Source organism: Catharus ustulatus, chromosome 1 (genome assembly GCF_009819885.2).
Source record: "Catharus ustulatus isolate bCatUst1 chromosome 1, bCatUst1.pri.v2, whole genome shotgun sequence".
Lineage (NCBI taxonomy): Eukaryota > Metazoa > Chordata > Aves > Passeriformes > Turdidae > Catharus > Catharus ustulatus.
This window is the reverse complement of record NC_046221.1, coordinates 128,290,476-128,578,833: the sequence shown is the minus strand read 5'-3', so window position 1 is coordinate 128,578,833 and position 288,358 is coordinate 128,290,476. Positions and strand designations below refer to the sequence as shown.

Genomic DNA, 288,358 nt, shown 5'->3' with positions numbered 1-288,358 from the left:
CTGACTGGAAGAATTCTGGAGAAACCATACTTTAGGAGGCAAAAAGGATGTGTAAAATGAAATTCTTAGCTCTGAGCAGAATGATGGCAATGTTTTATCAGTTTTGATTCGTAGTTAAAACCTTGGACTTGGGCAAAAATATTGTATTGTTAGTTTGTTTCAATCTATTTTGTGGGACTTACTCCTTGAGGTTAAAAGAGTTTAAGAGAAATTAATTTCAATTATTGATATCAATTGGATTAAAATTATTGTTGCTGAAAGGGCTACTCCTGTATGTCTTCATTTTGAGATGATGCCTGTCACCACCAGTTTTCCCCTAAATACATCTGCATTCAATTTGGAATGGACTGGCAAAGACTAAAGGAGACACCTTCGACTTATGTCAATCTTCTATGTCCTGTTAGATTATTTACTCTTTTATGAATACAGGCAATACAATGGCCTCTTTGACCTCAAGCAAAGATCTCTGACAAAGATCTCTGGTAGTACAACTAGACAAAATATTTTAAAAAAGAGGAATGGTGGTGTTGAGTTTGTTTTTACAGCAGGTTTGCCAAGTGATGCAAATGCAAATTGGAATTCCACATTCTGTATTAACAAAACACAGAGCACAATATTATTCTTTGATGCCCTTATGAATGTTTTTTTCCAGCTGTATACAGCAATTCTGATCTTTTGGTAAGAAAACTACATTCCTTTCTTCATCAAAGTCCAAGTTCATAAAATTTATCAATTCTGATGTTGAAATCCTTTTAATTTAGTAAAACAAAGTCATTGTTTTATCAGGCATTTTGATATAGTGCTAATCAGAGTGATTTCACAAAATTATTTTAAGCGCTCACATAAATTATTAAGTGGAGATAGAAACAGCTCATATGAAATCAATTAAGGTCCACTGATTACACTGGGGTTTCATCTGGGCTCTGTGCTTGCATTGTTGCTGTGTGTATTCTTTCCATTAATTTGCTAATAACTATTTTACACTGCATAATGACCCTAAGGAAGATTATCTAGTGTTTTATGAGCCATATACACGAATAGCACCTCTCAGCGTGGAGACCTTGTTCAGTCTTTTAAGAGTCATCTCAAGGGGTGTGTTTCAAATACTTTAACTTAAATTATTTCACCTGCAATTTTGTTTGTAGTTTCACTTAACTAAACACCACGGATGTTCACATCACCTGAGCCACACTGAAAATTAGGAAAACTAAAATTCCTAAATCAGATACAAGGACTAAATGGCAGCAACCAGATCTGCCAGAAAGTCAGCTATTGGCCAACAGTTACTTGCAGGTACAAACTCCAGATACAAATAGGAAGATGAGCATCTATTTTTCACATCTACTAAATTAAAATATAAACCTGACAATCCAACACCTTTATCTTGAACTGATTTTTCATCAATATGGGCCAAATCTGGCTGCACCAGCAGTACAAACTACTTCTATCAGATCACAGTGGGGGAAAATATAAAGCAGCACTACAAAAACCCCTAAACAAAACCGAGCCAAAACAGAAAAACCCTAAACCAATAGATTAAAAACTAGAGCATTTCCTGTCAATTATCAGTGGAAATGTAAGAAGGCTGAATACAGCCATCCAAGCTAGGGTACAGCTAAAAAATTCAGGAAAATAGCTCCACTCCCCTGTAGAGTCCAGTGTGATCTTTACTGACTATTCTTAGTCAAGTACTCAGTTTCAAATTTTATAGGAGATGATATTGGGTCAGTGGTGCTTACTAACTTGCCAGAACAAATGCAACTGATTAAACAACTGTTTCATGTTCCATTTGATCTTACTTTGAACCTTTCTTCTTGCCTGTGCACTTTCTCTAGCAGAGAAAAGCGTTATACTGGGAATTACATGGTGACCATGCAGGTTCTTTTAATTGTTTTAAATTTAAGGTTGCGAGTTGCCGAGCAGCCCAGTTTAGAGTCAAGGGCCTCAGTTCTCAAATAGGCACAGTACTGGTAGATTCTGCTGTGTCAGCTTAAAGATGGTACATTTAAGGACATCTGGGGATGAGTGAAATCACTGCTGATGGGAATGATTAAACTCTGACTGCTGTGTTTATAATCACTGTACTGTGCCATCAGTGAATGGTGGTGTCATAAATATAATGATATACAAAGTGAGATTTTACGAGTAATTTTCTTACAAGCTTTTCCGTTCCAAAACATCGTTTGAAATTATGTACAGATTCAGAAAAGCATTCCTAGATTTTCAGCGTGTTCCTTTAGAGATATAAAATAATAATGGTGCAATACAGGGGCAGAAAAAGGTAGTAAGTTTTTGCATTTTTTTGCTTATATGTTGTTTTACTTTCCAAGATATGAAAAAGGTCAAATTTTCTCAGAATAGTCTTCAATCAACACAAAAATTGAAAAGACAGTTAACCCACAGACAGATAATCTCTTCCCAATATGGGCCTCAGTCTTTGTCAGTCAGGATCTGTTCTTGCATTCACCTCCACTTTGTAGGGCTAATTATCAGTCAGAGTGAATTAGAGATTCTAAAAGATTTTCCATCAAAAAGTACTATTGTTTTCACCACCCATATTCACAAGATATTAACCTGAAAGTCGTTATTAACTGAGCCAGTGAGTTAATAACCAGTGCTAGCAGGATTTTTCCCTACCAACAAAGAAGACCATGTGTTAATGATGCCGTCTGGGATACGCAGAACTCAAACCATGTCTGTTCTTTAAATGTGACCATAATTCCATTCCAGATGATTATGCTAAGTTTACATATGCTACAGGGCAAAGGAGATGGAGGACATCCATTCTTCAGGTTAAATTAGCTGGATTTCTCTTTCTTAGAATTTTTAAAGAAACTTATCAACCCTTACAAAACAGAAGCCCCAGTCACTGTAAGTCCTATAACCTCTCAGCAAAAGATTTGTTAGTTAAAACTCTCAGAATGTCATATTACGTTCACAAGATTGTTTAATGCAATGCAGTGAGTGCTGGTACACAGAACAGTGTACTTGTTCATAAAGTAAATGTACTCAGCTGTCCAGAAATCCTTGCCAGTTTTATATCTTGCCAAGAGAGATCACTTCAACAGATCATCATTTATATTAGTTGGACAAATGAATGCAGTGTGACATATGAATTGTCTTAAGGAGAAACACCAACCTCTTACTAAGACTAACTGGAAATACCCCTGTCATTTCATTCTAAAATGTTTCTACATAGGTAATTTAAAATAATGAAAGGCTATTAGTAAGATGAAAAAATAAATAAATGTAATTTATGTCACACCAAGTTTCACAGTCAAAATTATTTCTTCTATTCTCTCATGTTTTCATCTCTCTTTGAGCTGGAGGAAACCTGAATCTTTCAGTAAACTCATCAGTTTACCATTTTGAAGAACAGTGCTTACTTAGCTACAACTTTGCTGCTTCAAAAGCTGAAAATTACTTGACAAGATAAACACACTCTGTAATGAACTTAGCACATGTGTGTGTTAAAATCTGAAAAAAAAAAAAAATAACCAAAACAATTATCCCAAAGGGATTATACCAAGGGCCATATTCAGGTGTAAACGAAACCGGCATTAAGAGTAAATAATTTGAAAATGACAGTACTACACTAACATTGCCAAGTGAAAACTGGAAGGAGATTTGATATGTTCAAACTCCATCCCCATGGAGAAACTGAGTGGTAAGAGAAGTCTGAAGTTCTTTATTTAAAATTAGCTACTGAACCCTGGGTAATTGTAGTAAACATCTCTTACCCATATCTGAGTGTATTTAACTGGTCCATAACTTTGTTTTTCATTTACTATCATGAATTCATCCCAAAATTTCCACATCCTAACATAATGTTAGTTCCATATGGAAGAAACTACTGGATAACACACTTATTGTTAAAGTCTTCATCGCAGGTAAATTTTGTTGCTATTTTTGGAAAGAATTGGAAAGTCTTATATTTTATTTAAATAATGACAAAACTGCTTCTTACTATAGTGACACAAAATAGGTTCCTACCATCTCAAATTTGGAAAGGAACAGATAGAACTGAATATGCAGTTCTATCTTTCATATTTTTCTGAGAAAATAAAATGTAGCAAAATGTTATTGTTGTCAATAAACCAAGTAGAAATGATTCAGAATGCAAACACAGTAATCAGACCTATGACTAAGGCACCATTTTTAAATTCAAAGAAAGATATTATTACAATTGAAGTTTTTTGCTGTTTTTCATCTTCACCGGATGCAACGTTTTCCTGCAGAATAAAAAAACATGTGAGTGAAACCCCCTGAGAACTAACTAAATAACTAAATAACTACACTTAACATCCCTGCCTTTTAATCACCCCTCTAAATTCTGCCTAGAGAACAAGACATATCTCTTTGACCTTAAAAATATAGAGGCCTAGACATGTTTACCATGAGGGAGGGATGAATGAGAAAGGATATCATGTATCTACGCATCAGTATGTCCACATGGGGTGGTTATATGACCCAATTTCAGTGTTTATTTTATGAAGGAGCTTAGAAGAAGGTTCACATAAGGTACCAATCTGGTGAGGCTCTTTGTCTTCCCTTCCTAGTCAGTGGAGGGACAGTAGCCTTGTAGCCTTGAATTGTGTCCTATACTCACACTCTGTCTGGTCACAGCACCAACTTAAAACAATCACAATATTAGCAGAGATTTCAGCCAAGACCTCTTTCATTGGCACATTTCTTCTACATTTTTTAAAATTATATATTTATCCAAAAGAGGCTTTTTCCAAGAATGGTTCTTACTGCATTCTCACTATTTTAGGCAGCACTAAAATGTGAGGTATTTGCATATGAAAAAATAATGTAGCTTCAAACACTCTTTCTTTTGTATTTCATAACTGTAGCTAAAGGACCTTATAATTTTGTTAGTGAATGTAGGCTTAAGCATTTTCACATTGAAGTATTGCTGCTATTTAATATCTTTTTGGCACCTAACATGTTAAGTAACATAAAATTAATCAATATGAGATGACAATTAATAAAGTTAGGCTAGAGAAAGAATTGTGAACAAGAATTTGGTAGCATTTTTTTGTCCTCTGTATAATGTGGAAAAACTATGTACATATGAAAGACATGCAGTTCTTCATTAGCATTTTTACCCTCACTGCTCATGCAATGAATAATTATTTAAATCCAGAGTTCTAGAAGTATAAAAAACCTCCTGTATTGTACCCTAGGTTATGAGAAAGCCAATGACACAGAGATCAAATGGCAAGTTCTACCTTCCCTTTTTCTTGAGGGGCTTTGGAGAGTGGTGTCTAGAGAGCACTTACATGTGCCATCTGGTGGCAATCTTACAGAATTTTATATTTAGGAGGGAAAAGCAGGAAGCAAAATGGGCTCAAATGTTTTGTCATTTAAATCAGCAATGTTCCTGAAACATCCCTGCTTTAAAAAGAAAAATGAAACAGAAAAGATCAGTTTTGTTGCAGACTTCAGACTAGAACAGACTGGAAAGACAATTTCATCCAGGGTTGTCATCTCTTGCCAAATAAGAAAGGCAACTGAAAGTATTTGGAATATACTTCTGTGTCTTCAAAGGTAGAGTTTGAAATTTGATTTGTAGTTATATGAACTAGACTTGTGGATAAAGAAGATAAAGGAATCAGATCTCTAGTCCAGGATTGTCTCAGGGGCTGACTGAATTCCAGACATCTCGCTAAGGGATCATGCAACATTTTCTCTCCAGTTATAATTTTGTCCTCATTTTTCTAAAAAGTTCTGTTGAGTTTTTTTAAAAAGCAAGTGAAAAGGAAGTTGTTATATTTTGAGTTTTATTTGGAAATTTGGTCATAAAATCAACTCTAGGCTATCCCAGGCTTATGTATGTTTGGTTTGGCTCCATACTGGCACACAGGCATTTTCATCATGCTCTACACTAGCCACTCCAGAGACATTATCAAAAATCTTCATTAAAGTCCAGTGTAGCCATCACTGCACAACATGACCCACTGAGGCATTTGGCAGCAGCTAGAATCTGCCACCAGAGCTGATTTCTAAGTCAACCTCAACAAAAGCTCCTTGCAGAGCTCTAAGAAATGTCTGAGTTCATAAAATAAATCCAAGAAATTATTTTTAATGTAGGTCATTTCTAGATCTTTTTTTCCCTAGGTTCTTATATTACTATCCATGACATCAAACTTTGAGCAGATATATGAACAGAGCATGTATACTACATGGCATGGGATTTTGAAATGAAATAAAAAATTACAGATACTTATATGCTATTAATAGTACTCTAATGATGAACTGTGAGATGGGATCTTATAAATCGCCCCTTACTGAAACACTGAGGGAATTTAGCTCTTCTCTACTACTCTCCTGAACTGTGGACCAATCTAAATAACCTATCCTAAATCTAAGCATCACACTTTCTGCCAGCAATAAGATTTTCTGCATGCTGACTGATAGCCCCACATCCTTCTGAACTGGAGACAGTGGGGAACTGGTGTGTCCCTCCATTTAGGATGACCCCATCACATTTTATTCCTCCAGTTTAGCAGAAGGTCCACAGGAACAGCTATCCTAATTTCCTCTTAAAATTCCATGCACATCCTGCACTCACCTGCACTTCTGTCCTCTGTGAGACAAGCTTTTCTCATGCTCATGGTGTTTCTTGTCAGAGATTCACCACTCTGGGATATCCCCCAAACTGATTTTTCATCTGGAAGATTCTCATTCTCCTCTTTGAGCACTCAAAGAGTGCTTACAATAGATGGGTGATCTCACATTGGAGGGCAGTTTTAGCAGTTAGCATAGTATGGGAGACATTTTGAGGCTGACATAAAAATTGATACAGCAAGGTGCTCTGAGCTCCTGAGGGGCCTATTGGATAAGGTTTTTAGAATGGTAGGTCAAGAGTCAAACTCAAAAAAAATTTAAAATTTAGCTGTCCTAGACACCCATGAAATACCTAGTCTTAAAGCCAAGCTAGTTATTAAAAATATATATTTTTTAAAAGTTTGAGAGTAGATGTAATCAAACCCATTATATATGACTCGTTGAACTGCGTCTTAAAACTAACTCTGGAAGGTTTCATGCATCCTTCATACATTTCTCTCTACATATCTTCTGTGCTGCTTCAAAATGAGAACAGGCATTGGATGTTTTCTCTGTAACATTTGGCTGTCCGTCAGAGTGAGAACAACATTAGGTGTAAATCACAAGAGCGCTTGTTCCAATTTAAATATTATTTTTGTAATGGGTCTTAGACTATTCCCTCATATATCAGCTGTTCCCATGCAGACCAGCACAAGAACATCTGTTTAAAAACAATCTGTTTATTTTATTACATCTCCCAAAGTTTTGCTTGTGAAAGCATACAACAATACTGGGAAAGGGAGAAGCCACCTTCCTTCTTTGAGTTCACATGTATGACTTAGTTTGATGAAACAAAGCCTGGCTGAATCAGCTCACGCTGCCATTTTGTTCATGTGCTTTTTGAAAGCAAAGCAAATGAAAGAGAATTTAATATGCTAGTTCTCAAAATTAAAAAGCCCAGGAGAAGTGTATGGCAAATAAACATTCCAATGAGACTTTTATACTTTGCAACTACTTTTATATGATGACGTAGGTTGGTTGTGTGTGCCAAAATACTACATAGAATATATGCTAACAAACATTGGCTTGCAGTTCTGTTTGTTGCTGATACATCCAGAGATAAAAAAACTGACAAACTGTAGGGATAATCAGTGCTGAAATGTTACTGGTACAATTCTGTAACTAAGTATTGTTGCTTTTTTAAAAAAATTAGTGTATGGATGAATCTTCTTACGTGAAAATTTTGAAATGCTTGCTTTATCAAGCCGTACAGCAGTTCCAAAAATTAATCCAGTAAATCCCCTTTTACCTTGCAGGAAGGGAGACTAAACTATAGGTAAGTTCATACTTACATGCCAAATATGCAATGTCCTCCACATAAGAGTCTATTCAAGTCTCTTTTACAGAGCAAACAACTTGGCCTGTTGCTCAGCAGCAAATATCACCCATTGCACGAGTCTAAAAAGTGATTCCAAAAGGCTCAGGCTAAATCAATAGAGCAGGGAATGTTTTACTGTTTCCCCAGTGTCTACAGCGATAAAAATAGATTATAGAAATATGCTGGTTGCAACAGAACCTAATTTTATTTTCAGGAAATGCTTTGGGACAAAATATATTCCATTACAATACAACATCAAATAAACATGTTTTCTGTATGTATTTACTTGTTATTCCAATCAAATTATCACTTCTTTACAGTGGAGTTGGTATTCCTGTGTCTGGAGCATTTAATGTAGCTGAAGTTCTGGACCAGAAGTTCTCTAGCTATGGTACACTTGCCTCAAAGGGACCACACATCTGCAATCCCTGGGTGTACATTGGAGCAGCAGCAGCAAATGTCGTTCCTGCTGGGTAAGGTCTCAAATGTGCTACATTGCTGATACAGCACAGGAGGGACTTAGATCTGTTCAAGCAGATCCAGAGCAGGTCTACAGAGATCATTAGAGGGATGGAGCACCTTTGTTATGAGGAAAGGCTCAGACAGGTGGGATTATTCAGTCTGGAGACAAGAAGGCTCTGGGATAACTTTACAGTAGCCTTTCAGGTACTTGAAGGAGGCTGTAAGTAAAATACAGACAAACATTTTAGCAGAACCTTTTCCAACAGGACTGGAGGTAATCAAAGGAGGGTTATTATGGATTTGATATAAGAAAGAAGTTTTTTAAATGAGGGTGGTAAACAGATTTCCCAAGGAGATGGTAGATACCCCATCCCTGGAAACTTTCATGGCCAGGATGGACAGGATTCTGAGCAAATTGATCTAACTGAAGACAGCCCTCATCATGCAGGGGGTTTGCACTAGATGATCTTTAAAGGTTCCTCCCAACCCAAAGCATTCTATGAGTCTTTACTTGGTGCAGTATATGGAAGTAACTTTTCTCCAGGTCCTGAAGGAAAATGCCAATGCCAGACTAACTTTTGGCTTAGCACCTGAAGAGGAACATCAGGGTGTAAGGACACAAGACACAGAGGACCATCACATAGAGTCTGAGTCCTGTCTCCTTTGGACTGGAGAAGGAAATAGGAGTTGGGAGTGAAAATTACGGCATGAAGCCAAATTTGTCTCACAATCAGGCCACTTAAATGCCTTTTTTAGTGGTCTTGACTGAGTGTGTTCTCTGCAATGGAAAAAATATAACAACAGATGGATGCTCAAGGACTGAAAAATACTAGATCATTTTGTTAATGCACTAAAAAACATGACTGCTGTATCAGTCCAAAATAAACTATTTTTATTGAAAATGTATTTTCAGAACATATCTTCTGGTTAAAGTTTAGAAAAATACACATTACCCCCCTTTGTGGAAGAAATATTTTTTGAAAAGGAATCCTCCCTAAACAAACAAGGATTATTTGAGACAGTTCCTGCAACTCAGGGCATACTTTACATGCCAATTTTAGTGATGGGGATTTAAATGGGTTCTTTAGAAAAACACCTGGAAAGTCAGGCCAAAGGCACAAAACGTGCCTTGAAAGATTTTACTGGTACTGTACAGACTGCTGGTGCAGCTACTAGGTGCTGTAATTTTTAATCCTTGTTTATCTATAAATACCATAAACGCACACTTCACCTACTTCATCATTTTTGCTTTTATGTTTTGGTAAAACATTGCAGTGAGAGATAGCACAGGGATCCAGTACTTTCTGACTCATCAGCATATGTCTTCTAGTAAATCATGATTGTTCAAGAGGTTTGAACATTTTGACTGGCTCAGAAGTGTCTCATGAGTACTACCTGGAGTACTGCATCCAGCTGTGGGATCCTCAGCAAAAGGAAGACATGGGGCCGTTGGATCTAGTCCAGAGGAGGCCACAAAGATGATCAGACAGCCTGAGCACCTCTCCTAGCTCTCCTCTATTATTCTGTGATTTTTTTCAGTTATTGCCTTGGAAGGAAAAAGTCATTAGGAAAAAACTATTCACCATGTCATTTAGCCCTGGAAAGCCAAATGAGTAGCTAAGTGTACTATATTTGGTCAATTTATTTTACATTACATCTGACTGCTTAAACACCTTGGAGGATGTCCTAAGCCTAGATCTTTGTTACTAATGCCAGGACCTACAACAAGGACATATGAGAAAAGTCAGGGTTTCTGCCAAAAGACATTAGCTACTACACTTGGGCCAAAGAACCAGAGTTTTATTCAGAGAGATGGTAAAGAAAGCTTGGGAGCTTTAGGTGGGTGAACTTGGAATTAGTCTACTGCAAAACATAATCATTTCCATATGTCTGAGAAAGGGAGTGAAGGATTTGCAGGGTAAAAAATATGGGTCAGAAAACCAGCAAGTAGATATATAGTAGGCAGGAAAATTACTTTTCTGAGGTTGGATGGATAGAAATTTTTTCAAAATTAAGTTGATGAAACCAAAAGATCTTTAAGATGAAGAGATATGTATTGAGAAATTTATGAAATGTATATAGAAGTTTCATTAACGAGAGATAATAAAATCATTTTTTAAAAGATATAGCAAAGGAGAAAGGAATTTCACTTGTTCTAAGATAGACAAACAAAAGAAAGAAAATATTAACATTGACAGTAGTTGAAATTGTCTAATTTGTAAAGAAATTACTGTGTGTTGTCTGTGTAAGAAACTTGATTTAGTCAGTGGTATGGAGGAACAAAAAGAAACTAACATTTCACATACACATTCAAACAATTTGGGAAACAAATTGAAGGGAGCAGAGTTATGGAATGGGATTGGAAAGACACTAACAGAAACAGAGTCATACATGGAGTATAGCTAAGTCACCAAGAAAAGATAAGAATACAAACATAAGAGGTGAACCACCACTAAGATTTACTGATTAAGAAGACAAAAAAAGAGAGAGAGAGAGAGAGAAAAAAGAAAGAAAGAAAGAAAGAAAGAAAGAAAGAAAGAAAGAAAGAAAGAAAGAAAGAAAGAAAGAAAGAAAGAAAGAAAGAAAGAAAGAAAGAAAGAAAGAAAGAAAGAAAGAAAGAAAGAAAGAAAGAAAGAAAGAAAGAAAGAAAGAAAGAAAGAAAGAAAAGGAATTTTGCTGTCTCAAGCTCATAGAATTTTAGTAGCCACTGAGAGAGGCTATGAAGAGGAATTATTATAGTATTACTTCAGACCAATGGCTCTATAAACTCTAACAGTGTGGGAGACTTTGCTTTCATAGTTATAGATGGGAAAATAAATGCTATTACTCATAAAGAGGCCTTAAAAATGTGAACGTTTCCACAGAATTACTGAGACAACTGAGAATCAAATTACACAGCTGGCCTGAAGACATTTTAGATAAAGCAGAATGTGAGAACAACCTTACCAAAGAGTGGTCATTGACAGGTTCAGTTTAAAATAGGAAAAAAAAAAAACCACTTCTTCTATTACAAAAAGGGAAATTCTAGTTAATTTAGTCATCTGGCCTAAATGAAATACTTTTATATAGAGGAAAGCCTTAGGCAAAGTTTCATGGACTATCTAGAACATGCTTCCATTTCAAAAGAAAAACGTGCAAGGAAGAGCATCAGACCTAGCTAAATGAATAAACAAAAAGGATATTAGAAGTAAGCAGAGAGCTATAAGGAATGGAAAAAAGGACTGAACAGCCAAGAAATCATCTTTTGAGGTCAAGAAGTGTCGGGATAAAATGAGAATAGTGAAAAGTCAAGCTGAGTTAGACCTTTAAAGGACATCAAAATAAATAGGAAAGAAAGGCACTTTGGGAGTATAAATAAAAACAGAATAAATAAAAAAGAAACAAAAAGGCCGAGTTTAAGATTTAAGATAATCTAGGTATGGCCCCCACACTAAATGAATAGTTTGCCTCAGCTGTCAATAAGACTGATTATTTCGGTATGAAATGGCAGAGGCAAACTGAGTAACAGAAAACAAGATTTTAAAAAATATCAGACTGGAACTTGACTTAGAAATCAAACATCTTAACGTAGTCACAGTTAGATAATTGAGTGATCACCCATTTCAAAATTTTCAGATAGTAGTGTAGGAATTTCTTTGCTGGTGTAAATTGTATTCTTAATGAAACACATACTGAAGTTCATGCATAACTATGCTTGCATAAAGAATATGATGCAGTATCTTATGGGAAATTAGAGTTGAAATGAATTTGCTGAATAACTAGAGAAGGCAAGAATTTTGACTAAAAGGAAGATCAAGCATAGAAAATAAATAATGAAAATATCTAAAAGTACTGAAAATATCTATAATAGACAATTCAGAATGAGTATAGACTTTCCCAAAGTTTGCTGTTGGTACAAAACTGATTCATTTATGCCCCTGACAGGAAAAAAGAAATGTGTGCTAATGCCATGTTGTTGGTGATGAAAAATTGGATGACTTTGAGAATAGGAGAAATTGAAAAGAAAAAAAATTAAATAGGCAAAAGAAAAATGCTGAAAATCCAGTAACAATTACTAAAAACAAAGCCAAGAGACACAGCCATGAAAAAGGTGTAAGAAGGAAAGTGGTCAATAGACAGAGGGGAAATAATGTTACATATCATCCTCTTCTATGCAATGCTGAAAAAGATCTAGTTATATGCATCCACAAAAATTAAAATTGGAAGACATGCAGAAGCTGATGGATGGGAAACCCTATACTGGGCAAAGGTACAGTAATTTCACAACTATAAGGTGCACCAGATTATAAGGCGCACCTCTGGGAGTCGGCAGATTTCGTAACTTTGTACATTATATAAGGCGCACTGGACTATAAGGTGCACTTTTTTTTGCAGCGAGGAGCTGTGCCGTGTGCAATAAAGTAACGAATTAGTAACGGAATTGCTCGATCGCGGGGTTTACTGGCAGGTGCTCAATTTGCAAACATTTTTCACAGATGGCGTAGCCTTTAAACGCAGGCACCCTCCCCGTGCTGCAGCTCTCCTGCCCACCCTGGTGCTGGCTGGCGAGGCGAAGCTCGGGGCGGCTGTGGCTCGCAGTGGTGTGAGGGCAGCTCGGCGCTGCCCATGGTCCGTGGCGGCTCGGAGTTGGTTTTGGGTGGCCGCGGCTCGTGGCTTCTGTGGCCACCCGCTCCCTCTCTCCCCGCGCAGCTCCTGCTGGTGGGGGCCACCAGCTCCCCATCCCCCCCCGCAGCTCCTGCCGGGCCGGGGCCACCGGCTCCCTGCCCCGCCGCGTGGCTCCTGCCAGGCCGGAGCTGCCCACTCCCGCCCCCCCTCACAGCTTGGCATTCCCTCAGTGCTGCCCCGCCTTGCAACTCCCACTTCCGGGTTGGAAAATTCAACAACTTTGTCCATTGCATAAGGCACACCGGACTATAAGGCGCACTTCTGGGTTCAGACCAAAATTTTAGTCAAAAATGTCTGCCTTATAGACATGAAATTACTGTAATAAAATAATTTGACCTCCTTACATTTAGCAAAATGGGTGGCAGAAACTTCATGTAGAGAAGATCAGGGTTATGGAAACATACAATAACATGAACTGTATTTCACACATTCATGTGATTTTCATGCACATTTATCAGTGAACATACATGATCTTTTTTCTTTCACCTCTACCACTTTTGTGTTTGAATACATTGAAAAAGCACTTTTTTTCTAAAGTATCATCACTTTTTCCTTTAGAGTAGGATTTTCTAAACGAGAGTGTAATCAAGCCATCAGACTTAGCTTTTAAATTATGCTTCTGGAAATCTGATCATAATGTCTACTGTCACTATTGTGTTTGAAAGTTTACTCCTGTTGAGGGTGGCCGTTGTCATGGAAAGTCAAAATCTTAGGCAGAAACAGAATTTCCTGCATTGGTTAAGGACTACTCATTTCAGCATCAAGCTTTGCCCTGAGTGGTGTATTTTCTAGCAATAGAAATACAGTATAGAAAAGATTCACTCCTTCCAAAAGTAGATGGGATTAGTATGGATTGCTTGTAAATCATATTGCACAGAGAATTTTTTTAGAAACTGTGGTTTTGTGAGAAATATTTTAACAAAAAAAAAAAGGACAAATAATTATGAAAGAGATTTTTTTTTCTTAATCAATACATTTACATTAACTTTAGATTAAGGCTTTCATTGGTATTTTTTATTTTTGTAGTAATAGACATTCTAACTATTTTCAGAATCTTTATTAGATGCATTCAACATGCAGAATACTTTTGTAACTCTCCCTATTTATTCAGAGAATTTTTTGATAAACCATTTGCTGCAAACACAATTTACAGGTTCCAAAATTCCATAACCTTCTCTGTTTTGTTTTGGGGAGATTTTTATTAGTTTTCTTTTAATAAATAAGCAAGTATTAAAAACAATTTTCAGGGTACCATACACAAAATCTGCAAACTTCTGACCCTGAAGTGTTGAGCTGTTGAGTGAAAATGACTGACGTTAAACTACACATAGCTTCCCTTCTAGCCAAATAAAGCAGGGGGAGGAAAGCTTTTCAGAATAGTCTGTAGCTTTTCTTAAGACTTTTACCAAGAATTTTATAGAAATTTATGCCATGCCTTAGTAATTTTGGCTATGTGTTGAGAGAAGTTTAAAAAAAGTTAAAATGAAGCAATAGGTAGGAAAATTACTGATAATCACCTAGTAGCAAAACAAGCTTTCTATAAATTAGCGTGGTGCTAAAGATGTGCATAACCTGTCCTCTGAGTAGCAAGAAGTACACAAACCATATAACCATAAACCAGAAATAATAAAGAACATGCATATTAGAGGATGACAATTCCCTTCCAATATGTCTTTTCTGACACAAGATATCCAGACTTTTGTTGTTTCTTCTGATAATTATTCCAGTGAGAAGACAGAAAAATTGCGTAAAGGAATCAGGCCAGACCGTGTTACTGTTAAATTCTGTTACTTCTTAATGACTACTTTCTACAAAATTCTGGAAAAGTACAGTGATGCAAGATGAGATTTCTCTTGTGTTATCAAGCTTTAAATTCATGCTAAGGACCAGTAGAATTAAGAGTTTTTCATAGCTAAATAGGTGCTGCTAAGAGAAACTCAATGTAGCTGCAATAGAAACTCTCTGAAGCCTCATCTGCCTTCTCTTTCATCTCCCACTCCTTCATAAGAACAGGGATAAATGCATTTGTGTAAGGATGTTACCAGTAACTACTACAAAGCACTATTATTTATAAATGCTATGCTACTCAAATTACTTGTGACTAGAATTTTAATAATCATGTACGTACTTTACAAATAAAATAGGTGACCTCTTTACACAAGGTTTTCTGCTATTATTCTTTGCATCAAGAACAGCAATACCAAGTTGGGAACCTTCATTTGACTTCAGTTTTTTTCCATTTCCCCATCTTTTCTGGCTGACCTCAAATTAAAAGGTTCCTTATACAGTTTAGCTGGCTATTTTTCTTGGGATTTGTTTTATACCATATATGATACTTGTTCTTCTCAAATTCTTCCACGCTTGTTTTACAGATTTTTTTTTTCTTTCTTGCTTCTTTCCCTATGCAGAATTTGCTGACAGCTTCTGTAGTAGCTAACTAGAAGCAGACAGTCACACTCAGACAAAACAACAAATGACTTGGACTTTCACCCCAAGGCTGTAGTAGCGGGAGTCTGGAGCTGAATCTTTTCCAGGGTAGGAAGAGACAGAACAGTTTTCTGTCTATACTTCTAAAACACCTAGATTGTAGGGAAAAGTACAGTAATTTCACGATTACAAACTGCACCGATTATAAGCCGCACTTTCAGAGTGTCAGCAACGCTTCGTTTTTCCTCCATAAATAAGCCGCACTGGATTGTAAGCCGCACTTTCATTCACAGCGAGGATCCATGTGCAACTTTCACAAAGTTGCCAAATAGTAACAGAATCGTGGGATCATGGGGTTTACTGGCTTGGCCCTGCTTGGGGCGGCCGCCAGGGAGCGGCCCCAGCTCCACTCGCCACTGCCGCCGGGAGGCAGGGGAGCAGCATGCCCGGCCGGTGCCGCTGGGAAGAGGGAAAGGGGCGTGTCCAGCCAGTGCCGCCTGGAGGAGGGAGATGGGCGTCCCTGGCTGCTGCTGCTGGGAAGAGGGAGAGGGGCGTCCCTGGTTGCTGCCGCCAGGAGGAGGGAGAGGGGCATGCCTGGCTGCTGCTGCTGGGAGGAGGGAGAGGGGCATGCCTGACTGCTGCCACCGGGAGGAGGCAGAGGGCCTTGTCCAGCCAGTGCCGCCGCCACACCCCCCGGGGCTGGGCGGGCTCCGCCTTGGCTCGAGGCTGCTGCTGGCTCGGACTTCCTGGTTGGGAAATTTCCAAAATTTCTTCATCTATAAGCCGCTCCTGAATGTAAGCCGTACTTCTGGTTTGGGAGCAAAATTTTAGTCAAAATGGTGTGGCTTATAATCGTGAAATTACTGTAAAATGAGTTGTAATGTTGCAGTAGTTCTTAGCCACCTTTTTCCTGACAATCTTACAAGATAGCTCTGTCAGCATAAGGTAATGAAAGTGCTTCTGTAAGAGATACTCAATCAACAATAAAGCCCTTTCTTATAAACTTACAATGAACAAGCAAAGAAAATGGAGAATTGTGCAGCCTTTGATGTATTAAAATACTGGTTTAAAAGATAAATTTTAGAGAAATGGAGATTACAGGAAAATACAGGATGACTATAGCTGACTGATTTGTAATCTACAGGAGATCACATTATATAATCAAAGTGTCCATTTTGGAGTTACTCTTTATGATTCCACGAAAGAGCAAGGCAAGTTAAAATGCACATTGCTCTTCCATCTTTCTTTTCCATCCTCTTTTTAACTCCTGCCAACATCCACACTTAGAATAATTACCCTCCAGTCTCTCTCGAGGGAGCAAATGAGTTTACGTCCCACAGTTATAAATTTTAAGGTATAAGACTGATAATAACTGCTTCACATTTTTGCTGTGATTCCACTTCCATCCACTGACTGCAGTTAACAAGGTTTTCTACCACACTGTGGTAAATTCTGTGTATTATTGATCATGAACTCTCGATGATCCATCAACAATGAATTTTTAGGAATCAAGCATCCAGCTGTTCTGTGCAGGGAAGTGTTTTCAAAAAGCTGTAACCCATCTCTGAAAATACTTCAGTGGGATCTTTAAATGTCTTACATTTTACTGTTAATATTGCTGGCAATCCCACGTAGAAGTTCAGTAGAACTGGAAACAGAGTGCTGATTATACTGTTTTTAATAAAACACCTTCTAAATATGGGTGTGTTTTCTGTGGGGGGAGAGGGGTTATGTGTGACTGAGTTGATTACATAACATTTGATTTAGGTAAGATAGAAAACACAGTAAACTGACTGGAACAATGCATCGTAAGATATGATGATGTTCAACTTAAATTAATCACAACATGGTTCTGTTCTTGACTGTTTCAGGGAACAGCTACAACCCAAACATTTGCAATTTTCCATCTTTTATCACCAGAAAGCTAAAATCTTGTTTATGTTTAGTTTGAGGTTTTTTTTTGTTAGGTCAGAAAATAGGCCTTAGCTCAATGTGTTGTCCTTTAGAGTGGCCTCTTGAGCACTTACTCCATATGGACTACACACATGGAAAGTCTAAACTATCATTTCCCCAGGTCCTTTTTACTAACTCCAGAAGATTACAGAAATACAGCTTAATGTTACAAAGACATTCTCAGAATGCAAAATAAAAGGACTCAGAGTAACTATGGAGGCAGGATTGTATCCTCTAATTAAATCTGTAGTATTAAAACAACTTCTTTTCAAGACTAGAAGAGAAATTGTAAGATCAGTAATTCATCAAAGGAACTAGGAAACAACAAGGAATTTATAAAAATTGTCACGATGTCTATGTCCACCTATGATCTAAATGGTGGAGCTATTAGTGATAAAAAAAACCCCCAGACTTGTCTAGATAAAAGGATTTGACTGTTATGACACATGAATGACATGAAGGAGTGGTACAGATAACTTTTTTTTTCCCAGCCTAGAAAATTTTGGCAAATAAATGGGCTATGTGCCAATATCATTCTACATAAAGCTGGGCAGTTTGTTATTTTTCAGTTTTCACAGTGTTGAAGTTGCTGTTTGTTTGTCTTTAACTGTAACTGCAACTAATGTGAAAGCTTCTATTCAGCACTGAAAATATAATATTATTTCATTATTATTACCAGATATTGGCATATGGCTTTCTCTGACAAAACATGCATAAAGCTGAAGGAAGTGTCAATGTAAAAGAAACAGACTGGAGGATTTAAAGCCGATAATATAAAGATTTTCAAGATAATCGTCACCGCCACTTTAGAAACAAAATAAAAGAATTTTTTGGTTCCTCAAGTCAATATGTACCTTTGGCTTTTACTTATCCTTCTAATAGGAAAATGAGTAGGTTATTAATCAGCTGGAGGGGTTGGGTAGTAACAAATTTGTCTATAGTAAGGCTTTTAACATTATTTGTCATCATGTCTAGAAGCAAAGGATGTGTGGCCTGAAGGAGCACATTTTTCAGATGGACAGAAAAATTACCAAGTGGATGATCCCTCAACATTCAACTTCCAGCAGGCACAGTACCCCAAGAGTATGGACCCATATCATTGGGGTATTCACTGGCAAAATGGAGCACAGGACACAGGAGGAAAGAGTCAGAGCTGACCTTGTTTGGCTTACTAAAATGGAGACTACAGAGTGATACAACTCTTTACAACTGTGTGGTGTGACAGAGATGAGGAAATAAAACTTCCCTCTAGCTGCAGCCTGAGGTGCTCAGATCAGACATGAAGTGAAAAACATTCACAGGTCCAAATGCAGCACTGGAATACATTGCCCGGGAAGGTTATGGACTCAGAGATCTTCAAAACCAGAATAAATACTCTGGTAGCTGTGATGTTGGTAATAGCACTGTTTCAAGCAGTTTCTGCACTTCTATGCGTCTATAATCTGACTTTTCTCAAGGAAGGCATTTGATGTCAACCAGATTGCCAGCACTATGGTGATTTCAGTCCCTCTTCCAGGCTTAGTCTTGTGTGCCCAGAGTTCATACATATGACAAATTTGCATTGATCAAAAGCAAGACTTTGATCTTGCTCTTAAATTAAATATGAGTTCTTAGAGTGACATTAAACTCACATAATCAATCAACAAAATATGCTTTGATCTGACCAGCCAGAGAACTGGAATCATAGAAAGTTGAAGTAAAATAAAAACAACAAAAAGCCTATGATTTACCTAACATGACTGTTCCCAGATATAAATTGTAAGATCAAGATAGGAGAAAAAAAAAAAGAGCTTAGGGTTTAACATAAGTAACTGAGTGTCTTTTATTTAGAACTACCTGAGACCTGTTACTTTTGAAAAATAAGCATTCCTTTTATGTTTAATTGTTAAAAAACCGACAAAAACAGGCACGTGTAGAGGGGAGTTGTCTCTGAAACAGATTTATTCATAAAATTAACTCAGTGTAGAGGGTTTGGTTTTTTCTTACCCAGAAATTATTATGTTCCTACTGGTAATATTTTTGCATACTCGTATTTCATGGTGATCAGTGAAAGGGTAGAAGTTCCACCATGGATCTCCTATCAGATACTCCATGAGAAACTTAAGAGCACCATAGAAAAACGCAGACAACAAAAGTTCTATTCTGATCTTTAATAGCCATGAATTCTAAATCAGATACAAGGGATTAAGTCAGTATTCTGCTCTCAAGTCCTGGCAGTTGGTCTTGTAATCAGAAAGAGATACACAATCTAAAAATAAAAAAGCTGCTCTTCAAGAATAAGAGTGTTAGGAGCTTTTCAACAGCACATAAAGAGAAAACATTTTCTAATAAAACTCACTAGTAACTTTTGGTTTGGCTACCCTCTGTATGACTTGAAAAGGTACAGGAATGGCTCTGTTAGCAACAAAGAAATGTGCACAATTCACAAATAGTTTTGCCATCTAGATGTAATCTCTTACCTCATGCTCCCTGTCCATTTTCATGGTTGAAAATTACAAAAATTTATGAACTCTCAAACGAAAATAAATTTTATTGATCTCAGTTTTAGCTCCAAAGTTTCTTATTCGGGAAATGTGAAGGATTTGTTAAGTTTTTAATTAACTCAGATACATGCTGATAGTTAATCTCCTACATACTTTGAGTCTTTTTTCCCAAAAAAGCTGGTTGTGTTTTACTTTTGGATAACTTAAATAGAACCAAATTCAGGTAGAATTGGAAGTCAATTCATCAGTCTGGTGGTCAACTACATGTTGCAACAATGGTGAAATACTAGAAGTTTTAAATAATTACTACTGTTTTAGACTAAGCAATTCAAAATTATCAAGCAAAAAATTTAAAGGTTAATACTTCACACTAATATTCTGAGCTATTTGCAATCTGGAATGATCCATATCTCTAGACAGATTTTTAAAAATCCAGTGAATCTACATATAGAAGTGGAAAGAAAAGCATGACTAAAGAAAAGAACAGATGGTTATATACTGGAGTTACCATTTTCAAAGTATTTTTGTGGAAATCCAAAGTATTATAAGGAATAATTTTCAAATTTCTTTTACTTCATAGAGATATGAAAATATAGAACACTAATGCTTCTGAAAGCAATTACAAGATTCTGCTTCTAGCTTTGTTTAACAATTCAGATAAAGTGCAAAAGATAATGGTTTTCGAGCAACTTTCCTTCCTTCTGCTGCACATGCTTAGCTTTATGTGTTTGTTCTAATTTACAGTAATTTCACGAACACAAGCCGCAGCAATTTGACAAAAATTTTGGTGGAAACCCGGAAGTGCAGCCAATATTCAGGGGCGGCTAATATATGAACAATATTCTAAAAGCTGCCAACACGGAAGTGAGAGCCCGCGGCAGCCCCAAGCCAAGTTGGCGCCCGGCCGGCCCTGGCAGAGGTGGGAAAGCCTGGCAGAAGCAGGGCCAGCAGTGTGGGGGGCGGGCGGCTGAGCCTGGGCCAGCAGGGCAGGGCAGGGGGGGCGGCAGAGCCTGGGCCAGCAGGGCAGGGGAGCCCAGCAGAAGCGGGGCTGGCAGTGCACGGGTGCCCGACTGCATAGGGGAGGATAGCAGAAGCAGGAAGCCCGGCGGGTGGGGCTGCCCGGCGGCGGGGAGAAGCCCAGCAGAAGCAGGGCTAGTAGTCCACTGGAGCCCAGGAGAACCGGGGCCAGCAGCGTGGGGGAGCCCGGCGGTGTGGGGGCCTGTAGTGCCGGCCAGGGCGAGCAAACGCGGCAGCGGCGGTGCAGACGGGAGCGGGGGGCCAGGGAGCCTGGCGGCGGTGGCAGCACCACCTGGCCAGCCCAGCCGAGCCGTAGCGCCGAGCTGGGCCACCCGGCCCCGTCGGCAACCATGAGCGGGCCGAGCCTGCCTGGCCCTGCCCCGAGCCAGTAAACCCCGCTATGCCACGATCCTGTTACTAATTGGCAAATTTGTGAAAGTTGCGCACGGATTCTTGCTACGAACGAAAGTGCGGCTAATATTCGGGGTGCGGCTTATTTATTCACAAAGACATCAACATTGTCGACTCACCGGAAGTGCGGCTTATACTCCGTGCGGCTTGTATTCGTGAAACTACTGTAACAAAGTTTCGTCTGTTCCTTGACAGTAAAACCAGTCTGAAATCTGGGTGAACACACCATTCACTGGAACAGTCAAGGTTTTGGACAGGATCCAGATCCAATACCTTTTTGACACCCAATACACTGTATTTATATAGAATATGGGCACCAATGTCGATGACAACAATCTAGAAAGTCAACGCTATGGCAGCCATCTGTGAACATACCTTACTTATCAACTCCTACTCAGATCGCAGCTGCTAAGACTGCCAAGGCTACTGTGCATACATGGAATGTCTTTAACTGAAGGAACTAGGTGCTGGCATCCATCCACATTCTTGTTTAATGTAAAGATGCATTGGTGAAAGTTGGGTGGGATAAATCTTATCTAGCTTTAGTGTGTGTGTGCCTCCCATGTCGACATCTGCATGGTAGACAGCTATAGCCAGATGTGCAGAAACCAGTCCTAACCTCTACACAAGGCTTCCAGTCATCCCATTAGCTAAGCTGTAAGCACTTCTGATATCCAGAGGCAGTACCACAGTGACAACATCTTCTATTCAACAATACGGCCAAAAGTACCACTTTAGCAGCTTTGCTGCAGACTGTGCACTGGAAATGGAGACCGGGTTTCTACAGCTTTGCAGTCTGACCAACTTCAAACTATATCAAAAAAAACCCCTGCCATTTTGTTGGAATAAGGAAGAGTAGCAGTCTCCTATTATAGCTAAGCCATTGACCACATGATAGCACAAGTATCATGAGGGCAACAAGGTCTCAGGGATAAGGTGTCTGGTGACTAGGTAGGTCAGAATCAAGATCTGGTATGAAGCTGTTTCCATCTGAATTACTTCTAGAGTTTTATCCAGTAGTGTAAATGCATGAATACTCCTAATGTAAAGACCTGCAGTAGGTGCAGTAAAGTAAATGTAATTACACTTACTCAAAATCAGGCAGTTCATTGTCTCAGAGTTCAAGTTCTACAGTGATAGATATGCATTTTTATCCCATAGCAGGTAGGTTTTTAAGATAAGTGGTACTAACTGTTCTGTAAGTCTCCTGCTTTCTGTCTCCTTTCTCTTGTTTTTCCTCTTCCTGGAATCTAAAGGAAATAAAATACTTTTACCAGACTAGACACAACTTCTAAATAGCCATCTTCCTTTAAAGTCAAGGTTCCACTTTTCATTTTGTGACTGTGAAATATCTAGCAGCAACAAGAATATTCAAGATACTATAATTTCAACTTTATGGGTAAGAGACTTTTTGAGCTGGTTGCTCCAAATCCCTTAACTGTTTTGTTACACTGAAGACTTACACATTATCTCACTGATCATCCTTTGTCACCTGGAATATACTTCAGCATCATTGATTTCCAGATTTAGCCTTCTCGTGGAGTGGCTGTTTTGAATTAATTTTCTGCAGATGTATTTTCAGTTTTCCAAGTTGACTCTCATTCTGTTATTCTCAGCCCATTTTTCAATTTTTTCTAAGACCCTCTATTATTTGCCTGTCTTGACTGCTGTTGGAATAACCTCTAATTTAACATCATCTGTGAATTGCATTATCATCCTTGTGTTTCAAATCAATGTTATTTATGTGAATTTTAGAAAGGACAGCACCTTAAATAGAGCCTTTTGGCACCCGGGTTTTCAACTCACACAGCTCAATATGTTGTTGTTTATTACCATATTTTGTTTGTGCTCTTTGTGCCAGTTTTCAGTCCATGTGATGGAGCTCAGATCCAAGCCAATTGTAACTCATTTTGAAAAGTAAGATTTCGTCAGATGTTGTATTGAATACTCTACCAAAACCCAGATGATATCCTCTTTCCTTTCTCAATTGCTTTTGTAACTGTTCCACAAAAAATAATCAACATTTGTACTGCACAGTTTTCACTTCATAAATCCAGACTGCTAATAGGTCATGGGCCTATAATATTTTTGTCTTCTTTATGCCAGTTCAGGATTAAGCCTTGTATAAAACTATATATAGCTTGAGATCTAGCTTCAGGTAAGTGGCAAGGTCTCCCTGGAACTTGATGGAGTGCTTGGACTGATTGCAGGGATCTTCATGGGGGAGCAGTGTTTTGTTACAAGAGCTCTCTCTAGTGGTCCTGGCTACTCCACTCTTTGTGTGGCTCCAGTGCTGCAATGTGGAGTGGCTGACTAATGCCTTTTCCTTCTGTGAACCTTTGGAGACATAAACCTGGCTAGTTCCAGCATCAAATTGCAGTTAAATTGTATTGAGAAGAAAAACAATAATAATAGTAAAAAATGAGTAAACGCCTGAAAAAGGATAATGCCTGGTAAGGTTCCTGAGGAAGCCTGATTCCTTAAAGAAGAAGATTCCTTAAACACCTGGATGGTAATTTCATGGTACAGGTACTAAGAGAGTCAGCTAAGAGAGATGCCCTTCTTGATTTGTTACTTGTTAGCAGAGAGGGTCTTGTGAGTGGAGTCAGTGGTCATCTTGGCCAGAGTGGCCATGCAGTTGAGTTTAAAATCTCTGTTGACAGCAGAAAAAGTGCCAACAAAACTTCAACCTTGGATGTGAAGCGAGCACACTAAAATCCTTAGGGAAGTAGTTGGTGAGGTCCCCTTGGGAAATGCTTTTTCAGGTGCTGGGCTCCATCAGTCATGGCCACTTTTTAAGTATCACCAGCTCAGAACACAGGAAAAGGCAATTTCAAAATATCAGAAGTCAAGCAGATGAGGGAGAAGACTCAGCTTGGCTGAGCAGGAATCTTCTGGAACTAAAGAAGACGTGATAAAAAAAAAGAAAAAAAAGAAAAAAGAAAAAAGAAAAAAGAAAAAAGGAAAAAGAAAAAAGAAAAAAAGAAAAAAGAAAAAAGAAAAAAGAAAAAAGAAAAAAGAAAAAAGAAAAAAGAAAAAAGAAAAAAGAAAAAAAAAGAAAAAAAAAAGAAAAAGAAAAGAGAAAAAAGAAAAGAAAATGTATGCCCAGTGGAAGCAAGGTCAGAGGAAACGGGAGGAATGCAGAAACGCTCCTCGCCACTGCAGGAAGAAAACTTGTGTGGCCAAAACTCAATTGGAGTTGAAGCTAGCCAGTACTCTGAGGGGTAATAAAAAGAGCTATTAAATATGTTAATAGCAAAAGGAAATCCAGAAAAAACATTGGTCCATTACTTGAAGAACACGGTCGCCCCACAAACAGGAACATGGACAAACCAGACATTAATGCTTTTTTCACTTCAGTCCTCCAAACTGATGCTGGGATCTGGAATCCCAGAGCTCAGAGCTGGAGGATTATAACTGTGAGAATGATAAAATCCCAGTCAATCCTGCATGTTTGCATGATCTGTTGCTCCAGCTAGATCTCTGTAAGTCTACAGGGCCTGATGGGATTCATTGAGAATACTCAAAGGGCTGGTTGGTATCATCATAGGGCCTCTCAAATTTTGAATGGTCTTGGAAATATGGAGAGCTCCAAGTCACCTGGAAACTGGTGAACATTTTCCAATTTTCTAGAAGGGTATTAAGGGTGACTCTGGAAAATATAGGCCCATCAGTCTCACTTCAGTGCCTAGTAAAATTATGGAGAAGATTATTCTGGGAGCTATTGAAAAACACCTGAAGGACAACCTAGTCATCAATCACAGTCAGCATGGCTTCATGAGAGGAAAGTCCTGCTTTTCAAATCTGATTTCCTTTCATGACAAGGTAACCCATTTAGCTGATCAGGAGAAGCCTGTTGATGTAATATTTTTTAATTTCAGTAAAGCTTTTGATACCATCTGCCACAGGATCCTTCTGGATGAAAAGCCCAGCCCACAGCTGGATAAACACATCATGGGATGGGTGAGCAACTGGCTCATGAGTCAGGCACAAAGGATGGGGTGACATCAGACTGGAGACCTGTCACTAGTGGGGTTCTGCAGGGCTCCATCCTCAGCCCTGTGCTCTTCAACATCTTCATAAATGACCTGGATGCAGGACTGGAAGGGATATTACGTTCACTGAGAATACTAAACTGGGAGGAGCTGTTGACTCCCTTGAAAGCAGGAAGGCCTTGCAGACAGACACAAATCAGAGGGCTGAGCAATCATCAACCACATAAAATTCAACAAGGGAAAGTGCTGGATTCTGCACCTGGGATGTGCAACCCTGGATAGGGAATGAGATGCTGGAGAGCAGTGCCATGGAAAGGGACCTGGGGGTCCTGGTCAATGGCAAGATGAACCTGAGCCAGCAGTGCCCTGGCAGCCAGGAGGGGCAACTCTGTCCTGGGGGTATCAGGCACATCATCACAGCTGGGCAAGGGAGGGGATTGTCCTGCTCTGCTCTGAGCTGGGGCAGTTTCATCTCGAGTGTGCTGAAGGTCGTTTTGGGCACTGCAATATAGGAAAGACATTAAACTATCATAGAATATCCAAAGGAGGGCAACAAGGATGGTGAAGGGCCTTGAGGGGAAACTGTATGAAGAGTGACTGAAGTCACTTGCTCTGTTTGGCTTGGAGAAGAGGGGACTGAGGGGAGACCTCATTGCAGTATAAATTCCTGGTGTGGTGTGACAGGCGGCGACCTCTTTTATGGTCAGAGATCACTCACCTGCACATTAAAGGGTGGTCTGAGAGTTCTTGTTTTGCAGTCAGAGTGCAGCAGGGCACGAAAGAAGACTTGAAAGCTGATGTTCTGAGGTTTCCAAGGTTGTTTGTTCTTTCTTATCTAAGGAATTTTCTGTCTACCTTACAGCAGTCCACTCTGCAACTCATCCAAGGTGGTTCTCCTGCCCTCCGGGACAGGACTTATCTTTTATACCCTAATTTACATCTACTTTATTTACAATTAATCACCAATACTTTATACCCATTTTACACCGTGCAGTTTTCTCTTCACCAATCCTGAGCTGGCATCCTGACCCAGAAGATGGATGCCATGAAGAAGAAGAAAGAATTTCTTACTACGCCACAAATCCTCCATCTTGTGTCCAAAACCCCCTAATATAAACAATCTTTAAAACCTTACTTTTCTACCTTTTAATACCCAATTTACACTCTACTTGTTTCTGTGACTCTGTAATTCTGTATATAAAGATTTTAATTTCTCCCAGGGACTTAGATCGACCTCACAGGGATTTTTGGTATCTTGCCAAGGCTTCTGAGCCCCCTGTACAGACTCCAGGGAAGCCAGGGGAATATCCTGGGTTCCCACAGTGTGGAGAAGAGGAGGAGCAGGTACCTATACAGTGATAGGACTCTAGGGAATGGTCTAAAGTGCTGTCAGGGGAGGTCTAAATCAGGTAGTAGGAAAAGGTTCTTCACCAAAGGGTGTTTGGGCACTGGAAGGGGCTCCTCAGGGAAGCGGTCACAGCACCACGCCTGGCAGAGTTCAAGGAGCATTTGGACAATGTTCTCAGACACACTGTGTGATTATTGCGGCTGTCCTGTGCAGGCCCATGGGTTGGACTTGATGATCCTTGTGAGTCCCTTCCAACTCAGGATATTCTTTTGGTTCTATGGTTTTACACTTTTTTTAAAAAAGCGTACTTTCAGTGCTGGAAGAAACAGATGTATAATAATATATACATAATATGGAGTCAAATAGCAAAACATACATCCAAATCATGCTGCCAATATAATATCAACAACAGGTACTTCATAGGATTAATAAGTCACTGTGGATGTTGCATTTTAAGATCCTCTTAATAAAACACAAATTTTAAATGTAGCTTATATTACATTATAAACTAGAAGAGCTTACAAAATCATACTTTAAATGTGAATATTTATTGCTTTCCATTTTTGCACTCCTGTATGAGAACAGAGTCAGAACTCAGACCTGTATGCTCATAAGTTCAAAAGAAGGGTCCATGAATTATAGTGCTCACTGGCAATAACCACTGGTAAGCCAATGTACATAAGTCAAAGTTCCAGATGATAGCGTATATAATAAAGTTTATAAATGCTTTACACTGAGTAAGTGCCTATTATTATATTACATAGCAACTCCTAGGGAAGACAAACAACCCAACAAATTAAAAAGAGTTCAGCCTTCTATTTTCCTGAATTTAAACTGAAAAGGCAAAAAATTATTGTACTTCTATTTGCTCCATTACTAATTTCTTTATTAGTAGTGATACTAAGGCTTTATCATACGTTCTTCTTTAGCTGAAAAAATTAATATTTTCTTGAACATACGTATTTTTAAAATATTATTACAGTCATATTTGCCTTGTTTTTAAAAGTAAAATTTCTTGGTCTCTCTTCAGTAAATGAAGATTTATTAGATACCATTTTAAAAATACTTTACTGAAAACATTGTATTTGCAAATAAAATATGCTACCCTTCTTCAAAGGTGTTCTCTTCAAAAGAAACCATTTTCTTGTGCAAGGACTTAAAAATTCTCTCAAGTAAGTGAACCCTGTGAGACAACACGTAGACATTGACCAAAATCCCTTAGAAGTATTTTGATCATGTTTGAATTAAGCACTTGAAGTGAGGGGAAATTACACATCAGTTTAAAAGTCCCTTTGAATGACTACTTAAATCACAGAATGGAATGTCCCTGAAGCTGTGGAGCTTAACAAAATACATGTTAAGGCACTGTGACAGATATGAGACATAAATCATTAGAAGCTGCTATGAGAAGATCAGTTCTTTTTATCCTAATTAAATTCTTTTTTAAACTTTTTTTTTTTTTTTTTTTAACTGAGTTGCAGGACTCTTTGGTATCTTTAGGAAACTAAAGTCTGATTCAGGTCATTTTGGAGTCAAAGAAAACCTTGCATTAGCTTCAGTAGAAATGAGACTCCTTAGGAAGCAGATGTGCTTACATTCCACTGTCAAAAATCGGAGCTAAGCATCTGCTCAAAGTTAATCACACGCTTAAACACTGTCCAGGACTAAGGTCATGGTTGCCAGGACCTGATCTTGCAGCACATACAAATCCAAATGATTAATGGTTTGGCTTGCCTGCTGGATAAAATAAATGTTATATGAAATACAGGGTTTAGAGTTTTATGATTCATTTTTGTGTCACTTAATAAAATTAAAAAAAAAAAAATCAATCCCAAGTAGAGTTCTGTTGAGTTGGTGGAAATACTAATACAAATTACTTTATATTCTCATTTAGTTCAGGTTGAAAACCAAAGAATACTACTAATACAAACAAGGCATAACACAAAAGCATTGTGTGGCAAATAGACATGCAGACAAAGAACACGTACAGTCTGTCAAGGAAATTGAGGTTATTTCTGAAAAGTACTCACTGTGTCCTATAAACATACTACAGTAGAGATAAAACTTAGCTCAGGGCAAATAAATGTTCTCCAAATACAGAGAAGACTTCATGAAACACGATTAAATATAAAAATCAAGGTGAGAGAAAGTTTGGTAATATCTGATCAACTGGTCGCCTAAATTACTTGAACTCAGATTATCCTTGTCTTCTGAGTACCAGTTTATATAAATTATAAGGAATGATGGAAAGAGGGAATTATGGGAAGCAAAGAGAGTATGGATGTAGTGAAGTTTGAGGAAAGGGGATGCAGAGGTGGAACTGAAAATAGGATGGGGAAGCTATCTCAGGTGTAGAACTGTAGAACTGGCCCTTGTGACATCAAACAAAATCATTATACTCAAAACCTAGAAGTAGAAGGACTCAATGTTTATTTTTCTCAGGGAGACTGGGGAAGCTCCTTCTGCATCTACTTGCTATCTTCACAGATAGTCCTGTGAAAAATTATAAGATCACCAATATGATAAACTGGCAGCTGCTCACAAAGTTTTACTTTAACCCAATAGCAAAAATCCAACAATTCTACAGATTCAGACAAAAAATTGCCACTTTAAAAAAAAATCCCACCAATTTATTGTATTTGATAGTAATCTAATGGACTTTCAAGTAAATTAAGCTATAAATAATTTCAGAAAATGGATGCTTATCTACACACGTTAAGTCTCAAGCAAGACACATTCCAGCATTTGCAAATAGCATTTTTTTTCGTTTTGCGAAATCCTGTGTTTATGTACATATTAATCCACAAGAATTCAAAGTTTCAATTTCTTTTAAATGTATCTTACCCAAATCAAGGATGTAGGATAGATTATAAAACAGGCTATGACAGCTTAAAGGTTCAGATTGCTAGGGAAATGAACTAAAAATATTTTTATTATAATTTCATTCTTGTAAATCAGTCTCATGATATTTGGATTGTAGTAAATTCCAAAGGTTAAAGTTGTCATGTCTGATGTGTCAGCTTCTTGAGTAAGCAATTTCCAGTTGCTTAGTTGGGAGAAAAAAAAAAAAAAAAAAAAAAGATAGAAAGCTCTATACCCACAGCTTTCACCTAAGAGAAAGAGCCTATGTTTCACCTAGGGTGCTCTTGCTGGTGAACTGAAAGACTGCCCAGAGCTTTGGGGATTGAAAGAATATGTTTTCAGGGTCTGCATCATGTGTTTCTATGAGAATATCCTTGTTGCAAATGAATCTGACTCAAGCCAGGCCTTCAAGCACTGGAATCCAATCCAGTAGCATCCTTTTCTGTGGGTGTCTTCATTCTCGATCTGAAGGTGTCTGATGTGTGGCAGCTGTGCTCAATGCAAAATCATTCTACTCTACTTGCTGTACTTGTTGGGCAGTTCCACATACATTATTTGTGCTTCTATCTAGCTCTTCCTTTTTGGGATAGTTTATTTTGCCCAAGTTTTATTCGAGTTGGTTTCTCTGGGCATTGGGCCCAGTTCTTGTTTAACTTTGCTCTTAAAATCTGTACAACAGCCCAGATGTTCTTTCCAAAAAGAAAAAACAAAACAAAAAAAAAAGGAGCGGGGGGAGCTTTATGCATCCATTTTAAAAAATAATCTTGTTGTAAAGCAACAGAATGGATAATTTGTAAACCCACTGAATGCATTTGTATGGTTTACAGCAAAATTAAACTCCATTACTGTTTGGGACTTGGGTTTACAAGACTAACAAAAATGCTGACTAGATGGAATAGAAAACACAAGGGCATAAAAGAAATATTTTTATATTGGAACATTAATTTAAAGTTATTACGAAGGAGAAGGTATGAAGACTTTTACTAAAAGATGGATCTAGCCGAACAATTTCAGAGTCATAAATTTATTTTTTGCCTCAAAAGTAAGGTCTGTGGAACAATAAAAATCAACAATAGGCACAGAAGTTTGTACTGGACCAAAAGTAGAAGTTTTAACTAGAAGTACAGATTTGAGAAGCAGAACAGTTCAGCTCTGTATAGCAATGAGTAAGCAGCTGTCAAAAGAGTGTTTCCAAGAAAGATGTCAGGAAACATGGAACAAGAGAGCAGGAAATGTACCCAAAAGGAAGGGACAAAGCAACAAAAGTTAAAGAAAGTGACCCCAACTGACCCCATTAAATTATTATCAAAGAGTTACTCATGTGTTTTTCTAGTGCCACAAGTGACATCAAGAGTTGACATTACCAATAGGTTACCACTTTCCCAGTCAACAGTAGAAGAAAAAAATTTGAAAACCTCTTTTATCAGAGGCTAGCTATAGCACATGCATTTTTTAAAGCCAAATCCACAGTTCTGAGGAAGAAGGCAAGGCTTGCTGGTAACACAGGGGAAATGCCAGGTACAGCAGAGACAGAAAGAAAGGAATAAGAAATACTAAGAAAGAAGGTAGAATAAAAGGTGTACAGGTTACTACAGTCACCACAGCACAGACATGTTCTTAGGTTTCTAATCAGGCTCCCTGTGCTCTTCCCAACTTCCCTTGAAAATTATTTCTACACAGAATCTCATTCAGCAATACAAAATGAAAAAAAATCCCTAAGTAAATTAAGAGCATCATAAAAGCTGCTGGATATTTGAAGTGCTTTAAATCTTAAAGGGAATGCACTATCTTACATTACAGATGGTTTTGCTATTCCAAATGTTGAATTCATGCAATATTATGTTATAAAAAGCTGCTACCAGTGGGTAAAAAAAAATCCTGGGATTCCTTGTGGTTCTTTGGAACATTGTCATTTACACATAAAATTTAGCTCCTCAATTAATGAACACAGTAGAGCCACACTTTCTGTGTTTGTCTGTAAATGACTGATTTCAAACTCCACCACATTGAATTCAATAGAAGTCCTTACAGCACCAACCATGACTGAAAAAATATCTTCTTCCACAAAACTGTAAAACATTTAAGTATTCAAAAGTACATATGTACAGTAGAAAGGTAATTTTTAATTTAAAATATCTCTCTTTCAGAGAGAGATTAAAAATACTCTCTTTTCTTGGAGAAAACATTGGAACCCTTCCCTTCCCACAAAGAGACCCAGAAATCCTTGCCAAAATCTTCCCCTCTTATGGGAATCACAACATTTTCTCATTGCTTTCCCTTAGAAGAAACCTGGGATCTTCTGAAATAATTTCTATTCTGCCAGTTTCCACATAGAGCTTTAAAATAGAACTCCTTCCTAAGAACTCAGGAAAGCAATTATGAATCAAGAGAAAAGGAAGGATGACAGAAAAATCTGAGACTTGTTCAATAATGATGTGTAGAACCAGAGAACCAGATAGATCAAAGACTTTGAAAAAGGCTGTTTTGTTTTGTGTTTTGGTTTGGTTTTTTTTTTAATAAGATAAGCAACCCCCATTGTGTCTCAGTCTAGCCAGGAACAAGTTCATATTTTCACTTTTCCAAAGCCAATGTTAACAGGGACTGCTGTTAAGAACAGTGACAAAAAAAAAAAAAAAAAAAAAAAAAAAATCAGCTGAATCTCTGTAGTTGGAGTTAACATTTTCATCTTTGGAGGAGTCCATAGTGGATTATTTTCTTTCTTTCCTAACAAAATCAGCCAATACATACAAAAGCCATGGTTATGAAGACAATCATTCTATTAGACTAGGTCTTGAAAAGTAAACTCCAGATGGGAACAAAGGTTTTCTCTGCTGAGTTCCTGGTTGTGTTTTAGTGAAATTTTCCTGGTTTGACTTGGTTTACCAAGAGAAGAACCATAGTCCATTTCTCCCATACTGATTTGCCTCTCATTTAACATGAGCTGACAACTCCTCCTTATTCACTACCCCTGAAAATACAGATATTATTTTGATTTTCATTCTCTTTGGCTTTAATTCCTAAACTAGAACAAAATCTTGTTATTCAATAACTTCTTAAAACTGGCCCAGCAACACTTGCGGCTCAGAAGTGGTACTGTAGAAATTGGATAGTCATATAACCAGTTTCCATTTTATTATGGCCTATAGATTCATAAAATTTGTGTATCAGGAAGATGATCCCAAACACAAATTACAAAGGTCTCAAACACCTCTCTTCCTGAACACGTTCTTCCCAAGACACCTGAAATTTCCTGTTAAGAATTTTGGGCTACAAGGCTGGCAGGCTGTAGGCAAGGGAAGACACTCATGGTCAGCCAGGGCGTCCATGCAACAGATTTCATACTTCATTTAGTCTCCGGAACCTTATATCTGCTGCATTAAAAGCTTGGAATGCATTATTATTATCTCTCATGGGACTCCAGATCAGATTTGTAAGATTTACAAATGGATGATACTGTATTATTTCTGAGAAAAAGAGCCATACCCTGTAACTGAAAATCTTCTGTGGTGTTTCTGCCTTTCAACAGCAGTAAAGGTTCATTTTTCACCAGTTCTGATGACAAGAGACAGATTACACTATACAACTGGCCTTCCTTTTACTTGGTTTTACAGTTTAATCATTCTTTTGGGGGGCTAGGAAAAGGTATCATTTTTTTATAGAGTCTGGGGCAAATAATCACTAGATGACATAGTCTGACAACTTTTATATGAGAGCACATTTAATGTCATTCTATTATCATCCTAGTGGATCCATTGTGCTGGATTAAAGTACTTTAATTCTCAAGAGATTTATGTATCAGGATCAGTAGGAACTGAAAAGGTCTTCACAGTATCACAGAATGGTTGAGGTTGGAAGGGAATGCTGGAGGACATCTGGTCCAACTCCCTGCTCAAGTTGGACCAGCTAGAGGACCCAGGACCATGTGCAAATAGCTTTTGAATATCTGCAGGGAAGGAAACTCCACAACCTCTCTGAAGCCTCACTGGAAAAGACCCCTGAACCACCAACAAATTGGTTAAAAGAGTTTCCAATTTCTTCTTCAGTTGGAGATGAGTAGCTTGTTTTCATCCTGAAGTGCAAGAAAAATTCTCTCCCGTACTCAAATTAAGTGTTTTTGTTAAACCTTGATGACAAGACAGAGTCATATATATAATAAAGAGCAGAACATAGAACATTGTCCATCTATCTGTCTGCAGAGTCAAGAAATCCACAGGAACTGAAGAGCAGGAATCACTCCCTTCTCTCTCACATTCCCAAAACAATGCAGGAAGAGTGATTATTTTTCACACAGAAAATCTGGTGTGAAATTTGAAGGTAAGATTTTTTGTCACATCACTGCTCAAACTCAGATCAGCAAGCAGCTGTATATTTAAGGGAATGTGGCTTTTGCTGAGTATAAAGGAATAAAAATAAACAAAAGGTTTCACAAATTCTCTAACTCTCAGATTTCAGTGATGGAAAAGATCACTGCAACTATAATGTGAAACCACACAGCACTTGCATTGTAGACCCCATATAAAAAGTTGTTTCATTTGATTAAAATTCATGTTTTTTCCACATTTTCCAAACGATCTCTGCTCTTAGGATGCTGCATTTTATGTCAGCTTCTATAATTTTTATCTTTCTTCATACAATTTTCTGTCTGTCTTCCTCATCAAGATGGTAAATTCCTTCCTATTTTCCTTACACAGGAACACATTTCTTTAAATATATTTAAGGAAATATTTCCTTAAAATTGTTTGTCTTCCATGTTTAAATCATTTTCTTAAAATGGCCTGGTGATTTCTCAGATTTGTTCCTGATATACTGAATAGACTGAATTCCTTATATCCTGGGTTTGTTTTCCAAAGTCAGGAAGATCTTTATTGTGGCACTTTGAGTTCTTCTAAGTAATTCCGACCCTGTTCATGCGCGGCAGACATCAGAACTGGACAGGATATTCCTGCATTTTAATCATAGCATAGCATTCTCCTTTTCATCCTTTTAATAGCTCCCTATCGGGTCAGGTAAAATGTTATAGTTAAATGTAAAATGCTTTGGCAAAATCATTGTATCAATAACTTCTCTGATGTCTTAGACCATGACTAAACCTGGCCTGTAATCCTGTATATAAAAAAAAAATAAAATAAAAAAATATATATATATAAATAATTTTTTCAAGTCTTCTTCTCCAGAAACTCCTGTTGGCTCAGATAAGATATACAGTAAATTCACGAATACAAGCCACACTGAGTATAAGCTGCATCGCCGGGTGTTGGCAAACATTTTGTTTTTTGTCCATAAATAAGCTGCACCTGAGTATAAGCCGCTCTGTCGTTCGCAGCGAGGACCCACGTGCAACAAAGTTGCCAAATAGTAACAGAACCGCGGCAGGGCGGGGTTTACTGGCTCGGCTCAGGCCATGAGGGCTCAGGGCTGCCGACAGGGCTGGGTGGCCCAGCTCGGCGCTGCCACTCGGTGGGGCCGCTCGGGGCCGGCCCATGCCACCGCTGGGCTCGGTCACCCTGGCCCGGCGCTGCCCCACGGCGGCAGGGTGGGGCACAGAGCCCACCGGCACCTGCGGCGGCGATGGGAGCCGGGGATGTAGCCTGCCTGCTCCTGCGGTGGTGGCACGTGGGGACAGGAGCCCCCCGAGCCGCAGGGCCAAGCAGGAGAGAGCTGCCCCTGCCTCCTCCAAGCCGCGGGGCCTGCAGGAGGGAGCTGCCCCACCTTCCCCACCCCCTGTGCTGCCTGCACAGAGCAGCTCCACCCGCCGCGCAACAGAGTAACAATTTGTAACAACCGCATAAATGCAGGATTTTACTGGCAGGAGTTTGACTTTGCAGTTTGCACTGACTTGGTTTGCACTTCCAGGGTTGAAAATGTCAGAAAATTATTCACATATTGGCCGCACCTGAATATTAGCCGCATTTCTGGTATGGGAGCAAAATTTTGGTCAAAACAGTGTGGCTTGTATTCATGAAATTACTGTATTTTAAATTTCTAATTCTCTGTGGATATAAGATTGCATTTAATGCCTCATTATTCTGATCAGTATCTTCATAAATCTGGTAGAAATGTAAATAATGTTGTCAGAATTTAAATATTTTCCAATATTTCTAACATTAATTTTGACACAATAAGTGATTCAAAATTCTTTTTAGCTAGACCTCTTCAAACCTCTAATCTGAAAATACTTGGATTTGCCTGATGCATGGAAATCCTCCTTTGTTTCACCATGGTAAACTTCGTTGCTTGTCTACCTTTTAGCACTTTTACATTTGCAGTTGGTTTTATTTAAGATTTTATATAAATACCTTTCTTAATATTATTTACAGCCTGAGTCCTGTCATGGTCCTCAATTGTGAGGGGGGGTTTGTATGGTTTGGTTTGGCTTTTTTCTCTTTTGTCCTTTTCCTGCTTTCTGAAGTGGTCAATTATGGTCTTCTATTGCCAGTCACCTGCTTTTTCAACTTGCTACTTATTAAACTTAACCTCTTTTTTTTTTGTTATTTTTAATTGGTTATTTTCTTTTTGGCCTCTTTGATCAGAGCTGTTCATTGCTGTACATATTCTTATAAGAGCGTAGAACAATACAGTTTCCTCTAAAAGATGACCAATTCCTAAATAACATTTTTTAGAAGTTTAATTCAGGCTTCAGACAAAAGAAAACAATAAATGTTTTGATGGATAGAGAAGTTCTGGTTTCCTGAACTAGCTTCCTGGTTGATGTAAAGTACACACTTCTTATCATCTCTTTAACTATTTGGCAGAGGGTTAGGTTTCTTATTTCTGCAAGTTTTCATGCATTTCAGGATAGCAACCATGTGTTTTTCTTAAGCTAAGGATTTATTTTTCTTTTTAGAGAGAACAATCTTTTTGCTAAGGAAAATGTTAAGATTTAATCCACTTGATATCAACATATCTCATATCTATGAGATCCCATAATTTCAGAGATAATACAGAAATCTAGAAAATATACAAAGATGAGGACTGTTCATATGATTAAAATGCTTCCCTGAGATGCCAACAGCCAGGGAGGTTATCCTTAATAATGTTTCAAAATTTCCATTGACATTTTTACAAGAGTCCTGATCTTTGCATCTTGAAAGTCTTAATCTGCAAAACAGAGCTAAAAACTTATTTCTTCCACTCCTCATAATCCAGTCAGGTTACAGAAAAGACAGACCTTTCTTTGGTAATCAACACCGCAAGGACAGATCTCAATTTTGGCTTGAAGCACAAGACAACAACTGTTTTTCCTACTGTTCTGTTTTATACAAATGTCAAATTGTTACAGAGTAAATGAAGATTCATGTTGTTAAGAAGTTCCTATGATTTCTATTAATTTGTGTTTATCTTAATACGGTCACGGTCACTGTGCAAAGGCAATGCCTTAAGCTAGAACAAGAATGACTGTGCAGCCCTTTTCTCATACTGGAAGTTCATACTTTAGGATAAAGGTTGTTCAAGTTTTCCTTGGCTAAATGCCCAGTTTAGTTTATCTGCAAGAACATGTTGTTCTGCTCCACAATTATATTGCAGCCTCAATCTCTTAATTCCTTGAAAACACCTGTGGTCAACAGAATGTCATGTTGGTTTTCCAATTAGACACTTCAGGATTGTCCTAGGGTGACTGAAGATAAGGAAGGATTATCTAATTCTGCAAGGTGCAGAGAGCAAGGAAAAGATGTTGGTTCTTTTCACTTTACATAATTATTTTAGGATTTTCAATCTTTAATACCAGCCAATAAGAGGGCTCAAGCAACCACTCCAAAGCATTTTTTTTTCACAAGCACATTCTGTTAAAATATGAACTATCAACACTGGTTTCCTGAGATATAACAACCATCCAACTATTTAAAAGTCAAAAAAAAATTTTTTTACAATTAATTTATTATAATCAGCCACAGTGCATCTTCTTCATCTCATTTTTTTTCCCACAGTGTTTGAATTGATTGAAATTAGCCAGATGGTTCAGATATTGACAATGACAGCTGGAAAAAAAATAAACACAGAAAAAATATTTTCTTGCTATAAACTGAGCAAAACCAAAAATCAATCCGTACTAATATAAGTAATTAATTGAGATACATTTGGTATGATGTGACAAAAAATGTACAGGTTACACCAAGGGTTATTGTTCAGAAAACCACAAAGGCCACAGCTCCAGGCACACTGCAGATGCAAAAGTCATAACAAGGAGAACACAAGATTGAAAAAACATGGCTCTGACCACATATTTCTACTTGAGACCTGCATCAGACTGTGGCTGCTTTTAATCCTCCACCTAGGGTTAGGCATACATCGAGGCCTAGGGTTCAGAAAACCAGAAACCCCAAACATCCAGGTGCACAGCAGCTGCAAAAGTCATGCCAAGGGGAGGACAAGTTGACCACAATATGGCTACGTCCACACTTTTCTACTTGAGACCTGCATCAGTCCATGACTGCATTAACTCCTGTTCCTAGGGTTGGGTTTTTGTCTAGGATTAGGGTTACACTTTGGGGTAGGGTTGAGAAAACCACACAGCCCAAAGGTGCAGGCACAATGCAGCTGCATAAGTCATGCCAAGGGAAACACCGATCTGCCAGAACATGGAAAATTACATCCGTTTTATCTTGGAACTTATTCCCACGTGGCTCCTATTGCTCCGCCTAGAGTTAGGGTTACACCTAGGCTTAGGATTCAGAAAATCAGAAGCCCCAAAGCTCAAGGCACCCTTCAGCTGCAAAAGTCATGCAAACAGGAGGAAAGCATTGCCACAGTATAGCTCCCTCCACATCGTACTACTTGAGACCACGCACAGCCCATAGCTGTATTTACTCCTGAGCCTAGGGTTTAGATTATATTATGCCTAGGCTAAAGTTTCAGAAAACCACACAACTCAAAGCTCCAGGAGAACTGCACATGCAGAAAATGGAACACAAATCTGCCACAACATGGCTCCCACCACAGCTTTGTCCCTGGAACTAGTCTAATTCCCGTGCAGAATCCAATGCGCAGCCTAGGGATAGGGTTATGCCAACGGTTAGGGTTATACTGAGGGTTAGAGTTCAGTAAACCACAAAGGCCACAGCTCCAGGCACACAGCAGCTGCAGAAGTCATTGCAAGGGGAATACATGACTGAAAAAACAAGACCCCATCCACACATTTCTACTTGAGACCTGCATCAGCCCACGGCTGTTTGAAATCCTCCGCGCATGATTAGGGTTACGACTACAGTTAGGATTCAGAAAACAACACTCCCAAAATCTCCAGGCACATTGCAGATGCAAATGTCAAGCCAAGGGGAACACAAAACTGCCACAACATGGCTAATTACATGCCTTCTTCCATGGAACAAGTCTTACTCCCATGCAGGTCCTATTTCTCCACCTACATTTAGGGTTACGCATAGGGTTAGGGTTCAGAAAAGGAAAAACCCCAAAGTTCCAGGTAAAGAACAGATGCAAAATTTATGACAAATGGAACACAAATCCACCACAACATGGCTCCCACCACAGCTTTCTCCCTGGAACTAGTGTGACTCCCGTACAGATTCCAATGCTCAGCCTAGGGTTAGGGTTATGCCAAGAGTTAGGCTTCAGTAAACCACAGGGCATACAGCTCCAGGCAAAATGCAGCTGCAAAAGTCCTGACAGTGGGAACACTAAACTGCCACAACATGGTTAATTACCTCCTGTCTATCATGGAACCACTCTTACTCCCATGCAGCTCCTATTGCTCCGCCTAGGGTTAGAGTTACGCCTGGGGTTAGGGTTCAGAAAACAGGAAACCCCAAAACTGCAGGTGTGCACTGCAGATGAAAAAGCCATGACAAATGGAACACAAAACCACAAACCACCACTACATGGTTTCAACCACTTCTTTCTCCTTGCAACTAATCTGACTCCCATGTGGATCCCAATGCTCAGCCTAGGGTTGTGTTTAAGCCTAGGATTAGGGTTCAGTAAACCACAAAGCCCACAGCTCCAGGCACACTGCAGCTTCAAAAATCCTGAGAACGAGAATATGCCACAACATGGTCCCATCACAGTTTTCTCCATTGAACTAGTCTGACTCCCATGTGGATTTCAGTGCTCAGCCTAGGGTTTGGGTTATTCCTAGGGTTGGGGTTTCACCTAGGACTAGGGTTCAGAAAATCAGAAACCCCAAAGCTTCAGTCACAATGAAGCTTCCAAAGTCATGCCATGGTGAGAACAAAACTGCCACAATACGGCTCCCCCAACACTTTTCTACATGAGACCATCCACAGCCCATGGCAACACTAAGTCTTGTTCCTAGTGTTAGGGTTCTGCTTAGGGTCAGGGTTACACATAGGGTTAGGGTTCAGAAACAAGAAACCCCAAAGCTGCAGGCACACTGCAGATGCAAAAGTCATGACAAACCAAACACAAAACCACCACAACATGGTTCCCACCAAAGCTTTTTCTCTTGAACTAGTCAAACTCCCCATGTGGATTTCAATGCTTAACCTAGCATTTGGGTTATGCCTAGGGTTGAGTTGCACCAGGGTTAGGGTTCAGAGAACCGGAAACCCCAAAGTTCAAAGCACAGTGCAGACACAAAAATCATTGCAAGGGGAATACAAGACTGAAAAAACATGGTCCCATCCTCACATTTCTACTTGAGACCTGTATCAGCCCATGCTTGCTTTAAATCCTCCACGTAGTGTTAGCGTTACACCTCGCATTAGGGTTCTGTTAAATACAAACTCCACACCTCCAGGCACACTGCAGCTGCAAAAGTCCTGACAATGGGAGCACATGACTGAAAAAACATGGCCCCATCCTCACATTTCTACTTCAGACCTGCATCAGCCCGTTGCTGGTTTAAATCCTCCACCTATGTTTAGGGTTACGTCTAGGGTTAGGGTTACGTCAACAACTAGGATTCAGGATACCAAATTCCCCAAATCTCCAGGACCACTGCAGGTGCAGAACTCATGCCAAGGGAAACACAAATATGCCACAACATAGCTAATTACATGCCTTTTATCTTGGAACCAGTCTTAACTCCCATGAGGTTCCTGCTGCTCCATCTAGGGTTAGGATTATGCCTCAGGTTAAGGTTATGCCTACGGTTATGGTTCAGAAAACCAGAAACCCCAAAGCTCTAGGCACTCTGCAGATGCAAAAGTCATGACAAAGGGAACACAAAACTGCCACAACATGGCTCCCACCAACACTTTCTCCCTGAAACTAGTCTGACTCCCATTCAGATTCCAATGCTCAGCCTAGGTTTAGGATTATGCCTATGGTTGGGGTTCAATAAACCGTAAAGCCCATACCTCCAGTCACAGTGAAGATGCTGAAGTCGTGACAAATGGAGGACAAGATTGCCACAGTATGGTTCCTTCCACACCTTTCTACTTTAGACAAGCCACAGCCCATGCTTACATTTACTCCTGTTCCCAGGGTTAGTGTTACTCCTAGGGTTAGGGTTCAGAAACCCACATAGCCCAAAGTTCCAGGCACACTGCTGTTGCTGATGTCATGCCAATGGGAACACTAAACAGGCACAACATGGCAAATTACATCCCTTTTGTCTTGGAAGCTGCCTTACTCCCATGTATCTCCTATTGCTCCACTAAGGGTTAGGGTTACGCCTAGGGTTAGTGTTTAGAAAAGCAGAAACCTCAATGCTTCTGGCGCACTGTAGATGCAAAAGTCATGACATGGGGAATACAAAAGTGGAAAAACATGACCCATTCCACACATTTCTACTTAGGACCTGCATCAGCCAATGCCTGCCTTTAGTCCTGTGCCTAGTGTTAAGGTTTCACCTAGGGTTAGGTTTATGCATAGGGTTAGGGATAAGAAAACCACAAAGTCCACATCTCTGCCAGTCTGTAGCTGCAACAATATTGACAAAAGGAACATAAAGTTGCCACAACTTGTTTATTTGCACACCTTTTGTCTTGGAACCAGTCTTACGCCCATGTAGGTTCTATTGCTCTTCCTAGTGTTAGGGTTACACCCAGGGTAGGGTCATGGGTACTACAAAGCCCACAGTTCCAGGCACACTACAGCTGCAAAGTATTGACAATGGGAACACAAATCTGCCACAACACAGCTCCCAGCACTGCTGTCTTCCTGGATCTAGACTGACTCCTATGCGGATTCCAAAGTCTCGCCTAGGATTTAGGTTATGCCTAGGGTTAGCGTTATGCCTAGGGTTAGCGTTTCACCTAGGGTTAGGATTCAGAAAAGCAGAAACGTCAAAGCTCCAGGCACACTGCAGCTATAAACGTCATGCCAAGGGTAGGGCAACACTGCCACAATTTGGTTCCCTCTACACCTTGGACCCAACCATAGCCCAAGGCTACATTCACTCCTGTTCTAAGGCTTAGGGTTGGGCCTAGGGTTTGGGTTTGTCAAGTGGTAGAGAAAATTGACAGCAAAACTTTTGTATTTGACTGCAGGAATATTTTTGAATGAACCTCAGTTTTTCCTATCCCTCCTATTCTCTATGGGCAGAAACACTGAAAAAAAAATTCAAATTTTTAAAATTTTGGCATTTCAGAAGTTTGGGGAATTAAATTTGCGTAGGAAAAACCTAACTGTGAAAGTGGTACACAACCTGAGTACAAAAATTTCTTTGCCATCCTCTGTTTGATACCGATCTACAAAAAAGCCTTCGGTAAGACTGGAGTTAATTATCCTCACTCTACACAGGCAAACTGAGATGTAGATGGCATAGGTGGGCAGGAGCAAAAAGGCACGTCAGCATTTCCCTGGAAGCAGCTTTAAACCTTTTGCCGAACAGCCAGGATGCTGGTTAGAGATGTAGAAACCAAAGCATTTCAGAGTGCTAAATTTTGCTGGCTTCATCTTTCACCACTATAATCTGATGTAATTGTATTGAACTCAGTGGAGATATGCTGATCTACAGGAGCAGAACAGTGACTTTACCTCTAGATGATGGAATATGGTTTGGGGAATCTGGGAGTTTAGGTGTTTCCTTAAGCCAAGCCCGCCGACATTAAATCACCAAGTTGAAATGATCTGTTTAGTTTGATGCCATTAATTAAACCACTTTATTTTAGCCCTCATAGCTTTTGTGTACATCAAGAAATGAGTTATAAAAGCAAATACACCCTTCACCATATGAATATACAGCATATAATGTATAAGTATTTTATAAGCATTGGTAGGAGATGATAGAGCTATATGCGAATAATAGCTATCCAGAAGTCATCAGTTTATAAATATTATTCATAAGAAACCTACATATATATATATACACTACTTTTTTTTTAACTACCATTGCAGTTGCCAGGAGAAGAGGCAGAGAAATACGATAAAGCATAGAAGATTGCACAACATGACTCCTTTACAGCAGTTTCCTATTTGCTTCAATGTACTGGAAGTTATTCCTGTCCATAAGAAAGACTACCCATTCTCTTAACCATACAAATGGTAATTCTTGATTTATATTACATTTTAAATTCCAAAGGACCTTTAGTATAGTAACATCAACAAAACTGAAATAATTTGCAAATTTAATTTGAAATACCTCAGTTAGCAAACTCGCAAATCCCATTAGTCTTTATTCATGATTTGCATCATGTACCTAGCTTTTAGCTGTCCACAGCTGTCAAGCTTCACCTTAGTTTCCAATTTTCTTTTCTACAGATGAGTTTAAAGCACGAGTTCTTAGGTAACTCCTAAGCATGGAATCATGTAATGTGTACAGCAGAATTTCAAATTACTTCCTTTACTCATCTTCAAGGGCATCCAGCTCTCTCAGAAATTCAGTTTGTTCAGAGGCATTGCTCTCTAGCACTGATTAGCCATTTCTTCACCACTCACTACTTTTGCCAAGAACATTGATTAAAATAACACAGAGAAGTTTTTAGAGAACTCTTGAGGGTTCTTTTTGTCCCATAATACATGTTTATAAAAAATATAAATTATCAACGTACACTCCTAATTGATTATTTCACTTCTAATCTTCAATTCCTCCAGTTTTGCCAATAATTTCTTCTGCAATAACATATTATTTTTTTCACTGAAATTCTGATATGCTATTGCTACATATTTTCTTTGTCTAGAATTTCTGTTTTCTTACTCATTTTAGTACGGTGTAATGTAAATTGGGTAAATATATCACATATATTAGCCCAATCCTTTTTACTTGAATCATTTTAATTATTCATACCTTTGAAATATTTTCTCATAGTATTGAATAATATTGAAGATGTAGCAGTAGAATTGGCAATATCACATTATATTCATTCTTTATAGTTTAAGAACCTCCTTTGATATTTTCTGGTTAGGTTGTTGTAATCATTTGTCAATATATTTATTAGCCTGTTTAGTTATTTGATATTTCATTTCATATGCCTTGAGAATTTGAGAATTCTGGAAACCAATATTCTCCAGGCCTCAAAATTGGATTATTTGAAGGATTTCATTTTCTTTCTATCTCAGCTCAAGCAAGTAATTTAATTAGTTTCCTATTTCATTTACTTCCAATTTCAGTGCTTACCACAGTGCACAAGCATCAATATCCTTTTTTCTGAATTGAAAGAAGTCTTTTCTACTTGTGTGAATATCTCTTACAAGTTAACACAGTTTGACTGTTGGCAATCCTGTTTTATCCATCCTGACTTTTAAGACCAAGTTTCTTGGCTGGCTAGACTTATCTTTTTCTTTGTGGGGGGGGAAGCAGTGCGTGGGGAGGGTTTGGTTTTTAAGGTCTGTGGGTTGTCTTTTTTTTTTTTAAGAGTCTCTGCTTGTTCTTAATATCCTCTTGAGATGATTATGAAATTATACCTGGAGGCAGTCCCAAGCCATTTCTACCCACCTCGGCATAAAATCATAAGTAAAACTGGTCCAGCTCAATTGCTAGGGTTGTGTGAGAAGTGAGTAAACCTTACATACAATAATCATTGAGGTATCTTTAGGTTAAAGACTGTTGGAGGCTCCAGGAAAGTAGAGATGAAGGACTCTGACCTTTGTTGGCATTTACCTGTATCTTTTCAAGCAGTAACTGAAAAGGCAATCCCATTCTCCAGATTGTACAACACCTTTCTTCTCACCCTCCCAACCCCCTAGAGAGCACGGAAATGTCTTTTTTGTATTAGGAACCAAAACTAAAGACACTATTTCAGATACAGTCTCACAAATAGAGGAAAATAATCCACCAGCTGAACATAATCAACCTGCTGTATGTATCCTTGGTTAAGAGCACCCAGAGAGCCAGCATAAGGGCACATTGCTGCATCTCACCATCCCTGGAGGTATTTGAAATATGTGACACTTGGAGATATATTTTAGTGGTAGACTTGGCAGTGCTGGGTTAATGGTTGGACTCTATAACTTTAGAAACCTTTTCCAACCTAAATGATTCTATAATGCTATGATTCTCTTATGTTCAACTTGTGCACCAGAATGCTCAGTTCCTTTTCTGTAGATCTGCTTTTTACAAGTCACTGCCTTGTCTGTATTTCTTTTTGAGGTTATAGCATCATATATCAAGTGCAGGACACTGCATGTCCTTTGGTGAGCACCCTAAAATTTTTCCCAGCTTGTTTCTTCTGCAGCTTGCAATCTTCTGAATGGAAGCCATAAGTTCAGCATGGTGAAAACCTTCCCAACTTGGTGTTAGCCATGAAATTGCTGAAGGTGCACTCCTTTGCACCGTCCAAATAATTAATAAAGGCATCAAATAGTTTGAGCTCCAGAACTGACACTTAAGGGCATTCACTAGTGAGGGATACCCAGTTTGATCTCCTATACCGTTTATCATCCTGACACTTCAACGCTGTCCAGCCACAGTAATCAATCCACCTGTTCAATTCTCTTCAGTTTGATGTGTTCTGAATATAATGGGGTTCTAGAAGACCATGTTGAAAGACTTGTTGAAGAGAATATGTTACACCCAGTTTCATCTCTAGTATTCATGATATGTAATAAAGAAAAAAATATAGGAAAAAAGCCCACTAAGATAACCCTTCATGAAGATCAATAGGAATATGCCATGAAACACCAAAAAGCCAAGGATAAAAAGGACACTTTGATTACCGAACCCAGTGTTCAGGATTGCCTAGAATCAAGGAAAAGGAACTATCAAAATGTGCAAGTAGGTTTTTCTACCTTTTTACCACCATACATTTCCTTTATCACACAAATATATACATAAGCATGCAGACAGGGTACTTATAAAGACCGGTTCTAAAAACAAAATGTGATTCAGAGGTAAACTTCAAATGAAAAAAATTGGAAGCTAATTCACTTATCTTGAAACACTGCAGCTCTCTATTCATGAAAGTTTAACTTACTTTGGTGAAGAAAATAAGGAAGCCTTTCTTAACTGATCTTGTAACAGTTGTGAATTTTCAATTGCTAATAAATCTGAAATGGAATATGAAAAATTTTGAAATACAGATAAGCTTGAAGATGTAAATGAAAAAGTTACAAGCAGCTGTACAACAGCTGTAAGAATTGACCTAATTCTAAATGCATTATCTTTTTTTCTTTTACAAAATGTGAACCTAGAATTTTGAGAAAACTGAGAACCCTGGTGTAGTTTCAGAAGACTGGAAACAAAATGTGGCTGAATCACAAGATGATGGGCGATCATGGGTCCTTTCTCCTTTTGAATCTATGCATTCTTTCTGAGTTATAATGGCTGGCCTGGTAAACAGAACCTAATTTTCTGGAATAATATCAGGAAAGAAGTTGGGTTTTTTTGGAGGGGAGGTGGGGTTTGAGGTTTTACCTGGCAATTCTCCTCAAAAGGCATGCAATAATTATATCTGCTAGCAAATTTTACCTTTCAGCAACTAAAGACTCCATAGTCTTCACTCTTGCTAAAGCATCATTCCTTACAGAAGCAATAAATATTCATGCTGTAGCAACAAGAGTATTGCATGGACTAGAACTTTTCTAGGCTGAGCATTGAAAGCAAACAGTTGTTTCTCCTGAGGGATGTTTTGGCCCCTGAGAGCTAATGATCCAATGTGTCATGTTCTGTCATAATATCTTATTCAAATAAGATTAATCTGCTCCACACTACCAACAGGCAAACCAAATTTTTATAGACTATTTCATGGCAATATTATAAGGTTTAGAGTCAGTGAACTTTTTAATCTGAATATAAATGAATATATATTAATATTTTAGAATATGATACTGAAAACATAAAGAAATCTTTTAAATTTTTAAAAAATCATAGCAGAAACAACTAAATGAAACTACGTCTCCCCACTACACAGACATGCTATTTGGGAAAAATAACCAACAAAACTCTGGGCTGTTAAGACCAAAAAAAATTATTTGTGCCCTTTGGCAAAGCTATCTTCCTACAGTTTTATTAACACAAAAAAACCCCAAAAAAACAAAAAAAAACCAAACAAAAAAACAAACATATATGTTTGGCCAAATCCTCCCCTGCCACAGTAAAACCCCTGGAACTGGAGAGTATCCAGAAAAAACTCAGGGAACTTAGACCAGTGGCGTGTTTGCCTGCTCCATGAACAAGCAAGAAATTCATCTAGCAAACAAGCAAGCTCAGCGAGACCTTTTGCTGAGCAAATTTTACTCATTTGTAACCTTGACAAATTTGTCTACTCTTGAAATTTTTCCAAGAACTATTTTGTAGGGAGACATTGCAGCCCACAAATCGCACAAATCCTTCTCACTGCAACTGTTGTTTTGAGTAACATTTACTATCGTGTCTCTGGACTGTTCAGACACAGACTGTTGTCTGTTTCGATGATCTAATATTTACAAGTTCTTAAACCAGAAAATAACTCAGCTACATCACAACCCTCACTTTTGTTTAAGAATTAATTTTCCCTACAAACTCTGTCTCTAGAAAATTTATGTTGTGCAAATTTTCTTAATCATAGATGGGAAAGACATAAAAAGTCAGGCAAAAATTAGGACTCTTTGTAACCAAGTGGTCCATATAGGAAACTATACAGCCTCCACTGCATTGTGAATCCAGCCAGAGCAGGACGACACCAACTCCCTTAATTTATCATAAATCCACTGAAGTCTATCTCATTAATCCAGAGTCTGAAATTAGTCGCAATAATATAAGCAAGGGGAAAATGCCATCTCCTGTTCAAGTAAAATAAAGATTTGAAATATATTGGAGAATTTGTCTCTTTTTCAAGACAGATAATGTTAAAGATTAATGGTAGAGGATAGAAAACTTCTTTAAGGGAATAAGGTAATGGCTGTAAAGACATACATAATCACGTAATGACAGAATGTTTTGGGTTGGAAGGAACCTTAAGACCATGAACGAGGACATCTTCCACTAGACCAAGACACCCAAAGCTTGGTCCAATCTGGCCTTTATCTCTTCCAGGGATGAGCCATCTACAATTCTCTGGTAAACTTGAATATCTGAACACAACTGAGTGAAGGTGTGCTTGTGTTGCTCAAGGAGGTACTCTGTGAGGCAACTTTTTACCCCTGTCACCATCTTACAGTAACCAAGTGTATAGCAGGAGTTCACACATTTAATGCACTTTGGCCACATTAGTTTGCTTCTCCTGACAACCCTGCCAAGCACATACTGTAGTTGATGACAAAGCTGCCCCTGTTCTCCAGCCATGACTGAACCTCTGTCTCAAAACTATTTCTCTGGCCCTGTCCTTCACCTTAAGAATATTCCACGAAAATAACTAGCAGGGTTCCATATGACTGTAACAACAACAAAGTAATAAATAACAAAGTCGAACAGAGTAAGGTTTTGGAAGAATAAAAAAAGATTTTATTGTGTGATCCTGTTTCTAAAGTCCAGGGCAGGGAATATCAACCTACTCTGCATAGATCACGTACTTTTAACTACATTGATTCAATGGGGCTTTGAGTATTTTTTGTTTCTATTTTACTGCTAAGTGCCATAGAGAAAAACAGTGAGGTATCTAATATGGACCTCAAAGGATTCAAGGTAATGACAGATTTGGTTGGAATGTGCCAGATCAAATACATAACTGCTGTTAATGCTTATTGTCAGGCTCTTGTGCTTGCCAAGGGTCTTGCTTGCCCACTATGTATTAGAGCTTTGTGCTCATCAGTGGCTGCATTTTTTGCTTTCGCTGCTTTGTGCATTGCTGCACTGCTACACTGCTTATCATCTTCCTCTACTGTGCCTGGGAACATTTTGATAACGATCATGGCAATGTGCCTGGACTGGCAGATGGCCAGGCCATCACTGCTCTACTGGAGAGGCTAGAAATCCAGTGTGAACTTGACTTGAAAGTGCTGTGACCTGTGGACAGGACACCCCAAAATGTGCCATGGATATGTCTGTCTCCCTCCTGCAGACATACCTCTGAAGGTATTGGAGTCCAAGGTTAAGTCCATGCTGGAGAAGAAATACCTCAGAATATCTGTGGCTATGGATAAGTCTGTGCTGCAGCAAGTACACCTTGAAACATCGGTGGCTCTGCATGAAGTCATGCTGGAGCACCTCAAAGTGTATGGCCATGGATAAGCCCACAGTAGAGCAGGTATATCCCAGCAGGGACTGCAGCCATGGGTAAGGTTATGATGAAACAGGTATCTCTAAAGGCATTGTGGCCCATAGGAAAAGGCCACACTGGAAGAGGGGCACCTCAAAGCAACTGTGTCTGTGAAGTAGCAGGTGTATCCCTGAAGGGAGTTCTAGGTAAAACTCCCAGAGTTTGCATTCTCTCTTTAACTTAGGAGACCAAGTGCTCTGTAAAGGGACTGCAGTCTGCAGGTAAGTCCGGGCTAGAGAAAGGTTACAGGAAAGGGTTCATTGCAACGTCAAACCCTGTGATCTAGTCTAAAGGGAACAGGAGTAGAGATCTTAATGGAAATACCTTTAAATTTTTGTATGCCAGGCTTTAAGTTGACTGTTATAGAAATTGCTATGGCAGGAACCACCCAAACCAGTGGGGGACATTGAGATGGATAGGGCTGGTATCACCACCAGCCCTTTAACTGGCAATCCCACCAGTCCTTTATATCCTACATGCCTTTTTTGATAGACCTTTTTACCCATGCATCTCTGACTTCTTCTTTCATAGACCTCTTTCTGATAACTTTGACTCCTCTTATTGGCATCTTCACACTGTACTGATTCCTTGTCTTATAGGCAGTTCCACACAGCTCTGACTCCTTCTTTCACTCTGTATGACTGGCTAACCCCAAACTGTCCCTTTCCCAGCTACCTAACCCTGACTGTCCCTTACACAATAACTTCTTACCTTATTTGTCCCTTACCTCCTTACAGCTAGCAACCTCTTTCTTTTACTCCAGCAGACTCTCAAGCTCCAACTGCAAGTACCCGTAACTAGTGGCCAGCTAACCCACTCCTTTAGATCCACCAAACTAATTGACCAGAAACAGATGTTTCCGCTCCTTGGTAATCAGTACAGCTGCAAGTCATTGGGGAAGATTCCCTCTTGCACTACCCTTTCAGCCTAGCTCTCCACAAATTCCCCCTTTTTTATTTCAGTAAATTAACATTATAATACATTTGCATACAATAAGGACACAGTCACATTTTTTACTTATGACCAACAGCAACATAATTGTCTAGGCAACATATTACAATAAAGACATATACTTCAGATCCTTGTTGACAAAGATTATCACAGAATTCTTTTAATTTGATTAGATATTTACCTTTTTTCAGAACCAACAGTTTAATCTTCTTATTGTTTTATTACTCAAGTGAAGGTTTATAGTAGCATAACAACAACATTCAATTTATTCCAATTACAGTAAGCTGCACTATTTTGACTAAAATTTTGGTCCCAACCCAGAAGCACGGCTTATACTCTGGAGTGTCAAATACATGAACAAAGTTTGGAAATTTCCCAACCCGGAAGTGCGAGCTGCGGGCTGAGCTGAGCTAGTGAATTGAGCACCTGCCAGTAAAACCCACAATCGTGCGACTGTTACAAATTGGTTACTTTGTTGTGCGGCAGGGGGAGTGGGCTCCCGCTAGCACCGCAGGGCAGTGCCAGGCTGGGGCAAGCCTGGCGGTGGCAGCAGCGGCCAGCTGGGTGGCTCTGCTGAGCGGCAGCGGCAGCAGTGGCCAGACAGGCGGCTCTGCTAAGTGGTGGCAGCGGCGGCAGCGCCGCTTGGCTGACCCTGAGCAGCCCCGCCGAGCGGCAGCACCGAGCTGGGCCACCCGGCCCTGTCGGCAGTCCCAAGAGGGGCCGAGCTCTCCTGGCCCTGAGCTGAGCCCATAAACCCCGCGATCACACGATTCCTTTACTTACTTGTTACTTTGTTGCGTGCGGATCTTCGCTACAAACGAAAGTGCAGCTTATAATCTGGTGCGGTTTATATATGGACAAAGAACAAAACACCCGGAAGTGCGGCTTATAATCAGGTGTGGCTTATAATCGAAAAATTACAGTAATTCTTTTTCATTTCCTTCTCACTGATAATTAGCTCTCTCTTATTGTTTATTTTAGTTTAGTTTGGCTTTTATCAGTATAGAATACTAACTTAAGGATTTCCTCTTAGCTGTGAAATATATTTATGAATTAATACATTGCTCAGACTCGTACAACAATTAAAGGCTGCAATTCATAAATACAATAGATATGTTTTAACATTAAATAGACATGTTGCATAGTACAATACAAATGTTTTGTCTTCAGCTTCACCTCTCCCTTATTACTTTCATATTTTATCAAATTTTTGCAGCTCTTCTCTCGTTTAGATATCACATCCCATAATTTTTTTCAATGTCATTCCAAGCACTAAAGGCAATGCTTATCGATATTTAAAGTCATGAGACAACCCACAATAACATGCTGCAGAGGGCATAAGGCTTTGCTTGTCGACAGGACAACACTTTCTTCACGTAATACATTATTTCCCATTTTTTTCCAGCAGCTCACCTTTTTCCAAATGCCAAAACAGATTGGGTCCGGACCTGGCAGCTTCCCCACTGCTCTCTACTTCACTGGGCTCCATCTCTGGCTGTAACTCACCCTACAGCCCAATTCCTGATCACATCGGGGTCACCATTTGTCACAGCTACTTCAAGATGGCTAAGGCTGGTACTAAAATGTGCCCTTTACCTGGCAGAGAAGTTTTATAGAAAGCAGGTGCACTGCAGCAGTGATCCAGCCAGAGCTGTCTTAGGCTCCCAGCAACTCCATGGAACACACCTCTCGTCCTGAATGACCACCATAACAGATGGAGCCCAAAGTCATGGACTAAATTAACTCAAGGGACATTTTATGGATATTAGTTGTTCATAGACTAAGAAAAAGATATCTGTGTATGATATCAAAGGATGAGAAGGGAGGTTGTGGTTAGTGATTAGTTAATGTGGGACTTAAATATTTGCTAAATGGTGTGGAATAAGTGGTGGAGAATATGCTGGATTAGGTTGGAGTAGAGGGAATTTTGTTCAGAGTTGCTGGTATGGCTGTGTTCGGGGTTTTTGCTAGAAACGGTGTTGATAAAAAAGGGATGTTTTCCTTGTTGCTGAACAGTGCTAACTCAGGATCAAGGCCTTCTCTGCTCCTCACCCTAGTTCTGCAAGGAGGCTGGGAAGGGCATGGGAAGCTGAGAAGAGACACAGCCAGGTTGGCTGAGCTCAACTGACCAAAGGGATATTGCATACTATACAGCATCATGCTCAGCATATAAAACTTAAGGAAAAGAAGATAATGGAGAATGTTTAAAATTAAGGTATATGTCTTCCCAAGCTACCATTACATGTGATGGAGGCCTGCTTTCCCTGGAATGGCTGAACATCTGCTTGTCCACTGGAAGTAGTGAATGAATTGCTTATTTTGCTTTGCTTGCATGCACAGCTTTTTCTTTACTCATTAAATAGTCTTTATCTCAACCCATGAGTTCCCTAATTAATACTCTTCTCATTCTTTTTCCCATCCAGACATGAGGAGAGTGAGCTAGTGGTTGACTGGTGCTAAGTTGCCAGCTGGACATGACACAAATTCTTGAAAGTAACAAAATCAGTTATTATTGAGTAGTTTAAGTACAAAGATTCAATTTTGCCAGGAAACTGAAGTTTTGAGAAGAAATATGAAGGGGTACATAGTTTGGTCTCGCTGAATCACAATGCACAAGATAAAGTGAAACATGTCCATGAAAGTGATGAACACATTCACCCTGTAGAAAAATCCTTAGAGCTTAAAATGTACAGTCTAAAGATGGTAACAAAATAAAAAAAGTGTTTTTTAAAGTACTAAAAAGTAAACATACTAAAGTACTTAAAGGAGAATAATGGCACTGGACTGTTACGGTTTGTCCAAACAGCTATAAAGAAGAGATATGTGATTTCTGACAGTATAGCTCTATCTTTTAAAATAATTAATAGCTAAAGGATGGAGAACAAATGAGTCAGTATTTTACAGTAGAGCCTCTTTTGCAATGAATTTGATTAAGCTGCTTTAATAGAAATAAATTGGGGATTTTGATGGCATATTAGATTACTTGAGGGCATGCCTGATGAAAGACAGACAGGTACTGCTTTGTAACAACTCTGGTCTAGGTGAATGTTTTACAGGAGTGGTGTGGGTCCAAAAGAAATTTTTTTTTTGTATTGTATCTTTATTTCTTAAAATTTCAAACAATGAAAAAAAACCAGTGAAAATCTGTAGAATTTTGTCTTTAAACCACCTACTAAAACTCAGAACATCACGTGGTCTATGTTTAGACTCAAGAGTTGAAAGTATAAACTTCACTTTTTTCACTTCTACAAACTGCAGCAGATAGTAACCAACCCCCTTTTCATAAGCTGCAGTTCCTAAAAGCCACAATTATAACATTCAGAATGTGTGAGTGCATTTTGACATTCTGTATTATTTTCTTGGTTTTTGATCTGTTAGTATTTCTTAACATTAACCTTTCTTTGCAGTCTTTGTAATCTTTCTTTTTTAATTTTATTTTTTATAAAATCTTAGGCGAGTGAGCATTACAGAAACACTGCATATACTACAGCTGTGCTTCTGGGTAGTTTAGCATCTGAAAGGAAGAGAGCAAGCCAACATCACTGTTCCAGCAATACTTTGGTCAGCCAGAAACACACGAACCATTGCAACCAGGACCACTTAGGGCAGTGTGTGCTATCACAGACCATTGCTCCTCCCCAGATGAGGAACCACAGAACTGTTGTGAATGGTACTATGAAGACAAAAAATGCTTGTTCTTTGCAGTGAGGGAAGTCATTAATGGTTCTTTAAATACCATGAAGATTGTCAATGTTTTAGAGGATCTTTCTTTGATCCTAACGATTGCTCATGGAAAGGAAAAGGAAAAAGGAAAAGAGAAAAGGGAAAAGGGAAAAGGAAAAGGAAAGTCTTTCTGAGAGAATTCTGGCCAGATTTTCCATATGCTTTCTGCTTGGAGATTTGCTGAAATAATAATAAATTTTTTCTTGATTAAAAAACTGCATCTGGAAACTTGACACAATACGTTGTAAACTAAAATCAAAACAAATTGTAAGCCTCTTGATTTCATGCAAATAAATATTATGAGCTCCAAAAGTTAATAATGATTTATGCCAGTCAATCAGCAGATGACAAGGGACTTTGCACGAAGACAGATTACCTCACTACTTTCAGCCAAGCTACATAGAAGCAAAGAAAAAATGTCAGTTGTTCTCATGGGTATTTTATGCTTTGGACTCTTGTCAACATATCTTGTGGCTGAAAAAGACACAAAATATGGTGTATGCTAAATTAAAGCTAAAATCTTAAAAAATATATTGAAGTACATTCGTTCATCAATTAAATTCAGCTTGATTTTCACAGCTAAAATCTGAACAATCAATTTTGTGATCTTCAGTTTCATAAGACAAACAATCCTTGGTTTAAAACTTACATAATACTGACTTGTGCCAGAAGTCTATTAAAATACAGACTCATGTTTCACACAGGGTACAAGCTAACATTTCTTTATTTTGCTGCTTTAGGGAAATGACAGTAGTCTGATGAGAGCAATGTCGTCACTGCTTTAAAGTTAGTTTCAAATATTTTTTGATCTGCTTTTGGATTTTCTAGAGATACTGGGCAGAAACCAACCTTTCAAATTTATGTTTAAACATATGTGACTGCTGAAAAGATTTGTAGATGCTCCTTCTTAGTAAACAGCCTATTAAATTGTTACATTTATTTTCCTATGTATGAATCTTAAATTCTACTTTGGCTATTAATTTGTGATTACCATTATTTGGCTGCCGCAATTCCACTAACATTAACAGGATTTCTTCAAGTTTGGAATGTAGTAGTAAACTTCCTCTTCCTTTTTACCTTACCAGAATATTTCATTGACCATTGGCCCAGAAGTACCAGATTCCTGGTTCCACTCCATATACACACATACATTGCAGCTAAATAAGCAAAAAAAAACAAACCCTTTACTCTTAAATTTACACCCAGGGCAAATTGTGCTGTATCACTAAGCTTGGCAAAAGGACTTTTCATGAATTCAGACAGCTTAATGCCTCTTGGAAAATCCCCTTGCACATTCTATATGATGTAGGACTGGCTTGAGTGGTGCAGAACATCATGGAACTGATGGCACAAATTCTTGATTAAATCAGTCTCAGATATTCTATTCACTGAAAATCTTACGTACAGAGAGGTATGGGATGAAATGAATCCAAAAAATATTTATCCCTAAAGTTCTTGCTTAAAATCCAACCTCTAACTAAAAAAGGAAAATTTTCATAACCACCATATTAAATTTTATGTTCATTTGCTATTCAGAAAAATGCATTTGGAAATCTAGACAAGTGAATTTCTAAAATAAAACCCTTCTTGAAAACAATGCTGAAAATTTTCAGAAAGCTAGTATAGCAAGCAAGACTTTGGAGGAATATCTATGTTAGTGGCATTTTATATTTAGAAACTGATTCCTTTTGCATTCTCTCTTTAACTACTTCTCATGTTTATATAAATGTGACATAAAATTCTTCCAGTTCCTAAACAATGGTTCTGTAATATAAAGAAATTGTTCTCCTCTAATATGCCTTTCATAAAAACTCTCCTCAGAGAAGTTTAGAGAGGGTTGGATCTTTTTAATTTTAATTAGCCTTGTGTCGACACTATCTTTTCATGTAGTGATGCCAAGACTCTGAACAATGGGTGTATTGATGTAAGTTGTGCTGCTCACAACAGTTTCTAAGTTCTCCATTGCTTCAAATTGATGATATTTTATGGTGAGGCAAAGTGAGTAGAAAACATTGTCAAAGTAGAAGGATTTATACTTTTATTGAGGTGCAGACGATTTAAGAGATCCTTATCATCAAAAGCTGTAAGAATGGTTGTTGAGGTACAGAATGTGTAAAATAAAATAGATCTGAAGTAACTAACCTTTGTAACATGGATCATTATAAAAGCAGACCAGCTACTTCAAAGTCATATATACAATAACTACTTTTTTGCAGAAAAGAAGACAAAAATATATAGCTAACTTCTAATCCAGTACGGGCTTTGGCAAAGTCACAATTAATATCTGAAATCAGCTGCAGCAATAGTTCCTGCAGGGCTTCAGGCAAGAAGAAAAGATGCAATGAGAAGCAGCTGCCAGCAAATTAAGCACGTTCTAGGATATGTTCTCCACCATGACAAGAGACAGAGAAACCAGGCAATACCATGCCATGTGCTCACTTTTGCGCTTTACAAGCAGGCTTTTGTCCATAAACGATTACATATTTTGAAAAAAAAAAATATATATATGCAAGTGCCTAGATCTTGAGAAGTCCCCAGTTTTAAGCCGCACCATTTTGACTAAAATTTTGGTCCGAACCCAGAAGTGCGGCTTTTAATCAGGTGTGGTCAATATATGGATGAAGTTCAGAAATCTGTCAACCCAGAAGTGCGAGCCCACAGCTGCCCCAAGGCAAGCTGGAGCCCCCCTGGCCCCGTAGCAGTGTCGAGACAAGCCCACACAGCCCCAAGATGAACCAGTAAACCCCGCAATCCCACTATTTGTTACTAATTGGCAACTTTGTGAAAGCTGAACCAGATCCTCACTGCAAACGAAAGCACGGCTCATAATCAGGTGCAGCTTATACAGGGACAAATGACAAAAAGCTGCCGACACCCAGATGTGTGGCTTATAATCAGGTGCATCTTATAATTGTGAAATTACTGCAATAAAAACCTGTAAAATTATAAAAGGATGAGATTGTTTTATCTTATTTAATTTTCTATCAGTTGCTCTTTTTTAATATGAGCTTCAGCCTTGTAACTCTTGTTTCTTTATCTTTGAGGCAGCAGTGATGTTCTGTTCTACTACCTGCTGATCAGCTAAGACACTCTTCTTCCCTGTCTTGTCTGATCGGTAATGATGATGGAGTGAATGCAGTAAGATCTAAATAGGGGAAAGTGATGTTATTTTGAGGTAGTGTCTCTCTCTTAAAGGCTGGTCCTTTCATACATTTAGTCAGGAAATCAGTTTTACAGGTCACAAATAAAGGGTGATGTTATACTTGCATAAATTGAAAGAAGTGTTAATGTATGTACATACATACATTTTGTATGCATTATGATGCAATCAGTGGTCCTTTGCAACCTTAACCATGATTCCAACCTGTGTTTCTGTATATATACGCAAATGTGTGAAAAGGGTAAGAATCTTCCTTTGTACTCCTAGGTATTGAGGTAACCACTTTTGAAGGTTTTAGAGGTGAAGAGGCTTTAACATAGAGGGAAGCTGTAAATGCAAAATTTCATTCTGCAAATTTATTGTTTCTGGATACTCCCAGAATACATGGACTTAGTACTGTATAAAAATGGGTGAGTGTGCCTTAGTTTAAGTTTTTGCCTGTCACAGAGATGGAGATGGTGTTAATTTTGGGGCTATAGGTGACATAATATTCTCTTCTAAGTGATACACACTCTTCAGTGTGTTGCTGTTTCTGCTAAAAAATCAAACTGAGTCATCCTAAAAAGACAGCAGAAATTTATTTCACTGGTACATGTCTCTTCAGTACCTGGAGACACAATGTTTGATGTTATTGAAGTTATGTTCATCTAATGAGTTTTCAAATGCAATCTAAAAACAGTAGTAGAGGTTCATTAGGAGAATCAGACCTTTGATGGGTGACTGGGTAATTCTCTCAGTGGGAGAGGTCCATGAAGCCAGTGACAATATCTGAAACTTTGTCTTTCTTCTAATGATTCCACTAGTGTGAATTGCTTAAAATAATAGTATATAATTTTCTATTGTTTTGATAATTTTTTTTACAAAGGTTTTTTTGGCATAAAAGATTTTTATTCGGGGTTAAAAAAGTGTTTACATCTTTAACATTTTTCTCATATTCCTACAAAATCTACTTTTCTTAATCACAGTCAATTAACTTATTTACAGTCAGACTTCTTGTTAAACATTTGATCTCATACAACTTCTAGGTGTACTTTCATTATTTCCAACCCAACCTACTAGATTTTTTTAAAATCACAAATAAGGTTTTGATTATAGAATTTGGATAGCCAATTATAACATAAATCCAAACCCAAAAGGCCACAAATTTAAAAAAAAACTATTTTATTTTCTCACCTTATGGTTTCAGCTTCAACACATCACCACTTTTATTGCTTCATATGAGACAGCCAAAGTAATTGAAGCATATTATGGTGAGAGTGGTTTGAAAATAGATTTGACCATTTGAACCAAAAAAATCCTTAGCTACTTATACCTTGCTCTTGATTTTTGTTCAGAGATAGTTTTGGAATGGCTTTGGCTTATTTGAATTCCTTTTCCTTGAATCTTTTTATTCTATACATAAAATATTTGCCAAAAGAATGCATTAAACACTCTAGCACATCTTTACATGGCATGTACCTAGTAGTATGAAACAGAAGTTTAAAACTTTAAAAATATCAGAATTTCACTTTCTGCTATTCCAGTGTATCCACTAATAATAGATATAGAATGCAACTGGACAGAACATTTTGGTTTTATTGCTTACAGGGCTCTAAACACACAATAGGTTATAACTACATTAAAAATTACACAAACTGGCAATATGAACCAAAACACAAATTAGAGTCAGCTTAATTGTGAAAATATCAGAGAGAAAGCAGGGCATTTTAAAGTGGACTCATTGATAATATGTGTGAGATGTTTTATGAGAATAGAGCAACAGTTTTCAACTAAAATTATCTCTACATCTCCCATACAAGTACTTGCCAGATTTAAAAGGCTAGTTTTTTCATCTTCTATGATAGAATTTTTCATAGGCTACATGGAAGTTGTGAGATAGAAAAGATGCAAATCACAGAATCATAGAAACATTAAAGTTGGAGAAGTCTTCACCTTCTTCTGCCTGTCAGTGGTAGGTTTTTTTGTTTTTAAAGGCCTCCAATTACATATTTCACCATCTCCTCAGGGAAACTGTTTCAAGGCTTGGATAATCTCAATGCTAGAAAGTAGTCTGGTTTTCTGCAATTTAAGTTATAATCTATCTGCTCTAAGTCTGAAAAACAGCGGTTTCCCTTCTTTGCAAATGTTGCAAGACTGTAATTGTGTCCCCTTTCAGCTTTTTCTTCCCTAGGTTGTTAGGCCTTGGTTTTTAATTTCTGCCTGACATCATATCTCCTTGAGTCCTCTTTTGGCTTTTACATGCTTCCAAACTCACTCCAAAGGAACTGAATCATTTTTAGGCTGCACTGTCCCAAGCTTGATACACAATCCCAGCTAAGGCTTTTGAGTGCAAAGCAAATTGTAGACGTCACTTCAGGTACCTTTCAGGTTCTCAGTGATACCAATAGTTTTATCTATCTGCATGTCATTTGAAATGCTCGATTAGCATGTGATGCAATCTAGACTTCAGACTGCTTCCTGAACATCTATTGACCTTCAGGATCCCAATGCAGATGTAATTTGCTCTCTATTTCTGAGTTAATGTAGATCAGTTTCTTCCTGAGAGTTTTTTCAGAACCACAAGATGACAACAAGCAGGCTATCCTGGCTTACATATTCAGTGATCAGGACAGAATAGGGAGAATACTTAGTAAGTAGCATGTGCTCAGGTAAGTAAGTAGTTTATGCTCCAGTATTCTCGGTCTCTGAATGTCCTTCAGTGCTAATGAAAGTGTTCAAATGTCTTTCACTGTATGTTTCACTTTCTTATTTCTCTGGATGTCTCCCAGCACATAACACTTCATCTCTGTGCTGTTTTGGTACTGTCTTCCTTCATAATTTCATAGTACTGAAACTATTTGTGGGTCAAAATCAACACATCAGTTGCATTCTGATAGAAGCTAGAGACCAGATTTCACAGGCATAGAGGCTCTCCTTCCTAACTTTGTCATTTACAAAATTTGGTGGGGTGTTTTTCAGATAATATAAAGTATATGCACATGCATTGCAGCATCCAATCTGATGTGAAGCAGGTATAAAGCTCTAAAAGAAAGACTGAGTATGAAAAGGAACAGACAGCCAAAAGTGCTCACAAACATCCCCTTTCTATCTGGAGCTCCAAAAGCCTTGGGGAAATTCACAGAACCACTGCCAGCCTTAAGTGTAACCAGCATATCTGACAGTCACATAATGTGCCTTTTATTCTCAGTTTCCTTACAACCTTCAAGAATTTTAATTTAATTAACAGTCATCTGAAATGTCATACAAAGTAAATTTATTAAGGTAAACATTAAACTATTCTTGTATTTTCTAAAGCATTTTTAAAAATAAGTTTCATAACTAGTCACCTCCTCGATGAAAAGAGATAGTCAACAAAGGAGTAAGTTGGAACACATTGGAACAGATGGAAAGAAAAAGTGAGTTTAAAAATAGTGAAAGTACTTGCCCAAAGTTGATGCCCTCATCATGTTGACTTCATAGGTAAATAAGAATTTGAGAACTATTAAAAGAAATTTCTTTTAAAACTGATGATCTTCAATAAGCAGCACTGATAAAATTATAACCTCAACTATCCTTCCCTTCTCACTTTCCTATAGGAATTGCTGGTCCTCTCATTTTCTCATTCAAAAGCTTGGACAGAAAAACATACATGCACACCCACACACATAGCCCCCACACACACTTGCAGTACTTTTGCCATTTTTGAGCTGCAAACACGCATCACTCAAGGGTAACCGGCTGACAATGTGGATCTCAGACAATACGATACATATATTTCACATGTGATTAAGAAGACCCACCACCACTGTAACATTACATATTTCAGCTGAGTTAGACTCTAAGCTGTTCTAAGTTCAAATGATCATTACTGAAATATATGATGATAATATCAGTTATTCAAACTAAGCTCTAAAACAAATTTGTCCTTTCTTTGAATATCTTGTTCAAGACAGTCTTTATGGAAGGGTTCAGTTCATAAAACCTAAATTAAAAAAAGTTACAGGCATGATTGGATACTAATTTACAAAAGCTTCAAAGCCTTTGGAGATCTAAGACTCTGGTCAAATATCATAGGATTTTTTTTCATCTTTTTTCCTGATAACACTAGTGTATATAGCTAGCTCATTATCCAAGCAGAAAGAATGTTGGGCAAAACTTGCTAATGGATATCTATTTTAAGACTGATTTTATTAGAGTTTAATCGACTATCTCCAAGTACTACTCTTAACTTTTTTGCATTTATGGTCCTTACTGTTTCCAATTTTTTTTCTGTTTCAACCCCTAAAATTTTTGTTTTCTATGAAAGTTTGTATCGGAAATTCATAAATCTTTAGTCTCTCCAGAAGCACTCCAGCTACTTTAGCTCCAAAGAAAATGTAACAGTATAACCTAATACGGGTTCCAAAGTGCAAGTACAAGGTAGGGCAGTTATCGTAGTTCGGAAGTAGTGAACAGAGTGCATCCAGAGTTTAAGAGACATGCACAAAAACTTTAGAAAATGGCAGTTTGCAGCTGATTTCACAGCTTGGATGGAGGTACTTTGAAAAGAAGAGCAGAGTTAAGGCCAAAAAAGAGATATGATAGGAAAGGCAACTAAACAACTAAAAATTATGTCTCAAGACAGCTATGAATCTGTATTACACAATAAACAATCATATCACTAGTGCTAATATTTTTTAATATAGATTTTTTTTTAATCAGAAGGCATGGCTCCAGAAACAGACAATTCCTGAAAAGGACAGATGTAGAAACAGAAAAGTGAATTTGATTTCTTAGACAGAAAGAGGATGTTAAAGATTTTATTCTATCTAAGCTCTTCTAACCTGATATACAAATTCAGTAAAATTTTTAGACAGACTAGACACCCCTCAGAATTCAACTACATCCTTTAACCATATTTTGTGCAATCACAGAATTGCCAGTATTTTTATAATTGTTACTAATAAAACCAAAATCACGCTAAAACGTGTGCAAAAATTTTGGCGTATCTGAATCAGTGGGAGCACAAACTATGAAGTACATGCTTTAGAATTTTGTCCTTGGAGAATTTCTGGGACATCAAAGTATGGATTTTTCTTAATTATGTGTAAAAAAACAACCCTAGAGTCACTGAGTAGAAGTACATCTTCTTAAAACACTCAGGTAAACTTTTTTTAAAAAATATGAAATGCAATCTAATTCTGAAAGGTTTTTCATTTTGATTCATCATTTTAGTCAGCATTCATCATTGTCATCCTTGAAAAGTTATCAAGCAGCAAATGTTGGCCCATCTGAAGCTTATAACTTCAGACTCCTAGAGATTTCAGACTAATATAATTTTTCACATTATTGCTGAAATTCTATGTGAAATTCCAGAGTTATGAGCTCTTCACAATGTTAACCATAACAGTTAACTCACCTTCAGTCAGCCTTCTGTTAGAGTTGGGCAGTTAGACTCTCTGAAATATCTTAGAGCACTCTGCCTACTCCAGACCCCAGAGCTTTCCTGACTTTCACTTTTCTTAGAAAGGGAGACCCCCCCTGGTGTTAAAGGAGCAGAAAATACTAAGATTTGCTCGTGACTTCAGATTTCTCCCTATGTCCAGGTAGTTAACTTAAGAAGAGGAATCAGGCTGACCATCATGCTAGGGTTGTGGAAAGTTGGTTGCCAACAGATATAGAAGGAGTGCAGATACCAGGAATAAATGAACACACAAAGTAATGGTTCATCTCCCTTTCTATATACATTTTAATCACATAGGCAGGGCATTGTTTCTTCTGTTTTCTTGCTTTTATTTCTCCTGGCTTTTGCAATTGTGGTATTGTCTTAGCATATTTTCTTTGTATGTTTTAAAAATAGTTTGTTAGCACAAACTATCCCAAAATTACATTAATCAGATAAAACTTGCTGAGCATGGATGGACTACAGTTTTGTGGAAATTCAGTGCCATATTGTTTACACAGTTGGCTAATCAAAACACATACTGCATGAGACAGGAAAAGGTTGAACACGAGAAGGGTAGAACATACAACTAAGCTGTGAAATTTTTTTGCATCTTTTCAACTATTTCCCAACACATATTAAATGGATGAACTAGCATTCTGCACAGATCGGTAGTGGCTCATCTGCAGCTGTGTACATCTGACACACGTCTGCTAAGGCTTCTGTTCCTGGCACGAGGACTGCTGCCATAGCTGGAGCTATGAGTTTTCCTACATCTCTTTGGCAACTTGAGGTGTTTCAGAAGTGCAGACTGTTATATCAAAGGTTTTAGAGACATTTGTCAACAGAGGAGGGTAATGAACAATGAAAAGGAAAAAAACATTAAAATAGTAGTTTGTAATTCAACAATTCCCACTGTAATATCTCAAATCCACCCTCCCAACATTGTCTGATGCATCTTGGATTTGATACAATTTCATGTCTGCTCCCAAAATATACAGTGGGTGACAAAGCATAGTGGTCAGTCCCTGCTAATATTTCTCTGACTCTGGTATCTGAAAATCTCTGTAGTGTTCTCCCTCTACTAGTTTCAAACTCTGTATCCAAAAGTTAGTTTATTTTATTTAAGGGAGTTTATAGGTATCACTCAGGTCACAATCTTTACATTAACTAGAGCTGTAGCCGTCTTTTTCCCTCTTTGTAAGTCAAAGTGCTGCATGAGTGCATCTACTCACATAATATAGTATCAGCCTCATCACTGCATGATTTCTACCGTCACATTACAGCTGCAGCTCCTCAAATATAATTTTCTGTCATTCCTCTGACTCATTCATATAGAATTGTCCAAAAATGAACTAAAAGCACAAGACTTCCTGTGCAACTTATTTAACCTATGCATCTCAATTTTCTTATTTTCCACTATAGAAAACTGGTGATCATAGATTTTGTTGATCATAGAAGATTTGTGCTTTAACTGCTCTTAGGGGTCTACCAAGAGGAAACCTCGTGAAAATAAAGAATATGAGTTCTCATGGTAAGGATAAATCAATAAACAGCATTCATACTTTTCTCAGCAAAAATAAACTGAGGTGATAAAAAATAAAACTGATCTTTATCAATGCCACAGTCACCTAAAATAAGAGCAGCATGAACAAGTAGTAGTCTTTCATACAGAGAAAGCTTGGTTGCTTTTTTCACATACGTTGACAACTTGATTTTTTTGCAGATTCTATGCTGTTAATTGCAGTTTATTAAAATGTTTACTGCAAAGTATCATCTGTGCAGATACTTCATCCTTTACAGTAGAGGTTTATTTCATATTCATATTATTATGTATTATATATAATATGAATATGAAATAAGCCTCTGCTGTATATATCATATATATTATCCATATTACATATGGTTCTCCACAGCTGAAAGATTGAAGGGAAGTAGATTCCAAGAATACCAAAAAGTGATGTCTTTTCAGGACCTCTAATGAATGTGACTGCATATATCCTAATGAGCTCTGTAACGCAATCCTCTGTACAGTAATGAAAAGGAATTTGAAAGGGGCTCAATTGTTTAACCCTGAATCATGCTATTCTTTTCCTCTGCTGAGGATCACCATGTTCCTTTGCATTGATTCAACAAAATATTTTCAGAGTAGCTAATAAGAAACATGTTTATATAAACAGATCAGTATGAATTTTGAATGTTAAAGTACAGAAGATTTATGTAAACTACAAACAAGGTAATACAATAATGTACATAAATTCCGCTACATAAATCTTAATCCAAACAGTTGAGTTATTCAAAGTATATTGAGTATATATTATTATTCTTTCAGCTAGTAATGGAGACAGTTAAAACTTCAGAGATTTCTATGGCCAAATATAACTCCTTTAATAAAAACAGAAAGGGAGTCAAAATACTTTAGGCTACCAGTGAAACTTAGTAAAAAAATGCAATGGGAAATCAGCAATGACAACCAATTCAGAATGAAATATTCATGTGTTTTAGGAATCAAAAACTAGTCCTAAGGTCCTCTGGCATCTTTAAAAGTAAGAAGGGAAAAATTAGCTAGAATGCAGCATGCATAAAGAAGGCTGCATAGCACACTGTAGCAAATTAACATTCATTATTGGTGGAATCCATGCCCACATAGGTTCCCTCTTTAGCTAATAAAAAGAATGATATTCCTGTAAATGCTTGCTTAGAGTGAGACTAAGGTAACTCCATTCTTCTTACAGGCAATAGAAGAGCCTTACTTAACAAAAGTAAATCTTTATTAAATACCTTGCAAGACCACTACCTTACACCAAAAAAATTATCTTTGCTCTCACTTTTTGAGCTGTGCCTGTATTTCTGTACAACACAGAAATGGACTAGTGGCAATATCTGTTTATCCTCTGAGTATCCTTATTAACCTTTAAACAGAGTCTGTCTACATTATTGGGTAGAGTCTCCAGCCCCATGGCTCCTTCTCTTAGTTCTTATTAAAATCACAAAAGATTAATGAAGTGTTAATAAATGAAGCAGCAAAAGTATCATCAGCGTGTTTTCAATTACAGCTACCACTTAAATCTTTGACTGGTTCATGACAGCCAAATTCAGAATAAACAGGGATCTACAAAAGTTAGACATATCTGCAGAAAGTTATTCCTCTTTATAACTGAACAAGATGTCCCTTAACTTCAGCTGGTATTTTCATGACTAAACAGGACAAAGCTTCCCAAAATGGCTTAGTCTTGGTCCTTCTCTTCCTTTTTCAAGAGTTATTTACAGCATCTGTTTCCTTACCATTAGCAATGTAGCCCTCATAAATGCATACCAAATAGTAGGGTAGGACAGAGAAAAGGACACTAGAATAGGTTTCTTATAACTCAATTCTTACATTAGCTGCCTGGACAAACTGTTGCTTAAGTTCTGAATTTTTGCTTTTATCACTACATTTTTTATTCAATCTGTGAGTGGCTGGGAAGATAAGATTGTAACTTAAAACACAAGTGTGTGTCACAATGGAACAACACAGCTTGTTTAATTAGTTTACAGTTCACTATGGTCTCTAGATGAATTAGATCATGGGATGGATTAGTACTCACTCTCATCTATAGCAAATAACTGGCAGAAAAAGCCAGCCCACCTATTTTCTGAACTAAAGACAACACCAGAGTTGTAGTATATTACAGATGTCAGCATCAGGAAAGGAGTTACCACAGATGGATATAATTTGAGCTTCTGAATTCCACTGTGAAAATAAATCATGTTCATTGTCTTCACAGTATAGAAATAGGCCTGCCAAGGTACTATTGTGATGCACATCCCTGAAGTATGATGCACATTTTGGTATTGCTGTGTTCTATGGGCAGTCTGCCTGATTGTTAAAAACCAGAGAAGGAGCCAAAAATATTGTACCACACCCTAAAATCAAGACAACACCACCACAAACAAGGTCCAGGAGACCTTGGTTAGTTTCTTCCCTTTTGTCCCAAAATTAAACCCACCTTTCCTACTAGGCAAACTTCCAGAATTCATGAGCAGAAATTATTTCTATATGCATTTCTTTGACTTTGTGGTTTAAATAATGGTGCTTGATCAATTCAGTTCTGTGTCTCAATGCCTCAGCTGTAAAATGGACATACCAACACCTCTCTGAATTAGATATTAAGATGTCCAGTTATGGCATAGATCAACTATCAGTACCTGAAGGGAGCCTACAAAGAAGATAGGGAGAGACTTTTGTGTATGTGTAGTGGTAGGACAAGGGTCAATGGCTTCAAACAGAGAGTAGGTTTACATCAGACAGTAGGAGAAAATGCTTCCTGTGAGGGTGGTGAGGCACTGGTTCAGGTTACCCAGAGAAGTTGTGGACACCCCATCCCTGGAAGTGTTCAAGGCCAGGTTAGATGGGGCTTTGCACAGCCTGGCCTAGTGGACTGTCTCTCTGTCCATGGCAGGAGGATTGCAGTTGAATGACTTTCTAGGACCCTGCCAACCTAAACCATTCTGTGATGTTATGATTCTGTAATTCTATGATCAGATGTAAAGATAATACTGCAAACCTACCATGTAAGTCAGAAGGAAGTACCAGATGCAAACAATCCTACTTTATTGAAACCCCTACTCTCCAAACATGTGGCATGGGTAACAGCTTTGTACAATCAAAAAAATTAAGTGTTAAATGAAATTACTAACATTTGAGCTTTCTCCATAGACATTATATCTCTCATCCTTTGGCTGTGCTGTTTAGAATGTCCATATGCATTGGCCATTTCCCAAGGGTTTGGAAAGAATCTGATGTAATGCTCAGCTAAACCCCGGCGTTTAAGCAAACTGAAAACCCATCTCTTCCAAAAGTAAAGAAACTAATAAAAACATGAGATAAGTCAAATACTCTAAAATGTACTGGACATCTAAACAGCTGTGTTGGTTAATGGTTTGTGACTATCAAGGTAATATGCTAATTTACAGGTTTCTCAGGCTTACCCTCTCCTGCATACATGGAATTCACATAGGTCTCAGAAACAATGTGTACCAGCACATTTTTAGCTTTCCAAGTCAAGCTTCCCCACTTCAGTTTGTTTGAAATCCAAAGTCTGAGGCCCTTTTCCTCTGTTTTTCCACTGTACAACACAACAGAAACTGGGTTCCAGACCATAAAAATTTAAAGCAGCAAAAAGATGGCAATGACAGAACTCAGACAATACCCATGTCCAACAATTATTTCTCTAGTCCAACAGGAAAAACTAAGAGTAAAGTTCTTGGTCAGAAATCAGAAGTTTGACCTATGTGGGATTTTCTCCCCCCACTTTTCTGTCTTCATCTGAATCATGGAGGGATATTCCAGCATTTCCAAATCAAGACTGAGTTCTTAGATTGTTATCTAAGTTGTTAAAGATGTTTTGAGTGGACATTTCACTCTTGATTTACGAAGCCTGCAATAAAATGAGTTTAAAATTGTGTCTGTGCCTCTAGGAGCTACCGTAGTTACAAAGAAATGAAACAAGTACCATACAGGGTAAGCGATACCTGGAATTGGCAACCCATTAAAGAGGTGGACTGAAAGCAAAGATCTTTTAAAGACAGTGGCAACATATCTATCAAATACAGTGCCATGAAGATATCGCTTATAATGTTAACCAAAAATAAAACATTTGCTGACTTACAGAAAGAAACCCAAAGCATTCTTTCCAGCAGCGTATTCCTTACTAACCGAAGACTGCATAATACAATCCTTTTTACACATACCATACTGTTGAAAATGAGCATACATTGTATGATAAGTAAATTAAAAATTATAAACATTAATCTCTGGTATGATATCACAACCCTGAAAATTTAGGTGCAATTTCCAGATTTAAAAGTTGAACAAAGATTCATCACAAGCAGATTACCCGGTCCATCAAACCAATTTACTACTCAGTAATACTCAGAGATACAGCTGGTCTTCTATTTGAGGTATGAATCTTTTAGATACTACATTGCTCATAACAAAATATTTTCTTGTGCCCTATGGCTTTTAACAGACTCGTGTTATCTCCTGTGTAAAAAATATAGAGTCCACTGGAAAGGCCAACTTCAACATTAAGTGTAACAATTACTCTTCTCCAAAATTCTTGAAGCTGAGCAGATTGTTACTGTGTTTCCATCTCCAGCATCATAAGTTAAAATAAAAATTAGAAAAAACTTTGGACTAGTATCCTAATCATTGTACTTACTATCCCATGGGACCTTGAGCATGTTTTCTATTACATGGTCTGACATTGCCGAGCCAGACAGTCACTGAATATGTTCCTATTATCTCTATCGCCTTCCAAATTTGTGGTCAGATGTTTTGTTATCAAAAATCTACCAACAGCAACCAAGACCTCATTAATATTTTAGACAAAAGAATCCTTGTTCCAGCTGTCAAGTGCTAACGTCTGTAGTCAGAAGCTTTTTAAGTACTAGATCTCACTCACACACACGCAGAGGCTCTGTCAGGCTGCCCTGTTCAAAAACCAGTTGTGAGTGGTTCCCTCCCTCCATGTGAGATGAATTGCCTTTGGTGCAAATGTATCTGACATCTCTATGTAGGACACAACATGTTGTGTGCTTTCCCAAAGTCCTGGTTTGCTTCAAACCTTACATCCTCACACTTCTGAGATGTAGGGTCACTTCTAACTATTTGGAGGTTTCAGTTCAAGAACAACCCTACAGTGTGTTATGTGTTAGGACATCATCTGTGACACATTGCCTTACTGGAGGCTCACTGTCCAGTCTGTGGTGCTCAATGCAGCTTCCTACACAGAGCTAGGAAAGGACAGTGAGCCTGTAACGCACACAAGAACTGCAGCTCCCACCGCAAACAATGGGGGAAAAGAGGAGCAGAGAAATATGGATCACTTCAGTGCCAAATGCTTTACCATCGTGTGTGCCATTTGCTTCTTGTGTGATAAGGAATGGTCTCCCCTGACTAAAACCAGTGAGAATATTCAACTTGCCTTCCACTTGTCTTCATGAGCTAGAAACACACATGCAGATACTCTTCATTTTGCCCTGTAACTAGATATCATCCAAGAGTACAATATTGTAATGACTGGCTACATGATCCGTGGACTAACAGATGCTGCAAAGTACTGCAAGAGAATGACAGTAGGATTCACATTCTCTTCTCCTGGGCACAAACTTTGCCCAGGAATTCTTCTTGCCTTGCTGAGAAGTAAAGAGCTTAAAACAAGAATCTTCATAGCTATAACTTGTGAGCATTTGAAACATGGCCAGTACAGTTCTTCAGAAGTCACAATTTAAAAATAGTCTGTGGGAAAACCCCAAATAAAATAAATATTTTTTATTTGTAATATCTGTTGTTTGGAACAGAGAGGATAGCAGCTGGTACAGAAAGTGCCTCAGAGGCACTGACTTACAGATTACATCCTAATACAGCTTTAAAATCTATGTTCCTCTTGTTGGAAAACAAACAGGTAGGGCAGGAGTATTTACTTAGGACCAGATTCCTTCTTTCTAACTTGCATTTACTAATACCTTCATATTTCCTCTGTAGCAAAGGTTTGCAGGTTGCATCAGTGGCTTCACTGCTCTTGCCACAAGTGAGGCACAGGTTTCTCACTGCACTTCTGCTAGGCAGGTCGGCTAGCCCAGCTAGGATTACACTAATAGAATTCTTTCTTACAGGCTTTGAGAAGAATAATGCTGCTGCCTCAGAACCAGTTCTGTGCAGTCTGCCTGTTGGCAGAGGCACAAAGGGGAGGGATATTTTTTGGCATACTCTTATTCCCAGCCCTTCACTGCAGCCCACTTCTTTTTTTGGCCTCTCAGTCCCACAGTTACATTAAAACTGTATATTGCATGCTCTTCAAGTACAGCTAAACACATTTAACAAACAAAAGTTTTCAGCTAGCATTCGGTACTAGGAGAGTGTGCTCCTTGCATTTTCCTCTGGTCTTCCTCTCTAAAAGAGACCATAAAACCTTCCAAATTACTTTAGTGATCTCCAGTAAGCCACAGGAAAGCACTTACACAGCTTTTCTGCATGGACAACAACAATGCTAGTAAGGTAAATATACTTTTAAACAAACTGAAGCAGATGTAGCAGGTGTCTTACTCCTAAAGACAGTATTTAGAGCAGTAATGAACTCAGAACAAAACAATCTAAAAAATTATATATTCTTTGCCTTAAAGAGATTAATGGAGTGAGCTGAGAAGAGGTAAAGAGGAAAACAAATTTTGGGTTCTGGTGGACTTCACCAGCCAAATAACTCCTAGAGAGAAGTGTTGAGCCTGAGATAAGGCTGGAAAGCTCTAGAGCCAGAAGGTTCAAAATGGCAAACTGATTATGCCACTCTTCATCTTTGATGCACCTAACACCGGCCTGCTGAACATGAGGAGTTGTACATACATTTGGAGAGCACTGTGGTTCAGCAGTACTGTTTCTTTTTCCTTGACAAATCACATAAAACTAGTCTTTAAGTCAGCAAACTCTTTGCTAACACACCAAACTCCAAAGCAGGACTTGCACATACATGGTGGACTGTGAGATTAGGAAAGTAGAAAACAGTAATTTGGCTTTGGAGAGCACTCACTTCAATGGCTCCATCTATATATCCTGACTTTGGTGACTATCCTGCATTTGAATGTCAATTTGCTCTATTAGGTTCATGCAAAAATTTTTTTCAAACACTTAAAATCACTGCCATTTCAGTGGAATTGCCAGAGGAAAGTATTGGATAAAGTATCTCATGTTTCTTTGTTATCCACTGGATTACTGTAGTTCAATGTTCAGTTCTATTTGTGGTACAATATTTTACTAAAAACATTTTCCTGTTCAACCTATTTTCATATATTTATATGAAGTCTTGCAATCAACATAGAGGTGTCATTTAGGGAAGAGGGATAGGATGAAGTAGAAAATGTTAGATTTTATGAAGTTTTTCTTATTGCCCACACCTTCAAACCAATGGCTCATGAGCACCATATCTTTAGGTATGATATTTTGGTAAATCTGTCATCACAGCCCATAATTCAAAGTCCCTAGCAGTAGGCATTATTTACCTCAGGACCAAAGCAGGAGCTATCTGCTTATGACCACTCAAACTAGACACTCCACATGCCTGTTTGTGCATTCATACATGGACTCTACCTGAAAAGGTATGTCAAAGCCCACTTAATGCAATTGGTTATGGTCAGGGATCTAGATTTCATATTAAGAACTGTTATTATTCTAACAGTGTGCCAGCACTCTGTGTATGTTTGGCACCAAATGTCACAGGACTGTTTCCACATGTGCTTTATGTGACCACTGACTTCAGGTTTTTTAACACCTCATGTGACAGAATAGTGATCTCAGAAACAACCACACCACTCTGTGAACCATATTTCATCTCCATTAAGCAACCAGGAAAGACAGTAAGAACAGCCCATGAAAAGGTTGAATGCTCTCATCATAGACATGTAACTTCCAAAAATCAATGAATTACATATTACATGTGGGAAGACAGACATTGTGCATTTACTTAAGTTGTAGCAGTCTCTGCCAGATCCAGCCCTTGATAATTTGCATAATCCCTTCTAAAATGAATATTTGAGGCCCATAGCAATCTCTTCCAAATACACATTTCATGTGAGTGTGAAGCTCAATCTGTATAAGGCCATTACGAGTCATTTTATTGGATATTCTCTAGTTCTTACACTGTAAACCATAATGAATTCACTTTCTCCTTTTCATTTAAGGCTTAATGACACTGACATTTTATACTCCTTCTGTTTTCTTCAACCCAGAGAAACTCTAATCTATTTAACCATAGCTCTGATCCTTGTCACCCTTCTTTGTACCTTTTACAGCTCTGTTTTTTCTGCAGAAGCAATACTAAATATCCACAAGTTGCTCTGATCATGATATTGTATGAAATGTTCGATAATCCTGAAAATCCTACTTTTAGACACGAAGAACAAAATAAATAGAATTGAATAAAACCCCTGCATGTGGTTCAGTCTCAGTTAAACTCTGCCTTAATTTCTAGTTCTCTCAAAGTTCTGTAAATCACATCTTTGTTTAAAATAACTCCTAAATAGGACTTATTATGGGCTATTATCATGGTCATTTCTTCAGAGAAACATGTTTATGCGGCTGATCATGTCCGCCTTTCACATTTGCCAATTTACATTGAAAAGAGCAATAGAAAAACAAGATTAAATAACTTCAGGTTAAATTTGATTCAGAGGTAAGGTTAATGCTGCTAGAAAATCAGTGAGAAAGAGGTGCAGGATCAGTTTATAAATCATGATAGAAAATGATTTATCCTCAAGTGTAGAGTTTTGCTTTCAGTCTAACCAGGTTATTCTTGGTGTCCATATTTTTTCACTTTGTTTCAAGAAATACTTGAAATACGTGATAGTCTCAAATAATTGCTTCTCATACCTAGAGGAACTAGAACAGAGGCTACACAGAGTTAAAGGGAATAAATCGGATATTTTAGAAGAGGCCTTCAAAAGCTGCACCCTGACAGTACCAGTCATGGTCCCTGCCTGGATGGCTTTAAGATGGAAGCAAAGGAGGGCTTGGTCACGAGATCTCAGTCTTCATAGGCTTTCGTCCATTTGCATGCAGGAGTCAATTGCTCAATTCATAGTCTCAAATCGTGAGGTTTCATCCTCCTTGCTTGCCTGCTGTCCACTCTTTACATTGTTTATGCTTAGGGTCTGAAGTTTGAAGAAATTGTCCTTGAGTCCTTAGCTGGAATAAGACTGTTTTGTCTTCATCACCCAAGCACAACAGAAAAGCATGCCCAAGTAGAACAGAAAAAGTCAAACATCACTTTGAGAGGTATTTAAAATCTAGCTTAAGGCCTGGTTGCAGAAGCCTTACATCTACACTTTCTAAAGACTTCTGTAAGAAATCTATCAGTGTGGTGTCAAGAAGCAATTTAGTGGCAAACTATTACTCCCCACTCATTGGATCATTTCACCTACCTGAAGTCTCTAGGAAATATCTAGCATTTGAAGAGATTATTTGCACCTGTATTCCTCAAATAATTCACGTCACAGTTAAATCAAGATAGACAGGACTGGTATCACCACCAGCCCTTTAACCACCACTCCCTCCAGTCCTTTATTTGCAAACAATACGTGCCTTTTTTTACAGACCTTTCTCTCATGCAACTCCAACTTCTTCTTTCATAGACCTCTTTCTGATAACTCTGACTCCTCTTATTGGCAGCTTCACACAGTACTGATCCCTTGTTTTATAGGCAATTGCACACAGCTCTGACTCCTTCTTTCATTCTGCATGACTGGCTGAATCCAAATAGTCCCTTTCCCAGCCACCTAACCCTGTCACCCTCATACAACACCTTCTTACCTTATCAATCTCTTTACATGACCACATGTCCCTTACCTCCTCACAGAGCAGCCAGCAGACTCTCAGTCCCAAGCTGCAAACAGAAGCACCTGTAACTAGTAGCCAGCTAACCCACTCCTTTATATCCCCCAAACTAATTGGCCAGACACAGATGTTTCCACTCCCTGGTAATCAGTACAGCTGCAAGTCACTGGGGAAGATTCCCTCCTGCACTATCCTTTCAGTCTAGCTCTCCACAAATTCAGACCAAGACAGCAGCATATACTTGTTTCTGCTTCTGAAAGAGGTGCGGAATCAAGCTGAGTATGCATACACATGCACTTATCTCAGACACAGCCCTCTAAAGGATTCAGAGAGTTTTGACTAGGTTAATGACAAAAAAAAAATAATACTTTAGAGCACCAGCTTGTGTATTTCTGAAAATGTGTAGTTTTGAGGATAATAGTTTTGGTGTCATGGGCCAGAAAAGACCAAGATATGCAGGAAAGGTGTTACTATGCAGGCAAAGTTTTGGTTGTTGAGTTTTTAAGTGTTTTCTTTTTGGTCGTTTTTTGTAATAAACCTGAGCTCTGTCAGTGAAAGGAGTTACACCTGGAAAATTTCTATGTTAAAACAGAGGCTCCAATATACCATGCAAGATTATAACGCCTTAATAACACATTCAGAGTGCTACCAAATTTCATAATAATGAAGCATATCAGACAGGAATCTCTGGAAGGTTTTTATGTTTTCTTCTTCTAGGAACAAAAACAGAATGATATAACTCTTGGTTTTCTTAGGTCACCAAAGAGTTAGGTAGATCACTCCTCAAAATAGGCTAATGGATTTCTTTTTGCTCAAACTACAGCTTTCTTTCTCCTCATTTGTGTTTTGATGTGCACATCTTTCTGAGTGTTCTTCAAAAGATGATGTTTATAGAACATGGAGTTTTTTGGTAATAATAACAGTGCCTAGAATGCATGCAGAAAATCTGAAAACTTAACTACCTTACAATAAACTAATTTTTGTGTAACACAAAAGATGGTATCTGTTACCTTTAATCCTGTTGCTGATCTTTTTACTTTGCTGTGATTGAGTAAATTAAATACAATTATTCTCTCAAATTGTTTTGATCTTTTTTATTTGCTTGTTTATTTTTTGCTAATATTTCATGTCCTAGGAGAATATAAATGAGAAGCAGAATTTGAGAACAACTTTGACAGGAATTTCCCCAATTGAAAGTAAGTGTGCCACTAACTTTTCAACACGAGTACAAAAGACCTGGAGTCAATAATGTTGTTTCTCAGGGCTGCTCTGAAGAAATGTTAACTGTGGTGAAGACAGAATTTATGGGGTACAAGGGGTCACATGTGGTGAATGATGGTAAGTGTTGCTTTTAGAGGGACACATTTGCAGTGGACCAGAGATTATGAAAGAGGTCCTGGTTGTACTTAGGTCAATAAGTTTTGTTCCAGCCTGCACTGGCAGTTCTTAGGTATTGGAGCAGTTTGGAGAAGGACAGGGAAACAGCATCTGGAGCTTCTGCAGAATTTTGGTTTGGTTAATATTCTAGGTCACCTGGTTTAGCTTAAAAATTACAAAAGCAAATCCATCTTAGAGCAAAGAGACAACATTTCCTCCTTTCCTGGCACTGGCCCCTAGTATGAGTGTAATGCTGAAAGGGCACTGGTTGAAATAATGAGGGTGGATGGTTTCCTGGTAGGAATCTCTAAATTTGATGCTTCAAGTGGTTTCATAATGCTTCTTAGTGGACATATTAAATTCAGTTCTAAAACTATCACAGGCTTACAGAGAGGTTGGAAATCTCTTTTGGAGGGATCAGAACACAAGTGAGCACGGCTATGCTGTGTCAGCCACATATGTGACAGTTACAGGGGAAAAAAAAGAAAGCAAACTATTTGAGTATTACTAAGGCTGCTGACTCTAGGAAAATAGGACACTTTTGAATAAAGTATATGTTCATTGCTTTCTTTAAACTAGCAATGCTTAGAATCTAATACATCCAAACAGTTTGGTTCTGAAAATGTATTGATTTTTCATGTGAGAAAGAAGTATAGGCGCTTGAAAAATGGAAGAATGCTATCACACGCATCCCCCCAAAAAGTTACAAGAATTTTGTTCCTTGTTAAACTATAAAAGGATATTCTGTAAAGCACAGTCTTACTTCAACTCTTCTTTTAGTGGATTGATTCCCTGACTAGACTACATCTATTTCTGGAAAATACATCAAGCTTTAGGCAAAAGTAAAAGAAATGGGATGGGGCAGGGGAGAGAAACAGTGGAAGACTGGCTAAAAATCAGTGAGAAATATGACAAACTGAAAACTAGATCCTTTGGCTAACCATCAAGTGCTCCTTTGGAGTGCTGTTTGAAGAGTGAACACAGTTCTGAGTTATTTTCCACTGATCTACTACACTTGGTATTCTATGAAATGTATATTTTCTTTCACCTCAGCTTGCAGTGGAGATTTACAGCTGAAAATAACTGGTTTCTGCTTTAGTAAAACCTAGAATGGTTGCCACATGGTTTCAGTTGAAATTTTTTCCCTAGTTCCTATGTCTATGCTTACGGTGAATTTTTCAAATTTACTGTAAACATAATGCCAGGTTATGTTAATAATAATGTTGGTTAAGGAACTGGGATTGCAAGTGATGACCTCTGAATTTACAGACTTTATAAAGTGATGTAAAATTCTTTGTATAGCATATTATAACAGTGTTGGATTCGTTCAGTGCAAACATGATGATGCATAGTAGCATTTAATTTTTCAGTCTTTTATTTCATGAAAAAACTAACTATTCACTCTGAATACAAGTGATTTGAATGCACACAAATTCCTCTACCAGTGAAAAGACACAGCTGTTCAGCTTCCCCATACTTCTGCTTGTTCTTTATGTCTCAGCCCTTTACTGTAAATAAAATCATACTCCAGATTCTCATTGTGTTTGCACCTTTTTATAAAAAAATATGTGCAAGCAGAATGTATTTTGCAATTTGGGAATGCAGACAGGAGCAAACCTGCCCAAGTCTTTAAACTTAGCTACTGAGCAGCCAGGTTGTAATTACAACATTTTGGCTACAAAACAGCAACTGTTGATGTCATCAGGTCAACATCAGATTGCCAGACATTGTAACTGTCCTGATCTGAAAATCTTGATCAAATAAAACTATTTCCATTTTTTCCATAGTAATAGACCACTAGATTTAGAAAAACCCACAATAATCCATAGCCGGTTATGTACATTGTGGTTTTGCTGGCTGTATTACTATGTTTCAAATATGTTTGGGATTTAGACTAACTGCTAGTGATTGCCTAGACCGATGGTTATTTTCTAGTAGGTCAATCTGCTGCTGGAGTCCAACATGCTACTGGACAACACCTTAAATAATACAGCTGACATTTATGTTTCAACAAATCCTCATAGTCACCTTGCAGTAAGACTACGACAGCTACAGAAATGTATTGTTCAACTATAAATTTTTGGGGGTTTTTTTATTTTATTTCTTTTTTTCTTTCTTAGTTTTGTTTTGTTTGTTTTGGATGCAAAAATGGAGCCTCCAAGCATATTATTTTCCTTCTCCTGAACTGACCTGGCAGTAAGTTGCTTGGCAGTTTACTGAGTCCAGAAAATCTGCGTGCATCTTGGTAGTTTATGAGTCTTGTACCAATGATAACATTTCTTCCTCTGACCAGTAAATGCTGACAGCTGATACTGAAATAGGTGTCAAATGCCTGCCTGTTTGCATGCTGTTTTTTCACTGTTTTTTTTGTTTGTTTTTTTCTTTTTCATTTTATGGTAGGTTTTTTTTTTCCTTGTAAATTATAAATTAATATCATAACAATTTCAGTTTGAGAAGCACTTTTCAGGTTTTGTCTTAACAGATAATCTTATTTTGACAAACATTGGAACATGTTGCTAAAGGGTAGAATTTCCTATTTAATGTGTGGGTTTTTAGGCAGGCATGCTAAGGGAAAATAAGCGGATTGATTTATTAGTTTGGAAAAGGAGTATTTGTTCTTGGCTAAACAGCTACTACTGGTCTGACCAGTCAACTATCTGGAGGACCAGCCCATATCATCAAGATATTAAGCAATTATACATCCCCTGCTCAGAGGTGGGGGGTTTGACACTGCAGCACTTGAGAGGCCTTTTAAGCTGAAAAGGTACTAATTTAAAAAAATATATTTTATTTCTTTTTTTTTTTCTTAGTGGGGTGAAATTATCCACTTTTTTCTTGAATGAGAGGATGTGTGGATCTTACTGCTCTAGGCAGGTGAGCAATAAACCATGTATGAATTCTACAACTATCATGTTTATTTTTGGATAAGTAAACATTATCCTGTACAGGAAATTACAACAGAGACTGTCAAAAAAAAAAAAAAAAAAAAAGGCTTAGCAACAGGAAAGCTATTTCAATCTTCTTGTGCCTGAGTATCAGCAGTATGCCCAAAAATTTCCATAACAGACAAAGTTCCTGATGAAAGTAAGTTCAAGGTTGTGTAACACAAACTAAAACTTGGGCTGTTTCAATTATTTCAAGCGTGAGAGACAATAAAGCAGGTAAGGCTTCTTGCTCCGGCTCTAAGTGCATGAGCTTAAATGTCAGTGGTCAATAATCATTTAGGCTGGTGCATCAAAAGGGATTGGATATCCCATGCCATTCACCTCTCTGCCCTTGGCTGAAGATTACACTAGCTCTGCACTTCACCTCAGCTCAGGCAGTATTTTGTCATTTCAGAGGAATAACCAGAGCAGCATTATGTGTATGCGCAGGAAGAAATATCTCCCCTTGTAGAGTGAATTTGGGCTATAGAGATATGAGTTATGCAGATACTGTGGGTACCATTTTTCCTTATTACAAGGTCTTGGCTATTTTGTTGGAATACTTTACCATAGAGGAACAGAATGTATTCATAAAGTATTTCAGTGTGTAATTCTCATGGCAACAAAGCTGTACCACAGCCTGGGCTGATTAATACCACTGCACCAGGCCTCAGACCTGGTCTGGAATTCATGTTCATGGAAAGTCGTGGTGAATTCATGAGATGCTCCATCCTTCATGCCTGGGAGGGGGAAGGGTCTTTTTTCCCTAAGTTTTCTCCCAACATGCATTTACCTCAATTTTCCTTCACTGAAAATCTCACCAAAAATATTACTTTTCCCAGGATACTTTTCCTAGAAATGTGTCACAAAATAAAAAAGGGTTAAGAATTCTGTTGAAATGTTTTCTTACCCTCAATACTTTGCAGACCTTATTCAAATGTAGTTTAGCTCCAAGACTTTCATTCGTTAAGTTTAAGTTTTTAATTGCAACAATTTTGTGTTCATAAATGTTTTACTACTCCCTCTTGGCCATGGAGTGCAAGCTGATTTCTTCTGAATATGCTACTCTAGATATGTTATGTCTTAGAGAACATACTTCCTGAAATTTTTTCCTCCACAAAATTTGCATGTATTTATTGTTAGAAGGTTCAGATGAGATCTCTCAGAGTTTATTCAGCTGTGACAGGTCATGTCTTGTGCCTGCTACATATGTCTGCAGCAGAAAATAACCTTCCCAGGTACCAATCAGAACCTCATACTCCCACTGTCTGATCTGATTCTTGTCTTATTCGTCCAAGACAGGAAGGATAAGGCTGAAGAAATCCAGCCAGCAACGTAAGAATAAAGTCCATTTCTGGTTCACTTCTAATTTAGGCTTTCAAAAGGCATCCAGTCCCAAATTTAAGACTGAAATCTGTTTCAAATTTTTAACCTTTCGTATTTCTTTCAACCAACACTTGGCATATCTGGTACCCTTTATGTGTCAAAAGGAATATTAATAAAGTGGTCCCTGCATTTTTGCGGTCTGGTTTACCTTTTCTAGTTTGGATAATGTAGAAGTTCTGTCAGGCAGAATAGTAGAAGGTATATCCTATTCAGTGGCTCACTAACTCACCTTGATACATACATAACAGATACACGGATATTGTAGCTACTTTATAACAGAGCACAAGCTGATCATTTTCAATTTCTTGACATTTAGCACTGAATCTTACACATGTAAACTAAGAAACGTCTCTGTTAAACCTAGAAATTGGTTGGTGGCGTTCCCGCACCACTGAGTTGCACAAGGTTTGTCAAAGAGAAGCTTCCTCCTGTGACAGCCATGGGAAATATCTCAGGAAGAAGGATCGGTAATAGATTGATGAGCTCTGCCCAGCAATGAGATCATTGGACACCTTCATTTTTCCCACACAGCTCTGAAAGACAAAAAAGTGAGGATTGTGGTCAGTAAGAAAAGACAAAACAGAAACAGTACTGCCTAACACCATTTGAAAAAAAACATGAACTCTGTCCCCTTTACAAGATGAATGGCTTAAAGTTCAAGAGAGTCCATATGCTAAATCATATCCCCACTCTCTCCTGATGCCAGCCCTTAGGGAACAGCTGGCCTTAAATTTCTTGTCATTACTTCAGAGAAGAAGAGAAAAAATATCAGAGGAAGGGTAGGAGGACTTTCCCACTCATTTATCAGATAGGGTTCTTTTACGTGCTAGGGAAGCTGCTATTTATCTTTTTCGTGTCTTTTCTTGATCCCAGTCCTGACAATCTAGCTTCCTGCTTCTCTTTCTCACTTAATCTGGTGTTCATATTTCAGAAAAAAACAGAGTTTTGAAAAGTGAAAGAGGCCAAGGGTACATGTCTGTGCTGCTGAGTCAGTTTCCACAGACATTATTGGAAGATTCAAACTTATGATAATGGATATGGTGGAAGTCAAACCAACAGAGTCACCTTTATCAGACTTTGACATCATTCAGATAGAAATCCACAGATGTCCCAAGTATGAGCCCTAATTCAATATAATTTTTTTTCAGCCTGTCTATTCAGCTCTATTCATGTCTTTCCTAGTACACGCTGATGGCAGGTCTTCCCAGAGCCCATCTATCTCTTTTCATGTCCCTCTGGAGATCTAGCAACTGGGTCACCCACAGATCTAGTGCTTAACACCTTCCTGACCTAATTGTTACACCACAGGGACACCAGAAATTAACTCTTACATGTAAAAAATATGTTCTACTCCTTAGTTTAGCAGTTTTAGCAGACTTAAGACCTAACTGTGGATGCTCATGGCACAGCTAGCTTCCAAAAACAACTGGAACAACTGGATGTTCTATCATCAACAGTCTTTCTGGACAGATGAGTCCCTGTCAACCTCATTTAGCAAAACAAACTATGATCATGGCTACATATTAGGTTCTTTACCCATTCAAAAATCAGCATAGACCAATAAAGTATTGCATATACCAACTCGTTTATCTACTAACTTGTTGAGTAATCTAAGATGCACTCAAAATAGTGTGCAATGAATCCTTCTTTAAAGATAAATTCTTCCTTCTTCCAGGCATACATTTTGGGCAGAATATCTGGGTAATTGAAAATTGTGTCAGTGGTTACTAGCTATTCATCCCTCTTTCCTTCCAGAAACTATCTCAACCAGTGCCATCAAGCTCAGCAGTAAAACGAGAAGCCACTTAGGTAGTCTGAAATTTTTAATAGATTCATGGAATATTTCAGCACAGGATGTACCTGTTCAATTCAACAGTGAATGAGCATTCTGTAAAAGTAGCTCAATCAATTCAACAGTGAATGAGAATACTGTTCAAGGAGCTTTTGGTGAGGCTAAATTACAATGGGTTTGAAGCTCAGGCAAAACCATGCAGAGGAATGAAAGAGGAGTGTCTACAAGAAAAAGAGACTCAGAGAAATGTTGCAGAAGGTGACCCAGACTGGACTGAGAACTGAGACTGGCCAAAGTGATTGCAGCAAGACAAAAGTCTGAGTTGGATTCTTGAGGATGGTGCAGCAGGTCTCAGTGGTGGAAAATACCAGGGCAATTTCAGGTTGTTCTGAAGCTGGAGCAGACCCCAGAACGCCAGTGTGTCATAAATACACAGCACTGTGCTTCCCTGCAAGAATCGATTACTCATAGCCCAGTCAGCAGGCATGATGGGAGCAAACCTGTTCTCTGAGTGAAAACTGGTTGGGAAATTTCTGCTTCCAAACTACAACAGGTATTTGCCGAGATTGTATAGAATGTGCCTTTGCAAAGGCTCATAAATATATCAATAATGGGTGGACTTTCATAGGTAGATTTAAAAACACATACTTGACGCAAGAACCATCATTCCTCCAGATCTCAAACCACTTCTCTTGAGCAAAAAATGCTAGAACTCTTGTAAGAGAAGATGATCAAAATAATTTTAAAGGCTGAAAGCATTTTTAAAGATAATTCTTGGAAAATGATGGCAATTTTTGGCAGAAATTTTCAAAAAATTATTCCAGCTTGGAAAACTTCCTCTCAAATGGTCAAACTTTGGCAAAGTCGTTATGAAACAGCCTCCAGTTCTTTATGAGAAGGTGTCAGACAACCTTAATAATAGGCAGTGTTATCAGCTGAGCTATACAATGCATAGCTGTGTGCATATATGCTGATGTAGCTAACTCTTGAAGACATTCCTGTTTATGAAAGGATTTACCCTTCCCACACAGATCTGAAGTGAATACATGATGGTCTGTAGTGCTAGGAAAGTTTTTATTGGCAAGTGTGTGATATGACTGCATTACCTACATGTGGCAAAGCCACAACTGATTTTCAAACAGAATGCCAATACAGACTCTAAGCCAGAAAAGACTAAAGTATGTGTTTTTTGTCTCCATCACATACTTTAGAAATTGTTTCAACAGTTAAAGTTTGGGGTGGAGTTTTTGGTTTTTACAAATACTACATTTTTTTTTCTTTTTTTTTATAATTTTCTCAAGGAAGGAAAGGTAACTTTGATCCTTAGGCACATGAATATAAAAAAAATATATTTTTATTTGAATAAAAATATGCTAATTTTAAGATCTTACTTCTGTGACTTACCAGAGCCCAGATCAAATACTGTGTGTGAACTTGTCATGGAATACTGAAGCCTGTAGCTATGGTGATTCTTCACCCTCCTAAATATTTAAAAACAAAAACTCCCTTCCCTCTGATACACTGGCAAAGGAAAGTGAAAGGTTATATTTCTGAAGCAAGTAAACAAGAAAATTCTGTAGCTACGTAATCTGGCTACATATTATGTGATCATAAAAACAAAATAGCCTGGGATATTCTTATCTAGATAGTAGAAGAAAATAAATTACTATGATTTTGTTGGTGAGGAAGTTGCACAAAAACAGAATCTATGCTCTAGACTCATTGCTTCTGAGAAGCTGCAGTGCAATTAGGTCCTATCATGTTAAATTGTTATGATTTTTTTAGATTTTCCTCTGAGAAAAAAGAGTTCCTGAGTATGACTTCAACATACATGTCACCCAAACTGATAAAGCAATACTGGAGAAATCCACAGAGGAAATCACAGAGCCATACTGATTTTTACAAAGGCAGATTGATATATGCATACAGAGGCAGGAGTCTTTTTTGTTTCCATGTATCTTCATAATTAACTAGATTAAAAAAAAAAAAAAAAAAAAAAAGATAAACCAATTATTTTTTCAATGTCTGTTAGTTACAGTGAGATTTTTCCATTTTAGGTACTGTATTTAGATTTCCAATGCAATTACCCTGCCAAATATTTATCTAAACATCTTCATTAGATTAAAAACCCTCAGATAGTCAGAACGTCCTGTCCATGACACTGAAATTGCTTTCCTTTTTCTCTCTTGTCATGTACTAATCTATCTCCAAGGTAATTCACAGAATCATAGAATAGCTGTGGTTGGAAGGGACCTTAAAGATGATCTGGTTCCAACTCCTATGCTGTGAGCAGGGACATCTTCCACTAGACCATGCTTCCCAAAGCCCCATCCCACCTAATATTAGAAACTTCCAGGGACAGGGCATCCACAGCTTCTCTGGGCACCCTGTTCCTATGTCTCATCACTCTCTCAAGAAAAAAATTCTTCTGAATATCTAATCTAAACCTACCCTCTTTCAGTTTAAAGCCACTGCCCTATCACTACATGCTCTTGCAGAGTCCCTCTCTGGCGCTCTTGTAGCGCCTTTTAGATATTGGAAGGTGCTATAAGGTCTCCCCAGAGCCTTCTCTTGTCCAGGCTCAGCAATGCAACTCTCTCAGCCTTTCTTCTCAGCAGAGGTGTTCCAGTCCTCTTGTCAGCTTTGTGAACCCTAATGTGGTTCGCTCACACCTCTGAAGCCTGCCAGGGTCCCTTTGGATGGCATCCCTTCCCTCTAGCGTGTGACTGCATGACACAACTTGGTGTCATCAGCAAAATTACCAAGGCTGCACTCAATACCCCTGTCCATATCCTCAACAAAGGTATTAAATAGTGCTGCTTCCAATACCAATGTGTGAGGAACATCACTCGCCACTGGCCTCAATGTGGACATAGAGCTTGACTTCAGCTCTTTGAATGAGAGTTTTTCTTTTTTCCCTTTTTAAATTGGGAGTTGTATTCTTCCTTTTTCGAGTCAGTGGGGGCTTCATTGTAACAACTTCTCAAATATGATGGACAGCAGCTTAGCTACTTCATCGTCCAAGACCTGTGGGTGCATTCATCGGCTCCCATAGACTTGTGGACCTTCAGGATATTTCTATGGTCTTGAACCTAATCTCTCTTACTGTGGGCTGTTCATTCTCCTAGTCCCTGCTTTTCCCTTCTGTGACTGGTGTGGCTGGAGTAGTTGATGTTGGAGATTGAGGAAAAATAGCTGAGTACCTTAGACTTCTCCAGGTCCTGGGTAACCAGGTCTCCTATTTTTTCTTGAAGAAGGTCCACATTGTCCCTTGTCTTTCTTTCATCACCAACATATCTATAGAAACTTTTCTTGTTGTTCAAACTTCAGTGTCCTGTTTGGCATTTTAATCTGCTGTCTACACATTTATTGCAGGCTTTTAAATACAGCTGTATACTAAAAGACTTGGTCTTCATTGTCCGGTTCAGCTCAATTGAAGCTGTTCTTGGAAAAAGTCATTTTCTTCCAAGATATTTTCTGTGTTCTATGATGCTTTAATTTATTTTTTATCTATTTTATTTATTATTGCGATTTGTTTTCTTGAGCACTGCCTTGAGCGCCTTGGAGGGGTTGGAGGTTGGTGGCTATGTAAATAAACTTAGTGTTATTCCAGATGTTTGTTTCATTTGAGGGCCAAATTCTACTCACAATTAGACTAGGGAAATCCTGCTGTCTTCAGTGTGATTGCCACAGAAAAAGGAAAGCAGGCACTGTGCCTGTCTCTTTTCTAGTAATGTTTTGTTTATCTCACATCTTTACCATTTGTTATGTAATACAGCCCTTTAATTTGTAGACAGGCTACTAAATTTTATTTTTGTAAAGTTATTATTTATGTCCTCCCAAGACTCCATTCTACCTCTGCACAGATGTCCTGGTAATCTTTACATTACAGACATTTAGCAATACTTAAATTCCTACATCAGGCACCCAAACTCTACATGCTGTATTAGGACAGGAAAAATACTGCTCCAAATCTAAAGAGCAGGTAGAAAAGATATACAGGGAATTCTAAAGGGACTGTAGTAACCTAAAAGCTTTCCTGGGGCCATTTTGTGAAATTCATTACAAGTTAAATCTTCAGCAGTTATTCACTTCTTTCATACATTATTCATATTAAAGTTCTATTTTTTGCTTATTGTGTGGTTTGTGATTCGATTTAAATTATTTTAAAAGCAGCTCTTTAAAATACTTTCTCCCCCAAGTAAGAGCCTAGATATTTAGTTCCCAAATCAGGTGTTGGACCAGTGCCATTCATGCCATTCTTCTCATAGGAGAGAGTGGCAGGTTCTCAGAATATGCACCAGGCAGACAAATGTACCACTCATTAAAAAGATTTTAAAACTTCAGAACACACCTTTTGACCTCTTTAGTGCAGAAACCTTGACTCTATACCTATACAGTAACTGGAAAGATAGTATTTCTGTCTAAATAATAGTACTGGCTATTCAAATCCAAAAATAAATGCTCTAAATTGGAAAGTGCCTGTCACACAAGACTCCTGCCAAGAAGCAAATACTCAAAAAAGATGGGAAACAAAGTCCGTTATTTCTTGCATAGTGTATAAAATGATTTTGTATTAAATGAAAAATAAGGGAAATATTTGCTACCATTCATATTGTAGTTTATGGAAAGGTAGTTTGTCATCAGCAAAAGTAACATAATAATTATAAAAATAACTCCAGTATGAGTTTTAAAATAATTTTTTTCAATCTCTTTTGATCCGTTCTGAGGAGTCTACTATATCGACAAACAGATTTTGCTCTGTTTTTGTCCAGTGTTGTATGAGATGGGAAAGAAGCAGTCCCTCAACAAACTTTTGGTTTGACACAGACTTTGTGGATGCTGAATGTTTTCCAGTGATTATACAAAGTTATGAAGAAAACACCCACAACGGTGTTGAAAAGAGTGACACCATATCAATCTCAGCCAGTGTCTATGACCAAGGTTTTCAGAAGCTGGGAGTTCAAACCAAGTGAGTATGTTTTCTTCAGTAACAGTCAGATGTCAGACATGGGGCAGGTCAGGACTTTGGTTTGATAGCTCATTCTGACAAACACTGCATCTTGGAAAAAACCAATTCTGTTAAAACTAGGAAAACATAGTTTAAATCTGAGCTTGCAATATGTAAATCTTTTTGATCAAGTATTTATCTGGAGTACCTTACACTCCTGAACACACCCCTGTCCCAAACCTCAAATTCATTTTAACTCAGAGTTTAAAACATATTTGAAAATTTCCTTAAATCTCAAATAGATTGTCCTCCTTTTAAAGACCAGTGTTTTGCCTACTTAGCTTATACATCAAACTTCTGAAAAATTCAAATCAAAGTGTTCAAAACTCAGGCAACAGTATCTAAGAAAAGAGCCAGAGATGTTAGGGAACCAGCAACAGGACATATTAACAAGTTAAATGTTCTTTGCTAATTAAATGGAAAAATAAATAAATGGAAACTACTGTGAAAAAGGTGTCCAGAAAAAAACCTTTGCACCCAGAGAAAATTACTGCTTTGTGTTGTACGCCAAAATACAGGAAGTGCCCCGCGGTCTGGCCCAGAGGCTCTCGGAGGAAGGCAGGAGCCCCTGTGGCTCCTGGGTCCTCCAGGCCTCAGGCCACCCCTCGCAAGCGGCCACGTGCTCCTGCGAGCCCCCTGGGCAGCCCCTGCAGCTGCGGCCCCTTGGCAACCGTGGCCCAGGAACTGCAGGATCTGATACTGCTGCTCTGGGATTGCAATGGGGCACGTGCGCCGCTGTATTCTGGGATGTGGCAGGCCTTGTGGAGGGAACTGGAGGAGCTGGTGAAGCGAGGCCACCTGGCCCGCTGTGGCTCGTACAGCTCCACAGGAAGCCCCCATCCCTTAGAGAGGCCTCACTCCATCCCCACGAGAGCCTCAGCCCTTGCAAGGATGGCACAGCAGCAGAGACCTGCCATCCATGCAGGCGCCTCAGGCTGTCAGAGACCCTCCATCCTGCCAGCAGCCTCTGCTCTCTTTGACAGCCTCATTCCCTTGCAGAGGCTCGGGGAGACCTGTCAGCCTGCGGAAGGGGCAGAGCCCAGGGACAGGTCTTCCAGCTCCCTTGGACTCACGGGCGCAACCCTGACCGTTGGTGTGGCCAGGGAAGGCCCCAGAAGTCCAAATGGGAGCCCAGCCCGAGCCAGGGGAGCCTTTCCAGGAGCAACTGGCAGAGCAGCAGGCATCCCGGAGCCGGCAATTGCCGACCCACAGCGGCCGGGATGCTGTGCCGAGTGTGGCAGGTGGTAACAGCCCGAGCCTGGAGGTGGAGATGACCCCCGAGACACCAAGGGGGTTCCTCCATCTGCAGGAAGCTGCCCGAAGACAGCCCTCAAGCACCATGAAGGGCTCTCTAACAGCAGGTGAGATCTGCCCAGGAGCTGTCGCAGGCTCCCCCGGGGCTCTTGAGGGGTATCCCCAGGCCAGGGCCCCTGAGAGCAGCCTAGTCCCCAGCTGCTCGCAGTGCCTCTGATGCCAAAGGCTTCAGAGGCTTCAAGAACCCCTGTCTGTTTTGCAACTGCTCCTGGGACACCCCTGGGTGAAGCCTCGGGCCGTAGCCCCGGCCGTCCTCGGCAGTAGAGGACAGCCCACGACGTCAGGGACAGCGACAGTGCTGCCCTGCTCCGCTGCTCAGCGGCTCCTGCAGCCACCTCTGGGCCCTACCCTGCCCCAGCTGTGCCTCTGACCAGCCCGACGGCTGCTGGGTGGCGGCCGCTGCCCGGCACGCAGCAGGAAGCAGGTGAGAGCAAGGTGGCCCACAGGGGCCTGGCCCACCTGACTGGCGGGCGCTTGGGAGGGGGGCCCTGGGCACAAGGCTGATGGCTGGCTCTTGGCCACAGGGCAAAAGAAGCAGCTGCAGGAGCTGTACCAACTGGGCCCGCAGCTGGGCAGCAGCGGCTTCGGCACCGTTTTCTCAGGAATCCACCGCTCAGATGGGAGCCCGGTGAGTGGCTGTGACGGCCAGGTATGGCAGGAGGGGAAGGGGTGGGGAGGAGCTGAGCTTGAGCTCAACCGCCCTCCCTCCATGACTTGCAGGTGGCCATCAAATGCGTGGCCCAGGAGAGCGTCCTGCAGTGGGACGAGCTGGTGCGTGAGTAGAGCCAGCGGGACAGAGCGGGCCGGGGTGGACAGAGATAAGGCCGGAGCTTCGGCAGTGGCGGGCGGGGGCTGGTGGGGCGAGCGGGCGTGGGCTCAGCGTGCCAGCCGGGGCATGGTGGGCCTGGCGATGCCAGAGACCGGTGGTGGGGCAGGGGGCACCTCCCAAGCATCCCCTGGGGCTTGGCAGGAAACCCAAGCACCAGGGGGCTGCCCAGGGTCGGGCACCAGGCCATCCCAGGCAGGGGCCAGCGCAGCCACAGGGCAGCATCAGGCCTGCTGGAGGCATTGTCTTCTCCTCATAGCCCGATGGCACCCGTGTTCCCATGGAGATCGTGCTGATGGAGAAGGTGGGCTCTGGTTGCCACTACGTCATCCAGCTCCTCGACTGGTTTGAGCTGCCTGACAGCTTCCTGCTGGTCATGGAGCGTCCGGAGGCATCGCGGGATCTCCTGCAGTTGCTGCTGGAGCAGGAGTTCCTGTGCGAGGAGATGGCGCGCTGGCTTTTCTGCCAGGTGCTGGAGGCTGTGCGGCGCTGCACCACCTGCGGCATCCTGCACCACGACATCAGGCCCCAGAACCTCCTTGTGGACCCGGAGAGTGGCGACCTGAAGCTTATCGACTTCGGTTGTGGCACCTTCCTCCAGGAGCGGCCCTACACACAATTTGCCGGTGAGCCCAGAGCCCGGGTCCTGCTCCCAGTGCCAGGCACTGCACGGCCCCATTCCCTCCTGCACTGAGGGGTGCGGCCTTCAGCTGGCTGCCGGCTGCCGCACCTTTGGCACGGAGCAGATGCCGTGCCCTAGGAGCTGGTTGCCAGCCCTACCCACACAGAGGGGGCTGCAAAAGCCGGGCCCCGGCCCCTCGGCTTGCCTGGCTAGCAAGGCCGTGGGCTGCTCCGCTGGCCTCCTTTGCCTAGCAGGATGGTTTCTTGGCTTTGGCCAGTTGTCTGGGGGACGTGGGGTGGCCTGCGGGGGAAGTCGGGGCCGCCGGTGCGGCCCCTGCCTCAGCCAGAAGGCTGGTACCAGGCTCTGCAAGGCAGCGACCTGCGCCTGGACAGCACTGCCTGTCTCCCCTAGGAACACACGTGTACAGCCCACCCGAGTGGATCGCCTTTGGCTGTTACCACGGCCATTCAGCAACCATCTGGTCCCTGGGCGTGCTGCTGTACGTCATGGTCTGTGGGAGCCTCCCCTTCTGGAACGACCGTGACATCGTGTCGGGGTAGCTCTTCGTCAGGCACCAGGTCTCTCCAGGTTGGTATCCAGCCTCAAGAAGGCAGGCTTTGGCAGGTGACGGCCGCGTGCAGCCTGGTGTGGCCCTCACGCGGCTCTGCGGGACGTCGATGTGCCCTCAAGGGCCAGCCGCAGGAGGCAGCCCGTGCCGACGGGCTCAGTGCGGCACGTGTGGCTGAAGGAGGTGGCCGTGTCCCGCTGTGCCGCTCTCCCACTCTCATGGGGCAGACTGGGTCGGGTCCCACGGGCTCCGGGGGCTTCTGGGCAGGAGCCTTCTGCCACCGACTGGCACTTTCTGCCTTCTCTCCCCAGAGTGCAAACATCTGATCCACTGGTGTTTGGCCAAGCACCCTGCGGACAGGCCAGAGCTGGAGGAGATCTTGTGCCACCCTTGGGTGTGGGGTGGGCGTTTCTGATGCCTTGCCAGAACCTCTGCAGCACCCAGTTACCACGTCCCACGCAGGACCCAAGAAATAAAATAACCACAAATCCATTGCCGGATGTCAAGTCTGGTCCTTGTCAGCAGCTTCAGCTAAAGAAACCTCCTGGGAAAAGCAGCAATCCCGGGGCTGCCTTCCGCCGTCTTCAAGTTTTCCATGCCTTTCTGTCAGCATGGTAACTTTGTGTCTTCCTGCCCAGGCCAGAGGGGTAGCAGGGGCTTGAACAAGGCAAGGGATGCAACAAAGAAAGAACAGCTGTCCTTTCAAGCTGATGCAGCCACTTGGGTGTCTCCTGAAGTGAAACAAGGGAGGGCTTTGTGTGCATTCCAAGGGCCCGTGGGTGGCAGGGACAGAGACGTTGCTCTGCTAGCAAAGCTGGGAGAAGAACCAGAAGTACCAAAAGGTCATTTTGCCTTGAGCCCTGATGAACTCTTCCTCATTCTATCCCTCAAACCGGCCACAGGCAAATGCAGGCCAGGCCTCGTGGCTCGTGGCAGACCCTTCTTCCTCCCCTGGGAGCCTCCTCACAGTAAGGGGGGAGCCTCCCCACCCAGCCCAGGACTCACCAGCTCAGCTTCCCCCAAGAGCCAGGCCGCTGCCTGAGCCCCACGTGCCCTGAGCCAAGTGGGGACTGGCGACCATCCCAGCCACAGCGACAACAAATCCATCGAGGTTCACACCTCTGACAAGAGGAAAAGGGCCAGCAAAACCTCAGCTCGGGCCCTGAGGAGAGAAGGCTCCAGGCTGCAAGGTCCCCGGGGAAAATGTATTGGAAGGTGCTGGGCTCCATCAGTGCTCCTCTCTTTTGAAACATCACCTCCCGAGGGCACACAAGCTGGCCATTCCCACATGTCAGCAGGCAAGCAGGTGAGGCACTAGGCTGGCTTGCCTGAACAGGCAACTTCTCTGGGAAAGAGCGTGGAAAAGAAGCTGTGTGCCCCGTGGAATCCAGGTCAGGAGAAGAATACACAGATGCTTCTTGCCACTGTGGGGAGAAAGCTGGTGTGGTGAAAGCTCAACCGGTGATGCAGGCGGACAGAAATAAAAAGAGGGGGGCACAATCAAGAGTGTTTTAAAACACCTTAATGGGAAAAAACATTGTAGAAAGACCATCGTCCCCTTGCAGGATGTGGACGGTCACTGGACAAACAGGGACAGAGACACGGTAGGGGTGTTTCATGCCTTCTTTGCCTTTGTTTCATGCCTTCTTTGCCTCCATGCTCAACACTCATCCCTCCCTTTGATGCCTTCGGTTTTAGCTTTCATATTTTTCAAGTTCTGTACTGCCTTCGTGTGTAACTCTGGACTTCATCTAAAGCTCTCTTCACAGTTTAGTTAGACAAAACAGTCCTTTTCCAGCCTGAGAACCAAGGACAACCTTGGCAGCTTCAGGCCCAAAAGCATAACCAAGGGCAAATTGAAGAAAGCAATCTGGGACGAGCTTCATAAGCTGAAGCTGTAATTGGACAATTAACACCAAGAATGGAAACGGACCTAAATCTTCTCAACGTGTGAAAACCTGTGATGGGTCGTCCATCTTGCGTCCATCTTGGCTAGAGCCACTGCCAAGGTGTATCCTTTGAAGGCCTTTGAATAAACACTGACTTGATCCCTTGAACACTGTCCAGCCTCTGTTGCAGGCAGCCTCTCCTAGGCATCACCTTCCCAGTGGAAAACATTGCACTGTACCAAGGGACACTGCAAGGCCCTTGAAGAGAGCAAGCCCTGCTCAGCAGAAAGCAAGGCAACCCCTATGTTTGATCCACAGCATTCCCACGCAAACGCAACACGTGCCAGCTCTTGGTAAGAAAGAAACCTTCTGGCAGACAAAACCAGAGCAGTGGGGGCACCATGAGCGCTCCTTGGCAAATCCTGATCTCTTTGGAGCAGAGGCACTGCAGAGGCCAGTGAGCGGCTAGCAAAAAAACTCTCCCTGCCCTCGACAGCCAGTTCAGGAGAGCTCCCCAGAGACAGAGAAACTTCAACTCCCTTTGTCTCTGGAGAATCTGCTCAGGCACAGAGTGGTGGGGTCTTTTCAGCTGGGAATGCTGCAGTGTCCTGGGAGCCGTGGGCTCGGCACTGCCGGCACAAGCACTCCTCCTGATATGCGCCACGTGCACCAAAGAACGATTCATTGCCAGCGGGCTTGCTGCATTTTGGGGCTACGCGAGTGGCATGAGGAATGCAACGGTAAGTTCCTTTGTGTAACAGAGAAGGAAAAAACCCTTTATTGAAAGAAACACTACACTTTTTATACAATGGTTAATGGAGCAAGGATAGACATGATCTGGTTGGTTCGAGGAAGGCGACACCTCTTGAAAACGTGCTTTTACGAGAAACATCACGTCTCCAGCAGGTGTTTAATCATTATCCTTTCTTGTCCTTGAGAATCCTGAGAACCGGCTGCTTTATGGATCCCCAGCAGTATCCTAAACGACAAGGGCTGAGCTCCTAGTCTTACTTCCAGGTTCCTTGCTTCCAGGCTTGCTCTAGCCATGTGCATCATCAGCCATGAGCCGCTTTCACTGATCCCTGAGGCGGGGTGGGGCTGTGATGGTACAAAGGGGCTGAGCGCCGGCATGAGGCGGAACTGTGATGTCCTGGCCGCAGCACATCACCGTGCTGCCGCTATAAAAGGTGGGATATATGAAAATATTTGCAAAACAAAAGACCTGGATCGTGCCCTGAGCAGACTCCTGCCAAGTCACACTGTGCAGGCTGAGGAGGGCAGTGATTGCTGCAGCTGTCATACATGACTTAAACTGAATTGTATCTTCCCCTATATAACACTTATCTAAGATCAGTGAGGCTCCTGTATAACCAGTGACAAATTTGAGTATTCAGAATTCAATTTTCATGTAGCATGAGGGGAGGGGTCAAGTAATCTCCTAGGCATGAGGGGTGACAGCCACAGAGGAAGCAAATTCAAAGGAAAAGAACACTAGGAGGGTGGTTTTGTAGGACACCTTTTTCCCTATGCTCACACAGAAAACCTTCACTACTTCTGAAGACGTGGGAAGGAGGATAATAAGCAGCTTATACTTACAAAAATACTTGATTTGTAGTTACACCCACCAGAACCTCAATTTCCTGTCCTCTCTAGCAGAGAAATGAAAGAGACAGGCAGCAAAAAGACGATACAGCAAAAGCAGGTTCACAGGAGAAACTGTTAGGAGTAACTTAGGACAAGAATGTGTGTTTACTTGGTATGCCTCTGTATGTCAGTTCACATATGTATTCTAAATGACCAAAAAAAAGAAAAAAAATTAAACAGTCCTTAGAAAGCAACTTGACACCTCCAGAATTACCTGGCTTTTGCAAAGTTATTCCGTCTTGAATAGCACATTCATGCTACCTAAGCTCTCAGGAGGAAAGTGCATGTTTCCCATTTGGGATTAATTACACAAAATTAAAGCTATTCCATGATCATAGAAATTAATGTTTGATTGCCAGTGCCTCTGTCTTGTGGCTGTCTGAATGCTTTATTGAACCATAACAAGGCTGTCTAATAAAGAGCAATTTTGATTAACAAGTTTACCTTGTTAAATTTCAAACTCATAGTTCACACTTTCTTCACACATTGGTCATTCAAAGATCTCTCTACATTTTTTCCTAACCCATCTCATTACTAGTTTGAACATAACTACACTGTGAATGATTCTGACTGGTTTTCAGCAAATGTGAATGCTAGGATTGCTAGTGATTGCTAATAGCCCCACAAAGCAAATTTATGGTTGCAAGCCACATACTTTTCAGATCCAGCCATTTACTGAAAATTATTTTATCTACCTGACACAATACATCCAAGCAAGGCCTGAAGTGTTGTGACTAGCAAATGCTGGAAGTCCTATCACTTTTATGCATTTATTGCACAGTATAAGGAAAAGCAAAATGACTTTGCATGGGAAAAAGACCTGGCATAATACTAGTTAGAAAATCTGCCAAAATATTGCTTTGTTTAAATTGGCCTAATGCTTTTCAGACGTTGGTATCTTTGACTGATGTCCCTGCCAAGAAGATTATGAAGTGCTGAATTGTTTAAGAATTCTGTATCATTATTTGCTTTAGTAGTTTTACCTTTTGAAATGTGGTGAAGCTTTCTAATGTTAGAATAAACATACAACTAGAAGTGTATAGCTACAAAAAAGAGAATTCACCATTGTTCCTTCAGTCAGTCATCAAAAAGGTTTGGACACTTTGGGACAGGCTCTAATGAGATAGATAAAGTAGTTCAGGTTTATTGTTTTCCTCTCTTTGATAAGCATTTGGTTAAAAGAAAATCCCATACTTTCTTCTTGGAAACACTGTAAGACATTTTCCCTAGCTTAATGCAAAAAACCTGCTCCAACAAACTTGCAAATTTTTCAAGTCAGAAAGGCTTCTGTGAATATAAATGTGTATTTTTAAAATCATGTGTAACTCCTTTTTCTCTGGAATTTAATGGCCAACCTGCAGTACTATTTCTAGAGTTCAAATACATAGTAGATTTTATCTTTTAATACATTCTAACTAATCATTAATCTCTATTATTGAATTGTTTGTAATTTATACAGCAATTATATTAGTTAATACTTTTACTTAAATTAAAAACTCACGCTTCATGTGTGTTTACCAAAACTGAAAATTCTATCCTATTTATAACTGGAAAACTTAATTTATAAATAGGTTTCATGCATCAGGCAGTCAAAGAGTAATACAGTTACTCATGACTTGTGCAACTATTGAAAGGCAGTGAATGGGAATTTTGGATTGAAATACCATGTATAATCTGCCTCTAGTAACTTTTGCAAAGGGATTTGTGCAGAAAATTAGAATCAAATATGGTCATATCACCATATATATACTATATATATGTATATATATAGTATATATTACATACTACATACTATATAGTATATGCTATATACTATATACTAAAAAACTATATTTTGACTTATACTGTGCTTTTGTGTTTTCCCAGTTGATACTGGAATTTGATTTTTCTGTGCCCATTTACATCCAAAGATTCTATTATGTCATTATTATCACATATAAATTAAACATTACATTTTTTGTATAAATATATAATATTTTTACTATTTATCCAGAAAGAAACATTAAGAAACTTTTTTGATAAATCTTCCTGTGATCTTTTACCTTTTGCAATCAAAAGAACTAGCATCTCTGACAACCAATGGGATTTGAAAAGTATCTGTATGGAAAAAAAAATATGTGGTTAGCCTGCCAACTACATAAAGTTGACATATTTGTTCAGGTCTCCTCTTCTGATGGAAAAAAAAGGATTAATCACCACCTTCCTGAAGTCAATAATGAAATCTGTATAGTAAATATTGGCTGACTGATGAGAAGCCTGCAAGGAAAAGAAGTGCTGAATACAAGCAACCGACTGGAAACATATTTTCTCAGATATAATTCCACACTAATTACAACTCTGTTTACTCTATTGCAGTTAATATAATCAATGATGTTAATTATATTAATATGTAATAATTATTTAAGACCATTTCAGATTTCAGAGTCCACTTCCTTGGACAGAGTTTCCAGCTACATGAAATCTCATTTACTGTGTTTTAATGGTTAATATTGGGGTTTGATATTTAAGAATGTTACGACATAAATTTATTAAGGAGCATCTCTGCTGAAAGGGTGAAAAGTCATTTGAATTTCAGGCTGAATAATTGCATCTCTGGTGTACAATGCTCAATAAGAGCTGTCCTGGCCTGCCATGCACAAGGAGGAGCTGCAGAGTGAGAACATTCCAAGACAACATAGTGCAGAGAACCCCAGTCTAGGCTCACAACACCAAGAACCACCAAAGTCATGGAAGCTCCTCCAGAAAAGAAAGCCTGCGACAAAACAAAGCTGGCACCCTGTAAAGCAGCCTTGGTAAGTACTAAGCCTCTGTGGGAAGGCAGGAAACAAAAGCATACAAAATTTTAGAATGGTGGGCAGAAATATGTGGCCAAAATTAATTAATAGAGGTTGATAAGTAAGAGTGACCTTTTTCAATTTTTTTTTCTAAGGGTTTGACAGGCTTTTCAAAGGCATGCATTTCTCTAGAAAGCACTGCTAGTGAACAGGCTATGCCATTCAGCTTTTGAGTATCTGTCTTCCAAACTTCTGGAGTTTAATTCAGCCAGATTTTTCTGAAATCTCCCTAATTATATAACAAGGCTTGTATAGTAAAAGTGAGATCTTTAAAAATATTCATTTCTTCCAAAATATACACCTCCAACAGTGCTCTTGGCCCAGAAGAAAGAAATAGGATATCCACTAGTAAACATGCATATGTTTTATTTAATCTAACAAAATAAAGAGAAGATGATATTTTCCAAGGTATCTTGAGAATTTTAAGTTTTCGCTACAATTACCACTAGGCCCTATCTAAAGAGTAAGAAAAGGACTATTATTTTGGCTTGTCAGCTTTTAAACTGGTGTGATTAAAATGTGACTTGAATAAAAATGTGGGGTTTTTCTTATTTCTGACATCATAAGCCTCTAATTCAGCAAATTTTATAAGCATGTACTTTCTTTGAGGTATATCACTAGTCAGTCCCAGTGCTCATAGGCTTAAAATTAAAGACATGTTTAAATTCTATTTGGGCTGAGACCCTAAATTAAAGCTGATTCCAGTTAAGTGATTGAGGTCACACTGAGCTACTAAGAAAAGAGACAGACTCTTTTTTAAGCTTCCTGAGCCCTGCTGAACTGAGACTCTGATGTGTCTTGGTATTAGATTCAAAACTGGCACAGGAAATATAACTTAGTTTTGCTCCTAGCTTCCAGTTCAAAGGCATCATTCTTGTGTCCCTTTTTAAATACTTCAAAAACATGCAGATTTCTCTTAATCAAATTAAAATATGGCAGTGTCACGTACAGGGTGTTTTCTGAGAATTGCTCCTGTCATCAAACACTAACATTACAACACTAGTATTGCACTCAGTGTTATACAGAGAAATGTGAGTCCTGAAGGGCCAAATTCTGTTTGTAATCACATTTAGCATGGGGCCTGAAGGAAAGGTAGTGTTCTGGGATGTCACAAAACAGCTGGGTAAAAGAACATTTGGGTTTTATTTGTCACAGCTTGATATTTAGTACAACCAGAAATTTGGTTCCTGCTGCTGAATTCTGACTGTTCAGGCCCTTCCAACATTAAGAATCAGATTAATTTAAAATTAAAGTTTACATCTCAAGAAGTATAACATAGGAAGCTATAACTGTGTTTAAACAACTGGGTTTTGATGCATGTGGACAACTGTGGCCTAACTACATCAATACACACAAATCCCTAGTTTCCAGATGAAAACATAGAAAAGAGCACATGCAGTGTAATGCAGAGACCTACCCAAGTTTCTCAAAACATGGCCTCAGAAGATAAATGAAGAAAAAGACAGGAGACAATGCAGGAAAAGGCTTTCGATCTGTCTTTTCCAAGTTAAGGGTTCTGTTTCCCCACATGAAGACAAAGCAGCCGAAAAAACCACAATCCCCAAGGTCTTAGCTAATCTGTTTGTCAGGGAATTCCATGTTTGCTTTACAACAGTTGATAATATTCACAATATTTAACTTGTAAGTCTGGAAAAAAAGCAATAATGAAAAAGCACTTGGTCTGAAGGATAAATCAAAGATTCTCACTGGTTTAAACAATACCTCAGTGCTCCTGCAAAAGTTTAATGCTTTTCCTCAGTCAGTGTCTATTCAATTCCAAACATTTAAAGATCAGAACTTAAATGTTTTCATCTCAGATAAGGATAAAAGGTGAAATACCAAATTTCTAGCAAGCAAAGATTCCCAAACTTTTGATTCAAAAATTTCTCTATGGCTAATTTTTTTTGGTATTTGAGGGGTTTAACAGTTTCATTATTAAATTTTCAAAATTACTTGATATATTAAATCCGTTTCACAGTGAGCAAATATCGTTTTATGATAAATACAGATTTATGATAAATACCAATCCAGAAGCAAGATTCCATCATATTAGCCATTAACCAATCAGGTAGTAATATCTTCCCATCAGAACTTGCAATCAGTATTAAACAGTTAAGTGAAATACACATATAAAAGGAAACTGGGGCAGGACAGTGAGGTTGTGGAGGGAAAAAGTGAGTAAAGCAAAATAATACAAATTTTTAAAAGGTTCACAAGCCTTGACTTGTCACATTACACCCCCTCCTACAGTGAAACCTTTAAAGTGCAAATCTTGTAGTTAATGAGCCTTCACTAAAAGGAAGAGGTTTGGAGGTTTTCTAAAGCAAGAGCAAACATCACCAAACTCCAGTATTTTTACACTGCAGAAACCAAGCTAGAAAACTCCATAGGTTGCAGAAACAGCGCCACTATGTAAACATATTATATCACTGCTTTCCTTCCCATAATAAAAGACAAAAAAGAAGATGAACACATAAAGACATATGTGGCAATTGAATACCCTGGGTTACATACTGTGACTGTACTAAACATCCTTTTGTCCCACCTTATCAACTTGGGTTGTAAGAAGGCACATCAAAGTCTGTCTCACAGTCAGCTGCAATATTGTGCTTGGTGCAGTGGAACCACAATATCATTTAGTCAGACTAGATATAATAAAAGTATCCAAGATGAGAGAAACCTGGGGTACTGTACACACCAGCCCAACATGGTGCCTGGTGCCTCAACTCTGGCTGCACAGGAGCCCATGTACATCAGTGTTGTAGGATTTTCTACCCACATTGGCATATGAAACAAAATCTTCCTGAACATAAAATAACCATGTTAAGGAAAGGCAGTTGCAAGGACAGGGAGGATAGAAAAATTAAAAAAAAAAAAAAAAAAAAAAAAAAAATGGTTGAAAATTATACTGAGAAAGTTTAGAAAGTTTAAAATGTTGCCATGGATGTGAACAGTTTTCTGAGTAATGTCAGGAAATTTGGATGTGTTCCCATGCAGAATTGCTCAGAGCTGCAAATCTTTTAAGCACAACTCCCTAGGGAATAAAACTTCTAAGATAACTGGTAGAATAACAATAAGAAAAAGAACTATATATTTGCAAGTACTGGGAATGGAATTGCCCTGAACGTTTGCCATCCTTTTATTATGTCAAGTTTACACTTTGTTCCATAATCTTACTAAGAATTTCATGAACAAGTGTGAGACATGAGTGAAGAATGGTTGTATATGATCTGATGACTGCTGCGTAAGACTAAGATAAACAACAGATTATTCAATATGTCCCATTCCTCCTTTAACTTTTGCATGTCTGCCCTTTGTGGTGCTTATATAATATGCACTACAAACCAACAAATTCAAGAAAGGTTACTAAAGAAAAAATAAATAGAACAACAGAAAGTAGAGCTGAGTTGACTCTTAATTCCAGCAATGGAATCTTAAGGCTTGCCATGAATACACAGGTTACCACCAAAGCTGAAACACTCCAGACATACAGAAAATCCTTATAGCTGAAATCAATGAAGTATGTTCTCCCAATTCCTGTGGGATGAATGGCTTGTCATGAATGCTCCAGCTGCAGTGATGCTGAAGGAGTCAATCTGATTATGTGAACTCTACCTCCATCAGAAAGCCAGTGGTCCAGTTCTCAACCATTTTGAGATTTGGAAGGAAAATGAGAGCAGAAGAGAGGGGAAAGGGTGCTTTACTATTTTATTCCTCCTTTCTTGTTCTTTTTTTCCTCTGCTTTTCCCCTACACATAACAGCTTTTGTAACTGTGGTGTAAAACCAACAGAGAAGCTGAAAACAGGTACCCATATCAATGCTGACTCTACATTTTTAGCTGGGTCGTTAGAACACAGGCTGCACTTGAGGTCTTTTGCTCATGAATGTCTGAGTCAGCACCTCAGGCAGATGTTCCATTTTCTGACTTGTTTCTCTTTCCTGACCTCTTCTTTGAACATTTCCTCCTGTGGTCCACCAGGAAACATGATAAGAGAGAGTAGAAAAAGAAGTCTAGGAGGTCCAAACCAGCTCAATTATCTTTTCTTTTTATCCCAAAAGAACTATTGCTGTTTTTCATATAATCTAAAAGACAGTTGGAGAAGGGAATTTCCCAATAAAAAACTCACAACAGATAAAATGGAGAGGGATAATGCTTAACTGAAACTTCTATTCAATATTGCAAGCAATTTAGCCATTTTCCCTTGGGTCTGTAATCAAAAGACAGATTTGTAATGGCAGTTATTACAATGGGAGTTTGCCAGCAATAACTTGAAACAAAACCCAGACCATGCTTCACTTCAGTTTATGTTGTAACTGCGAGCATGGGTTATGTTAACACCTTATCTTTTGCTGGGCCCCAGACACCTTACCTTCAACACAACACTTAGGTGATTATTGCTAAAAAAGAGCAGAACCAGGTTTTGCTTTCTGTAGTTTAATATCACCATAAAAGAGCACACCCTAAACTGTTTATAATAGCTTTTCTAAGTTTTAACCATTTGTATATTTGAAGCATTCCCTGCTGTGTATGCCTCAGAGACTTTTGGTGGAGAAAACATCAGCTAAGGCACTTCAGCCACTTCCAAGAAGTAGATTTCTAAGAATTTTGATTAAAAAGTGTTGAGACAAGGCGTGAGGCAAGATGTGATACTGAGATGACTGGACAAGAGCCCAAAGGGCATGGATCCCATGCAAAGAAGGGTAAGCAATTACATTATTTATCAGAATGCACACTCATAAGGAGATTGAATTAAGGTGGCAAAGGGAACTTGCAATTCTTGGACTTCATTAATTTATGAATGCTTGACTTGGAATGTTAATGTCATTTTAATGTGCTGTTTTGATATATGTTATTTTCTAAGATGTTACTGTTACAGGAGGAAACAAAACGCTTCTCTTCATTATGAAAAAGAGCCATTTGGGAGGTTGTGAATCTTTATATAGAGTTCAACTTTTATCTGGAAATTGCATGTCCACATACTAATTCGCTGTATTGAGAATGCCTGCATAGTTAACCAGCTACTGAAGAGTGTAGTACCACTTGCAAGCAACCATAGAAACACAATATTTCTGATTTACTCTCTCCAGAATAGAGGATCACTCTTGGATACATTTTTTGTATAAAATTAAAACATGATAAAAAAAGACTTCAGTTTTTTCATGTCTAACAGAAATCTTATAAAACTATTTGTAAATTATGTCCCTACTTCAGCAAAATTTAACAGATCTAGGCAATTCAGCATGTCTTGTTTATAAAATAGAACCTTCCTATGTTTTTGGAATTACATGTTTAATTCAACAAAAAGGTAATTCCTTTTTCCAGAATTTTGCTTCCCTCATTTATTTCATAATATACTTATGCTATAGAGAAAAAAAAGGGACAATATTTTTTGTGTCTAAAACCAAATGAGAACACAGTCCTCACAGGATTGAGCTTCTCCAATTTCCACTCATTTCAGGGGTCTTAGCATTAAGGAACCAAACAAAAAAAGAACATCATGTCATTTCCAGGAACCAAAAATGAAAGCAACATCTTTATTCCCATCATCCTTAATGGTTCATTTTCACTAGGGACAGAGTGTTTTGTTTCTATACCAATATGCTTTGTTGTTAAAGACAGAGAGATGTAAGTTATTATTTAATAAATAAAATCAAATGTCTGAGGAAATAGTATTCAAAATGTGGATTATCATTGTAAAGGAGAGGGAAAAAATCTAGGCCATTACTATGTGACAGGAACACGAATGCAAATGCATTTTCTACTCAGCCTCATGTCAGATCCACAGACTTCAATGGGTGATCATTTTCACAGCTCTGTGATCTTTTTTAAAAAAAATCATTTCCACTCAGTAGTTACCTTTAATACTCTCAGCCACAGGAGTGAATAATTAAGTAGTTGACCAGTAACAGGACAGCTTAACTCTTAGTGTTTTGAGAAAAAAAACAGAATTAAAAACAGGAAGTCCACTACTGATAAATAGCTGGAGAGTTGATTTTCACTGTACTAAATACTTTGAGAGGGCTAAAGAATAATGAATTTAGTCGTGCATATACTGCTTGGGACAGGCATCTGAAATAAATATTTGCAAAAAATACAGACACAGTGTAGCTACGTTAAGCTTCTGTGTCTGTCCAGAAACAAATTCTGAAGGTCTGATGTACTTTTTTTCCATTTTCCATAATTTTTTGCATGTCTTTGTCAGAACACAGAAGCTGCTGTCCTGTTGAGCCAAGAGCAGCAGCTGCAAGTGTTCCTCGATGCATGCCTTGGTGAGCTGAGCAGGACTCTGGTGTACATCGCACAGGACACATCCTATTTGTCTTCACTCTCTAAGTGTTTATTACTTCTTGTGCTGCTCTTTCCTCTTCTCTCTTCCATCTCCAGGGCAAAAGAAATCAGAGAAATGCACCCTTGCCAGTCCTCAAAGAAATGAGTCCACCAACCAGGCCACATAAATGGGTTTGCCTCACATGCCGAAAAGAAAGAGCATAAGGCTTTCAAGAACACCAAGTTCAGGAACTTCTCCAAACTTCCCATGCATGAGTTAAAGCAGTGATGGCCAAAGGAGCACAGGGTGATGAACAACCAGTGAGCCAAATGCAATAAACAGCTGCCAGCAGCACAAGAAGTTGTGAAATGAGTGAAAAGAAAACCAAGGAGAAGTAAAGCTTCTGTGGTTACCGATGATCATAGCTCAGAGCACTACTGCGAGGAGGAAGTGCTTGTTGTTTCCTTATCTTCTTAAGGACCTCAAGGCCTCACAATTATGCCATTGCCTTCCACAAAATCTACCTGAACTGACACAGTTTTTCACTGAAATGGCTAAAGTAGAAATAGCATAAACTTAATTATTTTTCCCAAAGCACTTTAGTTTTCAGACCACCAGGATCCTTGCTAGACAGCTAGGAACACTGAACCGTTGTCTGCTCAAGGAAGTTACATTACTGCCACAATTAATACAACATGTTATTTCACATTATATGTTTATAGAAAATCTAAGTGCCATCATGCCTGTAGCTCCCTTGCTAATCTGAGTTGGTTTTGTTTTTCCATGGTATTGCAGAATGTTGTTGTAGGTGGACCTCTTAGAGCCTTTAGTGTGAAATCTATCTCAAAGGCAAATGGTAGTATTTTTCTGTGCCCACTGAAAGATGAAAGATAAATTATGTAGTTCACTCTCAGGTCTCTAGTGTTATCTGAGCTGCTGAATTCATCCCAGCTTCAGCAGGAAAAGGGTACATCTCTCCTATGGTTCCCATACAGTATCAGGCAGTGTCATTTGGATGCCGGAGATACTACAGAGAAACTCAAATATTATATAAATCAATCCTTAAATTACTCTTTAAAAATATAACACAGAAATTCAACACAGAAATTTTTTTTTCATTAATTTTGGCCTTACTCCTGTGTTCCACTCTCCCATTAGTCATGTCTCTCCTTCAAATGGCCTTTCCCTCATATCTAGGTCCTCACCTCCAGCAACTGGCCAGTTCAAGCGAGCTACTGTTCCAGATGATACAATTGATGTGTGTGTCTCTGCTTGGGTACCAGTAAAACACTGAACTAGGCTGGGAATGCCTGTGGGAGAGTTACATGTTCTTGCTGCCTCACAGAGGGCAATGCAGGCACACATGAGCCCAGAGTCCCAGAGTCTCTGCCCACTCTGTCTGGTGGAGCATGGCATGAGAGCAGGGTAAAGTATAGGTCATACTGGGTACAGCTCACAGACCAGCCAGACCTCTGTTGTCATGATTATGAGCCCTTTTTGCTTTTGATAGTACACTGGAAAGGGTCAACAACTCAAATTTCATGCCTAATGCTGCTAGATTTTTTTTTTTCAAAAGACAGCTTTTATTTCTGTGATAATTTTTTTCTTTCAGAAGTAAAAATCTCTTTGTTCTTTAATTACATGACAATCTGTATATTTTAAGGAATGACTGAGTGACTTTCAAAAATACCATGCATCAATTTGGCTAGTTACCTACCCTTATTTTATATTGTTCCATCAGTAAGTTATCCAGCAGACTGACACAAAGTAGTAGTCTTAAATATGCAGCAAAATAAATGGGAGCAGTATCTTCAGTTGATGAGGGAAAGGAAGTTATTTCAAAAGATGTAATTGATGCAATATCTTAGAGCTTCCTGAATTAGCATGTTTTTAGATTTGATTACTGAGGACTGTATTTAAGAGGTGGTTTCAAGACACTTGGCTAAGAAGCTGTTCCAGATGTTGTCAGTTACACACTGTTTATTAAGCCTTTTTGTATTTTCCATTTCATTGTGTGCTAAACTGCTGGTTTGTTTTATCCTCTTATTCTGATGTCAAAAGGGTTCAACGGCAACAGAGACAATGGAAATAAAAACAGATTATAAAGACAACCACACATCCAAAAGAGCCTTTAATTTTATTACAGAAATTTCATCCATTCAGTCAACAAGTCATAAAACCTACTGGACCAGATCTTTATAACATGTGCTAGGTATAATGCACTTGTAGATACACCAATTTGCCACAGCATGCAGTCAATCCTCTATGTTCGCAAAGGGTGTTCACTCAAAAATGTCCATCCTCACAGTCTAGCATTGATGTAGTTGTCTTGATGAACTACTTGGATTTCACAGAATAAGAGCATGCAGGCTGTGAATGTGCAGTTGTGCAGGCAATGTAAATTAGGGTTGACTCTCTGAAGTCACAAGAAACATGGTGCAGGGATGCAGTGTATTTCATTTATATATGTCACATATCTTCTACAGGTGCAAGTGATTATCCCTACAAAATCATGACTGAATACTCAATGACGGTATTTTGAAATAATAATGGCTAAACAAATAAATATACATTAATTCTAATAATAGTTAGATGCAAATAAAGGGAAACGTTACATATTCCTCCACTAAAAACAAAAATCCCTGAATTTCCATGACTTGGGGTATCGCTAATCTTTTTTAGCAGCTGACAGCGCCAGCCAGCAGTTTTTCTCTTATTAAAAAAAAAAAAACAAAACAAAAACAAAACAAAAAACAACAACAAAAAAAAAAATTAAAAAACAAACACAAGGAAAAAGAAAACAAGGCTGAAACTTCCAATTTAAAGACTTTATAAATGTTCATGGCACAGTCTGCTGAAGGCCAAGATGCTGACATCCTCAAACACAGGGAAGGAGTGTGGCTATGACCTTTTTTAAGACCCTCCTGTGACTAAATTAAGTCTGCTGATACTCATGTGCAAATTTTAGGCAACACATACACCATATTACATCATTTTAATATCTTGCATCATTTTTTTCTGTGGCGGATTAGGATTCAAACAGTAAAACCCACTTTTGGAATTTTCATGTGTGGGAGAGTTGACTTTCTAGATTTAATCCTTTCTGAAGAGATGGGGTAAAGTTTACTCTGGTTTTAATTTCAGAATAATTCAGTTTGAACTCTTTGGACCCAAAGTTTTGGCTCAAACCAATACTTAATTTTCATATATTCTGCCCAGCTTTAATCATAGTTTACCAATGGAAACCAATCACATGGATATTTTAGGCCCTTGATTCCCTTTGAAAATCTGTTACCCTGGAGTTTTGAACAATCATTTTTCTGCTTACCCCCAAAGACAGAAAATTAGTTCAATAGTTCATGCAAAGTTTGGTGATGGAACACTGTTCTTGAATTTGTTCTTTGTTCTAGAAAAATGTTCCAGCACCTAAACATTTCCAGCATAGTCAATTGAATGCACACTGATTGTTGCATAGTTTTACCTCTTCTGTCCAAGAAGTTTTGTAGTGTATTTACAGTTGACACCTGAAGAAATAGGCATCATAGTAATTTTTTCCCATTTATCCAGAGGAAATTATCCATTTTATATTTTGTCATGAATAATGGAAGCTCAGATGTGGATTGAGAGAGAAGATAGCAAAGAAAAATTACTGACCAGAAATATGGTCTTGCCTAAAGGGGTTAATGAGCCATGAAACAGAGAAACAAATGCAAATGTAGAGAAAAGTACAAAAATGTGATTGCACAATAGCCACAAGTAAATGTACCATGTAAAGGAGTCTAGAGCAAAATAACATCGAATTGGAATAAACTGCAGGAGTGAGATGTAATTTCAGAGCAAAAGCAATTCTTTTTTGGAGGTAACTTTGAGGTTTCTGTATGTGGTTTCATCCTCCTGCTTATTCTGCACTACTGTGGGATATGAACCTGTTAAGTGTTATGTCAATTTGGCACTGGGAATTACCAGTGTCTAATATTTGGTTTCAAAATATTCTTCACCTGACAGTCACCTCTGTAGTAGGTGAACTTGTTTAGCATTTTTAATTTTGGTCTGTTGAACTATTAAATTATGTTCTTGTATATTTGCATCACTTTGTAGAATCTGGATTTGTGATGATTATGCAATTCTTGTGCTAGAGCTCCCAGCAGCTCTTAGTTTCCTTCAACAAAGAATGCTTGCAGCCTTGCCAATACAAAGACTTCACTGAAAGTGTACCTAAATGTTTTTCAAAGCCCACATAAATTCTCAACAAAGAGCAGAACTCATTTCATCCCTGCTGCCTTTGATGCTTCTCACCCATGTTTTAGAGATGTTGGAATCTTAGAAAAATAGATCTGAATGAGAAGTGAAGGACTCATCCCATATATACCACAGATCTCCTCTCTTCCTTCCATGTACAGCTTAGGAGACTACAGCAAAATCACTCCTTTGGTTGCACACCTGAGAAGAATCAGTTCTCAAAGATCAAAAGCCCTACAATGGGTAGCCTTTAGAATAAAAGGAGCCACACAACCTGCCCATATTTAGATTTGAGCAAGTCTCAGCAAACAGTTAGATAGCCACATTCGTCTCTAGCAAGAAGCTCCTGGCAAAGGGAGCAAATGCCACAGTGAAACAGTGAGTAGGCCCATGAGGATGAAGCGAGATTACTTCTCTGCCCAGAAACTGTGGGAACTGAAGGGAAAGGTAGCCTTAACATCAGCAAATGTGTATTTCTTCAAAATATCTCATAGAGAAAATTACTTACAGGAATCTGGAAAAGGCACTTCACGACATTTTCGTACTTCACCATTTCCCTTCCTTAAGTTTCTCACCAAAAAGTGATTTGGCTTGTTATTCTGCAGTCAAAGATTTTGACTGCCATTTAAACTGCTTACTGCTCTTAGTCATAAAAATAGTCTTTAAAAGCCCTCTTCAAACACATACTTGTTCCTCTCCAAACAGAATCCCTGTAAAGTCTTGTAAGAGTCTCATTATTTTTTCCCAGGTCTTCACAGTCAAGCTCTTTAATCATATTAGGCATTCATGAAAGTAAAGTATTTTAAAGCCCCCTTTTAAACATTCTAAACCATGATGTTGCTAAATTTTTCCTTCATCACTCTCCCATCAGTCTTTTTGCACTGTTACTGCTTCTTCTGTACTTGGCCTGCATTTGGACTAAAATCAAATGCTCCGTTATCTCCACATCTGTGGCATCTAACACAGACAATAACAACTGAGCCACAAAAACCTTATTCCTAACTAAAAAATTACAAAAGATAAAAATTATATTATGTTGTTTCTTTTTTTTTTAAAGAAATATTTAACTTTGAATTTGGTCTTTTGCCTTCTCCTAAGTAATTATTCTGTAAACACAGAATCAAAGCATCAAAGTCAACAACAGCATATCTGTCTTTGTGACCTATATTCTCCTTACCATTCTACCATTCAAAAACTGTGAGAAAGGCAGGCATCAAGAGCAATATTCTCTCTCTAATTCTCTTAATAGATGAGAATGTTTGAAAAGGGAATCCCATAATTTGCTTAAGGAGTATTGAGCTGCATTTATTTCCAGTATGAAGTGGAAAATAAACTCTATTGTTAACTAATATAATGAGATAAATGGAACTTTATTACATAATTCAAGCTAGCTTGAACAACTTGGCTATAAATAGTGAGCATTACAGTTTCACTGGCATACTTACACTCCATGACTTCACTATAAATGATTAGAAGGTCATATTAAGTTAAAAACCAACTCTGGTGTCTCCTTTATTTTTATACTTTCGCAAAGTTTAACCTTGTTTTGGAACCTAACAAAACTGTTCTGTTTACTTGTCATTCAGAAGGAAACATGCCCACCGTGATGATTTTATTGTACTGGATGTCATTAATGAGGAGACGTGTGCAAGCAAAAAGTGGGGTTTACCTTGAAGAAGGCATTGCAATCTGTTGAAAGTCAGAAGTGTTGTGTGTAAGCACCCTTCCTCTGTTCACAGAGACATAAACTTGCTAATAGCCCACTAATCCCTGGTCCGGGAGACCAGCACATAAGATTTTTTTTAAGATACGCACTCACCTGACAAGTGAAGTGCCAGCCCAAGGGGCTCTAAAGCTCTCATCTCTGTTAAGAAATCAAAATTCTGAGTCCCTTGTTATGAAGCATTTAGATTACTGGTATTTTTAAGAAGAGAAAAGGTAACAGATTATCAACAAAATATGAGGCTTAATTCACAGTTCTCTGCTTTCTACACTTTTAATGGGACTTTTGCACTTCAAAATGTGGACCCTTAATTACCAAGACACTTTTTTGGCAATACAAAAAAACCTTTATATTCTTCCTTCTGAAGCGAGACAGGAACAATATCCTCTGTAAATATGAAGAGAAAAAAAAAAGCACAAGGAACAATATAGCGTAAGGGAAAAAAACAGTCATTGGAACTTCCAAGTGCTTTGTTCATACTTCATTACAGATTTTCAGCATATCCTTTCCCTTGGTTCAATCCTGGACTTGTTTAAAGCATATTTGAAATGCATTCACCAAATACAAGCATAAATATAGACCATAACAATGACTAGACTTAGGACGCAGACAAAATTCCATTTAGCTGTTTCCCAAGTTAGTAAGACAAAGATATTTGAAAAGACTTTAGCACATACAGCCATTTTGACCATATACAGCAGCAAACAATTAAAGTCACATATGGATTTGACTTTAATTATTTCAATTTCGTGAGCGCATTTGCAACTAGTGCTCAAATGCCCTTTCAAACATACTCGGTAGCCTGTGAAGAAAACAGGAGAAAAACTACAGACAAATATACAAACATTCCCTTTCTGGATTTTGAAATAAGAGGTTCTGGAGTTTGGCTCTGTGTCAGCAACATTTAAAAGATGCTTTAGCTTTATGGTACCTCAGTAAAGATTAGTGGAAAACAATCTGTTTGGATTACTACTACAATCAGTCTGTAACAACAGCAAGGCTTTTAAATACTAGAATGAGGAGGCTGTGACGTGAAGCAAAGAAATGCAACACTTCCCCAGACAGACTGCTGACCCCAAATTACCCTAATAGCAATTTCATTAAACTAGCTTGTTCCAAAGGGTGTACATCCTTAGATTCTCTTACTCTTTTACTTTTCATCTACAATAAATCATAGGGTGGTGTCTTACTAGCTAAAGAGAGACAAATGGTGTTAATAGTTTCCACAAAGATGAAGAATTTACTGGCACTCATGGATCACAAAATCCAAGCACAGAAAGTAAAATTATTTTTACTATTATGGTTTTGATCAGTACTATCACATCACTGATAAACATTGATGCTCTACGCAGACTCATTTGGTTGCATCAAGAGGAACACCTTTAGTAAAAGCAGACCACGTGCAACCTTCACTTTGATTTGTATTTGGAGAATTAATTTGTTTTTCCTTATTTCAAAAGTTTTCAATAGATTTTCAGTTTTCAACAGTTCTGCTTCTAGAATTTCAGAATTCAGGTAGTTTGTGCAAGGGATTAGCAAACGGTTTTCTATCAACATAAACTCATAGAAATACCACCAGTAACAAAGCTCTCAGTGTGTCATCAGGATCCTTGGTGGCTCTTGGCTGCATACTATTTGGGCAAGTTGTATTCACAAATTCTTCATTTTGTCTCAAAAACACTGGTATTAGAGCACCATTAAACACATTAGCAAATAAATAGGAGTCCTATTTTTTAATTTAGTTGATATAATTGAATAAATTATAGATAACACTAAGAATGTGTGTTCTCACAAATACAGTAATTTCACGAATACAAGCCGCACCATTTTGACTAAGATTTGGCTCCCAAACCGGAAATGCGGCTAATACTCAGGAGCGGCTAATATGTGAATAATTTTCTGACGTTTACAACCTCAGAAGTGCCAGAGAGAGTGCCGAGTCAAGCAGCTGCAAAGTCGGCATTTCGCAATTGTTACGGGTGGAGCCTGGATCCCTGCAGGCAGCACGGGGGGGGGCGGGGAGAGAGGAGGGAGAGCTCCCTCCTTCCCTCCTCTGCCGCAGCCCGGGGGAGAGACGGGGGGGGCCCTGCGCCGCCATTGCCGCGGCTCGGGGCGGAGGTGGGGTGCTCCGTCCCCACCCGCCGCCGCTGCCATAGGAGTGGGGGGGGCTCCGTCCCTGACTGCCACCACGGGGCAGCGCCGGGCCGGGGTGACCGAGCCCAGTGGCAGTGGCGGCTGGCCCCCAGCGGCCCCGCCGAGCGGCAGCGCTGGGCTGGGCCACCTGGCCCCGTCGGCAGCCCTAAGCGGGCCGAGCCTGCACAGCCTTAGCTCAGCCAGTAAACCCCGCCCCGCCGCAGTTCTGTTACTAATTGGCAACTTTGTTGCACGTGGGTCCTCGCTGCGAACGACAGAGCGGCTTATACTCGGGTGCAGCTTATTTATGGACAAAAACCAAAATGTTTGCCAACACCCAGAGATGCAGCTTATACTCAGTGCGGTTTGTATTCGTGAAATTACTGTATTTTTTCTTCTTTAACCACACATATGGCATGTGCCTTTACATCTCATAATATTGATTTCACTCTTCCCTAATTGAGCACAGTTCTGGCCCTACCACTATGCCAGAAAAGTACAACAGCAACAAAAACATATAAAAACCACTCTGTGAAATAATGTGATTGCAAGCTGTTTCCTTGGAAATAGATACAACTTCGGGATTTTTCCAGTTTTCTGTAAAAAAAAAGTTTACCTACTAGCAATCTTAGATGAAATGTACAAAAAATAGAGCCTTCTATGCACAAAGACGAAATACTTGTGATGACAAAAATTCTACACAGTGTAGTCCTTTATGAGAATATCACATTTACAAGAGTTTTTCATCTAAATGATGTTTTGCTGAAGGTTTTCCAATATTTCAAATGTGGGCCCAGGTGCTTTGCTAATTTTAAACTAATTCCTGGAATTTTTAGCCCCTTGTGTATTTTTTATTGAAAAGCAATTGCTTCCAGTTCTTCTTTTCCTGAAATAAATTCATTTTCTTTCCTTTTCTTTTAAGTTCATTCATGTAACTCTTGTATAAAATCCTATTTCAAGGATAATGTTAGTAATTCCAAGGGGTATCCCAAAGGTTTTGAGGCAGATTATCTCAGGGCTGAGCCCAAGCACCAATTCTCTATGTACATAACTCCATATTAGCATTGAGTCCAGCCCATTAAGACAATTTTGACTCATGCCAGTACTCTCAACCAAGGCTCAAGTATGGCTGGTGAAATACTGTGAGTCAAAGACCAACTTCATTGAGCAGCAGGAAGGAGGGTGTCTTGCTTTCTGGGGGAAGAGTGCACCACAATCTGATGACAGCTTTGCCCTACCTCCTGTTCTTCTGGGGTTTTCCCCAATTTATTTACCAGAATAAAGGCAGCCAGTTTAGAAACCTGAGTTTCTAAACACAAGCAAGCATAGTCATACTTACTGCAGAGGGCACTGGGGTCCTACTCATCTTCTGGAAAATTTACACAGGCTGAAAAGAAAACCTGCAGTCTTTGATCAGAAATATCTCCCAGGGCAAACCCTAAATTCCACCATCAAGGAGACGGCCTAGAATATCTCAGCCAACTCTAAATGTGCTGAAGCCACACCTCACTTATGTACTTAAATACACCATCTCTGTTAAGTGTGATTTTCATCCCTGTGGGTAGGCATTCCTTTTGACCACTGAAAAGTGCAGGATTCCAGCAGCAATGCGCCACCAGGGGTACAGGAGCCACTGCGATTCCCCAGCTCAGACCCAGTCAGGGTTGGCTCAGCCATATGATGGAGCTCTCCCTTTGGAAAGGCTCCAGAGTTTCTCATGATGCCTACTCCCCAGTAAATATTCCTGCTTGCATCAAAATTCCTGAAAAGGGTCAATGAAGGAGCAAGTTAAAAGATGTTGTTCACACAGTCTAAAAAGCTATGTGTGTGCTTTCCCTGCTTAGTCTTGTTCCAGACCCTCTGAACCAGAAAAAAATAAATAAAATAATCTTCTAGAGCTAAAATCATGAGGCTCTACACTAAGGCCCACACATTACACAGTAACTTCTAAAAGGCAGAGCAATGTCTCTAGGCTGTTGGGGAAATAGGAGTGGTCATCTGGGACAAAACTAAAGGCTTTATTTCTTCTTACAAAAGAGCAGAGAGTAGGATGGGAATGCAACTCCCACCAAAAGTCAATGAGAGTTGAGCCTTGAAGTAATTCTGAACCCTTTGAAATTCTCAGTTCAGTTCAGCAACCCAAAACCACTTAATAAATCCCAAGACCAGAGAGGGAAAGGGAAAAAAGGGAAAACCTATCCCACATAAAATGGTAATTTCTACTAATTTCTGTGTAGGAATGTTTACTAGTAGTCATTTTTTCTGTGAAAATTAAAAAAAAAAATCCTTTTATTAAAATAAAAAGAAATCACACCTTTTTTGGCATTTATAGTTTAAAAAATTGATAGTTCAGTCTCCTCATTCTAGTTAAAAACAGCTTTGCCAGTCCTGAAAACAAAGCAGGGAATCAGATTCTTACAAAAAGCCTTAGGAATAAAAGTATTCATGCTACAACAAAGGCTGCATGGGAGAGAACAACTAATTCATCTGAGGATTATATTTAACGTTCATTTTTCACTAGGAAGGTAGAAATAAAAGCTAAACCACTTTTGTGAGTTTGTTTGACTCATTTTATATCATTTTCTAATGCCAAGCCCTGAGAAGTTACAACCAGTCCTTACACTACCTTCTGCAGCTGACACATGGAGTCTACTCAAGAAAAAGAATTTTCAATCTCAAATGACTGATAAAACAGCCTCTGCTCCAGAAAACTTCATCTAGACTTACAAGTGTACTCCTTTTATTGCTGGCATAATAAGAAACCAGACAGTCACCTTAAAACTTATTGCCCCCTAAGCAGCTGGGCCAGGCAACTAAAAAGTCAGTAGCAGGGTAAGTTTTGGTATTTCTTCTGCTTGTTGGACCACTCACAGGACAGAGTCATGATATGACAGGATATTTGGGGCAATCTTGATAAGGTAGAAATAAAACAATGTCTTCCTTTGCTCCTCTGAACTTACCAAGATGACTGCTGCTGACTTTTGTCTCTTCTGTCCTAAAGAGAGGTTCAGTATTACACTCAGGTTCTAATCTGACACAAACCTCTTATGCTGGCCTTTTACCCATCCACGATCAAACTGCTTGTCCTCCTCCCTTATCCTTCTTTTTCCAGAGGTTTTCCTGTCTGACTGTAACAGCTGTTTGTCCTTTACAAGCTCTTTCTTCCCACAGCTCACAGCTGCATTAACAGACTTTTCCAGCTATCTGCCCAGTGTCTGAGTCTTTCTTTTGGCTCTCCAGCAAATCCAGATTCCCCACCTGCATCTCCGGGTTATCCCCAACACTCAGAGTGGGATCTTGCTTTAATTTTACTGGCACCATTTTTTAATAGCAATGCTCACTCTTTTATTTTCTTTTTTTTGTTCATTGGAACAAAGGAAAAGCTAAGACAAATATAAGAGGAAACGAGGATGTTTTACTACCAAACACATGATGAATATAAGTCATAAAATCCCAGAAACTGAAAAAGACTGGCTATTTGGTCATCTTGTCTGTCCCTGCCAGTGCAGAACTGTTCCCCACGGTACTTTTAAGGGCAATAAAGCATGTAGAATTAACGATTATTTGACCTTTTACTACGGTTCACAATGACGTTACTGTACTGCTTACCAGTCTGTTTTTTCCTGCGTACACCAAACTAACTTCAGCACTTCCCTTTTCACTACCACCCAGAAATGTTGCCTCCCTCTGTAAAAAAAAACTGATTTGCAACACCTAATCCCAGATCTACAGAGGGAAATTATTTTCTTCAATCTTGACTGAATATACCTACTAAAAGAAAAACACATACTTCAAATTCTAGAATCTGAAACATTTTTAAAGAACAGATGCAACAGGGCTAAATCCAAGGAGAACTCCTTGTTCTACTCTTATTGATCTCTTTGCCCTCTTAGAACCAAGGAGTCAGAGAGCAACCATAGTTGGAAAGGACCTCCGTACATCAACTGGTCCAAACTCCCACCCAAGGTAAGCCCAGGTCTAACAGCATCAACTTGTTCCAAGGTTTGTCCATTTGAGTTCCAAGGAAGGAAAGTCAATGAGCTGCTTTGGCAATCTGCTCCATCAAACCATCACCCTCACTGGGGAGAGTTTTTCCTTTCTGTCTGAATGCAGTTTCCCACCTAGCAGCTGCAAGAGCAGGGCTGCTCCCCAAGAGGCAGAACAGTTTCAGACAGTGAGTCTCTTCCAGGGTCAACAGAAAAATCAATAAAAGGGAAAAGAGGAGGTCAATCTACCACAGGGTAGGTCTGGAGCCCATCCTGAAGAAGTAACTAATAAACTGGGACAGTAGGAGACAGTGCAACATATCTCAAGCATAGCCTGAGGGTCTAGACCTGTCATTTCCCTTGCTGTTACTAAAATCCACCAGGTCTCTTCCTGTTACTATGAACCTTTGAGAGAGTCTAGCTTCATCTTCTCCACAAACAACCACTCACTAGGTAGGCAAGGACACTCATTTAGTCTTCTCTTCTTAGGAAAAATACATTTCCCTCAGGATTTTACTCAGTGTGTTCTTCAGTCCTCAACCATTCTGGTGGCCCTCCCGGTATGTTAGTATCTTATCTTGTCTTTGTCCAGTCCAAAACTGGACAGAGTACTTCAGGTGTAATCTTCCAAGTACAATAAAGGAGAAGAATCCCAATTCCTGATGGCTATCCTCTTGCTAACACAGTCCAGTGTGCATCTGTCCTTCACTCCTGCAAAAGCATGTTTTGACTCATTCTTCTCTGCAAAGTCATTTTCTGCCCAGTCAGAACCCAGCCCTTTTTACATGAGTTTATCCTATTTCAGAACCTTGTTCTTTGCTTTGTGGAACTTCATAAGGTTTTAACACATTTAAACTTTTACACATTTATTAAGCCTCTCATAATCCATCTGGATGGCAGCAATGCATTATATTGGTTGTATATACAGCCTGCAGTATATTGGTTACAACACAGTGCTGTCAGCAACGCTGATGAGGATGCATTTTATCCCACCACCCACACATTAATGAAGGCATTCATCAGTACTGACCCAGTACTGCACCTTGAAGAACGACACTTACAGTAGTCTTCAGCTTAATTTCCACTGTACTTTGGGGCCAGTGATCCTCTAGCCCCATAGGCCAACTCTCATGTCAAACGTCTTTCAATTCTGGCTACAAGGATGCTGTGAAAGTCAGCACTGAAGGATTCAGTAAAGCCAAGGAGAAAAACAACCTCTACTCTTTTTTCATTCTCCAAGTCAGTCATCTCCTTGTGAAAGGCAACCTTATTGGTCTGGCATGGTTTGCTCCTGGGTAAACCATCTTGGAAGTTCCCAAACACCTCTTGTCCTTCACAGGGCTGGAATTGGCATTGAGGAGACTACAGCCCATACCTTTCCAGGTACTGACACTGAGATGAAAAGACCCTTCTCGCCTTTCTAAAATGTGTGCATGACATTGTTGTCTTATAGTTGTCAGGAAACTTCCACAATTTCATTATTTTTCAAAGATGATAGGTGAAAGTCATTATTTCTTCAAGAAAACAAATTAGAACAAAGAGGGATATGAGAAATTGAGTTAAACCAAAATTTAAATGTTATAGAACTGCAATTTTAAGGGCATCTGTTGGAAGGGAGAACATACACAAGATAATATACATAACATTCAGGGAAGTTTCAATCTGGAGACTACTAGTATAGTGAAAGTATAAAGTCTGAAAAGTAGTTTTTATAAACACAGAGACTTTCCCCCAAGAAATGGTGAGAATCTACACTGAGAGCTCTCACCCTAGTAAGCTATATGAACATCATAAAAATCAACCTTGGGATTGTGTGCTAGATTGGGTAAATACTGCTTTTATGATGTCAATTTTGAAAAACAATTCTGCCATCAAAAGTAGACTGATTTGCTAACAAATCAAAAAATGAAACAAACAAACAAAAAAAAAACATAAACAAGAAAACACAAAAAAAACCCCCCAATTTAAACTTTTCCAAATCTAAAGGATTTGATAGGCAGATATATCCCTCAAGAACTTTCAGGTGGCATTTTCACTCAGAAATTGCTGAGACATATTTTTTTTGACATTTTGTCTGTATAAAAACTAAATAGAAATTCAACCAGGACCTTAAAATTGGGCTTTGCTGTTTTGGTTTTTCATGATCCTTTGGAAATATGACATTTTTCCACTGATTTTGCCAGCAGTGGGAATTCTGTTTCAAGCTCAAACAGTGAAAAATGCTTCCTATCCCAGTTAGGCACAGCAAGCCTCAAAATTTCAACAAGTAAATCAAAACTTTTCATTCTAACAGGCAATGAACTCAAAGCTTTTCATTGATTTATCCTGGAGCATTTTATAACTACTTGCGACCTTTGAAAGGTGCTTAATGCATATTTTTGCCTTGCTAATCCTTTTTTTTTTTATATATATAGTTGATAAAAGGAGACATAAAGTAGATTTTTATGATCTACATTTATGCGGGTACAAAAAGCTGAGAAAATGGTTCATTGATAATGCTGAAACAAAACATCCGTTTTCAAGAACAAAACAAAACAAAATAAAATTAAAAAAAAACAGAAAACAAAAAAAAATCTGCTAATGTCGGACACAGATTCATTAGTGCCTTCAAACCATAGTATTAAAGTCTTTCAATATGTCATTTGTTTGGTAATTTTTTCACATGTTTTTACCTTTAATGCAAAAAAAATTCTTGTTCATACACATTTTTTCACTCTTGCTTCAGTTGCTAAAATGCAGCCCATTGTATAGCTTCTTTTCATAGCTACTGAGACTTGAGTAGATCCTTTTTTTACAGTTTTGTAAAAATAGCAAGAAATCCCAGACAAAGTCTTCAGATGGTTCTAATCAGCACCACTCCAAAGAGTTCAAGAAACTGTATTAATATAGACCAGCTGAGAATCTGGTCCCCTTTATGTTAGAAGAGAAGGAAACCAATTTTTCTTGGTCTTTCCTTGGCTCTTTAATATGTAAAAAAAGGATGATATTCACTCTGTGTGAAAATCATCTCCCCTCAAAAGCAGCTCCTTGACAACCTGTGCATCAATGGGGCATGTCTTAAAGAATTTATATTCTTGTAGGCAAAGGTTGTTTTCTTCTACAACCTAGTGAACCTCTCCACATGTTTAGAAAGCTGATCTCAAAAGGAAAGCCAAGATTCCTATGAATGTTGATGGGGAGTTACAAAAACAGTGATAGGCCACTGACCTTTCTAAATCCATTCTCTAGCTTCAGACTATCAAATAATGTAGTTTGGAGAAAAGTACCTGAATTTAAGCTTTACAGCTGAATATAAAGACCCCACAGGGATGTCAATCAGCACATTGTGTTTTGGGCAGGCAGCTGGGAGTTTTGTCCTTGCTTGGAGCAGGTCAATGATGTGATAGTAGTAGCATGTCCATGTACCTAAACCCTACTGTGAGGTACAGCGTATTCAGCATTACATTAATAAGAGTCGCCTTTTCTGGATCAGAGCAAGTTTCTGTCACACCCCTTTGGAGTTCAGGCAAAATAAAATTCCGTTTGTTAAAACACATAAAGGCACCTACCCAGTTATCCATGATCCTACCGTGTTTTCACAGAACAAGGATCTAAGGCCCCAGCCCAACAAAACTTTCAAGCCCTAATTTTAAGAATATAAGAAATCAGTAAGCTGTGCCTGCTTTCCATCAAGTGCATAATTAAGTATTTTGCTGGCCCATGGTCTCAAATCATCGTGTGCTAGCTGTATTCCAGACTGAATCCCAGCTACCACATTCTGTCTATGCAAAATTCTATTGCCATTCCATATTTCCCTTCCTCTGAATCAGTTATGGGTTAAGTGATCGGGGCAGAGCAGTTCTGCTGCACAGCTGACTCCATTCTGGCAATTGTAAAGGATTTCTACGCATCTCAGCTGGAAATCTTTGCATGCATATGTTGCTATATTCAACTGCTATCGTAATGTAGTGAGCATATGTGTGAGGAAAGGGAAAGGACAAGTGGGTCTCACAGATGGTAGAACAGTTTTGTTCCTTTTTAAGGAACTCAAAGAAGTGCTGCCAAGTTCCAGCCACAGAGCTGAAGTATCTTTGTTCATTGCAAGACCAAAAAGAAATTGCACAGCTGAATGTACAGTGGTTGCTTTCTCTGTCCTATTCTTCCCATCTCTCCCTGTCCTCAAGTGCTTTGTGACTTGTGCTGAATGAGGAGCACTAACTGGGGAGTAATGCCTTTACAGTCTACTACAAGTATGATGTACATGGGCAAGGCTTTTGTATATTTTACATGGGCCCCTAATTCGTGTTTTTTCACTCATACATTGGGGTATCTTTTTCCTATTACAGTTTCTTTGTCATCTCTATTGGCTGCAAGAGAAAGATGACCATCTCCTTCTTCTGGTATTGAAATCTAGTTATGGTCTACAAGTGGAAAAGATTAGGAAGGTTGGTGTAACTATTATTACTGCAACAGGAACAAATTTACCCAACACAGAACAGAGCTGGCTGTGAGTGTCACAAATCAGCCTTCCTGGTGGTAGCTGAGTACTAGTCTCAGCTGAAAAAAAAGGACTGAAGAGGCATACGAACAGGAAAAGAAACAAACCAAAAGTTTAACTAAACAACTTAGTACATCAGGAGGAAAAAAAAAAAAAAGAAATTATAAAATAAAAAAGGAGAGAGAAAGATCTTGGTTTGAGTTCAGGGTAAAAGTTCATGTAGCTCTTGCTGTAACTGAGCCATTTCACACAGAACATCTGCAACTGTTCTAATGGTCCCTTTACACTTTTTCATTAAAATACCTCCAAGTGAATAAAAATGTGATTTTTTCTTTTTTCTTCAGGTAAATTGCACTGTTTTGTACAAAAATCTCTTAAATCTTTTCCCACCCAATCATTCCCATTTTTATATCCAAGAGACCAAAGCCCTTGGATGGATGTTCAAGAGCTGGATTGACAAGGTAACCTAAGCACCACTAAAGTACTATAATACAAATCCCCAATGGTGGGGAGGATCATCAATCACAAGCTAAAAGTCTAACCTTCTTACATAATGATTGAGTCCTTCCAGATAGTAATGAATAGGCAGCACATGAAGGAAAATATCTCATGCAGCCAGCAATAAATGCCAGCATGGTATTGTAAATCAGGAAGAGAAAGGAAGCACATCTATGTCTTCCAGAGCCTAGAAAAGCCTGCTAACCACAGAATATTGTATTAAAAAACAAAACAAAAGAGGAAGCAATACACACTGAATCACTACCACCACCATTGCCTATTTGATGAGGAACCCAATGGCATTTGGTTTGCTCACACTGCATCCAACATTCTGGTTTTCTTAGGCTACACATGCAGAAGAACATTTGATCTCTGGATGCTCAAGATACTCAACTATGAGACAGGCACCCCACTACAGAGGACACTTAAAGTTAAGGCCTTGCTGAGTACGAGTCATGAAAGAAATATAAAACTATAAGAAATGTAAAAGTTGAAGGCAGATGTGTCTACAGACTTCAGCTGCCTACAAGCTGGAAACTGCTCAAGAGGAAGTTGAGGATTAGGAATTTTCACTTGGGCATCTACTGTTGAGGTTAGATGAGTTCAGCTTCAGATCTTTGAGGGATTTAGATCTGAGAGCTCTTTCCAGAGGCTTTCAGTCAAGTAGAAGTGTGTGAATACTCTTTCATATCCACACTATCCACTTCTTTTCCATCTGCTTAGTTAGCTGGTTGCTTTCTCAGTTGTCTTTCTCAGGAGACATAACTAGTCACAGTCATACTCTGAGGAACAAATGCTGTCAGATTCCACACAGAGCTTAGGCCTGCTGGCACTGTTTGCACCAGAGCTGTGCATGGAAATGTTGTTTTCCAAAGCTGGAAACAGTTTTTGCATGCAGACTATTACCCCACAGTAACATTTCTGTGCAAGTATCATTGGAAGAGATTTCATTTATTTTATTGCCTGGAATCATCTGGAAAGTACAATGTCTAATCCCATTTAATCTGATAATTAGTAAATTAGGCAGATATTTTGCTATAAGGGAAATAATTTGATTCTGTATAGCCCAGCACTGAAAGCAATACAGTTCCCTTAGACTGAAGGCCTTCAGCTCCTACCCAAGTAGAGTTGAAGAATCAAGTCAAATCTTCTCTTTCTTGGAGACATTCTTTCTTTTGCCACTTTTCTTCTAGCAGTGCATAGGTTCAACTGAAACCTCAAAGGACATTTTTATAGTGGCATATTGAAGGTAACACAGTGACTCAAATGGGAAAAAATATTTTATAGAGTATCAAAGGAAGTAAAGAATAGCCAGTTACAGAAAAGAGACAGAAAAGAAACTCAGACAATGGAAGCATATGCAGACTCAACATCTTGGTGTTGCCATGAGTACAAGATGATGGACTAAATCTATGGGCAGTCCTGAAAGCCAGGGGGTGTTTCTGCTCTTTTTAAATCACAGTCAACACTAATAAAGCCAGAGAGCTATGCAGGCCTAAAACTGATGTGATGAAAAAAAAAGGATCAGCCCTCAGGAACGTAATTTGCATTTTAATTTGATGATGGAAGGGAAGCCAGTGAAAGTTACACAGGACAAAGTGATAAAATTCCTGAAAAAGAAAAGAGCAGTCTAGTGACACCATTCTGGATGTCCTACACTTTAAATAACAGACATGTAAATGGAGAGATGAAAAAATAAACTGTAATAGTCAAGAAGATAAGTGGTTAAAGCTTCAATAAAAATTTCAGCTGGGGAATCTGGTACCTAGTCACAAGTCACCTTGTGATATCAGAGCCAGCTTTTTACCATAAGTATTCAGCTGAGTGAATTAGACCTTTCCTCTTACCCTGCCATCATTGGTACCAGTTTTGCAATCCAATTAACCCATTTCTGTAATTGCCTCTCGCTATAAATGTGTTTTACTTTTCAGGGGCAGTGACCAAAGAAGCTCCAGAGCTCTGCTAAGATGGATCTGTGAGATCTTCACAGCTGCTGTTATCTGCCACCAGCAGCAAGATGCTGATGTGATGTATTTTGGAGGAAACTTTGTGGATGCTGGCAGTCATCATCCAGTGAAGAAAGATGTGAAGTTCTTACTGAAGTTCAGAACACCAAACTGTGGGAGCCACCACATAAACGCGGCCCACTTGCAAGAACCATGACACAATAATCTAATGAATCATAGGGTGTTTCAGTGGGTGTTTTTTAATGAAGTACATGAAATACAGAAACAGATGGAAACCATTGTGAGAGAGCCCAACAAAAAGGTCAAGCAAACAGCAAGAGAATTACTTTAAAAATTGGCCCTGGGAAAAAAGAGAAATAGTGTGAGCACTTCTTGGGCAGGATACTCTCAGGAAAGGGTGTTTGAAATTGCACTGCAAGAATTTGCCTTCTGTTGTTTAACTTAAATTATTTTCCAGCATCAAGGTGGTCATGTACTCATGCCACTGAAGAACTAGAATAGCAACAGAAAATGATGAAGCCTAACTCTTCTCAGCCCCGAGAGTATTCACTTTTTTGTGGATAAATGTACCACAGAAATCACCTTTGTTTTTGCAAAGTAGGAATTAAATATCCATTTTGTCAGAAACCCTTCAAAATATCCCCATGTTTAAAGAGGGGTAATCTGAGTGGTTTTCTGAGTGACTTGTTTTCTTTCAGAGAAAATCTTTCAGCAGGAAAGAAGATCTACCACAAGTCTGGCTTTTCCCAAGATATTTTGGATTTTGTCACTCTTTTAAAGCAAAACAATATTATCCATGTTTTTCAGCTACCAGAAATCAAGTTTTGTAAGATGAAACTCTTTTCCTTAAGAAATTGAAAACGGTAAGACAAACCACATATACTTCTGACTGCAACCATTCCATTTGAAAGACAAAAGAAAAAAAAATTGAGGTTGGCTTACCTATTGATATAATTTATAATACTGCCAGGATTAGGCTGGCTGTTTCCCACTAGCATGATTTTCCATTCCATTTACCTATCTCTGTATTTAATAGAAAATTTATTTCAATTATAAACTCTTAAAACAAGCCAAGCTCTTTTCTCTCTTAAGACACAGTAAATCAGGAATTAGTTCACTCAATTTATCACATATTCCAGATTTGAACCAGTAAAAATCTGAGCAGAATTTGGCTACATATCTCAGGTGTGGTGTTACTTATGATTGGTAACATGTTCATAATTTTAAAAGCCGAATTAAGAATTTCTAGATATGAATTGTTCTGCCCGGACAGAAAGGAAAAAAATCACTTTTTTTCCTCTCATATTTGGCAGCGATAGAATTTGTGGGGATGACAAAATATGTTCTTTACTTTACAGGGTAGGCTGGGAAAGATCAGCATAATACCAGTTGGAGCAAGGCAGAGGACGCCAGTGACACAGAGGGGCTGGGAGACATCTGCAAGGAGCTAGAGGTTGAGGTTATCCCTCTGCACACTTTGCTTCTCCAGCACCCACTGCTTTCACTCGTTTCTGCAGTCTGTTGAGGTCCCTATAAATGACAGCCTGACGCTCTGGCATATCAGCTACTCCTCACAGGCCATCTGCAAACTTGCTGAAGTGCACTCTGGTCCCTCATCTAGATGGTGGATGAAGTTGTTAAACAGTCTTGGAGCCAGTATTGATCTCTCAGACTGCTGTTTTGTGGCCATTGGTGGGGTACACTACTATTTACCCATTTTTTAGAGAGACTCCCAATCCCAGCAACATGAAAGAAAAAAGTAATATGGAGAGAGTATGTACACGTAACTCTTTTCCCACCTACAGCCTGTTCTCAGCACCAACAGGAGGGAAGGGAAAATCATGCAAACAGAAGAGCCAAAGCTGCTAGAGCTGGTCTTAGCTCTAAATGAAGCATGAAGTACTGTTAAGCAATTATTCTTACTGGTTGTGCTAATGTTTTGCCCCGGTGTCACGTTATGCAGTGACGTGAGTGAGGAGTATCTAGCACAGTAAACCACGATTGCACTCTGCAAATGCAACTTCATTACATAATCTCTGAGAAAAAAACTATGTTCTCTGCAGCTGTTCTCACACCACTCAAAAATATAACCCCTTGACTGCTGCTGAATGTACTCATATTCCCATGTCAAGCCAAGTTGACACATACTAAACACCACAATGACGCATGGAAAGGTCTGGTACAGTGCTTCCTGTCTTTATGGCATAACAGAGGATTACCACATGGATTATGTCCATTCTGCTCCAAAACACTGACCTCCAGTGGCCAAACCAAACGTGAAATACAGCCTCTGCTTTAGGACAGATGTGTAATCCATACAGGGGCTTCTCTTCCTAGTACTCCAAGATGTGTGATGCAAGTATTTTCATAAACGGGTAGAGGACAGCAAATTTCCTCACAGAAATCTTACCTACACCCCAGGGCTGCCTCAGAGCACAGTCCTGGCTGGAGCACATCTTACAAAATGGCATGGAGGATTCTTTTGTTTACACAGTGGATGCTCATAACCAACAGCTGGACAAAACTGCTCACAGATCTTGCAGAACAGGCTGCAGCTAAAAGGGGTAGATTTTCAAAGGCACTAATGGTCTAAATTCACACTAGCATTTATTTTTCTGTCCTGAAGGCACTTGTCCATGGGTTTGAGCGGCTTTGCCTCTAGAGCCTTTGATGTTTACCAGAAAAATACCACTGGGACAGCCCTACTGCCCCAGTAAAAAACCAGGACACCCTCAGAACAGCAAGATTCCAGAAGCAACTGTGATGTTTGTCTCTGGGTACATGACAACACTACAAATAATTCTTACAGCTAGGAGTAGGAATTGAACAAAACGCCAGAAGCACGCCTGTGTCTTTAAACAAACCCAGCTTTGGTTCACTGTATGCTTCCATGATAATTCCACATCAATATCATGATGCGACAGCTCAGCTCAGCACAGGCAAAATCTCCTGGGTTTCTCCCATCACTTCATGAGCCAACGAAAGAACTCAGCCTTTCAAAAAGACGTGTAATGATTGAAGTCCCCTTTGCATTCCCACGTTCCTGGTGCTTCCAGGGCTCAAACTGGGACAACTTGCAGTGACTTGGTGTGTGTTTCCTACAGACATGTGGCCAACCCAGGGCTGGAGCTCTAGTCTAGAAAGTAATTGTGCAATTTAAATGTCTAACCCCAACCCCTTTAGGCATCTGTATTTAACTGAAAAACTATGAACTTTAGGCTTTTGTGTGATTCTGAACTTTCAAAAATGCAGTCCAGACACATTATAAAATTTATAAAATATAAAATAATATAAATATTATAACGATGTCAGTCTTTTCTGGATTTTAATCACAAGTAGTCAACTGAGAAGAAATGGCAAAATCCCCAGGAGGCTGCTTTACTGCTTAACTCTTTTTTAGATACTTTTCATTTAAACATCATAGGTTAGATGGGAAGTTATGGTTCTCAAAAAGTTAAAGAATATTATTTTAATTCACTCTAAACTTAAAGATTCTGTTCTGTACTCTGAAGAACAGTTGCAAGACACAAAAATCTCCATTTATTCTGAGGTAGGTGTACACAGAGCAGTTGCACCTGATTCACAGGCACCTGAGGTACAGTAATTTCACGAATACAAGCCGCACCATTTTGACTAAGATTTGGCTCCCAAACCGGAAATGTGGCAATATTCAGGAGCGGCTAATATGTGAATAATTTTCTGACATTTACAACCTCAGAAGTGCCAGCCAGAGTGCCGAGCCGAGCAGCTGCCAGTAAAAGCCGGCATTTCGCGATTGTTACAAATTGTTACTCTGTTGCACTGCAGGTGGAGCCTGGCTCCCTGCAGGCAGCACGGGGGGCAGGGAGAGAGGAGGGAGAGCTCCCTCCTTCCCTCCTCTGCTGCAGCCCCGGGGGAGAGACGGGGGGGCCCCGCGCCGCCATTGCCGCGGCCCGGGGAGGAGAGGGGGGACCCGGGCCGCCACTGCCGCGGCTCGGGGAGGCGGCGGGGGACTCCGTCCCTGCCTGCCACCATGGGGCAGTGCCGGGCCGTGGTGACCGAGCCCAGTGGCAGCGGCGGCCGGCCCCGAGCGGCCCCGCTGAGCGGCCCCGCCGAGCGGCAGCGCCGGGCTGGGCCACCTGGCCCCGTCGGCAGCCCCGAGCGGGCCGAGCCTGCACAGCCCGAGCCGAGCCAGTAAACCCTGCCCTGCCGCGGTTCAGTTACTATTTAGCAACTTTGTTGCACGCGGGTCCTCGCTGCAAACGACAGAGCAGCCTATACTCAGGTGCGGCTTATTTATGGACAAAGAACGAAATATTTGCCAACACCCAGAGATGCGGCTTATACTCAGTGCGGCTTGTATTCGTGAATTTACTGTAATCAGCCCTCTGTAAAGAGAGGCACCTGTGCCAGAAGTGGTACAGCAGGACTGGTACTCAGCGTCCCAAAGATTGGTACCAACCTGGTTTCCAGTTCCATGGAAGGCTCAGTAACCATGCTGTCCTGAGATGTACTCCACCACAAAGTGTGAGGGTGCTGCAGGGCCCTGCATTGCCCTGCGGGGCTGTGTTTGTACACACTGGGAGAAGCCAGAATATGTAGCTGGATGGGTAAAAGTGTAGTTGAAACAGTGTCATCCACACATGCAAACCCCAGGCATGAGAGACTAAGTATATTCTCAGAGACAGTGCGTGTCTATGTGTCTATGTGTCTGTGTGTCTGTGTGCCTGTGTGTGTGTGTTTACACATGTGCAATTACCAGCAAGGATCCCACCTTGACCATTGCTACTTCTCCACCTAAAGCCTTTGCATGATGGTGGCAGGGATGCTGCTGCAAAGGGCAGGTAGGGCTGCAGTACTGCAGGAGGCTGGGCTGCCTTGGAAATCTTATTCTGGAATGAAGGATAACTGGTTACTTCAGAATGGAAATGTCAGCTTTTCAAAGTGAACATGTGCAGATGCACATGAATCTTAATCATCCTGCTCTCTCTCCTTCTGTATGATACAAATTCAGTAGTTGCTATAGTTGAAAGGGTATTATTGTTTTAAAATCAGGAAGTAACACATTCTCTCCATTTTTCAGTATTTACTTTATGCATTCTAACGTACATTCAAAAACCAGGTTTCAGACTTGAGCATTGTCAATGATTACAGGGTTTTTTCCCTTTTTCCTAGAATTGTCTTTCATGTAATGCCTTCCAGACCAGCTCAGCTTTTCATAAACAGTGTAGTGAAACTATAATAGCATTGCTGCAGGTTTGTTGAGAGTAAAGCCATATTAACTCTGATTGGCTGTTGGCTTGACAAAAATTGCCAGCAGTATGATGCAAGGTTACTCTTTTACTTTCTTTTTTTTTTTCTTTTTCCCCCCAGCACCTTCCAAATTTCTTTCTCTTTTCCAGAGTATTATATCATGTGCCAATGTTTTTTTCCAGTGCACTTAGCATAATGTATCCCTTAAGCAGAGAAACAGCTGTATTTTGACATTTGGCAAAGACGAAGCACAGAGAATAATGACTCAAAATCAATGTAAGGCAATCAGAGTTGTCTTCTGAAAGGTGCACAAAGAATGTATACTTATGACTGCAGGCCAAGCTTTTCAGATCTAAAGGCCTAAAATTAAGCACTGAAGGAAGAGTGAGCCTGGTCTGTATCACCATATAGAACAGTCTAAAAGTACAACCACATTCATGAGGAAGAACTAGAAAAGAGGTATTCAGTTTTACTGTGGGTTTTTTGTTTTTTAATAATTCAGTCAAAATAAATGGTGTCCTTAGAGGAGGGAATGGATTGCTAGCTGAAAGATTATTCTTCAAATGCCATATATAATCTCACAAGAAAACAAATTCCTTGGCATTCTTATGGTTTCTTAATGCCTTCCAAGTGCCATCATAACCAACAGTAAGGAAAGGTAGGAAGAATCTCAAATTTGTTCTGGAAACAAAACCAGAGGGACAATGCTAAAGCACAGACTTCCAATATAATTAAAGGCTAGGAAGTCATTTGTTGGTAGATGAGCACTTGAATTAATGAGCTCATAAATAGAGCTGGCCAGGGAGATGAATTTCCATTCTGCGATAATTTCCAAATTTCCGGAATACTTTTATCCTGCTTTTGGAGGAAAAGCCAAACACTGGAAATTTTTCACAGAACTGAAGTCCAGCCATATTTAGTTTCAGAAACTCTTAAACACAAGGTGTTTCCAAAACGAAATGTGTTTCCTAAGATTGCTGGCAATCACCAACTGGATTGAACACATTGTTAATAGTAACAGTAACAGCTGTGCATTACTGAATGCTAGTGTAAAATGTGTCAGTGTAGGGCTTCTGCATAACCACCACGATATTACTGTGCTAATTGCAGTCTGCACTGGTCAGAGCTCCTCCAACACCAGCTCCAGAGCAGCTCAAACCGAGCTGTGGAACTTAAAGGGCCTGTGACCTTCAGCCCGAGGTCATTCGTGCGCTAGAAATGGTTCAGAGACATGACACTTGGAAACTCACCACAACTTCCCATCCCAAAGCATGGAGATCCCTGCATCCAGGATGGACAGTTTCTCCAGCTAACTGGAAACTTTGGAGCTCCCCAGTCATCAATTAATCCTTTAGATGCCTCCCAAGGAGGCAGGAAAGGGACTGATAGGAAAGCTGGCAAGCTTCTAACTGAAGCCTGCCCAGCATTTAAAGTTCAGGTCCCACCTGTCATCCACCAGCATGTAAAAAAGGTCTGTCCAGCTACTTCCCCACACTCTTTGCCACCCTCCCTACATAGGAAGCACTGTACTAAGGCTGTGTACAGTTCATTTGCTCTGGCAGCCTGCTCTGGCTGCCTTGGAAAGGATACTTCCTCAGAGCACCCGCCTGTGCAACCCTGCTCTACAGAAACAAAACCTTACGTGACCCAAACACTTTGAAGTCTACAATGTGAAACCAGAAATGTCATACATCTTACTTTACAATACAAGCAGCAGCAAATTCTATTCTTACCAAAAAACCTATTGTGTATCCATTATTTTAAACTTACCAATGGGTCAGCTGATGTCTACACCATTAGATTCTTCATTCTCTGCCAAGATGATAGTCTCACTGCTGCCTGTAAAATCTCATAAAGAAATAAAAACCAAAACCACCCAATTGCTTACAGATCCTTTATCACCCATTTGATATATATGGCTCAATCTATTCCAGCCTGCTTGCTTTTTCTCAGTCTGTGAAAAGGACAGACTCACTGCTGAATCTAAAATCTGAGCAACTGGTCATTTCAAACAAGCTCAACTTCTGCGAAAGACAGTGGACATAATGTGTCAGCTGCATCACAATCTGTGAGGATAAGATGGATATTTCCTCACACAGCATGATTAAAAGGGCTTTCCATATTAGAAGCCTTGAGTTACCCCAAAACACTGTTGTCTGTTGCTTTGTGATGGATTGACCCATTCTGGCTGCCAGGTGCCCACCAAGGCTGCTCTATCATTCCCCTCAGCTGGACAGGGGAGAGAAAATAGAACAAAAACCTCATGGGTCAAGATAAGGACAGGAAGAGATCACTCACCAATTACAGCCTTGGGCAAAGCAGACACCACTCAGGGAAATTCTTTAATCAGTTACCAATCGACTTGGAGTAGGATAATGGGAAAACAACAACAACAACCAAACACCAAAAAAAAAAAATCTTAAAAACACCTCCCTTCCTGCTTTCTGGGCCTAATTTTTGTCATGGTTTAATCCCAGTTGGTAAAAACCACCACAGTTACTCTCTCACTCCCTCTTGGGGAATGGGGGAGAGAATTGGGAGAGTAAAAGAGTAAAAGTGAGAAAACTTGAGGGTTGAAACAGGCTTAAGGGGAAATCAAAAGCTGTGCACACAAGCAAAACAAAACAAGGAATTCATTCACTATTTCCCATAACAGGCAGGTGTTCAGACCTCTCCAGGAAAGCAGAGCTCCATCACACACAATGGTTATTTGGAAAGACAAACAGCATCACCCCAATGTGCTCCACTGTGCACCTCCATGGGTTGCAGAGGGACAGCTGCCTCCCCATGGTCCTCACCACAGGCTGCAGAGGAATTTCAGCTCTGGTGCCTGGACTACATCCTCCTTCACCTTCCTCACTGACTGGGGAGTCCTCAGAGTTGTTTCTGACAGAACCCACCCCTCTAGCCCCCCACTACCTAAATCTTGCCATGCAAAATCAATCCATGACTCTTTATTTTTCCATTAGAGGTACACAGCCTTGCTCACAAAGTGCTGCTTTCCTGTCTCCCTCCAAATGTCTGCATCCTCTTTCAGGCAGAAATTCCATTCCCTTAATGTTTCTTTTGCAGCTCTCAGTAGGTTGTGCTTAACTTTTGGCAAAGTTGTTTCTTACTGTCTTTTCTATCCAGACCACAAACAGTTTAAATACTCCTTCTAGGTACTCTTCCAACATCACAAAGTTGCAGAAAGATGGCAGAAAGCTATCTTCAAGAATTAATTAAGTGTACAACTTTGACTATGGACCACCCTGACAAGGCTTTGTTGCCAGAAGAACCACACAGTCACTTAGGCATGACTTAGAAGCTTAGGACAAAAGACTGGGAGGAGCATCAAATCCAGTTTCCTTTTACTTAAGGAAACAATTTACTATGATTCCAGTCCTGCAATTATCGTATAATTCAATTTCTCCTCAGACTTTATTTTGGTAGGGTAAACAAACAAAACTATCTTGGAGTTTGTCTGCATCTGAGTCCCAGTGCCAGCCTGGGCAGCCTCCAGCCAGGTCTGACCCAGGAGCCCTGTCCAAGCCTTCACACGCACTGTGCTGGAGTTAATATGCCCTGCTGAGAGGCTGGCCAGGTCGTCTCGGGCAAAACTCTGGGCTAGTGCTGCTCTATGGCTCTGGTGAATGTTCCTTGGGAGATTTGTTATGAGCCTACCCCATGAGATGATGCCCTGCCAGGAGCTTCAGGTCCGCTAAACACGTAGGCAGTGATGGGCAGGAGAGGAGCTGGCATACCCCAGTGAGATGGGAGAGGGCTTCTGCCTCTGCTGAAAAGCTATGCAATGCCTGTCTTGCATGTGCCAGACTCCTCTTGGGAAAGGCAGTCCCACAAGACCTGGGTGCAAACCAAAATGATTCTCCTGAAAGACAGTGTGTGGCCCTCAAGAACCACAATTCCAGGTCATCACCATGTGCTCTTAAAACAATGTTATCTTTCTCAGTCAACGATTTTTACTGAAAATACTAAGTGAGATTGGCCCAACATAGATCCTTTATGACTGCCTCCTCCTTTATGACTTCCTCTTAGCCTCAGAATTCCCTTTTAAGCAAAACACATGAAGTTTTCCTTTTAGCCAGCTCCTTACTCACCTTGCAATTTTTTCTTCTAATTCCCATTTATTTCATTTTAACTAGTAATTTCCTATGTGGCAGCATATCAAACACTTTGCTGAAATCCAGATAGATCTACTGCATTTCTCTAGTCTAAAAAATCCATTTTTATTAAAGAAAAATATTGGGCTGAACTTCAAGATCAGTTTCTGGTAACCTAATATTGTATTTTATCCTATTTTCCTTTTACCGCCGTGTGCTTAATTATTTTTTCTTTAAAATTATTCTTCAGTCTTTTAATATATTTCAGGCTACGCTAATATGTTTGGCATTACCCAGAACTTTTCCCCCCCTTTTCTCTTCTCCATTCGCAGAATACTACCAATTAGCTCAACTTATTAAATATCATTGTTAGTTGATTTTGAAATGCCAGTGCCTTCACAGTTTAGGCTAAAATTTAAGCTCAATGAGTTTTGCTTCCACCCTCAAGTGCCTTAATTTTTGCTTGAGCCCTTAAAGACATCAGCTGGACCCTTGTGCTGCATCACTGTCTTTATTAAAAGCTGATGCTCCTTGTTTCAGAAATTATGCTGGGGTCTGGTCCAGTCCCAGCTATCCCCAGGTCTGTGCAACCACAAAGTCAACTTATGATGTCTCTAATTCAGAGTGATTTTGTTCTGAGAGGTGACACAGCTTGCTGCATGAACTTGTTGTTTATACATGTGTTACTAGGATTGTTTATTCAGAGTACTGTGCACCTCTGATGTTTAACAGATACTGGGTTGGTTGAGAGTGTTATATTTCTCACTGTTTTAAAATCACAAATAATTTAGCGTTGTCTGCACTCATAGAAGTACATAGTCCATAGAAAAAATTAACATCTTCTGAAGCTGTGTGTAGATCTTGGAATAATCTGCAACACCATGGCATTCATTTTGATGTTTTAGATATCAGACTGATAACAGAGCTCTTAAGAAAGCACAGTACCACAACTTTATGGCAGCTATATGACTAAATCACATGTGAACTTGTTGTTCTTAAAAAGGCCAAAGAGCTCTTAAATTCTGGATTTCATTCAGATTCAGAAACAAAAACCAAAACAAATGTTCTTGTACTTTGTTCCTTATTGACTAGATAATAGGAGGTTACTTTGAAATTAGTTCGTACAGTTATTATTATTGGAAGGCTGTTTTCTACGGCACAGACTTTAGAGTCTGCAAAACAGCCTAGCAGTCCTCAATCTTTTATAGTGAAAATAGGTTTCCTTGAAAAAGAAACCAAAATGAATGCCAAGATCAAAGAAGCCTTCAGTAACCTTTTGGCCCATATCTTTGTGAAGCACCTGCAGTGATACAGGAAGAAAAAAAAATAGAAATCAATTCCTTCACAGAATTCTGAACACAGGCTGTCAGTGAGCCTTTGTGGCAAAGTGCAGACAAACACACACAAACCCATACACAGACACACACAGCAAGCAAGAGGGGCCAAAGGAGCAGGTTACCCTGACAATAAAGCGATGCTAGCCAAATGTGACCTAATTTCTCCACAGAACCATCCAGGCAGAATTGCTTCCAAAGGATTTGCTTACACAGAGAAAAATCCTCTTTTTGGTATCTTCATGCTGATTTTTTTCAGGGGGAGAGGAGGTGTTTGTTTATTTTAGGTTTTTTTAAATTAGCACCCCAAATGTTAACCCCTTCTTCAAGTAAATTGTAGTTGTCTACCCATTTTTCCAAAGTACATTAGCTTGACCCTAAAAGTCCGTATTTAGTCAGCAAGGCTGTACTCATGTTTAAAGTTCTGTTGTTCTAGGAACCATGCAAGCATATGTGAAGGCATGGACTTTCCCCTAAATCACTTGCAATAAGTAAAGAATCCAGTCAAGATAAATCCAGATTAGAGTATGCAAAGAAATAGTAGAGAACAGGACGTAATCTTAGCCACATCTGTGTACATTAGAATGATTTATTGGCCTGTTTTTCATTCTAAAATGTAGAAATAAATTAAATATGCAGGACATAGCTAGGAATATGTATGCCAAGTTGACAGTCTCCTCAAGCTGTCATTTTATTAGCTTGGCAAATAATGGAAAGTAAAATTCTGGGGAAAGTTCTAAACTTGTAAGAGGTTGTTTGGATTATTCTAGAAGTGGCAATTTCCCAGCAATGACTTTTAGATGAAATAACTGCTGCACTACACCAATGCAAGTGATGCCCTTTGGGTATAATATTAAAGACATGCTTATTTTTTTTTCCATAACATGATTTTACAAATAAGGGGAAGCTAGCAAGGATCAGGGAAACTGTTGTCCACTCCTCAGAGCAATCTTCCCTTACCACTTGACTGTCAAACTGTGTATGTTTAAAGAGTTTTTGGTAAGCTTCCTTTCCCATCTTAAATTCACATTGAAATATTAAATAATACTGTGACAAGTATAGCTATTACCATATCATGTGTGAATTTTGTCCAGTACAGAGCAAATACATTAATGGCTTGATTCTGTACTATCCAGAAATAATAGCAAACTCACTAAAAGAACTCAAGCTGTAATCATAAGCCAAAGAAAAGATTCAGACATTACAGGGATGATGTACTTGCAGGACTTATTTCTGTAAGGTCTTAGAAACTCAGAGTACCACCATACAAAAGAGGTGCAATTATTACATGTTGCTTTTTGGGTTAAAATTTAAGAGTCTGTACTAATGACTGGCAAGGTATTAGGACACTGTTTCAATAAAAATGTATCTAATCCCTTCTATAATAGATATGTATACATGCATGCATGTCTGCATGTATATATGTGTGTGCATATAAACAAAGTGGTATAATTCTCTTCAGGGAAAACTCAAATAGATAGTCCTTAAAACTCTGAAATAAACCTAATCTCTGGGGTTTTTTTTTAACATATGCTCATGCGTGATTTGAAATCATCCTTGACTGCTGATAAGGGACATTCCATAAACTTCTGAAGTTGCTTTACTTCTTGAGAAACCATTTAACAGCACGGCTTGTTGAGTAGTATCTATACCTGTATAATTACCACACATGGTTTGTTTCAGGAGTAGAAACAGGGTGCCACAAACCACCTCAGCATCATGCTGGATTAGGGACTGGTTGCTTAGGGGCACCTCCACCTGTGGGCTCTGTGGAAGAAGCACATTTGTGGTTGGACACGGATGATGAACGTGCTGAACTCTGTAAAGTGAGAGGATTTCCAAGTGCAGCAGGATAGAAAAAGCAACATTAAAAGAAGAAAAAAAATGCAATTTTTGAAGAAAGACAACATTTAGGCATGCACAGTAAGATTGAAGGGAGGGAGAAATGAGATCTGAAATTCAGGTATGCTTGTTAAATCACGGCAATGTGGAGTGGAATACCACAGAGAGACCAAAATGGGTGTAAAAGAGGAACAGTTCAATTACTTTGCCTAAATAGCTATTTACAACCATTTGTGAATCCCTAAACTGTCTGGGACAGATGTTCAGTTTGATGTCCAAGACATGCAGGTGCACATCAACTTTGCACTTCAGCTCTGTTACATGTCAGGAGCTGATTGTGATCCCAGTTGTGAGCAGAGGTTTAGGACTCTGCCTCTGCTACTTCAAAATCCAAACAATAAATTAGCAACAGAACAAGTGTAGCCATGAAGATATTTCCTTCCTTTTTCCATGCCACAGGGAAATCTGTAAGTCAAAGCTCAGTAGGACTGAGAGATTTTGTCAGTACTGGTAAAACTAGCAGAGTACAATGGATCAGGATCACCCACTGATATCAGTACCTGCTGATATTGCCAGATCTCCTACTGTGTTAAGGGCAAAAGACCACACTTTAAATGTTAGACAGACAGGTCACTGATCCTTTTTCTTCCTGTGATTTTCTCAGGCTTGCTGTCTTCTCCACCCATTTTGTGTTCCAGCAAATGACCTACCACACAGGATGAATTTTATGCCATATAAGCCTTTAGTGTATCAGACATTTTCCCATAAACATTCCGTTTTCCAATCTAGAATTTCTTAAGGGAAATGATTGCTACAAAGCAGAAAGGCATTGAAATTATTATGGGCTCCACATTTCACAATGGCTGAGCATTTACTTGTAAATATTTTAGTTTCACAGAATGAAACTGAGCCTCTTTTGTTTGCCTATCCTCATTTGTTTGAAATGAGATCTCCCTTTGACACTGTGTCTCAAAAATGTTAATTAAATGTTTCATGCATCTTGCTTCTTTTTGGAATACTGGCACTCACCTCTGGTTTATGTTGCGAATTTTTGTCTATTTTTGGCATGCATAAAGCAGCACATTGCATCCAACTGCAGATGGCCTAGCTCCAATACATTTCAAGAGCTGTTGTCTTATTTCCAGGTATTTCTGTTAAAGTCCCTTTAGCTCCTTTCTAACACAGGAAGTATTTTAATATGAGACAGGTATTTTTACTTCATAAGAATTTTAAACATTGAAAGACAAGGGAGGAAGAAACTGGCAAGCAACTGGCTTCCTAAAAATGAATGTGAGATTCAACTGAACTTTGCATGTATTTCAGTGATGGTTTCAAATGTTGTATTTTGTCCCTCTCTCCAAATCTACATTCCGCCATCTTCCTTATGTGTCCGCCTCTAATGTTCTGACCAGACACAACTGAAATTTAAAAGAATTCAGTAATTAACTGGCTTTTCATTAGGAATTATTAGAAAGCTGGCAGGTTTTGGCCAAGACCAAGGGTAGCATTTAGGAGTCTCAGGAGACTTTGTTTTTCACAGACAAAGCAGGTCTACAGATATTTGGCCACAGATCAGAAATGGATAAATTAGAAGGAAAGCTCAAAGCTACCACTACTTAAATATTTATTTATAGCACTCTCACGGCATTTGTCAAAGAGCAGAAAGTGCTTAGCCCTCCATTTAGCAGATGCCATTAAACCATCTGCTGTAAGCATTCCCTCAAGCAGGGCAGTCACACAGACACCTTGGCTGAACTGCCTCGCCTTGAATGCTGTAACAGACACAGTAGGCTGTGGGGAAGTGCTCTGAGGGGATATCTTATCACACCCATTAGCAATTTTTCTTAAATTGAAAACTTCGTTCAATCCTTGTTGGTCATGGTCAATCTAGGTTGACAGGGCTGGTTTGTTTGAAGTTATTTAATATGCTAAGCAAGAAGGATCAGCTTTATGGATAAGATCGGGCAGTTTCATGAGCTTGGGAAGAATTCTCACCACCTCGCTGACCTTTTACTCAGAAGCTATGGTTACATTTCAAATATCTCTCACTCCAAATTATTTCCAGTTTTCTGAATTTATTTATTGAAGCACTGCATTCCAGAAATTCTAGTTCCTTGGAATTTAAGCCATGGGATAACTGGTTTAAAGGGCCTTAATTTGCTTTTGAGACAAGGTTCCTATAGATTGTATACACCTTTGTCTATAGAACCTCACATCAAAATCAGGGCGAGTGGAAAGAAGCAAAAATATTGTTTCAGATTTAAAGCCCACAGAGTTGACAAAGATCTTTCATTTCCCAGTTCTGTGGAAATTCCTCTCTCTTACTTGTGCTCATGGAAGGATTTATGTGATAGTGTTTTCTGTCGTAACAAGTGACAATTACAGACTCAGGGGAACCCTTGGTATAATCTTCATTACGGTGAGTCTCCACTCCTATCCCCCTTAGCCCAGAAAGAATGAATAGGTTACAGAAATGGAAAGGTTTTTTGTTCAGCTTTGCTATGGCCCTTTCTTACTTCCAGCTTTTGACTTTTTCCCTCCTGCACAATTGTGCATGAATAATACGTGCATCGTGAGGGTGTGTTTCGAGGGAAATGCACCACTTGGCAATCAAGGAGGAAGCACACGCTATGCTTAGCAATTAGTTGGCATTTCACCACACATAAATCTACTATGGGATTAAAAATCCATCAGAACATAAATCCATTATGGGAATAAAAATCTATCACAATGCCAGCTGCAGGAAACAAAATGTGCAGCTGCAGGGACTACTTGGTGAATGTTCACACAGCCCCATCCACCGTGTTGTGATTCCAGGTATACGATCGATTTCCTGAGGTGTTCTCTAGGAAAATGAGGTACAAATGTTTGATTTTGGATTGTATTTATAAACAGAGATTAAGGAAATCCCAAATGCAAGCCTTTAGGATAAGTAACAATAAACAGCTTTGTCAATAAGCAGAGTGAGGCATCAAAACTATCATTCCTTGCATCTTACACACACAGAAAAGTGGTTGAGGGTTTGTTAGTCTGGTACACCAAACCACTCCCACTGACAATCTCTTTTATCCCCACTTTTATTTCATTTATCAGTTTTCATTTTAGATAACTTCTTTTTAAATCTGACACCTAGGCCACTGTGGAAAGAGTCAGTATTACACTTTCTTTTTAGTTGTTGTTTGGGAGGGGAGATGTTTTATGATATAATAGCTTTTGTCCTGTTCACAAATAATTTCCTGAAGTAAATTTGACCCACTTGTATGCATCTGTTTGATTATTTCTTTATTCATACATACATACAGATGTACAAGTTTGACACTGTTTGAATCTGTGCTTTAAGGTGCATGAAGTATATAAATAGTTATCTGTTATGGATGATCTGAATGAATCACAGAATCATTGAAGTTGGCAGGGTTGTTGGCTTTCTTTGTTGCAGAGGCACTTACAATAAGAGGTGTAAATGTCCCTTGTGCCACCACTTTCCTTTCCTGCTAAAGAAAATAATAATTTCCAGCATCTCTTCTCCAGTCCTTCTTGCTGACTGAGCACTGGAGACATCAGCTGTAGTACCTGGAATATCATCCCAAGGTGTTCTGTATGCATTATTATCATGGGAAATCCCATTACCACCATCAGTACTTTGGGAAAAAATGCATCAAAACAAGACAAAAAGCCAACATCAATTATTAACCAGTTGTCATTGATATATAATGACATCTTGATGAAAAACAGACTACATTCATATGTTTTACAAGAAGTTTTTCCCCATTCTTCCACTTCATTTTAGACTATGCAACAGGTAAAAATCAAGACAAAGAAAAGAGAAGAAGCAACAGAAAGTCCAGTTTTACGTGCTTAAGAAATCAAGAAGAGAGATGGATTCTCGTGTTTTAGGCCCTGCTCAATATAACATTTGTAAGCAAGGTTAGCAACACCAATGGGAAGCAAAACTATTCCAAAGAAGCAAAATTCAAGTATCTTCTTTAAATTCTGAATAATAAGACAGAAAATCTATGGTTGACAACAATGAAAAGTTTTCCTTAAACAAATGTCACTATAAAAATTGCATTCCACTACTTAAAAATGCAAACTGCCTAAGACAAACAGGGATGAGACAAAGACATACAACTGAAATATTGATGTAGAGCCTAAAATAAAATATTTTTTCAGTTAAAAATCTCAGCCAAAGTTGAATTCAGTAAGCCCTAACAAATGTTTCTGTATGTATTTTTATTGCTAATTTGTACATTATACAAAAATTTATATTATTTAATGTAACTTTCAACAAAGTGCAAGGGCTCTAAGCATTTGAAAGCACCTGCATGCTCATGCTACCCTAAAAGGGTAAGAAATAGGTCAGAGGAGTCATACACCAAAAATGATGATGTCTCCACAAGATATGAAAAGAAAACGGGAAATCTTACAGGTAACAGGAAGAAGAACAAGCTTTAGCATAACAAGCTTGAAAAGTTGCAAGACAAGGTAGCATATTCTGTGACAGATGATGCCATTCATTTCTTGAAACACAACCACTTTCTTACCACCACGTCCAATAAAGCCAGTCCAATTTCAATTATAATTCTAACTTTTCAGCCACATCTGCTGAAGACAGATGACTTCCTTCTCAGAAGAGTTTGAACTAGAAACCTTTAAAAGCCAAGAAACAATGCAGTAGACCTCTAACGAAAGCATTATTTAATTACAGTAATTGCACGACTATAAGGCGCACCAGATTATAAAGCGCATCTCCTGATGTCGGCAAATTTCTGAACTTTGTCCATATATAATGCGCACCAGACTATAAGGTGCACTTTTTCTTTTTTGGTAGCAAGGATCTGTGGGCAACAAAGTAACGAATTAGTAATGGAATCGCACGATCGCGGGGTTTACTGGCAGGTGCTCAATTTGCAAACATTTTTCACAGATTGGTGTAGCCTTTAAATGCAGCCCCAGGCACCCTCCCCATGCCGCAGGCCAGGCACTCCTGCCCACCCGCACAGCTCGGCTCGCCACTCGGCCACCGCAGCCGCTGCCACCTTTTCCCCTCACACCCAGGCCGCTGCTGCTGCCACCGCCACCAGGCTCACCTTGGCCCGCTGCTGCCCTGCCGCCGCTGGGCTCGCCTTGGCTCGGCACTGCCCTGCCACCAGGCCCAGGCAACCCCGGCTCGGCGCTGCTGCTGGGGCTGGGCAGGCTCAGCTCGGCTTGGGGCTGCTGCAGGCTTGCACTTCCAGGATGGCAAATTTCTGAACTTTGTCCATATATAAGACACACTGGACTATAAGGCACACTTCCGGGTTTAGACCAAAATGTTAGTCAAAAGGGTGCACCTTATACTCATGAAATTACTGTATTTTCTTAACATTTCCCACAATGAACTTTATAATGTCTCAGTTTTTCCTTTACAGATATAGAAAATCTAAAACACAGTTCAGGACTTAAAACATGACAATTTTTGCTTTTGTGGTCATCATGAAACCTAAGATATGAGAAAAGTTTTTCACAAATATAACTTTACTGAATATAATTCAAATATCAGCTTGAAAAATTACTGCAAGTCACACTTGTCTTAGTTAGCAATTTGTATTGTAGCAACTTTGCAACCTTATTGTGAAACAGAACTCCTTTAAAGACGTTACAAGCAAAAAATCCTGCATATAAAGAAAATGACTGGCCAGTCCATGGATGGATTTGCAATCTGATCATTCTCAAATATTGCATCTGTGTTCTGCACTTTGCAGGATAAAACTGCTATTCTGCCAGGAGCAAAACATTTATTTCCCGTCTAAGCTAAGACTCCTCAGAAACATCCAACCCCAACCTCAACCTCAACCCCGGCTTCCCATGCCTCCTTCCCAGAGCAGTCTTATACCCCCTCCAGCTCTAGTAGCAGGGCTCAAGCTATCTGCCAGCCTTCATTTCAAGGTATGTTATTTTTTTCCTCTCTAGTAAGAACTGTTTCAGGGGAGGGTTTAGGAGTTTGGGGGATTCTGTTTTGTTAGGGTTCTTTTTAACAGTTGTATTATTCTGTGACTTCCCTGTTCAGCTGGCAAGACAGAAAAACAGAAGTCCACTTCCAACCAGCAACTGAAGCCTACAAGTAAAGGCTCTGATAAAAGATTGTAAATTGCTCAGTTATCTACCAGCCTCTCTGAGGGGATAAGGAGATTTATGTCCGTGCAAGGAAGACCAGGCAAAGACCTGGCAAAATGACTGTGAAGACAAAGGGTTTTGTCCTCACAGTTGTTCTGATAGAGTAGAATTAGCATGGGGGACAGAACGCAGAAGTTACCTAGTCTCTTGTGATAAATCCAGTACAGTGGCTTGGCTCATGCCAATATAGAGTAGGAATGATTTTACATGGGTACTTCATTAAAAATTCAGTGTTATCAAAAATGTATTATTTCCTCAAGAACAATGTGACTTATAGCAAGACTTTCTCCTTTATACTTAATATTGTAGGACAAGATTGCATTGCAAATACAATAGAGTTACACTGCATTTGGCTTAGTATTCATAATAAATCATGTTGCAGACAGTTATCTCTCAAGAGACCATTCCTTATTTAACTGAAGTTTTGCAGGTGGGATCCAAACATATGTTTGGCTCTCTGAAAGCTGTTGTTGAAGTCCAGAGGACTTGACAGGCTGAATTGGGTGCCCATATGGGCACACTGACAGAAATATCTACAGGTTCAAGCTGACAAGAGAATAATAAAATGCAAGCTGAACTGCCAAAAGCATCGTTCTCACTCTTTTCTTTTTTTTTTTTTTTCCCCTTCTGCATGCTGGTTTCACTGTTCTTCCCCAAGAATTCTAGAATGTTAGCAGAAAGAATTTGCTGGTTCAGATTCTTGGATAGCAATTCACTTTGATGAAAATTATTTACATTGGCAAGAGGTTTTCAATTTTCCAACTATCACTAACACGTGTAGCTAACATCTAAACCAACAGATACTTTTTTAATGGTGCTAAAAGAAAAATAAAAACAAAAATAAATATGTACAAATTAGTTCATGATCCCATTGATTTCTACCAACAGATACCAGTATAATGTGTCCCATAAGAAGAAGTGAAATTCTCTTTTCATTCATCAAATGGAAGCATATTTGGCTGTAATTATTGTAAATTATTTCTCTTTATTTTACCTCACACAGGAGAAACTGGACAGTTTCAAAAAACAAAAAGCAAGGAGTAAGCAAGCTGCTGCAGTCTTCATAGAAGCCTGTCTTGTATGTCAAAGAAACCAAATTATTTGCAACATTGATTGAATGGAAATTATGCTTCATGAAGAGAAATCAAAGACATCCATAGGGCTCAGATTAGTGCAGAAAAAAAAATATTTTTTAGTCTACTTGGACTTTCTACAATGTGTTCTACTTACAGAAGATGGTTTTGCATGCACTCTACAGCCATTAACATCAAAAAAGAGCCTTTTAGTGTTCAGCAGTTTTGTGAAATCAGTGAAATCCAAAAAGAGTACAAAGAGAAGAAACCATAAAATTAGAGCAAGGCAACTCCAGTAATTTATTTTAAATATTTCTTACACTAATCATAGAATTGTTTAGGTTGGAAACGACCTCTGAGATCATCAGGTCCAACTGTTAATCCGGTGCTGCTGAATCCACCACTAAAGTACGTCCCAAAGTGCCACATCTACAATCCTTTTAAATACCTCCCAGGACAGTGACTAAATCATCTCCCTGGGTATCCTGTTCCAATACTTGACCATCCTTTCCATAAAGAAGTATTTCCTAATATCCAATCTAAATGTCCCCTGGTAGAACCCGAGGCCATGACTTCCTCTTCTATCACCTGTTACTCAGGAAAAGAGACCAATCCCACCTTGCCACAGCTGCCATTCAGGCAGCTGTAGAGAGCAATAAGGTTCTCCCTGAGACTCCTTTTCTCCAGCCTAAACAACGCAGGATCCCTCAGCAGCTCCTCATAAGAGCTGTGCTCCAGACTCTTCACCAGCTTCATTGACTTTCTCTGGATATGCTCCAGCACTTCAAAGTCCTTCTTGTCATGGGGGGCCCAAAATTAAACAGAGATTAAAAAATGAATGCATATCTTCAGTGCCATAATTGTGAGATAATGGGTTTTTACAATTTCAGTTACTAATACTACATTTTGAGAAGAAAATGCTTCATTTTTTTAACCTGAAAATAACAGATGGTTGTTAATCAAATAAGAAAATACTTTTTAAAAAAATTTAATGCTTTTTAATGTAAGAAGTCACAGAATCATAGACTCTTTGAATAGTTTGTGTTGGAAGGAACCTTAAAATGAAATTTAGACCTGCAATGAGCAGGGACATCTTCAACTAGGTCACGTTGCTCAGAGCATCATCTAACCTAACCTGAAGATTTCCAGGGTGGGGCATCCACCATCTCTCTGGGCAACCTGTCTGGGTTCCAGTGTTACACCAGACTCATTGTAAAAACTGCTTCTGTGTATCTAATCGAAATCCACCCTCCTTCAGGTTATAATAATTTAAATCAGAGGATGCAAAGACTTTTGGTTGTAGTTACCTCTGTTTAATGAGACTCATCCCAAGACACCCTTTTCTTGTGGACTTGTGTCATGACTTTAGTTCTTGGTTGCACTGGAGCAATGAAGCACCAGAGGGAGCTCCAAGACAGGCTCAAAGCCAGCACTCCCCAAAAGCTCAGTGGGACATAACTTGAGCACAAACTGCAATGGTTGTGAGGGCTGTATTTGCCTTCAGTGCTGTCTCTCATTATTATCACTGGTGTTATCTTCTGATGTTGTTAGTACTGCAATTTCCAATAGCCACTAGATTTCCTGGTGATAATACAATTGTTGTGCTGCCTCTCCAGTGTTTTGTCAGAAGAGACCTAAAAGCTGCTGAAGAATCAGGATTGGGCTTCCTGCTTGAGAGTTCAGAAAATTGAATTATTAAAGATTATTTTGCAAAATAATTAAAGCTGAACAAAGTGTTTGAATTCGGGGGGTGGGGGGGTGCTGGGGGTTTTAGTTTGTTTGTGTGTTTTTGGTTCAAAAGGGTTGACTCTGTAATACTAATGCTATCATTCCCAAAAGAGTAGGAGACGTACTTCATTTTAGGAAATGACCCGACATTTCGTAGGCCAAAACTGATGTTGAATGCCCAGAAGAGAGGTTGCAAAACATCAGCCACAACTGGACTGCTTCAGTAACATAACACCTGAAGAAAGTAAGCAGATCAAAACAGAAGCTTGGTTTTGGTTGTTCTGGAAATTATGAGGTGCAATGCATGAGTGGAAAGTCCCATCTCTGGAATTCAATTTCTTTGGAGGTGGTCCCAGGGCCTTTCAGGATAAAGAATCAGGATTCTTTCTTTTTTTTGCTATGCTTTGTGAGGTTCTTTGTACAAAGACTGTCTTGTGCATACTGCAAATAAAAATGTATCAGCAATTAGAGCCCGCGAGGAGATGTTCTACAGCAAAGTGAAACAAATAATTCATCTGCAGGTGTAAAATCTGCAGAAAAGTATCTTTAAAGAATAGTGCATCAAGTAGCAGGAAAGTAGCAGCTAGCAAATTTCTTAGGCAAAGACTAAACAGTAGTCAAGTAATCAAGCAGTCTTGAAAACCTTGGGGTGAGATTGACATAGCTCACAGAAGGAACTACTTTATTCCAGTTTATGTCTGTCAGTGGTCAGTGCTACATACTGCAATGTAAAGGCTCCTAAAAGGTATTCATGACATAAATCTTCCTCTAGAGATTTTTTTCCACAGCTTAATAATTGCTCCCCTACACCATGAGAATTTATGGCATTTAGTTCAGAGTTTTAGCTCAGCACTAAACATGAAAGAGGGCATCAGCAAATCCTGAATTCTTTTCAGATCTTTTATGCAAACAGAATTTTATCAATAACATCAGTGAGAGCGGAGAGAGACATTTATCATTATTTTCAGTTTTCAACCAATCATCTTTTAATTCTGTGAGACTGTATTAGGGGAAAAGAACTTTAACAAAAAGACTATAGAAGAAACTAAACAGTTCATTGTTCTGTCTTCTAATGGTTCCTCCCCTGAATGTAACACTTTCAAATTTACTCTTGCAGCCTTCAGAGACAAACACTTGAACAAGATTTTACTAATGCTTACCTCTCTTATCTTTGTCCAGGTTTTTAGACCCTTACTCAGAAAAGAAATTTTGCTTTCAAATTTCCTTCATATCTTTTCACTATATGTTTTGCCTAAGAAGTTCCTCCTCACCTAAGCTTCTGTGTAAAAGTTTGTTGCTCTGTAACAGCCATTCATTGGATAATGACACCCTCCCAGTTTCATGAATAACACTTTCAACCAAGCCCTAGGCACAAAATCAACACTCCACATTCAGAGTTTCCATTTGAAATCAAATCTTTAAAATAAAATGAGATTCACATCTAGACAGACCTCCAAACTAAACAAACAATTTCCCCCTTCTTATAATCTCTCCCAGGTGGTTTTGCTGTTTTTCTTACCCTCTACCACTCTCCAGGCATACCACAACATTCTCCTACACTGCTTCATCCTACCTGGCATTCTCTGTAAGCAGGGCAGTATGGTCCCATCAGCTCTGCCTCCATCTCCTCTCTGGAGATGACTGCTCATCTCCAGGGCTGTAGAGGCAAACCTAACACTGTGAATACATAATGTGAATTCCAATAGCCTCTTCCTCATCCGCAATAAAAGCACTGATTTTCACAGACTCTAGAATACTAGCATAATAATAATAATAATTTCTCTGTTCTCAGATTGGCTATATCAGAGCTTCCATTAAGTTTGAAAGCATCATCTTGTTCCTTCAGACACAATCAATGCTCAGAAAATGAGCTATCAATCTATATTTAATTTTGGGGTCTTTTCTAAGTGCCATTTTGAGGCTTGAAATGAAAAACTCCTCATATGACTGCTGCTGCTACTTCATGCTATTTGAATATTACTAGTCCTTGCAAGGACTAAGAATAAAAGCTAAATATTTTGCATACCAAAAGTGTTCTCAGTAGTAAGACCCAGAATTTCACTACCTACAAAATTAAAAATCATATAAAAAGTATTTCAGGAGGAGTTAAAACTTTGAAACAAATTGTGATCGGTTGCTTTCCCAGGCATACACCAAAAATACAGCAATCAAGGAATAAAACACTCCAGACAGCACACATTGGTATGATTACTGCATGCCTCAGGTGGTATTTTAAAACTTACAGGCAGCTTCAAACTTGAACCACCCAAGAAGAAGAATTACTCCACCACCATTGCCTGGGAAGTCAGCACGCTGTTGTGGAGAATCTAAAGCATACCTGTTGTATGCATTCAGTTATAAGTAGCTCAGGAAACGTGTCTTTATTTTTTTGGGGAAGGGATGTCATAAAACACACATTTCTATAAAGCTAGATATTGGTAAGGCACAGTGGTTTGAAACTACCTGCTTAAAGAAATCAAGAACAAATCAGGAAGACATTGAATGTCCAGGATGGGATCTCTAATGTGGGAGATCACTCTAAAGTACTCCAATGTGGGCTAAGAGCAATCTCCAATTGAACAAGTCTGGGTTGGACTCAGTTCAGGAAAGGAGAGCTCTCTCAGGAGTGTACTTGAACTCCTGCTTAGTCTTGAGTAGAAAAACAGTATTTCCAAGAATAAAATTTAAAGCTCTGTTACCCGACAGGATTTCAAATGGCAATAAACATTTGTGTTTGTGGTATTGGGCCATACTTGCCTTCAGAGCCTTTACTCTCAGTGCTTTGACTTTTAGGTTAGAGGAGAAAGGAAGGCTGATAGGATAGAAAGGAGAGACACAGCAAAGCTTAGAAAACCCCTGTTGACCTCCAGGATCATATCCTGCTTCTTGCAGATTGCTCTGAGCACTTCCAGCAGCTCTCATCTAATCTCAGTTCTTAACAGCTGTAGTGAGCAGAACACAAGATACTTCACATGCACATACAGGAGCAAATATGAAAGTAAAGAAGAGATTTGTCTCAGAGTCAAATAGTTCTTGACAGCATTTAGTAAAACTGCATTACACCAAAAGCAGTGCAGCAAATGCAACAGCAAAAATAACAGGCACTTCTTATTCACCAGAACCTACCAATTTAATTGAATAATAGAAAAATGGCAATAGCCCCTGCAAATCTCTGTTTACTAGTGGGTTGATAAAAGTTTTAATAATTAAATTTAACAATTAAAAAGTTTTAATTTTATGAAAATGGATTTGCTGAATTAAAGTCAACCATGAAGTTACAAAGGCTATCCTGGCCTGGCCAGGATTATCAACATTACTTGGTTTTCTATTCTCTTTGGCACAAATTACAGTGCACTTCAATCTGAAATTATTTTCCATACAATGAGCTTTACAAAAAAAACCCAAAGTGATATAAATCAATTAGATATCGGCATTAAAAGAAATCTTCAGCATCTTAATATTTATTAAATTTGCACTCTAAGTAGGGAATTAGAGTCGTGATAAAGAAAGTGGGAGTCAGGAAAGCTAAGAACCTTGCTCAGCTTTCACATCCCTGGACAACTTGTTCCAATGTTTGACATCCCTTTTAATTAATAACCTAATACCCTATCTATACCTGCCCTGGCAAAACTTTACACCTTTTCTTCCCTTCCTCTCACTTATTACCTGGGATCCCCACCTGGCTACAACCTCCTTTCAGGTAGCTGTTGAGAGTGATAGGTCTCTCCTGAGCCTTCTTTTATCCAAACTAAGCAATCCGTGCTCCCTCAACCACTCCTTGTAAGACTTCTGGTCCAGACCCCTCACAGCTCTGTTTCCCTTCTCTAGACATGCTCCAGCACCTCAAAAACTTTTTTTTTTTCTAGTGAGAGGCCCAGAACTGAACACAGTTTTTCAGGTGTGGCCTCACCAGCGCTGAGCAGAGAAGAATGACCATTGCCTCTTCCTGCTGGTCACATCATTGCTGATACGGGCCAGGGTGCCACTGGCCCTCCTGGCCACCTGGGCACACCTGGATCATGTTCAGCTGCTGTTGACCTCAGGTCCTTTTCCTCTGGGCAGCTTTTCAGGCACTCTGTCCCCAGCCTGTAGCACTGTCTTGGCTTGCTGTAACCCAAGTGCAGGACACAGCACTTAACCTTGTTGAACCTCTTACAGCTGGCCTTGCCCCATTGATCCAGCCCATCTAGACCCTTCTGACCCTTCAGCAGACCTGCACTCCCACCAAAATTCAAATGGATATTAACTTCATTCACCACCACCTTCTGGGCCCAGACATCCAGACAGATTTCTATCCAGCAAATTGCACCTTTTCAAGCCATAAACAACCATTTTCTCCAGCAGAATGCTCTGGAAGATGATGTCCAATATTTCCCTAAAGTCCAGTTGAACAAGACCCACAGCCTTTCCTTCACTTACTTGTCATAGAAGCAGATCAGGTTGGTCAAGTAGGACCTGCCCTTCATAAACCTTCATAAACCCAGGCTGAGTGGTCCCAATTCCCTTATTCTGTTTGTGGCATCTGATGACACACAAGACAATTTCCTCTGTTATCTTCCTTGGAACTAAGGTCAGACTGACAGTGCCCTGGATTTTCATTCCAGCTCTTCCTGTAGATGAGCATTACATTTGCTTTCTGTCACTTGGGATTTCACCAGTTAACCAGGGCTGATGACAAAATTATTTCCTTTTTTTTTAAGTTTTACCTTAACAGAGAGACATTAGACAAATCAATTTACAGCCAACTGCTTTGGAGGGATTAAAATTTTTCATTGTTTTGTAACTTTCTTAAACCTACTGTCTAAGCAAGCCAAGACATCTCACAACAAAACAGCTAAATGCCAGATTTCAGGCTATTTATATGTCACCCTGTAACATGCTAACCTTGAACAGGCTGCTCAGGACCACAGCCAATGATGCAGGCAAAAGGATTAAAGAACATGTACAGGGCCAACAAAAAGATGTTTTTTTTTTTTTTTTTATAACAGTTCAAATGTGGGCCCTACCTGGGATTCTCGTGCTTTCATGTAATTCTGGAGAGAAACAGAGAGGTGTATTTGCATTCCCCTTCCTTCTTCATCAAATTAAAGATTCTAGCCTCTACAGCTCCATTTGGTCACTTTATTAATTTTTCAGGTAGCAAAACTGTACATTACATTCATTGTATCCATATTCAGGCTCCCTTGCTCTTAGGACACAAAATTAATAGGTAAATCAGAGAACAGGCAGCAACTTGAATTAACCAGCAACATACAAAAGAATGACATTCAAAGCTATTACAAATAAGCTGATTATTATAAATTATCACACAAGTTAACATTGCATACAAGTAAATAAAGAACCATCTCCAACTGTCCACAAGCACGATCATCAGAAAATGGACAACAGCCATGTTATGGGTGAGTTCAAATGAATGCTGGTATGCGTCCTGTTAAACCATTTTCTTTGATAGCATTCACATGCATGAACCTCAAAAAGACTGATGTAAATGTAGGGATGCTATACCAAAATTGCATTTCCTCCTCTAAGACTGCAATCTGATACTGATGATCTGTTGAGAAAATCTGCCATCATGGTATCATGGTTGTTTCATCAGAGGACAGGACACAAAGGGACATGCAGTTCTGCAGAACATTTCATTAAATGAGAAGAAAATAACAGAAGTTTCTAAGTTATCTGAAAAGGATAAATAAATGGGAATTGTGATGCAAACACTGTGGATTGAGAAATGCACTAATTAAAAAATGTCCTCACCCCTCATCATATTAGATACTCTGGTTTGACAAGTAGGAAAGGCTGTTGGGGAAACAGCTGGACTGTTCTTACTCCATCTGACTCGTGCTTTATCATAAGACCCCAACACCAGGTTCAAGTTACCACATTTCAGTGTGTATTCCAGCAAACTGCAGTGCCCCAGATGAGCTGACGGAACAGGCCAGGACCAACTTTCAAACTCTATCTTGCAGCAGTTGATTGTGTTCACCTGAACGTCTTTTACAGAATCACAGAACATTCTGAGTTGGGAGGGATGCACAAGGACCATCTCTTAAGTGAATGGCCCAGGAATTGAGCCCACAACTTGGGCACTATTAGCACTATGCTCTGACCAACTGAGCAGACCTTCATCACAATTTGAGGGCATTTTTCAGTTTGCATTTGCAACGGGCAAATGCAGCTGTTGTGATGCTTCATCCACCTTGAGTCCTGGAAGCTCTAGAAATGACCATCACTCGGCTGGTTGCAAAAACCCCAGTAAATAGTGATTACTGAATTTAAAGGTTATAAGAAAATAAGATTATAAATGAAAAGCAAAAAAAGAGGAAATCTCAATGTGTACATAAAGCAAGAGTACTACAAGCAAAACAAAAGTGTATTCAGACCATTTATTTTTTGTACAGCAGCATCCCAAGGACATTCCTACTTCCACATCTCAGATTAAGGATGCTGAACCAGTTAATAGAGAATAAAAAGAAGAGTACAGTAATTTCATGAATACAAGCCGCACAGACTATAAACCACATCTCTGGGTGTTGGCAAACATTTCGTTCTTTGTCCATAAATAAGCCGCACCTGATTATAAGCCGTTCTGTCGTTCGCAGCGAGGACCCGCGTGCAACAAAGTTGCCAAATAGTAACAGAACCGCGGCAGGGCGGGGCGTTTACTGGCTCGGCTCGGGCCGTGCAGGCTCAGTCCACTCAGGGCTGCCAACGCGGCCAGGTGGCCCAGCTCGTTGGGGCTGCTGGGCAGGGCCACTTGGGGCCGGCCGCCACCTCTGGGCTCGCTCGCCCCAGCCCGGTGCTGTCCCGTAGGCAGGGACGGAGCCCGCCGGCACCCACGGCAGCGGCAGGCGGGGGTGGAGCCCGCCAGCACCCGCGGCGGCGGGCAGGGACAGAGCCCCCTTGCTCCCGCAGCGGTGGCGGTGGGTGGGGAAGGAGCATCCCCGCTCCTGCCGTGGCGCCGGCAAGCGGGGACGGAGCCTGCCTGCTCCTGCCACGGCAGGCGGGGGCAGGAGCCCCCCGCTTACCCCACGGGCCGCGGGGATGGCAGCACAGAGCCCCCACCTCCTCCCCGAGCCGTGGGGATGTCAGCACAGAGCCCCCTGCCTCTCCACCACCTGAAGGAGGGAACTCCCCTGCCTCTCTCCCCCACCCCGCGCTGCCGGCACTGAGCTGGCCCCACCCACCACGCAACACAGTAACCAATTTGTAACAATCGCGAAATCCTGGGTTTTACTGGCAAGTGCTTGGCTCGGCACCCTGGCTGGCACTTCCAGGGTTGTAAATGTCAGAAAATTATTCAGATATTAGCTGCTCCTGAGTGTAAGCCGCATTTCCGGTGTGGGAGCAAAATTTTAGTCAAAATGGTGCGGCTTGTATTCGTGAAATTACTGTACTTTTCTCAGGGGTAAAGTAAGCCTTCTGTGCAGTAGATATATATTTTAAATGCAACAAACAGCGGGGCCTTAGACAGAGCTATAGTGGCCTAGGTGTAAAAAAGGCTGAGTTACACATTCGTCCTTCTTGGGAGAGATTTTAGGAAACTGCAATCTCCAGCACACAGTCCCTTAGTCAGTATGTATGTAGGTACAAACTGTAAACTTGTCAACAGTGAATTAAGAAATTGACTGAGGAAATCCCCTATCTGTTGTTTCTTTTTTCTTCACTGTTGTTTTCTTACATGCTGCAAGATTATAAAGTTGCAAGTCTTTTGCTGTAAGGAATTTAAATAAAATGCTGGTTTGAAATCATTTAGCTGCACTATCATCATCTTGCAATTACTCTGTTTAATCTGTACTAAGTTAACTAACCACAGATGTTTCCCTTGGCTCATCAGTGATTCTTTCTGAATTTATGTTTCTCTTCAGAGGAGCTGAACCCTTCCTGGAAGTCAGTGCAGAATTTTCATTTATCATGTTTCTCTCCAAGAAAGTGTTACTGTTGATAAGTATCAGAGAACTTGACTGCTTTCAAACACCACATGTTCCTGCTCTTTGCTCTGAAATGTGTTTTTCTAAACCAAAGCTTGGTTTCATTGACAATAACTTCAATTCAAAAAGATGACCTAAACTGGCAAAGATTGCTTGGCAAAGATAAGTATGTAATAGCTTCTTATGGCATCTTTCAGGTCAGGATGTCAGACCTCAGAACATTTACACTTACTTAAACTTTACCCTTCTGTGAGGGTACAAACATCTTAAACATGAATAAGTGAAGACAGAAAACATTTACTGTCCATGGGATATGTGCAACTTGAAAAGAAAACCAGTGAGAGTGTGACAATATGGGGAAAAATATCTCTTTAAATGTGTAATCCTGACCTTTCTGCATTTATCAAGACTATTTAATTCCTAACATTATATTTTCTTTTAATCACACACTGGTTTCAACCTATAAATAGTCAACACCAAGCTTGAGAAAAAGATTTCTTAAAAAGCATTCTTAAAAAAAATGCACCACTTGAAGTCTCACTTGTTTGCCTCATTCTTTGGTTAATCAGAGGAAAACAAAGTATTCTTCAGACTAAAAAGTCAAAAATGGAAGAAAAATCGTTGAAGAATTCTTTGCGGTCACACACATCAATTTCAAATCAACTTTGTCCCATGTCACCGTAGACTTTTGATACATTGATATATTGCTTATAAATTTACATATCCCCACAAAAGGTACAGAAAGTACAAGCAAAGTAAGTTTTTGATTTAACAGCAGATCTGATAATTAATGAGCTGAGCCTTACCCTCACGAGCTGTCAAGTCTATCATTAACTATCTCCAAGGAAAGAGAGGTACTCATTTTGTTGCCAGCTGTTGGTGTTACTTGCTATCAAGTTGACTAATGAGAATCAAGTTTGAATAAATTCACCCTAGTATCAGAAAAGAACAAGAACTATATATTTCTTTCCCTTCAAATAAGATATGACAATTAGAAAAAGGAAAAAAATATCCATGCCATCCATTTGAGAAAGGGAGAAAAGTTTGAAGTATAAACTAACATTATTCTCACATGCCATGGCAGGAATAAATACCACAGCACTATCATTTTATTTTCTTTTATAAGAATGCAGTGGGAGACCATGTTGGCAATTAGCGATAGGGTATACATTCTTAAATTTCTACTTAAGTTCCAAATGTCATTTCATTCATAAACACTGGAAGAAAATGGGATAAAGGCAACACATGCTAACAAAACAACGTCATGTCCCACTAGTGTATTTTCCAAAGGAGGGAGGAAGTTGCACTTTATAATAACGCATCTCTCAGCTTTTGTTGGTTATTTGGTAGCTATAATGTTAACATTCAGGCATGGAGAAGTACAACGCAGTGAAATTATTATAGGTTACATTAACTTGTTCAAGTTGTCATAGGAAAATAGAATATGTATGGGTTTCTTTGCAGGGACATAAGGTATCACCCACAAAATGAAGAAGGAACCATTTCCTTAAACAGCATAGGATTTGATTGCTTCAGCTGGCAGCTGCAGGTGGAATTAGAGAGAATTTAATCTCAAACTATTGTAAAGGGATATCAGAGCTTTACAGAGAACAGAACTTGTAGCTACTGTCTGAATACAGACTGAACTAATTAGCCGTTAAGTGATTCTATAGTTTGCAAAGACCTCTTAGAAAATCCTGTCACTGATGAAAGAGTAAGATGAGGTGATGCCTTGACACTAGATTAAAAGAATGTGAGTGAATTCAACTGGCCATATCAATTCAGTTTTCTGAGTGAAAATCACTGAGTTTTGGAAAGTTACACTCACATAACCAAGAGCTTCTGGCTGCCTACCTATGACTGAGGAGGCATGTCTTAAGGAAAGCAGTCCATTATTTTTATCAGTCACTGGCATCATAAACCATTGGCTTCAACTCACAGCAGAGATTAGTTTAAAATTGCACTTTATTAATAGAAACAAATGGCAATCAGTCTACTGCCAATATTAATGTGGATTTTGTTTTTGTCTACAAGTGATGATCTCATAATAGGGGCTCATTAAAGAACCCATTTTCAGCCTTCTCCAGTCCAAATGCCTCTTAGAAGAATGGTCCTCAGAGCTTCTGTCTCTTCGGGGTCTCTCAAGGGATATATCTGTACATACCATGTACCAGGTTTTTACTGCTCCTGAAAAAGGAGTTTGCAGTTTTGTGATGAGTAGCCCAACATTCCATTCTTATATATATATATATATATATATATATGTGTTTATAATATAAATATGGGACAATTAAGGCCTACTGATAAGTAGCACTCACTTGATACCAAACTGGCAACTCTGTCATTTGGCTGAGTACCTGCTTAGACCCTGAAGGCCCTCAGAAGGACAGAAATACTCCTTTGAAATAATTTTTAGTATTTGAAGTTGCTGTCAACAGATGTTGAAGTACTTTTTCACTGCTTTTTTCTCTAGCAAGTGTGAAGGACCTTAAAGCCATCAAGTGAAAGACTCAAAAAGAGAGAGTTCATACAAAAAATGTGTAAGTCACAATACCACTTGACTCAGTGACAGTCAGAATTGTACATAGATATAAGGAGACACTGACATGTACATGAAAATTCACAAGGGGTATCAAACCCACAGAAAGCATTTCTGCCTCAGGAAGCCCCTGTGCCACCAGCCATTGTCAGCTGGAACTTTTCTCAGAGCAATTTTCATTGTATCATTCCTCTAATCTTCTTTTTTTACTTGACATTTGCTTGAGACCGTTGTTCAAGACAAGAGAGTGACCTAATACAGCCTCAGTTCTCTGATGTCCATTGGCTTGTTTTCATAAACAAAGCATAAAATGGACTTTAAAACAAACAAATACTGGAACAGATGCTTATGTCATGGCCTGGTTCTCCTCTCTTCCCAAGACTTATCTGTTCTGCAGATCAAGTGAGATGCCTTCTAAATCCAGACTCTTTTCAGTTTCTGGGCTTTCTTTCCTTAGAAGGAGTTAAGAGGGAGGTCAAGCCCTCTTCTCTCTTGGTTGTGTAACTGTCTTTAAATGTTTACCAAGATATGGCTTATCTCTGGCAGTTTTTTTCTTCATTTGCTTTTCTTACAGCCCAGTGTCTAACTAAACAAACAGCCCAACAGTCATCCCAACGGTCGTGTCAGCACTCTGTATTCATTAACTATTTTTGCAGCTCCTCATCCATCACAGTGGATATTTAGAGCTTGACCTGGACATGGAAGTCATTGTCTGTAAGGACAAGCATCTGTGTGGCTTCATGCTCATTCAGCTGAGTGGGCTTGAAGTGATGATAAGCACAGCTGGGCTCATTTAAGTGTGGAAGATTATAATCTAAAACACACTTCAAATACATAGATTCAGATCTTCATTTTTAAGAAGTGCAATTAACTACTGAAAATGGGCTAGTAAAGGAAGTAAGGGACTGTCTGTTTCTCAGAAACTTTATGGGAAAGGTTTAGTCAAATATGAAATAAAAATGTCATTTGTATCACAGGAGGAAAGGGATGAAGGGGGTAAGAATTTTGATGCTTTATGCTTTACCACAGATGACATTAAAATGATCCATTCCAGCCTATATAAGATATCTCGATTTCAAAATCATGTTCTAGTGGAGCAACCATCCCTCTAGTGTTTCCATTTTAAGCCTGATTACTTGGATCATTCATAGACATTGTCAAATCTTCCATCAAATTACAGAAATTGGTAAGACCAAATATGAAATAAGAAAGAAGATAGGATAGTCTTTCCATTTTGCTTTTACTTATCTCTTTCATAAATCTTTTTATCTCCTATTAAAGCACTGAGCTGATAATAAATTTATCATTTAAAAAGGAGTGTCTGGTCTACCTTTTATACATGAGTACAAAGAATTTCTTTTTGACCTACCACAGTCATGTTTTAAAATATTTTCTAGTGATTTGTTATTTACTTGCCCAACAGGTCTTCATTCAAACACTGCAGTTACAGCAGCAGCTGTAACATACTTGATATCACAAACAATACATGTAATTATAGATGTATTTTGACAGTAAAATCCCTCTTCACTACCTGTCAAGTTCAAAAAAATAACTGCAGTTCTGCAGATAATTCCTCATGTAACAATGTGAGGTTTCTAATTGTATTTTTCTTGTGTTGTGGAATTGTGTATGATGAAACAGAATGAAAAAGACCACATTTTTTAAATTTTACTGTAAGTGGAAACAGTGTTTGCACCTGCAACACTAAACTTTCCCATGAGGAATGAGATGATCCTTCCTCAGCTAAGGGAGTGCTCCAGGTATAACCAAACTAGAACTAACTGCACTGGATTGGGCAGCAGCAGGGGCACAGCTCCATATCCCAGTGTCTGGTGTCTTCCAGGCACCCAGGACTGGACTGGTGAAGCAGCAAGTCATGTGCCAACTAGCAGAAAAATTTGATGAGAAAGAGGCAGAAATCTACAGGGAGTAAAAACCTGAAAATGGCACCATGTGCATAACAAATAGGGCAAAATGGTAATAGAGGCATAAGTTGGGTTTTAACAGCAGGCTATGAGATTTATTTATATGACATCAAAATGAAATATTATTTTTCCTTATGAAGAGAAGGAAAAATAATATGTAAAAAAGATGACATGTATGTTTGTTCTACAAACCAAAAAGAAAACATAATTTACACACTCGTCAAAGCACAGTATCCAAAGGAATTCCAACTCAAAGGCTATTTTCTTACTTTCTAATGTTAAATATATTGTATTTTTTCTAAAACTGTGAAAAAGCAAATATTTCCCAATGTCTGCAGTGGAAAATACTTAATGAGAATAGGTCCTTGAAGTGCAGTCTAATTCAATTGCAGATATTCCAAAACAGTCATACATTGAAAAATATATTTATACCCACTCTGTAATGGTGAACAGATAATAAATGTGCTTTACTTCTGTATTTTATTAAATCTTAAGTATTCGTAGATGAAGCCATGCTGTGCAGATTTCTCATTACAAAAACACCTTTTAGGGAAAAGCATTTTTCCTTTGTCCAGCCAAGAGAGAGCAGCTTGGCACAGCAAAAGAGCTGGAGAAGCACTGGTTTGCTATTCATCCATACACTTAACAGTGATAACTGTTTTCTGACAAGGAGCTCCTTGCCAGACATGCCTCTTCTTGTGAGTCTGACCTGTGCTTTTTAACACATTGCACTAAATCCAATCCTGAGCAAAGTTCACAGGCTCGTGCATCAACATGGGGTTTGATTTGCTTGCTCTAAAGGCAGAATTTCTGATGCATTGGCTCAAGCAGTGCTCTCCATCAAAGTGAGGAACTCAGCCTGGTGCGCTCTGGCCAGTTCCCAGTCAGCACACATGACAGCATGGGACAAGGTGATTGCTCCTCAGCTGGTGCCCCTGCAGCTGCTGTGCTGCTGGCTGCAGGGGTTCAGCACACCCGGCACAGTGTCTGCAAGGCTGTAGGAAGAGAAAGCTCTGGCCAGAAGCACATCTACAGCCTTCTGTGAGCTCTGTTGTGCTGATGGCGGTCACTCAGGAGTGTCCCTGCCCCAGCACTGGTGCCCTGCTGCTGCAGTCCCTTAGGGGTTACATTTGCTCCCCCACAGCAGCACTCCATTCTGATACCAAATCACACCTGCTGATACCAAATCACACCTGCTGATTCCAAAATACACCTGCTGGGGGGCCCATGGGCTCCTCCAGCTGCTCAAAGTTGTGGCACACACCGGGGTGTTCATGCCAGTCCCAGAGCCATCCATGGCTGGCACAGGGCAGCTCGTGGCCTCCAGAGCCTCCTGCTGCCCACACTCTGTCACTCATGGCCAGCAAAGCACCTGTGAAACAGCCAAACTGAAGAGCAAAAGAAAAATGACACTTTCTTAATGGCAGGATCAAGCAAAGGAGTCTGGTTATCCCATGATCACCCAGCTAAGGGACGTGGCTCATGACACGGTCACCCAGCTCCTGCCATGTTTTTGGAGGAACTCTCCATAGCCTGAGCAGTTCAGGATTATTCAGTGGTCCCAGCTGATGCCCCGAGGCCTCAGGAGGGGTTACTGAGAAGCATTAATGAATTTTGATAATCTGGAAATTAATTACATAGTAATATAATTTATTGCTAAACTAGGACTGAAAGTATTTTGTCATGGCTGGTGTACAGTACTCTGAAGCTGCCAATGTCCCTGACACATTATGTCATCTTCTGGGCCAGAGGGAAGCTTTCAAAAGTAGACTCTAAAATTACAATTTTTATTTTAATAATTCATCACAGTTTCCTTCATGGTCGAGAATGCCTTTTGTGAATGATCACATTGTGGGGATAATTAGAACAATATGAAATAAATGGGATGAGTAAATCTGTTTTTCTAACAAAAATCAGAATTGAACAAGGAGTGCTCTTTTGTAACTGGGTTTCTATATACAGCAAGGGTGTTTATAGCAGTACAGATGGCTTGTGATTCAACCTGAATTTAAGTTTCTGGCTGGATTATACTCTGTATCAACAGAATTTATAATTTTAATACCAGTCCTGTATTTAATTCCAAAACTGGTGGACTTGTGTGTTTGTTTACATATTTTGATCCAAGATAAAATCTCAATGACAGTAAATAAACAGTGTAATGAAATCACTATTTATTTATCACTGCTAAGAGAATTCATTTGTGTTGAACTGTTTTTCTAAAAGGGTTTTTAAGGGTTTTGTGGGTTTTATTTTTTTTTCTGTTGGTTTCTTTTTTTACAAGTATTTTAACTTATTACCATGTTACTGAAAATGTTGGCTTTGCACTGAATACTGCTCTCACTTGTGTCCTCCTGTGTAACAGACTTAGTTAGTAAACACACTTTGAAAGTAAGGGTTCCAAATACTGGTATTTGCTTACAATCTCACCTTTGGGGAAAATATTTATTGGGGTAGGGCATCCTGTGGAAATTTTCTTTTCTCCTTCTTTAAAACATATCACTTTCGTAGTTTAAAGCTACTATTTTGTTCTGCTATTTTTATAGGAAAATTGTTGCATATAGATACATAACGGGAATATATACCAGGAAGAAGGAAAACTTGCTTAAACTGTAACATTAGTGGTACCCAAGGACAACTGGGTATGAGTTATGAAATTTGGAAATAACCTTAGTGTCAAAATTTTAACCATCAGAAAACCAAGGTTATGCTTACTTTTACAATAAATGATGGGGGGCAAAAAGCCAAACTTATTTTAAGACACAAACTCACAGAAAATTTTGACAGAGACAAGTTTTTTGGAGGAGGAAGGGGGTATGATTTTATGGGAAAATGAAACAGGTTTCTTCCATGGCAGTAGTTTTCAAACTAACCTGTGCAAAAAGCCAAGACTTTTCTGAGTATTTACTAGGAGGCCATGTTTTCCAACCCTTCTATCTTCAATCTCCACAACTGAACAAGGTATAGCCTTGAAATGGGCTTTTCCAAAGGCTTGTGAAAAGGAGGGTAGAAGTCATAAGTTTCACATAAGACACAAAGACATAAGTCATAAGACACAAAGATGGGAATTTAAGGAAGCACATTTCGGTACTTTCATAGTCTATGCTGTTTTCCCTGGATGTGAATGTAGGAAAAAGAGGAGTTCAAGAAATCTGACAATGTCTTAAAGAGTCTGTGTTAAGGATGTCAACTATTGTATTGAGGAAGAAGGTAAAAATTTATCAAGATCACTCCAGGCAGTGTCTTCAAAATACAAGGAAGCATCCAAATAAGGCCAAATAGCAACCAGTTTTAACTAATAGCTTAAGGACTTAGGCCCAATTCACAGAAAAAAATATCTCTTGCTCTTGTTAGTTGTGGCAAAGATTATCAGAAGATTGTTTTAGCTGAAATCATGAACCAGAGACTGTTCATTCATCCTTCTATGTCGTGCTGTTTCTGTTAAAGGTCTGGAAAAAATGGTTTTCAAGAACCATACCTTCTCTTCCTCTGTATATACCAAATCATTCAGACTCCAGAGATAAAGGAAAGTTTATCACATATAAAAACTTCCTGTTTTAAACATGGCCATTAAGGTTCATATTCTAACAGAGGGACTGTCATTTGGAAAATCATCTAGTGTTTTCTTAAAGCTACTTAGGCAAACAGTGTGGAGTCACTGACACTTGAGAAAATTATGCAAATGTCTTACCCAAACACTGTTAACCATAAGCCATGTACTTGTACTGAGCTCCTTTCAATAAAGCACAGTGACCACACTTCATCAGCAAAAATTCAAGTGCAGGCCAGTAAACTCCCTAAACATTTGGCATGTCTGAGCTAGAAAGGAAAATTCCACCACTTGTGCTCATCTGAAATTCAGCTGTCTCACATATAACATAAAGAAAAATAAATAGTACATGTAGGAGCTTACTGACCTTTCCCCCAGCTTGAGGAAGGAGTCAGTTTATGTTCCCAAACAGCTAACTAGCTCTTCTGGTGCTTGGGGGTTTTTTAATTCTGTCCTGTGTTCAATATCCTGTGTTTCTTTGCAAGTGCAGAAGTGAAAATTTTTCAACTATAAACTACAGAAGTAAGCATTTGCACTTCTGCAGAGCCTTCTACCAGGTGATGTACTGGAACAATGGTAGAATGATGGAAATATTATTACTAAGTATTTTTAAATACTTGATAATCAGACCACTTAAATGAGTTTAGTAAGATCCATGGATAAAAAAATTTACAATTGCTATCCAGCGAATTATCTGACAAAGGTTTCATTGTGTTTAGATTTTCTGAATATGAGAGTCAAAAGATGAACCACAAAAAATGTTAGTGCAACTATAAAAGAAATACCATTTTCCACAAATTTGTATAAAGTGAAACATACACTTTTGGGTAAATCACCCATCTACCAATCCCTGCCATACTGTGCCCTCTCAGATATGCCCATATAAGCAACTGATTTAAGGAATTTTACATTTAAAAGGACCTGATTCTAAACAACACCTGTCTACATGGTCCACATTATATATCATAATGTGGACATTAACTGTGAACCTGATCCAGAGGTCGTAACTTCCCATAGTCTTACTGAGCCAGGTGAGACCTGTAAGTTCTCATAGGTTTTGAGACATAAACTGATTAAGTCTAACAGGCAGTCTCAAACAGGTCATTGCACTACAGATGAAATATTCATGATATTAAATGTATCTCTGTCATTAAATATCTGAAAAATTGCCATTTTCTTTTGCAGATTACCACACAAAACTTGCAGTTATATTTGTAAGTGGTGGAATTGGAGCCCAAAGCGTTGAAGTAAGTTGAAAATATGCATATGTTTTCCTCATGGAGAGCTAGTCAGTACCAAAAGTATCTTTCATATCAATTACAGCTGATGCCAAGCAGCTACTATTACCAAGAGCCATGCTTCAGAGTGTATAAAGCTTGATAAATTCTTTGTTTTCTTGAGCTCAGCAAACAAGGTGTTCAAGAAGGCCAATGGCATCCTAGCCTGTATCAAAAACAGTGATGCCAGCAGGACTAGGGCAGTGATCACCCCTCTGTACTTGGAACTGGTGAAGCCATACCTTAAATACTGTGTGCAGTTTGGGGTCCCTCCCTACAAGAAAGACATTGAGGTGCTGGAGCGTGTCTAGAAAAGAGCAATGAAGCTGGTGGAGGGTCTGGAGTACAAGCCTGATGAGGAGCAGCTGCAGTTGTTTAGCCTGGAGAAAAGCAGTCTCAGGGAGGAGCTACAACTTCCTGAAAGCAAGTGGTAGCAAAGCAAGGTGGGCATCAGTCTCTTCTCCCAAGTAACAAGAGATAGGACAAGAGAAAATGGCCCCAAGTTGCACCAGGAGAGCTTCTTGGGCTATTGGGAGAAACTTCTTCATGGAAAGAGTGGTCAAGCACTGGAGCAGACTGCCCAGGGGAGCAGCTGAGTCACCATCCCTGGGAGTATTTAAAGATGTGTAGATGTCAAACTTGGGGACATGGCCTAGTGGTGGACTTGGCAGTGCTGGTTTAACAGTTGGACTCGATGATCTTAAAGGTCTTTTCCAACCTAAATGATTCTACGATTCTAAGATGAAACATTACACAAAGTGCCCACAGCCAGCAGGAGCCTGGGGAACTGCAGGTTATACAGCAAACAGCCCAGATTAGAACCAGTCCTGTACAAACAAACACGACATGAAGGACTGCAGTGTAGGAGAACAAAACTACTTTTGAGGCAAGGTCGTGTGGTGGGATTAATTATAATACTTGAAAAAACATAAAATTTGGTAATACCTAATAAATTGTTAATGAAGGCAAGTGGGGAAATTACTGCAATCTTGGTGACTGAAGTACAGAATCTCTCGTTAAACAGAATCATTATTGAATGAGTCAATGAACCATGTAATAATAATGCTTGTCTCCTCATATATTTCACCCCCAGCAGAAGTGTTCAGATAAACTCTTACGCACAGAAAGCAAAGTCTCTACTCCTTCATCAACAGACAACATCTTGTGATTGCATTTCCCTCTCAACAGCAGTGCACACATTGCAGCACTTTATCAGGTTTGGACATATTTTTTAATTAAAAGTCAAACTAACAAAAGCTAATGAAGCATAAACCTTAGGATATCAGTATATGTTAATATAATATCCTATACATATATATACACTCCCTCCTTCCACCAAGAGGTCCTTTCTGAGTCTCCATTACTATCTTCTCTGTCCTTTTCTCTCCCATAACACCATGGTGCTGAAGCACAATGGTGTGAAGTGTGAGGCTAAAGACCACATTTCAGAACTAATCCTTGCTGAGAGCAAGTTATGAATATGCTTTTGTTCATGAATACATCTTCAATTCATTTTTTATACAAATTTAAGCAAAAATTTTTCCTGATTCCAGAACTCCATATGTAAGTTTTCTCCAATACATCAGCCCTGGGCTGACAACCGGTACAGTCATTGATAATGTGTAAACACCAAGATATTCTCTCATTCCAAGTTAGACAGAGATGCTAGGAACACATCTGGCATCTATCAAGCACAGACATTTCTTGCCTTGGGTTTTGAGATTGGTTTGCTTCCCCTCCCACTTGTCACAGAAGGCTGTTGGATTGCAGTGAGCCTCTTTCAGTTGCTGGTGGACTTCCACTTCTGTGGGCTGCTATGGGTGTGTACGCTCCGATGTTGTTGTTCTGCCACTTTAGGAATAGTTCCATCTCCTACTTTGCACAAAAAAGACATTGATAATTTCTCATAATGCACAAGAGGCAAAACTCTTATCCAATATGCTTTACCTAAGAAAATTAAATAAGTGCAGTTGTTTTATATACATATATATACATATATGTATATATATGTATATATATATATGTAAAAGAAATCTGTTATATTTTTATTTGCTCGAGCTTCCTTCTATCACAATTATGACTGGCAGTTAAGAACAGAAAAATTAAGTCAGCTATAGATTTTTGGTTCTCTTTCAAATCCAAAGAATAAAAAATTTATTATGCTGTTCTGGAATCAGTCCTAAACATACATTCTTGGACTAGTTTTAAAGGAATTCTTCATTCCAAAAATAACTCTATATTCCAGAAAGTTTGACTCAGTATATACTGCCCATATTAAAAGCTTACACAGCTTTTAAAAGCTTAAGTTAATGCATATTTCCTTTGTTTTAGAAAGATACTGTACAGCTTTCATTGTCTCTGTAACAAATAGGTTGATTAAAACAAAACTTGTCAAGGCAAAGTTGTAAAATGTGATTCATAGCATAATGACTTTAAAATCAAATTCAGATCCCATTTAAGTAGATGCACCACTACATTTTTCATAGCAATGACTCATACCAGATCTGAATTTGGCTCTCTGTTAGAAACTGAAATCTTGATACCTCCATTACTGCAACATCAGCCAATTTTGTTTCCTCTGTAAATTTTAGTGGATTCTGTGTTGTAGAGCTGTCTTTAATTCAGCAGAAGGGTGCACAAATTCTTAAGGCACAAAATTTGGACAAAGAGCATCTGGCACAGACTTCCTGCGAGATCTTTGGAAGTATTACTGTTTGAAGACCTGAAAATTCAAACAATAGGTCTTTCTACTTTTACTGCCTCTGACTCTGGGGTGCAATCCAGACCTCTAATTTGAATTTTTCTAGTTGGGTGTCTAGTCTTGTGTGAAGGTGTTTGAGGAGAGTTACACAGTTCAAAACATATGCTTTCACAGTACCTGTCTGAACAGCGATCCAACTTAAATATCTGTATCAGGAAGCTGGCTTCAGCATGTATTCAGTAGAGACAGATATTTCTTCTTCCTTTCATTGCATTCAGTTATATAGTTGAAGTGAGTTACAATATGTCCTCAGAAGAAGCAATCCAAAAGCCTCTCTCCACCTGCAGAAAAGCCACAGAGAGCTGGACCACAAGTTACAGTGATGGAACTTTTCTGGACAGTTTTTCCTTGGTTTAATTTAGGCTCCAGAGTCTGGAATTCCTTTCCCCAAACCTGCATTATGTACCTAAAGAAATCCTTACCAAGAGCTTGGCATTTGCCAGCTGCTGCTGGATTTTAACCACAGCTGGCAGAAGGTGTGTGCCAGGCCCTGCTCTCCATCAAGTTGCTGAGTGCCTGACAGTCTCAGCCTCCACATGTCCAAACTGTCAAAGGAATGACCTCTGGTTTCTGTAAAGACAGATGTGCTTTGTGCTGAGAAAGAGGGAGCCTGACCCTACTGCATAGAGCCTGTATCTATGAGGGAGGAGAGTTGGTCTCCACCACAGAGTTTTACTTATTTCAATACAAAGTGGGGGAGAAGGACTCCACTTTCTGTAAGGTGAATGCCTCAGCCAGCAGGTGACAGAACCAGTGGTCCCCTCACATCTGGTCTGGCCCTATGAACACTCTGTTTTCTGCTGCTTACAGAAACACAGGCATCATCTGCTTAAACACTTGAACTTAGCTAACCTTTCTGAAACAAGCCTTAAATGAGCAATTTTCAGGATGGCAATTGTTTCTCAACAGCTAAAGCTTTCCATTCAGTCCAAATGCAGTAGCATTCAGATTCTGATCTGGATGGTCAGCTAACGTGAAGCACCAAATATGTTCGCGTATATTCTCAAGTCATGATGTAATCAATGTTTTCAAATACTGTTATAATGCTATCAGAGTAAATAAGGAAAGGGGAACACCTCTCCCCATCACAGGGGAGTTGGGACTAAATGTCCCTTCCAATCAAAAACTTTGTATGATTCTACAAGTTCATTAATTTTTCATAATTTTACCTTTATTAATGTAAATTTATTTTATATAGGCAAGTAATACAGTAAAATACATAATTGTTAATTAGCCAACTGACAAAAATAATTCTCTTTTTAGAAAATGAAATATGAAAGGGATAAATAGGGATACTATAGTGTATATTTATATAGAATATCTATATATTAGTATATATATAGAGTAGGTTAATACTGATTTATGCTATTATGTGTTAGTTTACAAAATACACTTTCATATAATTATTTATGAGTATTTAAAACTAGTAAATACTAATGTAAAGCACAGAAAGTTAGGCCTTCAGCTCTGCAAATTCCAACAGATTCTTCCCACAACAGTATGCTTATCCACAGCCTATTTTATGGTGCAACATTTTTAACTTCACATTAAATTGAGCACCATGATTGTAACTTAGAAAGAAAAACAGAAATAAAAAGGTTATTGAAGTATTGTATGAGTGAGTTAACAGTTATTGTAAGAATTCTGGCTTCTGGAATTTCCTGAGTTTTGAGTGCCTGACTTTATGACTTGGTACTGCACCAAAACTAAAAATTTCTTCATAAAGAAAAGAGGGAACAAAAGCCAGCATATTTTCTTTGGGATCTTTCTACATGCTTTTGACTTCCTCAGTACATCTTATTAATTGCCTAAGCACAACCTTACACCTCTTTGTCTAACATTGGCTGAGCAAGCAGATAATAAGGAGGCCTCAGCAAACAATAATCTGTCATACACCATATTGCAGAGCACAGTGTGCTCCAGCTAGCCAGACCCACTACTTTTCACCTACTTTCCATCTGCTACCCGCTCTAATCCTCATGCATTAGGTCATGCCAATCTGCTCTCTAAATCTTAGTAGCTCCTTGCTCCTATAAAATTCAGACTTAAGTGAAAAATGCCTTTAAAAATGTGACATGCAAAAGTGGATGTATGGCTCTGTGAATCTGGACAAGGAATTTACGCTTGCTGTACTTACCTTTGTATTCACTCTTGCCTCTTGTCTGTTTAGACATAAGCTTTCCACTGCAAGAGCTCTGTGCACACTTCTGGTTAATGTTAAAGCATCAAGGCTACTTCAAAGTTAGTGCACAGTCTACAGGTGTCATAATCTCCTGAAACTCAAACCCTACCAGCTGTCTACCTGATCCTAGCAGCTTCCCTGACTTTCAAGATACTGAGAGACAATGCACAAGCCTCACATACTGTTATTTATTCCTGTGCTTAACAAGGAAGGAGGGCCAATACAGACTCGTACAGTACTAGAAGAAAAAAAAAGGGGGCTTAGTTTATGGCAAGACTAGCAGACATTTATTTAATGGGGCACACCATTTAGTCTCACTAAGGATAGTGTCAGTGTGGACACAGATTATGTGCTTGTCATGCACCTTACAGAAAGGAGCCCCAGCTGCTGCAGCTCAACAGTGAATCAGGAACACACTCAGAAGTGAAGTGGGGTTGGATTTTTATTTTTTTAATGGATTAATTGAAAGTACAAAACCTGTTTGCCCTCCTTATTTTTTACTTTTTTTTACTTTCTCAAATGGCTTCTGTTGGACCTCATACACATACAGCTCGGACAGATAACCTAAGAAAACATCATTGTTACTGCTGTCTCCATATACAAGGCAACCTTTAAACTGGTTTAAAAGGTGTTCAAGGGCTTCTCTCCTTGAATAGCATCAAGCAACACTGTGTAATCCTCAAATGTGCTTTGTTTTACTGACACAGAGAATATAAACCAGACTAGAAATTGGTCTTAGAATTGATGTTTATTGTGCGAGTCCCACATAAACAAATGAAATATATCTGATGCATGATATGAGAGCAAATAGTAAATGAAAACTAGAAGATTGCTTCTGTACCCAATTGAAATAGTGTACAGAGTTATCAGAAAGAAAATAAGCCAAGTTGAAAAGAAACTTTACAAGCACAACAGCTATCCTACACAAAGAGCCAAATGCAGCATATGTGCTTCTAAATCTCATCCTATTTTGAGGAATTTAATCATGGATAAGCCTTTTGCTGCCACCTGTACAGAAATCAATGTACAGAGTACTCCAGGGCAGTGAAAATAAGTAGGATACCAAATCAAAGAGTTAAACTAACAGACATGGACCAAATCAGGGATACAAACTTTTCCACAGTAAAAGTTTTATCTACACTCATTCTTGAAGATGGCAGGTTTAATCGCTGCTCAGTAACATTCATTCTCATGTGAAACATCATTTCAACTTTGGCCTCTCATTTACCCAGTATAGAAACTACACAAGCATAAGTGGCAGGTGTCAGAGAACAAACCTGTGGTAGAACCATGCAGTTAGTACCAGAGCTCTGGAGAGACAGCTGGTGTGATCAGGGTGCTCACAACCCTCTTATCTTGAGATCACAAACTTTTTCTCTGTGAAAAGTAATGTTTTCCTGCTTCAGAGGCACACCAGAGCAGAGTCCTGGAGGACCACTGACATCTGGTGGTCACTTCACTTTAAAGAAGGCTAAGTCATATTTATTTAATTTTACTGTGACTTGATCAAATTACATTTTACAGGTGGTCTGACAGAACTACATGCCAGGGAAGCATTAAGTTACAGGTCTTACTCTGTGTTTATTAACTTAGTGGAATTTGATAGCTACAAGTAAATGCAGATGAACTGCAATACACAAACTCAGTTAAAGCTGCCAGTACATTAAAAGTACTGTTGGATTAAACCCATTCTAGAGATAATAAAGCTTCTCTAAATAGAGCACATTTAATTCAACAAGTTCTTGAGAACCACTGGATCATGAAATAGCATTATATAAAACTGTCTTTTTGACAAATAAAAAAGCACATTGTTTCCTAGGTAAGATGTTTCTTATTACTGAAAAGGAGTAATGAGATTTAGGTCTACTTTTGCTGGACAACTAGCACAAGATTAAATAATAAGCTGCCCAGACAAAAACTGCCTCAGTTCTCTCTAGAAAACTTGAGATGATCTTCTTGATACCTCCATACAATTGTGCAGAGAGACCACAGCCACCAGCACTTGACCTAAAATGCACTTAGGCCTGTTAGCACTGATTGTTGATAGGCAAACACTTAAAGCTATGCTTTGTTTGTTGCAGCTATGTACAACTTGTAAACAAAACTCTGAGGCTTCCAAACATTCATCAACCATACAAAAGTCTTACTAAACTGTCATGAGAATTTTCAGCCGTTCCCAAATGCTTTTTTTGCTGCAAAATGATTCAAGGTCTACTTTCAGGTAAATGTACATTTCTTCTTGAAATGGGAGCTCAGTTCAAAACTAATAAAATTCACAGCATCTGTTGAGTAGTAGGAAGTAATTCAAATGCTTTTCTACACCTTTTCTCCATGCTATGAGAGTGCAGTTTTGCAAAAAATCAGCAGTACAAACCATTTCCAAACTTACTGTGTTTTTCACTTACCATCAACAAGACTCCTATCCATAAGTAAACAGATTGCTAAATTACAGCCTTACCTTCAATCCAGGCTACCTGACCAGACTGATAGTGAACTATTTTTAATTACTCATACAAAAAGGCATTGCTCTCCATGTGTTTTCTAGTTGGGTGTGGCACGTTGTGAGCAAGCATATGATAGAGATACGTGCAATTGCTAATGTTGCCAAGAAGTGTGCAAAAAATAGGCAGTGCTCAGAGTGAAACTCAAAAGGGTACCCAGGACACTCATATGGAGGCAACTGTATTAAGCCACTCCAGTGAAAGCAGCAAATGTGCACCAAAATAGTTTTATTTGATTCTGCCAGAGTTTGCAGCTGAGCCCAAAAGGTTTTTGAATGGCAAGTATCAAGTGTTTTTCTCCCATTTGGATTTCAGTAAAATTCTAGTATCTGTTTTCCAGTGATGACTCTGGAGAATTTCACTTGTGTGGTACACAAATCACTGATGTTCTTAGTTGTTTCAGGTCTTGTCCTGCACTGCTGCATGAACATACACTGACAAAAGTGGCTTCACAAGATTACTTTTTAACACATTCCTAAAGGTCCAACTGCAAATCAAGAGAATAATCAGTATAGAGAAACTTTTTCCTGTGCACAACAGGCACAATGTTCCAATTAAATCTTACTCTGAGCATTTAAAGTAAGAGCTATTTTCAGCATTTTAACAATGCTAGTTTCTGCACAATAATGCATTTCATCTACAGTGAAAAGCTGTCACGTTGCTGCATATCTATTAAATAAAGCATTTTAATTAGGTCAGCTACCGGGTAAAGGAGACAATAAACCACTTTAATAAAGCACTGTCACAGTTAAAGGCCCTTGGCTGAAAAGAAAGTCTCTTCTTTCCTTTGTCATCCCCCCAACAGATATTTTTGAAAAATATCTCAGCATTGCCAACCCAATTATACAGCAACAGGAGACGATTACTCTGTGACAATGTTCTAATTCACAGACATAATCCTTCGTCTACATTTATATTTTATTGAAGATATTTTCCTGAGGCGTAGAGATGCCCTCCACTCACCACCAGGGACAGACAAGGTCTAAAAATAATTTTGCCTGGTTCTAATCGATAGCAGCACGTTGGGAAATCTCTTCCGAAGACATAGGAAAGCAAGATAACCCAGCCCTGCCAGCATGCTGACCAGCAGGGTGGTTCCAAGGACCCTGGGAGCCCTTTTCTTGGCCACACGGAACGCTGTTGGCAGGACAGCCGAGATTAATATATTGTTGACGTGTCCCAAAACTTTGTGAAATGCTTTTCTCTTCACGACACGCTCGTAATAAGCTTCCAAGTTGGGCCTCTTTCCATTTCCCCAATTTCTTCTTGCTAATCCCAGAAACTTCAGGCGATGTAATGTGACAGCAAGTGACACGTCTGCCAGGCTGAAGAAATCACCACAGAGCCAAGGCTGATTTCCATCTTCTAAGCAGAGATAAAACATAAAGCATTAGAAACTAATAGAATAGAAACACATTTAGTGCTTCTCCAAAGTACTGTCTAATAAAGACCAACAACACTTTAGCTAAAACATGACTTAAATCAGTGAAAATTTTACTAATCCCTGTCCACTCTGCACAATACTGTAAAGTCTTAGGCTCAGCAACCTGGCCTACATTTGTTAAGGAAAAAAAGATCTACATTCCAGGTTCATAAATTAAAACCCACAGTAAACACTCATTTTCCTCAACTACATTTCTCAAATCTGGATTAAATTAAACAGAATTGGAAAGAAGAAAGGCAGTTTAGTTTTTACTGAAAAGCTACCATTTGTCTGAAGAATTTATCATCTTTCCTGTGTCACTCAGCTCTATGGCATTCACTCAAGAGCAAACTCCAGCTTAGTTGGAAGCTTTCAAGTCAAAAAGAAATTAATCAGATGACTGAGTTGCACAAACACATCAGCCCAGTGAGATGAGAGAATTTGTTTACCTGTCCCTCTTTTGTTTCTCTTAGACCCCAAATCATGGGGGTTTTACACTGAGGTGTTTGAGAAGTGACCAATATTCACACTGCTCACCACTAGCCAGGAGCACAGATGGAGACCCCAGGTAGCCTCTCTAAAGGAGAGGTGAATCTTCCTGGCATGGCTCAGAGCAGGCACTGCCAGGCAGCTTCACACTTCACTGTCAGAGATCTGAACCACCACCACCTGAAAGAGCTGACATGTACTGACTATACCAAGAGCTTTTGAAACCTAGGATATGAAACCTGACAGCCAGCACAGCTATCGTAGCTGCCAGAATAAGTACTCTGTTCTAGCCTAGATCTCAAATAGGGAGGACTATGCTGTTCCCATCTCATTTGTAACTTTTGCAATCGGTTCCATGCAGCAGGCATGCAAATATGCTGGCACGAACAGTCAGTAGCACCTCTCTGGTAACAGAGAAATTTTGCGATCTCCTTTCCAACACATTTTCCACCAAAGAAAAGCAACAGCTTGGCACAAAGCTGGTAGCAGTCCATTTTGACTGGTTAAGCAGGTCTGGAAGAAAGGCCTCTGTAGAAAAGGAGTGTATCCTAAGGATAGGATACACTGAAAGGATACCTGGGAATTCATCCAGTGCATTAAATAAGATGAAGGAAAAGACCAAAGAATCTATCCTGTGTGAAAGAAAGATGCCTGCAGTGGCAGCAGTAGTAGTTGAGGAATTCAAGCAGTTGCAAGAGAAGCAGGAGCTCTGAGTTTGACCAGGACCTGGAGAAGTACAGATCACAAACCTCCAAGTTGGGAATACCTCAGACAAAATTCCAAGAGGCAATATCCCCTTGTTTTACAAAATACTGTGATCCCAGCAGTTTTCATAAGGTCATCAATACTGTATCAGTTGACTTTTTGGAAAGGCTACTTAGCAGAGAAAAGAAAGGGGTTGCTGAAAATGGTGGCAGATAGAGTTTTCTGAAAAAAAATCCTTCCATCCTTTATGAGTTAAAATATTTTCTGTGGCTCTTTAGCTGTTGAGTCAGTAGAAAATGTAATCTAGATTTTCAACTGTTGGTTCAAACCTACAGTTGTGATAGTAACCAGTAATTATTACAACAGCTATTTACAGAGCTAAATGCAAAAAGTTATTGATTTGAGCAGATGCAGTTGATATTGACTGATCCTTCATGCAGTTCCCAGTGAAGTCAGGGGAAGGACTCCTATTAGCACCACTGGAAGTTGAACCACGCTGTGAATAAGCAGAAGGCTAATCCCATTTAAACAGAATTTAGGATGCTGACATGGTTAAGTGCCTGTGGGTATAGATCAGGGGGAAGGTCAGCATTGCAGATGTCCTTGTAGGAGTGTGTTACAGACCTGCTAGCCACCACAAAGAGGCAGATGATGCATTCTATGGGAGGCTGGCAGAAGTATTTAAATTTCCTGCCCTTGTACTTGTGAGAGACTTCATCCTGCCACATGCCTGCTGAAAATACAATTCAGTGGAGAGGAGGCAGTCTAGGAGATTCCTGGAGTGTGTGAGAGAAAACTTAACTCTCAACTGGAGAAGAACTCATGGGTGATGTAGTGGTCAGTGGCCATCTTGGCACAGCAACCATGAAATGATGGAGTTTTGAGTTCTGGGTGAAGTAAGGAGAGGCACTGCAGAACTGCCACCTTGCACCTCTGCCAGGCAGACTTTGGACTGCTTAGGAGATTGATTGACAGAGTTCCCTGGGAGTCAGTTCTGAAAGGCAAAGTAGTAGAGTAAGGATGGGCAAGATCTGGGGAGGAATTCTTAAAGGTACAGAAATAGGTTGTCCCTGTATGCTGTCAGGGAAAAAGAACAGCCTCGTTAAACAGGGAACTTAGGTTGGAATTCAGGGTAAAAAGGACTGTGTCTCACCTCTGGAAGACGGGGGTAACTACAAGGATGCCATGAGGTTATGCAGGAGAAAATTAGAAAGAAAGCCAAACTGGAACTTAATTTGGGCACTGCAGTTAAAGACAACCAAAACCGTGTCAGTAAATACATTGGCAGCAAAAAGGAGGCCTAAGGAGTCTTGATCCTTTGCTGGATGAAGGGGAAACATAGTGGGAGATGAGGAAAAGGCTGAAGTACTTAATGCCTTCTTTGCCTCAGTCTTTAACACTCGTAGTCCTCAGGATATCCAGCTCCTAGAGCTGGAAGTTGGTGATTGGGGAGCTGAGTGAAGCCCCTAAAACCCAGGAGAAAATGGTTAGTGACCTGTCATGCCAGTTAGACACCCACAAGTCTATGGGTCAAGATGGGATGTGCCCGAGAGTAAGAAGGGAGCAGCCAAAATCTTGCCAATTATTTCAAACATTAACCAGCAATTGTGGTTAACCACAGAAGTCTCTGGAAATCAGCAAATGTAATACCCATCTACAAGAAGGAGGATCCAGGAAACTACAGACCTGTCATCCTGGCCTTGGTACCAGGAAATGTCATGGAGCAGATTGTCCTGAGAGTCACTACATGGCATGTGCAGGACAACCAGGGGAACAGGCCAGCCAGCATGAGTTTACAAAGGCAGGTTTTGCTTGGTCAACCTGACCTCCTTCCATGACCAGTGACCCGCTTGCTGGATGAGGGAAAGGCTGTGGATATTATCTAGACATCTGTAGAACTTCTGACCTGTCTCCCAGAGCATTCTCCTGGGTGAATGGGCTTGGGTGGGTACACATTCTTCATTGAGTGAAAAACTGGCTGGATGTCCAGGCCCAGGGAGTGGTGGTGGGCAGACTTACATCCAGCTGGTGGCTGGTCACTAGTGGGGTTCCCCAGTGGGGATCAGTATTGGGGCCAGTCCTTTCTAACAGGATGAGAGGAAATGGCCTTGAGTTGCACCAGACGAGGTTTAGATTAGATATTAGAAATGTTTTTTCACTGAAAGCGTGGTCAGGCATTGGAATAAGTTGCCCAGGGCAGCAGACAGCAGGACATGGTTTAGGCATGGTTATGATGGTGCTGGGTTGACAGTCAGACAAGATAATCTTGAAAGTCTCTTTCAACATTGATGATTCTGTGATTCTGTGAAAATTTTATTTTCATTTTGGGAGGAAGGTAGGTAAACAGGACTGCTTTCCAAGAGAGTGATGGAAGAGGGTTGTCTAATGATTACAGCAATTATTCAGATTGCTTATTCTGCATATATCACAAATATCAGTAGAGTATCTGCACAAGATTATAATAAACCTGTGCTGGACAATAAGGTTGTGACCATGATAGTGAACTGAAGCCTATACCTATAAAATCAACATTCTGTAGTTTTTTTTTTGTTGAAAAAAAATACTAAAAAAATTGTGCATCTAATTATTTTGCAGCTCATTTTACTGAAAATGTGATCAAGCACTCTCATGAGACAGTGAGAACTCACTGACTGGAACAGTAAAGTACAGTAATTTCACGAATACAAGCCGCACCAATTTGACTAAGATTTTGCTCCTAAACCGGAAATGCGGCTAATAATCAGGAGCGGCTAATACAACCTCAGAAGTGCCTGCCAGAGTGCTGAGCCGAGCAGCTGCAAAGTCGGCATTTTGCGATTGTTACAAATCGGTACTTTGTTGCACCGCGGGTGGAGCCTGGCTCCCTGTAGGCAGAACGGGGGGCGGGGAGAGAGGCGGGAGAGTTCTCTTTCCTCCTCTGCCACAGCCCAGGGGAGAGACGGCGGGGGGGGCCCGGCGCCGCCATTGCTGCAGCTCGGGGAGGAGAGGGGGGACCCGGGCCGGCCCTACCGCGGCCGGGGGAGGGGGTGGGGGGACCCGGGCCGCCCCTACCGCGGCCCGGGGAGGAGAGGGGGGACCCGGGCCGCCCCTACCGCGGCCCGGGGAGGAGAGGGGGGACCCGGGCCGCCCCTACCGCGGCCCGGGGAGGGGGGGGACGCCGGCGCCGCCATTGCTGCGGCCCGGGGAGGGGGGGGGGGAAGCCGGCGCCGCCATTGCGGCGGCCCGGGGAGGGGGGGGGAAGCCGGCGCCGCCATTGCTGCGGCCCAGGGAGGGGGGGGGAAGCGCGCGCCGCCATTGCTGTGGCCCGGGGAGCCGACGGGAGCCCCGCGCAGCCATTGCCGCGGCTCGGGGAGCCGACGGGGTGCTTTGTCCCCGCCCGCCGCCGCCGCGGCAGGAGCGGGGAAACTCCGTCCCTGCCCGCCGCCGGCGCCACGGGCGCGGGAAAGCTCCGTCCCCGCCCGCCGCCGCTGCCGTAGGAGCAGGGGAAGCTCCGTCCCTGCCTGCCACCGCGGGACAGCGCCGACCCGGGGTGACCGAGCCCAGGGGCAGCGGCGGCCGGCCCCGAGCTGCAGCACCGTGCTGGACCACCTGGCCCCGTCAGCGGCCCCTAGCGGGCTGAGCCTGCACAGCCTTAGCTCAGCCAGTAAACCCCGCCCTCCCGCCGTTCTGTTAATAATTGCACGCGGGTCCTCGCTGCGAACGACAGAGCGGCTTATATTCGTGTGCGGCTTATCTATGGACAAAAACCAAAATATTTGCCAACACCCAGAGATGCGGCTTATAGTCAGTGCGGCTTGTATTCGTGAATTTACTGTAAGCTAGTATTTAAAACAGTATTGATTCCTTCTGTGTTGTATAGATCAATATATACTAAAAGTATCAAACCTGACACATTAAAAATTGTTTTATAATGGTGCTGTCAACAAGTTTACCCAGTATCCTCGAACAGAAATACTAACAGAATTAGCAAGAAAACTTCCTTACCTGGTGTTTCCTCATTTCGCCGCTGCAATTCAGTCTCAACCTGATCCAAAACTTTTTCCAGTTCATCTAGTATTTTCTTTAGGTATTTGATATTGTCATGATCCAGCAGTTTAGACTAAATAGACATACAGGTTAGTGTTTTAACCATCATACAGAGTTTATACTTTTATCAGAGAAGCTTGTGCTTAGGATACTGCAGTGTTTATTCATAAAATGTGATTATTTTCTCCACATAGTCAGTTTGATACTACGTGGATACTGGTGACAATTCAGAAAGCAGAAGAAAACTTTAGAGATGTCAGATAGCAAGGTTTGCCTACCCCTGCAGGGTGCTCAACAGCCCCACACCACCACTGATGTACACTTATCTTTGAAGTCAGTGGGACTAGTCCAGTACTTCAGCACACTCACTTCAATTGAGTAGTTGATCTGAGGACAGACTGTTCCATGCCTTGAAGGGTTAAACCACTGCATGACATTACTGGTAATGACAGGTGTTAATATTGTGACCAAAAAATCTAACACTAACAAGCTCATAATAAAGGGGCCCATAAAAAGGGGTTTCCTACCTTAAGGCGCTTCTGTTTTGCTATATAGGCATCTTGAAGGTCTGGATTTTCTTCTGCAAGTTTCTTCAGTTCTGATTCTGTGTTACTTATTTGGCCTGATTTAAAAAAAAAGAAAAAAAAAAAAAAAGAGAGAGAGAAAAAAAGAGACAAACATTAGATATATCCAAACACACTCATAACACAATCCACAGGAACTGATCAATTGCCTGTGTACAAATATACAAAAGAAAATGGGAATGCTGCTTCAGTACAGCATCTGCACCAGGTTATGTATTTAAATCATCATGTTTTGGAAAACTTAAATGCTTCTTAAATTGACCCATCACACCTTAATCTCATCAGTTTGCAAAGTGAAAGTGCTGGTAGGCCCACACTGAGATTTTCTGTCACTGTAAGGCATATGCATAATTTTACAGCAAAAGCCTAAATGCCACTGAATATGGAGCCAAGGTGTTTTCATTTAGCTAAAATGTGATGCCAAAGTCTACGATCCTGAACTGTGCATCTCCTATGAACTGTGTGCACCTCCTAGAAAAACATTCATTACATGATTTAAAGGAGGAATTATGTGAAAAGTTTAAGTTAGTTTTACTGATTTCTACTGTAAGTCTATAGCCTTTTCCTTAAAATGGGGCTTTGCTTGAAAATGCCATACTTATAAACCAGAATACCAAAAGGTAGTGATTTCTAAATCTTGTAAAAATAAGTATTTCAGAACAAAATAATTATCGAGCATGAATCACCTCTCACTTGTACTTGATAATAAAGTTTAGTTACAATGAAGTCTGATAATTAAACCGAAAGAAATCTTTCTAGAGAATAACAAACTCAGTTTTTTATATATTCATTTCAACATGACTGTGAAAGCCATCCTTCAATATAGTGTATGAAGAAATTGAAGGATGTACTCATACAACTAAAATCTTACACATGCAATTAGTTACTTACTTGGATTTGGTATGCATAAACATAACACACAACTGGGTCATGCTTCATTATATCTAGCAGTCTGGGAAAAAAAAAGTGTTTCAAGCTGAAAACGAAAATATCCAGGAGAAGTTTGAACATGCAAAGGAATTGTTAAGAAACATCCACAGGCTTTTCCAAAAAATGCTTCTAATCAAAAAATGTAGGCTATGCTTTAAGCATAAAAAGATAAGAAAACACCCCAATTTAGATGAGCAATAATTTTAGCTGTACCAGTATGAACATGTGCAAACTGAGAACAATTTATACCAACTAGAAGCTAGAGTGGAAGAATACATACAGCAAGAAAAGCAGAAGACAATGTTGTAAAGTGAACTGTAATAAAAGCACTGATTATTACCACGTGAAAACAGAAAACTGTACATAATGCCTATGAGTAAAGCACAATTGTTCAAGAAACAGCATCCACATTTGGGAAAAAAGAACAAAAACAAAACCACCAAAGCAGACAATGCACGGATGTAAGAGAATAATTCATGTTCTTGGATAAGGGGGAGTGGTTTTAAACTGAAGAACATAGATTTAGATTAGATATGAAGAAGAAATTCTTTCCTGTGAGGGTGGTGAGGCACTGGAACAGATTGCCCAGAGAAGCTGTGGACTCCCTATCCCTGGAAGTGTCCAAGGCCAGGTTGGATGAGGCTTGGAACAGCCTGGTCCCTGCCTACAGCAGGGAAATTCAAACTGGATGATCTTTGAGGCCTCTTCCAACCTAGGTCATTCTATGATTCTATGATTTTATGATTTTATGATCCTATTGTTCTATGCTACTTCAGTAACATCAATCATTCAACTATATGGAAAACTTACTGCCTGCCTTCACTTCTGACAACATAATAATGTAGTTAGTAAGAGAACTGACTTACCAAAAATTTTAAGGAGGAGGATAAGACATTTTGTGGGAAATGCGATTTCTCAAACTAACAAAATATCACCTTTTATGATATCATGAACTTACTAATAGTATAGTTGCAGAACATTTCAAAGACTCTGCAGTATCTGATTTTGTTCTTTCTACAGAGCATTCTAAAACATCATAGAAAAAAGATCAACACTATATATACCGCTGACATTGGCAAAAAAAATCTGAGATCTCAGATTGTAATTGCAAACAGGGAATTACCATCCAACCATGCTGTCAGGAGTTGATGCTTGTCTTAGAACTACTTAGTACTTTTGTAATGATAGAAGGAAACATAAAGGCATCAATTAAATGGTTGTCACAGTACAAAAATTATCTCCACAGACACCTTAAAAATAACGCTTCCTCTTCCCAATTTCCAAATCACAACAGAATACACAATCAATAAAATGCACAAATCATCAAGGACTGCAACTAAAATTCATAAACTGTGCTCAGTATTTTGTGTTTAAGGTGGATTTAAGAAAGAAGATGAATGTAATGAAGTAACCTACTAAGTTAAAGAGCTACACCACTACATACTACGGATTCTGCTGGTAGCATAGGCTGGAATCATGGAGTCCACTGTTAACTCGGGGTGCAGGATGCAGCCATGTGTGTAGGCATCCATAGGCAAGGAGTCTAAAAGCTCTCTGTAGTGTTGCACCCTTGGATAATACATGCTCCCCTCTTCTGGCATTAATCTTGGTACTTCCTCTGCAAAACAAAGTTTAAAATAAAGTTAAGATGAATCATCCAATAGACCAAAGTTCATTCAGTTATGCCCAGCTGGGACAGGTGACACAGCCACAGGTAAGAAAGGTTCACTTGTACCCCAGAATAACTCAACTGTGTGATTGCAGTTCAGAGAAATGTATATTTGCAGTTCATTTTAAAATGTTTTGTAATTCCAGTTCCTATGCAGCAACCCACATAAACACACATTTAAGAGGCTTTCAAATCAGAAAACCACACTCAGTTCAGTTATGTACATCTAGGAATGAATGACCATGACGTACAACCCTATAATGCTCTCACAGTTGGGCACAGCTGAGATTCCAAGAAATTGTTATGGCTGAAACGTTGCTGCTCCTGCAGTGATGTAAAAATTACAGTACAGGAATCCTATGCAAAGCATGACTGGAAGTATTCCTGCACATCAATGAGTTTTACCCTACCCTTAATTTACCTGGGCCCCTTTTGACTAAAAGACAGCACAAATTATGTTCACTCAACAATAAAGTTGTTTTTTTTTCTTCATACCTCAGAATTCACAGCACTAAGTACCTGAAATACAAAATGCTGCCATTTTCACACCTATACCAAATACAGCTCTACATTTCCTTAAAAAATTGAGGTAGATTTTTTTCTTGGTGTTTTTGGGGGTTTTTTTTAACAGTACAGGCACAAAGAACTGCACATGATCATTTCCAAGGCTAATCTTCCTGCTCTTTTACCTTTTCATTCCATTTTGGTTGCAAAAATAATTTGCTCATTCTACGTTCATTGTTCTACAGAACATTATTCTGAACTTAAGCATGTTTTTTCTTATCTCACAGGGAATATGGACTTGCTTGCCAAAGGCAGTCATGCAGCTCTGTTCAGTATGTTATTTTTCATGGCAGCATCACACCAGGGTGAGTGCAGCACAGTGCTGCTGCCATTCCTGGCCTCTCCACCCCTCCAGGGCTAAGGAGGACAGTGGTAGCTTTTATTTATAAAGGTTTACTCATGAAGGTGCTGGAAAGCTTTCAGTTCACTTTAGAGGAACATGTTTTCAACCCAAACTGCTAACTGCTAGGAGAGCCCGTTTACTTGTGAGACTGAACATTTCCTGTCCTGAACGAAGAGCCTGCAGTGATACAGAGCTGCTCCAGGATCGCTGCAGGCTAAGGGGTGAGGGGAAGAACCACATGAAATGCCTGTGGGATTACCATCGACAAACGTCGCTTCAAGGTAATCAATGATCTGCGTTGCCTCACAAATGATGTTTTCCCCATGGATCAGGACGGGTACTTCTCCAGAGGAGCTCAAGCGCATGAACCACGGCTCGTTGTGCTCGCTCAGCGGCAGGTTCACATCGTGCTCCTCGCACTTCAGAGCCTTCTCGGCGATTGCCAGCCGCACCTGGAACGGCACCGCCAGGGTCACCCGGGCAGCATCCCCGCCCGGGCAGCATCCACACCCAGACAGTATCCACACCAGGGCAGCATCCATACCAGGGCAGCATCCACACCCAGGCAGTATCCACACCCGGGCAGCATCCACACCCAGGTAGTATCCACACCAGGGCAGCATCCACATCCAGGCAGTATGCACACCAGGGCAGCATCCATACCAGGGCAGCATCCACACCCGGGCAGCATCCACACCAGGGCAGCATCCACACCCGGGCAGCATTCCCACCCAAGCAGCATCCACATTCGGGCAGCATCCACACCAGAGCAGCATCCCCTCCCGGCAGCCTCCACACTAGGGCAGCATCCCCGCCCGGGCCGCTCTCCCGGCCCCGCCTCGGCGCACCCACGGCCGCTCCACTCCATCCCGCATCCCTCCACCACAGGTCCCTCCATCCCTGATCCCTGATCCCTCATCCCCCCATCCCTCCACCCCCATCCCTCCATCCCCAATCCCCCAATCGCGCATCCCTCCATCCCTGCTGCCCCGGTGCCGCAGGGGAGGTGGGCACGGCGGGAGGGGCGATCCGGGGCCCCGCGCCCCCGCCCAGCGCTCACCTTCTGCGAGGAGAAGGACTGCGTCCAGTGGTACAGCACCAGCGGAGCCATGCCCAGCTCGGCCCGGCCCGGCTCGGCCTGGCTCGGCCCGCGGCGCCGGGCGGGGCGGGAGGCAGCGCGGAGCCGATCCGCTCTTGGAAATTACCCTTAGGGGATGCCCGGGGAATGCGGGGGACACCCCCGTCTTCCCCCTACCCTCACTGCTCGGAGGACTGCCCTTCCGAAGGGGAAGCCGCCTGCAAAGCCGTCTGCAGCATCCCCTAGGGAAGCGCAGGAAGATGGATGCGCAAGTAGGGAAGGTCACATGGCAGGATTTAGCTTTTTATATTTATTTTGGTTTGGTTTGGTTTTTTAACCAGTGCTTCCAGCACGAATTTCAGGGACATCAGCAACACGGACTTGGGGAAAAAAAAAAAAAAAAAAAAAAGTATATATATATATATACACATACTATTAAGTCATATTAAGTCATCCTGAATTGGACACTGTGGGTATAGATCATCTATTGCAAAATGAGTCATAGCAAGAAGGAACAAAGCTTTTGAATAACTTCTTTTGCCTTCGTATGTGTCCTTTCAATCTTAAGAGAGAAAGTTTCTTAATTTTCTTAAATTTCTTATTTTTTCCTACACAAAATTAGAAAATCTAACAGTTTGGCTGGGCATTTTTTCGTTTTCCCTGTGTGAAGCAAGGTCCTTTCTGAAAAGCATTTGATAACTAACAAAGGCTTAAATCATCAGGAAATGCCTCCTCTGTATCTTACTCTGGAGATAATTTAGAAGATGCGATTACTGATAGTACATTAGGCACTATCAGCAACAGCAGGCAGATTTTAGCAAAGTTAAAAGATACAGTGAGATTACAGAGTCCAGAATATTGTTCTCTTCATTCTGACTGCTCAATTGCCAGTAAAGGCAACTACTTCAGGTAAACCTGATATCTTAGTCCCACATGCCATTTCTAAACAGATGAACCCCACAATCAGTACCTTAAAGACATGAACTTAGTATGTTGAGAGCTGTATCTCAATAACAAGAACATTTAAAGGAATTTTTTAACCAAGGGAATGGATTTCAGTTGTTGAGACAAGGTAATAGACAAATCTTATAAATAAAAAGGAAAGAAACAAAAAGCCAGCTCCCAGCCCTGTACTTGTCATGGGAGTGGGCTCAAAGGCAGCCCCATGCCTTCCTCAGAGACCACGCCCTGCTACAATCACAAGCCAAAATAAACTCTTTAGAAGGACATGCATGGTGAGAGGCTTCTCACAAATCTCAGCTGATAGCAATCAGCGTTACTGATGGTAAATCTCACATTTGGGGGAATTTAACTGTTATTCTTCAAAAAGTTGGGGGATGTGCTTAGAACTGACAACAAGAATGCAGTTGATGACATTATGGCTGGATTTTCTTCACTTTAAGATACATGTGTAAGGTAAGAGTGCTGTTATGTCCTCTCATGCACAAGGGCTATAAAGAGTGACCCACCAATGATAAATATTCTCATAGGTGCCTGCCTAGGCTGCTGTACAGCTGGTCCTCACAACTAGATCTTACAGTAACTCAAGAGAAAAATCTGGGAACTGTTTGTTTTTTGGTTTGTTTGTTTTTAATTTACCTGAACTAGGCATTTTTTCAAGTTTCTGTTTAGCTTTTTTTCCCTTAATTTTGCCTTTAAATCAAAATGTTGTCATTTCATCAATTACCACAAAGACCACTACTCCGCTTCCTTTGGTACATCTAAATAATTTAGTATCACACATGGACTTCTGTGTTTGAGTTATAATTTGTTACCTGTTTTAGATGCCTAGAAAGGCAATGAACTGTATCTACCTTATAACAAAATAAAGAAGGACCAGTGGGAACAGTATTTCCTTCCTCAGACTGAGCAGCTGCAATCATACACAGGTGTTCCTTCTTCCTAACCTAGTCATCCATATTGCTATGAAATACAGGAAGGACATTGGAGCAGGTCCAGAGGACTAGATGATTAGGGGGATGGAGCACCTCCCCTATGAGGAAAAGCTAGGAGGATTGGGATTGTTCACCCTGGAAAAAAGGCTTGCAGGTTACCAAACTGTGGCCTTCAGCACCTGAAGGGAGCCTACAGGAAACACTAAGAGGGACTTTTTACGAGAGCATGTAGTGAAAGGACAAGGTGGAATGGCTTCAAACTGAAAGAGAGTAGGTTTAGCTTAGATGTTAGGAAGAGATGTTTTACTGTGAGGGTTGTGGGGCACTGGAACAGGTTGCCCAGCTGTGGACTCCCCATCCCAAGAAATGTTTACAGTAATTTCACGACTATAAGGTGCACCCTTTTGACTAAAATTTTCCCCCGAACCTGGAAGTGCGCCTTATAGTCCGGTGCGCCTTATATAATGTACAAAGTTGTAAAATTTTCCAACCTGGAAGTGGGAGCTGCAATGGGGGGGCGGTGCTGCGGGAGCACTGAGTCGCGAGGGGAGGCAGGAGTGGGCAGCCGCCGCCAGCAGGCGCCGCGCAGGGACAGAGGGAGCTGCTGCCGGCCCCGGCCCCGGCATGGAGAGAAGAAGAAGCCGAGTGGCGCTGGGCGCGGGAGGAACAAGAAGCCGGGCGGCGCCGGGCGCGGGGGGAACAAGAAGCCGGCCCAGGCACAGGAGGAACAAGAAGCCAGGCAGCGCCGAGCGCGAGGGGAACAAGAAGCCAAGCTGTGCCAGCCAGCGCCGGGCGGGAGTGCCTGGGCCCACGGCAGCTGCAGCCGCCAGGCAGGGGAAGCCGGGACCCGTGGCCGCGCGGTGGTAGCCAGGAGCTGCGAGCCGCGCGAGCCAGTGCCGGGGGTGGGTGGGAGTGTGAGGGCCCACGGCACAGGGAGGGCACCTGGGGCTGCATTTAAAGGCTACACCAATCTGTGAAAAATGTTTGCAAATTGAGCACTTGCCAGTAATTTGTTACTTTGTTGCACGTGGCACAGCTCCTTGCTGCAAAAAAAAAGTGCGAGCCGTGAGCCCAGCTGCGAGGGGGGGCGGTGCCACGGGAGCGCCGAGCCGCGAGAGGGGGCAGGAGCGGCCAGTCCCCAACCAGCGGCAGCTGCACAGGGAGAGAGGGAGCAGGCAGCGCCGCGCCGAGCTGCAGATGGTCCCGAGCCGCGGGCGGCCCCAAGCCGCCCTGAACCGCAGCAACCCTGAGGTGTGAGCCATGGCCGCCCCGAACCGTGGCAGCCGTGAGCCGCGGCCACCCCGAGCCCCGCTTCGCCAGCCAGGGGTGGGCGGGAGTGCCGGGCCCCACTCACGGGGAGGACACTTGGGGCTGCGTTTAAAGGCAACACCAATCTGCTAAAATGTTTGCAAATTCAGCACCTGCCAGTAAACTCCACGATCACGGGATTCCATTACTAATTAGTTACTTTGTTGCATGCAGCACAGATCTTCGTGGCAAAAGAAAAGTGTGCCTTATAGTCCGGTGCACCTTATATAATGTACAAATTTGCAAAATTTGCTGGCTCCCGGAGGTGCGCCTTATAATCCGGTGCACCTTATGGTTGTGAAATTACTGTAATTGCCAGATTGGAAGTGGCTCTGAGCAGCCTGGTCGAGTGGAAGGTGCCCCTGCCCATGGCAGCGAGGTTGGAAGTGGACGACCTCAAAGCTCCCCTCCATCCTAGACCATTTCATGGTTCTCTGATAAATACACTCCAGTGTCCATGCTTTTAGCCCTGGTTCAGCTGCAGGAGGGAATGCCTGTGGCTGGGATCCCTGCAGCCCGGCAGGGCTGTTCCCACGCCTGGCCACATGAGGCCTCCCTTTTCCAAAATACGGTGCAGAGCACCTTCCTTCTTCCAGAGATGAAGAAAAAGGAACGATTCCTTTCTCTTGAGGACGACCTATCCATCCATCCATCCATCCATCCATCCATCCATCCATCCATCCATGTTTGCCCCTCTACCTTCTCATACCCACAAAAAAGCAAGCAAAAGGGCCAGGTTGTGAAAAATCTCACCACACCCTGAAATACATTGTTCCTTGTTACACAGGGCTTTTACACAACCGAAATAAAAGTCTCCTTAAAAGTATTTTTAGTGTTTAAGTGCCATGAATACACAAGAAGCACAAACGCAAATCTGACTGGCATCTTGGCATCTTGTGGCTTCAAGCCGACCCCTAGCACTGTGTGATAAACCATTTTTCCTACCACACTGATGTTCTTGCCCTGTTTCTCTACGTGGCCTCTCTTGGGCCTTTTTTTAGCATCCTATACACGTTTAAAAAAATATATGTATATATGCATGCTCCTCTACAAGTTTTTTTAATGCACCTATTTTTACATCACCGAAAGAAAATAACATTTACAGCAAATGCTGAAAATAAAAATAATTTTGATAAACAGTTATATAAATTGGGTCAAAGATCTGGAAATCAGTATTCTGGTAATCAGCTTTCTTCTTTACTTCACCCTTCACTCCATGTTATTAAAAATAAACACGTAGGTCAGATGTCTCATTAAAGTAATTGATTCAAGTTAAAAAACACTTTTTTTCCTTATCAGGTCAATTCATTTTGCATATTGAAACCCAAACTTATTAGACTACAGAAGCAAAAAAAAAAAATTTCTATGTAACCAGAGCCACTATAGCTGAAAATTAGCTGGATTCTGTGTATGAATAATTAACAGATGCATTAGTTCCATTGCAAGCACAGAACTGGCCTAACTGACAGTGTTGCAGGAGTTAATACTCGTTGGGAGAGTAAGACAGGCTCTGTTCTGGACCTTCTGTCATCAATGGTTATTGACTAATTTCCACTGGCAGATGCTGCTTTACTGGTGATATGTCAAAACAACACAGCATTGAACTCAGGTACACAGTTGAGACTTAATACTGACACAAGAACTCACCAGAACCCTCTTTAATATGACTGAAAAATTAGATATGCAACTATATAGAAAGAGTGAGAGCAGCATTATGTCTTGATAGTCACAGCTGAGACTATCTGTGCCCTAATTTAACTGCATCTAAAACCATGGAGTAATGGCTATTCCAGATAGCTGATTCATGTTCTCAGGAAATATAATTAGTTAGTTAACATTTTACATCTAACAAAATCAACTTATACCAGAATTTATTAAGTAATTTTCAAAGTTACTTAACATGTCATACTAGGTGTTATTCAGGGATTTCACTACAAAATTCTGCCAAATTTTCTCTAAATACTATAGTATTTCTGTTCCATGCAGGAGTTTCATATGTAAATACTTCAGAAATATGGCTTAATAAATAATTTAATATAAAATTCTAAGACTTTTATAGTAAGCCTATTTCAAAATAATTATTAGTAATTTTGATGTAAAAAAGTATTTGTTCTAATGATATATAAATCTCAACAGTTTTGATGATTGGAATGAATTTTCCTGAAATATTAGGCTTTTAATGCACACACAGAGATTTAATATATTTCCATAAGGTGAAAAAAAGTGCAGTTTCTTAGCTGTAAACCTTAAAATCTAGGTCAATACATTAAAGCTTTTTCGAGTATATCCCTCCTCAAGCTTTTATTGTAAACAGCATCTTTACTATAAATCTAACATATCAGCCAAATTCAAAAGATTTAAACTTTTTTAATACTTGCCCATGTTTGTTGTCTCTGTGTACATGTGTAATATGCTGGCTCACAAACCTGGATCATTACCAAGCTTTTAGGAACAATTCTGTATCATCACATGATTCACCTTCCCTCTCTTTAACTTAGACAAGTAACCCACAACAGTGAACACTTTGTACCTCTGTGTACAGCATCCAGGTGCTGATTTTTATACTGGTTCTAATGTAACGGTGATGACATTTTGTTTGCACAGCACTGTCTGGCACACTGGCTTTTGGCTGCCCATTAAAATTCACATATTACTGCAACACAAAAAAAGAATGTAAGAAATAGTACCTTCCAGCTATTGCCTGTGGCCAAAACCAGAGTGCAGTGCACAACTTTGACATTGTAAAATAGATTGGACAGATGCTGAAACAAAGTCCACCAAAGTTAGAGGGGTGATTTTTATTGACTTCAGTGGGTCCTGTACCAGCTCTTAGGCCAGTTCAAATTCTATTACAATTATATTGCAAAATATAAATATCCAGTAACTGGATGACACCCAAACACAGAAAGCTTTAAGAAAATCTAAGGAGTTAAATACAATTTTGTAAAATGTTCTTTGAAGTCTCATGTGATATTTTATTTGACTGGAAAACAGTTTTAAAAATCTTTCCGGAAAATTATAGAAATCAGATTCTTCAGATTCTTTCCATCCCTGAAATGAACCCAAAATTTAATCATTTTCAAAAATTTCTAAAAATCTTGTTACACTTTCTGTTGGAAATGTGAACACTTTGGTAAGTTAATTTATAAATAAGCTTAAATATTTAATATTTTTCCAGTAAAATGCTCATAAAAATAGCTTTAAGATGCTTTAAAGCACAATGATATAATTCCACACCTTGTTATTGACAATTAGAAAAATAGGGGCCACTAAGGAAGATCCATTTCATTTAACAATGTTAATCAGTGGGACAACATAGAAATAAAGTTCTTATTTAAATAAGGAAATTCTTGTTTCTTCAGCCTTAGTTCTTGCTGTTTGCTCATCATGTTTGTGCAAGCTAGACTAAAACTTAAACAGTAACAGGCAAAATATTTCAATTAGACTCCTTCAAATCTCATTTAATGAGATTTCTGTGTTAGACAGAAGTAAAAAAAAAATTTAAAAAAAGTGTTTTAAAAAAAGTGTTTTGAAAGCTTAGGTCTTAGGTCAAAGAGCACCCTGCATCACCACGGCAGCAGGGATGGCAGGGATGGAGGCTGTTCTGCCCTGGGCCACCACGGGCTCCACACCACCACAGGAAAATCATGGTTGCTGTCTGGGCAACCCAGCTCACAAGTGCTCATGGTGGGGTGGGAGCTGTGAGTGTGGGTAGAATATTTTCTCATGCTAAGACATTTTTCCCCCAAACTAAATCACAGAATTTATCCATCACTATTGCATTGTCTTTTCAAGTTATAGTACAGCAGAAATAACAAGGAAATTGTAGTGGTGAATTATGATACATCAATTTACTGTATATTGAAAAATAATTAATTCCTATTCCTTGAAATAAAAGAACACCAGACTATAAAACAGCTGATTAAATTCACTATTAAATAGCATGCAAACATAACATTCACCTAACTCCTCTCAATAATCAAGACCCTCATTTGTGAAAGTAAAAATAGGACAAGATACAGTTTTGGGCAGCAATAGATCTGGGCACTGAATCACTGTCTATGTTCTTTTGGCACTGACTAAAACATGCTGGCATGATTTTTTCTCAACTGCATAACGTCACTCACAGATAGAGAGCAAATACCAGAGCTACTGCTCTGCAAACACACTTCCCCTATCGCATTTAAAGAAATCCCAATGAGATTTCTTAAGAAAAAGAGGTAGGATCTTAGTGCCAGCTGAAGGCAAGAATATTTGTTATTTAGCATTTATTGAGTTATCTGGAGGTGGAGGGGGAAGAAAAAAGCACTATGCAGAGAGAGGGATGAATTTAAATCCCATGTGTGTAACTGATACAAATGAAAGTATGAAGTTGTCTCTGTGCCCTGTGCGAGCTCAGGGGAGAAGTGAGGGCAGCAGGCGATGGTATGTGTCTGAAATAACAAACCCTCTCCACTAACACCCGAGCTAATGCACTGGTGCGGGGGCAAAGCCAGAGGAGAGAAGCTGCAGAAGCCGAAACGAGCTTTGCAAATTTTACAGAGATGTGCAAACTGGTGGGGGGGTGGAGGAAGATGCGGTGCCTTGGTTAATTCCTGTAGTGTCTGTCAAGTTCATGGGGCAGAACACAAAGGCAGAAATTGACCTGTATGTTACAGTCCTCAGAGCAAAATACAAACATTATAAAAGCACAGAAATTATATTAACTTGAGTCAATATGAACAGAGATTTGGGACAAGGAAGTAAGAATATTCTTTTGGCTCATGGGAATAATCTATCTTTTGAAGATGAAGAAATTAACAGAGTTTAATTCTTGGCCTTGAATAATTAAAATTTTCTCTCTAATGTGCTAGATAGGCCACTGCACAGACTTTCAGGACTATCTTACTTCCTTTCAATATATTGCACAAAGTGAGAAATAACTGAAACTGGAAGAAAATTTTTAATCTCAGCTTCTCTCCGATTTCACTTTACAATATATTTTAATTCCAGTTTTGACATTGTGTGTGACCCAAGACACTTGAATAAAGAGCTATTTTTCTGTTTGGCTTTCCTCCTCTACAAAAGCTTCATGCTTTAGCAGTTCTGAGTCACTGGAAAACATAAGCTAACATGAAACAGGAGTCTAACAAGTACAGGGTTCATATCTTGGAGCAGTGTTTTAATACTGCAATTAAATTAGTATTCCCCCTAAACTGTGATTTGTTTGAACTCCATGGCTTGTGATCCCATTTCCTCCTGCTTTCTTGATGTCAGCTACTTCAGTGCTGGCAGAAGATCCCTCTGAACTGCAGCTGCATTTGTAAATGTTTCATCAAAGGCCTGAACGTCTGGTAAGCAGCAGAGCCGGTGGGTGCTACGAATGTGATCTGGGTCTATCTCGGGGAGGAACAGCATGACCGTATTTACTGCTGATGCTATTCTGGGGGCTGGGTGACGTGCTTCTCCCCTCTGGCTGAGCAACACTTGCCCGTTCATCTTTCAACACTCACTCCCGGCATGACAGGATGAAATAAAACAAAATTTACTGGTAGCAAGCGTACTTGCCTATTGAAGACTTCCATTCTAACAACTTCATGCACACACACATAGTCTTATTACAATAATCACGTTAAACATTTTGTACTCTCAGTAGATATAACTTTAGGATCCATTAAAAAAATAAAGCCATAAGAAGATAGAGAAAAGTATTATCTCATAAAATAATTCAAATCATTATGGGGGTACAAGCTTATTTGTCCCCATAAATTAACTCTTGACTCAGGACAGTGGCAACACAGTAGTTCTAGCTCTGCACAACACTTCCAAATGTTGTGGACAGCAGCTGTCTCCCAAAAACTCTGAAAGTAGCAGGGGAAATACTGTATTTGTTAAAGCAATTGTGCATGTAGGATCACCTCTTCCAAAATCGGGCAAGTATTTTACAAACTGAGACTCACCAAATAGCCAGTAGAACGAGCCAGGCACTTCCAGTCATTGATTAAACCCAACCTAGTGCAAGATCTTGCTAGACTTTGTAAGAGAAAGGAGAAAAAAAATTAGAAATACAAACAAATTAAAAACCCAACAAAATTTCAGATTAAAATAACATGTATATTTTTCACACTTCAAGGGTTATCATTTTGCCAATTTTTTTTTAATCTAGAAATATGCCACTGACACCAAATGGCACGGAAAAGATCACCATTTATTTTTCTTTGTCTCTTAAGCCTATAAAAATAATTTTCAGCACAAGAACTGGAGAATCACAAAGTTGCATAATGCCAGATTCATTCCCTTTCTGGATACTGAATTTTAAGGTAGGAACATCCTGACATCATAAATTTTCAAAATTGGCTGATATTTTTTAAGTATTTTATTTGGCTCAATTTTGCAAATATGCAACCAGCTGGTAAAAAAAAAAAAATCTGATTTAAACTTTTGTTAGACAAAAACTGCAGCCTCAAACTTACATAAAACCAAAACTATATCCCTCTACATGTGAAGACAACACTGCAACGCCCAGCTTCTAACTTTAGCATGTTGCATCACAGAAACAGTCCTCCAGCTCTATTAAATTTTTGTGTTCATGGCAGAACTTCTTATAAGAAAAAAGAGGAGATAGATAACTGTGGGCGACAAAATTTTTGCAATGTTATCACATGAAATAAGGGAATTTCAAAATCAATTTTACTTCTCAAATCGTCTGAAGGAAAAATACCAGCTTTGTACCTAACATAACCAAATACCATTCAGGTTAATGACAGATTTTAAAATTAACAATCTAAAACGGAAACTAAGGTGATCTCCACAATGGAATTATTAGCAGAGGTGATTTTAGGCATGAAAATTGAATGATTTAGTGATGAATATCCACCTAAATAAACACAAATTATTATTCTGTAAGTCAATTACATTTATTATGGATTCAGACATAACATAATATCATACAATTGTTTTGCAAATACACTGTATTATTTGGAAGACATACATTCCATTATTAGAGCAGACATTGTCAGAGAAGAGATATTTTTATATTCTGCAGAAATGTTAGATTAAATTCCCCCATTACGTACTTAACACAAAGTGCAGGTGGTTTACAAAAACTGAAATAATGGATAATTTGTCATAAAGGATCTTTTGTACAAGATCATAAACTTCTACATAAAAGGATTTCATTTACTATGACAACTGCAGTTTCTAAAGGATGATACTTCAATAAAAAGCACTACAAAACCTGGTTTTGACTCTACTCCAAGAGAAAAAAAAAAGAAGAAAATTTTACTTTTAAACAAAACTTACATCTTAAAACTCTCCAAGTCATACAGGGTTTTTTTTTTTTAGGAAAATAGTACTGCAAATACTAATTTATCCAATGTTTATCTTGTACTTTCCAGATATACATAACATATTACATACAAATACAGATATACATATTCACATGCAGAGCTGCAAATTCATGTGAATACATTTGAATTCACCAAAACAAGAGCATAAAACTGTTCTGCACCTGCACAAGATAGAGACAGACATTCAAAATTCTGCATTGTTGGTTGTGTGTTCCAAAGTGCAGAATCAAACCTTTAAGTGAAATTTCAGTGGATAAATAGAAAACCATTTTGCAGTAGTGTGGTACTAGAGGAAGTGCGTTTGCAAAGAAAGCCAATTTTCAAGATGCGGAGGGGGCTGACACTGTAATCCACACAGTGATGGGGTTTCTTCATCATATAAAAACATCATGACATTATGTTACAAGCACTGAAAAGACCAACAGAAGAGAAGCAAATTAAGAATAAATGGAATCTCATACCAGCTGGGAGGTTTCATTCATTGGTTAGGCTGATTATGATGCAATAACCCTTGTTATATTATTTTCCATAAACTTAAATACCAAAATACATTAAGGCATTTGACTTCAATGTTAGCTGTGATGAGAAAAGTTTTCTTCCCCAGGACAAATATTTCTGAAGAAGCAGAAGAAACTTATCAATAGGGTGCACTTCTTTCAGGCATAAAAAGCATCTGTTTGTCTTTAACTGTTTTATCAAAAATCAGTTAGAGTAAGCCGCATTATCCTCACCAAAGTTTAAGCAGATTGAGGGAGTGGCTTTCTATTAATGGTCTTTGCAGCACAGCCTGCTTAGCCCCATGGTAATGTCCTCTAAAGCTCAATTCCTCTATTGCAGACTTTTCAAATGGAAACATATCTCAAAAGTGACTATACTGTGCCCAAAAGATCAATATTACATTCAGTATCAAACAGCAAAACCCTCAGCTTTTGCACCTCTGGTAGCATTTGTCTTGTCTTCTCCATCATAAACTGAAAAAACAAACAACAAACAAAACAACAACAAAAACCTACCAGCAAACCCCAAACACTGTCATATTTAGAATGATAGTGATTTTATATTAATTTTGCAAATGCATTCACTCAGAAGAACCAATTATCTGAGGTGTAAGAAGCACCAATACTAATTGATTGGTGAAATGCAACAGTTGTTTGTTCTGATACAGTACAGCAAAACAGGAGTGTGTGTGACATCAGCCAAGGTCTTCAAAATGTCTTTTAAAATTAGAAATATCATATCTAATTGCTATTTTAACACTAATTTATCACCACTCAATTAAAAAAAGACATTCCATTTTTAATAAGAAAAAACCCAAAGAAATTCACAAGACAGATCCCATGTTAAGACAAAATTAGGTATTAATCCAGACTGATGTAGGGTCTCATCCCTATGTCTGATAAAATCTGCCTGATAAAACCAAGGCAGATCATAAGGAACTGCAAGCTCCAGGGAGTAGCTGAAGAACTGTGATCCCCACGGAAGTTGCCTTCTTTGAGATGCACTCACCATTGCAAAGGTCTCCTGGTGTGACCTGCAGAGCTCTGGTCTCCTTCACTGGAGTCACATGAGACAGAAACACTGCAGAGCTGTCTGTCTGATGAAGGAATTCTCTTTACCAGAGCTCTGTGAAGGTCTGTAATCACTGGTGATGAAAATGCTAACTAATAAAGGACCATTTTCAATTAATAAGTGGCCTAGAGCTTGGCAAAAAGCCTAGATTTCTGGGAAGATATAAGTGGTATATACTGCTCAATAGAGGTATTCAGGAAAACAGCACCATGGTGAGCAGGAAAAACTGAATTTATTTTCCCCTAGAATATTAAAGCAGCATGTATGAAAATTATTTCATTCACTAGCTAAATAACATGAAAATTAACAGATAAATTAAGATCCCAAAAGAATGTTACTCCTACAACTTATAAATAAGTACACAGTACTTAGCCACAAAACACACATCCAGGCAGAAGAGAGCTGCTTTGCACATCGCTAACAAATAAATATTAAACAACTCAAATTCTTACCTGATTTAAGAGTTAATACAAATCCTCCAAACAATTAGAAAAGCTTCAACCAGGTTTTGGTCCCCCTCAGGCACCTGGAAAATCTGTATGTCATGGCAATGCAGGACTCAAAAGCTTTGGGTGCTGCTGGTAGTCCTTCAAAGCACAGAACAGGGTGAACATGGAGAACTTCAACAACCAAGGGACCTGTTGGGAAGGTACTACAGGATCATTACAGTCCAGAAACATAGAATGGCTTCGGTTGAAAGGGTCCTTAAAAGATCATCCAGCTCCAACCTCCCTGCCATGGGCAGGGACACAACTAGACCAGGTTGCTCTGAGTCACTTCCAACCTAGCCTTGAATATTGGAGGGGGAGTTCACAGCTCCTCTGGGAAACCTGTTCCAGTGCCTCACCAACCTCACAGCAAAGAATTCCTTTCTATATCTCATCTACTAAAGCTGTATCTATCCTATATCTAATCTAAATCTACTTTCTTTCAGTTCCAAACCATTCCCCCTTGTCCTGTCACTACAGCCTCTTTCAGACAGTCTCCATGTTTCTTGTAATCTGCCTTCATGTACTGGAAGGCCATTGTGCATTGAAAAATTTTGTTATTGAGCAGATAACTGACTATATCAAATATGGAATATCCCTTCTTTTTTATATCAACAGAGGGCAAACTGACTGAAAGTGCAAGACTGAGGGCAACTTGGGTGAAAGATTACGGGGAAAATATTATTTGTAATTCCTAGAAAAAGAGAATGGAATTACAAATAAAAAAGGTGAACAGTAAAGCTGCCAGTTTTTTTATATGCTTTCAATTGCATTAAGGCAATTGTTTGCATTGATGTTCTACAAACAGAGCAAAGGATTCGGCTTTAAGAGCAAAATAAAAATAAATCTTTTTGCTGGATTATTTTTAAGCTGGATTGGTTTCCTGATCCAAATCATAGCTCACTGAAGAAACAGTTGTGCTGGCAGCACAGAGGGCTGGGGGCATGAGAATATCTCAAGCCAGTGTCTGCCAAGACTGCCCTGTAAAACCCACAAAGTTAAGATTTGCTCTCTACTAGGTTTTATTTTATTATAAAGTCCAAAGAGAGAAATCTGTAAATATAATGTGAATATAATGTGACAATAGTGTGAAGGGCATAAACACAAACTACTTCAATGAAAAGGGAAAATAAGATGAATATCATGAGATAATCTTGACTAAATTGAGAGCTCTTCAAGGATCCTGAAACACTAGAAGGAAGCATACGCAAGTAAAAAGAAGGTCAGATTACTAAAGGATGAATTTTAGGGAAGACTGCAAGTATGTAGGGGCAAAAAGAAAGGCCAAATCACAGAATGAGTCTTAGTTAGGAACAGAAAAGGAAACTGAGACAGTCCTGACGGGGAAGGGCTGTGCCGCTGCTCAGTGGGGAGAAAAAGCTTTCAGCCGCACAGTGAGATAAACCAAAGTGCTAAAAGCTTTTCTGTTTCAGCCTTCACTAAAAGAGATATTATGTATTTTGACTTCAGCAAAGCTGTTGCTGGTTGTTAAATGTGAACTAAGTAAAACTGTAAGAGACAACATTGTTTATAGTTATTAAGTAATGGTTATTAATTATTAAGTACCAAGCCTGAAGGGTGTATAAAATGCTAAATCTGTACCAATTGCTTTAATATTCAATACCTTAATGAAAACCTTTGATCTTGGAAGAATTCAGTTATTGCACATGAAAATGTTCAAACTGTTAAAAACCTGAGGAACTTCAATGTGAAATTAAAAATGAAAATTTACCTACTTTGGGAGCATCATCTAAAAGGGGGAAAAAAAGAGTTTGCTAGTGAAAGCCTGCTAAGTGAAACTCAACTTCACTAACACAAAGTGGGAAGCAACTAGTTAAGTGCTATTCGATGGGAAAGGATTAGGACAACAGCAAATCACAAACTGAAGATGAGTTTTTACACATCATCTTGTTGTGAGGATAACAGAATCACCACACTGCCAATTCCTGGCACCACTGTAAAAAGAATAATGTCATTTGGGAGTCACACGGAATTATGCTACTATAATATGACACAATATTAGCCAAAATAGTGTGGTTTGTATTTGAAATTAGTCTTTAGCAACTAATAACATAACATAATTAGATAAAATCCAGACAATAGCAACTGTGACAATCATGAGGTCTACAACAAAATAATGCATCACAGAGCTTCCCTAGGCTAAAGAAAAATGCTCAAGCAAGACTAGACAAGCCGTCTTCAGAAGTGGGAATTTGCTCCAAAGAGGAAATCCATAAACCTGCCCCATCTTCTCCAAGGAAACAAGACTTGAATTACAGCAGTTGCACAATTCCTATCACCATTTAGGAAAAATTTACTGGGGATAAATCTGATTTTCCAGGTATCTTCCACCTATATAATCTGAATGCTAATTTAGGGTAACCACTAATATGATACTTTTCTTCAAATCATGTGTTAGAAAAAAACCACATTTGGAGTTAGGTTTTTTCTTTGCAAAATGGATTAAGGTATAGTGATCCAGTCATTCTTGTTTTGTAGATATATATTAAAAAAAACCCCAAAACCACCAACAACACAACTCCAAATGCTGAGAAGATCCAGGAACAATACATCAAACTTTTTCCACCATTATAAAATATTGTAATATCTTTATACATTAGAAAAAAAAAAAAACATTCCCACACACTGTATCTTATTTGTATAGAGAGTTCTGTTACTCTTAAAATCACTTCAGAGACAAAGGCGTTCAACATAAATGCTGTATTTCCTTAAAAAAAATAAACTGCATTTTTATTTCAAATCTAATTCGTTTGCTTGGAACAATGCTGAAAATAGAAGTCTGGGTACAGAACATACTCATCTTGTTTTCAAGTCAGAAGAGGATCTGTGTTTTTGTTTTTTATAAGCTTTATCAGCACTTTTGCAAAGAAAATAACTGCATTCACTGAGTAAGCACAATATCTCTGGAATTAAATATACTGTTTTACTGGCTAGGTCCCAGCCTCAACTACGAGGTAGAATTGACACTGATACACCTAGGAGAGCAGATTAATAACATAACATTGCTAAAATATTATAGCAGATTTTTTTAAAAAAATCCTCAATAATTACTGCTTCAGCACTTACACTAACTTATGTGGATTTACAGTGTATAAGGAAAAAGTGTTATGTTCCTGTGCTAGAAGTCAGACAAAATTATTTGTGTTATACAGAACTATGTTTAAAAACTTTAACACAGACTCCAGACACAAAAATTGGCATAAAAGTTGTTGCTGCTCCTATGGAGCCAGAAAAGATCTACTTGCCTTTGAAATTTCTACATTGTGTGTTTTGTACTACCCTTACTTCTGCATTTCTGCATCCCACACAGCAGTCCTGTGAGTGAACTCCTCCAATACAATGTGTGAGGCGTGGAGCTCATCAGTGAAACATCCTGCCTCCATTCTGCAAAACACTTGAGAAGAGTCTTTGGAGCTTTGCTTTATTTGAGCACAGATATCTTGCAGATGTTTAATTTAAAGCTCATGTGTAGTCCCACAGAAGTAAATGGGATTACTAAAGTACTTAAAGTAATTCCCTGCTGAATCAGGCTTTTAAGAATAAGAATAAATGTGCCTAATTTTTATTCATGCATCAGATAACTATAGACTAATAGTTTAAACTCAGCAGTTTTTATCCAGTTAATATTAAACGTCTGGCATTAGTGTATCTTCACCTGCTGCATCTACCATCCCTATAGCAAGGACCTTTTTAAATATAACCCTGCAGCACAGTTTTTGCATACATACTGTGTCATCAGGCACTCATGTTTTGCATACATATAGTGTCATCAGTCCTAGTACTGTGATGATTTTTTTGTAAATAACAAATAAACTGCACCTGGCACTTGTATTTTTTGAGTGTTACATGCATGAAAGATTTCAGAAAAGAACTCTTGTAATGTAGATTTAAAAAGTAGTGGAAGTAAAACTCTTGTAATGTAGATTAAAAAAGTAGTGGAAGTAATTCCATTTACTTAGGACAAAAGAGAAACTCATTCATATACCTGTAACTGCTTACTTCCTCCATCTGTGCAGTTGTGGAATAATTTTTAACTTTATTCTGGAAAGAAGGAAAGGAAACAAAATCTGTGGATCTAAGGTATTTAACGCATACAAACTAAAGGTTGAACTTGAGCATTACTTACACCGTGGCCAGAAGCAAATATGATGTGGCTTGAACTAAAGTTGAGACTTGTCAATGCAAAATCTGTCAGCAAAAAAAGAAAACCCTACCAAAAAACAACAAATGAATATACAACCTCATCAGCAGTGAGAAACCTGTGGCTTCTTTCATCATCAAGACCTCGCTAAGTGATGCTGAGAGTTCTCTGCAAAGCACTTCTATTCTCACATCTATTGAAATGTATCCCCTGCTGAAAATATAATAAGAGAAGGCTGGCAGGGATGAATTCATCTTGCCATCAAGCATCAGGTTCATTTAAATTGATTACCTCGTTTAAATGAGTACACCTGGAATTATCAACCACATGCAAAATTACCAGTGATTTTAGCATCATTTGCAGGTCACTAAAAATCACTGACACACATGTGATAACAAAAGAAAAAACAACATGATTCCTTCCTGAAACTTTCACTGTTTATCTTTGACCAATCTGATTTTGTTGGTTCAACTAATCTAGTATTAAAACCTGGAAATTTTAAATCAAGGGAGTAAAACAAAAGACTAATAGGCAGATTTAATTTTTGCAATGGTACAGCATCTTTTACTCTGCAGATGTAAGAACTTAAGGCAGGCCCAATTAGCTATAGGTTTGGGATATGTACAGTAACAATCACCCAATTACCCAAGTCTTTACAACAGCAAACCCAGCTGTTCACCAGTACCAAGCCAAAAGTGATACCCAGCTTGGCAAAGGACTTGCACAACCATGAGTATTGTCTAGGCCATCGGGGCAGGGGGACACAGCTGGTCCTTCAAAGAAACAGCTCAGCCCCACAGAGGAGCTGGGGGAATCTCCCATTCCCTCATCAGACCCACCTCTTCCACTGCTGGGCCAAAGCAGCACTGTCTGGATTTGCTAACTCGTTTTCACAGCCCCACTTCTGCTCCACTCCGTGCTGGTTGTGTTCCAGCTGTGCACAGGGCACAGAAGTGTTGTCCAAGGCAGTTCTGGCTTTACACCTCATTCCTGCACACAACACCCTGAAACAAAGTGCAAAGCAACAGTACTCTCATAATAGACACACCCAATGCTCAGCAGCTCCAGTTAAAGCGTGACAACGTCAAAAAAGTTTGCTCATACAATAACATGCAGTTATGAACAGGCAACGTCAATGACTAGTTAATTGTACACCAGTATCAGCTATTATGCATGCTGACTTCCAATAGGTAGTTCCCCACAACCATATAAAACGTTTCAATCTTCTGTAATTCTGTTCAAACATGACAGGACTTTATCTTTTGTCAAAAGAAAGGAAACAGGAAAAAAAATAATAGAATGAAAATAGTAAACTCCTCAAAGCACATGTGTTGTCACCACTGTTGTTTCCAGTCTTTTTCTTGAGGAAGAAATGCAAGACATGTAGGGTATAAAACCCAATGAGCTCGAGCAATATTTAGAGAATACTGCACTCTATCTTCTTCAACAATCCCACCAACTGCAACATTTTCAGACTTCCCCTCCATTCTCAATAAATAAAAGCTTTCCAAAAATCCTATATTGCAGTGAAGGTCTCTGTCCTTAACTTCAGCACACTTCGTAGCTTTGTCCAATGATACACGAAAGACTGCATGTCTGTTCTATAGAAACAACATTTTTTTGTCTGGTTTTCTACACTCCAAAACTATCGAACAAAATTTTCTGGGCTCCAAAGGGCATTGAAAGCTTCTCCATCTTCTCATGAAAAGTCTTTGCACAAGTCTTTGTGCCTTTTTCTCTTTATATGTATATGTCCAAATGTGTGCGCTGTCTTCTACCTCCACATGTTCAAGCAGACCTAGAAATCCTCTTATTGGCACAGAAAGAAGGCTTTGAAGCACACACTTCTTATGATGACAGGAGGCAACAGGATCAGTTATGGTGCCCAACTCTCCACTAGAAAGAGCAGAAATACTTTGGCACTAAACTGTAAATGTGGCATAAAAATGTACACAGAAGAGTGCTATGAAGCACAAAATTTTAAAATTTATTCAAGTTACATGGGTATGTTTAGTACATGCAATACTTTAATTTCGTTTAGGTTTAAGTCAAAACTGCTCACATTTGAGCTGAATTTGGCAGATTTCTGAAGCTTAACTGTTTCAATTTCTAATGTTTTGAATTCAAATCTTCCACCTGCAATTATATTTCTGTTTTCATTCATCACTACTAACATAGCCACTATTATTTCCCTACTTTTACAAATAATCTGTGTCCGGGGAGTACCACGATTCACAAATATGATTCATGTTTCTAACAAAATCCCCACTGAAGAGGAACGTTTTCTTTCATGTTTTTTTTTTTTTTTCCGTCCCGGTCTGTAACTGTGAAAGAACAAAAAGCTAGGATACTGTGACAGCAGCTTTCAATCCCCTTCCCTGTTATTCTCTCTGCAGTTTCTACGCTTACATGTTTCTCCTGTCATTTGCCCTTACAATTTTTTATCTGATTATCAAATATCTGGCAAAGAAGTACTTGGCAGGATTTAGAGCTCTTCAGTCGCCTGATGACCGTGGAGCTGATGGCATATTGAGACGCTCCTAATGAAGTTCCCAGCAGCGATGTCCCTGAAAAGCCTCGGTGTCATTCACGTTCTTTTTGCCCCCTATTTCTGCACCCGTGGAACTTGGTGGGCTCCCCATGTGATCTGGAAAAGGGACAAAACACAACTCGGCTGCGCTCTCCATGCACAATTTCGGCTTAAATCTCGTCTTCTAGCTCAGGGCAAGTAAGAAATAAAATTTAAAAAAAACAAAACAAAACCAAAACTAAGAACCACAAGTAGCACTCGGAAGCCCTCTCTTTTTGCCTACTTGTTGCAGGTGCTAGCAGGTGTAGCAGCAACCTGCGGGGGAAGCCGAGCGGCGGGCAGCGCCGGGGCACGGCAGAGCAGGGCAGAGCAGGGCAGGGTAGGGCAGAGCAGGGCACGGAGCCACCACGGAGCCACCACGGAGCCGCGGGCACCGCGCGGACCCCGGCCCGGCTTGCGCGCTCCCGGCTCGCCCCGCCCCGGGCCGCGCGCGCCCCCGACCAGCAGGGGCACCTTTTCCCGGGAGCAGAAAGCGCAGGGAGCCCTCCCCGGGACCGAGCGGGCCAGGGCTGCTGCTCCCGGAGCACGAGCCCGCCCAGGCGCGGCGGCCGCGGGCGCAGCCCCAGCCCGCCCCAGGGGCGCGCACCTGCCCCGCGGCAGCGGCGCGGCCACACCGGGGGCGGGCCCGGGCGGGGGCGGAGGGGCGGGCGGGGAGGAGCGGGGGGCGGGCGCCGCTCGCCGCCGCGGGGCTGCGGCTGGGCTGGGCGCGGGCGGCCGGCCGGCGGAGCGCTCGCAGTCGCGGGGAGCGCCGGGGCTGTCGGTCGGGCGGCGGGCGGGAAGGCGAGGCAGGCGGAGCAGGGAAGGGAGCGGAAGGCGGGCGGGAGGCGGCGGCGGCGTCGCGCTCGCCCCGCTGCCCTGGATGACGGGCGGCCGGTTCGACTTCGACGATGGCGGCACCTACTGCGGCGGCTGGGAGGACGGGAAAGCCCACGGGCACGGCATTTGCACCGGGCCCAAGGGGCAGGGCGAGTATGCCGGCTCCTGGTCCCACGGCTTCGAGGTGGCGGGCGGCTACACCTGGCCCAGCGGCAACACCTACCTGGGCTACTGGGCGCAGGGCAAGCGCCACGGGCTGGGCGTGGAGACGAAGGGCAGGTGGATGTACCGCGGCGAGTGGTCCCACGGTTTCAAGGGGCGCTACGGGGTGCGGCAGAGCCTCAGCACGCCGGCCCGCTACGAGGGCACCTGGAGCAACGGGCTGCAGGACGGATACGGCGTGGAGACCTACGGGGACGGAGGTGGGCGCCGGCGGGGGGCGCCCCGCGCGCGGCGGCGCCGGGGGCGGGCGGGAATGGGGGTGGGGGGCGCGCGCCTGCGTGGGCGCGCCGCGGGCAGGGCCCCTCCTTCAGCCCCGCGCCCTGATCGCCGCCCTCGCACCGGGGCCGCTTCTCGTTGCCCTGCCCGCCGCCGGTGCGTCTTTCCCGGCGCCGTTCGCTCCGAGGCCTCGCTGACGGCCGCGGAGCGCCACAGGTGCCTGGCGCCCGCCCCGCCCCGCTCTGTGAGGAGCCGCCTGGCCCCGGCTGCGCTCCGAGCGCGCTGAGCTGTCCGGGCTCAGCGCTTTCTCCTGGCCAGCTGGTAGAAATCCGCATTACGGCCGCCTGCAGACGGCTTTCCTTTCCTCCCCCCGAGGCGGCTCATGGGCTCTCTGCCCGAGGTGGCCGCTCCTGGCTCGGGAGCGGGCGAGCCCCGGCACCTCGCCCCCTGCGCCCCGCGTTCGTGCGGGAACGGCAAGAACTTGTGAAAACAGAGCCCTTGTGTCGCGCTGCTGTGCGGGCAGGGGTGGCTTTGTGCGCTCGATGCACTCGGCTGGTAAACAGGAGGCTGGAGCTAATGGAGTGGGGACGCAGCCTGCGTAAAATCAATGAAACTTGGGTCCACCCTCCCATAATAACTCGGGTTTTTACCAAAATGCGGGCTGGTGTCTGGCATCCTGCTCAGAGCACGAGGTGTGCAGTGCAGTGCACAGACGTGTCTCTCGCACCCTTGTCCACGACACACGCCGTGTCCCAGGGCTGAGCTGGCGGTGGGCGTGCGGCGATCCGCCCTCCGCTGGAGTCGGGAGCGGTCAGTAAGGCAGGGTTCAGTGAGGTCACTCGAGCTTACTTGAGTGCTCACTTACAGTTCTTGTGCCTCTGTCACTTCATGCTCTGCACGATAAATAAGCCCGATACCCTTTAATTCAGCCTTTGCTGCTGTAATATCATTGGCCTCGGTGGAAGTGCCACCTGCAACTTCTGCAGAGTTGCTCTTCAGCTAGGAACAAGGGAACAGGCTTGTTCCGTTGTAACAGGAGTCTCAGTTTTAGGACTAGAGAGTTGCTGGGATTTTTTTACAGAAATGCCGTTTTTCTTCAGCCTTCAGCAATGTGCTCAGTTTACTGACAAGCAGTAGAATTTACCGAAATCAGGTACTGTTCCCATGATGTGACTAAAGGACTCAGCTCTCAACTGATACTTTTGCTGGTTTCTTCAAGGAATTTTGTCATATCATCTCTGGTCAAACTTTCAGGAGAAGGGGCATTTTTGTATTAAGCAGAAGATGAGGTGTTTGCAGTTGGGCTCCTATTTTTTGTTTTCTGAAATACAAAATTTAGCAAGTTGGTGAGATTGAGTTCTTTCAGACAATGAAATGTGCAGTGGGTTTTGTACCTTTCTGTCCCCTTGTTTAGAGATATTGGTAAGTGTCCAAAAATTGTTTCCTGGTGTGGAAAGTTCTGATATTCAAAGGCAGCTATGTTTGTGGGTTTAAAAACAAAACAAAAAAGACCAAAATCAATGTATGAAAGAGATCAGAATTTCAATTTCATCATACATTGCGCTTTTCAATTCTTATTATATATTTTCTTGGCTAATTCCAAGCAGTGGCTTTCTTTTTTTTTTTTTCCCCTCCATCCCCTTCTGGAAAAGTAAATTGCCATTCCAGTAAATCTTTTAGAAATTATTTTCTCAATATGAAGTTGTTTTAATCCTTTTTTCTTTAGACTTCTTGTGGTTTTTTAAAAAATCTGAATATAGTACTGGTTATTGGAGGTAAATTCTCTCGATATCTAGACTTGGAACAACATATCCAGTTCACACTGTTAGCTGACATCTATTGTCATGACTTCAGTCTTTCACATGTTGCAGTTCATACGAACAGAGAGTGTGGAGTCCCATTGATTTTAATGAAAGTACTCATGAATGAAGCAGAGCAGTACGTCATAGATGTTTCCAGATGTGTTTTTGTTTTCGTGCTCTGGGAACAATAGATGTGTTTGCACACCAGAACAGCATCTGAAATGAGTTTATAAGGAGACCAGATTTACACATGTATCTTTAACATAATTTTAAAAAGTTGCAGGAAAGTTTTCTCTTCATGAATACTGGAGAATACCAGTCTAGAAAAATAACTCTTCAGCTATGCCAATTGCCACTTTATTTTCAAATTCACTATAATCCAGGCCTCTTTAGTGCTAGCTTTTTTTTTTTTTTTCAGTATATCTCCAGTACGTTACTTTAAATTGTAATGATGGTATTATGTGATATCATTGAAGGAGGGAAAAGGAAAATAAGCATCAACAGTGTTCCTCAGTTTTTGCACACAACACTTTTCATGATATGAGTAATATATGTCATACTGTGTTTAGATGCTTAAAATTGTCACTCAGTCAAATCTCTGAGGAAAACACTGTGAATTGTAAACCATGATACTTCATTCATTGCATGTGATTACAGCGGGCCTTCAAGTAGCCCATCAGTCTGTCCTCTGCAGCAATCTGGATTTTTGTGCCTCCTTTAAACTCCGTAGATTTTGTTATTCTGTGTGAAGATGCGAAACCTACCAGAGGAGAGACTGTGGCCTGATTTGAGACTTCAGTATGTCTAAATCGGTTATTTATGGTCCTTCCAACAACAGCAAAAACCAATTGCATGTTGTCATTCCACAGAGGGAGATCAGGGGCAAAAGCACCCTGAGCAAAGGTCACATACGTTCATTGATTTCTGAGAGGTCTTCTTTCTAGGTCTACGCTTATTTAACATTTGAGTCAGAAAAGCATGCAAAAATCTTGATGTGACAACAGATTTTTTAAACCACAGAATATCTAAGTAAAGGATAAGAGCAAGTGTAGTAGTTAAATGAGTACTTGGCCTCTCAATTTTTTTCACAGTGTAGTTTTAAATTTTAGCTGCAAGTGGGCAATGACATTTACAGCTGTAAGATGCACCAAGGATGTTTTAGGAGGGATGGCACACTGTAACTAAGGAAACAGATTATGAAATTATATCTTACTGCAACTTGCCAACAAAAAGAAAAGGAAAAAATATACTTTCTAATAGCTCTCAGGCTCAAAATATATACGCCTTTTCAAGAGAACCAGTTAAACAGCAGATGGATGGTTAGTAGTTGTGGCTGAATATTGTTTCTGTTACAAATTATAACAAATTTAATTAGTGCTAAACAATGTTACTGTTTTATGGTCAAATACAATTTTAAATTATATTGGTAATTGCAGTGTTAATTAAACTGTAGAGCAACTGCTTTGAGCAGTCAACTGTGGTACAAGCTGAAACAGAATGTGTGTTGATACATTGTTCATATTTATCTCTAGAGAGATAGGTATACGCTGCATATGTTTTTATTTTCATATATGGGAAAAGCTTTTTCATCATGTCTTATACATTGTTGAATTTAATTATATTGCAATACTTGGTCTTATTTAAAGATTTCTAAAATTTATTGAATAAGGTGATGCAGTTAAAGTCTGATATAGTCAGTCAAATTACAGTAAATTCACGAATACAAGCCGCACTGACTATAAGCCGCATCTCTGGGTGTTGGCAAATATTTTGGTTTTTGTCCATAGATAAGCCGCACACGAATATAAGCCGCTCTGTCGTTCGCAGCGAGGACCCGCGTGCAATTATTAACAGAACGGCGGGAGGGCGGGGTTTACTGGCTGAGCTAAGGCTGTGCAGGCTCAGCCCGCTAGGGGCCGCTGACGGGGCCAGGTGGTCCAGCACGGTGCTGCAGCTCGGGGCCGGCCGCCGCTGCCCCTGGGCTCGGTCACCCCGGGTCGGCGCTGTCCCGCGGTGGCAGGCAGGGACGGAGCTTCCCCTGCTCCTACGGCAGCGGCGGCGGGCGGGGACGGAGCTTTCCCGCGCCCGTGGCGCCGGCGGCGGGCAGGGACGGAGTTTCCCCGCTCCTGCCGCGGCGGCGGCGGGCGGGGACAAAGCACCCCGTCGGCTCCCCGAGCCGCGGCAATGGCTGCGCGGGGCTCCCGTCGGCTCCCCGGGCCACAGCAATGGCGGCGCGCGCTTCCCCCCCCCTCCCTGGGCCGCAGCAATGGCGGCGCCGGCTTCCCCCCCCCTCCCCGGGCCGCAGCAATGGCGGCGCCGGCTTCCCCCCCCCCCTCCCCGGGCCGCAGCAATGGCGGCGCCGGCTTCCCCCCCCTCCCCGGGCCGCGGTAGGGGCGGCCCGGGTCCCCCCTCTCCTCCCCGGGCCGCGGTAGGGGCGGCCCGGGTCCCCCCTCTCCTCCCCGGGCCGCGGTAGGGGCGGCCCGGGTCCCCCCACCCCCTCCCCCGGCCGCGGTAGGGCCGGCCCGGGTCCCCCCTCTCCTCCCCGAGCTGCAGCAATGGCGGCGCCGGGCCCCCCCCGCCGTCTCTCCCCTGGGCTGTGGCAGAGGAGGAAAGAGAACTCTCCCGCCTCTCTCCCCGCCCCCCGTTCTGCCTACAGGGAGCCAGGCTCCACCCGCGGTGCAACAAAGTACCGATTTGTAACAATCGCAAAATGCCGACTTTGCAGCTGCTCGGCTCAGCACTCTGGCAGGCACTTCTGAGGTTGTATTAGCCGCTCCTGATTATTAGCCGCATTTCCGGTTTAGGAGCAAAATCTTAGTCAAATTGGTGCGGCTTGTATTCGTGAAATTACTGTACTGTATAAACTACTGTTCTTGTATCTACATTCTGGACACTACTCTCCGTAAGTCATTAAAATACTTTTCCTTTAAAATGAGGAAAATGACTTGGCTTTTTAGCATTAGTATCAGAAGCCTTTCCATTGATGGATTTATAATGATAGAAGTGATAATAGTTACCTGCTACACTGCATAAAATTCAACCTAAATGTCTCATACTTTTTACAGACAAAATGAGTATGAATCTGCATCTTTTTTACTATTTTCTCTTTAGAAGAAGCTGGCATTGATTTTATTTCCCCAATAGAAAGGAAAATTGGACTAGTGGATAGTAGCACATTAATTGTACTTGTTTTAATGCCATTATGGGTAGCAGCAATCACTTTCCTTCTTTCTACAGCAGTGAAAAATACAAGTCCTAAATTAATTAATTAATTATTTTTGAGCTTTCCATTAAACTCATGTTTATTAATTAAAATATCAGTAAGAAAAAAAGGCTGACCGTTTATAGTTCTTTAAAATTCTGTACTGAAATAAGTTGATTGTGCTTGAAGTCTGACATTGTAAACAGCATTATTTCAAAATTAAATTAACTAGTGCAAAATACTAAAGGGGTTATAACATGTAGCAGTAAGTGTATGTAGCTAGAGACTTAGTTCCAGCATGTCATTACATATCCCAGAAATAACTAGGGACAAAATGAAGTAATTTATACTCGTAAGATATGAATGTATTTCTGGGAATTTTCTGTTTAATAAAACAAAAAAAATCAGAATGTGACTGCATATTTGCAGTATTTACAGAACATGTCATACCAGTGCTTTGTGCTCATGTTTCTATTTGTTCTTCCCCATATGCTGAGTTTTTTAAAATAATCGTGTTCCTAGATTCAGCACCCTTACAACCAGAACAGCAGTAGGTATCCAGGATACAGAGAATGAGAAAGAAACTAAGAAAGTTGTTTGTTTGTGTCAGCAGCCATCTGTTAAAACAAAACCTTCCACTTGATAGAATTTTCTGCAAACACAAAACAGTTACGTTTTAGAACCTATCTAGTATTATATAATAAAGAAAACAGACTTAGCAAATTTAATTGTGTGTTAACAGTGAAATATAAGTTAGCAGAAGAGGTAGAGTAAGGCAGTACTTGATAGATGGTGGACAAGTACATAACCAAAACAGTATGTATTTTTGGAAGAGGTTGAATCTCAAAGCAAATGAATCTTGGAGCTATATCTTCAACTGTGGATACTTCACAAAAATTTTATTGATCACTGAATTTGACATTTAGTTCTCTGAATAGTTAATCAGTATTCCAATTGAAGTAGAAAAAAATTTTTTAAAAAATTAAAGATTGCTTATTCATTCATCTGTAAAAATATTCAAAGTACCTTTAAAACAAAACCCAAAAAGCAGCACTAGGTGGGTGAATGACTTCATTTTGAGAAGTTTAATTAGTTTAATAGGAATTAGAGTGAAATTACATCAGAAAACAAGTTGTCTTCTATTTGCTAGTTATGCCATTCTTGCCACCTTCCTTTGGAGCCTCTGGTAGAAATGGCCTTCAGAGAGCAGACAGTGGCAAATGTCAAAATGAAAATGCCTTTTGAGAATACAAGAAAAAAAACAACTGTAGTAATCTGATAAAGGTGGGGTTTGGCTCCAGGGCAACTTTGCATGGACATCCTTGACTTTTCATATCCATATACCGTACTCCTTCACCTTGCTGTTAAAATTTTTTACGAGAGTGATTATGATTAAATATTTGCTAGAATGTTGTGCAATATTGTGTTACTGCCTTGCCTTTCGTACATACTGCAGAACAAATGAAAGGCAAAAAGAAGGGCTAAAGAATCCATGCTTTTGATCCCTCTATCACAACATAATACAGAATATAGTGAATGTTTATGTACCAGGGATATCAGAAAGTGTCGGTATGAAGAGTTTGTAAAGAGAAAGGAACCCTAAGGTTTTGTTCTTTCATTCAAATCCACACAAAAATTTTGCAAGATGTAATTTTACGGTAGAGGTTTATGCCACTAGATCCAAAAGCCCATCTGAAGACAATCTAGTGCATTGTCAAATAGCCCCTGACAAGGAGAGAGGTCTGTAGTCACCTTAAACCCATAATAACAGAATGGTTACTTCTCCTACTTGCTCTTTCTGTGAGAAGCTGGGCACAAGAACTCTAAGTGTCCTGATCTCTCTCTTCTCTCCAGCCCTGTCTCCTGCCTCAGCTGACAACATATAATGGGTCTCTGTTTCTGCTGACCACCTTCCTATCAGTCCACCTTAAAAAAATATTGAAGGAGTCTTGCTTTAAAAATGTCTCTTAGATTTTTTTCCCTGAACAGATCAATTTAAAAATGCTTACGATTATAGTTACTGTGTCTTAGTTGCCAAAATAAATCAGCTGTGAAAGTGAAGGATTTTCTAAGTAGAAAAATAATTTATAAGAAAAACAAGTAACAAAAGTAGTTTATCTATTTCTGCCATGTGCTTCTCTTCTTACCAAAATCAGAGCTGAGAATGTAGTGTTGCCTGTAGCATTTTGGATGGAGAGACCTAGATCTTCTACAGCTTTCTAAATTTAACTTCTTATTACTTTGAAAGGTACCTACCAGGGGCAGTGGACAGGAGGAATGAGACACGGGTATGGTGTACGTCAGAGCGTTCCCTATGGCATGGCTACTGTGATCCGTTCACCTCTCCGAACATCTCTGGCGTCACTTCGAAGTGAGCAGAGCAATGGCACTGTTCTGCATGACGTCACTTCAGACAGTCCGGCTGGAACAAGAGGAGGATTTGTGCTCAATTTTCACAGCGATCCAGAAGCCATGGGCATTAAGAAAAAAGGAGGCTTATTTAGAAGAGGATCCCTTCTTGGTAGTATAAAACTTAGAAAATCGGAATCTAGGTCATCGATATCTAGCAAACGGAGCTCTGTCAGGAGCGATGCTGCTATGAGCAGAATTAGTTCTAGTGATGCCAACTCTACCATTAGTTTTGGAGATGGTGACTGTGATTACAGTCCTCTGGAAGACCATGTTGATGCTACCACTACAGAGGCCTACATGGGTGAATGGAAGAATGATAAGCGCAGCGGTTTTGGTATCAGTGAGCGTTCAAATGGTATGAAATATGAAGGAGAGTGGCTGAATAACAGGAGGCATGGATATGGATGTACCATGTTTCCAGATGGCACCAAAGAAGAGGGAAAGTACAAAAATAACATTTTGGTCCGTGGAATAAGAAAGCAACTTATACCAATACGAAACACAAAAACTAGAGAAAAGGTAGATAGAGCAATAGAGGGTGCACAGCGAGCAGCTGCCATGGCAAGAACCAAAGTGGAAATTGCAACCTCAAGGTAAGTTATCAAATGGAAGGTTATAAACCTTTGTGCTAGTGAGCACTTGGCTTCAGTTTCATGTATGTAGCTCCATTGACTTTAATGGTATTACACATGTGAAACTTAGAACTTGACTCAGTTGTGTAAAGAGTTTTTTTGTTCAATAGTATACTGTAAAAGTACATTTCCATTCATGATGCATTTCTGCTTTCTCTCAAGAGTTACTGCATTATGCCTTTAAACGTGTTCAGAAAATAAAACTGGTGAGGAAAGAAGTGAATGATTTGGGGGATATGAGATAAACTTTGAATATTTTCCCATAAGCATGCTCCAGTTATGCTTACTGAGTTGCTGATTTTTTTTTGGTAGCATCTGAAACTCACTGAAGTTGCCCATTTGACAATAGGCATCTTAAGATGCATCTCTTTTTCTGAGAAACTGTGGTATTAACTGCAGAAGAATAATGGTTGAGGATGTTACGCTTAGAGGCTGTTGATTTGGTTGCTAGGGCAGTATCTGTCAAAAGAGTTCTGTATGAGGACTCTTCCATTTTGGAGCATGCTTGTCCTCAACTCATCTGGTCATACAAACACCACATCAAATAGTGGTGGTCAGCTTCTGCCTGAGAAGTGTTTGAGCAGGGAGGAGTGTATGGGTATCCGTGGTGGAGAAATGTGTCATTTTCGCTTTGAACTCCTAACCAAGCAAAGTTGCTTGAAATAGAATTGTTACAAATTGAATCAGTATAGACAGTTTTAATTGGTTCTGTTGTTAAGTTTGAGAGCTCTTTAAAAAGCTGTTTAATTTTTATTGCCTTCCAGTATGTTTCTGTGGTGGTTTCTCTGTTGATGACTTTAGTTTGTTTCCTCAGGCAGACTTTTCTTGAAATATGCTTTGAATAAAAAAATGAGTCCAGAATGTGCATGAAAGAAAATCTTCATTCTATTTTAGAAAGAGGATGTCACATTACTCTTAGAGCTGAGCAACTGATTCCTAATTTAGTGTGGTCACTAGTGTGTCCCCAGTGACTACCCTTTTCCTGACAGCTATAAGAAAAGAAATACAGAGAATACTAAAAACTGCATAAGTGGGAGAGTTTGAATTTATAAAATGCTCATAGCAAGAAGTAGCTGAGACACTAAGATGAAGAATGTAGCATGCTGTTAGAAGACCTTTCTGAGAACTGGTCACGTAAGTAACTAAAGGGTAGCATATACTCAGTTACTTCTATAAATACATGTAAGGCATTATATGACAGCATATCATATTAGTAAAGCAGATCAGTAATACCTTACTTTAAGAAAGTACTGGATCCCATTAATGTTCTGTCAATACATAATAAGCTCTAGAATTAAAAACAAAAGTGTGTGATATATATGAGTCCATATAAAGCTATTAAAAAGCTGTCGTCTGAGACCATTAGATTCCAAGGCACGGTGTATGCACTTCCTCTTCAAGAAGTGTCTCTGAAGTGTTTTGTTTGCTTTTCCTTCCCTTTGATTTTTAGATAGAGGACAGAGTTCAAATTGCTTCTTTTGGAGCAATTCATCAAAACAATGCTTATTTCTTGAAAATATGGTTTTGAAAGTGCAGCAGAAGGACTGGGTTGTAGTGCAGCTGTGACCAGGGGCAATCTTTCCCTTTGGTTTCTCAGCTAAATACCTCTCTGAAACACTCCCATGACTGCCAGGATAGACAGCAAGATCGCAGATTCAGGTTTTCTCTCTTTTTAGTAGCCACTACACCAACTGTACTGGCACTGATTCAAAGCCCAAGAGACCTGACACCAAGCTGGGCAACATCAGGCATGAAGATAATATTAACTTCATTTCTGAGGGCGTGTTGGATTCCCCTAGTAAGAAAGGCAAGACCTTTCCTCTATTTCAAGTTTTCAGAGTTGTTCTGAGTATCAGCCAGTAGGAGCAAAGCCATGGGCACCGGTGAACTAAGGAACTGTCATGCTGACAGGGTCAGTACCCAGATCATCTGGAACAGATTCTAGAGCAGCATTGAGGAAAAAAACCTTATATTTCAAATAGTTGTTAAAATCCAGGCTGTCCATATTGGTATGGTTTCAAGATGAAGGTACTTCTGTCTCACTGAAACCTGACGACCTGTAGTGGTTTGTGAATGTTTTTTACCAAGCTGATATATTAATAATATAATAATTCTTTAGACAGTAGCATTCTTGCAATGTCTTCCTAGATCAACATGAGGATGGTGGTCTTTGTTTCCCAACAATACTGCACAAAAAGTCTAGCCTTCTATAATTTCTAATGTGTAATACAAAGGTGGTTCTGCTCATATGGCATAAACTCACTGCAGAGTGGCCTTCTGTGTTTCAGACTGGACAGATGTCACCAGCACTGTGTGCTTGCTGAAGATTACCATTCCATTAGTTGAAGAACTCACTAGATAGACCTTTTCTCCCCCCAAAAACCACCAAATCAAAGAGCTAGAAATTCTTGCACTCATCCAGATACCTTCCTTTTCAGTGCAGCTTGGAGTTGTACGCTATTCTTCCTGCATTGTTTATTCCCAAAATGTTTGTTCAGCCAAATGGAAACAGACCATACTCCTCTTCATAGCTCCCTGCTGGTCATGACAGGTTTGGCTGGTAGTTTGACCTGTGACAGATGTCCACACAATCTTCTATGCGACCAACCACTGTTTTGCTTTATATTCCTGATGTCTTTTTATGTCTAAAAGTCCTCTTTAGTAATCTGTGTAATCTTCCTTTGTCTAAAGTGGCAGTTTTGTACACACAGAAAAATATAAAAGTTGGGATAAGTAGTGCATCTCTGAACCTGAATTTACACTGGCTCTCCTGATAGCTTTTGGGTTTTTGAGGCATTTGTACTGAGGTGTTTTGAAAATGACAGCAGCATTTCTCAAAAGATGGCAGATTGCAACATTGTGTGATGTGTAAAAAACTGCTATATCAGAGAAATAATTACTAGCTTCTGCTACGCAGATGTGTACTCAGAACAGTTTATAAATTAGCAATTAATAAAAATTCTTTTAGAATTGTAGTGCAACTTAATAGATTTGATTGTGTATTAGTTTTACTAGCTGTATTTAATGAAAAATATTTTGACATAAATATAAAAATCCCAGAGTTTGAGAAACTTCAAAAATATGTTAAATACTTTTCCCTTTTCAAAACTTCATAAGGCACCTTTTTAAAAATACCATTATTATGGGGAATGATTAATTCACATTAATCTTTAACAAATTGTGCTAAAAGCAGTCAGGTTTATATGCCTTATTTGGGGTTCTTCTGTCTAAAAGGAGAAGCTGCTTTCCAGAAATGCTTGATTCTTTTCTATACATGTAAAGTGTTTTAAATGCTGGAAGATGTACATTTGGAAGAGCCTTTTGGAAGATACATAAAAGCACCAAGTGCTAACTCAGCCAAGAGTCCGGTGGAAACTCATTTTGAGGATATCACTGTAGGGATTTTGAACTTCCTTTTCTTCACTGTCATATGTCTCATTCAAAGGAGATATCCCTCTGCAGTTCAATATAAACCGGAATTACATTAGAGCACTTCTATCCTAGTATGAAAATTACATACTTGAGTTCTCATTATATTGTATTACATTAACTTTGCTTTCATCAATACTTACATGCAGTATAAAACTAATGTTTCTGGAATTCATTTTCAGAGTTTGAACATAAACTTACCTTACAATACTCAGTGTCACTAGGTGTTTTTAAAATACATCAGTCCTGTAAGTAATCATGAAGCAGTGGAAGCAGAAGGAATGATGTTTGTTTACTAACAACCCTTCATGTTCCATATTCTTTCGGAAAAGTCTATTGTATGTGTTCAGAATTGAGCCTTCAGAGCCAGGCCTTTTTCTTCTTTTCCTCCCTTCAAATATTTTCTAGCTTAAGTGTCAACTCTCTGAGGAAAAACAAACTGTGAGGACACAGAGTGACATGATAAAAATACAATAAGGATGAGAAATATGAACCAGAAGGTTGTATATGAAGGAAAAGGGAGAAAGAAATCAAAAGAGAAAAATATCTCCTTGTTGATACTTTCCTTACATTTCATTGATCTCTCAGGTCATAAAAGAAGCAGATTAACGAATTTAAACTTTTCTATTTTTTTCATAGACACTGAATACTTTTAATTACTTTAAAGTTTTGAGAGCGTTTTAAGCTGAGTGTATATATTGTCATGATATGCCATGAGAACTTGTGACCACCTTAAAAGCAATATTGTAATGGGCTCTCATTACAGGAGCACCTGAGATTTGGTGAAGTATAATGGTTCCTTTGTGTTAGGCAGTGCACAAACAAATTATGCTGTCTGGAGACCTTGCAGTCTGGGAAAATAGCAGTGCCCAACAGATGAAAAGAAGCTGGCAAAAGACTGGATTGGAGAACAAGATAACAGTAAAGTCAATATCTTGCTGCTAATAGTATGGAGCAGTTCCTCCTTGTTAATTAGCTGTCTGTGCTCAGACAGCAGTGACTAGCAAGCCTCTAGTCAGGAAGACCTTTTAAGTGGAGCACTGAAGGGGGATTAACTGGTATCTTCTGCAGTGATTTCTTTTTCAGAGCAGCTTTTTTAGACAGCTCAATTTTATTTTTAACATGTTTGTGTCCAAGTTCACAGATGCTAGAGCTAAATTTCAGCTTTGTTTTTTAATAGAAACTACTGAAACTCTACTCTGGTTGTGATCCTGTCTCACAAGCAGACTGCTTTGTTTTGCGTGGCTCTGAAGGAGTCTTGAGTTGTTACAAGTGGATGCAGGAGGAAGGTGGAAGCAGGATTTGGAATTGGTAGTGGACACCCAGAAAAACGCTTTTGTTTGTGCGTGAGCCCACCTTCACAACATGGACTTTCTTGGGTCCCTGCTCTTCCTTGCAGTCATCGTGGTTGGGGCCAGTAGCTAACTTGTGTAATGTTCAAAGGATAAAAACTCCAGGTCCTGGTACTGCCCCAGCCTGGGCTTAGCATTGGCTTCAAGTTGCTGGGCAGCAGCTCTAGCTCAGCTGTCCACCCCAGAGCACCCATGTCCACAGTACAGCACTTACTTAGGAACCCAGTGGTTGTATTTTTCGTAAGCTTTGGTATGCTGTGCTGCATGATGGGGTCATACAAAGTGGGTGGAAGTCTCAGGAAGCAGTACAAGATGGTTTATTAGGCTTATCATTGCATTAATAGGTTTACTGTTGCGTTCATTGCCTTGTGTGAGCAGTGTGCTCAACTTGACCTGAACAAACTGTGATTTCTAGGGAGAGGTGAAATTACATGCATGTGATAGTACAGTTTGTGTCCACACTAGAAGGCAGCTGCCAATCATTCCAAACAGCACTGAATTATTTGTGCCACACACAGCTTTCCATGATGCGTTTAGCTGGCTCTACCACTCTCACTTTACTCAAGAAACTAAACTGGACACTTGCAAGCCTGGTGCCTTACACGCCTTGGAGATGCTTTACTTATTATAGCTGAAATATGAACATTGTGTTTAGGAATAGGATCCAACAAATACCAAAGGTATTTATATAAGACTGCTTGCTTGAGTACAAAAAGCTGCCTGAGGTTCAAAACAAAATCACTTTTAATCATTTTGCTACATAGTTTGTTTCAAGATAACAAATGAAATGCTGTGGTGAAACTTAAAATAGATCTTGAGCTACAATAGATTGTAATTTTAAAGTTAATTCTGTCTTCTTTATAAAAAACCATATGTTCTTTGAATCCTGTGGGAATTATAACAGAAACTTCATTGGGACACATATTCCCTCAGATTTCACAGACAACTCGTTGGTAAAAGAACATAATCTTGGTCTGTTCCTCGGTTATTTGCTGGGGAATTAATCATACACCTCTTTGAAATATACAAATTGTATAAACATCACTGCAAAGATTTTTTTTCCCTTTCTTATGCACCAAGATTATGTGGCTGAAAATTTGCAAAATTAGTCCTGTACCATCCCTCTGTTTGAAATTTTAAAAAGCCTCAAGTATTTAATTTTTTATCAAATTACCTATATCCAAATATACCTACAGCCATAAGCTTGAGAAGGATTTTGTTATTTTGTTTTTTTAAAGCAGTTTTGATGTGTATCTGTAGTATCCAGTCTTACCTTGTGTTTGTATTAGACACAGAATTGTTACTTGAGAGTTGCTTTTCTAAATGGTTTAAAATCAGGAGATTGCTAGTACAAGATGGGAAATATTCAGTGCTTTCAGAACATAAATGGAACAATGCTGCACCACAGCTTTTAAAATAACCTTCTAAGAAACCCTTTTTCTGCTGTATGAATATTCTTGAAATATTTCTTCATTCAGATGATAAGGATTTTTTTTCCCAATTTCCAGAATACTTAATTCAGAAGTGGAGAGGATTTTTGCAGTAGTAGCCCAGCAGATGTGTTCGACAACATTAAGGCTTTTTTTAAAATGGTACTGGGATACACAAAGAGACTAATATTTTTTTGTAGCCACAGATGATGAGCTGTTATGCAGATTCTCCCCTTATTTTTTACACAGCATGTCAGTTTTGATCTGTATTACAACAATTGTTCAAAAGCTAAGCTGCAAATATCATCTCTCTCTACGGACTTGCAGGAGAGTTTCTGTGGTGGAAATAAATACCCATTTAAAAAAATAAAGTTGGATTGTTTGTACTGGTTAGTCATGTATGAACTGTAGAGTTAAGTCATTAGGTTTATGTTATTGATTGCTATAAAAATGCTCTCAAAACAAAAAAAGTATTTTGTGTTTCTACTATGCCTATTACAACTGCATATGCCTAGTAGTACTAGTTGGAGCTCAAGTAATTTACTTGATGTTTTGCTCAAAGACTAAATCAACTCATTTAGAACATTTCCAGCTTATTTCTTCAAAGAGATAAGAAAACTTGCTATCTGCTAACTGTAACATTGTCAGTCAGTATTCTGTAGAGTAGGATGTTTCTCACTGAACAGCTACAGCAGAAAATTATTCATTAAAATGATTAATTCATGCCCCTTATGTTGATCCAATTCTATATTTCCCAAATAATTGATTCATTTTCTCAAAAGTGGTGTAGTTCAATGAGTAGTACTGTTTGTTTGAATACTAATGGATCAGTGATACATATTATGACTTCTCTTCATGTTTCTTGTGATTAATAAATTTTTCTCCTTTATGTATTTAACAGATTTTGGTCCATACCTATATACACTGACCTGAAATCTTTTGTTTGTCTCACCATGATCTTCATCTTTCAGTACTCCTCTATTTGCACTTTGTTTTCTGCTTTTTCATTCTTCTGTGTTTCTTTTCTGTTGTTGTCTGTGGAGGTAGAGGCACGATTTCTTTGTAGCTAGTCTGCAGGAATATATTTCTCCATAAAAGTTTGCCTCCCTCAAGCCCATGTAAATGTTTAACATCTGAAACAACCTATTGATTATTCCTGTGTCCTCTCAAGATTTAGTATTCCCAGATCTGCTGACTAGTCTCCCAAGAGCTCATTCCCAAGGTCATCTTAAAGCCACTTATAAATGAAGTTAGGGTTACTCTGCTTTGCACATCACTCTTACACTTAAATTGAACTTCATTCACCATTATGAGTGATCAGTGATTTTGTGCAGCCTTCCATTGCAGTTGTACCTCAGACTTCTCTGACGCTGCCATTCACAAATTCAGTCACTTGTCTGCTGAAGATTTACTCAGCATTTAAGATGACATGGGTTCTCAGCCCTGAGCCCTCTGGTATCCAGGGTTAAACCACAGTTTGGAGAATCAGTCATTTAGTCTGCCCCGTTATGTTCTGTTTCTGAATTAATTTTTTATTCCCTTTATGCACTTCTTCTTTCTATTTTTTTAAAATCTGTATTTCCATGAGGAATGCTATACTTTGGTCCTACTTCATTAAATGTAGGGATTGATGAGAAATGATGGTATTACTGTTTTCCATTTAAAAGCTGGAAATTTCCGTCTATTATCCGACTAAAATGAAATTAGTTAAATGTGAATTTTCAGCTCTTGTGTTCTAGGAGGTCAAGAAAACAGACCACTCTGAATCAGGAGGGTAAGGCTTGTTTAGTTACCTTACTGCTATAATGCAGCACCTCCACTTTGTGCTTGCCTCAGACTTTACTGCATATATAACAAGAGGTAGAGGTCATTTTGCTGCTGTTTGACAGTATATGCCATATCGGTGGAGAGTGTAGTTTTATTTCCTAGTGCAGAGTTTATACCTGTTCCAGAAATTGATTTTAATATAGAAATGGGACAGATAAAAATTAGTGTATATTTTGTATGCTTAAAATTTAGACCACCTGAAAGAGATGTAGTTATATTGCTTACTCATAATTGAGCTTTATACAACTACTTGTTATCAGGAAAAGACACTAAACATTTTCACCTCAAAGTCTGTGTCTGTGATATGCACAGATACGATGCATTTCTGATGGAAAAATTGTTGATGGAGCTTTGAGAGTGAACCTTTTTTAGCAGAAGGATTAAAGTACATTAAAAGCATTTAGCTTTTAGCTTTACTAGGTCAATGAACAATAAATGCAGAGAACAATTAGTTAAAATTATAATTCTGAATAAATTTACCAAGGAGTTTGTGCTTAATCTGATTTGATGTTTTCTTCAAATTTTAGTTGATCTGGATATGCTTTAAATGGCTTTTAACAGTTCTCTCATTAGTTCCATCTTCGTAATGTTACAGATACTTGATTTGAATTCACTTGCTCCTTATGCTTCTGGTTAGATCATTATAAAAGTGAAGTCTGTATAAAGGTGACATTGTGAGTTACCTGCTGAGAGATGACATGCTGCATGACATGAACTTTGGCTGCAGACCTTCATGGTGAGTGAGCCTTACGACAGAGCTGGAATCTCTTTCAGGAAGGTTTCCATACAGCGCAGATAGACCATCAGAAGTCTCACACACTTGTTTGCAAATCTAGATTTTTGCTGTTCAAGGAAAGATAAATCCAGACTGGAATCCTTTCAGTACAGAATACTATTAAATTTTGGACAATTATGAAAAGTCCTCAGAAATGTTCAGTTGTGCCCTGGTATTTGCACAAGTCTTGGGTCTGTGAAATATGTGATCTCATTTCCTCATAATGAAAGTTCTTCCATTTATTTGCTATTTCACAACATATTTAATCAGCTCTTTGTAATAATAAAAGCATTTTTGGTTGATGGTTCAAAGAACATACTGACGGTGTCTTCATAGGTCAGTCTGAGAAAACTCAGCTTAAAATATCTTCAGAAACCCTGCCTGCTTGTTCAAGGTCCCTGAGAATTTAAGAAACGCTGTTCTGCTTTCAGTGTATCTCATGTGATACTTAAAAAGATACTTTTCTTTAAAAAGATGACTAATTTCCTTGGAATTTGCTGGTATGTGAAAAGTGTGGTTTTGGGCAGATGTATAACCTAGCACTGCTTAATCCATTCAAGAAAATAGTTCTGGTTTTGCATAGACATTCCCTTTGCAGAATTAGGGTGACGGTTTCCTCTTGAATTTTCTGCTTTTATGTGCTCACTGTTAAACTTAAAACCATTTCCTGTCTGACTCTGAAGCCATTTATTATGTTTTCATTAGTAAAACTAATTCACACCTTTGAATCTTTTTCTTTGTACTTTGACACTGAGTTGTCTCATTTTGCAAGTGGAAGTTTCAAGGGAGGCAGAAATTGAGCCTGCTGACATGCAAGTCAACTAAGGAAACATTTTGTACACAACTTTGACACTTCCATCTATTAATGCATGAAACTTTAAAGTAGATTGAGACCTTTTAGTGTGGAGTCTGCTGTAGTTTGTTTCAGATTACACTAAGGAGTGGTTTAACTCTAATTTTTTCAAGAATATTTACTGTTTATAAATACTTTTGTTGTCCTTTGGTGGTTCTAGTCCCATATTTTCAGTTTAAATATTCTTTGTTCCTCTCAAGATTAATATGAAATAGAACGTAAGGGGAAATGGTTTCCTTATTGTCATTTTTGAAAGAAATACTCTTTCAGAAAAAGTAGAAGTTGCTTCAGGCTTCCCAGATAGCATAAACTATGTGCCACTCAGAAATTGCCTACATACTTAATTTTCTATTTGTTTGATTCTCTTGAGGTGCCATCAGCTTGTTTTGGATTATGAGATTCCTATTTGAAGTGTTTCTGTGAAAGTTTTCTTTCTTTGTTTTGGTTCTTCATTTCAATTACTTATGTATAAGTGTCATCCATTCCAAATCCCTGACAATCTTCCTTAAGAATGGATGCTGTTAAAAATAATTTGAGATAATTTTTTATTTTCTAGAAGATGTAAATTCCATGTCAGTAGCCTCATGTTTTGACCCTGTTATTGCTATCAGTGTAATTCATTTTCTTCTCTTGGAAAGAAATGCATTAGATGGATTAGCAAAGCACTAAAAATATCTTTGCTTAACCACCAAATTATATAACCATCCGATTTCTGTTGTCTGCTGGTACAGTTTAGAAATCTACATTTTACAGTCTTCATCAAGTGAAAAAAGTTTTTGAGTAACATCAAATCTTCTTTCAGAGTACAACATATATCTTTATTTTAGACATCATTCTTTATTCAAATGGTCAAAAGTAGGGTTTGCTGAAAGAATTTGATAATTCTGGTCACTTCAAAGTTTGACAATGATGCCATAAATTTCTTCTATTTTTTGATCACTCTGTGGTGATATGTCTGATATTTGCTTTGGGTCTGTTGCTTGTTTTCGCAGACAGGTATTTTTAAATGAATAGTATTAGATGAAATGCCCTGCTGAGGGCCATGGTACTCTGAAATAGGATGAGTAGCTTTTCTAGAAAGTTCTTTATGTGTGCAAGAGAAGATTTGATCACCATGACCTGGTTTAAAACTAAATGTCACTTTTTTTTTGCACTTGCTGTATCCTTGTATGTAATCATATATATTGCTTGTATGTAATAAAGCGTTTTCCAGAGCTAATCTACCCCAGAGACCCTTGTAAGGAGAAAACAAGACTGAAATTATTAATCTTCCCTTACATTAATTAATTTTGTGTAATATTTCTACTATTTTTCTCTAAATTTACTGTGAAGATCTAAAGTGATTTATCTTTTAGTTTGCTATTGCAGTATTTGACTATTGCAAGTAGGACTAGGAGTAAGTTGATGCTGTAACTCTTTGCAGCAGTGAATGAAGAAAAAAGAGGCTCAATTTAGACATGCAGATAACTGACTGAAATGCTCATCATAAATATTTGTGATGAGATAACTTTGATGGCAGTATTTTATTTCTCTTTGTCCAAAAGATCATGTTGTATTTCAGTGGAGCTGTTGCCTGTGCTTGAATTCCCTGCAAAAGGGCTGAAAGGTTTTGTTCCTTGTGAATGTGACAAGTCCACTTGTATCCTAAGGTCAACCAAGTGTCACCTTAGTCTGCAGTTACATCCTTTCTGCTGTTTGTTTTTCTATTGTGTAGCTTTAATTGAAAAGAAAAAAAAAAATGAATACATGAAAAAAGGAAATGATGCCGTCAGAGGAATCACTTTGCATCTAAGGGAAAATACTCCACATATAATCCTAAAGGGCACAAGAACATCCTGAAAGGTAATTGGGCACCTTTTGTTGAAACACTCTGGTATATCCCGTTAACTTGTTCAGTGTTGCTCAGAAGCAATGCCTCTAGGCAGAGGCACATTTTGGCCTTTGTTCAGTGCCAAAAGCTGCAGTTATCACAGTGTACAGCATCATGTTAAAGCTGGTACTGTTCATGTACTGCTTCTGGAAGAGGATGTATATGACGGGTTCAAACTTTTCACAACCTGTTTTTTTGTACTCTCACCCATGATGTTCTTTACAAGTGAGTGTGAGAAATGTATGTCTTTTTCAGATCCTTCATACCTGCAGTAATTTTTATTGTAGGGTATGAGTAGAGACCTGAAGATGATATTTCTTGTTTCTGATCGGACAACTTAATTTTATTTGTTTATTTGTTTTATTTATTTTATTTTATTTTATTTTATTTATTTTATTTGTTTTTACTCCATTCTGTCTGGAATATTATTCTCCACATGTTCCATCTCATCTTTTAAGTTGCATAGACTCTAGGGCCTTTTCATCATACACGTTTTAAATCACTGAAATGGAACTCAGTCTACTTGTGATCATGCAATTATTAGCAAAATGTATTCACTAATAATAAGAGGAGCAATGAAAAAATAATTTCCTGCAGAGGTTTTTTTGGAATACTGCTGTTCGTCAGTAATACCGTCTTTATAAGAATGGTACTGGTAAGAATAAACAAGTTTGTTGGGGATTCTTTTCTTCCACTTTTTCCCACGACTTACCAGGAAAGACATTACAGATTTCTAGTCTTCAAGCCTCTAGTTTTTTCTCAAAAGGAAATAATTAGCCACAGCCCATGGATTTTGTGATGTATGCAATTGCTTCTAGTCATTAGAGAGAATGATACGGAGGCATTGTTTCGGTCTCTGCTCTCTTTCTGATGCTGAAATATGGCTTAATATTTATGCCAAAGAAAATGGGCACAGATTTTATAACAAAAACCCCCAAAATTAGATAAGAGCATTATGTTGATTCTATTGAATAAGGCAGGGACTTCAAAAGTGAGCATATTACAATGGAAACCCTACACTCTTCGATAGCAAGAACAAGGAAAGATTGGCATGATTCAGATTATAGTATTTCTGAGGGGGTTTTAATAGGGAGGATCCTTGCATCCATAGGAGTGTATTTGTAACATTAATATGAGAAAATTATTTTCTTGTTAAATTGATCTGAAATAGAGAACTAGAAGGGTGATAATATTGTGTGATTTTTAATATGAAAATATTCAAATGCTTTCATATTATAATTTGAAATTGCCTAGCCTTTCATAACCCTGAAGGATACTTTGAAGTGTACTTTATTAATCCTAGAGGGTAGTTATGAAATAAAATTCTAGTGAGATTATAGTAGTAATGTAAGGTGTTTATTTTTTATTGCACCTCTCATTCTGAAGGAGTGAGGTAACATTTCATGCTCTGATCAGCAACTGCTCAATTACTTGGTGAATTCTGGAATGAAGAGAAGCTGGAAAGGAGCATGTGGCTTGCTGCTCAGTAGATAAGAGGGAGAAAATTGGTCAAGACTTGAAAACATTTACCTTACTACTAAAATACTTCCTGTGATGTTACTTTCTTTAGGAGCAGAGAAAACATCACTTTCTAATCAAAGGGCAGGCAAATGGCTTATATTGCATTTGCTTTACTAACTCCTGTTGCTTTGGAGGATAAAAGTGTCAGCTGACTGGCTTTTAAATTATCCTTTGCATAGGCCCCTGGTGAAATATGAAATGTTGGCCATGCTGACATCAACAGCAGAACTCCCACTGGTTCCAGTGATAGCAGGATATCACTGATGGAACAGTGCTCTTTGTGAGCTGCATGTTTTGTGGGAGTCACAGGCCGTTGAAAGGCCAGAGTCAAGATACTAGAAGTTCCCAGCTGGATCAAGAAGGGATAATCAAATACAGAGACAGTTCAGTTACCACTGAAGGAAACTTTTAGGTTCTCAGTATGCTGTCCACTTCTCCTGATTTCCAGAAAATCTAAAATTCTATTCTTTTAGGAATTCCAGAGGAACTAATGGTACCTTCTGAGGTTCAGTCTTTTCCCTTTGCAAATAATGAAGCTTCTATAATGAATCCATATGTCACATACATTCTGACTGCTGTTACTCATGCTGAATGCTATGCTGTTCTGCATACTGTCCTCAAAACGTGAGATTGATCTCAATATGAATAGAAGTGACAGAATTTGTTCTAGAAAGACATGTCAGCTCACTTGCTGAGGAAATCCATATTTCTGGAAATCAGGTGGGGGTTTGCTCTGAGAAGTAACTGGGACTATAGCTTTGTGCTTTATTGCTCTACTAGTGAATCTGATTTGTATATTTACATACATGTAAGAAATACTGCTAACAGATTACATGGTTTGTGGTGGAAATAGCTGATTGTAGATGTTACTGCTGCTGTACTATTTTTGCAGTACAACTCCTTTTGTGTTGCAAAGATCCTCAGTGTACTAGCTAATCAGGTAAAAGCATCTCATGTGAGTTTTAACAGTTAATCATGACTTGTTTTCCTCAGCTTTACTTTTTCAGCCCCTTTTCTGGAAGGTCATCTAGGCAGTGGTGCCAAACTTCCCTGGCTAGATGCATGAGTCATTTACCTAGTGGCAGGGAAAACTAGGTGGCTTATTGCATGTGCAGTGCATCAGGGGCTTCCAAGGAGATGAGGGTGTTGAAGTCATTCAGACAGCTGGCTCCCGGCTGTGCTTTTCCCCAAAGGATCTTTAGAAGCGGGTGTGGAATGTGCTGTGAAATTCTGGTAGAGGCAGCCAGACAGCCTTGTGGTAGAGGCAGCAGCTCTGGGAAGGATAATGATCAGGAGTGGGCTGCTAGTACTTCCAGAGTAATTTAGTTGGCAATCCACCTGTGCTGCTCCTCCTTGGGTATTTGTCCAGTCAAAAGCCAGCCCTGGGTTTGGTGAATTGGCCTAGTGAGCTGCATATCCTCCCAGGCCACAGGCAGGGAGGGTGTTCATCCCATGGGTCTGATGTACGACAGAACTTGGTTGTGTGGGTTTGCTTTCCAAGTAGGAAATATAATTTTGTGTGACCTTTGAGCAAGAGTTACAGTGGAGTGCCATGGTAGAAATACCTGACCGGGGAACAAGTACTTTAGGTTTGTATGAAAGAGAGCCAGAGCCATGTGGTGAGTGTATGAGCACAGGTTTTTGTTATATGTCAATCTTGTGCACCAGCTCTCTGTGGGTACCAAGAAGAGCGCAGCCTGGTCTAGATGACCTGCTCTTAAGGATAAAATCTGATGAAGACTGGTGTTTATCTGCAGCATCAAAAGCCATATTGCCTACTCTTAAAAGAGCAGGATTTTAACTGAGTGCTTTAGCTAACACCATTAATGACATTGTACAATACAGAGTGAGTTTTAATAGAATGTATTGTCATTGTTCCAAAGGAAGTTAAATATGTGACATTGAGGGGATCTTCTGTATTCAAGATCTGACCTTTTGGCAGTAGCAGTGAAATAATATACAGCAGAATCTTGTTAATTCATGCTAATGACTTAAAAGACCCATCAGTGATTACTTGATTTTACAACTTAGCAAGTAAGTGAAACATGATGACAAAACTTCAGGGATGCACACTTTAACAGTATGTGCCTGCTAATTTAGCTCTATAATAGCAGTTATGCTGTAAATATATTTGTAATAGATGAGTTAATGGACAGTAGTACTATTAATTAAAACAGTGATGATTTCCTGAAATGACACAACAGCCTACTATTACACAGTTTCAGTGAAACAGGACTAATCTACTAGTTCTGCAAGAGTGAGCCCACTGAAATGGTTCTGAAAGAAACAGATATTGGCTTTTAATATTAATAAAAATGTTCTCTCTTCATTTATGTGATGTCATTTAGAATAAATGTAGTTAGAGTTACTTGGGAAAGGAGTTATCCTATCACAGTAGTAGTATACAGGTATATATGTAAGTAAAAAGTCATAAAAATTTTTATCTTCAGGTTGAATTACTTCTAGAGACCTAAGCCTATGCTCATTCCTAAAATAGTAATTCCCAAACAAAAGGCTCATGGAACATGTTTGAGTAAATGTCTTAATCTTCAAAATGCAGAGTAACTGTCTCCTTTGTGAAGAAGTCTGCAATTTTTTCTGACCATTCTATTTCAATCTGCATTGTGTTCATCATTAAGTACTATTAAAAATGCAGTTTTGTTACTGGCAGTGTATTCCTAAATGAGAAAATAAGACTTTTCCAGTATGCCTTAGAAAATGACACTAAACCATTTAATATTTCTTATGCTCTGAGTAAAAGGAGCTGAAGTCTGTACTGGAATCATCATATGCACTTGTTACTGTGCATTGGCGTGTCAGCAGAGAAGTCTGACTAAATAAGGAAATGCATGAGTAGAGCTTATCAGCCTTTGACAGGAATATAGTCCACTAACAGCTGATACAGTAGCCCATCTTTTCTGTGCTATCATCGTCTCTCTACATGGCCCACAGATGTACATTTATCATCTGCTCGGTTGCTGATAGCGCTCAGAACAGCCCTCCACCTTGTCTTTTTAGTTAGTGTATGTTCCAAGTAATGCAAGTGTGCTGAAACCTTAGAAAGCCAAGTATTTTTTTATTTATATAAAAACATATGTGAAGTTTTCAGCTTTTAAACTTTAGAGAAGTACACTGCTTGTACTCCCACTACACAGAGTATTGTGAATATTGTTTGGTAATATAAATAAAATATAGGAAATTTAATACATTTTTATGTCCTTGTGGTACTACTGTGTGCTAAACAATGCTTGTATAAAGTATCCATAACTTCATGAAAGCAAGTCCTGACTGATAGTGCCTTCTTCACTCTGAGGGTCTGTTACTGCTCAAATAAGTGTCTGAGTTCACAGTGATCTTTCTGTGAATTGTGTTGCCCCTTGAATGTTCATAGGCGTTTTTAAAAAATACCCAGAATGAAATACCCTTACCATTGTTTCAGTATCATTTTTTCTGTTATGCTGAACTTGGTTGTCAGATTTTGTCCCTATGTTGTGCAAGAGTTTGGGATCTGACAATTTTATCCATAAAGTTACTAGGCCAATAAATACATTTTAAGATTTGTTAGCACCTGGCCTGCTACAGAATGTCCCAGAACAATCAAACTGGTAGCCTGCAAATGTGTTTTGATACTGGGAGTGGACGTAAATCTGTTTGCATGTGTGATCTTTTTCTAAGGGATTTCTAAAAAATACCAGACATTAAATTCTTATTCCTTACTGAAGACAGGTATGTCAGGTCAGTGATTTGAGAATTCCTCCTTTTCTTGAGAATTCAAGTCATTAAACTGCAAGGCCAAGGCTGTTGAATTTCTGTCAAAAGTTCCTGTTGAAAAGGTGATCAATAGCTTTTTTATCAAGCATGTATTTAAGACAATAGTGAAAAACCCTCTTCATTTTTCTATAGCACACTTCTGATTTCATCTTCCTACTGACTGTCATTCTGTGCTATCTTCTCAAGTTAAGCAGAAAGGGATGGATAGATGGACGGATGGCTGACCATCTTTATTTATGGCACTGATTTGAGTCTTTTCACATTAATCCTTTTACACCTGTCTGTCAAATGTGTATTCCAAATTGCTTTTTGCACATTCAGCTAAAAGTAGTATTGATAAATTATATTTATTCTGATTTTACTGTAAATGCAAAACAGGATTTATAAACTTCTCCATATAAAATCAGATCCAGTGTACTTCTACCTTTCCACCATATATTTGTATGTACTTTCTGCCACCCAGTACTCTGCTTTGGCAACTCAATATCTTGCTTATTTGTTCTTCTGTATTCCTCCATTACTGTTCTCCTCCTGTTTTCACAACAGCATCATCAGTATTCACCCCCCACCTTGTCCTCCTCTGTACAGGAAGCTTGCTGAAGAATGGAGAGTGCTTGGCATAGATCTGAGACCATTCTGAAGGTTCCAGGTTTATTTTGTGGGAACCTCCCATTCTGTTCAGGTGCTCAACATACTGTATGCAAAATGATCAGAGAAAGACTAAAATTCCCATAACAGCTTAGGGAAGAGTTTTCTGGTAACAATCCTGGGAAAGCATAATGGATAAATCTGAAAGGAAAGACAGACAGTGAGGCTTTTTGTTTTGGCTTGTTCTTTGTGCTGCCTCTTCCCTAAGCTTAGCATAAAGAATTAGGTTTCTTTCCTTCAAAATTTGCTTTCCAGTCAGGACAAAGAAGGGACTTGCAACTCTGCCATGGGGAGAATGCTTATCTCTTGTACTCTCTAGCAGGGTATGTGCTCGAAGTATTAGTTTCTTGCACACCACTTAGTGTCACAAAAATACAATATGCCATTTCCTAATCAAGAACTGTGCTTGTAAATCCTGTTGGAACAGAAGCACTCTTCCGAAGCTGGTTGTTTTCAAAGTGTCTTTTTTTCTTACCCAATGCAATGTTTTAAAAAACCAAACCCTGCAATTTTAACTGAGATCCATCTTCTTCAGTTCAGTAAGCTGGCTTAAATGCCCTAATGCGAGTTCACACATCAGTAGCGTTGTTGTATGCAATATATGTAACAGAGATGTCATTCTGTGCTCTGAGTCCATCTCTGGTAATGGTCCTGAGAGAATAAGCAGTTCATTGGAATGTTTGCCATTAGAGCACGTTGGGAGGTTCACAGCAGATGCACAGTGTAATGGACTGTGTGTGTAGCAGCTCCCCTCCAAAATAAGAGTACTTCTACAGTGCAAGTGAGGACACTTTCAGGCTGCCTTTTGGACACTTTCCTGCTGTGCCCAAATACTGCATTAGTTTTCTGGTGTGTGTCTATCATACACCTGTGTGATCTGGATGGAAAGAAATATGATGTGTCCAGAGAGATAGAGAAGCTCTATTGCCCTGAATTTAAGTGCCGTGACTGTGCAGGCAAGCATAATAAAGCTATTAAAATCCTTTAGTCAGTCGGGATTACTTTATTTTGAGGAATTTTATTAATTCTTATTTATTTTTAATTTCTGAAAATGTATTTTAAAAATACTTTGATTGTTGTAATCATATTAATTATGCAGATTTACAATTTCATGTTTTCTCTTTTAAACATACTCTATATAAATATTTTATTATGTTTTCATAGCACACATTTTATGAAGTATGTATCAGTTAAAAAAAGCTTGAAGCACTTCAGGGCTCTATAAAACAGACCTTCTAGCACCCGAATATGGTTCAATATAACAGCAAGTGTTTGGCAAGTTATACTACTATATTATGTATTATTAATTATACATTATTGTGGAAACTAAATATTGATAAATAATGAACTTGAACTTTTAAGGAATAGCTCATTCAATAGCAGTCTTTTTAATTGTTGAATGAGACAACATGATCAGCCTTTGTAAAAGTTTAGTTAATGTCTACACTGAAGTTGAAAAGTGCATCAGCTTGGGCTATATGGTTACAAATTTTTAGCTTTTGTCAACTTCCAGTGCATTTCATGGTAGGTGTGTTTGGTATGCATCAAGAAACTCATCAAGAGCTTAAATTTAGTTTATTTTAGAGATGTATTCTCTCTAGTTTTATCCTGAACAGTAGTTTAGTCATCAGAGATAGTCAACCAGACCCACCAACACTATCATATTTTCTTTGTAATAATTGCTTCAGGTTTAAATTTAAATATTTTGACTAAAATGCCAAGTATATATACTGGAAAATATCCATTAATTATTTAATCTTAAAAAAAGCCCACAAAACAAAACAACTTTCAGGCCTTGTGCTGGCAAGTTTAGAATTTGGAAGTTAGTGGCAGAGAAGGATGCCCATACAATTGCAGTTTTTAACTGTGGAAAGGCATTTTTATGCTGAGAGGAAACATTTAACTTTGCTGTGATGGGACTGTATTTTCAACACCTCAATAAAGTTTATTCTGTACTTTTATATGGTTACTGTATAACTGTGTAACTTCTAGTGAGCTATAAATTTTAGCTTTTCTTAGGAGATTCTAACTTTATTGTTCATTAACTATGATTTATCTTTTGGATCACATTATACGTTAACAAAGTGATGTCTCACAAGTGTAATAGATAACCCATTCAGAATTTCCTTCATTACATTGCAGTGTTTACTGCTCATCCTGCAACTCCAGAAGCAGAGTCTGTGATATGCAGATGTGACTTCATCTTCTTATAATGAGTGCTTTGAATGCTTTCATTCTGAAATTTATTTTAAAAAATCGATTTATACTTTCGAAACATTAGTTCACATTCCTTTATGGTTTTGGATAGAACAGATAAAGAAGATTTATGGAAAATAAATCTCTTTCAATACATTTTATCAGCTGCTCATGGACAATATTAGAATCATAGAATGGTTTGGATTGGAATGGACCTTAAAAATCATGTAGTTCCAATCCACCTGCCATGGGCAGGGAGACCTTCCACTAGACCAGGTTGCTCAGAGTTTCCTTCAGCCAGGTCTTGAACAGTTTCAGGGATGGGGCATCCACAGTTTCCCTGGGCGACCTGTTCCAGTGCTTCACCATCCTCTGAGTAGAGAATTTCTTCTTGATATCTAATCTAAATCTACCCTCTTTCAGTTTAAAGCCATTCCCCCTTGCCCTATCACTATCTGCCAGTATATAAAGTCCCTTTTCCTCCTTTTTATAAGCCTCCTTAAAGGTACTGAGAGGTCACAATGAGGTCTCAAAACCTTCTCTTCTCCAGATTGAACAGCCACAGCTCTCTCAGCCTTTGTAGGAAAGGTACTCCAGCCCTTTGATGGTCTTTGTGGACCATTGTTGTCTCTAATGAAACTTCTAAGCTTTTGATGGATGTGGTTTTCAGGTTATAAGCACAAATTCTGATTTGGGGCACCAAAGGATTTCTCATAGGTGCCCAAGTGCTACTTTGTCTAATTAGACCTCGGACCTGACATGTCCTGCTGCATGTATTGAAAGCTATAGTAAAGGTAAGGCTCAGGTCCTGATTGTATAGTCTGTGTAATAAAGAGGCTGAGGTCTGTTTTCTCTGTGTAAATGTGCACTTTTCTAAACGTGAAATAACTCCAAATGTATGGTGACTTATTATTTTCTCCTACAAACTGGCTTAATTTGAAATATTTTATCTGTTTCTGCTAAAGCTGAAATTAACAGAAGAAATCCCATTGCTTTTTTGATAAAAATATCAAACTTCTATAACTATTTTTCTTGCTTGGTATAGTTTATACTGAGGGGTGAACATTCCAATATTTTCTGTAAGGACTTTAAAGGAAGACTTTTAAGAAACTTGGGTAGTTCTTTGAAGTATATATGGGAGAGGTAATCTTTGTGAAGAACCTATTCCTCCTAAGAGCAATCTCCTTTACTATGACAAGTATGGGAGGTTTGTAAGGGTTGTCTGTAGTGTGCTAATACGAAGGGGTACTTTTTCTCTCCTATGCTCAAGTTACAATATACTAAGCAAATATTTATTAGCAGACCTTTCAGAGGCTGTGCTGTGTCAGCAATTGCACTCGACACATCCTGGGTAACTAGGAAGCTTAGTTGCTTCCTGCCTCTCACAAATACCACCTGAGTTGTCTCATTGTATCCTAACACCATGCATCAGCTCTTGGCTTCCAGTCCCAACAAATAAACTGTAATTATAGATACTGATAGTCATAATCTGCTCCTTGTCTCTAATTCTTCCCCTGTGTCTCTAGGATCCTTTTTAGCACCTAAACAGCCAGAGCACCATCTTATAGTTAGGCTTCACAAAAGCCCCAAGAGTCCTGACAGCGTTGTCCAAACACTTCTTGAACTCTTGCTGAGCTTAGTGCTCGACCACTTCCCTGGGGAGCCTGTTCCAGTGCCCAGCCGCCCTCTGGGGGAAGAACCTCTTTCTGCTATCTGAACTAAACCTCCCCTTGCACACCTGCAGGCCATTCACAATTTTGGGTCCTATCACAGGTCACCATAGAGCAGAGATCAGTGTCTGCCCCTCCTCTTGCCCTCTTCGCCAGGCTGAACAGACCAAGTGACTTGTGGCTGTGTTAGTTGCTGCTGAGTGATTTTAGCTAATCACATAACAAATTGCTTCTCTGCCGTGGCGTTTCACACAAATGCAACAGTTTATTTATGTATTTCTTTACCATGGTTTAATCCAGTGCTTTTTCTATAATACAGCATGTTTGAGAATGACCTTTCCTTTATGGAGCCTTACCTGTCTTTTGTAGTCCCTTCCAGTCTTGGTGTGTGGTGGCTGGTTATTTTGCAAGCTGTCTCAGTTGTAGAGGTTTGAAATAACCAGAGGGACTGGGGAGATGCTTGCTTGTGTTTCCCTGAATTTTTTAATTTTTAGAGATTCATTGCATTGTCATTCTATGTTTCTGTCACTATTTCTTTTAGCTTATTTGTAGACCCTGGTAAGATGGGTACTGCAATGTGCACCTGTTCCTCTAAATCTTTCTCCTCTTTTGCATCTTGTCCTTTCTTGAAAATGCAGGGTGAGAAGGGGTGAAGGAAAGAAGATCTGCCAAAGGAATTTCTCTTTCAGTGTTGTATTTCACTTTCAAGTTTTTACCTTTGTCGCTGTAAGATCATGTGCCAAAGTCTTGGCGATGCAAAAGCTAGAAGTTGTTAAGAATATACTTGGGAGTGGGGGTGACCATTCAGCCTGTCTGCAGCTGCCTCCTCAGTGTCCTTGAACAAGAGTGCTTAGGAGTAGGCTGAAAGGATTGTCTTGCTGATAGCAGCCCACTCCTGACTTCCAAGGGTTCTCAAACACAGCTGAGAGTGGGTAGGGATTTACTGGGTAGAAATAATGCGGATGGGAAACATCAGACTGGATGATATATACATTTTGCAATGACTGTTTCTATCTGTCTAGCAGTGGAGTGAGGAACCACTACTGCCAGGTGCCTTGGTGAAATGGTCCCTGCCCTGCCACCGTGGGGCATTTAGATGCCATTCCTCCGTGGCAGACACAGTTATTTAGCAGCAATAGGAGAGCAGGGAAAGCATTTTTCTCCGCTTTTGCATTCTCTGATTTCCTGAGTATCAAGTGGTGGGCAGCAGCTTGTTGCCAAGCAGGAAGGAGCTTGCATCTGCACATGTAGAGGAGGCCCTGCTGTGTCCTTCGGATAAGTGCCATGCCATGCCTCAACTGTGCCTGTGCTGATCTGCCCAAAACCAAGAATGAGCTTCAGGCAGAAGTAATGTGACTGTGTTTATTGTGGAAGATCTCAGCTGGGTGCTGCAGCCATATCTATATCTGTGGTTCAGGATATTTGAGTGCTGTGGCAGATAATGACTTACTTGCATGCGGGTTTTGCCGCAATGAGCGTGACAGCATGAGCACCGTTGATCCCTTTTCCCTGGGGGTGCTTTTATGCAGCCATGCTACTGACACTCATGAGTGCTTTATGTTGGCTCTTTTATGTAGTGGTTTTTGTAGTGTTTTCTTTAGCTTTTGAAAGTGATTAAACCCTTTGTACATTAATATCTCCTTTATGTTTCTGACATAGTACTGCTAGATAGCTTTTTTTTCTGCTTTCTCTTAAGGCACTTTGATCATCAGGACTAGTCTGGCACCTCCTTCTTGTAGGGAGAGTGCTTTCAGAAATCCTTTACCATTCTTGCTGTTTCTTGGCTGCATCATTCCTGACTCCCCTGAGCTGTGTAATTAACCAACTCTGCACAGATTTTCGTTCTCCTGTAACTGAATTTAGACTTTTACTTCCTGTGTGTTATAGGTGGAGTTTAAAGACTTGATTTTCCACTTTTGGATCATTTCTGGGTAAAGTTTTTTCTGTCAAAAGCTTTACTGTTCTGCATACACCCTCTGGTATGTAGGTAGTACAGATTCAAACTATTCATGTTTCACACTTCCTGAGTTAGTGTCCTAATTATCAGCAGAGACACAAAGGATGTGCAGGACTACAGACTCTGCCTTTGGCAGTGTTTCCTGAATATTGACCATAAGCCATTCATCTGTATTTAAATGCATGAATTGAGAGCTTAAAGTCTTGAAAATTTTTATGGCCTGAAATTTGTTATCACAGAGCTGCATAAATACAGATGAGAGAATGTATTTTGAAAATGTCTGAGAATTTCCTTTAGGCAAGTTGAATTTTTCCTACTGTTTAAAGTCCTGCCCAGTACCTAATCTGTACATTGGATTCTCCTGCATTCACTGTGAGAGGATATAAGTATGATTTCTAAGCATTAGGATTTTTACTTGTCGTAACTAAACACAGCATTGTTGAGCTTCATAATGCTTTGCTTCTGATCCCTGTGCAATATAAAATGAGAGTAGTTTAAATATCCGTTTTACCAAGGTACTTTGAGGATAAGGTGTGCATGCTGCAGAGATGGAGTAAAAGTACCCAGTTAAAATAATGAGTGGGTGAATGAATTTAGTGCCTGCCTCAAAGGCTAAGTACCCAACACAGCTAATGAAGACTCCAGTGTCATTCAGTTTGCTTCAGTGGCTGCTGAACAGTTCATTGCTTGCTGGGCTGTTTTCATCTTAATATATCTGAACAGTATGGACAATACTGAAGATGACTGAGGTAAACTTCAAGGTGATTCAGGTTGCAGGTGTTGAGGGATTCTTGTGTGCATGGAGAGGAGTGGTGGAGCAGACACAGGAAAAACAGTTAAAGTGTATTTCATTTATACACATTCTTTCTGTATCACATGACAAATCATTCCAAAGAAGGGCAGGAAAGCACATTTAAATAATATTTTTTAAATTGTCCAGAGCAGTGATAGATAATGTTATGTTGGTATATATGCAGTCTGTATTTCTTTTTATCAAAAGATTTATTTTAAAATAAGTTCGTAATATAATTCAGTTTTTTTACATGAATGACATTGCCAAAACCAAGCAATTTATGTTTTTTTTTTCATTTGCTACTTCACTGAAATGTTTTATTCCTCATTTTTCATGACAGCTTATGTAACTAAGGAGAATTTTTTATTAAAACCATCGTTATATTTTTTTACTAGTACTAAATTCCTTGTCTTTGCCAATAGGAGTGACATATGATGCTGAATGTAATGCTGTAGTACTATATGATACCGATTTCACTGCATTTTTTACTGAAAGAACAGAATAAGCCACCGAACTTGAGAATTTTGAATCAATCCTGTTTACATGTGCAAGTAGGAAGAAATGATGCACCCTTCCCCCTTCATTGTTAAGTGGTAAATTGTTGCTATGGTGATCATTCTTTCCATCTCATCAGCTATAACCTGGTTTTCCACATCAACTGAATAGCTTCAAGCAATGCATGATCTTTATTTTTTATATATATCAGTTAATATTGTTTTGCTACATAGTTATTGTCTTGGGACTTAACATCAGCATCAAGATGCAAAGAATGTAAGCAAGATAGTTCTATTTTTGTTGTATATAAATCTGTGTACTCATTAAAACAATTTTTGTGTAGCTGCCAAGAACTTTTAAGTAGATTTATTAAAGGAAGCTTATTTTTGGTGTGTATAGTTGATTGTTTTCCTTTCATTATTTCAGTCCATAAGCTTCTGTAGTAAAATTTGGTAAATCTCTGAATAATGTCTCAGTTAAGCAATATGTTGTTTGTTATCTAAGGGGATGGAAACAGGATAGTTGTAAAATTTCACAGAGCAGTTTTATTTTCTTACAATGACAGTTGGTACATATAGGTTAAATGCAGAGAGATGCCTGCGCTGTGGTGAGATTGAGCCAGATGACCTGTAACAGAGTCACCAGAGAGGTAAAAAAGGATTATTATGGTCTGTATGGGATCCTATGCATGTACACAACAGATTTGTGTCAAGAGAAAGGGCAGAAAGAGCATGTGGGCCATCACAATATTGCCTTGGAGCCAGATGTGCCTTCTCTTATCACCAGTACCAGGTTTTTCAGAAAATGGGAAAGCTTTGTGTTACGGCAAGCTTTGGAGCCATAGCTAGGACACTGGTGTACAGAATGATAAACATGGATCTTAGATTAATCTGTTTGAACTTAAGTTAATGCTTTTAAAAGACTGTTTCTCTAAACTTATGTATTGTTCATTATAGTCAGTCTTTCCTTTTCTTCTAAGATATCAAGCTCATAAAAATGTAACCATATTGTGTCTTTCATTACTGGACAGCATATGAACAACTCTTTTGTTTGTGATTTTACTCATGTTCCAGTTTTTGGTGGGTTTTTTTTGGTTTTGGGGTTTTTTTTGGTGCAAACCTTCTCCTCTACTTTTCATCTGCATCACTCATGCCTCTTTTTAACCTGTGTGTCACAATAAAGCAGCAAGATTATATCTTGTCACAAATTAAATTTTACATTTTTTACTGGGTTTAATATCCACAAGAGGATCTGAACAGAGAAGTATTTGAGTATGTAATATCATGTAAAATGATTCTTAATTATCTTATATGAAGATGCAAGCTGAAACTTGGTTTCTCTCCTAGTGGTCTTTTTGGGTTCTCTGTAGGAAAGAGTGCTTTTCGTGTCTCAAAATATTCTGCTGCCATAGGCAAACTTCTATTAGATGTTCCTGACCTATATTTGCAGTGGGGGATGTTTTGCTAAAGAATGTCAAAATCATCTCTCAGTAACTCAGTCTCTTAAAGGCTAGGGTGAGAGTTATAGTATAAACATAAATGCACTACCTATGGAGACAAACTAGGAGCTGGATTGATATTTCAAGTAAACAGAGTATCTGTGCACACTGCAAGTCTAGAGGACAGTGTCTTGAATTACTGAGTTGCTTAAATCTTTTGGAAGCATTTACTGCATGACTCCCAAAGTATTAATCCTTTTGGCCAAAACACAGTTCACTAAGTAGCTTGAGAGAAAGTGTGCCATGGAAGTGAGGAATGGCATATTTCCTTCCAGCTGCAGAGGATGAGAAGTTACTGAGAAAGCATGATGTACAGTTGCCTGAGCCAAAACAGCCATTACAGGGCTCTTGGAGTTATTATTTTGCTTTGCCTGATTTTATTAAGTAGTATAATATTTTGCTTGGTGAATCTCCTTATCTTCGTTTCATGATGTACCTCATTCCTTGATTTCCCCCCACCAAATCTGTCTAACAGCATAAACTGAGCACCTGCAAAAGAATATATCCTGTGAGGTACAAAGTCCTTTCACATATTTCACAATCACACAGATAGACCAGAGAAAGACTTCGTTGTCATGTACTGATCCTTTTTTGTAGTTGTTGACAGAGAAGTACAAACAAATCCAGCATTTGGAGCAAAAACTGGTCAAAGAGAAGCAGCTGCTTCATGTTTTGTTGTATTTTCCTGTGTAGTGTTTCCTACAAAACCAGAAATAATTCTTCTCTGAAGAGAAGCTGAATGACCCAAGACTCAATAGCCCCCAGACCTGAAAAAATAGCTGAGTATTCTTTATACCAAGCCCTTTTATTTGCTTAAGCTTCTCACTTCCTTGTTTCTTTCTTGAAGCCTGTGTTTTCAAGTATGGTTTAGCCTGCAGTACTAGGAACCAGTACCAGGAATCAGCTGCAAGCATGAGACAAGGACTGAGCCAGTCTGGGAATGACTGACTGAGACTGGGGGAAGAGAAGATGGTTCCTTTTAGCTGTGCTTTTCCTTAGATTTAAGCATACATGCAACTATAGCCTTGTTTTACCTGATTTTTTTTTTTCCCTGCACAGTCCCTTAAAGGGATCTAGTGTGTTCCTTTGTTGTATGAGTGTAATCTGGAATTTGATGACCTGGAAAAAATGTATTCAGGCAAAATGCCAGCCAGAGAAGAGAATCCTCTGAACAGTAGGACCGTGCACATGGGACCTAGTGTTTCTTTCTATATTATTTCTCTTTAAAGCAATAGCAGGGGGTGTTTTAATGCTTCAGTTGCTATAGTTTCTGAAACCATGTACACATCTTTATAGTATAAGATTAATTCAATAAAAGACAAATAAAATTTAAAATCAAAACAAACTCCTATTTGCCACATGAAAGGCCATAAGATAACTGTACATCATTCCACTCAAATTGTGAAAGTGAGCACAGTTTGCCCTGTTTAATCTTAGTGAATTATATTTGTTTTCTCTAGCCAGTATTCTGTTTATTTTATCATTAATTAATTCAGATTCTTATGGATATAATGGTAAATAGTCTGTGTGGCTATGATATGTAAAGATTATTTCTAACCTATTTCTTGGCAGTATTGAAATAGATTAGAGAATACAGTTACAATAGTAAACAAGTTCCATATATTACCTTATTATCTATATAATATATATAATCCATATATTAATTTAATATCTGTGTAAAAAAAGTACAAATTTAAAAAATTACCAGTTTGATCATCATAAGGATAGATGTGCTCACAAGGAGACAGTGTTCTCTCATTGCCACTCATGTAAGTAAAGATAGAGAAACTGTTGATGCTTGACAGAGAAATCTGTTTCTGTAGGTTGAAATGTATAGCTTCACACAGTTCACGCTAGAAATTTTGCTGCTTAAATAAAATAAAAAAGGCAAACACCAACACAGAAAACAACCACCACCACCCAAAAAAAACCCCAAACATATACAAAAACCTCTTTCCCTCTGGATCCTTGTGAAGAATTGTTTTTTTTTTCTTCTACCCTAAGTGTCAAGGATGCAGTCTTCTATTTGGGTGATGTAGCACAACTCCAAAATTCAGAGACTGTCCTTAATGCTTTTCTTGCCCCTGTAACTCACAAGGATAAATACAAAAATGTCCCATATCAAAGATCATATAGGTACCAAGGAATTTTCTAAGCTCTTATTATTTTCTGGATTTACTGGTAAAATTTATCTAAAGGCTAAATTTTTTTCTGATTTGCAGTTTTTATTTGCTTCACATAGACTCAGTTTCTCTTTCAAATACTTTTCTGCTGTTTGTCCCTATGAGTAGCAGTTAGCTGCTTTCACAGTTTAATTGTTGCTGAGCATGTTTTGTTTGCTTACCAACCTGTTTGTCTTCTTGGCTTTAACATTTCTGATCTCTGACACAAGCCTGCCACTGTTAAGAGGCAACACCATTGTTCAGGGAACTTGCTTAAACAACATATGCTTTGTTCATTTTAAGCACTCTAAAAAAAGTCATCTGAAGGGTAACAGAGAGAGAAATTGTCAGATCTTTCATAAATATTTTTATCTGAGACGAGTGGTACTGTTTCTCTGTTCCACAGCCTTTCATCACAGCAAATTATGAGAGAGAAACATGATTTTCTCCATACAAAAAGAATTATAATGAGGGGAAGAAAAAAAAAAGTGTTTTAATTAAAAAAAAAAAAGTGATTTGAAGTAGGTAAATCAACAGACAACACCAATGCAGGGATTGTTTTCCTTAGGTAAATTATTTTTTAGCTGTGCAAAATTTCCTGTATAAAAAATATTCTGGATTAACCATGTATAGTTCATTCATGCACTTTTAGAATAACAGTGCCTTTTCCTAGTGCGTTTTGAAAGTGCTTGATGCAGAGAAGGCAGTTGGCTTCATGATTTACTCTAAGTAATTTATATTTGTTACATTTTACAATGAAAACAAACCTTATTCTGAAATAATTTTCAGATGCAGGAAAGGAGACCACTGAGGAGAATAGAAGGATAGCATTAGTACTGATTATTAGGTTTATGCCGTGTTAATTGACTGCAATAACATACCTTTTTACTTCAGTTTAATTCAAGGACAGATGGATACCAAATATCGCTTTTAAAAAAATTAAAAAGTAAGAGTATTTAAGTTTCTGGATTCCTAAGTTCACTTCGTCAAAGTTTCTAAAGCTTGTATTGGATGTAATTCATGCTCTTTAATTCAGATATATTGTAGGAGGAAAAGTAATTAGCTGGAGGTGGACTCTGCTTTGCTTAATTATCCCATCTCCAACAGGGCTAAATTCAGCTCTGACATACGGTGGCAAAAATCTCATTCACACAGCAGCAGCACTGCAGTGCATCATGCTCCGCTCTCACCAGATGGCACTTCTTCAGGTGTGTGTCACTGTAGGCACATACACACCTCAGGTTAGACAGTGGGAGCTGTTCAGTTTGTTTTTAATAGCAGCATATTTTCTGGACCTACACCCAGCTTAGCCCTTTTATACTTCCATGTAGAATAGCAAAGTACAAGATGTGTAAAGCTTCCAAGTAGAAGAGTAGCATAGAAGAGGCTTATTTCCCTCTCACTGTGAGAGAATGTGGTGGATACTGAAAGTGCTTGTTATCAACCCAAACATTCCCAAAACCTTCCAGAGCATACAAAATTATGACTCTGCCCTGATCTATTATTCCCTGATTCAGATGCCCCCAGCTAGATAATCATAAACTTTAAATTTCATCCACCTTTCAATTAACACATAGTTCCTGCACTATATAAAAAAGTCAACAATTCTTCTGCTAGGGAAACTGCACGTTCAGATGTTCTGTATGTCTGCCCTTATCTTCTGTAATTCACAGAATGTGAGGTTGATGACTGAAACTGTCTTCTGCAGCCACTCATGGCCTCATCAAACCTTAAGCAAGCTCCAGCATTTCAATTGTAAGCAATTACTGTCCATTAAGTACACCACTGAGAGGACTAATACCCAACTGCCAGAGCAAAATGTCACAGAATAATAAAGAGTTAGCAACATACTGATGCTTTTACACCCTGCTGAGGTATAAAAATTTCAGAATGACAGCACTGCTAATGCTCCCAACATGAGCATCAGTAGCCATAGTTACTGCAGCATGGGTCTCATCATTGATCCCAGTTACAGGGAGATAGATCCACTTAATCTAGTCCATCACTGAATTTGAGATAGCAGCTAGCCCAAATAAAAATTGTAGTACCAGGTACACTTTATATCTCTACAGTATTCCTGAAAGAGATGGTTCTCTGGTCTTTGCCCTCTCCACTGAACAAGGAGCTGTTCCCCTGTGCTGAGTCTGCTACCCAGCCCCAGCTTATTTGGCATCTTATGAGAGTGTCTTGTGAGTATTTCTTAGGATTGATTGAAAGTGGGCAATTCAGCAGTCAACTGCTGTTTTACTTTTTTCAGGCACTGTCTTTGGAGAATTTGTTTGCACCAATGAGAGACAACAGACTTACCCTGTCATCCTCTGAGGGCTTTACCATTGAGGAATGTGTATGTAGAAGAATTGGGTCTCATGACACATCATTAATGAGTGTGGAGATGCAGAAGACTAAGGCATACATGGAAGGTTAACATCAGGGAATTCATGTCAACCTCTTATTCGTGCAGGGTTATCTTCCATATTAATGGGTGACTGCTAGATTCAGCAAAAACAGTGTAGTAGGCATGATCCAAAGAGATGAGATTTGTAGAGCGAGGCAATAAAAAAGAGCTTGAATATTTTTAGTGCTTCCAGTTGAGCCTCCTAAGTGGTGTTAGAAGCATTCTGACAAGCAGAAGTATTTAAGGACAAGGACCCCAAATAACTTGACCTTTCTGTGTTGAAACTGTACTTCAGTTTGCTACAGCTCTTTGGCTGACTGCTAAGTCTTGCAGGCAAGAAATCATCATTTCATGTACGGTGGGAAGGCAAAGAGCTCAGTTTTGGTGAAGCAAAAGGGTCCAGCATCAGCCAAGTAGCTTTGCAAGAAGAAGTGGACACATTGGATATCCTGACCATTTATCATGTAATTGGGTAGCTTCAGGTGCTCTGGAGGAAGTGGAATCTTTTTAGAGCATGGGGATTTGGTGGTGTAGACTCACCAAAAGGACTGGGATCTCTTACCCTGGGCAGTGAGGGAGCAACACACATGCTCCTTAACACAGACTGTATAATTGCCAGAACAATTGTCCCAGCATTACAAACAGTCTTACTGCAAGTGTTTCTGAGTTGCTGCTGTGGGAGTCAGCCTTCCATTTTCTTTGGCACTATTCTGGTTTCTGGGGTAACCTGATAGATTTAATAAAAATGCAGGTAACTCACTTTAACCACCACTAGAAAATATAGTTTCTCAGACTCCATCTCGCTCTGTTCCCTCAAAACTAATTGTTAGTATCTCAGATGACTGTGTCTTTAAATACCATTTTTCCTGACTAGTCCATTCAGTTTCCATTTTCCATGACAGAGACAGTTTTATTTCTTTTCCTTCTGCTAAGACTTTTTTCCTCTGTGAAGTCTTTTTCAAACAAAATTGACCTTCTTGTTTTCATATAAGATCTTTAGATGAGGGTCCTTCTTTCTTGGCACTGGAATCTGAATATTTTCTGAAGGTAGATAAGAAAGGCAATTTCTTTCCTCTCAAAAAAAAAAAAAATCAAAAAGTCTCCCATGCTGTCTCACTTGTTGGCTAGTAGTACTTAATTTTATCATACCATGTTTAAAGTGTAAGATTAATGCATTGTTTCTGTCATTTTTACAGAGATAGTGCACGGTATATCTGAAATTGTCAATAAAGCATGCTGCATCTGGAACTTTTCCATGATGCTCTCACTCTCTATGAAACATATGATGTGTTTAAAATCAGGAACTCACTTTCTGGTTTTGCCCAGTCAGCTGGGTGATAAGAGAGAAATACAGTGCAGTGATACATGATACAGTGTGACCTGTATGCTTTCTGTCCAGATACCACAGAGTTGAACAGCACTGCCATTTGAATTGTTATTTAAATCTTTTAAACATGAATAAAAGATACTGATTTTCTCTGCAGTGAGGGCTTTCCCAACAAACTTACAGAGAGGTTGAGTTTCTGCACATATAAAGATCAAAGTACATCCTACACCTAAGAACTCCTAAAAGCTTTCTTTGTATGTCTGCCCATTCTGTGGAATGCCAAACTGAATTGTCAGGTAGAAATCTAGCTCCCATACTGACCCTTCAAAAAGAGGTCCTTTGTATCTTATTTTCTCAGTATTTGAATTCTCAAAATAGGACTTTACAACTAGACAGGTCAATCATTAAAGCAAAAGTAGTTTGCAAGGTTTTGTAGCTGGACTCACTTGCATAAGAGGTAGAAAAAGAAACTGCCAAAAGCAAATTTCAACCTCTGCTGAAGGGTCTCATCATAATTGCTGGCAAACTAACCCATTGCAGTAGTTCAGCAAGTCTTCCAAGTACTGGAGTTTGTAGCAAAAATTTGGTTCATTTCAGGAGGACTTGCAATGCACATCTATCTCAGAGAGAGTGAAAACATTATTTATTTAATAAGATTGCAGAGTAAGTCTCTACTTGTTAGGAAATTATTTCACCTTTCCAATGAAAAATCATATTCCAAGTGCATCCACGTGCTTCTGGAGAATGCTCCAAGACTGCTACATGGAACAGATCCTTGCATTTTGTTAAATTGTGTCAGCTAAGCATAATATGAGGTCAGATTCCATGTTCAGTAGACATGCATTGCATCAGTAGATCTATCTGGAATCCTGTCATTTGTTGAGGGAGAGATTTTTATTACTGTTACTATTTTGCTGATTACATAAAATGGGTTAATCTTTGGATTACCTTGCACTGATCATATTGAATTATCAAATTCTCCCAAGAAAGCATGTGTTCATTTTCCCTGCCCTTCCAGTGGCTCTTCAAGTATGTCCTCCATTCCTCTTTAAGCCCCCAGCAATGCAGGCTTCAACAGCAGAACTGAGGCATGACTGAAGCCTTCCCAGTTGACGACCTTCATATTTCCCCATGGGATTAATAAAATAAGATACATACTCTGGTGGAGGTGGATCAGTAAAGACTCTAGGAAGGACCACCTTGGTATACAACCTTACAAAATAAGTTGCTTGGTTAATTTAGACCAAGGAAACCAAGGGCCCAGGAAAATCTTAAAGCAGCTTTCCAGTACCCAAAAGGGGCCTGCAGGAAAGGTGGGGAGGAGCTCTTCTATCAATGACTATAGCGATAAGACAGAGGGTTTCAAACAGAAGATCTATGTAGGGTATTTTTAGGGTAGATTTAGGTTACGTATTAAAAAGAAATTCTTTACTGTAAGAGTGGTCAGATGATGGAACAGGTGGCTTAGAGAACTTACGGATGCCCCATCTCTGGAAGAGTCCAAGGCAAGGCTGGATGGGGCTTTCAGCAATCTGGTCTTGTGGAAGGTGACCCTGGCTATGGCAGGGGGTTGAAGCTGCATGATTTTTAAGGTCTCTTCCAGTAAAAACCACTCTGAGATCCTAATATAATTCATCCAGCCCACAGGGTTATTCCAGGACACTTGTTTCCCAGGATTTATCAGCCCTTCCCTGCCAAGATACATGTCCTTAACATGGTGAGGCTCCTTTAATGTCCTCAAGAAAAGTAGCAGGTGCAAATATTTTCCTGTCACTCCGTGGTGTTCAGACCCTTGCAGTTACCACTGGCTGTCAGCAACATGAATTGCTGTAAGTAGCAGCACTTACTCCTGTAGTGTTATTTATTGAAGACACCACGAGTGCAGGACTTAGATGGGTGTGTATTTAGTCATGCCCAGCACTTCTGGAAAACGCTGCTGTGTGCATGCAGCACCATTATTCTGTGCAGATAGAGCAGATCCAGTGATTCTGGCAAGTGTGGGTAGCCCTGCTATGTGAAAGGAAGCAACATGTGGCCCTTCTCTGATATCTTAAAAGGTCAAACACCTGCTGTTTAGAAAGGTAACTTTACTAGAAGACTCATTTCTGAGGCTCAGGAATTGCCAATCCTGATCTCAAGCCCCAGATCTAAATGAGGCTTTGTAAATCAGCTTTTTGTTGGGAGAGGGAGTGCATGTATTGCCTAATAGAAGATCCTTATCTTACCAGCTGTTCCAGTGTCACAGTTGTGTCACTAAAACCCACCAACCTTTAGATAGTCTTGGAAAGTCTGATAAATCTGTGTTTGTGTGAAGAGAGGGCAAGGAGACTTTAGGACTGATTGTTTTGGGATTTGCTTTATTTTTCATGGCATACAGTAATGTTTACACTAAAATTCTGCTATTAGTGACTCAGAAAAGAAAGCGCTTGCTTTTTAGAGGAGGTTGGGAGAGAATGTTAGGGCTACAGACAAGGTAAGAAAAAGAAAAAGAAAAAAAAGAAAAAGAAAAAGAAAGGAGCAAATAGACCATGACCAGCTCTGTTCTGAGGGTCTAAAACAGAAGACTTTCTGCAGTATGTTGTTGCTCTCATGAATGGTTACTGCTAAATATATAATACAACAACAAATCCTCAACTTTACCATGCAGATCTGCATGACTTCAGCTGAACAAAGCCATCAAGGACTGCTCTAAGCAGAAACAAATAAGCTGCTGTGAACTTTCTCTCAGCAGTCTCTGGATGCCACAAAAGCCTTCTGGGTATCTAGGCAAGATCATCAGCCCTATGTGAACCAGAACAACATTCCTGGGTTTTCAGTTTTTCTGGTAGCTGATAGGATGTGGTGGTTGTTTATTCCAAGCTATATTTGCAGCATTATAGATAACTACAGAGGGTAAACATATGCATACATGTTTATTGGAGGGTGGGTATGAATATGAGAGATTATTTTAAAGCTGTTAACTGCATTTGTCAGAAACTCAGGTTTTGCATTTCCTTCATTCTGGAAATAGCAAAACCTGTGAAATAGCTGTCAGCTGCCCTATGTCTGAAATGTTCTGGTGTTATTTTCAATCTGCAGTGCTCTTTAGTTAAGAGAAATTGCATGTTTACAGATGGAAGGATCATCAAAGTCTTTCTTCTGCTTGTTTAACCTGTTTGGTTTCTTGATGTTTAATATATGATATGAACAGCCTGATTCGTATCTGTCAGCCTGGAGAAAAGGCAAATTACTTACAACCATCCCTACACTTGAGTACTTGTCTTTCATAGAGAGCTTAGGCCCTTTTTAATTAAGCTGCTCAATTGTAATATATAAGTGTTTTCTGTTATTCACATATTCCTATGAATTTTGTAACAGTTATCTTTAAATAACCAAAAAAGGAAGAACTTATTCCAGACTGGCTTGCTAGACATTTTTCTGTCAATACTTTTTCCTGGACATCTGGCACTTAATCAGGGAACAGAAATGAACCATGCGAGGAAAGATAAGCCCAATTTAGTTTTGGCTTTTAGATTGCTAAGGACACAAAAAGTAAATTTAAACACAGTTAATGCCTTTAAAAGGCTGAGAATACTGCACTAGATTTTAATGCCCAAAGATTTCTAAAAGCTGTAAAAAAAACCCCATAATATTGCCATGGACTATTGGAATTCATGGCAATGTGTTTTGTCATTTAATTACTTTAATTGCACCCCTTTTATTTTTTAGTTATAAGTACAAAAATGACACTTTTATATCTCACAAAAAATTATTTTTGTGTCGCTATGTTCTAGGCAGTATTTTAATTTTTTATTATTTTCTAGATAGTTTTGCGGACTGCACGAAGCTCTTCTATGTTTGTTCTGTGGTCGGTGTATACTTTATGTTCTCATTTGTTATGAAGATTTAAATTTCATATTATTAATTTATTTTGAGAAAATGGCAAATGTGTTTGCTAAAACTTTGGTAATAGAGAAAACAAAATAAGCACCAAGACACTAAGCATGTACTAAAACTGCAATATACTAAGTACAGACTGCCAGAGTCACTTAGAAAAAGCATGAAACATGCTCCTAGAAGTACTCATGACTGGGGAGTTTATCTTACACTTTTTGAAGCCACAGAATTTTAACTATTTTTTCACATTTTCCTTCTCGTTTCTGGGAATATAGTGTTTATGCAACAAGTGTGACATACATTCATTTTGATGGTCAGACAGATCAGATGTTGGTCTTATATTACACATGTTAGTCTCCTAAAGCTTTGGTATTCTTTGCTGAATTATCTCTACTACTATGGACTTCTTTCTCCTGGAAATTTAAAAAAAATGTTAAAAAAGACACATCAACTCTGTATAAGGGAGAGATTAGGAAATACAGGCATTGTCATGGATGACATTTGACATAGTTTTTGGTTTACTGATTAATAGAGCTTCCAAAAGTTTTCCAACTAGAACTATTCTAACAAAAAAAATTCCAAGTAATGACATTTGATATCATATTTTCTGATATTTTTAAGTAATTTTAAGTGGCAAAAATCAGTAGAATGCTTAAAAAGATAATGCTTTGAATGGAAAAATCAGTCTATCTGTGTATAAAAAAAATTCCTAATCTATTCTTGTAAACTTTCCTTATTTTTCATCTAGTTGTATCCTTGGAACAATGTAATTGCTTTCTTGTACTTAGAAGTGTAGAATAGGTTCCAGATATGATTGCAGTCATCATACCTACCATTTTATTTTATTTATCCCAGATGGAGAACATCTTTTTTAGAGAAATCTATGGTTGAGGAGAGTGCAATGCACTAAATTTATCTTACAAATTATCTAAGCATTCTTATTTCCTTGAGTAGGATTGCCTTCACTGTGCAGAATCATTATTACATTAAGTTCTTCTTTTCATGAAGCTTGTTTGCTATGATGAAGGGAGAAAAAACATGTTTATCTCCTTTTTGTTTTTCTTCCCTTAACTATGTCATCAGGAGCAGCTGAAGCTCAAGTTTTTTCACGCTTCCAGCTAGATTCAGAAGCTCTCTTCAGCCAAACAATATAATTTGCTTTAGTGATTGGAAACAACAATTTGTTTGCAGCTATTCCCTTACCCTTTTCAGAAAAAAGTCCCTTCCTGTCTGTAGGAATTAATAGTATGGGGTCAGGGAACTGGAAGAAAATACTGCTTGCTAAGGAGGCTTGGTAATAAAATAGAATAGAATACAATCTGTCATATAAAGTAGGATAGAGAAATACACATCAAGATTTATGTGACACAAAAAATTCTGTCAGTGACTCACCATTAGCGAAAATAGGGGGAAAGCCCCAGTGAGTGTAGTATACAAAAGTGTATTTTGCCCAAAGTGTAAATTTTCCCACAGGAAAACTTGTATTGTGCTTGAAGTGATGGTGCTGATCTTGACGAAATGGAAGACTGTGCCATCTTTAACATATAGTGAGGTGGGTGTCAATCTTTTCTCACAGGTAACAAGCAGTAAGAGAAAAGGAAACAACCTCAGGCTGTGACAGGAAAGCTTTAGATTGGATATTAGGAAAAATTCCTTCACCCAAAGGTTGCCAACCATTGGAGCAGGCTGCACAGGAAGTTGGTTGAGTCACCATCCCTGGTGGTATTTAAAAACTTGTGGATGTATGGCTCTCAGAAATGTGGTTTAGTGGCAGACTTGGAAGTCTTTGGTTAATGGTTGGAATTGATGATCTTAAGTGTCTTTTCCAGCCTAAATGATTCTATGATTTCTGTGCCAGTGCTACAGTCAAGTAAATCAATATGAAAGCAAAACTCATTCATTCAAACTACTGACAGAGTGGTAGTTAAAACTGAGTACCATCACATGAAGAGCCAGCTAATTTATACAGGGGCAGAGTATCTGGCATGCACACAAATAATGCTAGGCTAGTGAGTCACCTAAAGTTAAGGAGAGTGCCATGTAAAGCAGCCTCTCTAATGATGCTAACAGCAATTGAAGAAAACCTGTAAATTCAGACACCTGCATGTGAGTCTTTTTCCAAACATGTGAGCAAGAGTGAGGATCTAAAAGACTAGGGAGATTGAACTAATTTATCTCAATTGTTGAAAGTGGATTTTCAGAAATATATTCTTTTAAGGATTCTATCTTTCATTCACCTGAAATCTTTCTGAACTGCTGTGTATATGTGACTGGTGTAACAGAAATGAGTACCTTGGCATTCCTGAGTTACTGTGGTGTTCTGGGTTAATTGATATGGACCCTAGAGGTCTAAAGGAGAATACAAACATGTTCTGAATCTTGGCATAAGAAGGCAACTGATTCCTCAACAAGCACATAGATTGGTGTTTGCCATATTTGTAAGCCCAGCAGGGCACATTCATGATGACCACTGCAGGAGTCGGACATTTGTACAGTTCAGAGGTCCAAACTGAAAAAAGTTCCTTATTTTAATGGAGCAACATGGGTGTCTCCAATGAGATGATCAGAGCCCTTATGTCAGCTCTCTGAAATACCTCATGTAAACAGTCCTAAAATCAACTAATCTCACTTCCTGTAAACAAAAGACTATGTAGTTCTTTTCTCAGAAAATGGATTAAAGAGCACTTTTATTACAGTGCCTAATATCATTGCAAAGGCTTAGAAATATCCATCTTTTTCTCTCTAAAATACGCTCATAAAATTTCAAAGGTGACTGTGCCCAAATTCAGCTTCTAATTGTTGGAACAGTTATGTCTTTATCTGAAACACTTCTCTTCTCCATTATGTCTTCCCCATATTCCAGTGTCAGATACTTGTGTGTACACCTTGCTAAGTGGCTTCTCAGTGTTTTTTTCAATTTTGAGTAGCTGGAAGGCTCAAGAAGTATAAGTCAAAAAGCTTCTCTTTTTAGATCCACAGTTATTCTGTAGTCCTGACATTACTTTTTCCTTCTTGGGATGTGGATGAGCTGGGGATTGTTCCCTTAGGGGTTTTATGGATGCTGGATTATGTAGTACAGCAAAACCAAATTTCTCAGTTTATACTTGATTTTTGTCTCTAAATGTATCAAGTGCACATTAACCCTTCGTTTTGTGGCAGTGTGTGGGACTAGCAAGGTGTCATCTGCCTTTGTGCTACTTTCCATGACCACCTCCAATACTGGCTAGATTTTTGTTTCCCAGTGTTTTCTTTTGGTGCACTTAAACACCATGGGGTTTGGAGTTGCTATGATTGAACCTCATGTTGCAGTAAACTCTAGATTACAGCGACTTTAGGTTACAGTAAATTGTCCTTGGCGGTTTTAAAGAATTCAAAAGTTGTGTAACTTGCCAGCTCTACCACAATATGTTTTAGCTTGTATTGAGAGATTCTAAAAGTGAATTATTAACTCTGGAACAAAAAACTAACTTCTAAGGTAAAATGCACATGTCAACCGTTTGTTGGTTTTTTTTTTATGTCTTCTGCATTAAGCTTTGAAATGTGTCACAGTTAGTTTTTAGTTCATTTTGATGTACTTTATTAATTCCATGTAATTTGTGCTATTGTTTAAATACATTGCCATAGGATACAAAACCAGAAACCTTAAAAAAAATAGTCCAAGTATGTTAAATCAAGGCAAACAAGATAAGGTACAGGACCCCTAATCTTTACATGTGTATGAAGTGTTTGGCAGAACACTTTGTTAAAATATGATGTCTAGCACAATACACTGTTAGCCTATAAATCTCTGTGGAAGTAGACCAAATTTATTTATGCTGTTATTTATGCCTAAAACTGACATCTGGCTTACCAGTCATTACCCCTAGGTTATGTTTTCAAGTACTGAAACTAGGTTGGCTGTTTGCCAAGTGCAAGGAATTTCCTCAGTTTTTCAGGCGTTATTAACTAAAGGTTAGTATTTTTTTTTAAGTTCATCTAATATGAATAAGGACTAAAAAATATGAGAAATTGATTTAGACTGGCAAGGAGGAGTTTTCAGAATCAAAATCCATTAGGTAAGATGATACAGATTAATGTGCCAGCAGTGTTTGCATAATAGACCTGCTCATGCTTTACTACATCAGTCTTCACTGGTACCAAGCTAGTCCAGTTACTGAGTGAGGTCCGTTCATAAAGAGGGAGTGGCTGGTTGAGATTAAAATTTAGTAAAGCACAAAGGAGATTGATAAAGTTTAGCTGAGGGCATATGTCTCATTTTGTTAATTCAATCTATAGTTCAGAATAGCTTTAAGTTTCTTACTGACATGAAACTCTTGTATTGCATTATCTGTTAGTCAGTCTTTTACCTCTTTCTTTCTCTCTCAGAGACCCCCATTTCTTGCTGGTATTCAGTGACCTGCCCTCCCTTCTAAGCTATTACAGCAATGAGCTGCTGAGAATTACGAAACCAAGAATTCTTAGGTAGCTCTACATAGTCATGCAATATGTATTTTTAATTCTACCATAGCAGAATATTGGTTTTCACCCAGTATTATCACTGAAAGAGGCTGAGAAGAATGACTAGCACACTTGATAAATGCCAGTCTCTCAATTGCAGTGTTAAAAAATGCATAGATGTTCTAAAAAGACTAAGAATTCATTACTGATATATAATATAAGGAAAATATAGAAATAAAATGGGGGCAAGGAAAAAATTTATCTACCAAAGGACTTCCCTTAAAGTCTTTCTCTCCAACTCATTTTACCTGGAAATGTTACAGATCTCTGTACCAGTTGTACCAGAACTTGGTTTTGCAGATTGCAAAGTTTTTCTCTGACAGATAGAAACAAATGTGAAAATGTTGGAAAGTTTTATATCTGGGAAAAAACCTCAACACAATACTCTCTGCTTCCTAGACCAACCAACCGCTGCGTTTTACAATTTAAGAAAGTAGGATTGTTTTTAAAGAATTCCAGTTTCAAGAAGGATGGTAATGGGTAACATTGCATATAAAATGTATGATGTTAAACAGATAAACATGATAGCTGTCATTAATAAAAAATATCTCTTGAGAACTTCATGTAGGTTTGGCCAGTACTGATATTTTTGTTCTTACAGAAATCTGTTAGTTTACCATTCTAAATATTAGTAGTTTAGGATAATGTGATAGGAGCATAAATATGTGTCATATATTTGGAAAATGGAAAGCAAAAGTCTTTTAATAATTTTGAGAAATAGAAAGAAAACTCCTGAAAACCACTTTTGTGCTAGATTCACTGTGTTTAATAAAATCTGAAAAATGAAACAATGTAAACATGCTGCTTGCATTTTTAATTGACTCTGAATGAGGCAGCAGTACAAGTGTGTTGAAGGGTACCATGGAAATACAAAATAATCTGGAAGGTAATGGACAGTTCTAAATGGGTTTTAAATTTAGATAAACGTTACATAATGCATTCCAGGCACATGGCATTATATATAAGCATTGTTGCTGCAGAAAGGGAGATAATATTGTTTAAGCTCGTCAAGCCTCAGCACTCCTCTGTCAGGTTATTTTTCATACATAAATAAGTGAAAATCTGACCATAGTATTGCTGAAAAGAGGAGCCGCTTGTAAGAAGCCTCTGGCTCTGTGTTTATAATTTTTGAGTGTAGTTAATATGATGTGTTCCTGTTTACCTACCCAGTGAAACACAGAAAAAAAGATACCAGTAGTGATTCCATTTGTCCCACAGTCCAAAAAACTTAGGCTGCTCTGAAAATCAGACCCTGGTATGCAGTTTCTCAGGTTTTCAGTCATGATTGGTCCCCCAGCCCTCACTCACTGATCACAGAGACTGGTATCTACTAGGGATCTATAGGGATCCACATGCTGCCGTGTGAGACCAGGACTCCCCATGAGCTATAGCTACTGATTCCTTTTCAGTGTGAGTACAGTTTGATTCCTGCCACAGATGCAACTTAATTTGAAGCCCCTGTCTTCATTGAATTTACCACCTCTGTGCATTCACTAGTGAAGCTTTCAAGCACGTGTTTGGCACATCATGTGGAATATTAATGATAGTCCTGATACTTTCCAGGAGAAATACACATAAAAGCACACAGTAATTCAATGTGTATTAGCCATTACAGTTGCTGAGAAATAATTTTTACAAAGAACCACCTATTCACTTAAAAGTAATTGTTAAAGGTCCTTTGCTATGGATTAGAACCTGAATGCAGCATTGCAAAGCAGGTTACTTATCTTTCTGTACTGTTTTGCAATCTGTGGATTGCTGCCTTCTTTTCTGCCTAATTTCTATTTTGCTGCTGAAATATGAGATCAATCCTTCCTCGAAAAAAAACCTACCACAGTCTTTTTCTTGGCTGGAGAGAGGAAAGGAGACCTTTTTTTCAAGTTTTGCTTTCAGGAGTTCTCATAAAGATCTCTTGTCATAGCAAAGGACATAGAGTTCCCTGGAGAAAAAAAACAGCTCTCAAGTAAATGGTGGTCATTTAGATGTGGGTCATTTTGACGTGATACATGATAGACTTAAATTTCTATGAATGGTTGCTGATAGCAAACAAAACTTCTTGGAGACCTTACAGCGATAAATTTACCCCTGAAATGAAAGGCAAAGAAAGCTTTCCAGAACTGTGTGAAGCATAAATCGAGCAAATGGATTCTATTTCTGCTTGCATAGTTCTCCTTTACAAATGTTGTCATTCAAAACTAAAATATTTCTCCATAATTTCTGATAATACTATTCTGATAGTGGGCAGGTCAGTTCAAGGCAGAATAAAACAAGTGCAGACAAAATGTAGTATCAAGAAGCAGGAATTGCAAGCAAGTCATCTGGAAAACATACAGACAGATCAAATGTGGAAGAATTAAAAAAACCCAGGAAAATAAATAGCAACAGAAAACTTATTTGAGTCTGACACTTCTGCAAGAAGTTTAAAAATTATCTAAGTATGCAGTTGCAAATGGAGATGATAAAATACACGTTGAAGTTTGCCAGCAGAGTATGCAAATGCCAAGGTGATAAATAGCAAACAATTGCAGATAGCAGGAGCCTGCGTTCCCAGGCAGGGCACAGAGCTGCTGTTCTGTGCAGAAGGATCAGCTCTGCCACTTTCTCCCATTCTTGTCACTTTTGTCACTGCTCATCAGCGGTGAGCAGGCTGTCAGGAAAGTGTCTCAGCACAGGCATGTGCACACGCTTCAGTCTGGCTGTGGAAGGCCTGCTCAGGAACATAAACATGTTTTAAACACATGAGTGCCTTGCCCTCCAGTGCTTGTTAGTTCCTCTTGCTGCATGGTCTCAGCACTGAGGCTCTGCTCCTGCATGTCACTGCTAGGACATGCCTTGGCAGTGCTCGCTCCTGTTCTGGTCTGCTGGAACTCCTCGCTGGGACTACAAAAGGAGCAGAATAGGCAGGAAGTGTGAGTTGAAAAAAGAGGTGTGAGATAGGCAGCCAAGGAAAGCTGTGCTCATTTACCTTCTGTTCCTTTGGCTTCTTCCTGGTGTGACCTGCTCTGCCCAGCTTCATGTGACAAAATGACACTGGGTTCTTACTCGTGTCACCCTTTAATTCCTTAACTAATTGATATTGTACTTTTCAACAGAATGTCTGTTTTGCTTCTTGTGTATAATAATACAGAAAATATATTTTCTATGTTATAATATAGAAAATTCATAGACTCAATAAATAAATATATTATCCTGGCAGTATGTTTTCCTGGTGCTGGTTATTTAGTATATTAGCTTTTAAAATGTCTGTCTTTGCTGTAGCAATAGTATTAGACTCTTTTTATATGGGAGTAGTCTGGTTGTTCTTTCATCACAAAAAGATGACCAGTGTCTAGTTTATCTATGAGCAGACTACATTATTGTCTCACAAAACAATGTCCCAGTGCTAGGATTGCTTCATTAAGTTTATGCTACATAGACATAATTATGCAGGAGCTAAGAATAGCTCATCTAATTGAAAATAATGATTATAGAGAAAGAACGGGTTTGATTAGTGTTACTAAGCAAGCACATACCGTACACCCATTCATGAACTGCACAGAGCACATATGGGATTATACGCTGTATTTGTTTTTATTAACAGTTTCTTTCCCCCATCCTGAGTACAAAGCAAAGGTGTTACAACTCATTTGCCCATTATCTTTTTTCTCACAGACCTGGGGGGACCTGCAAGAAGGCAGCATAAGCTAATATTTATCCAGTAAATTATGACAAGTTAAGCTTTGAAAGAACATTCAACATTTATCCCCACACACATTTTAGTGAGGATGTAACTTAAATAAATCTTCTCCAGGCACTACAGATGAAACTGTCTATGTGGTTTTTTTATGTCTGTGTTTATACTAGTACCCTACAGGATTAAACATCCTTTTAGAAATGCAAAGTCTGCCATACTGTTAATCTCTTGATGCTCATTCTGGTTAATGCTAACATTTAATTCCTCTTTTGTCTAAAACACATAGAACCCTTCTTTATGTCTTGAAAATAAGCCTGAATTTTTACAGTGAAATTGTTAGAAATTTTCATTTATTTAATTGCTATTCATTGCTATTACCAGGCACATGGGATAAAATTTGGTGCTATTGTCTTTTTAACTAATTATTTTCTTACCTCTGTGTCAGTCTTCTACTAGAATGTTATGAGAAAAGTGATGAGATCATGAAATTTAATGTATTTTATTTAGAAATGTTAGTAATATCTTTAGAGTCTCAAAATATTCTGTTGGTTTGCCATGTTTAGCTTCCCCTCTGTTCTAACGAGCCATTTCATAGCTCTGGGCTATGTGCTAATGCTGTAGAGGCACAGAGAGATCACTGCCATCAGGAATTTTTAAGCAGATGACTGTTCGGAAAATGAAGTGTTGAGGGAAGATGGGACAAGCAGTGATGCAAACCTACAGTAACATAACTATCAGTTTGCAGTCTGGCCTTTGCACAGGCTGTTTTTGGGAAACAGCAAGAGGAAAAATGTGGAAGCAAAGTGCAGATTGCTTTACCAAAATATTCCATACTGTTGTCTTGACTTCAGAAAAGTTGCCTTTTCAGATTGTTTTTGGATTTGAAATTCAGTGAGTTGCTAGAATTTAGGACAGTTAAGTCCCCATTTCTACAACTGTCTATTGAAGTGTTAGACACATTTTCAAGGCTATTCATTACCAACATAATCTGTTTGTGGAAGACATTTCCTATTTTTTGGGCCAATATACTTGAATTTTGCTCTTCAGAAAATTTTATATGGCACCCAGCATTCACCCAGCATTAACTTTGAAATGTGGGAAAGGTAGGAGCATTCCTCAGTCCCTTTGAATACCATGTGTCCTGAAATCCCAGAACCCTGTTTATAAAGGAGTCAGTGTGGTGGCCCAGTCTGACCTTCTGTACACATTCTGGTAACATGTAAAAAAATCCTAATCCTGTATTTCTGTCAGATACTATTCTTTCCTGCTATTTAGAAACTTTAATTACAAGCTTGGGCTGTAAACTGGGTTCCTGCAAGTAAATATGATCCAAGGATGAACCGGACTGAAGAGCTGAGAGGAGCAGTGATTTGATCCTGGAATACTTCGCTGATTTGCAGTTCCTTACAACGATTTGTCCTAAGAGTGCTCTGTACAGGGTAGTGTATGGTATCTGAGGTGCTTTGCTCTCACATGCTTGATGCAACTGATAAAAGACTCCTCTGCATCTAAACTCTTTTCTGCTTTGTACAGAACCGCGCATGCAAGAGCTAAAGCTGATGCTGCGGATCAGGCTGCTCAGGCTGCTCGCCAGGAATGTGATATTGCAAGAGCAGTTGCCAGAGAACTTTCACCAAATTTCTACCAACCAGGTAATTGTAGATTGGGCTTTTATGTGGCTATTTGTTTTATTCAAGTGAAAAGATCTTGTGTTAAGTTAAAGGGTTGATTCCATCTTGAATGCTGTCTTTTGTACAGAAATAAGTCATGTATATGTCATGAAGAGTGTATACATTGCTCAAGGAGATTTTATTTTCCATTTTTAATAATTTGTTGACTATTTCTTTGCATGAAAACAGTTGAGTGTTGAAAAGTCAGTATGAAGCATATAACTTTGCCTCTGATTAATAGTTTATTCAGGACAGTATCAGACTTCAGCAATCATAAATTAACAGAAATTTGGATCAGTTTTATATTGTGTCTATTAGTGGGAAGATTTATAGCTTTTTTATCATCCAATGGAATTCCTGACGGTCTTGGTTAGCTGAGGTCTAAATTTTGGAGAATGCTTTACCATTAGACATACATAAGTTTTAAGGGAATCTTCCTCTGTTATACATGGGGTCCTTTGTAAAACATTAGTCCCATATTCACAATGGCATAGAATTAAGTCTGTCTCACGTCAGCATTGAAGCCCATTTTCATCTGTCACAGGGTTTGGAAAGTCGCTATAGGAAGAAGCGAAATTGGTTTTGCTTTGCTTTTCTGCTGTCTTTCCATGAGGATAATATTTCTGTGTACTGCTCTTTAGCTTAAAATTGGACAGATAAAGTGGAACTCCATTTGCCAGTTTAATGTCTTTTCATGTCTGCCCTTTGTTTCACCTGTCAAATTGAGTTGAGTCACATCTTGTTATTACTTTTCAAGGATCTGCCTGTACTTGCATGTTAATACAGGTTATAGCTCTGAGATTCATTTTCACTTACTGTCATTTTCTGCTCATCCTTGTTTCAGACACAAACTTATCTTAAATATACCTATATAGTGAATGCTGGCTAGAATGACCCACAAAAGCAAAGAACATTCTGCAACATTTTCTAAAAACATAGCTATTCATTTCAATTTTTAGTTCAAGTGGTCACTATACATGACTTGTTTCGAAATCTGTACTGTCAGTTACTTTATAGAATGTTTGGGTTTTTTCTTTATTCCTAAGTATTTGGTTGTAGAGAGAGAATGTGTTTTGTGGTTGGGGGGATTGGGGACCTCTTTTTGTGTTTAGTACCTAAGTCAAGGATTGTTCACCTGATAGGAATTTTCATTCCCTTTGCCAGTCTTGAAGACTTTCTTTGTACACATCCTTATATAAATTCATCTTTTTTGATCATTGCAGTCCAGACCTGTTGGCAAAACTCAACAGAACTATTTCTTGTAGTAAGACTTTGCTAACTTTAAAACAGTATAAATATGTGCTTTTCAGTGTTGGGAATTGCCTCAATACTAGCTCTCCTGTGGATTTATATTATTGGCCCATGCTGCTATCATACTCAAGTTTTTTTCATTTTTCATTATTTCAATCTCCACCAATAGCCAAAGAAATCCCAGTTTACAGCAGCAGGCCATCTTGCCATTCACAAGTTAAGAAGTGATAACCTTAGCCATGCAAAGAATTGAAGCATTTGGAAAGAAACTATTTGAAAGCTGCCAAACCTTTCAAATAAAGAAATTACTAGAGTACTTGAGTGAAAATGCCAACATCTGACAGTGTGAAGTTTGACACCAAGAAATCAGTCAGATCAAGAATTTCTTGGGTGTCTTTTTACTCCCTGCCACTGGAATTGAAGTAACATTGCTGACAAATCAGTTGAGATATGGGGGAGAAGGTGTGGGATCTTATTTTCCTCTCACTTGAAACTTTTATTCTATTTACAGAAGAGGTGAGTTTGTATCCCTTCCCCAAGTGCAGCTGGATATGTGTGGAATGACACAGCAATGCGTTTCTCAAAATTTACTTACTCTGTTCTCTGTGTGAAAATATCTCTCAGTTACCTAGGTTCTAGCAAAAGATAAATACCTTTTCTGGACTCTAAATTTTGAATTCTTTAATTGTTTCCAAGATAGTAAAATACAGCATATTTGTATACATTTGAAAAAAAAATCTATTCCCATTAATAAATAACTTTTAAATGCCAAGATGTTAACTACATCTCAGTTATCCCAAATAAACTCCTGCTAACCACCAGGTTCACACATCATTGTGATGATTTCAAGTACTATCATGTCTGAGATGTTTTCCAGGCTCGATGTCCGTGATCTCTTTTTCAGATACACTTTTTCTGTGTGGTACCAGTTAACCCACTCACGTGCACACATACTTGTTTGTTTAAGCATTTCCCAAGAGTCATGCCAAGAGTAACTGGACAGTATTACTGTTAGCGTTTGTCATTTATGGAAATAAAGTAGATAAATATTTCTTAGTATTTACATTCACTCACCCAAACAGAAGCAAATACCTGCTTCTTAAATAGCATTTTTCATGTATTTGAATGAAAAGAAGGTAATTGTTATTGCTTTCTAATAGCAACTTCTTGGTTTTCTTCCGTCCCTTGAGCTTTTTATTTCTACAGTATCTGCAAGTGCTGCAAAAAGGTATCAGTAAGTGTTCTGTCTCATTCTCTGAAACTATGGTTAAGTGAAAACTTTCCATTGTACTAAATTGTCTTGAAAATAGTTTATGATGAGAAAGTGTAATTTTTCTCTTATTTCTTTAACTGCCTAGTATAGTAGGCAAGCATGCTGTCAGTAGTAAATGCATGTAGCATATCAACAAGCCTCTTGAAACAGAGACAAAAAGAAGTGAAATACAAATATCTCTCTCTAAATAACAGAAGCATTCTCTTCTGTCTTAATGAGTGATCTCTGAATTACTTGTAGCCTAAAACCATTTCAATATTTGAAAACCTTTTGATAAAACTCTTAAATTTCAGGTTCTTAAAGTGCAACTTTCAGGGCCGTATAGCCTAGTATTACACACAAATTATAATTAAGTGAATATTCATCATTCATTGTGCCATGGCAGTTCATCATTCCCAAATACTTTCATGTTTCACCTTTATGTTCATTAAGGCATTCATCAGAAGCTGCCAAGAGGTTGTACCTTTGTAGTTTAAAAGGAGACTAAAAGGAGAGCAAAGCAGTAGAAAGTAAAGTGGCATGCAGGAGGTAAGAATAATAATGAGGTACTGCAGAAATCTTGAGATTCAGGTCTCCCAGTGATACTTGGTTAGTGATTAATAGTTATGAAGATGCGTGTCTTTGCAGAGCCTTACCCACAAGGCTCTACATTTTGTAGATTTAAAAAATATTGTACCCTTTATAGAGACCATACTTTCCTGGCCTTTTTATCAACAAATAAAACAAACTTTTAGAAATCCCAGCTCTGACCTGTTTGTTTCCTCCAGGCATCACTAAACTTGTGGATGTGTCAAAAGAGAGCACACCAGGACAGGAAACAAATGAAACCTGAGTCATAGCCTCATTCAAGGGAGTCATGCAGGGACAGTTAGCAATTTTTCTTTGCTTAGAAAAAAAAATAAGTGCTATTTTGTGTCTCTTGTTAAAACCTAGAGAAGAACAAATGACTGATGGGAGTACTGTATCAAAGGTGGTAACATAAAAGAAAGGGTTTGTACACTCAGTAAAAAGGAGGAATATTGTTCTAGTTAGTCTTGCACGAGATTAGTGGATACTTTGACTGACATATCCATTCTAAATTCACAGACCATCTTTAGAATGTTGGTCTTGTAAACACACTACCAGGAGATAAACTGAAGTATGGGCTTGCACAGACTGGACAGCTAAGCTGTAATTGTCTGTGTGCATATATATTCTGCAGCAAATGGATACTGCTCTTTCATTCAGTTTGAATGAATAAGATTTGATTAAATGAAAGAAGGGTACAACTACTTTGCTGCAGGGTAAGAGCAGTCTGGGCACTTTACCACAGAGCTGTTAAGGTTTGGAAATTCAGATCTGAATTGTTTTCTGTCAGATTACATGTCAGAGCAACCAACTGTGAGATGAACATGCATGGATCATCAAAACAATTCATCCAGCCTTTGACCTCCTAAACAAGGCATGAGAGAAGTCAAGGAGTAGTATAAATTAAAGCTGTCCAAATTTAGAGATGGACAGGTTTTCTTTAGGTGAAATATGTCAGGAAAGACTTTCTAATGATAAGAATAAGAATTTGGCAGTGTTTAGTAGTGTTTTTTGCTGTAAGATTTGGTTACTGTTAAAGCTTCTATATTCACATGCTGAACATTTCTAGTTTCAGAAATAAGCGTTTTAAGTTTATTACAAGGTAATTTGTAATGGCCTCAAATGCCTTAAAGAGGAACTGTCGTTTACATTCTCTTTTGACCAGTGGTAGATGTCTGTAGCTTAAGGGAAAAAAACATCCTTCCCATCTTCCTCTTCTGTGCCATCACCACCTCCTCGAGTTCTCAAAATGCAAACTCCATATGGACAGGAAAGGGAGATTTCTGGCTGATGCTAATTAAGTGGAATGTCCTGGCTAAATGCATGTGGGCCAGACCAGATAGTTTTATTTTAAAAGCCAATTACAATGAGCATTTTGCCTGATTAAAGTTACCAGCCATGCCATCAGTTTGTGCCTCAAAGCATACGGAAGCTTGCTTGTTATTCTTAGTCATACAAGAGCCTGTTCATTTTCTGAATTTATTCTACATATGACTTCATCATCCTCACAGATCTGTTGTTGTGTTTCTTGCTATGCCATTTTTCTCTACAGTTTATTGCTTCTATCCTCTTTCTTCAGAACTCTGGAGAAGCCAGAAGATATAGACGTATCCTAATGCACTTCTGTTGTATCCAGTAATCAAAGAAAGAAAGCGCATTGAAGAAAAAATGCCAGTTTCGAGTTTTATTCTTGTTCTCCCCTTTCTTTTTATAACTCATCTCATACCAGTCTTCACAACATGACTTCCAGATTTATCACCTGTCTCACCAAGCCCTGGGTACAGATGCCCCCACCCTTCCTCACCTTTCCTCTTGCCCAGTGTGAGGGCCATCCAGCTTGCTGGGAGTCTGCATCCCTCCTGCTGCACTGCCTGACACACCTGCTGGCTCAACCCACTGCTCAGTGTTCCTGCAATCATCTGGGACAGGAGAGCATGCTTAGGAGAAGGCAAAACAAAGAGAGTTTGCAAAGGCATAGCCTTAATTCTTCAGGATGCTTTCTCAATCTCTCCAAGATACTTTTGAGTCACATAATCAAATTATCTACTTAGGAAAAAAATATGCCTAATTAGTTTTGATAAAATTAACTTTTAAAACTAATAACAGAGAACCAGTTTCCTGTAGAGAGATAAAGCTGTTACAACCACTGTAATTTTCACAGACTTGCATAAGTAGTGAGCTAGTTAATTTGCATCCAGATGAAATTCGTTGTTAGTTGCTTAGTAAATGCTGCAGGATCTGACTGTGGAACTAGTTAGAAGCCTGGACTAACTTCAGTGCTGCCTCAGCCATTTTGCTGTCTTGAAGTAACTTTTCAAATTCTAGCCTAAGTGTACGTATCCAGTCTGGCACTATGGGAGTGTTAATTATGGGTATAGTCTGAGAGGAAGAGGTCAATGCTTCCCTTTTCCTGTTAAAAATCATTTATTTGCCCTGAAAAAGAATCATTCCTTCCAGGATACTGTTGGCCTGCTCCAGTGAATTTCTATATTAGTCTGTCATGGTGTCCAGCCAAGGACAAGATGAAGTAGGGTCTATCACATGGGGGTATTATCACAGTGTCAAAATTTCCATTATAAATCCTATTTATAACCACGTCATAAATATTTGTTCCATGTTGGAATTCAACTAACAAAGAGCTGAGAACTTTCCTTACAGTGCTAATTTTCGGTTGAGTATGGTGATCTATTTTGAAAGGATTTTATTATGCTAGTGGAGATTTAAATTGTGTTCAAAAGGTTAGGTTTCTCCTGTTACACTTCTAACATGTGATGTGGACCATTAGAGAAAAATAGTGTTTGCAGCTGCATTCTTTGTTTGTCAAGGCCACAAAAAGAGATGGCTAATACATAGGACCTTTTATTCCAAGAAAGTGTGCAAGATTTAAGACTTACTTAAAATTTGAGAGACTCTAGAGAGATACCCAAAACAGAAAAAACTAATTCATATTATAGACTTGAGTAATGTAATGTTCAGTATGATGTGGAAGACCATGTTGAGAATTTGGAGAAGATGAAGATTTCTGCCTATTAGTTCAGTAATAATTATTCATTCAGGTCAGGTCTGAGCAGGAGTAAAACCTGGAGCTGAAATGCAGTCAGCATGGAATTGGTAGTTTTTGTATGATGAAATTAAACAGGATCAAGATTGTAAAAGAAAGGTAGAGTCTAAGAACAAAATAATCAAAGGTTATTTTCCTTGAAAGTATGGTTTAAAAATGAAAGAAAAACACAGATGAATTAAAAGGATAAATCACAGATGTTAACAGAATTGTTAACAAGAGAATTGTTCCAGAAGAGGAGAATGATCGCCTGTGGAGTGCAGGAGTGGAGTGCTGATACTGAAATGTGACTAAGGAAATCACAGAGGCTCCTCAAAACGTGTCAGATGAAGAGCAGAAAGTATTTTTTCAGAGGCACTTGCCAAACTGAAGAGTATGGGTTAGATTTGGAGGAGAGGAGCAGTAAATGGATATTGCAAACTTAGACTTTAGAAATTAAAACTTAGATCACTAATGTGAAAGGGAGGAAATGACACTGTGTGAGGTCAGAATGATAAGTGGCATGATGAGTGGGGTTTCTCTTAAAATATGAACGAGCAAGGACATATTGGAAAGGAGCCAGATTTGAATGCAAGACTTAGCAGCTCATATACCCTAGTTTTAAAAGAATCAATTTGATTGTATTTCTGGCATTTTCAGTGCAACAGTCACTTCAGGCTCTTATGCTTTAGAGTTAATTTCAATGCTAGATACAAGAAATTAATTTTGCTGGAAGTGTGGTACAGCTTAATGAGTACTGTTTTTAAAAAATACTGGATTAACCCTCAACCCTCCAAGAAAATTCATAAAGACTTATATTTCAAAAGCAGTCAATTCTGAGCCTCTTTATTTTACTCCAGATTTTGCATCTTTCAAGTTCATAATTTCACGTGTATTTTCTATAAACACAAGACAATAAAGAAGATTCCTAAAAAATTAAGTCTGACATCATATCATATAATCATGAAACCCTTAGAAATATCTGGAGTTTTAATTAAAGGCAGTAATGCATCTCTAGATCTGTAGAATCAGTGGAGTCTGAAACTGTCTAGTTATTTCCATGTTATTTTGCCTGTCTGTATCTTTGCCTAACGTTGTTTTTTTGCTGACATACATGTATTTACTGTCTTCCCGGTTTTGAGCCTTTTTGAACATATTCCACAGGCGTCAGAAGTGCTGACATCTACAACCCAAGCCCTGAGTGCATATCCTAGGCTCTGCTTTTTTCTGTAGTGGAAGAACAGAAGGGTGTTGTCAGAAGAGCAGGCACTGTCTCTTTATGAAATAAGGTTTTTAAAAGAGGCAAAGGTTAGAAGGGCTTTGGCAAAAAATTCAGTTGATTGTTGAATTTACTGAAAATCAGCTCCTACAGCAGGCTGACAGACTTGGCCAGTTGGAGAGTGGATGTGAACCTGCTCCTGTTGAGGACAGTTGCCAAACTCCCATGGAGCAGGATGATAGCCATGCACTTGAAATGTGATAAGAGAAGTAGCTAATACCTTTCCAGGCTGTATATACAGAAGCACGTCATGGAGAATGGTCCCTTCTCTCTGCATGATCCCAGTGACACTGAGTCTGAAATACTGTGTAGAACTTTGGGGATCATCATGTCAGAAGGATCTGGACATGCTGGGAGAAATGTAAAGAAGTGTGAATTCTACTGAGTAAAGACAGTTATTATGCCACATTAGCAGTCTCTCTCTCTATTTAAAATTCATCTTCTCAGAGAATATGCAGTTGCAGTGAGAATAGGATTACAGCCTTTCAATTCTGCCCATCCTTTAGGAGCTTAAAAAACATTACTTTTGCAGTTAACAGCTGCCCCAGTGCAGTTTGGATGAAGTAAAGTAGTCTCTAGGTTTTCTGTGAAAAAGCTAAAAATTTACCTTCTCAGTTATCGCCTGTGAAGCAGCCTGTGGGTTTAGGAGCATTCAAGTAGATTATAGTGCCTGTGTTACTTAGCTGGGATCATTCACATTAAATACAATGTGTGTATATTATCTAGCCTGGGAAAATGAAGCCTGTCCTAGATACAGGAGTCATATGCAACACCATATAATCTTGACAGATTTTTTTAAAAAATTCTGTCAGTATTCATCAACAGAAAGGTAGGGTAAATAAAGCAAGCCATAATTAAGATTTGTGGTCACAAGCAATTTCTGTGTCCATAAGCTGAAGTGCCAGTGAGGTGTCACAGAGAGTCATACAGCCCTCATAATGCCCTCAACCAGGTAAGATAAATTTGTTACATTTTTCTGATGGAATTGAATCCAGAAGTATAAAGGCTTACACACTGCTATGCAGATACAGTTAGGAAATGTTGCCCTGTTTTGGAAATACCACAGCTACTTCAGTCACCTGCTAATGCAGTTACAGGAATGGAGCAGAGATTGGATACATAGTCAGAATAAATTCATTGTTCTTGGTGCTGACTCCCAGCAGTTGTTGAAATTCATTTGTGCAGTCTTTCCTGTCTTCAGATCATTCAGTGTGTATATGTCTGCACTTTAATGATGCTTTTATAAGCCTTTAGAGGAAGAAAATCTTATTTTTAGGTTTACTTTTATCCTTAATGATTCTTTAGTGATTGGATAATATAAAAATAAAAATTACAAAAATACTGTTTGGGTTCTTTATGCATGTGTGTTAAGGTAGGGTAATTCTAATTTCAGATTTGGAGGAACTGACAGGGAGAGAAGAGGCAGTGTGGCTTTCATACCAGTAGAAATTGCATTAATATCTATTTCATCATCCTACTGCTAGATTCACAAGTCTGTGATGTTACCTAAGATGTGAATTGTTTGGCTGAAGTCCATTTCCTTTTCTGTTACCATTGCTGTTACTGGCAGCTCGAGTGTGCTCGAGTAGACATTTTGGCATTTTCCAAAAGCATTGTGAGATAACGTGGTGTCATATGCTTTTCAACAAATACCTGTGCAAAATACAGAGACACTAGCAGTAAAGTAGTGAGGTCAAGAACGGTATTGTGCTGTGTAAATATCACAGCAGAGTAAACACAGAGGCATAAAAACTAGCTTTAAATTTGGCCAAAGAGTGTATGTGTGTGTCTCTGTATGTGGGCTAGTAAATAAGTAACTCAAGGCTTTTGATCTCAGTTTTAGTCCGTGTCAGGAAGCATTTGATGGGGGTTTTGAGAATGTTGCGTTGCTTTCATTAATGTCAAAGTCAGGAAAATAAAGCATTGGCAGATATTTCAAATATAGTAGATACATATTCTTGCAAAACTATGCAGCATTTGTTTAGGATACTGCACAAAACTGTTTCCTAAACAACCTTGATATGCAAGAATTTATGTGTTTGGGGCTCTACTGAACAAGACAATTAATAAGCAATTTCTACCAGGAATGCTTTCTGTAGGTCCTTATCTTTACTTAGCAAGAAGGGAAGGTTGCATTGCAAGCTGCTTTGAAGCCTGCTTGTATTCAGTGATGCTACCTTGTAAAGTTAGCTCTAGATGTTCTAGGACTCCTGGGGAGATAGGTGTGTTCTGACTTTTACATTGCTGAATGATGATGTGGCTTTGTCAGGTTGTGGCAATAGTAAAATATCACCTTATATTCTATCTCTTGGTCACATTTTTTGGTCATGTTAGTAGTACATGGTTTCAAAGACAGTGGGCTGCCAGATCAAATCAGAACAGTTCCATAAACTAAACACATGTAGGCATCAATCTCCATGGCACTCTTGGATTTAGTGAGTAGCTGTTGGCATGTGCTGGCTTCAGTCTTGCCTCCAGTCCAGCATGAGAAGGAAGACTACCAACAATACTGCTTAAGGAAACAGCAATTCTAGCAACAGACTGAGAAACCCTGAAAGTGTAAGCTGGAGAAAACTTCAGCAGAGGGACAGTATCTTCAAACAGGGAGGAGTAGGAAATGGGGATTTGCAATTAGGAGTGAATTAAGAAAGATTCTAAATTACAAACATTATATTCTGGAGTATTTTTTGGATTGTGCAAAAAACAAAAAAAAATGGACTCCTCTCCCTCTTGTTTATCTTGTAGTTTGCTTTCCTAGGCAGCCATGGTACTTTCATGCTGGTGGTCTTAAGTCCAGGGAAAAAAAAAATAAAGTGTTTTAAGGCAGCCAAATGGAATTTAAAAATTGACCCAGGAAAATTTTATTTGCCCTTAGCTAGGGAAGATGCTTAATAGCATTTAAAATGCTGATCATACCTCACCAAAATGCAGTTGCCATTAGAGGCTAAAAGTTAAATCAGCCATCCAGACTTCTACATCTCACAAGAGAGTGTCAACAGTCTCTTCTATTTCAATCTTTTTTTCTCTTTTGTGGCATGCTTTAATTTTAAGCCTTAGCTAATGCAGTTTTTTATTCTCTAATGCATTCTCAAGTACAGTTAAAGCCATTATTCCAGGTGGCATAACCAACTTCAGGTTCAGCTGAAACAGTGCATCCAGGCCTACATATATGTTTATGAATTAACTTATCTGTGCATTATTAAGAGTAAGATATTTCTTAGGTTGCTGCACATTGACCCAACCATGAAGGAACTGCAATTCTCTGCCCTGTTGCTGGATCACTGCATCCATCAGAAGGGTGCTGCAGACACCTGGGGTGATAACCTCTTCATTAGGAAGTCTTTCTCCACCAGGAGGGTGGTCAAACACTGGAACACACCTTTCTAGAGAGCTGATTGATGCCCCAGGATTGTCAGTGTTCTAGATGCATTTGGACAATGACTTAATAACAGGCTTTAACTTTACCTCAGCTCCGAGTTACAAGATGACGAGATGACTGTTCTAAGTTTCTTTTGACTGAAATGTCTTGTTCTATTCTACTCATACCTAAGGCAGAGGTGTTCTCTCAGAGCCCTATGACTCTTTAAGCACCTTGCCTTATATCCTTTAGTTCCTCTATGGTAATAATCTTGAACCCATAATTTCCAGACCTATTCAGTCCCAGTGTAGTCTGCCAACCGTTACTAAAACCGTAACCATATCTCTGCTCCAGTGAGTTCAACACATTTTGCACATGGCATTGCACAGCCCTCCATTCAGTTGGGCTGAATTCAAGCCAGCAGCCTAGCTCTTAAGAGGTTTTTTTTTTGTTCCCCGTTACCAGTGTAACCGTCAGAAAATTAAGAACAAAACAGAGGAAGTACTAATGATATTAATTATAGTTCTTCCCCCTCCCTTCATATCTCCACAATGAAGAAATAATAATAAAGCCTACTTTCTAAAATTTACTGAATGTAGTTATTTGCACTTCCCTAATGACTCACTGAATCACTTCTTTTAAGAGATTGATAATTGATTGTTTATATTTCTTCACCTACAGTTACCATCCTGAGGAATTCTTCTATACTGGATGTTCTGTCCTTAATCCTAAGAAAGATCCTATATTTATTGATCCTTCGATTGATCACTTGTTTTTCAAAGTTTTATTAAGTTCATCAGAATAGCAAAGAAATCTTACTGTGAAAGCATACATATTGTTGCTGACAGTGACACATTAGAAAACCATCAAAAACATCAGGAGATAAATCAAATTGTTTTCACTGGCTTATTTCATGAACGGTCTATATCAACCTGCAGTGCCAACACTAAAGTATACGTTTTCCTTTTTTTAGGATAGTTAATTTAAATACAAAGTCTTAAGCTTTTGCTTCAACCATATCATGTTCTGGATTTGTATTAGAGTATGATCTTCAGTAAGAAATGTATTCAACATTTATTATTTCCTTCTCTCTTTGAAATTAGGTTTGTTAGAACAACTCTGGGCTTTTTCAGCCAAAATACATTTGTAGTAGGCAACAAACTTATGGCCAAAGTTCTGCATGGAGTTTGGACTACTCAGGAGACTTACACTCCATTCCTAGTTTTAACAAGGTCTTTCTCTGCATCTTTAAGTTTGTCTAAGATTTAGCAAAGCTTTGAGCGTGTTGGTACTTTATTCACAGCTGAGCACTAAATTCAGAGAGGTTATTCAGATGAAACGTGCTTCAGGTCACTATTTCCTTTTGGGATAGCTTCCCCATCACTAAAATGGACTATTGGTATAAGCTTTAGTTTTGTACGTATAGATTGTGCACTTTTCAGAACAGGAATTCTCTCCTTTTTTTGTAAAGTGTTGAGTAGTTCAGTAAAAAGAGGCCTCTAATCTTTGAAGGTTTGCATATAGACAGCAGTGTTCTGGTTGAACGACTAACAAACTTTGTGTCACCATTACTCCACAGGCAGTTGTCAAACTTCACAGTGAAAACAGAGCATCCTTCCACTAACAGTTCAAGCCAACAAAATTAGGAAGTGAAGTATGTGCTTCACATTTGGAATTTATCTATAAGCACAACAAAAAATCTCCCATAATGATGAAATTATAATATTATTTCTTATTTGAGTTATTCTTTATAGCACTGTCTATTTGTTAACTTTCTATGTAGCACTAAAGATAGGTTACATCACATAACGTGTACTTTAGTTTAAAAAGCAGAAATAAGAATATGTTTATCTAATAAAATAAGTACTTCTAATATACCTTGAAATTGAATCACATCACTCAGCATCAGTAGTACTTACTTTAAATATTATATTCTTAAAAGATTATGTTCTGGAGCCTGCATTAGTGGCATTACAATCTTTTTGTGCTTTCAGTAGGCAAAAAAAAATTGTAATATGAAATGCTTATTTTTTTCCTGAGTTGTAAGAATGGTAAGATGTTCATGAAATCATGATGAAATTGTGTGTGTGGCTTTTCCCTCACTACCCTAGATGTATTCTGCCATCCCTCTCAAGCTTCAGATCTCATTCAGATCTGATGAAGCACAAGGTCTCTTCTTAGCCTTCTTGGGAAACAGTGGCTGCATTTAAAGTGTCCTGCAAGATGACATTTTCAGATGCTCCTTCAGCCACAACCCTTCAACAGCCCTATGCTACCAATATGTGTGCCATGGGGGAAAACATGTGGCTGTCACCTCTTTAAAAATGCTGTGGCAGAACCAGGGCATCCTTCTCTTCTCATTTACAGGGCTGGCCGTGCTGTCACATCACTTACTGGAGCCCTTCCAGGAGGAAGGACATATTACACAAGAACTTCACAAAAAATTCTAGATTTAGAGCAACCATGAGTGCATCTTCAACCAAATCAAAGCTTCCCTCACCCCACAGCCACCAATTAAATGCTGTTCAAGCTGGCCATCCGACTGTATGAGACTCTCTGTGCATACCTTGCACATGTACACACAGTCCTTTGACTTTCAGAGGTTGTTCTCCCCAAATAGTGGCTAACTCACACTTTAATGATGCCATCCTGTTGTTTGCATCACAGCAGGGTGTGTGAGCCAAAACCACCCCATGGCTCACCTTTATCAAGTAAAGATGCATCAATTTTGATCCAATGGTAGCACAGCCAGGGTGTCACCATAAGAAAACACACAGGTTCATCTTACCTTTACTTGGTTAGATAACATTTCTTGGTTCTGCTTTCCAGACCAGGTTCTCCTTAGGCACTCAGATGTATCATGTCTAGAGCTACTGCTTGCTTGAACTGCAAACTGAAGAACCAGAGCACTGTGTTTACTTGACTGGTCAGATAATCCCCCTTTACCTTCTTCCCGCCCTCAAATTCTGTTCTCTTCCTCATTAAGATCAGCCAGCTAAGAAGTGTTACAGGAAAGGATGTTAGTGACTCTATTTACAAATTCCCTTGGCCCTCGTTTCTTCAAACTTGTGCTGTAGATTGCTCTTAGGAAGAAGGACTCCCTTACCTATGTCTATGGAGTCATGTCTTTGACAAAGGGGACAAGGTAAATCCTGACAGCTCTTAGTCCTTAGAAGGGAGTGGGAGCTGAGTTCTTGCTGCTTGGAGTCAGTGGTTTGGACAGGTGCATAATCCGATTGTATTGGATATAGTGAGCAGATGTTTAAAAAGTATTTGGACAACCTCCAAAGCTAACTTCAGCATTGGGCCAAGAATTTCAGTGTTGGAAAGACTTGCCTGACAAGATTGGAGGCAAGGGATATATCTCTAATATCCATGTGTGATGTACAGGGGGTGGTAGGGAGGTATGCTGTGCTGTGTTACGGCAGTGGCTGAGTGTCTGATGTTACCTGGATGCAGCATTCTCTGGTGGAGCTCAGTGTCAGATAGCATCAAATATTGCCAAATACTCAGTAAAAGTGTGGCATTGTTAGCCTGTTGAAACATAACTTCTTTGGGAAGTTCCAGATGATATTTTTGTTTTGCTTTTAAGTTTTTTATTTTTCACTCCACCAGTCTCTTGGGGAGACATGGACAGCTGAGACCAGCTCCCTTCTATTTTCAGAAATTCTAACAGCTTGGATGTCTCTTGATGAGAGGGATTTTTTTCTGGCCACCTTTGGGAGGCTTTTAGTTGATTGCAGTAAATGATGGAGAGGGATGACATTTCTGAGGTCACTTCTGATGTCATTTTCTGATGTTTTCCTTATGAAAGTGTCTTCAGTTTTTCAAGTGGTGTCAGATATTAGTAAAAGTCAAATCTTTACATATATGAGGCAGTGCAGAGCTGTCACAGTAAGTGAATTTTCAGAATTTAGGCAGTATTGTAAAACTGAAGAGATAGTATTCCAACTGGATGCTTTAACCACAGCAGTCATTAAGAGCTAGCTAATGTGAATATGGATCTGTCCAGAATAAAAAATTATTGCAATTTGACAGCTCTGTGGCTTGGGCTTAAAGATTAGTCAGAGCTCTTTCAGCTATCCTTTTCTCTTTACACCCCTAATTATATCTAATGTGAAAAGATAGGAAAAGTAAAGTTTATGCATGTTAAACTCCTCATCATCACCTTAGGTATCTCAGCAAAGATGGAAGGAAATCCCCAACATGACGGAGAATTTTTTGGTGGTCATACCTGTGACTTTATATATGGAAACCCTTAATTTGCCTTGTGCTGCCTTTCCCTTTTACCAGGAAGATTATAAAAAGCTGTGAATCAAGCCTCTAGTTCTCTCCCTCTATGCAGGCTTAACTCCTCAAAACTTCTTCCTCAAATGTCATTTGAGAACAAATCCTGGCTGGTCTATGTCTAAACTTCTTTCTTAACAGCTCCCTATTTCCACCCCTGGTTTTCAGAGATGCCAAAAATGTTGTGATTTTCCTGCTCAAAAGACCTTGCATTCTCCTCAGCAATGCTTACTTACCAGATGACTCAGTAACTTCCAAAAGCTTCATGCTGCTCTTCCTTCCTCTCATCTTCGCACTGCGCAGATATACATATGCTTCTGGCATCTGTAAAAACACTGTATCTGCCTAGCACAGTTAGAGCCTCCTTTAAACTCAGAAGCAGAAAAATGTGTGCAGACATTCTTCTCTGGGCACAGACTTTCTCTATAACTTTTATGACTTAAATCACAGATAAGCCTCACTTAGAGAAGGGTAAAAAAAATCAAAGGAAAGTTGTGGTGCTAGCAAGGATAGAAGTGGAGAAACAGTTGCAATGTATTTTTCAGAAGCCATTTTTAAAAAAAAAATTTACATTTCAGCGATTTTTGAAAATACAGGAAGGTTGTTGGCAGTTCTTTGTTCACAGAGCTCCCCAACTTCTGTCTTCTTAGGGAAACTGATCCTGGAATGTGAGATATGACCTCTAGGGATTAAAACAGAAAACATCACCTACAATGTGTACATCATTTACAGCAATTTTGTTTCTTCAGCAGTGTTTGCTCAAGTCTTACCATTAAACAATTAAATCTGAGAACCAAAACTTGGAGCAGAGCATGTCAGCCAGTTTCTGTTTATGTTAACAGCTGTATAGACATGAACTTCAATGAGTCCTAGTAGAGAATGTTCATGTGGGTGTTTAGCTACAATTTGGGGAGAGAGAATTTCTTTCACACTTGCTGCTCTGTAAGTATTTTCCTGGGCAATGTAAGAGAGTTCGTATTCCTGCCTTCTAAGCAGGAATTGTATTAGTGACTAGAGTGGTTAACCTGGATCTTCAAATGGGACTGATTGGTTCTGGAAGACAAAGCCAGCATGTGAGAGTTCAAGGCATATGTATGTATGTATAAGACAAGCTGAAATTCACCCAAAGGGGGGAAAAAAGTGATTCAAGCCCTTTTCCTGTAGCTTATAAGAACAGAAGAGACATTTCATTCTGATGGTTAATTGTCTACATACCAAACAGGTACTCTGATCATGAGAAGTTAAATTGGTTAGGGTAATCAAGCAAAACATACCTCAAAATTTGCCTCTCAGAAAAGGAGTGATAGTGATGTAAGGTTAGTCAATCTTCAACCACTCAGACTTCACTCAGGAGTAATTTACATACCGTGGCCCTTTGAAAAGCTGAAGATGTAGAGTGACTGAGCCAAGTTAATAAGTAGTTGCAACAATTATCAAAAAAATTCAGTAACTCCAGTATCTGAGCAGTTTGGAGTAAATCACTATGGATATTAAATGAATTGTTGGTACGTACCCCTGCCTGCATTTTAGCAAGGCAGTGCAGTCTGACAATGCAAGAGTTTTACTGTGAACTTTATTTTAATCTTAGTATTAGTATTAATCTTAGTATTTCTATTACACTATTTTTCAGGCCCTGATTATATCAAACAAAAATTTCAAGAAGGAATGGATGGAAAAGAAAAATCTGAAGAAAAAGGTCAGGAGAAACCACCCACCCCAAAAGAATCGCCTCACTTTTATCGAAAAGGCACTACACCCCCTCGAACCCCAGAAGCAAGCCCAAGAAACAGTCCTACTCTTTCTTCTGAGACTTCTCCTTCAAAACAACTGAAAAGGCAAAGCTCCACTTCTGGGGCAAGACTCAATCAAGAAAAAAAGCTTTTAGTCACTGAGAATATAACATCCACAACTAACAAGCCTTTATATTCAAAAGCACCAGTGAAGGAAGAAGTAGCTGGGAAACACCAGCCAAAGTTTTCAGCCCAGCACAATTCCAGCAGCACAGAGAATGGGGAGCTGCATGGTCACTATCATGGCTATTATGTAAAAATGAATCCAACAGCACTTCCACAGGAGCTCAGGGAAGAAGATGAATATGTCAACCCTTCACCATCAACACTTGCACGGATACCACCCTCTCAGAAGCCAAGTCCTGCTAGGTCTGGGGGTAAGCCAGATGCCAAAGAAAACAAGCCTGACATAAAAATTAAGAAACCAGAATTTGTTGCACCAAAGAACCCAGCTAATAATGAGTCACATTCAGCAATGGAGAAAGAATTAGGAAACAGCTCGGTAAGTACTGCAAGAAACATTTTCACTTTCACTGCCTTTTTGCCTCTGAGTGCTGAGCTTTGCAACCTAAGCATAGGCAAATCTCGCTTCTGTCAAATCTTCATCTGGATACAGTCTGCTGCTAAAACGCATTACACCTGGAGTGAGGAAGAAATATTCCAGTCTGGAATAAGCAAAGGAGTTTTAAAACTACCCCTTCAGATCAGTGTCAATCTTAATTTCATTATTATTTAAGAAAAATAAAATTATCAATACCTATGCAGAAAAGGAGTGATGACTAGTAGCATTTCTATTTCATGTTAGAAGAAAAAGCCAGAATATAAAATTTAGAATCTCTGATGATGATTCTGTGGTTTTGGGGCCAAGAGAAACTCAGGAAAGCATTAGTTTTACATCCTAAAGTTAACCATTAGTGAATGAGGAGTTCTAGATGTTTCTCTTTTATAATCATTGTTTCTTTAAGTAATCTTTAGTGGTACCCTATGAAACAACCAGTGTGTCAATATTGATGGGATAAACAGAATGACCCAGTTAAAGAGATCCAGATAGCCTAGTACTGATTGCAGGCAAAACACTTGAATAATTGGCACCACACTTAATTAATAAAGAATTTAGAAATAAAGAGGGGGAGTAATTTCCAGCCAATATGAATTGTAAATGGGCTTGTCAAGCAAGTTTGACATCTTCAGGTGTGACAGAAGAATCATAATGTCAATCAAGAAGGTCACTTGATTTGCTTTTACATGGTCATGTATTCTGACAAGGAAACCAGAGTAATGCAAAGGCTAAATTTCACATTAAAATAATTTTTTAAAACTGGCTAATGGTTCTCAAAAATTAATTAGAAAGCCATCAATTATTTGATACTATTCTGGTGAGGTCATTCTTAAAATGATTCTCTTACTCTTATCACATTCTTGTTAATGACATGCAAGAGGACATGAGATTATTGTCCATGAAGTTTATAGAAGAAACAGAGACCAGGAGAGTGGTCCATAATGAAGACAAATACAAGCTCATGCAAATCAACTGCTAAGAAGACTTAAAGTATAATTATCCATGGCAGCACAGCAAAATAAAATACTGTGTAAGAAAGACAATTTGTGGAGCCTGGCCATGCCAGATCAAAACTGGAAAAGGTTGGTGGATCCGGAGCAAGAGAGGCAACTGAACATGAGCTCCCAGTCTGCTGCTGTTGTTCAGAGATGTTAGCATAATCCTTAGATTTATCAACAGAAAAGATTAAGCAAGAGTACATGGGACTGTGTTCTGTCCGCTTTTGGCATGGGTGCAGCCACTTCTGGGATAAAATAGTGTCTGTAAATCAGGGATTTAAAATGAAAAAAAACCCTCCAGGGGAAATCACACAAAGAACTGCAAGAATGATTGAATCATATCTTAAAATGAAAGATTCAAGGTACACACAGAATCACACACAGACCCCTGATGTACTAAATCACTTTCTGCAAGTGTGCTTTATAAAACAGTTTCCCAGACTAACAGGCAAATGTGTAAGAAGATCCAACAGCTAGAAAGATTCAGATAAAAGTCTTATTTTAAGTTGATTTTAATGATCTATATTAAATGTGCCATCAGTTTTCAGATGCCAGGTTTTGGAGCCATCACTGAGTAGTTTGATAATGAGCATTTTGCCTAGATGATATTCTCTAATTCTGCAGGAAGCTTTTATTCTGTTTTGCGCGGATCAAAGTAGATGTTCACAGAGGTTTTATAATCTGCAAATCTGTATTACAGCTGATATCAGCCCTTTAACCTTTCAAATCTCACAGATATTACTCCTATGTAGGGTAACACAAAGCTGACAGGCTTGTAAATGTTGAATGAGCATGTACAAATTTTAGGCGGAATTGGAATTGTTTTTTAGCTCTGGTGAAAATAAGTTACTAGAAATAGTCCTTATTTTTCCTTCATTACAGATAATATTTTGGAGCTGAGGGTGGCTTCATCTTAACCAGTAGGGTACCTGAACAGGAGTTTATTGACCTTCTAGAATAATCCGGATAAGGACCATGAACCTACAGCCTGCTATCACGAAAGGTGTAGAAATAATGAGATACTGTGCATTGGCTGTTGTTTGTTCACTGATACTGCAGCAATATCTGGGAACTCTAGGTCCCTCTACTTTATTTGGAGATTCCTAATTGCATTATTCTTTTTACTAGCATTCCAATATGGAAGTAAGGTAGATTTTGGGAATTCATTTTTACTGTAATAGTATCTTAAGATGTGTGTAGATGTATGTGGGTGTTTTTCAAAGATTCTAATCTTCTATATGTGTCTGTAAATTTGCCCTTATAGACAAAATTTCCTACATGCTTATTTCTTCAGAATGCTGAGAGTAAAAATGCTAAACTAATTAAAGCAAAAAAGAGTCGCCTGCTGGCCTAGCATTCTGAGGGAGAAACAGTACAGAATGATTATTAACTTTGCTGGACCCTTTTAATTTTCAGTATCACCTTTCAGCTTCAGAAAAGCACTAGCCTGTTCTGCAGTGCTCCTGAACTGAGCTCAACAGTGTGTTGGAAGTAAACAGTGACTAAGCTAAGAGAGCAAAGTTATTGAAGAGATGCCAGATTCATAGAATCATAGAATAGTTTGGGTTGGAAGGGACTTAAAAGATCATCTAGTTTCAGCTCTCCTGCCATGGGCAGGGACACCTTCCATTAGACCAGGTTGCTCAGAGCCACATGCAGCCTGCTCTTCAACATTTTCAGGGATGAGGTATCCACGGCTTCTCTGGGCAACCTGTGCCAGTGCCTCACCACCATCACACTAAAGAATCTCTTCATAATATTTAATCTAAACTTAATCTCTTCTAGTTTAAATCCATTCTCCCTTTTCCTAATTAATATACTTCTCCTTATCCTGGATGTTTCTGAGTGTTGAGGGACTTCAGAATTCTAGAGTTGCATTGGGGAATTATTTTATTTCAGTAAGAAACTGCAATTGCTTTTTAGTCATTCTGACAAATTATTTTCTTATGCTTTGAAAGTAAGTCTGTCTTAGATCCTCCATAAAAGTTCTAAAATATGTTTGTTAAGGAATATAAAGAGAAAAGAAGTCTCTCATAAAAAGAGAATGATAAAGCACGGTTTTGGAATGCAAAAAAAATGAATCTATTAACATTTATTGAGCACTTTTGTTAGATTATCTGAAAGTGCTGTATAAAATTGTGCTGTGCTCTTTCCAGGTTTCCAGTGATAACGCATTAAGAACACAGATGCAGAAGGGAAGATTTTCAATTCTTCCTTCTGTGTCTAAATCAAAGATATTTCTCATACCTGCATGAAACATCAGCTTTAATTTGGATGAAGAACTTCAAATGACTTTATTTGCAGCAGAGCTTGCAGCAGCTCTTATAGTTATCAAATTCACGTTTCATAATTTCTGTGAATGTTACATTCTTAAGAATGTCTTTGAGTATGATCTGTGTAAGAAGTTAGTTATAGGAACAGTCTTGATTCTCTAGATATCCCCATTTCTGACAATATACTTGAAAAATATAATCTCATACTTACGCCACATATACAAGTGTGTTTCCCTGTGCGCGTATTCCCTGATGTTCAAAAATCCAAGTTTGAAATTATTCCTGAACTCATAAGAAAGAGTCACAGTTTTATCAAGGTGAAATCCTGCATAAAGTACAAAGTCCCTTGTCATTTATGAGAGATAAATCACCCCTCTTCCACTGAAAATGAGGCTCTTTCATATTACCTTACATTTACCACAGTGTGAAGTGTTCACAGAGACACTTGACCACAAACCAGTACTGTTGTTTCTAGCTGGTCATTAGCAGCCTCTAGCCCCAGTTTCAACTTGCACACTGCTGTCCCACCTTGGATATGAGCTGATTGGAGATTCTCTTGAATTTAAGTGAGAAATAGGATTGAATTTCACAAAAAGCTATTGTAGTGTACATTCATTAATACAATTTTATTTTGCCTGATATGTGTCTATGTGTTGCCCTAGGATAGATAACAACCCCACACTCAAGTGTTTTGCTGAACTGTAATTTTTTTTTAATTTGGCAGGTAAAGATTTTTAAACGTGCAATGTTTTAGCCTGGATTTTGCTTGAATGTTACCCACTGATTCTACTCCTATGGTTTTGTTCAATTCTCATCTTCTTTTTCTTTTTTTCTTTCAAACTATGGTGTTTGAAAAATAAATCCATATTTTCCTGATCCTAAGAAAAACCTCTGAGCAAGAAATTTAGGCTAAATTTAATGGACATTCCTAATGCAATGGATTGTCTTTTATTTCCTTGCACTAAATTTTAGAAAAATAACTTTCTTTCTTCCCCAAATGGGAACTGATCATATGGTTGTATTTTGAAATATATAAATGTCTAACTTAAAAGACGCTGAAGGGGTAAAATTAAGCAGGACTGAAGGATTTCTGCTATGGCTTCTTTAGTGCACCTGTTCTAGTCAGTCATGGACTGTTCAAACTAATTTTGGCTTTTGCTATTTTAAGCCCTTACGGGACACTAAAGTCTTACTTGTGGTATTTGTCTTAAAGCATTAAATGCTTATTTTATAGGTGTCTACAGAACAGGTGCTGGTTCATTGCATAATAACTGTGTGCTCCATAAATGTTGTTTGATCATTTTTTGTGTATTAGAAAATCCTGCTTTGAGCTGAAAGGTACAGTTACCAGAAGGTGAAACAGAATGCACATAGCAGGCCAAAGAATATGAGCTTTACTTCTTTGTATAAAGAGATATCTTTATGATGTTTCATTATCATAAAGAGATAATATATTCTTCTATGATTTTCATGTGAATTCAACAACCCAGTTCTTAAGGTGTTACTTGCTTCTTTTTAGATGAGACTTCTTGATTCAGAGCATAGCCTCTGGGGTTTTTAGCCTAATTTATCTATTGATATTGTGGTGAGATTGTTATATCTGACCTGACTGACAGATGCATCAAAAGAGAAGTCCCCTTCCCCTCCAACAAGCTTAATTACCTGAGACTGTGCACTAATGATACCAAGCTGCCATTAGAGCTGCAGTCCCAATTTGGCAATCAGCAAAAATCTGTCCTGCCGCTACCAGGATGCTGTTCCATGATGTATTTCAGGTAATGAACAAGTTCCTGGCTCCTGTGAAGACACTGTAGGTTCTAGTTTTGTCTTCCGTTGCAGTAAATCGTTGTGATTTTTATAGATGGGATTTTCAAATATGCAAAGTACTAGATGACCAAATCCTGAAAAATTTTAATGGTACTTGGCAATGAACTTCACAGTTCCTTGCAATTCCTGGTGCAGTATAACTGCAAAATCTTCAGGTGAGATTCTAGCCTATCAAGGAACCATTGACCTGATTTGAATCACATGGGCTGTCCCTATTAGAATCATGGTATTATGGAACCATAGAGTGTTTGGGTTGGAAGGGACATTTAAAGACCATCTGGTTCCAACCCCTGTGCCATGGGCAGAGACACCTTCCACTAGACCAGGTTGCTCAAAGCCCCATCCAACACTTCCAGTCATGGGGCATCCGCAGCTTCTCTGGGCAACCTGTACCTAGCACCAGAATGAAAGATGTTGAACCTCATTTTAGAGGAAATTAATAGTGCAATCAAATGGCATTTCTGTAGAGAGCAAGTGCTGTGGTAACCATATCTGGAGCTGTGCCTTCCTTTTGTGCTTGTTCTCTGCCCCTGAGTGTCTCCTATGCTTTGGCACATGGTGAGTCACTTCCATTAAGGAGGAAGGAACATGGTTCCACTTCTGTTCTGTGACCTGATGGTCAAAACATACCACTGGCAAGTGGGAGCTTGTTACTCAAAAACACTTTGACTGAGGTGTCATTAAACCTGGTCTTCAGTTTCCTAGTGAATATTTTAGACATTCCACCATTAAGCAAAGTGTGGGTGCTATTACCAATACCATTACCCCTATGGCATCGTTTAATTGGCATTCTGATAATCCCACTCATTGAATTTGAACATGTGCTTCTCAGCATGTGAACAGACACCTCTGAGTTGGTGCAAAGGGAACTTGATGGCTGTTATGGATAGAGGTGCTGATGAGGTTTAGACTCCCCAGAGATTTGAGCAGTACCTAACATAATGTATTTTGTGAATTACTCAAAAACTTAGCAGCCCACATCTGGCCTGCCATCTGAACTACTGTGTAAAGGTGTGTTCTCATAGAAGGTGTTTAATGAGACGGTTTCAGGAAAGCATGTGATATAATAATGACACAAGTGCTATTCCACAGCTTCCCAGTTACACTGTTGCAGCAAATTACTAATAGCAAGTTCTTACATCTTAGCATTCCAGAAATTATCTAACTGATGTTAGCATTATGTTGTCATGAAGCATAATAAACTTCTCCAAAGCACACCTCGTGTGACAAGTGAAAACACTGTATCATTTCTCATTCAGTATATACCTTCTTGTGCAAGCCAGTGATTCTTGTGGAGCTCAGAAGATCATTTTCTGCACACATTCTTCTGGTGGGCTTCGTGATTTGTGATTTAGGAAAGTCTAAATTAAAAGTTTCTCTGTCCCTGCTTACAGTGCAACTGTAAAAAAAATAAAACAGTATAAAATCTTTGTAGAATTATGTTGTAATAACCCAAATATGTTAGGGGCAGAAGAGAACTGAGAATTTTCATCTCTTGGGGCATTTTTTCAAGTTGATCATTAGAAAGCATCAATTTTTTTAAAAAAATATCCAAAATTACTAAAAGAAATTAAAAACTTGTCTGGCATCATAGAAATACTAAAATTGTGTAATGATTTAAATTTTCTAACCAATTTTAGCTCTGGCTTGGAATGGAAGGAGTTTTTGATTTTTCATTTCTTCAGTACATAGATAAGTGTTTGAGTAAATCAAAACAAGTTTAATTTTGCAGCTGTAAAATGCCTTTTAATCTCTAATGGAAACAGGTTTGTTAGTGCAAAGGTAAGTAAATTTTCTTTTCTATTTGGAATATCAAAAAAGTGTATTCTTTTCATAAAGCATCTTTGTTACGTCTGTTTTGAAATGTGTTGGAACTGGATAAGGAACTCTGTATGGACAAAGAGCAGCTCCCTGGTTTGCCTAAAGTAGTTTGCTTTGTTTTGCTTTATTTTCAGCTGACATTGTTTTTGTGTTGATGGGTTTGGTTTTATTTGTTGATGCAGTTGTATTTATCAGGTGGCTTAATCTCTGTATGATTAAGAACAGTGGAGTAATATACTCTCACCTGTATTTATCAAGCTCATTTTCACACATGATATTTATCTCACCTGAATATCAAGGGTAGTGTCTATGTTTCAGCAGCATGGTCTGTTTCCTTCTGAGCAAGGTCAAAACTTTTAGAAATTTTGAAGCCTGGTCTTATTCATTGCTGTGCATATGTGGGAGGTTGCATTAATTCTGATATCTTTATTTTATTTTCAGGGCCCTAACTCAGTCATGATCGCCCTGGTAATGCTGTTGAATATTGGTTTAGCCATTCTTTTTGTCCATTTTCTAACTTGATTGGAACTAGGAAAGGTAAGAAAGGTCTTGCTGTTGTATAAAATCACCATATCCACCCCACCTTAAATTATAAAAATTTAATTTCCTCACATACTTTTAATGTTCCCCACTTTAATTTTAGCTATGCCTGAATGTGATTCAACATAGTTATTTAATATTGTAACTGTTTTGACCCTTCAGTGAAGTCATGACAACTAGTGGTGTTAGCCCACAGTTCTCTGCAGTTGTGTCATCAGCCTTTTAAATGGCACCTGTCATACTCAGACACAGGGAAGGAGGCTTGGAATTAGGATGGGACGCAAGAGAGATGAAACTTGGAAAATTCAGCCAGGGGCCCAGATCAGTTTCTCTGCTGGTGGCTCGTGGCTTTGGGGTCCTCTGAAAGCTGAAGCAAGCAGCCATGTTGGAAAACAAACAAAATAATCTGCTGAAGCAGCCCTGCCAGTGAAGTGCGTTGGCTTGTCCATCTGTTCCAGCAGAGTGTGACTAAACTGGAAATGTACGGAGCTGCACTTTTTGTTGATGGAAGTTAACAGCTGCCTTACTATTTTACCGTCTGATGTTTTTAGTGGGGAGATGGGAAAACGACTGCCAGAGGAATGTGGTCAGAGGATTCTGTTGCTGTGGAAGTGATTCCAGCGTTCACTCCTATCTCATTAGAAGAAATAGTTAGCAACATCAGTCACCAGTCTTATTCCATTACCTGCTGCTTTTAACATCTCCTGCAGTGTTCTGGGAGATCGAATTTCATTTGCCTGTGCATGATTCTGTTCATTTGTTGTTTATGAAATTTGATGTATAGCCATAAGTAGTGTCTAGTCCAACCCAGAGAAAGCTAACAGTTCTGCCTAGCAGAAGAAGCAGAAAGTCAAATATATTTCCCTAGTCCAGGGATAAAATTTTAAAATTCATTTTCTTAAATGTGAAGAGTCATTTTGCATTAAGGTTCAGTAAATAATACGCCATTACTGCAAAACTCAAAGGTACTGCTATCTTCCTTAAAATGCTCAAATACTTGCGCCAATACCAAGCAAAATTTTTCATGATAAAAAAAAGAATCTTTCATTGGTTTATGCACATTCTAAACAGGAGAGAGAATATCAAAATAAGCCAAGAAAGGTGAGATATAGGGTTTGCATGTTGACTTTTTTATTTCTTTTTTTTCTTAATTCTGGTGCTGTGGTAATTGGTAATTTGAATTATTATGTTGCAACACTGAGGTATTTTGACAGCAGTTAAAATAAAGTCTTGTGTGGGTGCACATTAATGCCAATGACAATTAAGCTAGCTAATGCTCTTAATAAATCACAACTTTAAAATGCTAGATTTGTGTTGAATACATTCAGGTAGAGCATTTAAAAATGTTAAGTGATTGTTCATCGATTTGATGCCTTCAGTGTCTTCAAAATCCATCAATAATTTTACCTCAGCATTAAAAAAGCCTCAAAATTTTTCATTTGGAAAGTTTGTCTTAAGTAGTTTCATAGCCCTTTGTTCAAACGATGTGATCACGTTTCTTTTTATGTGCCATTATACTGTAATTATTGTACCCTATATTAATCAAATGCATGCTTATTTATTGAAGATATGTGGTGTGATCATTTGGCAAGCAAAAATTTTAATTTAAAGCTGCAAAAAGAAAAGGGCTTGTATTACAGTTTATTTTATCTCTATTAGAAAATCTTTCATACAATATAGTTTTGAACCTGTTTGTAAACTTTCTAAGTTTTTTGCATGGTTTAATGGGCAACATTCTTACAAAGTACATTAGCTATTTTTTGATGCAGCGTAGTAAAGTGCTGTAGGTATGGACTGAATATTGTGCAGCGAAGCAGCTCCGAGCAGGGCAGTAACACCATGGTGTTTTTTACAGAAGTATGTTGAGAATCCTGTGTTTTGACCAGTGTGGATAAAGAAGAAAGGAGAAAGAGAGCAAATGAAAATAAAACTTGTATATTTATTTAAAAAGAAAAAAAAAAGAAAGAAAAAAAGTTTAAACTGTGTTTTAAATTTAGGAAAGTAATTTTTAAATAAGAACAAAATTTTAAAAGTTACTGTGTAAGCCTTGAAGTAATGGATGAAATGTTCCATCCCACTGTTAAATCACCCCCCTGTCTCCTTACACGGAGAGGTAATTTTGTAACTGACATATTTAATTCCTATTAAATGTTTATTTAAAATACTTTATGCTCTGGAAATAATGGGTAACAAAGCTTATGAAAAATGTTTATAAATTTAAGTAAGCATGGTAGTACCATTTATAAATATGTATGATTTATAAGCTTTTTTAAAACAAAGCTCAAACAAATTGTTGGTATTTTTCTAAAATGTGCACAGTTGTATTTTACATGAAAGGCTATTTATAATTGGTTGTTATACTGTACACTACATTTTGGACAGCACAATGGAGCCTGCCAATGTACTTAAAAATGTCATTTTGTCTATTTAAAGTTTCTTGCTGTCAAAGAATGAACTCTTTATCTATGAGTTTCTCTATTTATAATTCTTGACCCAAAATGTACAATGTACAGTTTTCACAACTGTATTTGCTCTAATAAAAATAAGTTGGTTATTAATAGAGTTTCAGACTACTTTTTCCTGTTTATGAATTACTTTGTTCACTCTTTGGAAGCAATTTTTTCTAACTAATCAAATAAACACGAGTGAAGCAGGAAAATGGGTGAAATTCTAGTCCCTTTGAAATAATTGTGAATTACTGTTTTCAACAAAAGTGATTCTGGGAAACAAATTAAAAATAAAATTTAAAAAAAAAAAAGTCAAGCTTCCCTTTGTGTCTTCTTTTATCTTCCAATACAGGATTTTGTGTCTCCATAAATTTAGTATCTTAAATTACACTCTCACTACAAGATCATTTGATCAATTTTGTTTTAATTGGTGAGTGACTGGTCCAGTAACAGCGCTGCTCTTGTAGGGGAATTATTTTTTTTTGGGCTTCACTGCTCCTCAAGATCTTCATGGATTCGAAATTTACATGAAGTTTGTGAGCCAATATTTACACAGAGAAAATTTGCCCTTACAACTGTCTTAAAACCGCCATATTTGCTGAATTAATCAGTTGAAAATTTTATTCTCCATTATTTGAGTTCAGTGGCCAGCTGTACTGAAATCCTAATGTTTGATGGAAGAGGAGAGGAATTTTTATTTGTAGTTCCTATTTAATGGAAATATATTTCTAGGAAGTAGTCATTACTGTCTTGTTCTTTAAAATAATTCTACAAGCATGAAGCTTACCTTTAAGAATTATTTTCTGCACAATACCTGCTCAAGAAAATCTTTAGTCTTTAAGGGGAGAAAAATGCATTCTCAAGAAAAATAAACAGAAATAACTTTAATGCCAAAACATTTTAAATTCAACTGCATTGAGATGATTCTTCTCTGACATTCGTGATCCACAGTGTATATGTTCAGAAATAAAAGTGAAATGTCCATGAAGTATTTCTTAAGGTGTAAGAATGTGATAATATACTCAGGCATACAAAAATCTGAACAGCAACAAGCAAAAGATGTGCAGGGAAATAGAAGAAAGAAGTTCTCATAATTTTTAAGTCATTTCCCATCTGAGATGTTTTTACCAGTGGTTTATCTTACAAATGGTGTTACTGACCATGCGTCTGCTGTGCCTAAAGGAAAAAACCCATGGACACACAGGACAGCTTAAGGCTTCAAAATTTGCTCCAGCAGGAAAAGCTTCACCCCACTTCCAGCAAGGAAAGCTTTTCTCAGGCAAAGTAGTTTCTCCTGGCACAGTTGTGTGCTTGCCCACAAGTGCCAGTGAGCAGTGAGCTCTGTCACCCCTGAGTCTGAGGCCTGGTTTCTTGGACAGCTCCATTTATCCAGTTAAACCATGTGTACAGTGTACGCAGCAAGTGAGCAAGGGTGAAGTGCCAGGCTGAGGAGAAAAAGAGAATCATCTGTCATAGCTTTTAAGGCCTTTTTTTACTTAGAGTGTGTATATATATATATATATATATATATATATATATATATATATATATATATTAGTTTGCCTTTCCAGCAGAAAAGCAATAAGGAACGTGAAGAGTGTTGGCATTGGCTTTCCAAAAGGGAGGGGTTCACTTTGAAAGTAGAAATTTTGAGACATATGGCTATAACTTGCCTTTCAGATACAGATACATATGTTTAAAAAATCATATATACAGCCTAGTGCTGACTCTAAAAGAAGTAAACACCTCTTTATGAGAGTTAAATTATAAACCTTGAAATAGTTATTTACATACCTTTTAATGATATTCTGTGATTACATATTTATTAAATTCTGTTTTAAGATACACAATATGAAAATATTCTGACAATGACATAGATGCAGGAATAAAAGCCTGAAGAACTCAGCACATGCTGATCCTCACTAACAGTTTTAGTTGTTATTAATAAAACATGGTTGTGAATTGTATCTGAATGGTTTTACTCATAGCTCATTTGAACTGTTTAGTCAGGAGAGATGACTCTACAGGCCATTCTCCTATGAAAATGTAATTCAGTAAACAAAGCAAATTAAGAGGAGGGAGATTAAATAAGCCTTTCAAATGAAGTAGTCTTCTCATTCTCTCATTTAATATTCACAGAAACAGCCAAAAATAGAAATTATGTTAAGTCTGAGCAAGAAGCTGTGTATGCCAGCATGCTATAGCTGAGCCGTCTACGGTATCCATCTCCATTTTTTTCCTGCTCCACACAGAAACTACAAACTAAGAGACATTACATCTCCCACCATTGTAGGAGGTAAATATAATTCCATGCTCAACATCTTTAAGAAAAACAGTCTATAATGTCTATGGCTATAAACTAGAAGGACAAAAGCCGCTTCCTCTATATGAACAGTTTATGTTGTGACCAGGACTGTAACATCAGAACAAATCCTTCACTCCCCTAAAACCAATACCAAAAATAAGGCTGGTAGGAGAATTTGATAACCATCTCTCATGTTTCTCTTATTTGCTACAAAGAGAGGATGGGGGAGAATGGGAAACAGACAGCTTTTTTTTAACCTGATAACCTTCATCATGTCAGTAGTATGTGCTTGTTTTAGCTAATGCTTTTCACAATCCATTGGGACTGGTTATCTAGGAGATTTTAGGTGCAAACTGGCAGTATAGTAAATGTCGTTGAAAAAAAACAAGATTTCCCTTACCACCAATGAAAATGGGTTTGGTGGTACTTTTGCTATGCCATCACTATTTTTCTAATTATCTTCTGTCCTTCACTGCCCACCCACCTCCCAGTTCTCATAAATTCAACTTAATCAGTTTTGCCCTGCCTGTGGACATTGCCTCAAGACTTCAGCCACTCACTCCAGAAACTTGTGTTTTCTGTGGCCCACTTGTTCATTGTTTTTTCTGTCTGTGGCTGTGAAGCCTGTCTCTCCTGCAGTTTGCCCCACAGCAAACTGCACATGTCATACCACACTTTTCATTGGGTCCATTTTCTGCACACTGTCAATGCTGGTTTTTGCAACTGTATTATAATTTCAAATCTACTCTCATTGTCTCCAGTGTCAGGACAGTGATTTAAATACAGTGTGTGGGAACTGAAAAGAAAAATACTGAAAGTGATGCCATACACAGAGATTTCTGATGGCTCTTCAGAATTTGTAGAAACCAAGGTAATGCTGACATTATTAGGAAAAAAATCTGGCATCAGCTGGGTTAGGAACTCCTCAACAAATTCCCAGACTAAAATTGGCCATGTAGCTAAAACTGATTCTCAAATCAGAAGAGCAAGGAGTCTGAGGGTTGTGATTTGCTGGGATGGTGTGTTAGGATGATTTCTGGACCTGGTATACATGTAGATTGTTGAACAGAACAAAATACATCCTGTGGTGGAAATCTGGGGCTGCTCTCTGGCTGAGCTTACATACGTCTTCCTCCATGTCTTACACTGATTAATCAGGCAGCTCTGTGCAAGCTGGGTAACATACATTTGGTTAAGGACTAGATTTTATGTTCATTAGTGCCTTCGACACTAATTAAGTAAAGAACAGTAAATGATAGGTGAATCATAGGCTTTAAGCCATGGACTTTGAACTCTGCGTTTTTTATGTTGATTTCTCCAAACTGGATGAAAATACAGAATACAGTCAAAGAGTAGAATTTCAGATGTTATCTTTCACAGTAAAAGGTACGTTAATCCACAACAGTATCTGAATTCCTTTGAGATCATGCATGAATTTCCGAAAGAGACGTCTTTCTCAACTTTACAGTCTCGTTCACTGAGTAGCAGCTTGACAGAGACACTGTATTAGACCACAAAAGACAGATACTGACCAAGAGTTTTGAGAATGGCTGCCTATATTTACATTTCTTCATCTACATACCTAATGATTTAAATTTTAAAATTCCCCAACTTCTGAACACCCCATGGTTAGTATTCAAAGACATTTTGGGAAGGGGGAAGGGGGGAAGTCGGATATTACACTGAAAACCACAGTCTACAAAAATGTTAACTCTGGCCTACAAAATATGCCAAAGGTTGAAAGCATTTAGATTTGGATTTTACATCATTGGAGCTACAGACTCTGATTTTGGGATTTCAGTCAGAATCCAAATCTGGATCTGATTCCTAAGGCATACAAGTGAAATACTTGAAGCAGGAGTGCCGTTAAGGGAGGGATTGGAGGGAGAGGGAGTTACTTTGAATCAGGCTGCTGTAACTCTGGGTTAATTAAACCATTACATTCTGTACTTTTGGAACAGTGTCATTAACTTTATTTAACATAGCAATTTTACTATATTCAGGACATGTTCCACAGAATACCTCAGAAAGTATCATCATTCAAGGTAATGGTGCTTAATTACTTACCCAGTTTTAGCTGCAGAGTACTTTTAGCACGTAATACCACCAAGTCTTCAAAAATGTTGTAAACTGCCTTCCATTTAATTATGACAGCTCAGTTCTAGATTTTGTTTAGGCCACTGATGAGAAAGTCACTAAAGGATGGGATCAGCTGCCATGGAAACAGTGAAGACAGAAGAGCACCAGCAGCATTTCACAGGGGCTAGGACTAAAAAAGACATTCTGCAAAGAGAAGGTAATTGAAAGACATTCACATCACAGTGGATGGCTTCCATGCATTCCTGCCATTCCAAGACAACACATTCCTGGCATAGGCTGCAACAAGCCTCCACATGCACCAGTGGCATACAGCAGAACAGGCATTGTCAGAAAGACTGGAAATGAATCTTTAGGAACAAGGAGGTACAGACATGTTGGAATGTAAAGCAGAAGAAAGAGGAAAGCATGGGGGAAAGAAAGAAAGGGGAAAGGAGAAGCTCTGAGGAACCTATTTGTTAAAAGGGAGAGGAAGAGATTATTTGTAGGGAAAACATACTAAGGAAATAGACAATCTTGGACTAGAAGGAAGTGGCTTTGTTAGATAAGAATATGAATGGGATAGAAGACTGAGAAGTCACCATCCTCAGCACTCAAACAGCTGCTCTAGAAAGCTTCTTTCCAAGCCCACGGGGATTAAGGAAAAAACAGATGGACATAAATTGCCTGAAAATTGCGATCCAAGTTAGGCATAAAGAAAAATTCCCTAATTGTAAGAATAATATCTTTGAATTAGATTACTGCAGGAATGGGAATATTTAATGTTTACTCTGAAAAAGATTACAGATTGAAAGATTGCTGAATGTCCATTAATGGCCTATTCTCTGTGATTCTATGATAATTATTATGGAATGTGAAAATTAGACAGAGTTGTGGTGGGAAGGAACTGGGGACAGGAGAATGAGTTCTTCTTTACTTACAGAAGAAACTTAAATGAGCATACTGCAGGAATAAAGTAGGAGGATGTTTGGACAAGGCAGATGAGAGGAACAAGGAAACGTGAGCTGTAGAGAGTGAGGAGTGTCGGGGATGACAGAAGGCACACGAGCAAAGGGAATAAATGGGCAAAGCCCACAAGTGCAGGGCTGCAATGCAGGAGGGAATACAGATTTGGGAAGCCTTAGACAGTCCTGAAAGAACACCACACTGAGGCACAGCAGTGATGGCTTAGGAAACAAAGATGTAAAGCAACTCCAAGGAAGCATCAGGTATTCAGCAACACCACAGGTGTCCGTCTGTCATTTCCTCAGCTGAAGATACTCCGTGGACTTTGATAGATTTTTAAATTGTGGGAATAATTGAAGTTATCAGGAGGCCTCCTTTTAATAATTAAATGTTCAGGGAAACATGTGTGTCCAAAACCTGCAAAAAAACAACAGCTTGCTGTTACAGCACTGAAAAGAGTCAGTTAAGTAGACATGGTAGCAGTGCATTTTATTAACTCCTTGTGTAAAATTTCTCCAAGAAGAATACTTTATACAATGGGAGTTTCCTGATTTCATTAAGATGTGATAACCCAACCAAACAAACAAATTAACCACATAATCATACTAGCTCCCTATTTGAAAAGAACCTTGATGCAAATTTGCATTGAGGTTTGTGTCTCTGAACATCTCAGACTACAGAAATGTTGTTGGTATTTACAGTGATTCGCTGCTGTACCAAATGTTGCATATGCTCTATAGACTGGTGGTGTGAGTCACACAAATTACGTAACATTTGGAAATACATTCAGTCATCTGCTTGCTACAGAAATATTGCTAACAGATTCTTCACTCTCTTTTATCTCTACAGTCTTTATCACCCTTGTTAAATGTTATTTTCATGCAACTTCCTCAAGGGGAGATGACTCAGAGAGCGCGTAAACTATAATGCTCCATTGACACCAATGGCCATATGTGCTGGTAATCAGGTGCTGCCATCCCCTCCTCCTTGACACAGCCAGCAGTTGCGTTGGGGTTTAATTGTGTCCAGAGTGCTATTCCATACCACATACTAGTGCAAATGTCACCAGGAACAGGATGAGAACATAACCAGTGAAAGGCACAGTCAGTAATGCAGCCCTCCTTCCAAACAAATAACAGTTCTCCAAAGCATCAGCATTGCCTCCTGAGCACACACCTTTTGGCCCATCTCCTGCCTGACCATGCTGGGAGGAAAGATAGGCTTTTCCTCTTCCCTAAAGGTGACTAAATGCAGGATCAAGGACAACATTTAGCCACAGACCCCTTCTAGTAAACCAGACTTCACTCAATCTCCTCTGATTTGCCTGAGTGCTAGTTTGTTTGTGCCAGGTCCTCAAAAGGCTGTGTGGGCACCTGCACACCTTTGAGGATTTAGGGCTTCATCCAAGCCCCACCTCTCTCATGGAAGGTGGTGTCATGTGGCAGGGGTTGGGGTTTGTTGGGGTTTTTGCACACGTGCACGTGTGTGCATTTCTTGATGCCTGGTGTCCATCCTTCTCAGGCAACAAGAAGCAGCAGTTCTGCTGTTTTCTGACAGTAATTGGTCGTTTGTCCCTGTCAAGCAGCCTGAAGGCAGCAGAGACATTTCAGAGACTCAGTGTGAACATGTGAACTTCATCCTTTACCCTGGAGACTGAGAACTTCTGCAGTCCATTGCTGCCAGATAGGTGAAAATACAGGATGCATACAGCACACAGACAACTGTGTGAATCTGGCCACTTGTACACACTTCTTTTTAAATTATTTTAAGCATGGGGGCAGGTTCTTTGGTTGCATAAATTGCAAGTCTTTAGTTATTGGCATAAAAAATGTCAATCACAGCCTTTGGCTACCAGAAATAGGGACTGCTAAGTGTTCAGATAGGTGAGATGTCATCTTGTGAAGAAAAAAAAGCAGAAAGAAAAATATTTTCAATTCACCTTATGACTAGTAGCTAATTGGCTGACATTTCAAAACCCTGTGTTCACACATCTCACATTCTTCACACTAAATGAGAGAGACTGAAAACACTGAAGAAAATGTATTTTCAGGCGTAGGAAGAAGCATCACTTGAATTTATTTTGGATGGAAATGAAAAGTGCCTTTTGGTCACATTTCTGAGTCTGAGAGCCTCCCAGCCCATTTGTGTACAGTGGTGTTGTGTACACAGGGGCCGAGCCTCAAAGGCTGGCCAGACGGGCTGCACACAAACACCCTTCTGAGGACACCCTGTGTGTGGGCACAAGGCTTCTTTCAGTTCACTCTTTGGACAGCATTCCAGCTGCCAGCCAGCTGTAGGGACAGGCTTTAGGGCACAGAAAGGCCTGGTGACGTGAC

At 39.3% G+C, this 288,358-nt stretch overlaps 2 protein-coding genes, 1 long non-coding RNA gene and 1 pseudogene across 8 annotated transcripts; 2 read left to right on the top strand and 2 right to left on the bottom strand.

Moving 5' to 3' along the window:
• The first annotated feature begins 87,385 nt into the window (after nucleotides 1-87,385).
• LOC116997237 lies at nucleotides 87,386-121,301 on the top strand (annotated as a pseudogene).
• A 43,849-nt stretch (nucleotides 121,302-165,150) lies between these two features.
• GDAP1 (ganglioside induced differentiation associated protein 1) lies at nucleotides 165,151-179,321 on the bottom strand. The gene is made up of 6 exons (XM_033067403.1): nucleotides 179,021-179,321; nucleotides 178,220-178,412; nucleotides 176,829-177,002; nucleotides 174,398-174,492; nucleotides 173,829-173,943; nucleotides 165,151-168,592 (listed from the first exon to the last, which is right to left on the bottom strand). The coding sequence occupies exons 1-6, from the start codon at nucleotides 179,069-179,071 to the stop codon at nucleotides 168,210-168,212; spliced, it is 1,011 nt and encodes a 336-aa protein (XP_032923294.1). The 5' UTR covers nucleotides 179,072-179,321; the 3' UTR covers nucleotides 165,151-168,209.
• Nucleotides 179,322-189,562: 10,241 nt separating this feature from the next.
• LOC116996833 lies at nucleotides 189,563-199,502 on the bottom strand. Of its 2 annotated transcripts, XR_004418033.2 has the most exons (4): nucleotides 199,418-199,502; nucleotides 196,628-198,435; nucleotides 191,076-191,776; nucleotides 189,566-189,978 (listed from the first exon to the last, which is right to left on the bottom strand). It is a non-coding gene; the product is annotated as an uncharacterized LOC116996833 (long non-coding RNA). The 2 variants fall into 2 exon arrangements; XR_004418032.1 differs by having other exon boundaries at nucleotides 189,563-191,776.
• Nucleotides 199,174-280,790, top strand: JPH1 (junctophilin 1). 5 transcript variants are annotated; one of them, XM_033060851.1, is made up of 6 exons: nucleotides 199,175-199,616; nucleotides 206,885-207,641; nucleotides 253,229-253,347; nucleotides 270,051-270,712; nucleotides 278,130-278,225; nucleotides 280,084-280,790. In XM_033060851.1, the coding sequence occupies exons 1-5, from the start codon at nucleotides 199,238-199,240 to the stop codon at nucleotides 278,208-278,210; spliced, it is 1,998 nt and encodes a 665-aa protein (XP_032916742.1). In that variant the 5' UTR covers nucleotides 199,175-199,237; the 3' UTR covers nucleotides 278,211-278,225; nucleotides 280,084-280,790. The 5 variants fall into 5 exon arrangements, with proteins under 5 accessions (XP_032916708.1, XP_032916742.1, XP_032916735.1 ...); XM_033060844.1 differs by having other exon boundaries at nucleotides 278,780-280,790; XM_033060826.1 differs by having other exon boundaries at nucleotides 278,391-280,790.
• Nucleotides 280,791-288,358: the final 7,568 nt, after the last annotated feature.

Bases quoted from the DNA above. Each gene is read 5' to 3' on its own strand.
- GDAP1 (XM_033067403.1), bottom strand. From the start codon at position 179,071: ATGGCTCCGCTGGTGCTGTACCACTGGACGCAGTCCTTCTCCTCGCAG. The intron at 174,493-176,828 runs GTATGTAGTGGT...TTTTTAAATCAG, and splicing joins TGCTACCAGCAGAATCCGTA to GCCAAATAAGTAACACAGAA. The intron at 173,944-174,397 runs GTAGGAAACCCC...ATGTCTATTTAG, and splicing joins CAAAACAGAAGCGCCTTAAG to TCTAAACTGCTGGATCATGA.
- JPH1 (XM_033060817.2), top strand. From the start codon at position 199,238: ATGACGGGCGGCCGGTTCGACTTCGACGATGGCGGCACCTACTGCGGC. The intron at 207,642-253,228 runs GTAAGTTATCAA...TGCTTTGTACAG, and splicing joins GTGGAAATTGCAACCTCAAG to AACCGCGCATGCAAGAGCTA. The intron at 253,348-270,050 runs GTAATTGTAGAT...ACTATTTTTCAG, and splicing joins ACCAAATTTCTACCAACCAG to GCCCTGATTATATCAAACAA.